Here is a 288,358-nt window from a genome sequence, read left to right on the forward strand (position 1 = left end):
GCTCTGACGCTCGTTGGATGTGGCAGGGCTTGCAAACCATTACAGACTACAAAGGGAAGCACAGCCGAGAGCTGCCCAGTGACACAAGCCTACCAGATGAGATAAACTACTTCTATGCTCGCTTCGAGGTAAATAACACTGAAACATGCATTAGAGCACCAGCTGTACCGGTAGATTGTGATCACGCTCTCCACAGCCGATGTGAGTAAGACCTTTAGACAAGTTAACATTCACAAGGCCGCAGGGCCAGACGGATTACCAGGACGTGTACTGCAAGCATGCGCTGACCAACTAGCAAGTGTCTTCACTGACATTTTCAACCTCTCCCTGTCCGAGTCTAATACCAACATGTTTTAAGAAGACCACCATAGTGCCTGTGCCGAAGAACACTAAGGAAACCTGCCTAAATGACTGCCGACCCGTAGCACTCATGTCTGTAGCCATGAAGTGCTTTGAAAGGCTGGTCATGGCTCACATCAACACCATCATCCCAGAAACCCTAGACCCACTCCAATTTGCATACTGCCACAACAAATCCACAGATGATGCAATCTCTATTGCACTCCACACTGCCCTTTCCCACCTGGACTAAAGGAACACCTATGTGAGGGGTCCAAGGGGCTTCTAAACCGCTTCTACCCCCAAGAAATGAACATCAATTCAAATGCGTTGCTCCCCCCTCCTCCACACCACTGCCACTCTCTGTCATCTATGCATAGTCACTTTAATAACTCTACCTACATGTACATACTACCTCAACTAACTGGTGCCCCCACACATTGACTCTGTACCGGCACCCCCCTGTGTATGTTATTTTTTTTATGTTGCTCTTTAATTACTTGCTACTTATCTCTAATTCTTATCTGTATTTTTTTTAAACTGTGCTGTTTGTTAGGGGCTCGTAAGTAAGCATTTCACTAAGGTCTACTACACCTGTTGTATTCGGCACATGTGACTAATAAAATTTGATTTACCAAGCTGTTTAAAGGCACAGTCAACTTATTGTATGTAAACTTCTGACCCACTGGAATTGTGATACAGTGAATTATAAGTGAAATAATTTAACTGTAAAGCAATTGTTGGAAAAATGACTTGTGTCATGCACAAAGCATATGTCCTAACCGACTTGCCAAAACTATAGTTTGTTAACAAGAAATTTGTGGAGTGGTTGAAAAACGAGTTTTAATGACTCCAACCTAAGTGTATGTAAACTTCCGACTTCAACTGTATATTTTATATTCATCAATATAACGTATATCACTTGACGCCACTACTTCACGGCCTTTATAGATGGTTACACTGTTAATGTAAAATATGTATTAGTTGTGGCTGCTGAGGGTTGTCGAGGGCATCAGCAATGGCCCAATTGCTAAAAGGCTGGATTTTTTTCTAATTAACAATAGCATAGATTCTATAAAATGTGTCAACCAGCCACTTAACTAATGTCTATGAAATTATTAGGGAACATATTTCATTAAATAACTTGTAAGGTTAGAGAGCATAACTTTCATCTTGATGGTCAGGGATCGAATAGATTAAAATCACCAATCTTCCTTTTTAGAGATCATTTGCCCAGTTTCTCACAGCAAGAAAATAATCCTGCAACAGAACATGTCAATTATTGTGTGGATTATAATTAATTTATATTTTTGTTGGAGTTGATGCATTTTTAGTAAGGCCAAATCTTTTTAAACCTTGAATACACTACAAGTTTGCATTTACTGCTGTGCAGAAAACGTCCTTCAACAATAAGGTATTCAAATTAATATCCTTCATCTGTATGTCTTTGTGTTAACTTGCTCAACAAATGACAGAGCACACCTTTAATTTTAGCATGCTGAGCACCGCTATACAACAGACTATTACAGGTGGCAAATAAATCAATATGCTACCAGATTTGGATCTCTTGGACTTGTATTATTTCCCAGTATGACCAATTTCCGCAAAACAAATATGTAGTTATGTTATTTGTAACATTAACTAAAACCCATCCAATAGAATGTTCCATTGTTGTTTGATACAGTCATTTTCAATGAGCATGTGAACATTCCAACTTGTCTCAACATTCCTTTATCATCCTGTAAACATTATAATGCATAGACTTCCATGCAAGATATTTCGCTAAAGGTGTGAAAAACAGCCTCACCAAATATCAATTTGGTCAGGGGCTTTTGGGGAACAATTTAATTCCATTAAATCAACCGCAAAGTGGACCAATTTATCCACTGGCCAATGGCCTGCAAAGTGCTGGTATTTAGTCAACCAATATTCTAGTTGGTGGGCTTGCTTGAGTCAGGATCAGTTCGCCACTGGAAACCAAAGTAGACTCGCTTCTGGTGGTCTTCTGAACTGCATCGGCAATGTGTCTCCCTGGAAAGGAAATTGTATGTGGTCAGTTGCAGAGAGGGACGAGACTTAAACTGTAGGGAAGGGTAGAGGGGAAGGAAACCATTTTCTGTAATGGAATGCAGCCTAACTGAGAAAACGTAACTCACTCGTTCTGAAGCATCTTGGTACACAGTACCAGTTTTCCTGGTATGGCTGGCACAAATCTGTATTACAATGGATGAACATCTGCAAGAGATATTACATTAAAATGTTTTTTAAGGAGGTAATACTTATGTATTTAGATAATTATTACCCAAGAACAATGTATAATAGTTTCATATTTATACAAACTATACTGCTAGAAAGTACCAATTGTGACCAAGAAGCAAGCAAAAATAATTATGTTAAATCATTGAGTAATTACCAGAAAGTAATACCAAATGTAATAGGACAGCTAAAAAAAGCGGCACTGAAAAATATGTTTGCATAAATTACTTTTTCTATTTTGTGCATTTTAATTGAATGCATTTAATAAACAGTGTTAGCATGGTAATCAAGAACATCAATGGAGTTGTTCCAACTATCTTATTCAGCAGAATTAAAACACAGTCATACCCACAGAATCAACCATTTACACTCGTGGAAATTGGCCTAAGAAATATGAGAAGAATATGCATAACAATGGTAGCAATTGAAGTCGATCACTTATGGGGATTAGGGGGAAATGATCCAACAAAGTTGAGGACACAACAGTTCACCTGACACAAGACAAGCCTCAATCCAAACATTACACTGTTGATCTCATTTGCATTTTACATTAACTGTACTTTTCGCAGCATCTGTTGATAAAGAAATCTGGAAATACTCTGTATACATTCAATAACATAGTCCAATTTTTCCAGGAAAACTATTAAGTGCAACATAAGACAAAAAAATTGAAGCGTTTTAGTGAGGGGTCTAACTGGTGTCTTCAAGTGGTACCAGTCATTTCAATGCACTTTTATGAAGGAAAGAGCTTTTAACTATTTGGAGCTTTTTTTGCTCTCCAAGCGCTGCCATTGAGGAACTGAAGCAAGCGCACTTGTAGTTCTATTTGGAAAACAGCCCTGCATCCCAACCATAAAACAACTACTCTTTGTTGTTTACGCAATTAACAAATGGTCCATTATAAATCTCATTCAGGGTCGGGAGTACATCATTTAAAAGCTTATTCTGTTGTCAAAATAACTAGCTAAGTAATAAAATATGATTTTACAGTGTTAGTTTTTCACAAAGAACTTCAAAGAAACAGAAAGTCATTTTGGTGCACATAGAATGGAGTCATGAGTGCATTCAGATGAGTCTTCTGGACAATGCCACAAAAATAGGCTAATTCTGTTCAGAACAGCCCTGGGTATGATACACATAGCGATCATAAACATTGATACTGTAACATGATTTTTATAATATGGAAATGTAAAGGGCGGGTCCTCCCCCGGAAATGTTTTTGACATTTTAAAATATATTACCTGCAATTCTACACAGTTTGACATTATTATGCCTCTGTTGTGGGTTATAGGGAGAGATAATTTGAAAACACGGCTTAAGTGGAAGGATAAATGGAAGTCCCCCCAAACATGTTTTCTTTAGGAAAACAGCTAGATTCCTGCATTTCAACACATTTTGCAATGGGGCGGAGAGAAAATGTTGAGTTTATAATGCTATTCTAGACTTTGTCATGAGTCTGAGAAAAAATGATGCAGTTTAAAGCTAATTTCCTACAATTCTACACATTTTGCCATGGGGCAAAGATAAGAAATGTGCTGTTTTATAGCTCCTCTCATGCAGGGTATTCTTCAAAATTTTGCCATTAGGATGAGAGGGAGGGGCTTGACTTCGAGTTGGACCCAAATGTCCCTAAATGTAAATAAAAATGAGCGGATGAATCAACCTGTTCATGTCCCCCTTTCCCCCGTGACAATTTTGCTGATGGATTAAAGCAGGATTTATTATAATTCTCAATGTCTCATCTTTTAGAACACATAGAGTAATTTTGATTTACAGCATCCCCCCCACATAAACAACACATAATGTGCAAAAGAAGCCCAATTAGTGGGCGGAATGGGGGCATCATCTTCTGCGTGTGGTGGTCACATTTAGAGTGTCTGTCAGGTGAATCCCATATCGAATAATGTATTCACCCCAAAAATGTTAAACAAATCCAAATATATTTAAGATTCTTCAAAGTAGACACCCTTTGCCTTGACAGCTTTGCACACACTTGGCATTCTCTCATCCAGCTTCATGAGGTATGTGTGGAATGCTTTTCAATTAACAGGTGTGCCTTGTTAAAAGTTCAAATTCAAGAGTTCAAATTTTAGATTTTTGGTTTCAACTGCCGTGTCTTGAGACACAGAGTAGGTGAACGGATGATCTCCGCATGTGGGGTTCCCACCATGAAGCATGGAGGAGGAGGTGTGATGGTGTGGGGGTGATTTGCTGGTGACACTGTCAGTGATTTATTTAGAATTTAAGGCACACTTAACCAGCATGGTTACCACAGCATTCTGCAGCGATAAGCCATTCTATCTGGTTTGAGCTTAGTCAGACTACCATTTGTTTTTCAACACACCTCCAGGCTGTGTAAGGGAAATTTGACCAAGAAGGAGAGTGATGGAGTGCTGCATCAGATGACCTGGCCTCCACAATCACCCAACCTCAACCCAATTGAGATGGTTTGGGATTAGTTGGACCACGGAGTGAAGGAAAAGCAGCCAACAGGTGCTCAACATATGTGGGAACTCATTCAAGACTGTTGGAAAAGCATTCCAGGTGAAGCTGGTTAAGAGAATGCCAAGAGTGTGGAAAGCTGTCATCAAGGCAAAGGGTGCCTACTTTGAAGAATCTAAACACTTTTTTGGTTACTACATGATTCCATATGTGTTATTCCATAGTTTTGATGTCTTCACTATTATTCTACAATGTAGAAAATAGTAAAGAATTAAGAAAAACCCTTGAATGAGTAGGTGTGTCCAAACTTTTGACTGGTACTATATATGTATTTCTATGGTCATACCCTCTCCCTCAGGGGGGACATAGATGTCGAATCCACAAAGGTGAACATCTTGAGGACGAAGCGCCTGTAGTGGGTTGGGAAGGACAGACCAGAGGAGGCTTCCACAGGGATGGGCATGGTCAGGTAACGGTCATCCTTGTACGGACATCTAAAGATACAAAGAAAGAAAGAGAGACAGACACAGAGAGAGCGAGCGAGAGAGAGACATACAGTAGACAGACAGACAACGCCATGGTCATTCAAGTGTCTGTCTGCGTTGAAGTGAAGTTCTCCTAGAGCTGCTGAACGTTTTCCTCATCTTTACAATAAATGGTATAAAAGAAATTGGACGTACAGTTAAACATTTTTACAACTTCTACTTATTCAGATATTTACCCAGAAATGATAAGGTTCCACTGGGGTAGGCTGAGAGGGTCGGGGTTTGTGGTGGCCCAGCAGCGACCCAGGGTCAGCACAATGTTGGGATCTGTCCTCTCCAGGATGCGAACCTCAGCGTACACGGGATCCCTGAGGAACTTGGTGACAGGGTAGTCTGCCTCCGTGTAGTAAGAGGTGTAGGCCGCCTCCTCTGTTTCAAAAGAGGAAAGATTCATTAATACGCCCATTTATTAATCCAACAAACTAATCAATGAATATAGTGCCACTTGCCTTCCTTACATCCCTTGGTGAGGCATATTCCATTGGCCAGTCTGAGCTCAACTCTGAGGGGTCCAGGAGCTGGTAGAAGAATTGGGGGAGGCACCTGCTTCACCTCAATCACAAGAGCCTCAATCACGGTGCCCCTATATCTGCACTGGAATATTAGACTGGGAATAAAGGGAGTGTGGTCAGACATCTTGACATCTCAACTTCAAATCCGGCCATATAAGGAAACTAGCTCTCACAGTCTCACGTCAGAAATAGACATTAATCCATGTTTCTCAAACATCACATTTCAAAGTTGTTGCAAACATCAAATTTTGAAGTGTTTAATGTAAAGTTTAGGCATTAACATCGAAATCTTAAGGCTAGGCATTAACTCCAAATGGTTAAGGGTTAAGGTTTGGTATAGGCTAAAAAAACAAAAATCTAAAAAGCGAAACAGAGGCAGATGCTTATGCCTATTCACCATCCCCATCCATAACACCCTAACAAAACTGAAATCTAGTTGAAGGTAACAGCTCTAACTGTAGCCCCTAGTGGACGGTTTCCACGTCATCTCCCGATGTCCTCAGACATGGATTAAGGTTTAAGGTTTAGGAGGCGTTTTGGCTTGCCTATATGTCATTTAATGGAATGGCGCTGGAGGGAATGGCGGCCGTATTCCAGGCTCCTGACAAATTGTGCTATTTTGTGTATGTGTATTTTTTTGCACTGATCTTAACCTTTTTGGTATAGCATGTTTTGACCATCGTTTCCAATGACTGAAAAAAAGCTTCTGGACATCAGAACATCTATCACTAACCTCGATTTGGACGTCAGAGGCAAAATAAATATTGATTATCCCGGACCAGGCCCTAATCCCCAACACTCGAAGGAGGCAAAGATGGCACTGTAGACGCCAGATATATGGGCACCCTGGTGAGACTACGTCGGTGAATGGTAAATCGCCTCTACACTCTGTTCTATTGCCGAATGTGCAATCGCTGGACAATAAGCTGGACGAGCTCCGTTCGAGACTATCCTATCAACGGAACATTTAAGAACTGTAATATACAATGTTTCTCAGATTCAAGGGTGAAGAAGGACATGGATAATATACAATACATCTTTCTATGCATCGGCAGGACTGAACCTAGTAAGTTTGAGGAGGAGTAGCTGGGGTGATGTTTGTCTCTTCATTGAAAAAAGCAGGTGCGTGATCTCTAACATTAAGGAAGTCTCGAGTTTCTGCTCACCTGAGTTAGAATACCTCATGATAAGCATGAGACCATACTATTTAATAAGAGAGTTTTCATCTGTATTTTTCATTGCTGTCTATTTACCACAACAAACCGATGCTGGCACTAAGACAGCACTCAACGAGCTGTATAAGGCCATAAGTAAACAAGAAAATGCTAATCCAGAGACGGTGCTCTTAGTGGCCGGTGATTGTTGTCCTTTCCTGCAGTCAAATGTTCTAGTGGCCTCATGGGTGGAATGTTATAAATACTTTTCATAATTTCATATTGGATAAACATTTAAAAAACATGCAAAAAATCTTCCGAAATCTTCCGAAATGTCAAACAGTTATCTTTGATGTTTATTGTTTTCACTATCACGCACGTGTAGTTAAGTTTCGGAACTGAGTTTGTTCCTCCGTGTGTTTTGCACGAGTTTCTGTATTGCTTTCACTATTTAGGCACGTGTATGTAAGTGTCGGAACTGTGGTTGTTCCTCCGTGTGTTGGCACGAGTTTCTGATCATTCGAGAGCTAGTTTTGGATTTTTGTCTGTGCCATTTTTGTATTGGTGGACTATATATATATATATTAAACACGCTTCTTAGAAATCCCTGCTCTCCTGCGTCTGACTCCTACACCTCTCACCGAGACGCACCTTATCACAGACCCTGATTTAGCCGACTGCAGTAAAAGGTTAATACAGGAAAACTTAAATTTGTTTTACCTAATTTATACCAGCATGTCACCTGTGCAACTAGAGGGATAAATCAGCTTTACTCCACACACAGAGATGCATACAAAGCTTTCCCCCACCCTCCATTTAGCAAATCGGACCATATCGATATCCTCCTGATTCCTGCTTACAAGCAAAAACTCAAACATGAAGTACAAGGTAGCCTATGGCTGGGTGGTATACCGTACACCGGTATTTATGCACGGACCAGTTTGGGTTTTTACTTTGCCTTCTATAATGGTATTTTAATGTTTGGTTTGTTAAATGTGATACACCATATCTACCATCCATTTTAGACAGACAGAGACACTCACTCACTCACTAACCTTGAATCAGGGGTAGACGTAACATAGTAAACAAATATCCAGGACACTCAAATTAGTATATGTTTTGTGTTTGGTATTAGTTTGTGGATGTCCATCATCCGTTTCATAAGATATGCTCTGAATTATAATTTGTATGATTTGCTACAAATTCCAAGATGGCGCCGACAGACATGGCAGCTCTGCTTCTAGTGCTTCTAGTTCCAAAGCAACTTTGCAGTATTTAGTTTTTGTGTGTGTTATTTCTTACATTATCAGCCGAGAACGTTTTTTTGTGTTATTACATATTACATGGAAGTAACTTTTGGATTTCAGAGCAGCCAGGAATACGACTTTCCCGAATTGGATCCTTTGTTCATACCCCCCAAGGCAATTGAACTTATCCCAGAGGCTGCTCCAAGACGCCACCAGCGGAGAAGAGCTATTCGGAGTGGACTTCTAGTCCGACTAAGGAGGCGTGAACACCATCCACCGCTTACGAGTATATTAGTCGCTAATGTTCAGTCTCTGGACAGTAAAGCTCAAGGCGAGGATCTCCTTCCAGAGAGACATCAGGGGACTGTAACATACTCTGTTTCACATAATCATTGCTCTCTAGGCATATACAGTAGGGAAAAAAAGTATTTAGTCAGCCACCAATTGTGCAAGTTCTCCGACTGAAAAAGATGAGAGAGGCCTGTAATTTTCATCATAGGTACACTTCAACTATGACAGACAAAATGAGAAGAAAAAATCCAGAAAATCACATTTTAGGATTTTTAATGAATTTATTTGCAAATTATGGTGGAAAATAAGTATTTGGTCAATAACAAAAGTTTATCTCAATACTTGTTATATACCCTTTGTTGGCAATGACAGAGGTCAAACGTTTTCTGTAAGTCTTCACAAGGTTTTCACACACTGTTGCTGGTATTTTGGCCCATTCCTCCATGCAGATATCCTCTAGAGCAGTGATGTTTTGGGGCTGTTGCTGGGCAACACGGACTTTCAACTCCCTCCAAAGATTTTCTATGGGGTTGAGATCTGGAGACTGGCTAGGCCACTCCAGGACCTTGAAATGCTTCTTACGAAGCCACTCCTTCGTTGCCCGGGCGGTGTGTTTGGGATCACTGTCATGCTGAAAGACCCAGCCACGTTTCATCTTCAATGCCCTTGCTGATGGAAGGAGGTTATCACTCAAAATCTCACGATACATGGCCCCATTCATTCTTTCCTTTACATGGATCAGTCGTCCTGGTCCCTTTGCAGAAAAACAGCCCCATAGCATGATGTTTCCACCCCATGCTTCACAGTAGGTATGGTGTTCTTTGCATGCAACTCAGCATTCTTTGTCCTCCAAACACAACGATTTGAATTTTTACCAAAAAGTTATATTTTGGTTTCATCTGACCATATGACATTCTCCCAATCTTCTTCTGGATCATCCAAATGCTCTCTAGCAAACTTCAGACGGGCCTGGACATGTACTGGCTTAAGCAGGGGGACACGTCTGGCACTACAGGATTTGAGTCCCTGGCGGCGTAGTGTGTTACTGATGGTAGGCTTTGTTACTTTGGTCCCAGCTCTCTGCAGGTCATTCACTAGGTCCCCCGTTTGGTTCTGGGATTTTTGCTCACCGTTCTTGTGATCATTTTGACCCCACGGGGTGAGATCTTGCCCCAGATCGAGGGAGATTATCAGTGGTCTTGTATGTCTTCCATTTCCTAATAATTGCTCCCACAGTTGATTTCTTCAAACCAAGCAGCTTACCTATTGCAGATTCAGTCTTCCCAGCCTGGTGCAGGTCTACAATTTTGTTTTTGGTGTCCTTTGACAGCTCTTTGGTCTTGGCCATAGTGGAGTTTGGAGTGTAACTGTTTGAGGTTGTGGACAGGTGTCTTTTATACTGATAACAAGTTCAAACAGGTGGCATTAATACAGGTAAAGAAGTTCAAAAAGGTGCCATTAATACAGGTAACGAGTGGAGTACAGAGGAGCCTCTGAAAGAAGTTACAGGTCTGTGAGAGCCAGAAATTTAGCTTGTTTGTAGGTGACCAAATACTTATTTTCTACCATAATTTGCAAATAAATTCATTAAAAATCCTACATTTTTTTCTCTCATTTTGTCTGTCATAGTTGAAGTGTACCTATGATGAAAATTACAGGCCTCTCTCATCTTTTTAAGTGGGAGAACTTGCATAATTGGTGGCTGACTAAATACTTTTTTGCCCCACTGTACTGTACCCGTCCAGGGAAAACCAACCACATCGCGGATACCGACGTCTTGCTCCCAGACAAGCTAAACACTTTCTTCAGCCACTTTGAGGATAACACAGTGCCACCGCCCCTGCCCGCTCCCAGGGACAGTGGGCTCTTGTTCTCCGTGGTCGATACGAGTAAGACATTTAAGCGTGTTAACCCTCGCAAGGCTGCCGGCCCAGACGGCATCCCTAGGCGCATCCTCAGAGCATGCACAAACCAGCTGGCTGGAATCTTTTATGGGCATATTCAATCTCTCCCTATCCCAGTCTGCTGTCCCCACTTGCAACAAGATGTCCACCATTGTTCCTGTACCCAAGAAAGCAAAGGTAACTGAACTAAATTGCTATCGCCCTGTAGCACACACTTCTGTCATCATGCAGTGCCTTGAGAGGCTAGTTAAGGATCATATCACCTCTACTTTACCTGACACCCTAGGCCCACTTCAATTTGCCTACCGCCGCAATAGATCCACAGACGATGCAATCATTACCGCACTGCACACTGCCCTATCCCATCCGGACAATTGGAATAACTACGTCAAAATGGTGTTCATTGATTATAGCGCAGCCTTCAACACCATAGTAACCTCCAAGCTCATAATTAAGCTCAGTGCCCTAGATTTGAACCCTGCCCTGTGAAACTGGGTCCTGGACTTCCTTACGGGCCGCCACCAGGTGGTGAAGGTAGGAAACAACACCTCCACTTTGCTGATCCTCAACACAAGGGTGCGTGCCCATTCTTGTGGGAAGCTACTATAGACCACCAAGTGTTAACAGTCACTATCTGGATAATATGTATGAAATGCTTTCTTGGTGATTTCAATATTGACTGGCTATTATCAAACTGGCCACTCAGGACAAACGTCAAACTGTAACCAGTGCCTGCAACCTGGATCAGGTTGTCAGTCAACCTACCAGGGTAGTTGCAAACAGCACAGGAATTAAATCATCAACATGTGTTGATCACATCTTTAATAATGCTGCAGATATTTGTTTTAAAGCAGTATCCAAATCCATAGGATGTAATGATCACAATATAATAGCCATATCCAGGAAAACCAAAGTTCCAAAGGCTGGGCCTAATATAGTGTGCAAGATGTCATACAATAACTTTTGTAGTGATTCATATGTTGATGATGTAAAGAATATTTGCTGGTCTGTGGTGTGTAATGAGGAGCAACCAGATTCTGCACTTGACACATTTATGAAACTACTTATTCCAGTTACTAATAAGCACACAACCATTAAGAAAATTACTAAAACTGTTAATTTGAATTTTAAAATGTGAATTTAAAAATTGTATGGTTGAGAGGGATGAGACAAAAGTTATGGCAATTAAGTGTGGCAGCCCAACTAATTGGCAAACATACTGCAAATTAAGAAATCATGTGATTAAACTAAATAAAAAATGAACTACACTATGAAACAAATATCAATTATATAAAGAATGATAGCAAAAAGCTTTGGGGCACCTTAACTTTTGTGGAAAAAAGTGAACTCAGCTCCTTCATTCATTGAATCAGATGGCTCATTCATCACAAAGCCCACTGATGTTGCCAACTACTTTAATGACTTTCATTGGCAAGATAAGCAAACTTAAGGATGACATGCCAGCAACAAACGCTGACACTACACATCCAAGTACTGTATATCGGACCATATTATGAAAGACAATAATTTAATTCCGTAAAGTCTGTGTGGAAGAGGCGAAAAAATTATTGTTGTCTATCAACAACGACAAGCCACTGGGGTCTGACAGTCTGGACGGAAAATTACTGAGGATAATAGCAGATGATATTGCCACTCCTATTTGCCACATCTTCAATTTAAGCCTACTAGAGAGCGTGTGCCCTCGGGCCTGGAGGGAAGCTAAAGTAATTTCGCTACCCAAGAATAGTAAAGCCCCTTTTACTGGCTCAAATAGCCGACCAATCAGCCTGTTACCAACCCTTGGTAAACTTCTGGAAAAAATTATGTTTGACCAGGTACAATGCTATTTCACAGTAAACAAACTGACAACATGATTTCAGCATGCTTATAGGGAAGGACACTCAACAAGCACAGCACTTACACAAATGACTGATGATTGGCTGAGAGAAATTGATTGATTAAATTATTGTGGGGGCTGTCTTATTAGACAGCTTTTGACTTTAGCGATCATAGTCTGCTGCTGGAAAAACTTGTGTTATGGCTTTACACCCCTTGCTATAACGTGGATAAAGAGTTACTTGTCTAACAGAACACAGAGGGTGTTCTTTAATGGAAGCCTCTCAGATATAATCCAGTTAGAATCAGCAATTCCCCAGGGTAGCTGTTTAGGCCCTATGCACTAACTTTGAGTAAAGCCAGAGTATCTATTTATGTGAATTACTCAACACTATACACGTCAGCTACTACAGCGACTGAAATTACTGCAACACTCAACAAAGAGCTGCAGTTAGTTTCAGAGTGGGTGGCAAGGAATAAGTTAGCCCTAAATATTTCTAAAACCAGAAGCATTGTATTTGGAACAAAACATTCACTAAACCCTAAACCTCAAATAAATCTTGTAATAAATAATGTGTAAATTGAGCAAGTTGAGATGACTAAACTGCTTGGAGTAACCCTAGATTGTAAACTGTCATGGTCAAAACATATTTATGCAGTAGTATCTAAGATGGGGAGAAGTCTGTCTATAATAAAGCGATGCTCCGCCTTATTAACAACACTATCAACAAGGTAGGTCCTACAGGCCCTAGTTTTGTTGCACCTTGACTACTGTCCAGTCTGCCCAACACATCACCGGGGGCACACTGCCTGCCCTCCAAGACACCAAAGCACCCGATGTCACAGGAACGCCAAAATTATCATCAAGGGCATCAACCACCCGAGTCACAGCCTGTTCACCCCACTATCACCCAGAAGGCGAGGTTCGTATAGGTGCATCAAAGCTGGGACCGAGAGACTGAAAACAGCTTCTATCTCAAGGCCATCAGACTGTTAAATAGCCATCACTAGCCGGCTACCATCCGGTTACTTAACCCTGCACCTTAGAGGCAGCTGCCCTATACACATAGACATGGAATCACTGGCCACTTTAATAATGGAACACTAGTCATTTTAATAATGTTTAGATACTGCGTTACTCATCTCATATGTATATACTGTATTCTATTCTACTGTATTTTAGTCAATGCCACTCTGACATTGCTCATCCTAATATTTATATATTTTTTAATTCCATTCTTTTACTTTTAGATGTGTATTGTTGTGAATTGTTAGATAATACTGCACTGTTGGAGCTAAGAGCATTTTGCTACACCCGCAATAGCATCTGTATGTGACCAATAAATTTTGATTTCATTTGATGTTTTTGCTATCTAGGTGGCTAAAACTACCATTAGCTAGGTGGCCATCATTCACTAGGCTAGTGGTTAGGTGTTGGGGTTAAGAAGGTTAGGGGTTAGGTTAAAGAGTTCAGGTAATGGTTAGGAAAAGAGTTAGCTAACATATTAAGTAGTTGCAAAGTAGCTAAAAAGTAGTAAGTAGTTGCTAATTAGCTAAAATGCTAAATTTGGGCACTAATTATATTCGAACACACAACCTTTTGGTTGCTAGACGTTACTGGTATCTTCCCACCCATCCACTCCGACCATTTGACTCTTTATTATTGATATTTATTATTGTACTGCAATGTTGAGGGAGCTAGCACACCTGCTGTAATCTGTGTATATGACAAATACAATTGTATTTTATTTTTACTAAAGATCCCATTACACATTTAAGAAGATAAATTATGTTAACTCCAGTGTCTTGTCAAAATTCCCAAACTGTCCCAATATACAGAAAAAAACATGACAGTTTTTAGCTTATTTTAGACTTCCCTAGGATATTGTTGTTATTATTATCATTATTATTTTAAATCACCTACTTAAATTGGCTGCCCCTGGTGATGGTGCCGAGGCGTCCCATCTCCACTATATATGAGGAGGACATCCTGTTCTCATAGAAAATAGTACCAGGTTCCTCCTGCAATAAACACAACTCTTATACAGCTCATCTTCAAGAGGCAAAATCATCATAGGTTAGACCAAGCGCTTTTGCCACAATGCGGCAACATCTTTAAACCTGAATAAACAATCAATGATATGATCATTGTTGCAACTAATATGGATGATGTGATCCAATTCTTTGAAGGAGAGAGGAACTACCTCCCTGTACTTAGACTGAAGCCAAATACAGCTGATACGTACCGTCATGACAGTTCCACATTCAGTGACTTTGAATTGGTAGATGGCAAAAGCAGAAGTGATGCCGACAGGGGTGCAGTGGGCATCGTTCCCCCCCAGCAGGCTGATAGAATCTAGCTCCAGGTTGGGCAGAGTAGCATCCCTGGCAACCACCACCACAAACTGGCCATCCCTGGTACACTGGACAGTCACTAGTTACAGAGCATAGGAAGAATATTAAGTTAATGATAAAAACCATTAAGCTCACCGAAAAGACTAAGAATTTCCATGACAATTTGCGACATTTCAGATGTGATATTATAATGCATCAAAATTGTGACTAACTTAACCTTGTTAATGGCTCTTTAGTATCATTTGCACTTATGTCAATATATAACAAGACTGCAGAACTGCAAGTGTACAAGCTTAACCTTTATTACATCTTTGGTACATTTTCAAAACTCTAACAACATTTAGAATTGACTGGGTACAACAAACAAATTCAAAAATTCACTTGTTCACTGCACCAAATCACTCTTTCAAATAATCCTGCAGCAATAGGAAATGTGAACTATTATGTGGATTTTTATTCTTTATTCTTTATATCTTTATTTCTTGTATGGGTTGATACATTTCTCTTCAGGGCTAATCACGTCTGACATTTTAAAGAGGAAATTACAAACTTTCGTAGCCTTTTTAAATCTTGAATACACTACTAGTTTGCATTTCCTGCAATGAAGGAAAATACTGCAACAACAGAATGTTCAAATTAAGATTCCGTATGGGAGTGGCTGTAAATATTATGTCATAATTCTCCATCAGCCAGTGTGCTTCAATAGAAGAGAGTGGAAGAGTCACTTTATGTGCTACCATTTGTAATTATAGTGTCGGGTACATATATAACAATACATTCCACTCATTATCTGAATTTCGTTGATACACTAAGCTGATGAATTGCAGTACGGTATCAGTTGACAAGTCATGTAGAAAAGGTGATCTAGTACAATGCTGCATGGGGCAGAAATGGCATACAACACCTTGCTATGTTTTTACAATAGCCAAATCTTTACAATACCCCTATTTCTTATGATTTGTCCTGTGTATGTTAGTCTTTCTATAAGTAAAGGGGCCAATGTGTGACACAAGGGTCAACATTTCAAAATGGTTTGAAATACATTCAATATGATTTTCTTGCAGCTTCACATTTGTAGATGCAGGAATAACAGGCAAGATTTTCACACTGAGACCATAACTCCTAGCAACAATAAAATATCTACATGTCATTCAAAATATCACATGAAATGTGGACACTGCATGTTTCTTTGTCATGGCTAGTAGCGAGGTCTGTTTGTGCTTTAGTCAACTTCTCTATAATTTATAGCCATGCTAAACCTAAAAAACTGCATTTCAATATATTTTTTTAATAGTTTATTTAATCATTTAATACAATAATATAATACAATGGGTTCGGTCAAAAAAATAATTGACAATATGAATAAGAATTAAATAATTATAATCAGTCAACTCTTCAAGCAATGTGTGCTTGCGTGCCTGCCTGTCTGTCTATCCATCTGTCTGTCTGCCTGCCTGAACACCAGACATCACATTCTTGCTTCCTCTGTCCTTGTTTCCTCCACTCCTTGCTTCTCCTTGAAAGTGCATTGGAGCCTGAGGGGAGGAACATTCCCTCCTCTCCCCCAATGTGCTTTGAGAGGGAGGTGAGGAATGGAGGAAACAAGGGGAGAATCTCAATTCCATTTCCTTCATTCCTCACATCCTCACCTCCTTCTCAAAACCCATTGGATAAGAAGGTACAGGCATTGGTTTTTCCATTTATGGTTTGAGGTTGGATTTTAGTGCAAATAGATCATGAGCATGTAGGGCACACCAATTGGTGTGACCTCTTTAGTTAGTATATGTTACACCTGTGCTGGTTGCCATTTCGTTAATGCTGGCACAGGTGCTTTTGAAGAGTGGTTGGCCCAGTGCTCCAGTTGTCTTGATAGATGCGGAGGGAAACCCCTTTAGTTGGCACTCCCTATTTTGATAGCTAGAAAAAAAATCTTCCTTTGTCTGATTTCATTTTGCTCCACTTTTTTGGTTAGCATCCTATCTAAGTTTGGTGTAAGTTTTTATTTTGCTTGCCTCTTATTAGGCAAATTTAGTGGGCGCTCATGGTGGGTGTCTTTTAGGTTACAGTTGTTGTTGCCAGTCAACTTTCAGTGGACACCCCCATGAGTGTCTTTCAGAACCCCTCCTAAAACCCCACCGGTTTAGTTCTGGTTGTTGGTCATTTGTTAGTTCCCCGTCCTGTTTGAGTGACACTATTTGGTTAACATAAAATGGGGGCTCGTCCGGGATATTGTTTCCCATGAGTATGGTAGTTGCTCTCGTCCCCTACTCTGAAGCTCTGCTGTGCTCAGATATTGGAATGTTCAAAATACAATTTTGTGGTAGAGTTTGTCACTGACATCCACCTTGAGGGGTTATTAGATTGGTGGAATCATTTTGAAATTTGCATAAACACAGGCTAATAACAAAAAAATACATGGACTAAGTTGAAAGCATTTGTGGAAAACCCTACATGGGAGATGCTAGATAAATGTACAAAGGCGAATCTGCGTATCATTTCAAAGCATTATAACATCAAGGTGGCATCTGGCGATCCAAAAACAGAAGTCAAAGAGTTTAAGTGGAGGAGGAAATCCTTCCAGAGTGAGGATGATGAAAAGGGTCCTACGGCTGGTAGAGTACACCCCATATACGTGCAACTGCGAGAGTTAGAACTAAAGGCAAAATGGGAACAACAGAAGTTAGAGTTAGAGCACCGGGAAAGACAAGAACATACAACACAATAGAACAACACACTAGAACAAGAAGAACATGCACATGCCATTCGATTGAAAGAGATGGAGATGGAAGTGCGACAAAGGGAGATCTGGAAGTACTCCAAATCCAGTCAGGCCATCCTACACCCTCAGTGTAACGGATGTCATCTGGAGATAGAGAGGAGGACCAAGTTGCAGCGTGGTAAGTGTTCATGATGATGTTTAATTAAAACTCAGAACACTAAACTAAGAAATGACAACGTGAATTTACCAATACCGAAACAGTACCGTGTGGCCCAAGCACTCACACAGAAACAAACCCCCACAAACCAAAAGTGAAACCCAGGCTACCTAAGTATGATTCTCAATCAGGGACAACAATTGACAGCTGCCTCAGATTGAGAACCATACTAGGCCGAACTCAAAAACCCACAAAGAAAAACAAACAGACTGCCCACCCCAACTCACGCCCTGACCATACTAAAACAAAGGAACTAAGGTTAGAACGTGACACTCAGAGTTTGATCTTGGTTGGAACAGCTGGCTTGTACCGCCTTTCAACGAAAAAGAGGTGGATGTATATTTTACTCGGTTTGAGCAGATTGCCACACCTAAAATGGCCGGGAGATATTTGGTCACTGCTCCTCCAAAGTGTTCTTGTGGGAAAGGCTCAAAGTGTACTCTGCTTTATCTCTTGACCAGAGTTCAGATTATGTACACTGTTAAAGCCGTTATTCTTCAGGCTTACGAGTTGGTCCCAGAGGCACAGAGACAACAGTTCTGGAAATGACAAAAGACAGAATCACAAAGCCATGTTGAATTCGCAAGGCAACAAGCATGTATTTTTTATCAGTGGTGTGGTTCTCAAGAGGCCAAGAAGGACCATGAGGATTTAAAGACTCATACTTCTAGAACAGTTCAAGAATTGCCTTCACAAAAAGGTTGCAACCTACATTTAGGAGCACAAGGATCTCACTCTTGAGAAAGCTGTAGTTCTTGCAGATGAGTTTGTTTTGACACATGAAGTTACCTTAACAAAAATCAATCCAGAGAAGTCACCTCCTACTGTGAGGTTAGAGTATTTTTCTACAGTTCCCAAAGATAAATCCAGTTTTCTGCAGATCTTTTCACATCTGCCAGTTTGTGTCTGTGTCCCAAGTTGAAACAGAAAAATTACGTTTCTTCTTGTGGGAGCACTCCAGCCCATTAAGTCTCTGGTTGCGATTGGTGTATCTCCTAAACAAGATTTTGGATCAGATGTGTATGAATCCTTTGTTTCAGACAGGTTTGTGTTTCTGCAGAGTGGAAATGCTTTTAAGCAGCTGGTGAAGATACCAGTAGACACTGGGGCGGCCCAATCCATCATTTTGGAGGGTGTTTTGCCTTTGTCTGACACTTCAGCAACTGGTTACAGAGTGTTTGTACAAGGCGTGGAAATGGGTTGCATGGAAGTTCCTTTGTATAATGTGGAACTCGAGTCTGATCTTATTTCTGATTCCATTGTCATCGGAGTGAGGCCTAGCCTAACGGTGAAGGGAGTCTCATTCATTTTGGGAAACAATTTGGCTGGAGGGAAGTTTGTGCCAAATCTTGTGGTTTGTAAGGAACCCTGAGTAGAGGAACCTGATGGGTTATCAGAAAAGTTGAGGAGGATGTATTCAATCCCACCATGGTCGATCTGTCCAAGATGTTTATGGGTGATCCTGATTTCGCTAAACATCCTGAGTTGACCTATCCATTAAACTCTAAAGGTGAGTTAGTTTGTAGGACCTCTGAAGGAAGAGAGGGTCCCTACAGTTGACACATTGATGTCTAGGAAGCAGCTGATTTCGGAACAGAGTAAAGATGTTTCTTTAGGCGTTTGAGGAAGTTTGTGTGGGTTACTTTGACAGAGATGGTGTTCTAATGAGGCAATGGCATTCTTGCTCCACTTCTGGGCAAGACGATTGGACCAGTGTATCTCAAATTGTTGTTCCAGTTACGCTTTGACAATAGATACTGAGGTTGGCTCACAATGGTAGTATGGCAGGCCATCTGGTGGTCGACAAGACGTATGACTATGTTAGGTAACTTCTTCAGGTCTGGTCTGAAACAGGATGTTGTGTCTTACAGTAAATCCTGTTATGTTTGGCAGTGGATGGGTAAACGGAACAACGTTGTACCAATTGCACTTTTGCAGACTATTTCTGTTTTTGACAAACCTTTCAGCAGGGTTCTGGTGGACTGTGTTGGTCCTTTGCCCAAAGCCAAGAGTAGTAACGAGTTTCTGTTAACCATAATGTGTGCTGCCACTTGTTTCGCTGAGGCTATTCCACTGAAGAAAATCATGGCTCCCAGTATTGTGAAATGGCTCCCGGCCCTTGTGAAATAATTTTCAACGTATGGACTTGTGCAATTTGAATTTCATGTGAAACTGTCTCAAGGTGCTCTTGAGAGATTATCAGACTTTAAAGTCTATGTTGAGAGCCTACTGCTTTGAGTTTGGAAAATATTGGGATGAAGTGATCCCTCTTGTGCTCTTTGCAGCGTGGGAGGTTGTTCAGGAATCTCTTGGTTTTAGTCCAAATTAACTCATGTTTGGACATCATGTCGAAGGTCCCTTGAATTTGCTGAGAGACAGGTTGTTGCAGGGCGACACTTTAAAAACAAAAATAATCTGTTGGCGCATGTAAGCGCTTTTCGATAGAGATTGCACCGCGCCTTGAGTTTGCCAGTGAGAATCTTGAGAGGGCGCAAACTAAAATGAAATGCCCGAAACCACACTTTCGATGTGGGTGACCAAGTCCTGGCTTTGTTGCCCGTTCTGGTGTCACTGCTGCAGGCTTCCTTTTCAGGACCTTACCCCATAGTAAAAAAAATGGTGATCTGCATTACATCATTGCCACACTGGAGCACAGGAAAATAAACAGGCTCTGTCATGTCAACATGTTGAAACCATACTTCACCCACTACAATTGGCAGCGAAGTCAGTGGAAACCGTTAGGGATGTTCTGCCTATGGCCACTGCTGTCACTGTTGACTATAGTCTTCCAAGGGTATGAGGAAAGTCCAATACACACTGTGCCGGTTGGACGGTTGAGTAATTCAGAGATTCTGTAAAACCTTTGTCTTTGTGGCACACTTGTCTCCAGAGGAAAGAGGCAACATTGGTTGCACATTTAGTTAGGTGTTGCCCTGCTCACAATTTATTTTGACTATACATTTTGGAGTTGAATTTTGTTTTGGTTGGACTCGATCCAATATCCCATTGGATCGAGTCCAACCAAAACAAAATTCATCTCCAAAATGTATAGTCAAAATAAATTGTGAGCAGGGCAACACCTAACTAAATGCAAAACTTATTGACTGCACCCCCCCTGAGACAACCAAGTTGTCCTTACCACGGACATGTTTAATTTCCAGGTGAAACTCTTGCAGTATCCGTAGTTACTTTCTTTTCGTGATTTGCCTCAGTAGAATTTGTTAGATTGGGGGAGAGTCCCCAATGTCAATGTCATGCTCTAGTACATTGTCTGGGTTGAAACATCTGAGAATAAACTCTGATATTCTAAAAGCAGTGCAACCAATGTTGCCTTTTTCCTCTGGAGATGAGTGTTATAGAAGCAAATAAGTTTTTCAAAAACTTTTAGGCAACTATAGAAATAATTTTTAAAAAGGGAAAAAATTATAATCAAAATATTGTATTTTTTTATTTTTAAGGTTGATGTTTTGTCTTCTATTTAATTGCTGACAGCCAGTAGATGCCAGGTTTACATTGGAGAAGGCGACACATTTAAGTTGATTGTGTTGTGAGATGGAAGTTGTTTTCTGTTGGTGGTGAGCAACCTTAGGATAGGATATATACAGTGCCTTGCGAAAGTATTCGGCCCCCTTGAACTTTGCGACCTTTTGCCACATTTCAGGCTTCAAACATAAAGATATAAAACTGTATTTTTTTGTGAAGAATCAACAACAAGTGGGACACAATCATGAAGTGGAACGACATTTATTGGATATTTCAAACTTTTTTAACAAATCAAAAACTGAAAAATTGGGCGTGAGGATCTCTGAATGATCCAATGTTGACCTAAATAACTAATGATGATAAATACAATCCACCTGTGTGTAATCAAGTCTCCGTATAAATGCACCTGCACTGTGATAGTCTCAGAGGTCCGTTAAAAGCGCAGAGAGCATCATGAAGAACAAGGAACACACCAGGCAGGTCCGAGATACTGTTGTGAAGAAGTTTAAAGCCGGATTTGGATACAAAAAGATTTCCCAAGCTTTAAACATCCCAAGGAGCACTGTGCAAGCGATAATATTGAAATGGAAGGAGTATCAGACCACTGCAAATCTACCAAGACCTGGCCGTCCCTCTAAACTTTCAGCTCATACAAGGAGAAGACTGATCAGAGATGCAGCCAAGAGGCCCATGATCACTCTGGATGAACTGCAGAGATCTACAGCTGAGGTGGGAGACTCTGTCCATAGGACAACAATCAGTCGTATATTGCACAAATCTGGCCTTTATGGAAGAGTGGCAAGAAGAAATCCATTTCTTAAAGATATCCATAAAAAGTGTTGTTTAAAGTTTGCCACAAGCCACCTGGGAGACACACCAAACATGTGGAAGAAGGTGCTCTGGTCAGATGAAACCAAAATTGAACTTTTTGGCAACAATGCAAAACGTTATGTTTGGCGTAAAAGCAACACAGCTCACACCATCCCCACTGTCAAACATGGTGGTGGCAGCATCATGGTTTGGGCCTGCTTTTCTTCAGCAGGGACAGGGAAGATGGTTAAAATTGATGGGAAGATGGATGGAGCCAAATACAGGACCATTCTGGAAGAAAACCTGATGGAGTCTGCAAAAGACCTGAGACTGGGACGGAGATTTGTCTTCCAACAAGACAATGATCCAAAACATAAAGCAAAATTTACAATGGAATAGTTCAAAAATAAACATATCCAGGTGTTAGAATGGCCAAGTCAAAGTCCAGACCTGAATCCAATCGAGAATCTGTGGAAAGAACTGAAAACTGCTGTTCACAAATGCTCTCCATCCTACCTCACTGAGCTCGAGCTGTTTTGCAAGGAGGAATGGGAAAAAATGTCAGTCTCTCGATGTGCAAAACTGATAGAGACATACCCCAAGCGACTTACAGCTGTAATCGCAGCAAAAGGTGGCGCTACAAAGTATTAACTTAAGGGGGCTGAATAATTTTGCACGCCCAATTTTTCAGTTTTTGATTTGTTAAAAAAGTTTTAAATATCCAATAAATGTCGTTTCACTTCATGATTGTGTCCCACTTGTTGTTGATTCTTCACAAAAAAATACAATTTTATATCTTTATGTTTGAAGCCTGAAATGTGGCAAAAGGTCGCAAAGTTCAAGGGGGCCGAATACTTTCGCAAGGCACTGTATTTGTTGTCTTAAGAGGCAAAGTGTTACAGGCTTAGGTTGTTTCATTTATGTTTTGAGGTTGGACTTCAGCACATAAGGCTTGTTAGCACATAGGGCACACTGGTTGGCATCACCTCATTAGACAATGCTGGGGTTAGTTTCCTTGTTCCTTGCCAATCATTGGCTCATTGGTGAAATTTTCATTATGACAATATATTTCATTTAAATCATTCAAAAACCTTTATTAATGAAATTGCAGACAGAAGTTGATAACAGGAACATAACGCATGTTTCTGAGTAAGTTCTGCAAAATATAAAAGGTCCCAAGTTATTTTATTAAACCCAAAGTCCAAACCCTTGTGATGTCACTGCATACGTCATTACCTTCTACTCATCAGACCAATCCCATGTATACACAGCTATATACATTTGCAAGAGAGATACAATAGTTCCAGTATTTTCTAAGGCCTAGGCCATAAATGTCCACTCCCCAAGTTGATTTATTGTGGAATGTCTGACTAGTCTCCTATCTCTTTCACTCCCCTACAGAGTTCTGTCTCAATCACACATTTCTCAGACCGTTTCTTCATAAGAGGCAGAGAAACTAGAAAACAACTGTGGAACAATATTAAACCTCTATAATGAATATATATATTGTTAATCGGTAGTCTAGGACCCTATACATGTAAGGAGGGCGGGGTCTTCTATTAATACAACATAACATAATCTATTATTATAATACATCAAACATTTGATACAGCCCATATCATGACCCTTAGGTGAACCCCTGACAGCAGTATGTGTTACACCTGTGCTGGTTGCCGTCTCGTTAGTGGGAAGGTATTTCAGCTGTGCTGGCCCAGGTGCTATTTAAGAGTGGCTGGCCCAGTGCGCCTGTTGCCTTGATTGATGTGGAAGTTGAAGTTAACACATTTATTTGGCGCTCCTTATTTTGAGTTCTAGGAAAAGATCCCTTAGTCTGATTTCCCTCATTTAGTTTTGCTCCCTGTCTTTAAGATTGGTGTGGGTTTTCTTTTGTTTAGTGGGAGCTCATGATGGGTATCTTTTAGTTTCCAGTTGTTGTTGCTAATCAACTTCCAGTGAACACCCCCATGATTCTTTCAGAATCCCTACTAAAACCCAATCTGTTGTTGTTTTGGTTGTTGGTCAGTGACCCTGTTAGTCCTGTTTGAGCGACACTTTGGTTTTTTTGCTGGGGAATGTACGTTTTGAGAAGGAGATGAAAGGATGCAACGAATCAAGGAATGAAATTGAGATTCTCCCAAAGACAGAGGACGCAAGTATTTGACAGCTATTAATATTTTGACAGTGCCTGGCTGACTGAGGTACCATGATACACATGGCCTGTCCAGAAACAACCCCTACTGGCCAGAGTCTAGACATTTGTGGAGATCTAAAAGGGATTGATGGGTCATGACATGAGAGCTCCACCTTACCCTCTGATATGCTTGGTGGAATTTTGGCACTATTGCTTACGCTGCCCAATTCTCTCAGATCTTCACAAGGGTTATTTCTGGACACGACCACACAACCCCTTGGGTGTGTGGTGGACCTACAGCTTGATGCTTGAGGTATTGGTTGGATATTTAATTCCATTGCTATACACAGATTTGCACAGGTGTAAGCTGGACAACCACGGCACCCTATCAAGCTGATCAGACCGGACTGGGTAGCTGGAAACCTGTTGTAAACAGTGAAAGGATAGATTTACATGTCTTCATACCCATGCTTCATTTCAGCTAGTTAGATGTGCAACCCCTGATTATCTATAGCTAAGTCATATCTCTAGTCTAGCAATAGATACTGTTGTTTTGGATGTATAGCATCATTTAAAAGATTACCAATGGTTAGCTAGGATATACATGACATGACCAAAAGGATGTGGGCACCTGTTCATTGAACATCTAATTTCAAAATCATGGGTATTAAAATGGAGTTGGTCCTATTACAGCCTCCACTCTTCTGGAAAGGCTTTCCACTAGATGTTGGAACATTGCTGCGGGGACTTGCTTCCATTCAGGCACGAGTATTAGTGAGGTTGGGCACTGATGTTGGGCGATTAGGCCTGGCTCGCTTAATAGCCTAGTAGCCATTCCAATTCATCTCAAAGGTGTTCAACGGGTTTGAGGGCAGGGCTCTGTGCAGGCCAATCAAGTTCTTACAGCGATCTCGCAAGCCATTTTTGTATGGACCTTCCTTTGTGCACTGGGGCATTGTCATGCTGAAACAGGAAAGGGCCTTCCCCAAACTTTTGCCACAAAGTTGGAATTACAGAATTGTCTAGAATGTCATTGTATGCTGTAGCGTTACGATTTCCCATCACTGGAACTAAGGGTCCTAGCCCGAACTATGAAAAACAGCCCCATACATTATTCCTCCTCCACCAAACTTTACAGTTGCCACTGTATTGTGGCAGGTAGTGTTCTCCTGGCATCCGTCAAAACCCAGATTCGTCCATCAGACTGAAAAGTGGTGAAGTGTAATTAATCACTCCAAAGAATGTGTTTCACCTGTTCCAGAGTCCAATGGCGATGAGCTTTACTCCACTTCAGCCGATGCTTGGTATTGTGCATGGTGATCTTAGGCTTGTGAGTGCCTGCTCGGCCATAGAAACCCATTTTATTTAGCTCCCGACAAACAGTTATTGTGCTGATTTTCCTTCCAGAGGCAGTTTGGAACTCTGTAGTGAGTATTGCAACTGAGGACAGATTATTTTTTACATGAATCTGCACTTGGCGGTCCCATTTTGTGAGCTTATGTGGCCTACCACTTTGCGGCTGAGCTGCTGTTGCTCCTAGACGTTTCCACTTTAAAATCACAGCACCTACCATTTTTAATCAAATGTATTTATAAAGCCCTTTTTACATCAGCAGATGTCAAAGTGCTATAAAGAAACCCAGCCTAAAACCAAACACAGCAAGCAATGCAGATGTAAAAGCATGGTAGATAGGAAAAACTTCCTAGAAAGGCCAGAACCTAGGAAGAAACCAGGCTCTGAGGGTTGGCCAGTCCTCTTCTGGCTGTGCCGGGTGGAGATTATAAGAGTACATGGACATTTAAGGCCAGATTATTCTTCAAGATGATCACAGTGGTTGTAAAGGGTAAGCATGGTCAGTATCTCAGGAGTAAATGTCAGTTGGCTTTTCATAGCCGAGCATTCAGCGGTCGAGACAGCAGGTGCGGTAGAGAGCGAGTCGAAAACAACAGGTAGGGGACAAGGTAGCACATCTGGTGAACAGGTCAGGGTTCCCTAGCCGCAGGCAGAACTGTTGAAACTGGAGCAGCAGCACGACCAGGTGGACTGGGGACAGTCAGGAGTCATCATGCCAGATAGTCCTGAGGCATCATCCTAGGGCTCAGGTCCTCCAGGAGGAGAAGGAGAGAGAGAGAGAATTAGAGGGAGCATACTTAAATTCACACAGGACACCACCAGCGGTGGGTTGGGGGACATTGTGGGAGAAAGGGTTGGGGGACACTGGCCCCTGGACAGGGCCAACCAGGCAGGATATAACCCCACCCACTTTGCCAAAGCACAGCCCCCACACCACTAGAGGTATAGCAACAGACCATCAACTTACTATCCTGAGACAAGCTTGAGTATAGCCAAAGAAGATCTCCTCCAATGCACGAGCCCGAGGGGGCGCAAAACCAGACAGAAAGATCACATCTGACTCAACCCACTCAAGTCGACGCACCCCTCCTAGAAACGACATGGAAGAGCACCAGTAAGCCAGTGACTCAGCCCCCATAATAGAGTCAGAGGCAGAGAATCCCAGTGGATTGGGGAGCCGGCCAGGCAGAGACAACAAATGACAGTTCGTTGCTCCAGTGCCTTGACGTTCACTCCTTCTTAGTTTTATTTGAAGTAACTGTACAACCAAGATTAATTTTCAGATCCAACAGCAGATCTTTGTTTCTTGAACTAGCATCCATTTTGTCAGAGTTTAAAAGTAAAAAATATGCAGGCATCCACTTCCTTATGTCTGAAACACAGGCTTCCTGGGAAGGCAATTTTGGGGCTTCACCATGTTTCATCGAAATGTACAGCTGTGTATCGTCCGCATAGCAGTGAAAGTTAACATTATGTTTCTGAATGGAATCACCAAGAGGTAAAATATATAGTGAAAACAATAGTGATCCTAAAACGGAACCTTGAGGAACACCGAAATGTACAGTTGATTTGTCAGAGGACAAACCATTCACAGAGACAAACTGATATCTTTCTGACAGATGAGATCTAAACCAGGCCAGAACTTGTCGGTGTAGACCAATTTGGGTTTCCAATCTCTCCAAAAGAATGTGGTGATCGATGGTATCAAAACCAGCACTAAGGTTTAGGAGCACAAGTACAGATGCAGAGCCATTTAAAAAGGTAATTTTCCTTCTTTGCGAGCGCAGTCTCAGTGCTATGATGGGGTTTAAAACCAGACTAAAGCATTTCCTAAACATTATGTATTCAGGGAGGCAGTGAGTTGCTGCCTAACAGGCTTTTCAAAATGAGAGGAATGGGAGAGTCGATACAGGCCGATAGTTTTTGCGTTTTCGGGTCATGGTTTGGCTTTATTACTGCCACTTTTATCCGGTGGATAGGGAGCCATTTCTTATGTTCAACATATGAGGACCAAGCACAGGAAGTAGCTCTTTCAGTATGTTTAGTTGGAATAGGGGTCCAGTATGCAGCTTGACGGTTTAGAGGACGTGACGATTTTCATGAATGTGTCCAAATGTTTTTTTGTTTTTAGGGGTGCGACTGTATCTAGGGTGGAGGTCGGCCGATTATGGTTTTTCAACTCTGATACCGATACCGATTATTGGAGGACCAATAATGACAACTACAATAATACTGAATTAACACTAATTTTAACTTAATATAATACATCAATAAAATAAATTTAGCCTCAAGTAAATAATGAAACATGTTCAATTTGGTTTAAATAATGCAAAAACAAAGTGTTGGAGAAGAAAGTAAAAGTGCAATATGTGCTATGTAAGAAAGCTAACGTTTAAGTTCCTTGCTCAGAACATGAGAACATATGAAAGCTGGTGGTTCCTTTTAACATGAGTCTTCAATATTCCCAGTTAAGAAGTTTTAGGTTGTAGTTATTATAGTAATTAAAGGACTATTTCCCTCTATACCATTTGTATTTCATTAACCTTTGACTATTGGATGGTCTTATAGGCACTTTAGTATTGCCAGTGTCCCTCTCCTCGCTCCTCCCTGGGCTCAAACCAGCAACACAACGACAACAGCCACCATCGAAGCAGCGTTACCCATGCAGAGCAAGGGGAACAACTACTTGAAGGCTCAGAGCGAGTGACGTTTGAAACGCTATTAGCGCGCGCTAACTACCTAGCCATTTCACTTCGGTTACACCAGACTAGAAGCTGAAAAGACAAACGCAGTAATTTGTTTGTAAATTGAAATTTGCTGTCATCAACACACCTCCGCCTTTGCGGGAAGCGCAGGGAATATGGTCACTAGTGTAACCAGGAGGAGAGCACTCCATTTAACACAGTAAATTCACCAGGCTTGAGCCATGTTTCAGTCAGGCCAATCACATCAATGGAGGTGGATGGAGGTCTTTATTCCAGTGAGAATGCTAAGGCGAACACTGCCATGTTTTCTTTTGCTCAACCTAGATCAAGGCACAGACAAGGTTACAGGATCAGGGGCGTCAGGTAGCCTAGTGATTAAAGCGTTGGACCAGGAACCGAATGGTAGCTGGATCAAATCCCTGAGCTGACTAGGTAAAGAAAATGTTGTTCTGCCCCTGATCAAGGCAGTTAAGCCACTGTTCCCCAGTAGGCCATCGTTGTAAGTAAGAATTTGTTCTTAACGGACTTGCCTAGTTAAATAAAGGTTACCTTTTAAAAATAAATACCTAGCCATTTGGGGATAGCTGAGCTGACTACACTAACTGTGCTAGTGGCAGTCCATTAAGCTGGCAGGCTGTCTAACAGCCTGCTGCCTGGCCTGCACCAGTGGTGGAAAAAGTACCCAACGGTCATACTTGAGTAAAATTAGATGCCTAAATAGAAAATGACTCAAGTGAAAGTCACCCAGTAAATTACTACTTGAGTAAAAGTCTAAAAGAAATACACATAAGTATCAAAAGTAAATGTAATTGCTAAAATATACTTTAGCAAAAGTAAAAGTATAAATCGTTTCAGGCAAGAAAATAGCCTTGCCAAAAATCCCTCTCACTTATAATTTCCTTAATTTTGTTGCTAGAGTCATACTTTCTGTGGAACACATCAGTCAAATACTTTCTATAGAACAAACTTCACATCAGAATAGGCAACTGAAATCAGTAACCAATGTATGTGTGTTATATTAAACATAGAGGAGGGAGTAAAATGTAGGCAAGCAATAAACATTTCAGAACAACTACTAGTCGAATAAGACATGGGAGAGGTGACACATTTGGGCAAAGAGATTTATTTAGACTAATACACTTGAAACAAATAGCCAAACTGAAAACTGAAGACATTACTAGTTCCTCCCCGTGATCAAACCGACAGAAAATAAAATGAAACGGAGCCTAACGTGACCAGAAATCTCAACTAGCAAGCAGGTTAGAGCAATGAAGAATTGAGTGTGTGTGCATTCACGCAAAGGGGGGGGGGGGGGGGGGGGGGGGGGGGGGGGGAATTCTGTCAGGGGGGAGCTTTTCGGCACATGTTTCTCGCTGATTCACACGCTGAATCAATGTTGCACTTGGTGACCTGGCGGTTTCATCCTAACATCGTTGTTCCCGACGTGGATAACAATATGCCTATACTCGCCAGTTTTAGCCTTCGCCAGTACCATCTTCAGATTAGCCTTAATGTCGCTAGACCTGCCCCTTGGTAAACAGTGTAAACAGACGTTAAGGCTAATCTGAAGATGGTGCTGGCTAAAGCTAATCTGAAGATGGTGCTGGCTAAAGCTAAATCTGGCGAGTGTAGAGAGTTTAGAGATATTGTTATCCACATCGGCACCAACACCAATGTTAGGATGAAACAGTCAGAGATCACCAAGCGCAACATAGCTTCAGCGTGTAAATCAGCTAGAAAGATGTGTCGGCATCGAGTAATTGTCTCTGGCCCCCTCCCAGTTAGGGGGAGTGATGAGCTCTACAGCAGGGTCTCACAACTCAATCGCTGGTTGAAAACTGTTTTCTGCCCCTCACAAAATATAGAATTTGTAGATAATTGGCCCTCTTTCTGGGACTCACCAACAAACAGGACCAAGCCTGACATGCTGAGGAGTGACGGACTCCATCCTAGCTGGAGGGGTGCTCTCATCTTATCTACCAACATAGACAGGGCTCTAGCTCCACAATGAAATAGGGTGCAGGCCAGGCAGCAGGCTGTTAGCCAGCCTGCCAGCATAGTGGAGTCTGCCACTAGCACAGTCAGTGTAGTCAGCTCAGCTATCCCCATTGAGACCGTGTCTGTGCCTCGACCTAGGTTGGGCAAAACTAAACATGGCGGTGTTCGCCTTAGCAATCTCACTAGGATAAAGACCTCCTCCATTCCTGTCATTATTGAAAGAGATCATGATACCTCACATCTCAAAATAGGGCTACTTAATGTTAGATCCCTTGCTTCAAAGGCAATTATAGTCAATGAACCAATCACTGATCATAATCTTGATGTGATTGTCCTGACTGAAACATGGCTTAAGCCTGATGAATTTACTATGTTAAATGAGGCCTCACCTCCTGGCTACACTAGTGACCATATCCCCCGTGCATCCCGCAAAGGCGGAGGTGTTGCTAACATTTACGATAGCAAATTTCAATTTACAAAAAAAAATGACGTTTTCGTCTTTTGAATTTCTAGTCATGAAATCTATGCAGCCTACTCAATCACTTGTTATAGCTTCTGTTTACAGGCCTCCTTGGCCATATACAGCATTCCTCATTGAGTTCCCTGAATTCCTATCGGACCTTGTAGTCATAGCAGATAATATTCTAATCTTTGGTGACTTTAATATTCACATGGAAAAGTCCACAGACCCACTCCAAAAGGCTTTCGGAGCCATCATCGACTCAGTGGGTTTTGTCCAACATGTCTCTGGACTCACTCACTGTCACAGTCATACTCTGGACCTAGTTTTGTCCCATGGAATAAATGTTGTGGATCTTAATGTTTTTCCTCATAATCCTGGACTATCGGACCACCATTTTGTTACGTTTGCAATTGCAACAAATAATCTGCTCAGACCCCAACCAAGGAACATCAAAAGTCATGCTATAAATTCACAGACAACACAAAGATTCCTTGATGTCCTTCCAGATTCCCTCTGTCTACCCAAGGACGCCAGAGGACAAAAATCAGTTAACCACCTAACTGAGGAACTCAATTTAACCTTGCGCAATACCCTAGATGCAGTTGCACCCCTAAAAACTAAAAACATTTCTCATAAGAAACTAGCTCCCTGGTACACAGAAAATACCCGAGCTCTGAAGCAAGCTTCCAGAAAATTGGAACGGAAATGGCGCCACACCAAACTGGAAGTCTTCCGACTAGCTTGGAAAGACAGTACCGTGCAGTACTGAAGAGCCCTTACTTCTGCTCGATCATCCTATTTTTCTAACTTAATTGAGGAAAATAAGAACAATCCAAAATGTATTTTTGATACTGTCGCAAACCTAACTAAAAATCAGCATTCCCCAAGAGAGGATGGCTTTCACTTCAGCAGTGATAAATTCATGAACTTCTTTGAGGAAAAGATCATGATTATTAGAAAGCAAATTACGGACTCCTCTTTAAATCTGCGTATTCCTTCAAAGCTCAGTTGTCCTGAGTCTGCACAACTCTGCCAGGACCTAGGATCAAGAGAGATGCTCAAGTGTTTTAGTACTATATCTTTTGACATAATGATGAAAATAATCATGGCCTCTAAACCTTCAAGCTGCATACTGGACCCTATTCCAACTAAACTACTGAAAGAGCTGCTTCCTGTGCTTGGCCCTCCTATGTTGAACATAATAAACGGCTCTCTATCCACTGGATGTGTACCAAACTCACTAAAAGTGGCAGTAATAAAGCCTCTCTTGAAAAAGCCAAACCTTGACCCAGAAAATATAAAAAACTGTCGGCCTATATCGAATCTTCCAATCTTCTCAAAAATTTTAGAAAAGGCTGTTGCGCAGCAACTCACTGCCTTCCTGAAGACAAACAATGTATACGAAATGCTTCAGTCTGGTTTTAGACCCCATCATAGCACTGAGACTGCACTTGTGAAGGTGGTAAATTACCTTTTAATGGCATCAGACCGAGGCTCTGCATCTGTCCTCGTACTCCTAGACCTTAGTGCTGCTTTTGATACCATCGATCACCACATTCTTTTGGAGAGATTGGGAACCCAAATTGGTCTACACGGACAAGTTCTGACCTGGTTTAGATCTCATCTGTCAGAAAGATATCAGTTTGTCTCTGGGAATGGTTTGTCCTCTGACAAATCAACTGTACATTTCGGTGTTCCTCAAGGTTCCGTTTTAGGACTACTATTGTTTTCACTATATATTTTACCTCTTGGGGATGTCATTCGAAAACATAATGTTAACTTTCACTGCTATGCGGATGACACACAGCTGTACATTTCAATGAAACATGGTGAAGCCCCAAAATTGCCCTCGATTGAAGCATGTGTTTCAGACATAAGGAAGTGGATGGCTGCAAACTTTCTACTTTTAAACTCGGACAAAACAGAGATGCTTGTTCTAGGTCCCAAGAAACAAAGAGATCTTCTGTTGAATCTGACAATTAATCTTAATTGTTGTACAGTCGTCTCAAATAAAACTGTGAAGGACCTCGGCGTTACTCTGGACCCTGATCTCTGTTTTGAAGAACATATCAAGACCATTTCAAGGACAGCTTTTTTCCATCTACATAACATTTAAAAAATCTGAAACTTTCTGTCCAAAAATGATGCAGAAAGATTAATCCATGCTTTTGTTACTTCTAGGTTAGACTACCCGGATAAAGCACTAAATACACTTCAGTTAGTGCTAAATACGGCTGCTAGAATCCTGACTAGAACCCAAAAAATGTATCATATTACTCCAGTGCTAGCCTCCCTATACTGGCTTCCTGTCAAGGCAAGGGCTGATTTCAAGGTTTTACTGCTAACCTACAAAGCATTACATGGGCTTGCTCCTACCTATCTCTCTGATTTTGTCCTGCCGTACATACCTACACGTACGCTACGGTCAAAAGACGCAGGCCTCCTAATTGTCCCTAGAATTTCTAAGCAAACAGCTGGAGGCAGGGTTTTCTCCATTTTTATGGAATGGTCTGCCTACCCTGGTAAGAGACGCAAACTCGGTCTCAACCTTTAAGTCTTTACTGAAGACTCATCTCTCCAGTGGGTCATATGATTGAGTGTAGTCTGGCCCAGGAGTGTGAAGGTGAACGGAAAGGCTCTGGAGCAACGAACCGCCCTTGCTGTCTCTGCCTGGCCGGTTCCCCTCTTTCCACTGGGATTCTCTGCCTCTAACCCTATTACAGGGGCTGAGTCACTGGCTTACTGGGGCTCTTTCATACTGTCCCTGGTAGGGGTGCGTCACTTGAGTGGGTTGAGTCACTGATGTGATCTTCCTGTCTGGATTGGCGCCCCCCTTTGGGTTGTGCCGTAGCGGAGATCTTTGTGGGCTATACTCGGCCTTGTCTCAGGATGGTAAGTTGGTGGTTGAAGATATCCCTCTAGTGGTGTGGGGTCTGTGCTTTGGCAAAGTGGGTGGGGTTATATCCTTCCTGTTTGGCCCTGTCTGGGGGTGTCCTCGGATGGGGCCACAGTGTCTCCTGACCCCTCCTGTCTCAGCCTCCAGTATTTATGCTGCAGTAGTTTATGTGTCGGGGGGCTAGGGTCAGTTTGTTAGAACTGGAGTACTTCTCCTGTCCTATTCGGTGTCTTGTGTGAATTTAAGTGTGCTCTCTCTAATTCTCTCTTTCTTTCTCTCTCTCGGAGGACCTGAGCCGTAGGACCATGCCTCAGGACTACCTGACATGATGACTCCTTGCTGTCCCCAGTCCACCTGGCCGTGCTGCTGCTCCAGTTTCAACTGTTCTGCCTTATTATTATTGGACCATGCTGGTCATTTATGAACATTTGAACATCTTGGCCATGTTCTGTTATAATCTCCACCCGGCACAGCCAGAAGAGGACTGGCCAACCCACATAGCCTGGTTCCTCTCTAGGTTTCTTCCTAGGTTTTGGCCTTTCTAGGGAGTTTTTCCTAGCCACCGTGCTACACCTGCATTGCTTGCTGTTTGGGGTTTTAGGCTGGGTTTCTGTACAGCACTTTGAGATATCAGCTGATGTACGAAGGGCTATATAAATAAATTTGATTTGATTTGATCGCTGGATGATTATTTTAAAATCTAATACTATGGGTAATGGAGTCACTAATGACTAGGGTTTTCAATTTGTCAGAGCTAATGGTAGGAGGTTTCAGCGGCTCAGACCCCGTAACCGGTGGAGGCAAGACCTGTGTAGGCTGGACACATGGAATTTAACGCTTTTTTCTGATAACCAGTTCATTCCATCCGCTGTGTGGAGCCCAGTGTCACAATATGACTATATTTCTCAGCTGCTTGCCACCGTTTAAGTATTCACAAAAAAACAGGCCAAATTTTAGGGCATTTTTCATCCTGCCAGCTCCTATTAATTCTATTGAGCTCCGTGGCAACAACTCCCCTTCCGAAAGTTATATTCCCAGCGTATTGTTTTACGTCACAATGCCTGCTTTGCTCACTTTGTTTATAGTTAACATGTAAACAAAATTACCCATGGAACTCTGAGGTCGTCCCATTGATTCCAATAAGGGAAATATAGGCATGCCTGTCTATTTTGCCTAATATCTCACAATGTGTATATTGATTTTTTTTCATGAGAATCTCCTCTTTCTAATTATGTAAGTCTGGGCAGCAAGCTCGTTGGTCATCGATCACTAGACCAGAAATAGTCTGAAGTTTTCATTTTTCCCAACTTTCTCATTACGCAGACATAAGCACAGTTGACACCATCGAGGTGCGGGTGTTGACTTTCTACACAACTTGTTTTTTTTCCAGTTTCGTCAGACGAACCGATTGTAGTGATAAAATAAAAAGGGATAATTTTTTTGTGCAGTTTAGATGAAATTCAATTCTAAGCATCGCTCCAGTCAAAACAGGCTTTGCGAACATCGATTCCATTCATTTACTATGGGCTCGCGCTTGTGTTCCAGCTTAGCCAAAGTTATTTTGCTGTTTTTCAGCCTTGGGTGAATTTTGACTCATTCTATAGTCCAGCCTAACCTGAGAAGGCTCCGCCTCTGACTCCGACTCATTGCTTAATGGGGAGAAGGTTAAAAGTTTGTCAGTTGAATGAGCGACACCGGTTGAGCATGTGATAGTATTTCATTTCAGAAGTCTTGAGAAAATTGTCCGGCTGCGGGGACTGTAGGGGGGATTTATACTACTATCTGTACTTACTGGTGGCACAGATGCTGTTTCATCCTTTCCTACACTTAAATTGCACTTGCCTAATGATTGCATCTGAAGCTGTGCTTGCAACACGGCTACCTCACCATAAGACGATACTGCTCCTGTATATTATGAGTACAGCGACTGCAATTAGATGGCAGTGTTAACGTTACTACTTAGCTTTTTCAGATGGTGGAGGTCCTGTAGAACCATGTCCATATAACCATGTCCGGGGGTGAAAAGGTTGAATGAAAAATGTTGAGCAGGAAAAAACAAAGGCGTAAAAAACGAAAGTAAAAAACGAAAAGTTTGCCAAATAGCAACAAACAGCTTGGCGCACGGAGACAAGTCTGATTGTGGGGCTTCACATTGAGGGCAGGACTTGATGAACTGACTTTTTTGGAAAGGTGGCTTCCTATGACGTTGTCACGTTGAAAGTCACTGAGCTCTTCAGTACAGGCTATTTGAGATTTGTAACGCTTCTGCTTTGCTGGTTACTGTTTGTAATAATTTGTCAACTGGGCTATGTTCTCAAATAATCGTAAGGTATGCTTTCGCCGTAAAGCATTTTTTAAATTTGACACTGTGGTTGGATTCACAAAACCTATGTAAAATATGTTTTGTTTTCTTTCCAGATGGGACGCTAGTGTCCCACATACCCTAGAGAGGTTTAAATGATGGTATCAATTTTTGTTTTATTAATCATATTAAAGTTACACCTTCTGTTTGAAGCTTTGGATTTGTCAATCACATACATTATTTTAGATGTGTGTTCACATGTAACATAGGGTGATACTAAATGTTATGAGGTTACAGTACACTTCTGAGATCTCCATACAAAAGAATCTGACAGTAATATCCAGGATTTCACAGGATCAAGGTCAATGTGAAAGTAAATAATTAAATGCTTAGTATATGGTATAACAACAAAAAACAGTGTCATAAATGTAAGGAAATAAAGTTAATGTTTTGTCACACATTCTTGGCCAAATCTGGGAGGACTCCAAGCATGAGAAAGTGTTTAAAAATACAGTGCCTTTTAAAAGTTTTCATCCCTCTTGACGTTTTTCCTATTTTGTTGCATTACAACCTGTAATTGATATGGATTTTTATTTGGATTTCATGTAATGGACATACACAAAATAGTCCAAATTGGTGAAGTGAAAAAAAAATGTGCTTGTTTAAAAAAAAACACGGAAAAGTGGTGCGTGCATAGTGTATATATTCACCCTTTTGCTATGAAGCCCCTAAATAAGATCTGGTGCAACCAATTACTTTCAGAAGTCACATAATTAGTTAGATTGCACACAGGTGGACTTTATTTAAGTGTCACATGATCTCAGTATATATACACCTATTCTATAAGAACCCAGAGTCTGGAAATCCACTAAGCAAGGGGCACCACCAAGCAAGTGGCACCATGAAGACCAAGGAACTCTCCAAACAGGTCAGGGACGAAGTTGTGAAGAAGTACAGATCCGGCGTGGGTTATAAAAAAATATCAAAAACTTTTAACATCCCATGGAGCACCAATAAATCCATTATTAAAAAATTTAAAGAATATGGCACCACAACAAACCTGCCAAGAGAGGGTCGCCCACCAAAACTCACAGACTAGGCAAGGAGGGCATTAATCAGAGAGACAACAAAGAGACCAAAGACAACCCTGACGGAGCTGCAAACTCCACAGCGGAGATTGGAGAATCTGTCCATAGGACCAGTAAGCTGTACGCTCCACAGAGCTGGGCTTTATGGAAGAGTGGCCAGAAAAAAAGCCTTTGCTTATAGAAAAAAGAAGCAAACGGCATGTTGGAGACTCCCCAAACATATGGAAGAAGGTACTCTGGTCAGATAAGACAACAATGTAGCTTTTTGGCCATCAAGGAAAACGCTATGTCTGGCGCAAACCCAACACCTCTCATCAACCATAGAATACCATCCCCATAGTGAAGCATGGTGTTGGTAGCATCATGCTGTGGGGATGTTTTTCATTGGCACGGACTGGGAAACTGGTCAGAATTGAAGGAACGATGGACGGCGCTAAATACAGTGAAATTCTTTAGGGGAAGCCTGTTTGTCTTCCAGAGATTTGAGACTGGGACAGAGGCTCACCTTCCAGCAGGACAATTACCCTAAGCATACCGCTGAAGCAACACTCGAGTGGTTTAAGTGGAAACATTTAAATGTCTTGGAAGGGCCTAGTCAAAGCCCAGACCTCAATCCAATTGAGAATCTGTAGTATGACTTAAATATTGCTGTACACCAGCGGAACCCATTCAACTTGACGGAGCTGGAGCAATTTTGCCATGAAGAATGGGCAAAAATCCCAGTGGCTCGATGTACCAAGCTTATAGAGACATACCCCAAGAGACTTGCAGCTGTAATTGCTACAAAAGGTCGCTCTACGAAGTATTGGCTTTGGGGGGTGAATCGTTATGCACGCTCAAGTTTTGTGTTTTTTTTGTCTTATTTCTTGTTTGTTTCACAATAGAAAATTTGAATAAATATAAAAAAATATATATATAAAAAAATGTTTAAAAAATAAAAGATTCTCAACATGCTCACAATATGCCATTGGATAAAACAAATAAAGGTTTTGCATGTCAAGACAAATGTTTGGAAAATTATATTTACCATCTGCTATTCTTTCTATTCAGAAATGTTTATTCTATGTTTTGCTATTGGATTAAATGTTAGTTAAAATGACTAAATTACTAGCGTATCATTATGTGATGTATTGGTGACTAAACCAAATGTGCTCATGGTATTTCATGAAAAACTCATTTGCATGGATGACACAGGTGAAAGATGTGTGAAACCCCAATAAGGTTCTGAATGTAAGATGGGGGGAGGCGTCGCGCCAAATAGTGTCTCCCTCTACGTCACAATGGGATTAGATTAGTTCTAGCTTCTGTTGCTAGGATTGTTGCTAGAACTTGCAACATTCTGATCAGATTACGTAATGAACCAAAGCGTCTGTTGCTGTGCTGGTTGCTTGGCTCAATTATAACAGGCAGTTCTAGTTCTGTTTCACCGCATAAATGCTCGCTAAGTCCGCGCAAAACTATTACTTCAGAATTGTTCAGCAATGACGATGTTTTTAGAGGACTGAAAATAGTGGAAAGAGAGCACTTTCTCTACCATGTAAACTCAGCAAAAAAAAGAAACGTCCTCTCACTGTCAACTGCGTTTATTTTCAGAAAACTTAACGTGTAAATATGTGTATGAACATAACAAGATTCAACAACTGAGACAAAACCTGAACAAGTTCCACAGACATGTGACTAACATAAATGGAATAATGTGTCCCTGAACAAAGGGGGGAGGTCAAAAGTAACAGTATCTGGTGTGGCCACCAGTTGCATTAAGTACTGCAGTGCATCTCCTCCTCATGGACTGGACCAGATGTGCCAGTTCTCACTGTGATATGTTACCCCACTCTTCCACCAAGGAATATGCAAGTTCCTGGACATTTCTGGGGGGAATGGCCCTAGCCCTCACCCTCCAATCCAACAGGTCCCAGATGTGCTCAATGGGACTGAGATCCAGGACCTTTGCTGGCCATGGCAGAACACTGACATTCCTGTCTTGCAGGAAATCACGCACAGAACGAGCAGTATGGCTGGTGGCATTGTCATGCTGGAGGGTCTTGTCAAGATGCGCCTGCAGGAAGGGTACCACATGAGGGAGGAGGATGTCTTCCCTGTAATGCAGAGCGTTGAGATTGCCTGCAATGACAACAAGCTCAGTCCGATGCTGTGACACACCGCCCCAGACCATGACGGACCCTCCACCTCCAAATCGATCCCCCTCCAGAGTACAGGCCTCGTTGTAACGCTCATTCCTTTGACGATAAACGTGAATCTGATCATCACCACTGGTGAGACAATACCGCGATTCGTCAGTGAAGAGCACTTTTTGCCAGTCCTGTCTGGTCCAGCAATGGTGGGTTTGTGCCCATAGGCGACGTAGTTGTGATGTCTGGTGAGGACCTGCCTTACAACAGGTTACAAGCCCTCTGTCCAGCCTCTCTCAGCCTATTGCGGACAGTCTGAGCACTGATGGAGGGATTGTGTGTTCCTGGTGTAACTTGGCCAGTTGTTGTTGCCATCCTGTACCTATCCTGCAGGTGTGATGTGCCGATGTACTGATCCTGTGCAGATGTTATTAAACGTGGTCTGCCACTGCGAGGACGATCAGCTGTCTGTCCTGTCTCCTTGTAGCGCTGTCTTAGGCGTCTCACAGTACGGACATTGCAATTTATTGCCCTGGCCACATCTGCAGTCCTCATGCCTCCTAGCAGCATGCCTAAGGCACGTTCACGCAGATGAGCAAGGACCCTCGGTATCTTTCTTTTGGTGTTTTTCAGAGTCAGTAGAAAGGACACTAAAGAAGCCTAAGTGTTCATAATTGTGACCTTAATTACCTACCGTCTCTAAACTGTTAGTGTCTTAACGACCGTTCCACAGGTGCATGTTCATTAAAACTTCTTTGGGATCAGTGTCCCTTCCACAGGACGGTTGAGCTAACGTAGGCTAATGCGATTAGCATGAGATTGAAAGTAATCAAGAAAATTTCCCAGGACATAGTCATATCTAATATTGTCAGAAAGCTTAAATTATTTTTAATCTAACGGCACTGTCCAATTTACAGTAGCTATTACAGTGAAAGAATACCATATTGTTTGAGGAGAATGCACAGTTTTGAACATGAAAAGTTATTTATAAACAAATTAGACATGTGGGCTGTCTTGGTACAACATTTTGAACAGGAATGCAATGGTTAATTGGATCAGTCTAAAACGTTGAACATACACTGCTGCCATCTAGTGGCCAAAATCTAAATTACAGCTGGGTTGGAATAATACATTATGAACTTTCTCTTGCATTTCAAAATGATGGTACAAAAAAATAAAAAAGAGCGTTTGGTTTTTTCTTTATATTATCTTTTACCAGATCTGTTGTTATATTCTCCTACATTCCTTTAACATTTCCACAAACTTCAAATTGTTTCCTTTCAAATGGTACCAAGACTAGGCATATTCTTGCTTCAGGGCCTGAGTAACAGGCAGTTAGATTTGGGTATGTCATTTTAGGCGAAAATTGAAAAAAAGAGGCGGATCCTTAAGAGGTTTAATTGTTTATGGTTCATTGAACAAGCATGGGAAACAGTTTTTAAACACTTTGAAATTAAGTTCTGTGAAGTTATTTGGACCTTTCTTTTTTTCTTTTTTTGCTGAGTTTATTAGTCTTAGTTAAATAGGAAAAAAGAACGTATGCTGTTTTATAGATTGAAGTTGCTAGCTACGGTACTTGTACAGTTGAAGTCGGAAGTTTACATACACCTTAGCCAAATACATTTAAACTCAGTGTTTCACAATTCCTGACATTTAATCCTAGTAAAAATTTGCTGTCTTAGGTCAGTAAATTGGGTGAACTTTGGCCTATTCCTCCTGACAGAGCTGGTGTAACTGAGTCAGGTTTGTAGGCCTCCTCGCTCGCACATGCTTTTTCAGTTCTGCCCACAAATGTTCTATAGGATTGAGGTCAGGGCTTTGTGATGGCCACTCCAATACCTTGACCTTGTTGTCCTTAAGCCATTTTGCCACAACTTTGGAAGTATGCTTGTGGTCATTGTCCATTTGGAAGACCCATTTGCGACCAAGCTTTAACTTCCTAACTGATGTTTTGTGATGTTGCTTCAATATATCCACAGAATTTTTCGTTCCAATGATGCCATCTATTTTGTGAAGCGCACCAGTCCCTCCTGCAGCTAAGCAGCCCCACAACATGACGCTACCACCCCAGTGCTTCAAGGTTGGGATGGTGTTCTTCGGCTTGCAAGCCTTAACCCATTTTCCTCCAAACATAACGATGGTCATTATAGCCAAACAGTTCTATTTTTGTTTCATCAGACCAGAGGACATTTCTCCAAAAAGTACAATATTTGTCCCCATCTGCAGTTGCAACCCGTAGTCTGGCTTTTTTATGGCGGTTTTGGAGCAGTTGCTTCTTCCTTGCCGAGCGGCTTTTCAGGTTATGTCGATATAGGACTCGTTTTTACTGTGGATATAGATACTTTTCTACCTGTTTCCTCCAGCTTCTTCACAAGGTCCATTGCTGTTGTTCTGGAATTGATTTGCACTTTTCGCACCAAAGTACGTTCATCTCTAGGAGACACGTACTATTGTTTGTACAGATGAACGTGGTACCTTCAGGCGTTTGGAAATTGCTCCCAAGGATGAACCAGGCTTATAGAGGCCTACAATTATTTTTCTGAGGTCTTGCCATATTTCTTTTGATTTTCCCATGATGTCAAGCTTGAGTTTGAAGGTAGACCTTGAAATACATCCACAGGTACACCTCAAACTGACTCAAATTATGTCAATTAGCCTATCAGAAGCTTCTAAAGGCATGACATAATTTTCAGGAATTTTCCAAGCTGTTTAAAGTTAGTCAACTCAGTGTTTGTAAACTTCTGACCCACTGGCATTTTGATACAATGAGTTATAAGTGAAATAATCTGTCTGTAAACAATTGTTGGAAGAATTACTTGTGTCATGCACAAAGTAGATGTCCTAACCGACTTGCAAACATTATAGTTTGTTAACAAGACATTTGTGGAGTGGTTGAAAAACGAGTATTAATGACTACATTCTAAGTGTATGTAAACTTCTGACTTCAACTGTACCTCAGCCTGCCTAGTTAGCAAGCCGGACAGTTGTATTTAGGAAGCAAATAAGCTACTGAATAACTGTTATTGCAGCTTTCTGTCAAAAAAATGGCGAAAGAACGTTGGCTAAGCAGGAACACTAGTGTGAGCTCATAGAAGATGAATGGAATCGAATGTTTGCAGAGCCTGTTTTGATTGGAGTGACTCTTAGAATTCCATTTGTCCTAAATGGCACCAAAAAATGTATCCCCTTTCATTTTACCACTACAATATGTTTTTAGGACAAAACTAAAAAATAACAACTTGTGTAGAAAGTAAAAATCCGCACCTCGATGGTGCCAAGTTTGCTTATGTCTGCATAATGAGGAAATAGGAAAAAAATGGCAACTTCTGACTATTTCTGGTCTAGCGATTGATGACAGCAGAGTTCGCTGCCCACCTTTATGTAATTAGAAAGAGGATAGTATCCTGATTAAAATGGTGTCCAACTTGAAAAAATCTAAATATACACATTGTGAGATATTTGGCGAAATATACCAGTATGTCTCTCCATAGGAAAACAATGGGGGGAGCTCAGCGTTCCATGGGCAAAAGGTATGGCCTGCCCCTCTTGAGTGATCTACTCTCTGCATGCGGTTGATCTGTATCTTCCGCCTGTGGTTTGTCATACTTGTTTCGTTAGCATTACACTACGACTCCGTGTGCATCCATTTGTGTGGTGGTTCTTGCTGCCACAAACTGTAATTTTCCTTACACTTCTTGCCGACTGGCTTTTTCGATGTGTGTGTTGTGAATTGCTTTAACATGCTATTCTCTGCTAATTACCCTGCAGGTTTTTTTTCATGTTTTTTCCCCTGCAGTGTGTAATAGTATCGTGGTGGGCTTTCCACTACGTTGAGACTTTGTAGTTTCTTTGTAGTTACTCCATCATATGGTGCTGCTTTTACTGCTTGGATATTAAACCGGCTAGGTAAGATTGCAGTTGGCATAAAACAAAAAACAAATAAAATCCATTACCTGGTTGCTGTTTTTTTGTCTGCATGCTTTTCCTACACGGGTCTTCCCTGTTTATTGCAGGGGTACTGGGTCATTTATCCCTCACAGGGTTGCTATTCCTCCAAGCGGGTCACGACATGAGCACTCCCAGGGCTTGGTCTTGTTGGCTTGGCAGAGATTATGGCTTCCCTTTGTGACAGATGTGATGGTGGCATCCCCCTGGGGATCTGCATACCTCGTGTATGCACCATCTGGGTTTGAGCCATGCAGAGAGGGCGGTGCTGAATGCCTGTTTTGTGTGGTGTACTCAGAACGCCTGCGCCTGGTGCGATTGGAGGCTTTGTGCGAGTGGGTTGGCCAGGCTGGGGATGAGCTCCCTCCTTCAGGAGTGGTGCGCCAGTGAGCTGTTAGTCCCTCTACTGGGCCCAGTACCCCACACTGGAAGCGTGGCCGGAGCCACCGCAGGCAGAGCCCATCTGCTGCTAGTCCTGGACAGGGGCAGGAGTCGGATTGCTGGGGCCACCTTGAACGGAGGGCACATGCCCTGCATCAGGAGGTTGATAGCTTCGATGGCGACGACAGCTGTTCTCTGTTGGCCAGTGATGGGCTGTTCTTGGGGGATGATGCTGGCACTGTTCACCACCATGAGCGGGGCTAACAGGCCATCAGAAACCGGCAGCGGGGCTTCATTGCCCCCAGCGGCCCGAGAGGCTATGAGGAGCCGACTTACTCAGGTAACCACTGCACTGGACATCATACTGGTAGACAGTGATGACTCTCCTGTCATCTGTCCCCATCTCCGCTGAGTTCCACGAGGCCTTGCAGGAGAGATGGGCCTCTGCGAAGGGGCCCTTCCGACTCAAAGAAGAGACTAGACCATCGAGTTATGTTGTAGGTGCAGAGTCACTGTGCCTCCGGGAGTACCCGACCATGGACATCATGATAGCTGCCATAGTTCTGATTTATAGGGTGTAATCTGCGACTAAACCCGGGACCCCCAAGAGTCTTTGATGCGTACTTGAACGCCACATATGGGTCCCTCTGCTCTCTTGGCCACTTTACCAATGTGGCCATGCTGCTGCAGGCCTTCCTGCAGACTCTGTTGCCCCGGCTGCAGGAGGGTACAGAGGAGGTCCTCCGGCAAGCGATGGAGGTGTCTCGCCTGCTTTCCATGCTCCAGAGGGATGTGGCCAGAGCCAACGAATGGGCCATGGTGCAGGTGGTTACCCCCGGTGCCATCTCTGGCTGGCCCAATTACGTCTGCCAGCTGATCTCCAGAGCACATTTACCACTCTCCCCATCACCCCAGTGCTGACGCTTGGCCTAGGGGTTGATGAGATTCTGGAGCAGACCGATAAGGTTCGTAGGGACTGGGAGACCCTGAGATGGTTCATGCCGCCTCCTCAGGCCCTGGGCCCAAGGCAGACGGACCGTCGCCATCCTGCCCCAACAATAATTTATCTTTTACAACAAGACCCAGATGGCAAATGTAGTCTATATAAAAAACTGGAGGCCCCTTACACTTCAATGTTGTGATGCAAAAATACTAGGGCGATATACAGTGCCTTGCGAAAGTATTCGGCCCCCTTGAACTTTGCGACCTTTTGCCACATTTCAGGCTTCAAACATAAAGATATAAAACTGTCTTTTTTTGTGAAGAATCAACAACAAGTGGGACACAATCATGAAGTGGAACGACATTTATTGGATATTTCAAACTTTTTTAACAAATCAAAAACTGAAAAATTGGGCGTGCAAAATTATTCAGCCCCTTTACTTTCAGTGCAGCAAACTCTCTCCAGAAGTTCAGTGAGGATCTCTGAATGATCCAATGTTGACCTAAATGACTAATGATGATAAATACAATCCACCTGTGTGTAATCAAGTCTCCGTATAAATGCACCTGCACTGTCATAGTCTCAGAGGTCCGTTAAAAGCCCAGAGAGCATCATGAAGAACAAGGAACACACCAGGCAGGTCCGAGATACTGTTGTGAAGAAGTTTAAAGCCGGATTTGGATACAAAAAGATTTCCCAAGCTTTAAACATCCCAAGGAGCACTGTGCAAGCGATAATATTGAAATGGAAGGAGTATCAGACCACTGAAAATCTACCAAGACCTGGCCGTCCCTCTAAACTTTCAGCTCATACAAGGAGAAGACTGATCAGAGATGCAGCCAAGAGGCCCATGATCACTCTGGATGAACTGCAGAGATCTACAGCTGAGGTGGGAGACTCTGTCCATAGGACAACAATCAGTCGTATATTGCACAAATCTGGCCTTTATGGAAGAGTGGCAAGAAAGCCATTTCTTAAAGATATCCATAAAAAGTGTCGGTTAAAGTTTGCCACAAGCCACCTGGGAGACACACCAAACATGTGGAAGAAGGTGCTCTGGTCAGATGAAACCAAAATTGAACTTTTTGGCAACAATGCAAAACGTTATGTTTGGCGTAAAAGCAACACCCTGATCACACCATCCCCACTGTCAAACATGGTGGTGGCAGCATCATGGTTTGGGCCTGCTTTTCTTCAGCAGGGACAGGGAAGATGGTTAAAATTGATGGGAAGATGGATGGAGCCAAATACAGGACCATTCTGGAAGAAAACCTGATGGAGTCTGCAAAAGACCTGAGACTGGGAGGGAGATTTGTCTTCCAACACGACAATGATCCAAAACATAAAGCAAAATCTACAATGGAATGGTTCAAAAATAAACATATCCAGGTGTTAGAATGGCCAAGTCAAAGTCCAGACCTGAATCCAATCGAGAATCTGTGGAAAGAACTGAAAACTGCTGTTCACAAATGCTCTCCATCCAACCTCACTGAGCTCGAGCTGTTTTGCAAGGAGGAATGGGAAAAAATGTCAGTCTCTCGATGTGCAAAACTGATAGAGACATACCCCAAGCGACTTACAGCTGTAATCGCAGCAAAAGGTGGCGCTACAAAGTATTAACTTAAGGGGGCTGAATAATTTTGCACACTCAATTTTTCAGTTTTTGATTTGTTAAAAAAGTTTGAAATATCCAATAAATGTCGTTCCACTTCATGATTGTGTCCCACTTGTTGTTGATTCTTCACAAAAAAAGACAGTTTTATATCTTTATGTTTGAAGCCTGAAATGTGGCAAAAGGTCGCAAAGTTCAAGGGGGCCGAATACTTTCGCAAGGCACTGTATTGAAGATAATATACAAACACTACTAGAAATAATAGAACTATCATGAAACATCTAAGAAGCCAGGCCTGGAATTTATAATGGATTTTGAAAAGGCATTTGATAAAACAAGACTGGACTTTATTTATAAATGCCTGGATTTTTTTCAATTTTGGTGAGTCTCTTTATAAAATGGGTAAAAGTAATGTATAGCAACCCCGGGTGTAAAATAGTAAATAACGTCTTTCTCCGAGTTTTGAATTGTTAAAAAAGGTGTCCGCTGTCACCATATCTATTCGTTAGGGCCAACGAAATACTTGCTATTAAAATCAGATCCAATAACAACATTAGAGGATTAGAAATCCAAGGCTTAATAACAAAGGTGTCCATGTATGCCGATGACTCAAGTTTTATATTAAGTCCGCAAGCTAGATCCCTGCAATGTCTCATTGTAGATTTAGATAACTTTTCTGTACTCTCTGGACTAAAACCTAATTGTGCACAATGTTACGTATTGGATCTTTAAAAAAATACAACTTTTACATGACCCTGCAGTTTCCCTATAAAACAGGCTGATGGTGAAGTAGACATACTCTGTATTCATATCACAATGAATTTCAATAGAAAGATTGTAAAAATAGACAAGATCCTGCAACCATGGAGAGGTAAATACAGTGCCTTGCGAAAGTATTCGGCCCCCTTGAACTTTGCGACCTTTTGCCACATTTCAGGCTTCAAACATAAAGATATAAAACTGTATTTTTTTGTGAAGAATCAACAACAAGTGGGACACAATCATGAAGTGGAACGACATTTATTGGATATTTCAAACCTTTTTAACAAATCAAAAACTGAAAAATTGGGCGTGCAAAATTATTCAGCCCCCTTAAGTTAATACTTTGTAGCGCCACCTTTTGCTGCGATTACAGCTGTAAGTCGCTTGGGGTATGTCTGTATCAGTTTTGCACATCGAGAGACTGACATTTTTTTTCCCATTCCTCCTTGCAAAACAGCTCGAGCTCAGTGAGGTTGGATGGAGAGCATTAGTGAACAGCAGTTTTCAGTTCTTTCCACAGATTCTCGATTAGATTCAGGTCTGGACTTTGACTTGGCCATTCTAACACCTGGATATGTTTATTTTTGAACCAATCCATTGTAGATTTTGTGTGTACACACACTCAAATACACACATACAGGACACACGCATGTAATAGTGTTTTTTTGCCTCTTTATGGAAAATTTCCCTGATTTTACTCCTTAGTCATATCTCAGTTTATTCATTAATGGTGCTGCCTTCTGCTGTTGATTCATTTTTCAAATCATATGAGCAATACATATTTTGCTTCATCTGGGATGCTAAACCAGGCAAAATAAAGCTATATAAGCTATCTATATAATGAATATGAATTGGGTGGGTTGGGATTATTAAATATAGAAGTACTAAACCTCTCTCTAAAAGCTGCACTTATTCAAAAGCTTACCTTGAACTCTAAATGGTTCTCAAGTAGATTACTAAGAAAAGCTAATACATTGTTTAAAAATTGCCCTTTTGCCCTTGTGCAGATTGCCATGTCTCATTTTCGATTAATTGAAAATTATACTTTTTTCAACATATCTCTCTTTTTCAATCAAGCATTGCAGAGCTGGCTACAATTTCATCCCCTTGAAAATATATATATATTATTATGGCTGAAATCAAATGTGCTGGTTGATAAAATACCTGTATTTATGGGAAAGATGTTTGAAAAGGGTATTTTGTTCATAAATTATATTGTAAATTGGAATGGTGGAGTTATGTCCTTCATGGAGTTTCCAGAATTGTGCGGGAAGGTCTGCTCAATCCAAGAGTACAACCAACTGATTACAGCATTACCCCCAAAATGGAGGAGGCAGGTGGCAGCGGGAGGAGGTAGGGAACTGGTCTGTCTGCCCAATATGAAGGATCAAAACTGGTGGAGGAATAAAAAGAGCATAAATAGCAAAGTATACCAGTTTCATTTGAAGACCAGGATGTTGACTACTGTGCCACACAGATTGCAAAATAGTTTGAGATTTTTGATTCATGATATTCATGATACATGATTCATGAATTCATGATTCATGATACATTGATTCCATGATACAGGGTGTATGAGTTGATATGTAAAACGACGCAAGATTAAAGACTTCGTGCTTTTCAGCTAAAATTATTATATAGAATGCTTGCCACCAACAAAATGTTGAATATTTGGGGCATAAAATCATCGAAGCTCTGCAGATTTTGTTGTGAGGATACAGAATCAATAGACCATTTATTTTGTTATTGCCCTCTGTTAGCCTGTTTCTGGTCTCAGGTTCAGGAATGGCTGAAAATGCATAGCATTGATCTAAAATTGACCCTGGATATAGTACTGTTAGGAGATATGGAAAGACCGGGTCAGTCAATTACTAATATACTAATACTCTTAGTAAAACTATTCATCTTCAATTCGCAATCTGTGGATTCTATTCGATTAGATAGATTGTAGTTTTACGTTGAACATCACAGCATAGTTGAAAGATATATGTTGCGTAGAATTCCGAAGAGGTTGGCCAGCAGAGATAGGTGGGAAGGGCTGAGGGAAGCTGAGGGTTGGGATGTGGAATTGGTGACAAGAGGGAGTGGAGTTACTGTGCTGGAGATAGAATGACGGTAAAAAATGAAGTAAAAATAAACACAATAAAAAGTATGTTTGAATGACACTGAGAGGCAGTGTTTTAACGGCTAATGCTGGTTTGCCTGAGGCTGATGCCATGCAGGTGTTTGTACACATGCATATACACACACTCAAATACACACATACAGGACACACGCATGTAATAGTGTTTTTTTGCCTGGTGGGAGATCTGTCTAAGTCCCTTGCCAGGGTCATTGACCCAGGATGCTTCGGTGTGTCACTCTGAATGGGAGTCTGTTGGATGACTGGTGTGGTGTAGTTGTTGACCGGCTTCATTGCAAGTATATTGTATGTTTTGGATACTCAATAAATATAGATATAGAATATATATATATATATATATATATATATATATATATATATATATATATATATATATATATATATATATAAAATGTTTTGTGATTCTCATTGCTTTTCAAGTCTTGTGCTATCACTCTCTTAGGAACCAGAAGGAGAAAGTTGAAATGGAAGAAGTCAACAGCTCCAGTGGACATGTTATTATCAGTGTTCTATGAAAAATGGAAATACGATTGTGTATGATGTGATTGTAGAACAGAGGCCATAACTCTCTTGAGTTTGTAAACCTCACTGTGAATGTTAATTTTTAGATTTTTTTTGTGTCATTGTTTGTACATTTTTAAGTAATTTCCAGGTTTCTGCAATGTTGAATAATATTGTTAGGTTCTTATTTTTCATAGTAAATAACCCACAGACACTAGAGAAGCTTTAACCAAGTTGAATTCTTCCCAAAGATTCTGTACAACTGTAATCAGACAACCCAACATTTGTCCCGTCCAGATATTTATATCCCACTTGAAAAGCGTGCCCAGAGTAAACTGCCTCCTACTCAGTCCCAGATGCTAATATATGCATAATATTAGTAGATTTGGATAGACAACACTCTAACGTTTCTAAAACTGTTTGAATGATGTCTGTTGGTATAACAGAACTCATATGGCAGGCGAAAACCTGAGAAAAATCCAACCAGGAAGTGGGAAATCTGAGGTTTATAGATTTTCAAAGCTTGGCCTATCGAATACAGTGTCTATGGGGTGAAATTGCACTTCCTAAAGATTCCTCTAGATGTCAACCATCTTTAGAAACTTGTTTGAGGCCTCTACTATAAAGGAGAGGGGAATGAGGGCTCTTTGAGTCAGTGGTCTGGCAGAGTGTCACAGGCTCGTGACGCACGGCCACGAGAGAGTTAGCTCTCGTTCCATGGCTTTTCTACAGACAATGGAATTCTCCTGTTGGAACATTACTGAACATTTATTATAAAAACATCCTAAAGATTGATTCTATACAACGTTTGATATGTTTCTACGACCAGTAATCTAACTTTTTGGAATTTTCATCCGACCTTTCCGCTGGAAGTTGCACGCGCGTTTTGATTTGTTAACCAAACGCCCTAACAAAAGGAGGTAAATGGACATAAATGATTCACTTTATTGAACAAATCAAACATTTAATGTGGAACTGGGATTACTGGGAGTGCATTCTGATGAAGAGCATCAAAGGTAAGTGAATACTTTTAATGCTATTTCTGACTAATGTTGACTGCGCAACATGGCGGATATTTATTTTGGCTGGTTTGGGCTCTGAGCTCCGTACTCAGATTATTGCATGGTTTGCTTTTTTCGTAAAGTTTTTTTGAAATCTGACACAGCGGTTGCATTAAGGAGAAGTGTATCTAAAGCTCCATGCATAACACTTGTGTTTTCACAACATTTATAATGAGTATTTCTGTAAATTGAGGTGGCTCTCTGCAAAATCACCACATGTTTTGGAACTACTGAACTACTGAACATAACACGCCAATGTAAAATGAGATTTTTGGATATAAATATCGAACAAAACATACATGTATTGTGTAACATGAAGTCCTATGAGTGTCATCTAATGAAGATCATCAAAGGTTAGTGATTAATTTTATCTCTATTTGTGCTTTTTGTGACTCCTCTCTTTGGCTGGAAAAATGGCTGGGTTTTCCTGTGACTTGGTGGTGACCTAACATAATGGTTTGTGGAGCTTTCGCTGTAAAACATTTTTTTAAATCAGACACTGTGGCTGGAATAATGACAATTTCATCTTTAAAATGGTGCCTAATACTTGTATGTTTGAGAAATTTGATTTATGAGGTTTCTGTTGATTTGTATTTGGCGCCCTGCAATTTCATTGGCTGTTGGCGAGGTGTTCCACTAGTAGAACCCCGTTCCCAGACAGGTTAAGGGGAACTAACCTCACCCTTCATTTGCTGACCTCCACCCCACCTTCACCTAATCCACAGATATCCACCTGTCTTCCCTATATCAACACGTCGCTCTCCTCTCCTCCATCAAACACATTCCAAAGCCTTCTGGCTTTCTACAGAGGACCCTTAACTTTCTCCTTTGATTCTATGCTTCTTCTCTATCATTTATTTAATATCTCAATGTTCAAAATGTCAAACCCAACAGTCCCTCCTCTTGAACAATAGCATCCTAATGTTCAATTCATATAAACTTGGAAATTACTAATAAATGTAGAACAATGATAATAAAACATGAATAAAACAAACTAAGAAATGATTATAAAACATTAATTAAACAAACAAACAAATGAACAAACAATGAACAGACAGTCACTGCGAAGTTTACAAATTCAGAGACTTATGGCCTCCGAACTATGATCACACAACAAAATGCCATTCCAGCTTAATCTGGGGTTTATCATCCTCTTCTCTGTAACCATCATACCACATCAAAAATGTAAAGTTCATTTTTGGTTTGGTAACCCCAATGCTAATTCCTCGTGACCCTTCCACCCTTTCGACCATTCTAGAATCCCATTCCAGAATAAGACAAAATCAAATGTAAATGTATTTAAAAATAAAACCACATAAATGTCTAATTATTTAAACAAACCCTAAGGCCTTCTGCATTTGCAATGAGTGTTCGGTCATAAAATTTAAAGGTGTTGTCTTTAGAATCCATTCCCTGGCATTTCGCCTAGAATCTTCAACCCATAATACATTTTCCTGTGGCAAATTTAGCCAATGTCTCATCGTAAGGAATCCACAATATATACATGTGGTTCCATAACACTTTCTCTCACCAAGGCAGCCGCCTTAGCCATTTCGTCTGCTTTACGATTACCTATGATGATTTTATCTGTTCGACTAATATGAGCTTCACATTTCACCACTGTTAATTTACTGGGTAACTGACATTATTCTAATAATTACCTTTACCTCCAGACCCTTTTTATTGGTGTTCCTGTTGCTGTTAACTTCTTGGTGACAGGGGGCAGTATTTTCACGTCCGGATGAAATGCATGCCCAAATTCAACTGCCTGCTACACATCCCCAGAAGATAAGATATGCATATTATCAGAGTGTTTTCTATAAATTTGGATAGAAAACACTCTGAAGGTTCTAAAACTGTTTGAATCATGTCTATGAGTTTAACAGAACTTATTTAGCAGGCGAAACACCGAGGACAAACCATTCAGATTTTTTTTTTTTTGGGGGGGGGGGGGGGGTCACTCTCTTTTCAATGTGTATTCATTGGGAATCAAGATTTCTAAGGGACCTTCTTGTAGTTTCTATCACTTCCACTGGATGTCAACAGTCTTTAGAAATTGGTTGAGGCTTTTCCTTTGTGTAATGAAGAAGTACGGTCATCTTGAATGAGGGTCACTTGAAGTGTACTGTTAGATAGAGGGGCGTGACCAGAAAGCTAGCTACAGTTTGTTTTGCTCCTGTATTGAACACAGATCATCCCGTCTTCAATTTGATTGATTATTTACGTAAAAAAATACCTAATGTTGTATTACAAAAGTAGTTTGAAATGTTTTGGCAAAGTTTACAGGTAACTTTTGAGATATTTTGTATTTTGCAAGTTGGAACCGGTGTTTTTCTGGATCAAACCTTCCAAATAAATTGACATTTTGGATATATATCGATCGAATTAATCGAACAAAAGGACCATTTGTGATGTTCATGGGACATATTGGAGTGCCAACAAAAGGAGCTTGTCAAAGGTAAGGCATGAATTATATTTTTATTCTGCGTTTTGTGTTGCGCCTGCAGGGTTGAAATATGCTTTTCTCTCTTTGTTTACGGAGGTGCTATCCTCAGATAATAGCATCGTTTGCTTTTGCCGAAAAGCCTTTTTGAAATCTGACATGTTGGCTGGATTCACAACAAGTGGAGCTTTAATTTGCTATCTTGCATGTGTGATTTAATGAAAGTTTGATTTTTAAAGTAATTTATTTGGCGCTCTGCATTTTCCCTGAGTGCATTTTCCCTAACAGTACATATCCCAGAGAGGTTAACCTGCCCGGTGGTGACCACAATGTACCGAAATCATGAACTACTCCAAATGCATACCACGTTGCTCTATTCCCTTCTTTGTTCATATAACTAGAGCCTGTATACAATATTTTTCCCGATGCCAATGCTGTCTATTGCAAATCAGGCCTAAGTTTTGGAGTAACCTGATCTGGGTCACATGTATGCGATTCACCCTCCCCATGCAACAGCATTAACAACGCAGGATTCAAAGCACCAATCTTATGAAATTGTAGATTTTCCCCATTTAATATTTGTCCATCTTGCACGAGTAACATGTTGTGCTCTCGTGCTGTCCACTATGGTTACTACTGCGTGTGGAACATACATATCTATTTAGTTTTTTACCCATTATAATGGAAGCCATGGGATGCAACACCATTTCTGTCGCCTTTACTGCCCTAAGGCACGGTGTCATTCTTTTTGCCACTGAGTCTAGCGATTTACTCCAGTACATTACTGATCTTTCCTAAACAGTTAAGTAAAACATTATCTCATACGTCTTCCTTCACATAGAAACTGTAATATCTATGTACCACCTATCGATTGAACAGAGACTATACACCGCCAGGTGAAAGTTCCATTCATGCTAACCTCAAAACGAGTATTTGTTGATCTTTTGAAAAAGATGCAAACTCTTGTATAGCTGCATTTCCTGCTAATGCACTAGGTTCCAGTATCACCTTACACTCATTCTTCCAATGCCCGATAGCTCCCTGTTTTAGATGTGAGTCTATCTCCTTATGCTTTGATGTTTTTTCGCTACATTTCTACATTTTATCCTGGCCATTGAAACTATAGTTAGTGATTTTCTCTATGGCCCTATTAACCCCTCGCACGTCTGCGAGGTGAGCGTAGTCATATTCCACTCTCAAAACATTGTCTTTAATTAAATCTACTACCCCCACAATGATCGTTTTATCACAGGGTTCAACTCCGTCATTGAAGCAGAAGCGCAAATACACTTCTGTTCCCAGTCCTTCTGTATTAGTGTACTGGTGTTACACCTTCTGGCTTTTTCGTGATAGATTTTTTTTATAGAATACTGACATCAAAACGCTGGTATATTTAGCTTTTGATTCGGGTTTTATGTCCTTGTGCCAAGTCATAATTGCCTCCCTGAATTCTTTATTTGATTTGAATTCTCCGTCAGCAGGAAAATTTCAGCAGCAAAACTATTTTCATATTCCAGTTGAATTGGTAGAATGCTGGTGCGCTTCTTTTAGCGCCTCCATGGCTTTATTAAATTCCGCTATCTCTATATTACAGGGAGAAACGGGTCCGTTTGTCGCCATATCAATAATTATTATAATTATTATTCCCTAACACTCCCGACAGTGTTCATGTATTTTAGATTTCTTCACTCCCGTCTATAATACACACCTTCTATTAACTATTTTCTAAAATAGCACTACACACTTCCCAGGATAATAATTAATTGGTCACAACAGTTAATACCTTGTTTTAGAACTGATACCATAGCATCTGCAAATCTTTTACTGGAGAATATGGATAACTTAATGGCTTTGTGCCGTACCTCCTCCAATATCCCTATTATTGATAACACACATCACCAAAATTATTCACGCTTGCCTTCCTATTTCCACATAATCTGCCATGGTTCATCACCCCAACAGGGCACACAACTAACCTCCCATTCACACACTCACTTTTATGGCTACTAGAACTAGGCTCTCACTCCATTATAGTTTATGCAGGGAGTTTATGCAGGGTATTTACCCCCTAGGACTTAACCTTCGCAGGTTAACAACCTGCACAGGCTTACCTTCCGGGACTCACCCTTTATTAATAGTAATCACAGGTATTAACCCACTGGGAGTTACTATTGACTTTATAGTACTAGCAGGAACCAACCTACTAGGGATTTACCCCCTAGGACTTACCCTACAGGTTGCATGACTTTACCCCCTAGGACTTACCCTACAGCCTGCATGAGTTTACCCTCCGGGCCTTACCATTTACTATAAAGCTACGACCGGTCATTACACAATGGGCCAATAGAATTCAACTTTGGTTCTCCAGGTCCGTATCCTATAATAAATTCAGCCAACGAATCTCATCTCCCCAATATGTCAAAATGAGTGGAGACAGACAAAGGAACTAGCCTACCTTGTTTGTTGCCAGCTCTGCTCCACTGATCTGGACACTTTTTGGTTTGACTACAAATCGTGGTGAACTCCTGGCAAGCTCACCATCTGTTAGGTTCTTATTTTTCAAAGTAAATAACCCACGGACACTAGAGAAGCTTTAACCAAGTTGAATTCTTCCTAAAGGTTCTGTACAACTGTAATCAGACAACCCAACATTTATCACATACAGATATTTATATCCCACTTAAGACACTCCCTCTCTCCAATCCGTACAGTTTATGCCCAACAGGAAGAAGGTAACCAGATACTTCAACAGAAACCCTGATTACTCCCTTAAGGGAACCCTTAACTTTCTCCTTTGATTCTATGCTTCTTCTCTATCATTTATTTAATTTCTCAATGTTCAAAATGTCGAACCCAACAGTATGATATCAAATGTTCAAAGAGGGACTGATGAGTTCAGATTTCTAAACTTTGAATATTAATCATTAGTTACGCTAGAGATATGAGGGGTGCCGTAGTCGAGGGTCTACACCAGGAGTTAATGGTTCTGTAGGAGGAAGGGTTATCGTGGGTGCAATTAAGCTTGGAATGTGCTGAGTGCAGGGAAAATGATTACATGTGGCAGTACTGATAAGGGGAGAGAGCCGAGGTCACGTTAAGGAACGAGGAACCATGTATTGCCCATATCATTTAGTTTCCTGCCTAGCAGTAAAGATGTTTAGCGAAAAGGAGACTCCACCCAAAGTGGGGTACATATACCACCACTATTGTGAACAAGTTTTTGTCAATTCAGCTGTTCAATCCTTTGGGAAGAATAAACTCGGTTTAAGCTTTCATAGTATCTTTCGAGTTCTTTCTCTGATAATTAGAACCTAACAGTAGGCACATGATTACTGCAGTAGGATCAGCAGAGGCATTCAGAGCAGTTAGAGAGACAAATTGTTACTTATATTGTTTCCACCAACACCCCTGGTGTAATGTACATTTGCTGAAGCATTATGACAACTCTGCGTCACAATGGTAGTGATTAGCTGGGCTTGGGTAATTGGTAAGTCATTGTCTCAACGCAGTCTTATAATGCTGTGACAGGATCCAGGAATCCCAAAAATGTGTGAATCCCATCCTTATAAAATGTGTTTTGTTTTCAAAAGGTATCGAAATTGTAAACAAAAGTTACCTCCATTGAGCTGCAATAATCACGTAGCCAGTTGTGAAGAGAAAGAATCCTGCTAAAGCTTTCAATGCCACGATTCAGAGGGCACAGGGCCAGATATGATGGGTCTTTTGTTAGTGTCTAGCAGAGAGTCAATCAGCTCTTTAAAATCCAGTTTCAGCTGTTCAGAGCTGCTCTTCATAATGTCATTAAAACCACATGGACTACGATAGAATCGATTTCCATGTCCTGGCGTAGTACATTCGGGAGCAGCTTAGTAATGTAATTTACGCTCGCTCCTGGATAGGACATTGTTTTTGCATCAGGAACGGTCACAATTATTATCATGGAGCTGCCCAAAATCACGGCTGGCGAGAAGAACGAGGAAATCCACCCACCCCCACGCTTCACAGGATTCAGGCCTTCGACAGATGGAAAAGCCCTGCTCGATCCAACTTTGAAAATGTAGTAGTAGGCACTGCGGCCGCAGACACATGCACCCCGCAGCGGTGAAGGTGCAGGAAGATCAGGCTCCAGGACAGCGAAAGTATTAATTTGTATCCCCTCCAGGCCTCTCGTTGGGAGTGTTGACGGCTTTGCGGGGAGGTCGCTGTCTTCGGCTTCCACTGCTCGTAACATGCGACCATCGTTGACTGCCTTTTTCCTCATGCTGTGCTCCTTCGACTACGCTATCAGATGGGAGAGCTCTGGGCAACACCGGCCAGTCGGATAATGACGAACTACAAAGTGGAGATACAGTACATCGAACAAGCGCAAATGCCGTCCAGCCACCGGTGTCGAAAATGTAAACATTCCTTTCTGCGTTTTCCTCAGTTTCTTACGTTGGCTGGCGACCTGCATGATCAAGGAAGCCATCTTAAGCCAAGCCTATAATCCTTGGCAATTGCATTGGTACTCCAAGTTATCCGGTTTGTCCCGAAACAAAGCATAATAGATACAGCGCTGGAACCATTAATTTATTTCTCCAGACAAAGAGGGCTCCATTGCAAAAGTCATCTGTTACTAACTTAATTAGCTTGATGGCTAGCAGCTTAGCGTCTCTGTCAAGCAGGCTTCAACCTTTCTGTTAAGCGCGAATCCGGGACAAGAAATAGCGATCCTAGCTGTTAAAGCTAACCGAGTTGAGGAATCCACGCAAAAACAAGTTCTGTATTGGTATATAATGAATAGCGGTTAATTTAATACAAAATTACAAACTGAGTGTTTTCCAGTTAAACCTGATCCATCAAATGGTGAGAGAGGGAGAGAAAGGTGGGAAGTGGAAGACAGAGAGATGGAGAGAGAAACACAGCAGTGCAAATATACTTAGACTTGAGTATTTTACCAAGGAGAAGAAGGAGACCATGCTGACCAAGATGCATGCTGGCCATTTTGGAGTGAAACGCATGAATGTCAAAATCAACTTACGCTTATTTCTGCCTCGTGCACAAATTCATGTTGTTACTCCTATGAACAGAGAAACTGAAATAGTCTGTCGATATGCTTTCCTACTTATTCATTACTGCTGCTGTGCTAGTTGTAGCGCTGAGTGGAAATAGGAAGAACGCGCCTTTTAAGGCTTATTAAAATGTGCTGACAGTGCTGAGTAAGAACTTAAACATTAACTCATAAAAACAGTAGCTCTGCCTGGTTGAACTCATAACAATTGCATCACGGCCTGGTATGAAAACTCTCTGCATCTTCTGACCGTAGGGCGCGACAGAGGGTTGTGCTTATGGTCCAGTACATCAATGGGGCCAAACTTCCTGCCATCCAGGACCTATATACTAGGCGGTGTCAGAGGAAGGCCCCAAAAATTGTCAAAGAATCCAGTCACCCAAGTCATAGACTGTTCTCTCTACTACTGCACGGCAAGCGGTACCGAAGTCTAGGACCAAAAGACTCCTTAACATCTTCTACCGGCAAGCCATAAGACTGCTGAACAATTATCAAATGGCCACAAGGCTTTATCGTTGGGGTTTTTACAGAAATGTTTGCCGATTGACAGGTAAGGCCTTGTAGATCGACCGGTTGGTGACCGGTTGGTGACCAAGTTCAATCTCGTACTTCTCTCGGTGGGCGCTCAGCTTAGAGGTTACATTAGTGGCAACTAACATATTAGCCAAAATCAATGTATTATCTTTTTGGGAATACGTCACAACGTGTTCTAAACTGCTCTGTTGACAAACACACTTTTAGCCTGGTCTCCATTCATCCACATGGCTGCTGGCTTCTCTTTGCTACCAGTATAGCCCAACCGGCTGGCTAGCAGATGGCGTTATTATTCCTTTTACATCATTTGTCATCTGCATCCAAATGGAATGTGCACAGCTGGCTATAAACTTTGAAATCACACTGTTACAACATAGAGTTCTAGATTAAAATGAGCATGGTCCAACACCTACCTGCTTTCCCATAGAAGCACATACGCCCATCGAAACAGCAGTTTATGGCCTCACATTTGGCACCAGTGATGTCAGGAAGTCCACATTGCACCTTGTCATTGCCCTCAACATCACAGGTCTGCTTTGGGCCTTGGTGTATCGGGCCAGTGGGTAACTTAGGCGCCTGAGGTGGTTGGGCAGGCTTCTGAGGAAGGCGTTGGGCAGGCGTCTGAGGACGGGGTTGGGCGGGCCACTGAGGAAGAGGCTGGGCAGGCCACTGAGGAAAGGGTTGGGCAGGCCACTGAGGAAAGGGTTGGGTGGGCCTCTGAGGAAGGGGCTGGGCGGGCCACTGAGGGAGAGTTTGAGTGGGCCACTGAGGAAAGGGTTGGGTTGACCAGTGAGGAAGGGGTTGGGCGGGCCTCTGAGGAAGGGGATGGTCTGGCCACTGAGGAAGGGTTTGGGTGGGCCTCTGAGGAAGGTGTTGGGCAGGCCTCTGAGGAAGGGGTTGGTCAGGCTTCTGAGGAAGGGGTTGGTCAGGCTTCTGAGGAAGGGGTTTGTCAGGCTTCTGAGAAAGGGGTTGTGCTGGCCTCTCAGGGAGTGTTTGGGCAGGCCTCTGGGGAAGGGGTTGGACATTCCACTGAGGAAGGGGTTGGACAGGCAACTGAGGAAGAGATTGGGCAGGCCACGGAGAAAGGGTTTGGGCAGGCCTCTGAGGAATGGGTTGGGCAGGCCACGGAGGAAGGGTTTGGGTAGGCTTCTGAGGAAGGGGTTGGGTAGTCTGCTGAGGAAGGGGTTGGGCAGGCATCTGAGGAAGGGTTTGGGCAGGCCTCTGAGGAAGCGGTTGGGTAGGCCTCTGAGGAAGGGGTTGGGTAGGCCTCTGAGGAAGGGTTTGGGCAGGCCTCTGAGGAAAGGTTTGGGCAGGCCTCTGAGGAAGAGGTTGGTCAGGCCACGGAGGAAGGGTTTGGGCAGGCCTCTGAGGAATGGGTTGGGCAGGCCACGGAGGAAGGGGTTGGGTAGGCCTCTGAGGAAGGGGTTGGGTAGGCTTCTGAGGAAGGGGTTGGGCAGGCCACTGAGGAAGGGGTTGGGTAGGCCTCTGAGGAAGGGGTTGGGTAGGCCTCTGAGGAAGGGGTTGGGTAGGCTTCTGAGGAAGGGGTTGGGCAGGCCACTGAGGAAGGGGTTGGGTAGGCCTCTGAGGAAGGGGTTGGGTAGGCTTCTGAGGAAGGGGTTGGGCAGGCCACTGAGGAAGGGGTTGGGTAGGCCTCTGAGGAAGGGGTTGGGCAGGCATCTGAGTAAGGGGTTGGGCACGCCATGGAGGAAGGGGTTGGGCAGGCCACTGAGGAAGGGGTTGGGCAGTCCACTGAGGAAGGGGTTGGGTAGGCCTCTGAGGAAGGGGTTGGGAAGGCCACTGAGGAAGGGGTTGGGCAGGCCACTGAGGAAGGGGTTGGGCAGGCCGCTGAGGAAGGGGTTGGGTAGTCTGCTGAGGAAGGGGATGGGCAGGCCATGGAGGAAGGGGTTGGGTAGGCCTCTGAGGAAGGGGTTGGGCAGGCCACTGAGGAAGGGGTTGGGTAGTTCGTTGAGGAAGGGGTTGGGTAGTCCGCTGAGGAAGGGGTTGGGCAGGCCAAGGAGGAAGGGGTTGGGCATGCCACGGAGGAATGGGTTGGGTAGGCCTCTGAGGAATGGGTTGGGTAGGGCTCTGAGGAAGGGGTTGGGAAGGCCACTGAGAAAGGGGTTGGGTAGTCCGCTGAGGAAGGGGTTGAGTAGTCCACTGAGGAAGAGGTTGGGCAGGCCACGGAGGAAGGGGTTGGGCAGGCTTCTGAGGAAGGGGTTGGGTAGGCCACGGAGGAATGGGTTGGGCAGGCCACAGAGGAAGGGGTTGGGTAGGCCTCTGAGGAATGGGTTGGGTAGGCCTCTGAGGAAGGGGTTGGGTAGGCCTCTGAGGAAGGGATTGGGCAGGCCACTGAGGAAGGGGTTGGGTAGTCCGCTGAGGAAGGGGTTGGGTAGGCTTCTGAAGAAGGGGTTGGGCAGGCGTCTGAGGAAGGAGTTGAGCAGGCTCCGGAGGAAGCGGTTGGGAAGGCCACGTCGGTAGTGAATTCTGTCCTTTCACGGATTGAGCGTCACATAGACCGATAAGCATGGCCACTGCCATGAGGCAAACTGGACTCCACTTCATCGCGATGGCTTCACGACAAGAAGTGATCCTCAATATTCACTGGATGTTCTGAGGAGGATGAAGGAGTTGTGGCTGCTTTTATAATGGATGGAGAGTTATTTACTTATTGGAAACCTGCCCCCTCCTTATTTGACTGTTCCTTTTATGAGGAGTCAAGGTTTTAGCCAATCGAATTCCCTGGCTAATGGTCCTTTAGTAGCACAGTATTCAAAACAGTTGTGTAACATTTGCTAACATCCAACATTTTGGTCATGGCCTTGAGAAAGGTCTTCGTGACCGACACATATCATGTCATTGGAGGTTTTGCCGTTCTGTCAGTATCTTAGTGTGTGGTAGTTCATCCAACAACAAAAATAATGGTCAGATACAATTCAAAAGTGTAAGGTGCAAGGATAGAATCCTGCATGGCTCCTTTTTACTCTAGAACTGTGGCTAATGGCCCTTCAGTAGCAATTTATTCAAAATAGTTGTGTAACTGCTTTATGTTTTGGTAATGACCATTTCATTCAATCCATTTAAATGCAGTACCTTCAGAAAGTATTCGTACCCCTATATATATGTTTTTCTCACTCCTCTACAGATAATAATGACAGTGAAAACATTTTTTAGAAATGTTTGCAAATTTATTGAAAATTTGAGCTGCTACTCTAACAGGTCAGGGTTCCATAGCCACAGGCAGAACAGTTGAAACTGGAGCAGCAGCACAGCCAGGTGGACTGGGGAAAGCAAGGAGTCATCGGGCCAGGTAGTCCTGAAGCATGGTCCTAGGGCTCAGGTCCTCCTAGAGAGAGAAAGAAAGAAGGAAATAGAGAAAAAGAGAGAGAGAATTAGAGAGAGCATACTTGAATTCACACAGGACACCGGATAAAACAGAAGAAATACTACAGGATATAACAAACTGACCCTAGCCCCCCGACACAAACTATTGCAGCATAAATATTGATGAAGCCAGTGACGTGGTGTACTCCTCAATTCCATCGGAAGAAGCCTGGAACATATTCCAGTCTGTGCCAGCAAAACAGTCCTGTAAATTAGCATCTGCTTCATCTGACCCCTTCTTTATTGACCAAATCACTGGTGCTTCCTGCTTTAGTTTTTGCTTGTAAGCAGATATCAGGACAATATATTTATGGTCAGATTTGCCAAATGGAGGGTAAGGGAGAGCTTTGTATCGTCTCTGTGTGTGGAGTAAAGGTGGTCTAGAGTTTTTTTCCTATGGTTGCACATTTAACATGCTGGTAGAAATTAGGTAAAACGGATTTGTTTCCTTGCATTAAAGTCCCCAGCCACTAGGAGCGCCGCCTCAGGATGAGCATTTTCCTGTTTGCTTATGGCCTTATACAGCTCATTGAGTGAGGTTTTATTGCCAGCATCGGTTTGTGGTGGTAAATAGACAGCTACAAAAAATATGGATGAAAACTCTCTTGGTATATAGTGTGGTCTATAGCTTATCATGAGATACTCTACCTCAGGCGAGCAGATTTTGTGCACCAGCTGTTGTTTACAAACATACCCAGACCACCACCCCTTGTCTTACGCTGCTGATTCAGCTTAAACCCCGCCAGCTGTATGTTATTCATGTCATCGTTCAGCCACGACTCGGTGAACCATAAGATATAACATTTTGTAATGTACCGTTGGTAGGATTTTCATGATCGTAGCTTGTCTATTTTGTTATCCAATGATTGTACGTTGGCTAATAGGACTGATGGTAAAGGCAGATTACCCACTCATCGTTGAATCCTTACAAGGCACCCGACCTACATCCCCGATATCTCTGTCTCTTTCTCCTACCAATGATGGGGATGTGGGCCTTGTCGGGTGTCTGAAGTAAATCCTTCACGTTTGACTCGTTAAAGAAAACATCTTCTTCCAGTACGAGGTGAGTAATCGCTGTCCTGATATCTAGAAGTTATTTTCGGTCATACGAGACGAAATAAGTTTCAAATAACGCTAAAAAACACACACAATAGCACAATTGGTAAGGAGACCGTAAAACGGCAGCCATATCCTCTGGAGACATTGGAAAGAAAGGGTTATTGTGTGTAGGCCAATGACAAAAAAATCTAAATTTAATTCCTTTTAAAATGAGGCTGTAACTCAACAAAATGTGGAAAAAGTGAAGGGGCATGAATACTTTCTGAAGGCACTGTACTGGATATAAATATCTGTTCAGCCTCTCGAGTGGTGCAGTGGTCTAAGGCACTGCATCGCATTACTAGCTGTGCCACTAGAGATTCTGGGTCCAGGCTCTGTCTCAGCCGGCTGTGACCGGGAGACCCATGGGACAGCGCACAATTGGCGCAGTGTCATCAGGGTTAGGGGAGGGTTTGGCCGGCAGGGGGATGTCCTTGTCCCATCGCGCAATAGCGACTCCTGTGGCGGGCCGTACGCAGTGCCCTATGAAATAACACATGGAATAATTTACTAACCAAAAAAGTGTTAAACATATCAAAATATATTTTATATTTGAGATTCTTCAAATAGCCACCCTTTGCCTTGATGACAGCTTTGCACACTCTTGGCATTCTCTCAACCAGCTTCACCTGGAATACTTTTCTAAGAGCTTTGAAGGAGTTCCCACATATGCTGAGCATTTGTTGGCTACTGTTCCTTCACTCTGCGGTCCGACTCATCCCAAACATCTCAATTTGGTTCAGGTCGAGGGATAGTGGAGGCCAGGTCATCTGATGCAGCACTCCATCACTCTCCTTCTTGGTAGAATAGCCCTTACACAGCCTGGAGGTGTGTAAGTCCCACTAAGCGCAAACCAGATGGGATGGCATATCGCTGTGGTAGCTATGCTGGTTAAGTGCGCCTTGAACTCTAAATAAATCACAGACAGTGTCATTAGCAAAGCACCACCACACTATCGCACCTTTTCCTCCATGCTTCACAAAGGGAACCACACATGTAGAGATCATCCGTTCACCTACTCTGTGTCTCACAAAGACATGGCGGTTGGAACCAAAAATCTAAAATTTGGAACAATCAGACCAAAGGACATATTTCAATCCATTGCTCGTGTTTCTTGGCCAAAGCAGTGGTTTCTTTGCAGCAATTAATGAAGCCCTGATTCATTCAGTCTCATCTGAACAGTTGTCTGTTACTTGAACTCTGTGAAACATTTATTTGGGCTGCAATTTCTGAGGTTGGTAACTGTAATGAACTTATCCTCTGCAGCAGAGGTAAATCTGGGTCTTCCTTTCCTGTGTTGGTCCTGATGACAGCCAGTTTCAGCACTTGACGGTTTATGCGACTGCACTTGAAGAAACTTTCAAAGTTTTTGAACCTTTTTGGATTGAATGACATTTCCCTTTGCTTATTTGAGCTGTTCTTGCCATAATATGGACTTGGTCTTTTACCAAATAGGGCTATCGTATGTATACCAACCCCAATTACACCATCCAAAGTGTAATTCATAATTTCACCATGCTAAAATGGATATTCAATGTCTGCTTTTTTTGTTTTTATCAACCAAGGCATTGGAAAACCTCCCTGGTCTTTGTGATTGAATCTGTTTGAACTTCACAGCTCGACTGAGGGACCTTACAGATAAGTATGTGTGGGGTACAGAGATGAGGTAGTCATTCAAAAATAATGTTCAACACTATTATTACACACAGTCCATGCAATTTATTATGTCACTTGTTAAGTAAATGTGTACTCCTGAACTTATTTAGGCTCGCTATAACAAAGGGGGTTAAATACTCAAGACATTTCCGATTTTCATTTGTAATAATTTGTCAAAATTTCAAAAAAACATAATTATAATTCCTATTTGACACTATAGGGTGTTGTTTGTAGGCCAGTAGCAAAACATCTCAATTTAATCTATTTTATATTCCGGCTGTAACACAACAAATTTTGGAAAAAGTGAAGGGGTGTGAATACTTTCTGAAGGCCCTGTACCTGTTCACAAGGTGTACTTGCAAGAATAACATTTGCTAACATCCAACATTTTGGCCATAGCCATGAGAAAGGTCTTTGTGACCGACACATGTCATGTCATTGGACGTTTTTCCAGTACTGTCAGTATCTTAGTGTGTGGCAGTTCATCCACCTAAACATGAGTCAGATTCAATTCAAAAGCATTAACGCAAGGTGGAAGGATTAAATCCTGTATTGTCCCTTTAGACTTTTTATATATATTTTTTTCTCCGCAATCAGAATACCTACCCTCAGAAATATTACATGTCAAATAATAACACGGGAAATGTTGTTATAATTTTCTTACCTTTTTACAGTATTACATAATTTGCAACAGCAACATCTACATCACCATTACATGTGAGGAGAATAACATTATTTAACCCCACATGTGATCTTGCAATTTCACATGCGAAACTACAATGTATTGTATTCATTTTATATTGTATTGTACTTATGTACTGTAGTGTTTCTGTATGCGACTCAGTTAGTAAGAGCATGGCATTAGCAACACCAGAGTTGTGGGTTCAATTCCCACTGGGGTCACATATGAAAATGTGTGGACTCCCTGTTGGATAAAAGCGTCTGCTATTTAAATGGAATATATTACGGTATTACAGTACTGTATTGGCCAATGCAATTTTAGTAAAGCAGTGTGAATCCCACAGCTAAGGCCTAGATCAGATCGGGTGTTAACTAGTGACAACCGCCACTTGCATAGCTGGTGCTTTGGCGGTGTCTGAGGTGTACCTGCATTAGAGCTTCAAATCAGAGCGGCTGCTCATGTGGTCATTATCACGAAGCCACACCCAACCCACTTGTGTTAGAAGTTCATAACAAGAAATTGTAGTCTATATAGAAATAATGACATTCAAATTGAAAATCATAAAAGGTGTCAAATCCACAAGCGACTCTTAGCATTAAACCTAAAGTGGACTTGCTATTTGATGTATGACGGACTCATATTATGAGAAATCCCATGCAGCCTTGTATACAAGTTTGAACACTGGAATGTGAGATGTAATCTACACCTCAATTAGGCTGATGTAAATAATGAGGGTTTCTTTTAACCTCCTAGTCGATTGATGCACCGGTGTCATCCCCATCAACATTTGTCAGGTTACACTATAGATATCAGTTGGATGTGTCTCAATCCACCACATCCGCCAGTGTCGTACTTCCGCATCTGCAGTGAAAGGTGGCAGAGCTAGAGTGGTGTTTGTCAGACCATGAGACATCATCCTGAAAATCGGTCTTCTCACGAAAACGTCTGTAGCACCTGAGCGGTTTTCTTTTCTTTCAAAAACACGGACATTTCTAAATGACCCCAAACCTTTGAATGGTAGTGTATATACAGTACCAGCCAAAGGTTTGGACACACCTACTCATTCAAGGGCTTTTCTTTATTTTTACTATTTTCTACATTGTAGAATAATAGTGAAGATATCAAAACGATGAAATAACACATATTGGAACATGTGGTAACCAAAAAGTGTTAAAAAATCTAAATATATTTTATATTTGAGATTCTTCAAAGTAGCCACCCTTTGCCTTGATGACAGCTTTGCACACTCTTGGCATTCTCTCAATCAGCTTCATGAGGTAGTCACCTAGAATGCATTTCAATTAACAGGTGTGCCTTGTTAAAAGTTCATTTGTGGAATTTCTTTCCTTCTTCATGAGTTTGAGCCAACCAGTTGTGTTGTGACAAGGTAGGGGTGGTATATCGAAGATAGCCCTATTTGGTAAAAGACAAAGTCCATATTATGACAAGAACAGCTCAAATAAGCAAAGAGAAATGACAGTCCATCATTAATTTAAGACATGAAGGTCAGTCAATCTGGAACATTTCCAGAACTTTGAATGTTTCTTCAAGTGCAGTCACAAAAACAGTCAAGCGCTATGATGGAACTAGCTCTCATGAGGACCGCCACAGGAAAGGAAGACCCAGAGTTACCTCTGCTGTAGAGGATAAGTTCATTAGCGTTACCAGCTTCACAGATTTCAAGTAACAGACACATCTCACCATCAACTTTCAGAGGATACTGTGTGAATCAGGCCTTCATGGTTGAATTGTTGCAAGAAACCACTACTAAAGGACATTAATAATAAGAAGAGACTTGCTTGTGCCAAGAAACATAATCAATGGACATTAGACCGGTGGAAATCTGTCCTTTGGTCTGATGAGTAAAATTTTGCGATTTTTGGTTCCAACCGTCGTCTTTGTGAGACGCAGAGTAGCTGAACGAATGATCTCCGCATATGTGGTTCCCACCGTGAAGCATGGAGGAGGAGGTGTGATTGGTGTGGGGGTGCTTTGTTGGTGACACTGTCAGTGATTTATTTAGAATTCAACACACACTTAACCAGCATGGCTACCACAGCATTCTGCAGCGATACGCCATCCCACCTGGTTTGCTCTTATTGAGACTATCATTTGTTTTTCAAACTCCAGTCTGTGTAAGGGCTATTTGACCAAGAAGAAGAGTGATGGAGTGCTGCATCAGATTACCTGGCATCCGCAATCACCCGACCTCAACCCAATTGAGATGGTTTGGGATGATTTGGACCGCAGAGTGAAGGAAAAGCAGCCAACAAGTTCATCATATGTGGGAACTCCTTCAAGATGGTTAGAAAAGCATTCCAGGTGACTGACTACCTCATGAAGATGGTTGCGAGAATGCCAAGAGTGTCCAAAGCTGTTATCAAACGTGTGACCTCTGCATGCCATCTTGAACATGCAGGCATTCTATGATTACATACGAAGACATTTACAGTGCCTTCAGAAAATATTCACACCCTTTGACATTTTCATTTTGTTGTGTTACAGGCTACAGCCTGAATGTAAAATGTATTATTTAAGATTTTTTTGTCACTGGCCTACACACTATATCCCATAATGTCAAAGAAATTAATAAAAAAATTAAAAGCTGAAATGTCATTATTCAATAAGTATTCAACCTCTTTGTTATGGCAACAACAGGGTTTAACATGATTTTGAATGACTACCTCAGCTCTGTACCCCACACAATTATCTGTAAGGTTCCTCAGTCGAGCAGTGAAAAAAAAACAGACATTGAATATTCCTTTTAGCATGGTGAAATTATGAATTACACTTTAGATGGTGTATCAATACACCCACTCACTACAAACATACAGGCGTCCTTCCTAACTCAGCAGCCGGAGAGGAAGGAAACATCTTAGGGATTTCACCATGAGTGTCACGCCCTGGTCTTAGTATTTTGTGTTTTCTTTATTATTTTTGGTCAGGCCAGGGTGTGACATGGGTTAATTATGTGGTGTGTTTTGTCTTGGGGTTTTTGTAGGTTTTGGGATTGTGGTATAGTGGGGTTGTCTAGAAAAGTCTATGGTTGCCTGAAGTGGTTCTCAATCAGAGGCAGGTGTTTATCGTTGTCTCTGATTGGGAACCATATTTAGGCAGCCATATTCTTTGAGTGTTTCGTGGGTGATTGTTCCTGTCTCTGTGTTAGTTTGCATCAGAATAGGCTGTTTAGGTTTTCACGTTTATTGTTTTGTATTGTTTGTTTTCATCTTTATTAAAGATGTATACAAATAACCACGCTGCATTTTGGTCCGCCTCTCCTTCGATAGAAGAAAACCGTAACAATGAGGCAATTGGTGACTTTAAAACAGTTACAGAGTTTAATGGTTGTGATAAGAGAACTGAGGATGGATCTAAATAACTAACTATTGTGTAGTTACACCACAATACTAAACTAATAGAAAGAGTGAAAATAAGGAATCCTATAAAGAATACAAATATTCCAAAACATGCATCCTGTTTGCATCAAGTCAATAAAGCAATACTCCAAAAGAAATTGACAAAGCAAGTAGCTTTTTGTCCTGAATACAAAGTATTGTGTTTGGGGCAAATACAACACATTACTGAGTACCACTCTGCATGTTTTCAAGCATAGTGTAATCATTAAGGACTGGGGTGTTTTTCAGGATACAAAATTAATGGAATGGAATGGAGCTAATCACAGGCAAAATAATAGAGGAATACCTGGTTCAGTCTCCATTCCACTAGACACTGGGAGATGAATTCACCTTTCAGCAAGACAATAACCTAAAACACAAGGCGTTGCTTACCAAGAAAACAGTTAATATTCCTGAGTGGCTGAGTTACAGTTTTGACTTAAATTAACATGAAAATCTGTGGCAAGACCTGAAAATGGTTGTCTAGTAATGATCAACAGCCAATTTGACAGCTTGAAGAATTTTGAAAAGACTAATGGGCATATGTTGCACAATCCAGGTGTGGAAACCTTTCAATCGGTGTCAAAGGTGTTTCTACAAAGTATTGACTCAGGGTTGTAAATACCTATGTAAATCAGATATTTCTGTATTTAATTTAGAAATAAATTTGCAAAAAAAATGTAAAACATGTTTTACCTTTGTCATTATGTGGTATTGTGTGTAGATGGTTAAAAAAGCTTAATATTTAATCCATTTTGAATTCAGGCTGTAAAACAACATGTAGAATAAGTCAAGGTGTAGGAAATACTTTAGGAAGTAACAGTATCCTCAAAATGGAGCCATGGATGTGTTACTCGGTTGAATAAGTACTGTTATATTAGTTTGCAAGATAGCCTTAACTTCAGGCTATTAACTGTATTACAATCATAAAAATGAATTGTGTTTGGTTGACATCGCAACCAAATATCAACATTTAAAGAATAGGACTAAACCAAATCAAACTTTATTTAAAGTGCATTTAAACGTTGATTTGATTTCGTTTTATACATTTTAGATTTTTGGTTGAGATGGAGATATGAATCCAACATAACAATTATTCATTTGTAGACAAACTGAAATTAAAGGAAGAAGCTGCCACTATTTCAACGTAATTTCCTGTCATAGAGAGGAAATGCACTTTTAGGTTTCACCCCCGAAGGATGGTGAAGGCTGATTATACATATTTATGAATTGCGTGTGGGAATTTCCACATGGAGTTGATAAACATCCACAAATAGGGCACTGATAGCTGTCAGTGTAGCTAGATAGCATGCTAACCTTATCTAGCTAGCTAATGTTATCCAGTGTTACTGTATTTTGTTTTTTTACTATACCGTATTCAAAAGATTAGCCAGTTGGCTCTATGGCTGGTTCTGGAGCTGGATTTGTCATATGCATCGATTTAAAACTTTTCCACAGATAGAAACCACTGGCCTATCTTTGACTTTGCCATCTATTGTTAACTCCAAGATTTTGGCATCTTTCATAAATTGTGTCCGCAAGTCCGTCACGCAAAAAGTTAGAAAGAATGAGATGAAGCTCCGGTAATATGGATAACTATTGAAAGATACAGTAGCTGATGTGTGTGTTTCTACATTGTAATGGACGTGGTGCACCATTGGTAGGTAGGCTGCTGGCAGGCTGCGGTACAGCAAAGCCATGTTAGCCTGTGTGCATGGTTCTCACAGGGGAAGTGAAATGATAGAATCCAATTTTTTATTTATTTTTATTTCACCTTTATTTAACCAGGTAGGTTAGTTGATAACAAGTTATCATTTGCAACTTTGACCTGGCCAAGATAAAGCAAAGCAGTTCGACACATACAACAACACACTGACTAAACAAACATACAATCAGTAATACAGTAGAAAATGTGCATGTGCAAATGAGGTAGGATAAGGGAGGTAAGGCAATACATAGGTCATGTTGGCAAAGTAATTACAATATAGCAATTAAACACTGGAATAGTAGGATGTGCAGAAGATGAATGTGCAAGTTGAGATACTGGGATGCAAAGGAGCAAGATAAATAAATAAATACAGTATGGGGATGAGGTAGATTGGATGGGCTATTTACAGATGAGCTATGTATAGGTGCAGTGATCTGTGAGCTGCTCTGACAGCTGGTGCTTAAAGCTAGTGAGGGAGATATGAGTCCAGCAGAGACTTTTGCCGTTCATTCCCGTCATTGGCAGCAGAGAACTGGAAGGAGAGGCGGCCAAAGGAAGAATTGGCTTTGGGGGTGACCAGTGAGATATACCTGCTGGAGCGCGTGCTACGTACGGGTGGGTGCTGCTATGGTGACCAGTGAGCTGAGATAAGGCGGGGCTTTACCAAACAAAGACTTAAAGATGACCTGGAGCCAGTGGGTTTGGCGATGAGTTTGAAGCGAGGGCCAGCCAACGAGAGCGTACAGGTCGCAGTGGTGGGTAGTATATGGTGCTTTGGTGACAAAATGGATGGCACTGTGATAGACTGCATCCAATTTGTTGAGTAGAGTGTTGGAGGCTATTTTGTAAATGACATCGCCGAAGTCGAGGATCGGTAGGATGGTCTGGTTTACGAGGGTATGTTTGGCAGCATGAGTGAAGGTTGCTTTGTTGCGAAATAGGAAACCGATTCTAGATTTAATTTTGGATTGGAGATGTTTAATGTGAGTCTGGTAGGAGAGTTTACAGTCTAACCAGACACCTAGGTATTTGTAGTTGTCCACACATTCTAAGTCAGAACCGTCCAGAGTAGTGATGCTAGACGGGAGGGCAGGTTTGGGCAGCGATCGGTTGAAGAGCATGCATTTAGTTTTACTTGGATTTAAGAGCAGCTGGAGGCTACGGAAGGAGAGTTGTATGACATTGAAACTCATCTGGAGGTTCGTTAACACAGTGTCCAACGAAGGGCCAGAAGTATACAGAATGGTGTTGTCTGCGTAGAGGTGGAACAAAGAATCACCAGCAGCGAGAGCGACATCATTGATGTATACAGAGAAGAGAGTCGGCCCGAGAATTGAACGCTGTGGTACCCCCATAGAGAGGTCCGGACAATAGGCCCTCCGATTTGACACACTGAACTCTATCGGATAAGTAGTTGGTGAATTAAGTCTGCCAAAAATAATGTTGTGATTGACAGAGTCGAAAGCCTTAGCCAAATCGATGAATACGGCTGCACAATAATGTCTCTTATCGATGGCGGTTATGATATCGTTTAGGACGTTGAGTGTGTGCAACAACACATCATCAGTAGGGTAAAACTATGGAAACGAGATTGCATAGCGGAGAAGGTACGGTGAGATTCTAAATGGTCGGTAATCTGTTTGTTAACTTGGCTTTCAAAGACCTTAGAAAGGCAGGGTAGAAAAGATATGCGTCTGTAGCAGTTTGGGTCTAGAGTGTCTCCCCCTTTGAAGAGGGGGATGACCGCGGCAGCTTTCCAATCTATGGGAATCTCAGATGATATGAAAGAGAGGTTGAACAGGTTTGTAATAGGGGTTACAATAATTTTGGCAGATAATTTTAGAAAGAGAGGATCCAGATTGTCTAGCCCAGCTGATTTGTAGGGGTCCAGATTTTGCATGTCTTTCAGAACATAAGCTATCTGGATTTGGGTGAAGGTGACGTGGTTAAGGTTTGGGCGAGTTGCTGTGGGGAGCGCAGGGCTGTTGACCGGGGTAGGGGTAACCAGGTGGAAAGCATGGCCAGCCGTAGAAAAATGATTATTGAAATTCTCAATTATCGCAGATTTATTGGTGGTGACAGTGTGTCCTAGCCTCAGTGCAGTGGGCATTTGGGAGGAGCTGCTCTTATTCTCCATGGACATTACAGTGTCCCAGAACTTTTTTGAGTTTGTACTACAAGATGCAAATTTCTGTTTGAAAAAGCTAGCCTTAGCTTTTCTAACTGCCTGTGTATATTGGTTCCTAACTTCCCCAAAACATTGCATATCACGGGGGCTATTCAATGCTAATGCATAACGCCACAGGATGTTTTTGTGCTGGTCAAGGGCAGACAGGTCTTGAGTGAACCAAGGGCTATATCTATATATTCCTAGTTCTAAATTGTTTAAATGGAGCATGCTTATTTAAGATGGTGAGGAAAGCACTTTAAAGAAATAACCAGGCATCCTCTACTGGCGGGATGAGGTCAATGTCAATTCAGGATACCCCGGCCATGTCAATTAGAAAGGCCTGTTCACAGAAGTGTTTTGGGAGCGTTTTACAGTGATGAGGGGTGGTCGTTTGACCGCAGACCCATTACGGATGCAGGCAATGAGGCAGTGATCGCTGAGATCTTGGTTGAAAACAGCAGAGGTGTATTTGGAGGGCGAGTTAGTTAGGATGATATCTATGATGGTGCCCGTGTTTACGGATTTGGTGTTGTATCTGGTAGGTTCATTGATAATTTGTGTGAGATTGAGGGCATTAAGCTTAGATTGCAGGATGGCTGGGGTGTTAATCACCTCTTGGAACTACCCATCCCGGATCCAGGAGAATTGTCATCAACTACACTAATTAGCATAGCGCAACGGCCAAATAATCTTACTAGAAAATATTAATATTCATGAAATCACAAGTGAAATATAATGAAACACATCTTAGCCTTTTGTTAATCACCCTGTATTCTCAGATTTTGAAATGATGCTTTACAGCCAAAGCAAGACAAGCGTTTGTGTAAGTTTATCGATAGCCTAGCATAGCATTATGTCCAGCTAGCAGCAGGAAGCTCTGTCACGAAAATCAGAAAAGCAATCAAATTAACCGTTTACCTTTGATGATCTTCGGATGTTTTCACTGACGAGACTCCCAGTTAGACAGCAAATGTTCCTTTTGTTCCATAAAGATTATTTTTATACCCAAAATACCTCCGTTTGTTTGTCACGTTGTGTTGAGAAATCTACCGGAAATAGCTGTCACAACAACACCGGGAAAAAAATCTAATTATATCCATAATATCGACAGAAACATGGCAAACGTTTTTTTATAATCAATCCTCAAGGTGTTTTTCAAGTATCTATTCGATAATATATCAACCGCGACAATTGGCTTTTCAGTAGGACCGAGAGGAAAAATGGCTACCTCTGTCTTTTACGCAAGAATCACTCTGAGAGCCCCCAGCTGGTCCTTTACGCTCATTCTTCAACATAAAGGCGTGAAACTACGTCTAAAGGCTGTAGACACCTTAGGGAATACGTAGAAAAAGGAATCTGGTTGATATCCCTTTCAATGGCCAATAGGGATGCATAGGAACACAACGGTTTCAAAATATGAGTCACTTCCTGATTGGATTTTTCTTGGGCTTTCGCCTGCAATATCAGTTATGTTATACTCACAGACAATATTTTTACAGTTTTGGAAACTTTAGAGTGTTTTCTATCCTAAGCTGTCAATTATATGCATATTCTAGCATCTGGTCCTGAGAAATAGGCCGTTTGTTTTCCAAAAATAAAAATAGTGCCCCCTAGCTTTAAGCATGTCCCAGTTTCGGTCACCTAGTAGCACGAGCTCAGAAGATAGATGGGGTCAATCAATTCACATATGATGTCCAGGGCACTTGTTTCTGGAAATAGACTTGTTTCTGGAAAGGTGAATTTTTAGTTCTATCTTGTCAGAAAATGTTATAGTTAGGGATGGAAATTTCAGGGTTTTTGGTGGTTTTCCTAAGCCAGGATTCAGACATGGCTAAGACATCCGGGTTTGCAGAATATGCTAAACCAGTGAATAAAGCAAACTTAGGGAGTGGGCTTCTAATGTTAACATGCATGAAACCAAGGCTTTTACGGTTACAGAAGTCAACAAATGAGAGCACCTGGGGAGAAGGAGTAGAGCTGGGCACTGCAGGTCCTGGATTAACCTCTACATCACCAGAGGAACAAAGGAGAAGTAGGACTTGTGGTTTCTAGCTAACATTACATCAATCAAAGTATTGGAGCATGTCGTGAAGCAAAACTCAAGTGGTCAAAACCATCTTGGGTCACCGGGAGGAGCGGGTTTGCAAAACACCTTCCCAATATTGAGTTTTGCCCTCAGAACAGCCTCAATTCGTTGGGGCATGGACTCTTCAAGGTGTCAAAAGCGTTCCACAGGGATGCTGGCCCAAGTTGGCTCGATGTCAAAGGCACTTAAATATTTTGCCTTGCCCATTCACACTCTGAATGGCACAGATACACAATCCATGCCTCAATTGTCTCAAGGCTTAACAATCCTTCTTTAACCTGTATCCTCATCTTTATCTACACAGATTGAAGTCAATTTAATAAGTGACATCAGTAAGGGGTTGAAGATTTCGCCTGGATTCACCTGGTCAGTCTTTGTCATGGAAAGAGCAGGTGTTCTTAATGTTTTGTACACTCAGTGTATATTTTCTATATACAGACTAGTAAAAGATAAGTGAAAATTGACAAATTATCCAATGGATTATGATAATTTTCTGGTAAAAAAAAGCTTGGGTAGTCTGCCTGAGAATTGAGGGTAGTTTGCACCCTCTATTTGTATTTGCTCCATGGCTCAGATGGTTAAATGGAGACAAGGCTGTTTGGCTTATCTCAGTCACGAAGAGGAATACATTTTCATCTGTTTCTAATCAATAAACAATGCCATTCTGGTGGTTGGTAACATTCAAATAAAACCTATTTAACGAGGCATAATCCTGTGGTTTAAATTTAACCCTCAAAACAACAGCTTAAGTTGATTACTTTTTGCAAATCCAATGTATTTTCCACATAGACTCCATGTCTCAATATGTTGACAAATTACATTGAAATAACGTTGATTCAACCAGTTTGTGCCCAATGGGCAGCCTCCTGTGTTGATCTTGTGTGTATTCGACTGTGGCCTTGACAGAGGTCTTACTGACCGACACGCAGCATGTCAATAAATGTCAATTTTGCAAGTATACACAGTGTGAGAGGTCATTCACCCAGGCAGTCTGCTTCGCGTTCACTTAATCTACCCCCATGTGAAAGTAACATGACTTCAGGTGTGGAAAAATCTATTTTTCCATTCAATAAATACATCATCTCAAATTATTGCAACCAGAAGTTTCTCTTTAAGAATGAATGAAAGGTTAGTGCATTTATTTAATCTAATCATAATATAGACTTGTATAAGTTCATATATAATATATCATAATTACACTATGTTATTTTTGCAAAACGCTATATACTGTATCCACTTTACAAATAAGAGAACTCTTACAGAAAAATATGTGGAAAGACGATCAAATGTGACACATAAGTAACATTTTAATATATTACTATTGAAAAAATACATTTGTGGCATCTATATATCAAGCAAATGTAGCAAACACACATATAAAGGTACCCAAAAGCATTTATTTCTGATGAAAAAGCGTTTTTTTAACAAAAAAATTCTTGAAACTTTGATAATATAACATAACATTTTTGGTATTAAGAAGTTGCTTTGAATAGTCTGCTATTAAAGGACCATCAGCCACAGCATTTGATTGGCTAAAACCTTGACTCCTGAGAGCTAATAGGGAATGTTCAAATGAGGAAGGGGCGGGTTTCCAATAAGTAAACAACGCTCAATCCGTTATAAAACTGGCCACATCTCCTTCATCCTCTTCACAGCATCCAGTGAACATTGCTGATCAATTCTTATTGTGAAGCCATGGCGATGAAGTGGAGTGTAGTTTGTCTCGTGGCAGTGGCCATGCTTGGCTGTCTGTGTGTTGCTCAGAATTGGCCACCCTTCAGTAAACCAGTGCAGCAACCCTTCAGACCCAATCGTCAGCCACCTCAGCAGCCTCAGCAGCCTCAGCAACCACCGTATCAGAAACCCAGGATCCCACCAAAAGACCAAACCCAGGCCAAGCAGAAGTTCGAGACACCATTGGATTGGACCTATCCTCTGGACCCAAAGCCAGAGCCCAAGATTATTGGGAGCTCAGAGGCGAGAACCCCTGTGGCTGCCAATTCAGTGAGGGCTGAGTGCAGGGAGAACATGGTCCACGTGGAAGCGAAGCATGACCTGCTGGGGATCGGCCAGTTGATCCAGCTAGAAGACCTCACTTTGGGAGACTGCCCTATGACTGGATTTGACAATATCAACCAGGTGCTCATCTTTGAGTCTCCGCTGCAGTCATGTGGCAGCCAGCTAAGGGTATGTATTATAATGATGATAATGATAGTAATGAACTGTATATATATTATTTAAAAAGCAAAAGGAAAAAGGATAACCCCAAATGAGTGCTAAGTGGGAAAAAAAATACAAGCCCAGATATTTATATTATATGTAGGGCATTATTGTACATGGCAATTAGTTGTCAATTTACCTGAACAAATGGTTGGATAAAAAAAATCGCACATTCCTCACAATCTCACGTCCTTTCCATAGTAAATTGGTCTATTTTAATTACATTTGTGAATGTATTAACATTGTTGTGATTGTTTCTCAGATGACTACCAACTCCCTCATCTACATCTTCACTCTATATTACAAACCCAAACCTCTGGCAAACACCCCCCTCATCAGGACAAATGACGCGATGATCAATATTGAGTGCCACTATCCAAGGTGGGAGGAGCAGACCTAGGTCCAAATAGTACAGACTGATTTAGCTTGCCTGCCACAACGGAACTAATGAAACAGTTCCAAAAGTACCAATCCTGCCCACCCAGCATGTAGTATAAGATAACTCAAGCAGACTTGAAGTATTTCAGGAAATAACCCAGGGTAGCCCCAACCCACTAGCAGTATATATATATATTAGAATCCAGGTTTGATTGAATTGAGTCTCTAGTTGCAGGTGAATACAGTACCCCCACTACACTGTTTCACTACCATTAAAGTGATCATACTTTCACCACACCCACAGTGGACATTTATTTGGCTTCTTAGTTTAAAACACAATTAATATTAAAAACAGGTATGGTGATTCCTATATGGACGTACAACACATGTATAAAAAACATTTGTAAAACTATGTCTCTCTCCTCCAGGAAACACAATGTGAGCAGCCTGGCCCTGATCCCAACCTGGACCCCTTTCTCCGCTGCTAAGTATGCAGAGGAACTCCTGTACTTCTCCATGAGGCTCATGACTGGTGGGTAAAGATGCAGTGTAGAGAGGGTCCACACTAAAAAGCCAATTTCCCAGACCCAGATTTGGACTTTTCCTGGACTAAAAGAACTTCCAGTGGAGATTCTCCACCGAGTTCTATTGAAACTCTTAATTGAGTGTACTTTAGAGACCAGGAGTACGCTTAACCTGTTCATTTCGGTAAGCTAGTATCAATAGCAAATGTAATGTTACAACTTCTCTTGGCAGCTGACTGGCAGTATGAGAGGGCCGGTAACATGTACGTGTTGGGTGATATGGTGAACATCGAGGCCTCTGTCATGCAGTACTTCCACGTCCCCCTGCGTATCTTTGTGGACAGCTGTGTGGCCACCCTGGAACCCAACATAAACGCCAATCCCAGATACGCCTTCATTGAGAATCATGGGTAAGTAAGGGAGAGGGTTCAGTCAACACTAGGGGTGATTTTGTGGACATAGTTTAAGCCTAATCTTGGATTTAAATGCTCTTTTAAACTGGACTAATGAGCATGTTATTTCTCAAACATGGTTTAGAATAGTCCCAGACTTTAACTAATCTGGAATTAACAGTCCGATTTCTAGAAAGAAAATTTGAGCTAGTCCAGGTCTAAGTGAGGGTATAAACTAAACCAAGGAGGCAGGTTTAACTTCAGAATAATGCACTGTCAATGGCAATATAAACTCAGCAAAAAGAGAAACATCCCCTTTTCAGGACCCTGTCTTTCAAAGATAATTCGTAAAAATCCAAATAACTTCACAGATATTCATTGTAAAGGGTTTAAACACTGCTTTCTCAATGAACCATAAACAATTTTTTTTTTTTTTTTTTTTTTTTTTTTTTTACCTTTATTTAACCAGGCAAGTCAGTTAAGAACAAATTCTTATTTTCAATGACGGCCTGGGAACAGTGGGTTAACTGCCTGTTCAGGGGCAGAACGACAGATTTGTACCTTGTCAGCTCGGGGGTTTGAACTCGCAACCTTCCGGTTACTAGTCCAACGCTCTAACCACTAGGCTACCCTGCCGCCCCTGCCGTTAATGAACATGCACCTGTGGAACGGTCGTTAAGACATTAACAGTTTACAGACGGTAGGCAATTAAGGTCACAGTGATGAAAACTTAGGGCACTACTAAAGGGGCCTTTCTACTGACTCTGAAAAACACCAATAGAAAGATGCCCAGGGTCCCTGCTCATCTGCGTGAACGTGCCTTAGACATGCTGCAAGGAGGCATGAGAACTGCAGATGTGTCCAGGGCAATAAATTGCAATGTCCGGACTGTCAGAAGCCTAAGACAGCGCTAAAGGTAGAGAGGACAGATCGTCCTCGCATTGGCAGACCACGTGTAACAACACCTGCACAGGATCGGTACATCTGAACATCACACCTGCGGGACAGTTACAGGATGGCAACAACAACTGCCCGAGTTACACCAGGAACACACAATCCCTCCATCAGTACTCAGACTGTCCGCAATAGGCTGAGAGAGGCTGGACTGAGGGCTTGTAGGCCTGTTGTAAGGCAGGTCCTCAGGTCCTCAGACATCACTGGCAACAACGTCGCCTATGGGCACAAACCCACCGTCGCTGGACCAGACAGAACTGGCAAAAAGTGCTTTTCACTGACGAGTCACGGTTTTGTCTCAGCAGGGGTGATGGTTGGATTTGCGTTTATCGTCGAAGGAATGAGCGTTACACCGAGACCTGTACTCTGAAGCGGGATCGATTTAGAGATGGAGGGTCCGTCATGGTCTGGGGAGGTGTGTCACAGCATCATCGGACTGAGCTTGTTGTCATTGCAGGCAATCTCAATGCTGTGCGTTACAGGGAAGACATCCTCCTCCCTCATGTGGTACCCTTCCTGCAGACTCATCCTGACATGACCCTCCAGCGTGACAATGCCACCAGCCATACTGCTCGTTCTGTGCATGATTTCCTGCAAGACAGGAATGTCAGTGTTTCGCCATGGCCAGCGAAAAGCCTGGATCCCAATCCCATTGAGCACGTCAGGGACCTGTTGGATCGGATGGTGAGGCCTAGGGCCATTCCCTGCTGAAATGTCCAGGAACTTGCAGGTGCCTTGGTGGAAGTGGGGTAACATTTCACAGCAAGAACTGGCAAATCTGGTGCAGTCCATGAGGAGGAGATGCACTGCAGTACTTAATGCAACTGGTGGCAGAATTAGGTAACTCATTTCACTTGCATGAAATGGTTGTCGAAACTTGGCTTTCTGTTGCAAAATAATATTGTTATGGGGTATTATTTTATTAACTGCAATTCTTTTGAATGTTTGCGTTTATCTTCTGCATTGTTTTATTTTGATTGTTTGCTCCAGTCTGTGCTCATACATACAATGCTTGAATATTTGTGGTCCATACGAGGCTTCTGAAGTAACCTCAGATCATAACCACCTTCACATAGTGCATCTGATCCTTTTCCACTAATTGGTCTTTTGACCAATCAGATCAGCTCTTTTGCCAATAATTGGGTGTTAGATCAGAATTTGGCTGACTATGTTAACATAGTCATGTTCCCCTGCTCAGACGTTGCTGACGCATACTAGATGTTACAATGCCTGGATAGGTATTCTACATATCAGCTAACCACATGTTATAGCAATCTGTCATTGGTTGATGCATTCAACGTCTGAGCAGGGACACAAGATCAAGGACTCAACGGTCTAGATCTAGAAAAGTCATCTGAAGTTTTTTATTCTGGATTAATGTAAGAATCCTATTTGTGATGTAATTTAAGATCTGTCCAGGAAACCGGCCCTAACTGTGCAAGTGTGATGAGTAACCTTGACTGAGGCAACATCTAATGCCTATGCTTGAGTTGTGCGGGCAACCAGGGCAGTTTAATGAGTGCACTGACTGTCATGTTGTTAAATGTGAGTCCAGCTAAAGCTTCCCCCTGCCATGCCCTGCCCCTCCCCCTTCCCTTGCACCATCTGTGCCCCCATAGGTGTCTGATCGACGCCAAAATGACAGGTTCCCACTCCCAGTTCATGCCTCGTTCCGCAGACTACAAGCTGTATTTCCAGGTGGAGGCTTTCAGGTTCCAGAGCCAGAAGGGGAGTGACCCAATTAATCCGCAGAAAACAAAGATACCTTTTCAGGCTGCTTCAGATTATCCCGCTACGCTCGACATGGTGAGTTAATTCATTCAGTTCAATACTACTTTATTTATCCCTCACAGGTCAGGTATGCAGACAAGCAGAAATAACACTAACAAATAACACAAACATATGATGAGACATCATTTTTTGAAAATTGTGTATTTATCCTATGCTTTAATTGTTACAATGGCCATGTTCTTGATAAATCCCAACAGATCTTCATTACCTGTCACCTGAAGGCAACCACAATCGCTTTCCCCATTGATTTTGAGTACAAGGCCTGCTCCTACATTAATACGTAAGTGTGTACATTCTACACCTGGGTCAAATACATGTTACATTAATGAAATAAATGCTCATACTTGATGACACAGCGTATGTTATGCAATACATGAAAGGTATATTTATGTTACGTCAATACTGCAATGCTGGTTTGATCGACTGTAGCCCTAAAGCTGCAGTTTGTTAACAGGTGGAGGGAGGCTGGTGGGAATGATGGAGTGTGTGGCTGCTGTGACTCCACCTGTAGCAACAGGAAGGGACGCGATACCACTAAGCATCAAAAACCAGCAAGTACGTATGAGGCAACAAAGGTCTGCTCTTTAAGATAACAATGTGGAAACCTCAAATACTTGCAGAGAATGTTTGAATATATGAAAGGTCAATATCTGCTTACTGTTTGCTGCTCCCTAAAATCAATTTTTGAAAGTGGTTTTATTCACTACTTTATTCACTACTAAAATAATGATTCATAAAGGTAACTTTTGAGAGCAGATAAACAGTGAGTGGATATTGATGTTCTTAACCTAGCTGTCTTTGTATTGTCCAGCTGCTGAAGGCTACTTTTGGATATGTGTAATGACTCTCCTGTTCTTGTGTCTGCTCTCTTCTCAGATATATGGGAGGGAGATGTTCAGCTTGGTCCCATCTTTATCTCGGAAAAGGTTGCGCAATAAATTCAGACCCTGCCATTGGCATGCCCATTGAAATAAACAAGTTGATGGTTCATCATCGTCTGTCTTCATTCCTGCTGTTGATGTTATGCACTAATGAATTAAAAACTAAAGCCATGCACTAGTTTAGGTGCTGAACAGATGAAAAAGACCTAGGCCTATTAATCAAATCCACAACTCTGTTTCCAAAAGTCACTTATTATTATGCTCATAACATATACCATATTAGACCATAATAATGCTGATGTTGCATTTGTCTGCTTGATTAAGTCTCCTTGTAGCCTATTATCCAATGTTACAAACATATGCTCTCAGATCAGTATAAAGGGATGACCTTAGACAATTTTTAGGAGCCTAATGATGTGTAAATGTATGTATGTTGGAAGGAATTAAGTGTATAAAGGAAAACAGTGCTATATTTAAACTTTTTTTTAACAAGACCAGACAAATAATCTGAGGTGTTGGGGCACCCACACGTGGTGGATCTCCTTGAAGTGGGTCATTTTGGTCCTTTCCCTAATCGGTAAATGCTTAGTTTGACCACATGGGGCGGAATACTATAATTATATTTCACCACCCAAGCAACTGAACAACTCCTCATGGCATGTATAGTGTCGATGAGACAAACATCCCAATCCCCATTGTCAATGGCGGTATTATTGAGCTAACATTTAGGTCTATTCCCTGCAATCCCAGCTTTGCCAAACTACAGTTTTCAGCAACAATTCATGGCAAAGCTTTCACAAACAAGTATTGTATGGCAGTTAAGACAATCCACATTTTTAGTGTTATTAAATAGCAATCCTGCCTGTCCTTTTATGTAATGGAATCATGGTGCTCTATGGAACCCTTAGCAGGAGGTTAAATATCTTATCACATGCATAGGCTACCACCCACCCTCTCCAGTCGAGAATGAAAGGTACCTCCAATCACCTGACAGGACCATTTAATATGCTTTGTTGCTATAATCTGTCTTTGACCTTGAATGGAAAAGCATGTTTTCTGCTGTCTATACCAACACCCCCTCCCCCTGCCTGCCCCTCCCTCTCTGCACCGCTGGCCCACCTCCGCTTCGTGTCACAGGCATCATCACAGCGGCAGACATTTGGCAAGGCAGTCAGCAGACTGCGGGTGTGTGGCTGTTCTGGCTGCATCGGGAAAATAGTTTTTTTTCGTGTGATTACCGCAGTGTTGTTCTTTTTCTCTGCCGTTTCCGGGCTGTAGAGTGGATAGCAGCTCAAGGCAAATGTGATGGTGATGCTGAGTACGCGTATCTGATTTGACTAGATCGAGGCCAGGGGGATCTGTAACAGCGTGGCGGTAAGATAGAGGGAGGGAGAGCGAAAGAAACTGGTCTGTCCGTGACTGTGTCCGTCTGTCGCGCGTTCCGTGGTTGTGAATGGACTGTGCTCCCTCTGTGATTCTCTGCAGTCACTTTGAGCCGTTTTTGGAGGAAGATGGCGGACAGGGCTGAGATGTTTTCCCTCTCCACCTTCCACTCCCTCACTCCTCCAGGCTGCAGGTAAGACAACAAACCCGCCGACGGAGCAATGAAGGGCGACCATGCAGAGCGGGTATCTTCTCGATAGCTCAATACTGAGTGATGGAGGGCGGAGAGGGGAATACAGGTGTACGTGAGAGGATGGTGGTATAACGTTAGTATTGTAATGACACATTAAGGGAGTGCGACTGGAACCTTCAACCTTCTGGCCCATAGCCCTGCGCGCCATCGACTGTGCCACAAAAGCATGCTCAAGTGACAGAGTCGATATTCACACTTATAAACACAGGGTCGCTACAGTATGTGTAACAGTTATCAGTTCTGTTGATATTATAGCATTGTGTTATCACCCAGAAACGGAAAGCATGAGCATCGGAAGCTGATGATGCTGCTCTACGTCTATATAGGTCTAGGACTTCGCGCATTGCGTATAGCTGATGCTGTGTTGGTTTCGGCTATGTCTTTGTCTCTCGCATGGTGTGAGTTCGTATTAAAAATACCCTTCAGCTACACACAACACAACTGCGTTTCAGAGCAAAGGAGAGAGAGGAGGAATGGTCATAAAGGACAAGCCATTGATTTGTGGCCGTCACGTCATTTGCCTTGCTGGCAGGCCGCATTCTCTCTCTGAATCAATTACCTCAGAGGTAGGGGGAGTGAGGCCCACGCCCTGTTGAGATAAGCATAGCTCGAAATGGGTGCTGAGCTGTTGCTGACACGTTTTGTTTAATATCAGTAGCCACAAAATGCATATCCCCCTATTGTTCATTGGATTGGGTAGGTTGACAATTCACGTCTGTGCTCATGGTTTGGTGTAAATATAAGCTTAACTGTGTGCAGTACACTATGTGGATTGTCTGGCTATCAGGCATCGCTAGATTTGACTCATTCTTAGAGATGATAGCTGGAGGCAGCCGCCGTCACTACTATCATGACCTGCTGTATCCTGTGCATGTGATAATAAAGCGTGACACTTTGAAACTGCTAGGCTGTTGCCAATGCCATATGTTTAAAAAACAGCTTATTGATCAAGTAAATACATTTTTTCTCTCTAATTGAACATAAATAACAAAATACAATAATGGCTATGGACGATAATGGGAAGATAAATGTTACAGATTATGATAATATTCCTTGTCTTTGAATGATCAGATTTAGTTATGGATATGACTCTAGTTATTATTTTAATGGATGCAGAATCATATGGTACTGTATTACCAAACGGGGGTACGCATGCCCCCAGGGGTACGTGCAGTGCTGTACACCAAATAAAAATGTGATTCACGTAAAAAAAAGAAAGTGTTTGTTAAAGTAAAAATAAAAAATCTTCCCATTTTCAAGCAGTCCATTTATATTTTCCAATGGGGCTATACATTTGGGTAAGGTTTTTTCTCACCTAAGTAGCCTCGCTTCACTACCAATTTTTTTTTTTTTAACCATCTAGTGTTCAGCAAAATAATAACACAATGTCAAATACAGGTAGCCTTGTCAAATAATTAAAATCCAACCACATTAACCGTTACTTTCTCGCAGGAATTCCACTAACAGTTCGTATATAGCCAAACATAGCTGTTGCTCATTCCGTTTGCTTGAAAATTGATAAATGGTTAAAAAAAGTTAGGCTCGCATCCATAGAGACACATACCTGCTCTACTGATAGAACTGCTACTATCAGCAGCACTACACCTGCACCTGTCGATGACACAAGTTGTTCTGCTTCCACAAGCACATCCAATGCTAGCATCAGTAATTCTACATTTGTTGTTAGCCCAGCTAGCATGGACATTGACAGTTGTGAATCTGATGCAGCCGAAGAGCTACTGCCCCCTTACCAGGGAAAGCACCGAACAACAGACGGGGACGTTGGACCATCGAAGAGGCACAAATATGATTAACTATATTGATTTAGGGTTCACTTATATTGGGAGTAGTGCCTTTCCTCAGCCACAGTGTGTTATATGTGCAAAAGTACTATCTCACATCTCGATGAAACCTTCACTCTTGCGCAGACATTTAGAAACCAAACATGCCAATTTGAAAAATAAGCCACAGGAGTTTTTTGAGCGAGAATTAAGACGACGTTCGAGTAGTAAGACAGGCATAAAAGCAACAGATACTATTAATAGGAAGGGGCTAGAAGAGTCTTATATGGTGAGCTACCGAGTGGCTAGGACAGGCAAGCCCCATACTATTGTGGAGGACTTCATTCTTCCTGCTGCCGCGGAAATAGCTGGGACAATGTTGGGGTAAAAGGCCCAAAAAACTACACAGACGATGCCTTCATCAAACAACACTGTTTCACGATGCATCAGTGACATGGCAGGAGATGTTTTGAAACAGTTACTGCTTCGCATACAGGCCAGTGAATTATATGCGTTACAGCTGGATAAGTCAACAGATATGGCGGGCCTGGCACAGCTCCTGGTATATGTCCGTTACGTTTATGGGGCTCAATTAAGGATGACATCCTCTTCTGCAAACCACTGGAAACCAGGACAACAGGAGAGGATATTTTTAAAGTACTGGACAGCTGTGTGACATCAAATGGACTTTGGTGGTCAAGATGTGTTGGTATCTGAACTGATGGCGCAAAAGCCATGACAGGGAAACATAGTGGAGTGATAAGTGCGTGCAAGCAGTTGTTCCCGACGCCACTTGGGTACACTGCAGCATCCATCAAGAAAATGCCTTACAGCCTGAAATACGTTTTGGACACTACAGTGAAAATGGTAACTTTGTTAAAGCAAGGCCCCTGAACTCTATATTTTCTGCATTATGCAATGATTTGGGCAGCGACCATGTAATGCTTTTACAACATACAGAAGTGTGCTGGTGATCAAGGGGCAAAGTATTGACACGTTTTTTTAAAATTGAGAGACAAGCTTAAAGTTTTCTTGACTGACAATAATGTTCATTTGTCTGACCACTTGCATGATGATGAGTTTCTCACGTTGTTTTTTCATGCCTGAATGATCTGAATCTAGGATTACAGGGACTCTGCAACTATATTCAATGTGCCGGGCAAAATTGAGGCTATAATTAAGAAGTTGGAGCTCTTCTCTGTCTGCATTAACAAGGACAACATACAGGTTAGGTGTATTGTATGATTTTTTTGTGTGCAAATGAACTCAAGCTTGCGGACAATGTCAAATGTGATATAGCGAAGCACCTGAGTGAGCTGGGTGCGCAATTACGCAGTTACTTTCCTGAAACGGAAGACACCAAACAACTGGATTCGTTATCCCTTTCATGCCCTGCCTCCAGTCCACTTACCGATATCTGAACAAGAGAGCCTCATCGAAATTGCAACAAGCGGTTCTGTGAAAATGTTATTTAATCAGAAGCCACTGCCAGATTTTGGAATAGGTGTCACACCCTGACCATAGAGGTGGGTTTTATGTCAGGGCGTGACTAGGGGTGTTCTAGTCTTTAATTTCTATGTTGGTGTGAGTACGGTTCCCAATTGGAGGCAGCTGATAATCGTTGCCTCTAATTGGGGATCATACTTAGTGTGGTCCTTTTCCCACCTGTGTTGTGGGATATTATTTTGTCTAGTGCCAATGTGCGCTATGAACTGCACGTTCGGTTATTCTTTGTATTCTTTGAAGTTTCACCTTAATAAATATGTGGAACTCTATGCACGCTGCGCCTTGGTCCACTCATTATAACAAATGTGACAATAGGGCTGCGCTCACAGTATCCTGCCTTGGCAAATCATGCTGTTAAGACACTGATGCCCTTTGTGAGAGTGAATTCTTGGCCCTCACTAGCATGAAAACTAAATACAGGCACAGACTGTGTGGAAAATGATTTAACACTCTCACCAATACAACCCAACATTGCAGAGTTATGTGCATCCTTTCAAGCACACCCTTCTCATTAACCTGTGGTGAGTTATTCACAATTTAAGGTTTTATACTGTTAGATTCTAATTCTCAGAGTAAAAAACTCTACGGACACTATGAAAGCTAAATCAAGTTTAATTATTCTCAGAGGATCAATACAGCTGCAAGACATTTTCACACAAGCACTGATATTTAACCCTTCCTCATAGGCTGAGTCTCCTCCTACACATCTGTACAAACATCGTTCTTTACTGCTAGGCAGGACACTAGTGATACAGGCCATAAACTTTTATTTCTCCCTTAAAGTGACCTGACCTGATTTCCCCCCCCCCCCCCCCCCCCCCATCACTAATCCATGGCTCTCTCCCCTTATCAATGCCTGCCTCGTGATCGCTTCCCTGCACTCAACACACGGCTGTCATGGTGCCTGGTACCAGACTGTGTCTCTTCTCCTCCCAGAGGATCCCTCCCATTGGATCCCTGATGGCTAACAATAACATATCCTGACATCATGTAAACTTTATACATTACCCTCTCTCTCTCAGTGACATAAATATGAATATTTCATATTCTCAGAACCCATCAGTAAGATGGCTAAGTAAAGAGCAAAATTATTGATTATTATTATTTGTGCCCTGGTCCTATAAGAGCTCTTTGTCACTTCCCATGAGCTGGGTTGTGACAAACTCACACTCATTCTTATGTTTAATAAATGTATTGTATAGTGTGTGTGTGGCAGGCTTACAATGTTTGCAAAAAACAACATTTGAGAGTGAGCTGACCCTGGTGCTAGAGGGGTATGCAGCTCGAGGTTGAATGTTTGAAGGGACTATAAACAGTTTGGGAACCACTGCTTTATAACATCCAGAAAGCCATACTGTAGCACGTATTATTGTAGATCATGTGTTCCAACCTGAACTGAACTGGGATTTTTCATTCTTACATAAGAAAAGAGCGAGAGTGAGAGTGGGGTGAGAGGGAGAGGTTCTATGTTCCCTCAGCCCTATGTTCCCTCAACCTTTATTCCCTCAGTACCCACTGAACTAATTTCAATAAAAACTGTCCAAGTAATTTGTATTGTAATCAAATTTAGCCTTGTTTGGGGATGGAGATAATTTTTCTAATACCTAGTGTGCGTTGCAAGTGTTTATTTTTGCATAACATTTTGGTAATTTAGCAGACACGTTTATCACACCATAATGCCATCACACTTCGGACACCAATGCAGTATATTTGGAGTGATAGGGGCCACGAAATTGTGAGATGCTATACAAATGGTATAGAAAGGTATTTTATATTTTGAAATAGTGTAACTTATTACAAAATACATTACATTGTATTTCAGGCCAGTGAAATACAAATGATAATATACTTAAAAGTAATTGAAATACTTATTTCAAAAACATGTACCTGAAATACTTCCCATCTCTGTTCCATCATGCAACAGTGGATCAACTCACCAATCATCATTTGTATAACGTGTGCATTTCATACCCACCCTCCGCCCCCTCGACCCCTGGTTTAGAAGATAGAACCGGGGGAAACAGGGCTTTAAGCATCAGCTGTCATAGCAGCTTACCGATCACTGTACCTGTACACAGCCAATCTGTAAATTGCACACCCAACTACCTCATCCCCATATTGTTATTTATTTTTTTTGCTCTTTTGCACCCCAGTATCTCTACTTGCACATCATAATCTGCACATCTATCACGCCAGTGTTAATGCTAAATTGTAATTATTTAGCCTCTATGGCCTATTTATTTTCTTACCTCCCTAATCTTCTACATTTGCACACACTGTACATAGATTTTTCTATTGTAATATGTGTAACTCTGTGTTGTTTTTGTTGCCCTGCTTTGTTTTATCTTGGCCAGGTCGCAGTTGTAAATGAGGACTTGATCTCAACTGTCCAACTGGCCTGCCTGGTTAAATAAAGGTGAAATTAAAATAAATAATAAACAGAATTGAGAAAAACAGAATTGAGGGAACATAATGCCTTGGAAAGTAGACATGGTCCTCCTTTGAAAGGTGTGCATTCTAGAATTTAGAATTTAGGAGCACACACAGGACTATTCTATGGTTCATTCTATGGCAGCTCCTCCTGAATGGAGTTCTGGAATCCTGAGTGGAGTTGCGCTCCTCTCAGAGAATTGATAGCTCAAGAATCCACTCTCAGAATTGCGAGCTACTGTAGCTAGAATTCAATCCCATTACCAGAGAGATTGATCCTAGCTCCTAGCCCTTCCTTCCTTACCCTCCCAGGCTCTACTGCTCATTGGGACTAATGCTAACCAACCACTGGCTTATGTAAATAACATTGGGAACGACCTTGAGGTTCAGACAAGATACAGACCAATCAGAGATACCGGGCAGGGCCCCACGTCATGAGAGGAGGGTGAAAATAAAACACCATAAAAACACAACCACAATTGACTGAGAAAGGGGAACGAGAAACAGTAGAGGCCTCAGTAAATAGGATGTGGCAGGTGTGTGTGGGAAAGAAAGAGATGCAAAGAGAGAGTGACAGAGAGAAAGAGAGCGAGATGGCAGTGCTGTTTCGGGACTAAATGATGGCCACAGGATTGTTTCTCCCCCATTCCTTTCAAAACAGGAGATAATACTTTCACTCCAGATGGTGGCAGCTTGGTTGCAATTATTTTGCTATTACTGCTCGGTGAGATCATTTAGAGTGTTTCTCTTCTTTCCTTTTCTTTCTTTGCATGGTTAAAATACAATTGTAGTGTTTTAGTGTTGCAGTTCATCCACTGGTCAATAACAACACTGTAGGGCTAACCAATAAGAACTGTTTGAGCTGAACCAAAATCAGAAACAAACAGTGTTATTGACTGTGGATGACCATACTTCAGAAGAGGCTGTGTGTGTGCGTGCCCTGACTGAGTACTGTTGATTAATATACTACAGGAGAGGCCTGTTCTCCAATATATGAGGATATGGTTAAGCACACGCAATGTGCTAACTAAATCACTATGATAAAGCGAGGGATCTTATGACACAGCAGTCTTGATTTTGTGTGTGTGTGCGCATGCGTGTTTACGTGAATGTATGTGAGAGAGTGTATTTGTGTGCTAGTGTTTTTGCTGTGAGTATATGCCATATATTTTAGATCTGATGTTCACATGTTTGCATTTGTATACGTGTGTATTGCATGTGTGTGTGAGCTATCTGTTTTTCCAGTAATCCTGATCGGAAGGTCCTGGAATCATTAGGGAATAAGCAGGATATTTGGGAATCCTCCCACCAGGATTTCTGGAAACCTGGGGAATTTGGGGAATGTTATCAGAATTTTTCAACCCTAGCCAGTGGTGTATTTGTGCAGTAGCCTACGGTCAGTAATCTATCTTACATAACCTCCAAATTGTTTTCCAGAGGCACCATTAGCCCTATGGGAGCTTTACTTCACACATACATGTGAGAAATATATCCCATTATATCTTGTCTATTGTTCCCTTCATAGACTGATGATGCATCAAAATAGTGACAGCACAGCGTGTGTGGAGTTAACTTGATTTACTGACATTTCCATTTGGAATATTGGCTGCTTTTAGCCTGATTTTGTATAGAGAGAACATACCCTATGCAGTGCTTAATTTGTAAATCGGGAGGTCCCGGAACACATGGTGAGTGCACATGGTGAGGCAAAAACAAACACATGGTGAGGGGGGGGGGGGGGGTGGTTATCCGGGGCGGCTCTTAGGTACCGGGACACATTGAGAAACATTGTGTCAAACACAACGTAGCAGCCAAGTAGCCTACTATCTATGGTGGTGAAACTCTCCAAGGTGCTGATTCATTCAAAGTATTTTAGACTTATGCACATACTTGAGTATAGCTGCAGGGCTTATGCAAGTCCGAATTTCTTGTAGTCTAATTTTCGAGACATCAAGGTACAACAAAATGTTTAGATGACACTGCAGAACACCCACCATATCCACACATACAGCTGTGGGGCTCACAAGACCCCAATTTCATATCGTTGTCATGACATCAATGATGCAGTAGAATAAATATCACAATATCGGAATATAACTTCAAATAAAATAAATCATTGTAGGTTACAGCAGAACAAGCAAATATGAGAATATATAGGCCCCCTGCATATGTGATAATATGAAGCACATATTGAAATTACAACTTGTTCTGTGACGTGAAGGTAAAGGGAAAAAAATCCTACCTTAGTTTTCAAAACCTCCCACAATTACTCTCCCCATGTCAAGTCCATTTAACTCCTGAGAGTCAACTTCTTGCTCAAAGCCATGAGATGAGCATGAGGCTGTGATGCCTCCTAAAGGCTGTTCTGAAGACTCTGGCTGTATTGTCAATTAATTTTTTCATTTAGCCTGTTAACCTGGGTGTCCTCTATAGGCATGTCTGCAACGCTTGCTGCCACGAGATGCTCCTTGGTACAGGCATGTTCAAAACCTTTTTTCTGAGGGCTATTTGTTGTTGTTTTACATCTGATGCATAGGATGTTGATTTACTGTACATTCCACCTACTCTTTTGCTAGTTTTTAATCCCTCCAGTCGTTTCTAGACCAAATCTCCCTACCTTTTTGCATGTTGTGCAGCCCAACTTTGAATTCTGCGTTACAAGCCAGGGGTTATACATTTCCTTGGTCTGGAACTGCAAATTGCACCTGCTCCGAGCACTTCATCCAACCTTTATTTAACTAGGCAAGTCAGTTAAGAACAAATTATTATTTTACAATTACGGCCTACACCGGGCAAACCCTCCCCTAACCTGGACGACGCTGGGCCAATTGTGCGCCGCCCTATGGGACTCCCGGTCACGGCCGGTTGTGATGCAGCCCAGGATCGAACCAGGGTCTGTAGTGACGCCTCTAGCGATGAGATGCAGTGCCTTAGATCACTGCGCTACTCGGGAGCTCGTGGTGATTCTGAACTGGCGGGATTAGCATTGCCATCAGGAACAGTTTGCCCCTCACTCCTCTCCTCCGGCACTGACAGTTCTCTGACTCGTTAGATTCAACATCTTTCTCTGTATTTTTGGAGTCAAGCTCGATTGCCTTTTCTCATTACATTTTTTATTTGGATTTTCCATGATTCAAATTCAGTAGGGAGACGACTAGGCTACATAACGTGATTACGTAGGACCTCTTCACTAGCTGACCACCACCTGTGTCAAGATCAGTTACTTACCCCACTGGCCCTCCCCATAACCTCTATGTACAAATAAGAGAGCAGGTCTGGAATCAGAGTGGCAGGATAGGATGATTACAGAGAAGGATCACAAGGCTTTTACATGATGGTCTTTCTGGGGATCGGGAGAAATAACGAGGCAACTTGATTTAATATTGATCGCCTTTATTAGAATGTCTACAGTGCGAACAGTGAAATAATGAATAAATCATGCCGCGAGAGGTACCGGATCTGGGCCAATAGGTGCCGGAACAAACAAAGTCAAATCCGAGAGGTGCCGTATCCTGTTCCGACAGGATCCGGCTCAAATTAAGCACTGACCCTGGGATATAAACCATAACCACCAGAGGAAATGTTTCCACAAATGTGAGTACTGAATAGTGTACCTAAATACATATGAACACCTTCAAATGTTGCAGTCTCTCTCTCCCTCCCTCTCTCGCTCTCTATCTATCTAATTTGTATATCTCTGTCTGGATGTGTGTACAGTATCATCTTTATATGCCGAGACTCTGGTTCTCTCCTTTTGTAGTTTCTATTCTCTATGATTGCAGTGTGATTGAGGATTGCTAACCCCTTGCCTCTTTGGGCGGCTATTTCAATATGATCTCTTTTTTACATTCTGCCCCTTTGAAGCCAGCTGGATACTGGGATGGGGGAAGCAGAGGGAGGGTAGGTGGGGAGGTATTCTCCAGAGCATTATACTGCCACAGAGTATAAGAGGCTTAAATAAAAACACACATTTTAGACTAAGAGTTGTCTCTCTCTCTCTGCCCCCTCCCCATCTCTTAATTTTTCTTTCTTTCTTTCTCTCTCATTCTCACCCTATATTGCATTAAAGAATGACCATATCAATGATGGTAACTGAAATAACATGTTTTTTTTGTGTGTTCTTTTTCCTTTACTTTCCCATTTCCAAATGGGTCATTTTTGGGTAATCCTTCATGATTCAGTTGCATCAGTAAGATCGTAATCCTTTTTTTTTTATGGTTTATTTCTATTCGCTTTTGCGCAAGCCTCAGAATTATATCAGAATGGGTTCTTATTGAAAAGTCCTCCTACAAATGAATTCATTTTAATATGAAATCCAATGTTATTATCAGACTCAGCCATGGATATCGACATGCCATAAGCACAAAGATGGTCCCCACTCACATTAATAAAATCATGTGTTTTCATTTGGCTATGCTTCCTGAGGTAGTAGATGTCCTCCAGACCAGAAAGTGTGTTTGTGCAGGTGCATGCACATGTCTCTCTGTGTGCCTGATTGAGAGAGACTGAGATAAAGCACACATGGGTAGATTGCTTGGTACCTCAGTCACATACCCCTCCTTGACCTTTTTTCAAAAGACCAAAACATACTCTTTAGATTCCACCAGACAGCAACCCTAACAGTTGAACATTTGCATTGAGTTGAACAGTGAACACAGAGTGGAGACAGCTACAGATGAGAACATGGAGGCGAAGGAACTGCTCTGGGCCTGGTTTCCCAAAAGCATCTTAAGGCGAAGTTCAAAATTAGAACCTTCGTAGGAGCATTGTTAAATCTCGGCGCTGTTTCCCAAAACCATCGTTATTAACGTTGCACTTGAAACATAGAATCACATGTTTTATCTGTCTCTATGTGACTGCCGATAACTTCGGAACAAAGTTGACCACAAATACTGCCAATGTCTTTGCAATTCATACAAACAAGTGACGTATAAAAATATGCTTCAAATGAAAACCGAGATGACTACATTAAAATATGAACAGTAGGTTATAGGCCTATTTCAATCATATTGAATTACATTTCATGTTCAATTGAGTTCTATTTTGCTATTTAGGCTACAGTCTGTAATTTGTCTCAACAAATTTCATGTGTAGCTAAAAATGTGTGCGATGATGTTCCAAATTTGTGATTTCTATTGGGTAAGCATTATAATAAGCTACCTCAATTAGAGGTCGACCGATTAATCGGAATGGCCGATTAATTAGGGCCGATTTCAAGTTTTCATAACAATCGGAATTCGGTATTTATGGAGCTCCGATTTATTAAAAAAAAATATATATATTATTATACATTTTTTAAATACCTTTTATTTAGCTAGGCAAGTCAGTTAAGAACACATTCTTATTTTCAATGACTGCCTAGGAACTGTGGGTTAATTGCCTTGTTCAGGGGCAGAACGACAGATTTTCACCTTGTCAGCTCAGCTCAATGCAGTAGAAGCCAAGGTAAATTGCTAGCTAGCAAACTTATCCTATAAAAAACAAGCAATCATAATCACTAGTTATGACTACTGATCCAGTTTAGCAGGCAATATTAACCAGGTGAAATTGTGTAATTTCTCTTGCGTTCATTGCACGCAGAGGGTATATGCAACAGTTTGGGCTGCCTGGCTCATTGCAAGCTAATTTGCCAGAATTTTACATAATTCTGACATACATTGAAGGTTGTGCAATGTAACAAGAATATTTAGACTTAGGGATGCCACCCGTTAGAATAAATACCGAACGGTTCCGTATTCCACTGAAATAATAAACGTTTTGTTTTCGAAATGATAGTTTCCGGATTTGATCATATTAATGACCAAAGGCTCGTATTTCTGTGTGTTATTATGTTATAATTAAGTCTGATTTGGTAGAGCAGTCTGACTGAGCAGCAGCAGGCCCGTAATCATTCATTCAAACAGCACTTTTGTGCGTTTTGCCAGCAGCTCTTCGCAAGCACAGCGCTGTTTATGACTTCAAGCCTATCAGCCTAATGGCTGGTGTAACCAATGTGAAATGGCTAGCTAGTTAGCTGGGTGTGCGCTAATACTGTTTCAAACGTCACTCGCTTTTAGATTTGGGGTAGTTATTCCCCTTGCGCTGCAAGGGCCGCAGCTTTTGTTGGAGCGATGGGTAACGATGCTTCGAGTGTGGCTGTTGTCGATGTGTTTGTTCCTGGTTCGAGCCCAGGTAGGGGCGAGGAGGGGGACGGAAGCTATACTGTTACACTGGCAATACTATAGTGCCTATAAGAATATCCAATAGTCAAAGGTATATGAAACACAAATGGTATGGAGAGAAATAGTCCAATAAATACTATATTAACTACAACCTAAAACCTCACCTTGGAATATTGAAGTCTCATGTTAAAAGGAACCACCAACTTTCATATGTTCTGAGCAAGGAACTTAAACGTTAGCTTTTTTACATGGCACATATTTTACATGGCACACATTTTTACATGGCACATATTACTTCTCCAACACTTTGTTTTTGCATTATTTAAACCAAATTGAACATGTTTCATTATTTATTTGAGGCTAAATTGTTTTATTGATGTTTTATATTAAGTTAAAATAAGTGTTAATTCAGTATTGTTGTAATTGTCATTATTACAAGTAAAATAAATGTTATAAATCGGCCGATTAATCGGTATCGGCTTTTTTGGTCCTCCAATAATCGGTATTGGTATCGGCGTTGAAAAATCATAATCGGTCAACCTCTAGCCCCAATATTTTTGGCCGTAGGTAGTAATATCTCTAGGATCTGATCCGTCGTCAGTATTGAGAAATAATTAAAACATTAAGGTCAGATTTTAATGGAGAAAGCACTCCCTTTCTTTCAGTATTGACACTATTCCACAACGACGCACTTAGCAACTGTTCTCCCTAAGTGGTGTTTTGGGAAACGCATGTTATATCTTCAGCCGTTGTAGGAAAGATGCATTGTTAAAACCCTCGTAAGCCTAAGTTCCATCGCTATCGGGAAACCGGGCCCTGTTCTGTTTTGCTCTGCTCTGATATGATCACACATGGCAGAAGGAGAATGGAAGAACAAGTCTGTGGTTCAAGAACTGGTCATCAGTCTGAGTGAAAGAGAGAAAGTGAGAGGGAGGAAGAAAGAGGAGAGACTGAGAGGAAGGGAGAGAAGGAGAGTATCGATACTGATATCATAGTACAGCACTTGCTATAGACCAGCAACAGGGCAGAGACAGAGACAGGGACCTGTCTACATTAACCACACTACAAGCCAAATCACATCTGATACAATACACAGACACAACAGAGGAGATGTAGGATAGAATGGCAGTGTGGTTTACAATGGAAGACACATTCATGGATCCCCCTTCCTCCTCAGTGTCAGATCCAGGTTGTAAAAGACTGGGTTGTGACATGGTTTTGGTCTCTTGTCTGCCCTAATAAGGCCACCACTTCCTCTCTAACCTTGTGATTTATGCAGGATAATGTGCAGTGGAAGGTACCAGTCACTGCTACACTGGCTAAGGAGAGGAGGGGGACACATTATGGCATCATACACATTGCAACTCTGTTTAAGCTGCGAGGGGGCATGCTGCATTATGTAGTGATACATTTTGTCCAGTCAATGCCACGGGGCTCTTCTCGGTATTCTAAACAGACTTCCTCCCCTCATTTCCTTGTGACAGGGTCAGGGTGAGTTTGAGGTTGAGAACTAGAAAGTGAACGAGAAAGACAGAGGTAAAGCAATTGAGCGAGAGAAGGTTATTGGTCTTGTGCTTGCATATTACCCCCAGTAAGTATGCAGCTTTTGGTGTGACACACATTCCTCAGTGCTTGCAGGTGGCGGGAAATGGAGACACATTTTAACTGTGACACACATTGCAGGGCTGCAGGAGAGCCACATCACTTAGCACAGGCAGACAGGCAGACAGACATGATTTGTGTTTCTATGTGTTGGCCGGGTATGGTTCTCAATCAGGGACAGCTGTCTATCGTTGTCTCTGATTGGGAATCATCAGTGTGGGTAGTTAACTTTGTTTGTGGCACTAAAGCCCTGTAAGCGTCACGGTTGTTCATTTTGTTTCTTGTTTTGTTGGCGACATTTTAAATAAAAAGGAAAATGTACGCTCACAACGCTGCACATTGGTCCACTTCTTACGACGGCCATGACAGTGGCCAGTGTGTGCTTGTTTGCTAACTTTTTGTGTACAGATTTGACAGTGCTACTGATAGTAGTGATGGCGCTTGGTTTGCACGTGCAAATTCAGCACACACACACAACATAGAATTGTGATAGTTGACATGTCAAATTAAAAACTTATTTAACACGTCAAATAGTGTATGACGTGTATCTTTCTTGACACGCAAAGACCCAAACAGCGTTCAATGGGCCTCACCCTAATAATTTGGTCTATTTTCAACTTTTAATTTTGCTTACTGTTCTAACTTGGTGGTGCACATGTAGCCTATAACCTGTTTTAGAGAAATGTAATCATTGAATATTGTAATAATTTTCATTGTCTTTTTATATGCCCCCTTTATTTAATTTACGGTTCTGACTTGTTGAACTTGTTGAGAAGAATGTCTTAATCGAAATTACGGATTGCCTCTTATCGCTTGTCATAGTATTATGCCATAGTTTGAACATCTCCTTTTTGTTTTATAAAAAAAAAAAAATATATTATTAGTATTTTTTTACCCCTTTTTCCTCCCCAATTTCGTGGTATCCAATTGTTGTAGTAGCTACTATCTTGTCTCATCGTTACAACTCCCGTACGGGCTCGGGAGAGACGGTTGAAAGTCATGCGTCCTCCGATACACAACCCAGCCAGCCGTACTGCTTCTTAACACAGCGCGCATCCAACCCGGAAGCCAGCCGCACCAATGTGTCGGAGGCTACACCGTGCACCTGGCAACCTTGGTTAGCGCGCACTGCGCCCGGCCCGCCACAGGAGTCGCTGGTGTGCGATGAGACAAGGACATCCCTACTGACCAAGCCCTCCCTAACCCGGACGCTAGGCCAATTGTGCGTCGCCCCACGGACCTCCCGGTCGCGGCCGGTTACGACAGAGCCTGGGCGGGAACCCAGGGACTCTGATGGCACAGCTGGCGCTGCAGTACAGCGCCCTGAACCACTGCACCACCCGGGAGGCCATAGTTTGAACATCACAATTGTCAGTAGAAACCACATTTGTTTAAGCAAGTCAGCCATATCAGCTATGTTTTTTTAAATGCAGTAAATGAGGCTGAATGAACTGTTTCGCTGCCAGGCAAGGCTCTGCTGATAGCCAGGTGTAGCAGTGGTAAGGTGTTGACAGTTTTATGTAGGCCCAAACAGTTTGTGGGCACCGTTTGTCACCGTTATAGTAAAATGAATGTATTGTTTAGTGTTGTGTTGTGTAGTGGCTTTACTGGCCTGCATCCCACATTTCTTGGGGTTTGCCCCACCAAGATTTACATGCTAAAATCGCTACTGATATTAGCGTAGGGGTTGTGAGCTATGTGTAAACATTGCTGCTATTTGAGCTAATTCTACTGATGATTATTGTATGGTTTTCTTCCTCAGTTTTCTGTCTGGATGTGCTGTGTCGGGCAGTCACATGTCTAATAGCATTCATTGATTAACTGATCAAGTGCCAAGGACAAACGGAGCCCTCAAGGACGTGGGTGTATTATTTTGGGTGAAACGTTGCAGATAGAAATGTAATGTATGAGGTGAATACCTATTTCTATTCTGTAATATTAAATTCATTCATTCACATTCTTCTTCTCTTTACCGTGCTGTGATTGGCTCAGTTCTGTGCACCACTGGACCCGCCCACCGTAGTCAGGGCCACTCCCTGGAGTTACTGCAGCTGGAGGTGACATCACCTCGTTTAACCTGTATGTGAGTCACTCCCCCACACCCACACACACATGCGCACAACACACACACTTCCCCATCTGCCCCTCTCTCATACCACAGCTGATGATGGGTCTCGTCCCCCCATAAATCTGAAACATTAGTTTAGCCGCATCCTCCTTTTCCCATCTGGCTCTCCCTCCTTACTCATCTCTCTTCCCCTCCCTTTCTCCATTTCCAATCAGCCAATCATGTGTCTTCATTCCCCCTGGTGTGTTGACAGCTGCCATGGCGACACGTATGGAGAGCCAGCTGTAGTGATTTTCCATCATGACGCTCAGACACAGACACAAAGACACACACGCACATCCTGCTTCTGTTGATCTGGTATAATTGGTATTGCTCTGTTGGAGAAAAACAGGTCTCCTGGAGATTCATTGGAGGAGTAGGAGGAGAAGGAGAGAGAAGAGGGGGGAGGAGGGTAGAGGAGGAGGAGGAAAGAGGGGAGAGGGTGGAGGAACTGATGTGTGACCTCATCTCCTCCCTCCTCCTCTGAGGTATTAACATTTTTTGAATCATCAATCATGTATTTCAATAGTCCAATGTTGCTTCCTCTCCTCATCCCTTTACCTGTTCTAATGTACGATCATCCACCAAAGGTTTTTCTTTCCATAACCTTCCCAGGTTTCTCTATATTTCTAGACTTGGACTTGTTGTGTAAAGGGCAATTCCATGCCAGGATGGCCCAAAGATATTTATGATGTTTTGGATCTTCCTAAAATGAAGGTCCTTTGGGGGAAGGATTTATGCATAACTTTAAAATCTGTATCCAAAATAATGATTGAAAAATTGCAAATTAGAGATGGAATCCGCATTAGGGTAAACAGCACCTTTGTTATTGTTTTTATTTTGTGGATGAAACGGAGGTAAGCTGCATCGAGCAGTGTGGTAAAAATCAATTGCAGTTTTATTTATTTATTTATTTCACCTTTATTTAACCAGGTAGGCTAGTTGAGAACAAGTTCTCATTTACAACTGCGACCTGGCCAAGACAAAGCAAAGCAGTTCGACACAAACAACAACACAGAGTTACACATGCAATCAACAAACATACAGTCAATAATATAATAGAAAAAGTATATGCAAATGAGGTAGGATAAGGGAGTTAAGGCAATAAATAGGCCATAGTGGCAAAATTATTACAATATAGCAATTAAACACTGGAGTGATAGATGTGCAGAAGATGAGTTTACAAGTAGAGATACTGGGGAGTAAAATAAAAACATAAAATTAACAGTATGGGGATGAGGTAGTTGAATGGGCTATTTACAGATGGACTATGTTCAGGTGCAGTAATCTGTGAGCTGCTCTGACAGCTGGTGCTTAAAGCTAGTGAGGGAGATATGGGTCTCCATCTTCAGTAATTTTTGCAGTTCGTTCCAGTCATTGGCAGCAGAGAACTGGAAGGAAAGGCGGCCGTCGAGGAATTGGCTTTGGGGGTGACCAGTGAAATATACCTGCTGGAGTGCGTGCTACGGGTGGGTGCTGCTATGACAACCAGTGAGCTGAGATAAGGAGCGGCTTTACCTAGCAAAGACTTATAGATTACCTGGAGCCAGTGGGTTTTGCGACAAGTATGAAGTGAGGGCCAGCCAACGAGAGCATACTGGTTGCAGTGGTGGGTAGAATATGAGGCTTTGGTGACAGAACGGATGGCACTGTGATAGACTGCATACAATTTGCTGAGTAGAGTGTTGGAGGCTATTTTGTAAATGACATCGCCAAAGTCAAGGATCAGTAGGATTGTCAGTTTTACTTGGGTATGTTTGGCAGCAGGAGTGAAGGATGCTTTGTTGCGAAATAGGAAGCCAATTCAAGATTTAATTTTGGATTGGAGATGCTTAATGTAAGTCTTGAAAGAGAGTTTATAGTCTAACCAGACTAGCAATCGGTTGAAGAGCATGCATTTAGTTTTACTTGCATTTAAGAGCAGTTGGAGGCCACGGAAGGGGAGTTGAACGGCATTGAAGCTCGTCTGGAGGTTCGTTAACACAGTGTCCAAAGAAGGGCCAGAAGTATACAGAATGGTGTTGTCTGCGTAGAGGTGGATCAGAGAATCACCAGCAGCAAGAGAGACATCATTGATGTATATAGAGAAAAGAGTCAGCCCGAGAATTGAACCCTGTGGCATCCCCATGGAGACTGCCAGAGGTCTGGACAACAGGCCCTCCGATTTGACTTACTGAACTCTGTCTGAGAAGTAGTTGGTGAACCAGGCGAGGCAGTCATTTGAGAAACCAAGGCTGTTGAGTCTGCCAATAAGAATGGTGATTGAGTCGAAAGCCTTAGCCAGGTTGATGAATACAGTTGTACAGTACTGTCTCTTATCGATTGCGGTTATGATATTGTTTAGGACCTTGAGTATGGCTGAGGTGCACCCATGACCAGCTCTGAAACCAGATTGCATAGTGGAGAAGGTACGGTTGGATTCGAAATGGTCGGTGATCTATTTGTTAACTTGGCTTTCGAAGACCTTAGAAAGGCCGGGTAGGATAGATGTACATGTGTAGCAGTTTGGATCTAGAGTGTCTCCCCCTTTCAAGAGGGGATGACCGCGGCAGCTTTCCAATCTTTGGGGATCTAAGACAATATGAAAGAGATTGAACAGGCTGGTAATAGGGGTTGCAACAATTTCGGTGGATCATTTTAGAAAGAGAGGGTCCAGATTGTCTAGCCCGGCTGATTTGTAGGGGTCCAGATTTTGCAGCTCTTTCAGAACATTAGCTATATGGATTTTGGTGAAGGAGAAATGGGGAGGCTTGGGCAAGTTGCTGTGGGTGTGCAGGGCTGTTGACCGGGGTATTGGTAGCCAGGTGGAAAGCATGGCCAGCCGTAGAAAAATGCTAATTGAAATTCTCAATTATCGCAGATTTATTGGTGGTGACAGTGTTTCCTAGCCTCAGTGCAGTGGGCATTTGGGAGGAGGTACTCTTATTCTCTATGGACATTAGTGTCCCAAAACATTGTGCTACAGTTTTGTGCTACAGGATGCAAATTTCTGTTTGAAAAAGCTAGCCTTAGCTTTCCTAACTGCCTGGTTCCTAACTTCCCTGAAAAGTTGCATATCGCTGGGGCTATTCGATGCTAATGCAGAACGCAACAGGATGTTTTTGTGCTGGTCATGGGCAGTCAGGTCTGGAGTGAACCAAGGGCTATATCTGTTCCTTTTTTTGAATGGGGCATGCTTATTTAAGATGGTGAGGAAATCACTTTAAAAAAATAACCAGGCATCCTCTGCTGACGGGATGAAGTCAATATTCTTCCAGGATACCCTGGCCAGGTCTATTAGAAAGGCCTGCTCACTGAAGTGTTTTAGGGAGTGTTTGACAGTGATGGGGTGTGGTTGTTTGACCGCAGACCCATTAGGATGCCCGTGTTTATGGATTTGGTGTTGTACCTGGTAGGTTCATTGATAATTTGTGTGAGATTGAGGGCATCAAGCTTAGATTGTAGGATGGCCGGGGTGTTAAGCATGTCCCAGTTTAGGTCACCTAACAGCACGAGCTCTGAAGATAGATGGGGGACAATCAATTCACATATAGTGTCCAGGGCACAGCTGGGGGCAGAAGGTGGTCTATCGCAAGCAGAAACGGTGAGAGACTTGTTTCTGGAAAGGTGGATTTTTAGAAGTAGAAGCTCAAATTGTTTGGGTACAGACCTGGATAGTAAGACAGACCTCTGCAGGCTATCTCTGCAGTAGATTGCAACTCCGCCCCCTTTGGCAGTTCTATCTTGTCGGAAAATGTTATAGTTAGGGATGGAAATTTCAGAGTTTTTGGTGGTGTTCCTAAGCCAGGATTCAGACACGGCTAGGACACCCGGATTGGCAGAGTGTGCTAAGGCAGTGAATAAAACACATTTAGGGAGGAGGCTTTTAATATTAACATGCATGAAACCAAGTCTTTTACAGTTACTGAAGTCAACAAATGAGAGCGCCTGGGGAATGGGAGTGGAGCTAGGCACTGCAGGGCCTGGATTAACCTCTATATCGCCAGAGAAACAGAGGAGGAGTAGGATAAGGGTACGGCTAAAGGCTATAAGAACTGGTAGTCTACTACATTCGGAACAGAGAGTAAAAGGAGCAGGTTTCTGGGCATGATTGCATAGATTCAAGGCATAATGTACAGATAAAGGTATGGTAGGATGGGAATACAGTGCAGGTAAGCATATGCATTGAGTGACGTTGAGAGAGATATTGTCTCTAGAAACATAATTTAAACCAGGTGAGGTCACCGCATGTGTGGGAGGTGGAACTAAAGCGTTAACTAAGGCATAATGAGCAGGGCTAGAGGCTCTACAGTGAAATAAGGCAATAATTACTAACCAAAAAGCACTGGACAAGGCATATTTACATTAGGGAGAGGCATGCGTAGCCGAGTGATCATAGGGGTCCAGTGAGTGGCTCAGCGGACCGGCGACACGGCGATTCAGGCAGCTAGCGTGCCGGGGCTAGCAAGCTAGCAGAAGGACCTTAGAAGGACGTCGCAAAGGAAGAAGTCTGTTGTAGCCCCCTCGTGCTGTTACATCGGCAGACCAGTTGTCGTGGATCAGCAGGGCGCCGTGTGGTAAAAGGGTCCAGGTCAATCGGCAAAATAGGTTTAATGGCCAAAGAATTTGTCCAATGGGCCTCATAAGCTAACAGTCCGATATGCTTTACACAGCTAGCGGGCCGTGGCTAGCAGGCTAGTAGATGGGCATTCAGGGGACGTTGTGATGGAGGAGCCAGATTGAAAAAATCCTTGGGTGAATTACGTTGGTGGTACAGTCGTGATAGGTCGGCAGGGGTCCAGGCCAATTGCTAAAATAGGTTTTGTAGTCCAAGGAGTGGATGATGGACCTCTTCAGCTAGCTGGGAGATGGGCCTAGCTAAGGCTAGCTCCAGGCTAATTGGTTCTTGCTTTGGGACAGAGACGTTAGCCAGGAGTGGCCACTTGGATAGCAGCTAGCTAGGTGCGATGATCCAGGTGAAAATGTTCAGAGCTTGCGGATGTAATCCGGAGATATGGAGAAAAATAAGTCAGATTTGCTCTGGTTTGAGTCGCGCTGTGCAGAATGGCGAGAGTTGTCCAGGCTAAAGGTAGCTGATGACCTCTAGCAGTGGCTAGCTGACTACTAGCTAGTAGCTAGTTAGCTGGCTAGCTTCTGTTGGGGTTCCGGTTCAAAAGTAAAGAAAGTAGCAGATCCATACCATATTGGGTGAGGTGAATTGCAGGAGAGTATGTTGAAGTTGAGGTTAAAAAAAAAAAAAAAAACAGTATATGTTAAGGAAAAAGATATCAAAATATATATACACGGGACATGACAAGATGAGGACAAAAGACGTCTGACTGCTACGCCATCTTGGATAAAGTACATATTGGTGTTCTATCGCACGTGCAGTGATGTTTGAGGGGAAATACTGTTTGTTTGCAGTCACTTCTTTGGTGTTGTAACATCCCGAACGGACATGGCAGTTTCACTATGAAGGATTCCAGCTTTAAAGCTGTGAAATGTGTGATATTTTGGCCTTACCCAGTCTTTCTTTTAGAAACTACAGCGATGAGTCTGTGGATGCTACAATGCCAATATTAGTGTCACCTGAAACCTTACTGTGTGTTGCTGTAATATGAGTAGACAATAAACTTTATTTACATTATTTTATGGACATTTAAAAAATATAAATGTCTCCAAAGAACGCTTTTTGGATTTTGTAAATTTTTTAGACATATTGTTTTAAACAATATACTTTACAGGTACATCATCATTTCTAGAGTGGGCTCTCTGCTACTTTTATTGACTGCAGGCTGTGATCTATATTATTAAGGATGATTGGGTATGTGAAATTCATGTTAGGAATCAAATCACATTTTATTTTTACACATGGTTAACAGATGTTAATGCGAGTGTAGCGATGCTTGTGCTTCTAGTTCCGACAGTGCAGTAATATCTAACAAGTAATCTAACAATTCCCCAACAACTATCTAATACACACAAATCTAGAGGGGTGAATGAGAATATGTACATGTAAGTATATGGATGAGAAATGGCAGAGCGGTATAGGCACGGTGAAATTGATGATATAAAATACAGTATATACATATGATATGAGTAATGTAAGATATGTAAACATTATTAAAGGGGCATTATTTAGAGTGCATTGTATAAAGTGACTTGTGATCCATTTATTAAAGTGCCCAGTGATTGGGTCTCAATGTAGGCAGCAGCCTCTCTGAGTTAGTGATTGCATCTACTTCCGGCACCGACAGAGATGGCCGCCTCTCTTTGCATTCCTCGGAAACTATGCAGCATTTAGTTTTTTTGTGTGTTATTTCTTACATTTCTTACACACCCCATGAAATCTTAGGTTTTATTACATACAGTCAGGAGGAACTATTGGATATAAGAGCAACGTCAACTCACCAACATTACGACCAGGAATACGACTTTCCTGAAGCGGGTCCTCTGTTTGGTCCACCACCCAGGACAATGAATCGGATCCCAGCCGGCGACCCAAAACAACGGCGCCGCAGAAGGGGCAGACGGAGCGGTCTTCTGGTCAGGCTCCGTAGACGGGCACATCGCGCACCTCTCCCGAGCATACTACTCGCCAATGTCCAGTCTCTTGCCCACAAGGTAGATGAAATCCGAGCGAGGTTAGCATTCTAGAAGGACATCAGAGATTGTAACGTTCTTTGTTTCACAGAAACATGGCTCACTTGGGATACGTCATCAGCGTCGGTACAGCCACCTGGCTTCTTCATGCATCGCGGCAACAGAATTTCTGACCTAGAATTTCTTACAATCAAATACCGACCGCATTATCTACCAAGGGAATTCTCTTCGATCATAGTCACAGTCGTGTATGTCCCCCCCAAGCAGACACATCGACGGCCCTGAAAGAACTTAATTTAACTCCATGTAAACTGGAAACCACATATCCTGAGTCTGCATTTATTGTAGCTGGGGATTTTAACAAGAATAATCTGAAATCAAGGCTCCCTAAATTTTATCGGCATATCGGATGTGCGACCCGGGCTGGCAAACCCCTGGATCATTGTTATTCTAACTTCCGCAACGCATATAAAGCACTCCCCCGCCCTCCTTTCAGAAAATCTGACCACGACTCCATTTTGTTGCTCCCAGCCTATAGACAGAAACTAAAACAGGAAGCGCCCGTGCGCTGGTCAGACCAATCGGATTCCACGCTTCAAGATTGCTTCGATCACGTGGACTGGGATATGTTCTGCATAACATCGAACAATAACATTGATGAATACGCTGATTCGGTGAGAGTTTATTAGCAAGTGCATCGGTGATGTTGTACCCACAGCGTCTATTAAAACATTCCCCAACCAGAAACCGCGGATTGATGGAAGAATTCACGCAAAACTGATAGCACGAACCACTGCTTTTAATCAGGGCAAGGTGACCGGAAACATGACCGAATACAAACAGCTAAGCGTCAATATAGAGACAAAGTAGAAACGCAATTCAACGGCTCAGACATGAGAGGTATGTGGCAGGGTCAACAGTCAATCACGGACTACAAAAGGAAAAAGCCCCGTCGCAGACCACAAACTAAACATCTTCTTTGAGGACAATACATTGCCACTGATACGGCCCTCTACCAAAACCTGCGGGCTTTCCTTCACTGCAGCCAACATGAGTAAAACATTTAAACGTGTTAACCCTCGCAAGGCTGCCGGCCCAGACGGCATCCCCAGCCGCGTCCTCAGAGGATGCGCAGACCAGCTGGCTGGTGTGTTTACGGACATATTCAATCAATCCTTATCCCAGTCTGCTGTTCCCACATGCTTCAAGAGGGCGACCATTGTTCCTGTTCCCAAGAAAGCGAAGGTAACTGAGCTAAATGACTATCGCCCCGTAGCACTCACTTCCGTCATCATGAAGTGCTTTTAGAGACTAGTCAAGGACCAAATCACCTCCACCATACCTGACACCCTAGACCCACTCCAATTTGCTTACCGCCCCAATAGGTCCACAGACGACGCAATCGCAGTCACACTGCACACTGCCCTAACCCATCTGGACAAGAGGAATACCTATATAAGAGTGCTGTTCATCAACTACAGCTCAGCAGTTAACACCATAGTACCCTCAACTCGTCATTAAGCGCAAGACCCTGAGTCTCGACCCCCTCCCTGTGCAACTGGGTCCTGGACTTCCTGACGGGCCACCCCCAGGTGGTGAGGGTAGGTAACAACATCTGAACAACCTGTTCACCCATGACTGCGTGGCCATGCACACCTCCAACTCAATCATCAAGTTTGTAGATGACACTAGTGGTAGGCTTGATTACCAACAACGACGTGGCGGCCTACAGGGAGGAGGTGAGGGCCCTCGGAGTGTGGTGTCAGGAAAACAACCTCTCACTCAATGTCAACAAAACAAAGGAGATGATCGTGGACTTCAGGAAACAGCAGAGGGAGCACCCCCCTATCCACATCGACGGGACAGTAGTGGAGAAGGTGGAAAGTTTTTAGTTCCTCGGCGTACACATCGTGGACAAACTGAAATGGTCCACCCACACAGACAGCGTGGTGAAGAAGGCACAGCAGCACCTCCACAACCTCAGGAGGCTGAAGAAATTTGGCTTGTCACCAAAAACACTCACAAACTTTTACAGATGCACAATCGAGAGCATCCTTTCGGGCTGTATCACCGCCTGGTACGGCAACTGCTCCGCCCACAACTGTAAGGCTCTCCAGAGGGTTGTGAGGTCTGCACAACGCATCACCGGGGGCTAACTACCTGCCCTCCAGGACACCTACACCACCTGATGTCACAGGAAGGCCATAAAGATCATCAAGGACAACAACCACCCGAGCCACTACCTGTTCACCACGCTATCATCCAGAAGGTGAGGTCATTACAGGTGCATCAAAGCGGGGACCGAGAGACTGAAAAACAGCTTCTATCTCAAGGCCATCAGACTGTTAAACAGCCACCACTAACATTGAGTGGCTGCTGCCAACATACTGACTCATCTCTAGCCACTTTAATAATGATATAATTTATGTAATAAATGTATCACTAGCCACTTTAAACAATGCCACTTTATATAATGTTTACATACCCTACATTACTCATCTTATTCTGTACTCTTTACCATCGACTGCATCTTGCCTATTGCGTTCGACCATCGTTCATTCATATATTCCTTTACACTAGTTATTGTGAAATTGTTAGGTTAGATTACTTGTTAGATATTACTGCATGGTCGGAACTAGAAGCACAAGCATTTCACTACAGTCGCATTAAAATCTGCTAACCATGTGTATGTGACAAATACGATTTGATTTGATTTGTTTAGCAGTCTGATGGCCTTGAGATAGAAGCTGTTTTTCATTCTCTCGGTCCCAACTTTGATGCACCTGTACTGACCACACCTTCTGGATGATAGTGGTGTGAACAGGTAGTGGCTCGGGTGGTTGATTGCTTCGATCTTTTTAGCCTTCCTATTCATGCTGTTGAGTGTGTGTGCACACGTGTGTGTGCGTACGTGTGAGTGCATGCATGCCTGTGTGTGTGTTTCATGTTGTGGTGAAAATGTGTCACTGTAGAGTCTTGAACATGTCACTACAGAGCTTTCCTCCTAATTAGACACACACGCTCGCGCGGACACACACACACACACACATTCACATGTGGCTTGCCTTAAGCACACACAAGGCTTATAGACCAGATTGAGCCATCAAAAATGGCCTCCGTTATCCTAATGTCAGTCAAAATTAGAAACAAACAAAAATACTCACATGTACACGCACACACACACCAGCCCCTGACCATGTTACAGAGATAATGACCGCTTGTTAGGAGAAGTGAAATGCTGAAGCTTTCATTAAAGTCCATTTCACAGTATACAGTGCTTCTGCTCTCCTGAGGATACTTCGGTCTTAATGCCATTTAACAGATTGCATATTTGACTCTGTGATATTAAGTTATTTCTACATGTATGATGTGTAGATGGTTGGATATATTTACAGGCTCCAATTGGGTAAAGCTGCTCTTGTTGTTTTTTGTTGCAGTTTCTGGCAACAGTCAGTGGTGAATGTGAGGTGTGATGTCAGTCTTAGTCATCATGAGCTTGATGTGTCAAATACAGTGATTCAAAACAAATACGATTATTGTGCACTTCAATAGTTTATTCAGTCTACATGGAAGCTAAACAAACACCAAATACATCCAGTCTTGAGATGATATGCATTTAAGTGTCCAAAATTATATTTTCATATTTCACTGTGTTTCTGTAAGTCCTTTACTTTTTCACTCAGCATCATGATGCAATCAGCAACATGGCTGAACCTGTGTTCACATCCGATGTTGTCTGGGAACTAGGAGGTTGTCGTTGCAATGCCAGAGTAGAAAGGAAACAACCTTACAGCTCAACTGAATATATTAGCAGATGTCATCTAACAAAGACCACAGCTTTAACCCAATGATGTCGATGCTTGCTTTAACCACACTGGACCAAAGCCAAACTGACCCACAGTGGTTGCCATGGGTAATATGTGTAATATAAATGAGCAGAGTGGTTGCCATGGGTAATATGTGTTCTAAAATAACCAGAGTGGTTGTTATGAGTGATTCAGAATAGTTGCCATTGGTGATTGATGTTCTAGAATGGTCAGAGGTGGAATAGATTCTGTGTGAGGTTTGGGGTGGTAGACTTCTAAGAACGGTCGGTGTCTGCATTGGTTTGCGGTCATGGTCATGTTGGTCAGGTTTAGGCTACGGTGGCAAAGCCCACTTGGTTGTTTGTGCGGTCGTAGACGGAGTAGTACTGCATGAGGAATACATCTCCCAAAATCCACAGGGGCTGTCCGTTCTGGGACGGCAGGTAGGTGGGGGTGATCCCCACGGAACAGACCTGGTTGTTCTGGATAGAGAGGAGAACACGCATGTTGAGTGCAATACACACACACACACAGGCAGGCAGATAAACTCACATGCAGAAGGCATATGGACCAGCTTGAGCCATCTAAAATGGCCTTCATTATCCTAACATCAGTCATAGATGGTAACACATGGACAGACACACACAAACACACACACACGACACACTAACTTACCTGCTGAATGTATGCAGATGGCGGCAGGGGGAAGTTGACTCCATTGATGGTGAAGGTGAGAGTAGGCAGGCTGTTGATCTGGTTACAGTTCACTGTGTACTACATCAACAAACAATTCACAGACATGAGTGACACAAAACATCCCTGTACTGGTTTACTCTGGTCTGCACTGGTTTCCCCAACCTCTACTTTCTGGATTACACTGTTTTATGGTGTCAGTTAGTACTGGTCTGTTATGGTTTATAATGGCTTCCTGCTACCTGTCCGTACTGGTCCTGCTGGGCTCCAATGGACTGCATCAGCGTTCCCATGATCTGTTTGGGTGCAGTCAGCATGGAGGTGCCTGTATCCACGATGGCCTGGCAGCCCTGCCCACACCACCCTGTCTCCTGACCGTTGATCTGGAACCTGGAGATGTACAAGGGTTAGTGTTAGACAGACAGACATTGACAGCGGCCTTAGACATTTTTCATCCCAGCTTTTCCAGTCTTTTGGTGGTTCTGATGTCAGTGTATGGTTAAGTATGTTTGGTTGGTGTGGTTGATCCTGACCCTTGGATGCCGATCTGCCAGTATGTCTGGGAGGTGACGGGAGTCCAGTAGATCTGACCCTGATACTTGGTGTTGTCCACTCCTCCGAACGACAGCTCACTGCCCTGCTGGCCGTCGCTGCACAGAAAAAGAGTTTTAAGTCATCTAACAGTTTTACAAATAAAGTAGGCGTTTGGCAGGAAGATTTTTTCCTCAAAAATATTGTGCCTTATATCAGTGATATAGTTTCTGGAGCAGGAATAATGAATATAACATTGATTATGTACATCATTAAGTAAGTACATTTTTAAAGTATATTTCCTGGTCAACTAGAAAGCGAACACATTTGCTTGCTGAAGGTTCTGTGATATCTGTGTGTATTTTATAATTAAATCCGGTAGTAGTACATTATATATGTGGTAAGTAAGTAGTGGTAGGGGTACAGATGTCAGATCTGAACTTGTTCACTTTTTTGTCACTGCTCATTTTTCTGCTGCATCAGGAAATACAAATGAGCCTTGTGGGTCCCTGTAAAAAGAGCAATTGTCTTTCTGTCCATGCCGGGGCAGTCGATCAGGGCTTGCTATTGAAATATCAAAATCCTCTCGCTCGCTGAAACGTTAGGTCTGGGTCAAATTACTGCAACATTCAAATGTACAAACATGTATCTGAAATGCAGTCATATACATAAACAACTGTCGTTTGATATAGCGTATTAACAGAAGATCGATATTGGTCTCCACTAGGCTATGAGAAGTTTCAAGTGTGTCCTAAGTTCTAAATTGAGTTAAATCGTGGGGTGAAGTGGGTTAGGGCTTCTGCCTTCAGCGAGCACGTATAACCCTACCATTCCAGGCCATACCTTTCTGGCACAAATATCTCAAATCCCCCCCAATTTACTAGATTTATTTACACATTTTAAATATGGCCAGTCTAAGGATATTTAACCCCCAATGTTAATTATAAATGACCATATCAGATACTTTTGGATACATGTCAGTGATATACATTAAAATTGTAACTAAGGGCTACACCAACAGGTAAATTCCCACAGTGGATACTTTATTTCTATTGTATGGAATGCTTATCAAATTGATAAATCACCTGTAGTCTGTTCAAAAAGTACTCTGTTGCTCTGATGACAATACCAACCAGAGGGTGAACATATCTTGAAACACTTTGGTCGCAAGCAGGACTAAGGTAACACTGACATGGTCCTTTAGGGAGTGGTAATAAATGAAGTGTGAAAAGCTCTACTGTTTGTTCCCTGGCTGAGATGATGAGCTGATTTGGGCCATCATCTGATTGACAGATGTAGGCCTACAGTAGAACGATAAACCTTCCTCCAGGGTGGACGCTTGTCCGTGTTTTATAGTTCGGCTATGTATTATTTGTGATTATAGTTCTAGTCCTTGGTGTGAATTGGAAGCCTGTACTGTGTGCCTTTTTAATATTTCATTTCTTAAAGCTGTCAATATGTTTATACATTTGAGCCTATCGAAGATGATTTTGTTGATTCATTTTACTTCTTGAAAACATTTAAATAAATGCAATTAACTTGTTGGTCTAATGTCGTCTCAGGCTGGTCACCTGATCACTCAGCATTGGATGCAAACTCATGAGGTTCGGAGTGAGCTGCTTATGGCAGATCACAATGTTCTAGCGAGCGTTAAGAATATTCTGAATACTGATGTAACATAGGCCCTTCATTTTGTTGTATTTTGTTTTAAGCCTTCCCCAAACCATAGCCCTAAACTTCACTGAATTAATTCCTGAACTGTTAACCTTTGAGTTGTTTCTGTTTTAATCATGTAACCACGCGGAATGAATGTGTCAAAAATAGACATTGATCCATGAGTCAAAGGGCAGTGGGCCGAATTTGAACCCATGCCGACTCTGACATGTATGTACCGGGGTCAGTGGCTGTAACCGCTGGATCACACAGGATTTGAGGAAAACAATGATTAATTCTGCCTATTGCTTTCCTTCAACATATAATAAAACAGTTAATGTAATGAAGCCTTCACGTAGCCTACATAAGGTAGAATGTAGGTATGGTACTGCTTTGTGCACAAACACGCTTCCAGCTGCCCACTGGAACAGTTCTAAATCATTCTTCAGATATTCAAATCCTCCTTCTGCAGGATTATTTTCCTCTTGCTGCGAAAGGGGTCCAATTAAGATCTGACATCTGTAGTGGTATATGTGTGGTAAGTAGTGGTAGTGGTATATGTGTGGTAAGTAGTGGTATATGTGTGGTAAGTAGTGGTATATGTGTGGTAGATATGTGGTATATGTAATGGTAGGAGTACTGACCTGGTCAGGTAGAATGCAAATATGTTAGCCTGTAGAAGGTTCTGAGACATCATGTTGTCCATGACGGGAGTCTCTTGTCCAGCTGAGATGGAAGGGTAGGACAGGCCAAGGATACCATCAAACTGGGCCACAACAAAATTCTGACCTGGCTCGTCAGTACTCAGACCAATCTCCTGGTTGTTGATGACAATACCACCGACCTAAAGAGGTGACAAACAACACACTCACTCAGCATCATGGAAACACTTTGGTTTTATTAGAATGGAAGTACATGTACATGGCTGTATCTGTTGTGGCTTTTTATTGCATGTAGTGAAGAAAAACTGTGGTAGAAGTAGTTAAGTATTTGTAAGGTTGTTATGGTGGGACTCACGTTGACGGTGTCATATCCGAAGACTCCACTGAGACTGCCAGCTCCGTAGGGCAGGTAGAAAGTTTGCCCATTAGCTGAGTAGGTGGACGACTGCTGGGGGTTGAACTTTGTGTGGGTGTCTGCAGGAGGAAGGGACACAAACAACTTAAAGAGGAAAGATACTGTCTACAATGTATTTATCTGGGAAGTGTGTAGAAGTGATATTGGACTTAAATATATCTGATAGTAGTAGAAGTACTGTTGTAGTAGTAAAAGTAGTAGTACAGTTAGTAACATTTAATGTTGAGGAAGTAGTAGGTCATTGATACACATAGTAGATAGTTGTAATATTGTCATGAAGCTATCCAGCTGTACTCACTGCAGGCCTGAGTGTTGCAGAGTACAGAGTCAACCCACAGGTTGGCAGAGCCAGTGTCAAACAACACCTGGAAGGACTGGGGGGGAGTACCGATGGTGATGGCTCCATAGTAGGTGGTCTGGAAAACACAACAGGGAAAGTACAGTTGACAAAAGATAGAGGTGCTGCTAATACATTCATACAACAACACATCAGATCTAGAGTGGTTGGCGTGGTTTAGACTCTACTTCATGGAGTTAGATGTTATCTTGACATGGTTGTTATCTAGTTAGACCTACAATTCACATTTTCTACATTAGCCTACATCATAGAATTTCATTCTGGAATATGAAAATAGACTAGTGTGGACATAGACAGATATAGACAGGACATTGAGTAACATTCTAGATAGACCATAAGCTTGTGTATTATAGCATGTACGTACGTCGGCGTAGTTGTTGATGTACATGGTGGCGGAGCCAGCGAACTCGTCAGGAAAGTATTTGAGAGCGGGGTCTTGGTAGGGCAGGCGTTCTCCGTTCTCCATCATTCTCTCACGGATTGACTTATGCTTCACCAGAGGGATCCTAGGGTAACAAGAACATAGATACACTCAGATATGAAGTCGAACTCTGCAAATGCAAATAGGTAGAGAGAGCGACAAGGCGTTATCATTGACTATGAGAGATGAGAAAAGAAAATTTGTGTTTTAGGGAAAAAGAGCAACTGGATGGAGTGAAAAATAAATCAAGTGAGTACTAACCTGTGGATTCCCTCAGCGAGCACAGCACATACCAGCACAATAACCAGACACTTCATGGTCACTCCTGAAATCACAACTAGTGGTGGATACACCTTAGCTTGGGTCAGGACTGATCTTATATACTGTACCAAACACACATATGTGCACACATGAATGCAAGCGGGTGTGATATGGGTACGCGTGAGTGTGTGTTCACATCCCTTATCAGACTTAAGGAGGTGACTATCAGCTTCTTTTTCCCCTGACTCCACATTCTCTATTCAGTGTGCAGGCAAGCCTCTACTCCCCTGTACCGATAGCAGCGCTAACCAAACATTACTATTAGTTTACTGAACCTTAAGGGAGATAACCAGATAAGATACAGGGCTCTATTTTAACAAACCGAAGGTAATGGAAAATCTTTTTGCTTACGGTAGCGCTATAGGTTCAGTGCTGTCAGAAGTGTGTTTGTTATTTTCAACCACAGTTATGAGAAATCTCCAGACACAAACATTGGTAGTAGATTGGCCTTTACTGAAGAGCTCAGTGACTTGAAATGAAAATGAAATCCAATGTTATTGGTCACATATATTGGTCACATATTTAGCAGATGTTATTGTGGGTGTAGTGAAACGCGTGTTCCTAGCTCCAACAGTGGAGAAGTATCTAACATATCACAACATTACAAACTAATCTAAAAGTAAAATAATGTCATTAAGAAATATATAAATATTAGATTGAAAGACTGAAATCCAATAGAATTTAATTCAGTATATACATATGAGATGAGCAAAGCAAATCAAATTTAATTGGTCACATACACATGGTTAGCAAATGTTAATTAGAGTGTAGCGAAATGATTGTGCTTCTAATTTCGACCATGCGGTAATATCCAACAAGTAATCTAACAATTTCACAACAACAAGGAATGAATAAGAATATGTACACAATAATATGTGGATGAGCGATGGCTGAACAGCATAGGCATGATGCATTTGATTGTATAGAGTACAGTATATAGATGAGTAATGTAGGGTATGTAAACATTATATAAAGTAGCATTGTTTAAAGTTACTAGTGATACATTTATTACATCCAATTTTTAATTATTAAAGTGGCTAGAGATTTGAGTCAGTATGTTGGCAGCAGCCACTTAATGTTAGTGATGGCTGTTTAACAGTCGGATGGCCTTGAGATAGAAGCTGTTTTTCAGTCTCTCGGTCCCAGCTTTGATTCACCTGTACTGACCACACCTTCTGTATGATAGAGGGGTGAACATGCCGTGGCTCGGGTGGTTGTTGTCTTTGATGATCTTTTTGGCCTTGCTGTGACATCGGCTGCTGTAGGTGTCCTGGAGGGCAGGTTGTTTGCCCCCGGTGGTGATGCATTGTGCAGACCACTCCACCCTCTGGAGAGCCCTGAGGTTCCCGGGCGGTGCAGTTGCCATGCGGTGATACAGCCTAACAGGATGCTCTCAATTGTGCATTTGTAAAAGTTTGTGAGGGTTTTAGGGGTCAAGACATTTATTCAGCCTCCAGAGGTTGAGGAGGCACTGGACCATTTCCACCTTCTCCACTGCTGTCCCATCGATGAGGATAGGGGCGTGCTCACTCTGCTGTTCCATGATGTCCACGATCTCAGCTCCTTTATTTTGTTAACGTTGAGGTAGAGGTTATTTTCCTGGCACCACTCCACCATGGCTCTCACCGCCTCCCTGTAGGCTGTCTCGTCATTGTTGATAATCAGGCCTACTACTGCTGTGTCATCTGGAAACTTGATGATTGAGTTGGAGGAGAGTGTGGCCACACAGTCATTGATAAACAGGGAGTACAGTAGGGGGCTGAGCATGCACCCATGTAGGGTCCCTGTGTTGAGGATCAGCGAAGTGGAGGTGTTGTTTCCTTCCTTCACCACCTGGGGACGGCCCGTCTTGAAGTCCAGGACCTAGTTGCACAGGGCGGGGTTCAGACCCAGGGCCCCGAGCTTAATGATAAGCTTGGAGGGTATTATGGTGTTGAAGGCAGAGCTATAGTCAATGAACAGCATTCTTACATAGATATTCCTCTTGTCCAGATGGGATAGGTTAGTGTGCAGTGTGATGGTGATGACATCATCTGTGGATCTAGTGGGACGGTAAGCAATTTGACGTGGGTCTATGGTCTATGGCGTGAGGTGATATAATACTTAACTAGTCTCTCAAAGCACTTCATGATGACAGAAGTGAGTGCTAAAAGGCTATAGTCATTTAATTCAGTTACCTTTGCTTTCTTGTGTACAGGAACAGTGGTGGACGTCTTGAAGCAAGTTGGGACTTCAGATTGGGTTAGGGAGAGATTGAATATGTCCGTTAACATTCCAGCCAGCTGATCTGTGCATGCTCTGAGGACACGGCTAGGGAGGCCTTTCTGGGTCGCAGCTTAGCGAGAGTTAAAACGCTTAAATGTCTTACTCACGTCGGCCACAGTGAAGCAGAGCCCACTGTCCTCGGTAGTGGGCCACGTCGGTGGCACTGTGTTATCCTCAAAGCGGGCGAAGAAGGTGTTTAGCTTTTCCGGATGCAAGACGTCGGTGTCCGTAATATGGCTTGTTTTCCCTTTGTAGTCCGTAATTGTCTGTAGACCCTGCCACATGTCTCGTGTCTGAGCCGTTGAATTGCAACTCCACTTTGTCTCTTTACTGTTGGTAGAATTTTGGCAGCGTTTTACTCAGTTTTGTCTTGATAAAATCCCCAGCTACAATAAATGCGGTCTCAGGATATGTGGTTTCCAGTTTGCATAAAGTCCAGTGTAGCTTTTTGAGGGCCGTCGTGGATCGGCTTGAGGGGGAATATACACGGCTGTGACTATAACCGAAGATAATTAACTTGGGAGGTGATATGGTCGGCGTTTGATTGAGGTATTTTAGGTCAGGTGAACAAAAGGTCTTGAGTATATGTATGTTATCACAATCACACCATGAGTAGTTAATCATGAAACATACACCTCCGCCTTTCTTCTTCCCGGAGAGTTCTTTATTCCTGTCTCCGCAATGTACTGAGAAGCCAGCTGGCTGTATGGATGGGGAGTATATCCCGAAAGAGCCATGTTTCCGTGAAACAGAGTATGTTACAATCCCTGATGTCTCTCTGTAAGGAGATCCTTGTCCTGAGCTCGTCTACTTTATTATCCAGAGACTGAATATTAGCAAGTAATAAACTCGGAAGCGGTGGATGGTGTTCACGCCTCCTGTGTAGGACTAAAAGTCCACTCTGAATACTTTTTCTCCGCTGGTGGTGTTTTGGAGCAGCCTCAAACAGCTCAAGTGAGCAAAGAGAAACGACAGTCAATCATTACTTTAAGACATGAAGGTCAGTCAATCCCCAAAACATTTGAAGTTTCTTCAAGTGAAGTCGCAATAACCATCAAGCACCTAGCGCTGCTCAACAGCCATCAAGAACACAGAGATGCTGCTACCTACATACAGACTCTAATCATTGGCCACTTTAATAAATGGATCACTAGTCACTTTCAATAATGCCACTTACATATCTTTACATATCTTACATTTCTCATTTCATATGTGTATATACTATATTTTATACCGTCTATTGCATCTTGCCTATGCCGCTCTATCATCGCTCATCCATATTATTTATATATATATATATATATACTCCCACCCTCCACTCCCTCTAAACCACCCACCCAAAAACAGAAGCAAACTGTAATAGAAAAAAAAATCAATGGATAAAAAAGTTCAATAAAAATTCTTAGCAGCACATATGGCCACTAGAACAGACATTACTGCTTAGCAAACTATACAAGTTACACTAAGTAAAAGACAGGCTCTCCACATATTGTATTAATGGGAACCAGGTTAAATCAAACTTTTGTCGGGACCCATGCACAGTTTACTTAACCTTCTCCAGAGGCAGAGATGACATCACCTCCTTTACCCACTGCATAAAGGAGGGCGGCTTTGCAGACTTCCAGTCTACCATGCTTGATGCGTGGTAGCATTCTGGTCAAAGGGAAGTCCCCCAAAAATGTCAGTGACCGGGTTGGGGCTAACAGTTGTATTACACATATATGAGAATACCTCAAAAATGGGGTCCCAGGGGCCACTCAAAGATTGGCATGACCAAAACACGTGTTCCACAGTCGCTGGACATCTCAAACACTTGCTTCTACACTTGCATTGCTTGCTGTTTGGGGTTTTAGGCTGGGTTTCTGTACAGCACTTTGAGATATCAGCTGATGTACGAAGGGCTATATAAATACATTTGATTTGATTTGACTTGGGGTCAACATTGGGGTATATTTTCGTCAATCTGTGATTTGAGTAATGAAGACGGTGCAAAACCTTAAACTGAATAAACCCATGCCTTATGCAAAAGGATGATGTGTGGATACGCTCAATACTTGTGTGGATACGCTCAATGTTGCCATATATCATCGGGTAGCTCGCCACCTATGTCTAGCTCCTATGCAGATTTTGTATTTGCAAAGGAAGGGGGATTAATGTCCTGTATTATATCGTATAATCTGGAGATTGTGCCCTTCAGATACGGGTTAAGATCTAAGCACCTCTCGACTGGACACTTAGTGGGCTAGAGTGGAAATTAAAGGAAATGTTTTTTGGCAAAGCTGCGAGTTTGCAGGTATCTAATAAAGTGGCTATTGGGACTATTATGGTCAACCCTCAGAGAATCGAATGAGACAAATGTGTTAACAAATAGGTCACAAAAAAAACACCAGACCGTTGCTATGCCAGAACTGTAATGCTGTGTCAATCTGTGACGCTGGGAAGAGATGATTAGATGTTAATGGAGAGAAACCGCTTGCTTGTTTAAGGCTAAAGTGACTTCGGAATTGGGACCAGATTTTAAGGGAGTTCTTAACAATGGGTTTCAAAACATGGGTGCCAAGGTTCATGGGCATTGGGAAGCACAGGAGCGAGACAGGAGAAGTTGGAAGTCTGGACTGTAACTCCATGTTGGGCCATCCTGGTTTTCAAATGTAGAAACCCAATAAACACATTTCGATATATTTGCTGACCGATAGAAGTGTAAAAAATTAGGAAGGCCCAGCCTGCCTGTGGGTTTAGGTCTATCTAGATATACATTTCTCATTCGTGTCCAGTTGTTTGAACATTGACTTGGGCAGAAAAATGGGAATAATTTGGAAAAGTACAAAAACCTAGGTAGTATAGTCTTCTTAACAGAATTATTGCGACCTGTTAATGAAATGGGAAGAGACCTTATGAAATCCTGCTTAGAGTGCTCCAGGAGTGTTTTGAAGTTATGTTTAAACAGAGCCTTAAATGAGCGTGTGACCATTATCTGCAAATAAGACCTGATGCTCCACCTTAAATGGGAAATTGGCATACCCAATTCCTTCTGCTAACTGATTAATGGGAGGAACACGCTTTTTGCTATGTTTAACTTATAACTAGAGAATGTCTCAAATTCTTGAAGCATGTCAAAGAGATAGGATATGGACTCCACATGGTTACAGATGTATACAAGAAGGTTGTCTGCATATAAGGACACCTTGTGAGTTACGTTGCCCCTTAATAGTCTCTTAATCCTCTCCTCTGCCAGCAGGGCGATAGCAAGAGGCTCAATAGCCATATCAAATGGGAAAGGGGATAAACAGAAACCCTGCCAGGCCCCAGTGTGGAGAGGGAAGTACAGTTGAAGTCGGAAGTTTACATACACCTCAGCCAAATACATTTAAACTCAGTGTTTCACCATTGACAAAAAAAATCCCTGTCTTAGTTAGGATCACCACTTTATTGTAGATTGTGAAATGTCAGAATAATAGTAGAGAGAATGATGTATTTCAGCTTTTATTTCTTTCATCACGTTCCCAGTGTGTCAGAAGTTTATATACACTCAATTAGTATTTGGTAGCATTGCCTTTAAATTGTTTAACTTGGGTCAAATGTTTCAGGTAGGCTTCCACAAGCTTCCCACAATAAGTTGGGTGAATTTTGGCCCATTCTTCCTGACAGAGCTGGTGTAAATGAGTCAGGTTTGTAGGCCTCCTTGTTTGCACAGGATTGTTCAGTTCTGCCCACACATTTTCTATAGGATTGAGGTCAGGGCTTTGTGATGGCCACTCCAATACCTTGATATTGTTGTCCTTAAGTCATTTTGCCACAACTTTGGAAGTATGCTTGGGGTCATTGTTCATTTGGAAGACCCATTTGCGACCAAGCTCTAACTTCCTGACTGATGTCTTGAGATGTTGCTTTAATATATCCACATAATTTTCCATCCTCGTGATGCCATCTATTTTGTGTAGTCCCTCAGTCCCTCCTGCAGCAAAGCACCCCCACAACATGATGCTGACACCCCCGTGCTTCACGGTTGGGATGGTGTTCTTCAGCTTGCAAGCCTCCCCCTTTTTCCACCAAACATAACAATGGTCATTATGGCCAAACAGTTATATTTTTTGTTTCATCAGACCAGAGGACATTTCTCCAAAAAGTACGATCTTTGTCCCCATGTGCAGTTGCAAACCGTAGTCTGGCTTTTTTTTATGGCAGTTTTGGAGAAACGGCTTACTGTGGATATAGATACTTTTGTAACTGTTTCCTCCAGCATCTTCACAGGGTCCTTTGCTTTTGTTCTGGGATTGATTTGCACTTTTCGCAACAAAGTACGTTCATCTATAGGAGACAGAACGTGTCTCCTTCCTGAGTGGTATGACTGCTGCGTGGTCCCATTGTCACGCCCTGACCTTAGAGATCCTTTTTATTCTCTATTTTGGTTAGGTCAGGGTGTGACTCGTGTGGGCAATCTAGTTTTTCTATTTCTTTGTTTGGCCTGGTATGGTTCCCAATCAGAGGCAGCTGTCTATCATTGTCTCTGATTGGGGATCATACTTAGGCAGCCTTTTTCCCACCTTAGTTTGTGGGATCTTGATTTTGTATAGTTGCTGTGTAGCCTGCAGAACTTTACGTTCATTTTGTATTTGGTTGTTTTTCGGTGTTCGTTTTAATAAAAGTAAGATGTTCGCCTACCACGCTGCACCTTGGTCTCCTCATTCAAACGACGAGCATAACAGCCATGGTGTTTATACTTGCGTACTATTGTTTGTACAGATGATCGTGGTACCTTTGGGAATTTGGAAATTGCTCCCAAGGACGAACCAGACTTGTGGAGGTCTACAATAATTTTTCTGATGTCTTGGCTGATTTCTTTAGATTTTCCATTGATGTCAAGCAAAGAGGCACTGAGTTTGAAGGTAGGCCTTGAAATACATCCACAGGTACACATCCAATTGACTAAAATTATGTCAATTAGCCCGTCAGAAGTTTCTAAAGCCATGACATAATTTTCTGGAATTTTCCAAGCTGCTTAAAGGCATATTCAACTTAGTGTATGTAAACGTCTGACCCAATGCAATTGTGATACAGTGAATTAGAAGTGAAATAATCTGTCTGTTAACAATTTTTGGAAAAATTACTTGTGTTATGCACAAAGTAGATTTCCTAACCGAGTTGCCAAAACACAAGGAATTTGTGGAGTGGTTGAAAAATTAGTTTTAATGACTCCAACCTAAGTGTATGTAAACTTCCGACTTCAACTGTATTTGGACTGCAATCTGAGGTGCAGTTAACTCTAATGAATTTGTCCTCTGCAGCTGAGGTAACTCTGGGTCTTCCTTTCCTGTGGCGGTCCTCATGAGAACCAGTTTCATCAAATCAAGTTTGATAATTTTATTGATCACATACAGTTGGTTAGCAGATGTTAATGCGAGTGTAGCGAAATGCTTGTGCTTCTTATTCTGACAGTGCAGTTATATCTAACAAATAATCTAACATTTCCACAACAACTACCTAATACACACAAATCTAAAGGGATGGAATAAGAATATGTACATATGGGGGCGCTGGTGAGCAGCAACATGGGAAGATGCGTTTTCTCGGTGCTCCTATTATCCAGGGCGAACAATTTACAATTAATACTTGACCAACACCTCCCCACATGTTGATTTTGTAACATTTAATTTGGAATCGAACCCAATTTACTAATCTATCTTTTTTTCCCAGAAAAAGTTGGCCTTTTAATCATAAAATGTTGAGACAACAACGGCCGCGGGCCACAAAAGAACAGGCCTCTGCTGAAGTCTCAGGCTCACCTGACACGGACTCTGATCCCCCGACCTAGCCATGGTAATGGCGGCTATCATTAAATCTGAACAGACTGTGCTGGCTAAGGTGTCATTGTCCACTGACCTACTCACCAATTAGCTATTCTCTTGGGCCAAAATTCACCCAACTTATTGTGGGAAGCTTGTGGAAGGCTACCTGACACGTTTGACCCAAGTTAAACATTTTAAAGGCAATGCCAATCAAATACTAATTGAGTGTATGTAAAATTCTGACCCAATGGGAATGTGATGAAAGAAATAAAAGCTGAATTAAATAATTCTCTCTACTATTATTCTGACAGTTCACATTCTTAAAATAAAATGGTGATCCTAACTGACCTAAGACAGGGAATCTTTACTGGGATTAAATGTCAGGAATTGTGAAAAACTGAGTTAAAATGTATTTGGCTAAGGTGTATGTAAACTTCCGACTTCAACTGTAAATCCTTCACAGAGTAACAGACACATCTCAACATCAACTGTTAAGAGGAGACTGTGTGAATCAGGCCTTCATGGTCAAATTGCTGCAAAGAAACCACTACTGAAGGACACCAATAAGAAGACGAGACATGCTTGGGCCTAGAAACATGAGCAATGGACATTAGACCGTTTGAAATGTGTCCTTTGGTGTGATAAGTCCAAATTTTGGTTCCAAACTCCGTGTCTTTGTGAGACGCAGAGTAGGTGAACGGATGATCTCCGCATGTGTGGTTCCCACCGTAAAGCGTGGAGGAGGAGGTGTGATGGTGTGGGGGTGCTTTGCTGGTGACACTCTCAGTGATTTATTTTCAATTCAAGGCACACTTAACCAGCATGGCTTCAACAGCATTCTGCAGTGATATGCCATCCCATCTGGTTTGCGCTTAGTGGGACTATCATTTATTTTTCTACAGGACAATGACCCAAAAAACACCTCCAGGCGGTGTAAGGGCTATTTGAGCAAGGAGAGTGATGGAGTCTTGCATCAATCACCCACAATCACCCGACCTCAACCCAATTGAGATGGTTTGGGATGAGTTGGACCACAGAGTAAAGGGAAAGCAGCCAACATGTTCTCAGCATATGTGGGAACTCCTTCAAGACTTTTGGAAAAGCATTCCTCATGGAGCTGGTTGAGAGAATGCCAAGAGTGTACAAAGCTGTCATCAAGGCAAAGGGTGGAGAACGTAAATTCTAAAATATATTTTTGTTATGATTCCATATTTGTTTTTTCATAGTTTTGATGTCTTCACTATTATTCTAAGTTGTAGAAAATAGTAAAAATAAAGCAACGAGTAGGTGTGTCCAAACTGGTACTGTATATGTCTACCTTGTTGGCTTGGGTTTGATTCCTGCCCACACCCCTCTGGCACAAGTAACTCAATCCCCACAATTGACTTTGTTTTGTTACACATTTCAAATATGGACAGTCTAGGATATTGTACCCCTGATCTTGATAAGAAATGACCATACCAGTCACTTTTTGATACCATAAATAGGAAACAAATAATATAATAACAGTAGGCTACACCAACATTAGTTTACATTCATACAAAGTGTCGGGAAATTGCCACAGGAGAGGCAAGAGGCAGGAGAGGTAGACGATTTTGTTGAGCTGGGACACTTTTCTTTACTATGTACAACAACACTTTTCTTTACTATGTACAACAACACTTTTCTTTACTATGTACAACAACACTTTTCTTTACTGTGTACAACAACACTTTTCTTCACTATGTACAACAACACTTTTCTTTACTATGTACAACAACACTTTTCTTTACTATGTACAACAACACTTTTCTTCACTATGTACAACAACACTTTTCTTTACTATGTACAACAACACTTTTCTTTACTATGTACAACAACACTTTTCTTCACTATGTACAACAATACTTTTCTTCACTATGTACAACACTTTTCTTTACTATGTACAACAACACTTTTCTTTACTATGTACAACAACACTTTTCTTTACTGTGTACAACAACACTTTTCTTCACTATGTACAACAACACTTTTCTTTACTATGTACAACAACACTTTTCTTCACTATGTACAACAACACTTTTCTTTACTATGTACAACAACACTTTTCTTTACTATGTACAACAACACTTTTCTTTACTATGTACAACAACACTTTTCTTTACTATGTACAACAACACTTTTCTTTACTATGTACAACAACACTTTTCTTTACTATGTACAACAACACTTTTCTTTACTATGTACAACAACACTTTTCTTCACTATGTACAACAACACTTTTCTTTACTATGTACAACAACACTTTTCTTTACTATGTACAACAACACTTTTCTTCACTATGTACAACAACACTTTTCTTTACTATGTACAACAACACTTTTCTTTGTGTAAATTATCAGATAATTAGTTTTACATCATATTTGAACTTCTCCAGAAATAGCAGAAGATATTCCGTTGTATTCGAGCCATGTCCGTTCTCAACATAAACTCATGGATGGTGAATCTTTCTAATAAGTTTGGTTTTTAATCAAATTAAACGAAAAACAATGAATCTGTTTTTAAAACAGCAATGTTTCTTAAAAGGATTGGGTCAAAAACACGATATCATGAATCGAATGTCTTGTTTCTATGAGCATAAGGCAATGTGTACACATGTAGGACTAAGGGCTCTTCGACCTGAAGCATTGATGTTTTTCCTATCTATTGAACACAGTTTATTAAATAGTATACAGTAACCCTAAATAGGCCTAGTTAAACCAAACATGTAGCCAATGTGGCTTTTGTTATTGACTTTAACATGGAAATATTTGTCTACACACATTGCATTCACATTTCTTAAATGCACTGCATATTCGAGCCATGAACGATTGGACAATGCCAAACGTTAAACTCTATAATAACATTAGCCTACCATCACCATTTATATAAACTGTTAGTGACCTTGACATTTGAAAGGTAAACAAACCGTTCAATAGCCGAGGCTACCAAGGACAGCGATCAGAAAAATAATGTCCAATATAAAGAAAAAACATGAATGTCTGACTGTTTTGCTGCTCATTATATTTGAATAAGGTTAAAGGCTACTGATTAGGCTACTGTGTGCCTCCTCTATCAAAATCAATGCCATAACCAACTGCGTTACTGCCAAGACCAGCGACCAGTTAGTATTGAATATCATCAGTAGCACTGCTGGGAATTGGCACTTTGGCACACATTTTTAAAGACACACCTACAGTATTTCCACCCCTCCCACCTCAGCATAAGCAAGCTGATATAAGACAGGTAAGTTACTGGCGCCAGGGTTACAAAATAGCAGAGCGCTGGCTTTTACATATCGAAATTGCCCAAGAGCGTGCTTGACACAAGCGCTGCCTTAACACCAGCCAAAAATAGAGTCCACAGTGTTATTACTAATGGTATGTAGAAATACAATATGATCTGATGTTTAGTCAACATCGGTGAAATACTGTATACATACTGTATGTTTTAATTACACTTTATAGGTGACTTTCAGGCAGACGTCACACCACAATTGTACTAGAATTCTGGATCCATCAACTAAATAAACATTTGAAAAGATGTAGCAACATTTTGATGTGTGAAAGATGAGGTAGAGAGAGAAATGATAAAGAAAGAGAGAGATGAAAGAGAGAGGAGATAAAGAGTTTACACCATTTCGCCTGTCTCAATTAAAAGTAAATATATTCGCATTGGTGTGAAGTACTTAAGTAAAAGTACTTTAAAGTACTACTTAAGTAGTCTTTTTGAAGTATCTGTACTTTACTTCACTTTTTATATTTTTGTCAGCTTTTAATTTTACTACATTACCCAAGAAAATGTACTTTTTACTCTTTACATTGTCCCTGACATCCAAAAGTTCTCGTTACATTTTTAATACTTAGCAGGACACGAAAATGGTCCCATTTACACACTTATCAAGAGAACATCTGTGGTCGTCCCTACTGCCTCTGATCTGACGGACTCACTAAATGCTTCGTTTGTAAATGATGGCTGAGTGTTGGAGTGTGCCGCTGGTTATCCGTAAATACAAAAGACACAAAAATAGTTCCGTCTGATTTTCCTAATTTAAGGAATTTGAAATGATTTAGTATTTTACTTTTGCTGTAGCTCAGTTGGTAGACCATGGCGCTTGCAACGTGAAGGTTGTGGGTTCTATTCCCATGAAGGAGCTCTATGAAATAAAGTATGAAAATGAATGACCTCATTACTGTAAATTGCTGCTAAATGACTGTAATCTCATCTTTTGATACTTAAGCATATTCTAGCAAGTACATTTACTTTTGTTTCTTAAATGTATTAAAACCAAATACAATTTCAGTAAAAGTCTAAAAGTAAGGGGTGCTGATGGCAGGGAAGGCAGGAGAGCAGAACTTGGTGTATAGCTGGAGCAGTTTAATATATAAAACTAACGGCCTACCAAACAACAAACACATGGGTACAAAACCCGTAGCGCACCAGTAACACACAGCACGAGTACTTACAAATAAACAATTCCCAACAAGGACATGGGGGAAACCGAGGGAACAGAAACAACATGTAATTAGGGAATTGAAACCAGGTTTGTCAAAACAAAAAAAATGGAACATGAAAAATGGATCGGCGATGGCTAGAAGACCGGTGATGTTGACCGCTGAACACCGCCCGAACAAGGAGAGGAACCGACTTCGGTAGAAGTCGGGACAGAAGTAGTATTTTACTGGGTGACTTAGATTAACTTGAGTCATTTTCTACTTTTACTCAAGTATGACATTTGAGTACTTCAACTGTGTATTTGTTTCAAAATGGCACTGAAAGAGTGGAGAAGTCCATTGTTTTTGGCTGTGTCATTGGAAATCCCCTAGTACTACTGCATAATAAGCACTTAGTGTTAATCAGCAATACAGATATAAGGCACAATACACTGAGATATGAACACCTGTCCAAGGTCATGAATAACAATGTGCAGGGAAATACTTCTCCAGATATTTACCAAGTTGTCTTTTTTAATGTTAGGACTTCATATTTGATGACATACCAAATTCTGTCCTGCTGGTCAGGAGGTGTGTGTGTGTGTGTGTGTGTGTGTGAACTAGTCATGATTGTTGATTTAGCACTGATTTTGTTACTTGATTGAGCTTTGTTAAGGTTTGTAGTTCTGCCCTGCTTTAGACAGTTATCTAGCTTCACATTTCTAGCTTCACATATCTAGCTTCACCCCAATGTATTTTCTGACTTACCCTGCTTCACAGTGGCTCTATATACATCTGTACGAGGCCCTGTCTGGACTGTCCTGTCCTCACTAGAAAACCTGCAATGCAGCATTTCCCTCTGAGCCTCACACAGTCTCTTACTAATGGAGTAGAGAGCTGAGTAGAGAGTTGAGCCTCTGTTTGAACTAATGGACCACAGATATACAGATGCTTTATAGAAACTAAGGAAACAGGATGATGAGCTCATTTAAGTACTGTTGTGTCTATAAACTGGGGACCTGAAAAAATAGAGAATAGTGCTGAACTCCTGTCTGCTTAGAGATCAATGCAATAAATGGAGAGTGTGTGAGGTCTTGTGTGTCTGGTGAATGAGGCTTCCCCAGGGTTGGAGCAATCTGTGTGGACATGAGTCAGAGAGATGCTCCCCTTTTGAAGGGTGGAGGGGTCAGGTACATGAGGACTGGGGGTGAAATCACAAATTGGTGTGTGTGTGTCACAAACGTGTGTACGTGTGTGTCTGCTATCTCTGCTCCTGACAATCAGTTTAAGCCTGTGTGTGTGTGTGTGTGTGTGCGTGGAAACAAACAAAAACATGCACACACACACCAGCCCCTGAAATGAAATGTTGAAGCTTTCATTAAAGTCATTTTCACAGGGAGGATACTTAGGACTTAACAGATGGTGTAACATCTGCTTCCAACTTACACCCTCAAACACGTAGATCCCCCTGAACACAGCTCATTCTCCAGATCCCAACCACCTGAATTCTAATCACCTGTTCACACACCTGTATGTCATTATCACACACTATTTAGTTCACTCCTGGACTACGTTACTAGCCTTTTCCCTGCCTGTACTTTAGCCTATCGGATTTCCTGTTATCAACCTATTGCCTGATCTCCCGGACTATGTTACTAGCCTTTTCCCTGCCAGGTACTCTTGCCCTTTTGGACCCCCTGTGTATGACCTTCTGCCTGCCCCTGGACCCAGCTACCTGCCTCCTCCTGTGGTCCTTTTCTATAAACACCTGCTGCGCCCTGCGCTTGAAACCAGCTCTCTGTCTCCTCTCGTGTTCATTACAGATGGCATATTTGACTTGATATTTAGTTATTACTGCCATTATGTAATAAATATTTCTATATGTATGATGTGTAGATGGTTGGATATATTTACAGGCTCCAATTGGGTAAAGCTGCTCTTGTTGTTTTTTGTTGCAGTTTCTGGTAACAGTCAGTGGTGAATGTGAGGTGTGATGTCAGTCTTAGTCATCATGAGCTTGATGTGTCAAATACAGTGATTCAAAACAAATACGATTATTGTGCACTTCAATAGTTTATTCAGTCTACATGGAAGCTAAACAAACACCAAATACATCCAGTCTTGAGATGATATGCATTTAAGTGTCCAAAATCATATTTTCATATTTCACTGTGTTTCTGTAAGTCATTTACTTTTTCACTCAGCATCATGATGCAATCAGCAACATGGCTGAACCTGTGTTCACATCCGATGTTGTCTGGGAACTAGGAGGTTGTCGTTGCAATGCCAGAGTAGAAAGGAAACAACCTTACAGCTCAACTGAATATATTAGCAGATGTCATCTAACAAAGACCACAGCTTTAACCCAATGATGTCGATGCTTGCTTTAACCACACTGGACCAAAGCCAAACTGACCCACAGTGGTTGCCATGGGTAATATGTGTATTATAAATGAGCAGAGTGGTTGCCATGGGTAATATGTGTTCTAAAATAACCAGAGTGGTTGTTATGAGTGATTCAGAATAGTTTCCATTGGTGATTGATGTTCTAGAATGGCCAGAGGTGGAATAGATTCTGTGTGAGGTTTGGGGTGGTAGACTTATAAGAACGGTCGGTGTCTGCGTTGGTTTGCGGTCATGGTCATGTTGGTCAGGTTTAGGCTACGGTGGCAAAGCCCACTTGGTTGTTTGTGCGGTCGTAGACGGAGTAGTACTGCATGAGGAATACATCTCCCAAAATCCACAGGGGCTGTCCGTTCTGGGACGGCAGGTAGGTGGGGGTGATCCCCACGGAACAGACCTGGTTGTTCTGGATAGAGAGGAGAACATGCATGTTGAGTGCAATACACACACACACACACAGGCAGATAAACACACATGCACTACTGACACATGGCTTAGGCATGTACAAGGCTTATGGACCAGCTTGAGCCATCTAAAATGGCCTTCATTATCCTAACATCAGTCATAGATGGTAACACATGGACAGACACACACAAACACACACACACGACACACTAACTTACCTGCTGAATGTATGCAGATGGCGGCAGGGGGAAGTTGACTCCATTGATGGTGAAGGTGAGAGTAGGCAGGCTGTTGATCTGGTTACAGTTCACTGTGTACTGCATCAACAAACAATTCACAGACATGAGTGACACAAAACATCCCTGTACTGGTTTACTCTGGTCTGCACTGGTTTCCCCAACCTCTACTTTTTGGATTACACTGTTTTATGGTGTCAGTTAGTACTGGTCTGTGATGGTTTATAATGGCTTCCTGCTACCTGTCCGTACTGGTCCTGCTGGGCTCCAATGGACTGCATCAGCGTTCCCATGATCTGGCTGGGTGCAGTCAGCATGGAGGTGCCTGTATCCACGATGGCCTGGCAGCCCTGCCCACACCACCCTGTCTCCTGACCGTTGATCTGGAACCTGGAGATGTACAAGGGTTAGTGTTAGACAGACAGACATTGACAGCGGCCTTAGACATTTTTCATCCTAGCTTTTCCAGTCTCTTGGTGGTTCTGATGTCAGTGTATGGTTAAGTATGTTTGGTTGGTGTGGTTGATCCTGACCCTTGGATGCCGATCTGCCAGTATGTCTGGGAGGTGACGGGAGTCCAGAAGATCTGACCCTGATACTTGGTGTTGTCCACTCCTCCGAACGACAGCTCACTGCCCTGCTGGCCGTCGCTGCACAGGAAAAGAGTTTTAAGTCATCTAACAGTTTTACAAATAAAGTATGCGTTTGGCAGGAAGATTTTTTCCTCAAAAATATTGTGCCTTATATCAGTGATATAGTTTCTGGAGCAGGAATAATGAATATAACATTGATTATGTACATCATTAAGTAAGTACATTTTTAAAGTATATTTCCTGGTCAACTAGTAAGCGAACACATTGGCTTGCAGAAGGTTCTGTGATATCTGTGTGTATTTTATAATTAAATCCGGTAGTAGTACATTATATGTGTGGTAAGTAAGTAGTGGTAGGGGTACAGATGTCGGATCTTAACTTGTTCACTTTTTTGTCACTGCTCATTTTTCTGCAGCATCAGGAAACAGGGTCCCTGTAAAAAGAGCAATTGTCTTTCTGTCCATGCCGGGGCAGTCGATCAGGGCTTGCTATTGAAATATCAAAATCCTCTCGCTCGCTGAAACGTTAGGTCTGGGTCAAATTACTGCAACATTCAAATGTACAAACATGTATCTGAAATGCAGTCATATACATAAACAACTGTCGTTTGATATAGCGTATTAACAGAAGATCGATATTGGTCTCCACTAGGCTATGAGAAGTTTCAAGTGTGTCCTAAGTTCTAAATTGAGTTAAATCGTGGGGTGAAGTGGGTTAGGGCTTCTGCCTTCAGCGAGCACGTATAACCCTACCATTCCAGGCCATACCTTTCTGGCACAAATATCTCAAATCCCCCCCAATTTACTAGATTTATTTACACATTTTAAATATGGCCAGTCTAAGGATATTTAACCCCCAATGTTAATTATAAATGACCATATCAGACACTTTTGGAAACATGTCAGTGATATACATTAAAATTGTAACTAAGGGCTACACCAACAGGTAAATTCCCACAGTGGATACTTTATTTCAATTGTATGGAATGCTTATCAAATTGATAAATCACCTGTAGTCTGTTCAAAAAGTACTCTGTTGCTCTGATGACAATACCAACTAGAGGGTGAACATATCTTGAAACACTTTGGTCGCAAGCAGGACTAAGGTAACACTGACATGGTCCTTTAGGGAGTGGTAATAAATGAAGTGTGAAAAGCTCTACTGTTTGTTCCCTGGCTGAGATGATGAGCTGATTTGGGCCATCATCTGATTGACAGATGTAGGCCTACTGTAGAACGATAAACCTTCCTCCAGGGTGGACGCTTGTCCGTGTTTTATAGTTCGGCTATGTATTATTTGTGATTATAGTTCTAGTCCTTGGTGTGAATTGAAAGCCTGTACTGTGTGCCTTTTAATATTTCATTTCTTAAAGCTGTCAAGTTGTTCATACATTTGAGCCTATCGAAGATGATTTTGTTGATTCATTTTACTTCTTGAAAACATTTAAATAAATGCAATTAACTTGGTCTAATGTCGTCTCAGGCTGGTCACCTGATCACTCAGCATTGGATGCAAACTCATGAGGTTCGGAGTGAGCTGCTTATGGCAGATCACAATGTTCTAGCGAGCGTTAAGAATATTCTGAATACTGATGTAACATAGGCCCTTCATTTTGTTTTATTTTGTTTTAAGCCTTCCCCAAACCATAGCCCTAAACTTAACTGAATTAATTCCTGAACTGTTAACCTTTGAGTTGTTTCTGTTTTAATCATGTAACCACGCGAAATGAATGTGTCAAAAATAGACATTGATCCATGAGTCAAAGGGCAGTGGGCCGAATTTGAACCCATGCCGACTCTGACATGTATGTACCGGGGTCAGTGGCTGTAACCGCTGGATCACACAGGATTTGAGGAAAACAGTGATTAATTCTGCCTATTGCTTTCCTTCAACATATATAATAAAACAGTTAATGTAAAACAACATATTTTCCCTAATGAAAATACATCTACCCCCTAAGAATATGGCCGGTTATTATAATCCACGTCAGAATGAACACGAGACGCCGTAGCCTTCACGTAGCCTACATAAGGTAGAATGTAGGTATGGTACTGCTTTGTGTACAAACACGCTTCCAGCTGCCCACTGGAACAGTTCTAAATCATTCTTCAGATATTCAAATCCTCCTTCTGCAGGATTATTTTCCTCTTGCTGCGAAAGGGGTCCAATTAAGATCTGACATCTGTAGTGGTATATGTGTGGTAAGTAGTGGTAGTGGTATATGTGTGGTAAGTAGTGGTATATGTGTGGTAAGTAGTGGTATATGTGTGGTAGATATGTGGTATATGTAATGGTAGGAGTACTGACCTGGTCAGGTAGAATGCAAATATGTTAGCCTGTAGAAGGTTCTGAGACATCATGTTGTCCATGACGGGAGTCTCTTGTCCGGCTGAGATGGAAGGGTAGGACAGGCCAAGGATACCATCAAACTGGGCCACAACAAAATTCTGACCTGGCTCGTCAGTACTCAGACCAATCTCCTGGTTGTTGATGACAATACCTCCGACCTAAAGAGGTGACAAACAACACACTCACTCAGCATCATGGAAACACTGGTTTTATTAGAATGGAAGTACATGTACATGGCTGTATCTGTTGTGGCTTTTTATTGCATGTAGTGAAGAAAAACTGTGGTAGAAGTAGTTAAGTATTTGTAAGGTTGTTATGGTGGGACTCACGTTGACGGTGTCATATCCGAAGACTCCACTGAGACTGCCAGCTCCGTAGGGCAGGTAGAAAGTTTGCCCATTAGCTGAGTAGGTGGACGACTGCTGGGGGTTGAACTTTGTGTGGGTGTCTGCAGGAGGAAAGGACTCAAACAACTTAAAGAGGAAATATACTGTCTACAATGTATTTATCTGGTAAGTGTGTAGAAGTGATATTGGACTTAAATATCTCTGATAGTAGTAGAAGTACTGTTGTAGTAGTAAAAGTAGTAGTACAGTTAGTAACATTTAATGTTGAGGAAGTAGTAGGTCATTGATACACATAGTAGATAGTTGTAATATTGTCATGAAGCTATCCAGCTGTACTCACTGCAGGCCTGAGTGTTGCAGAGTACAGAGTCAACCCACAGGTTGGCAGAGCCAGTGTCAAACAACACCTGGAAGGACTGGGGGGGAGTACCGATGGTGATGGCTCCATAGTAGGTGGTCTGGAAAACACAACAGGGAAAGTACAGTTGACAAAAGATAGAGGTGCTGCTAATACATTCATACAACAACACATCAGATCTAGAGTGGTTGGCGTGGTTTAGACTCTACTTCATGGAGTTAGATGTTATCTTGACATGGTTGTTATCTAGTTAGACCTACAATTCACATTTTCTACATTAGCCTACATCATAGAATTTCATTCTGGAATATGAAAATAGACTAGTGTGGACATAGACAGATATAGACAGGACATTGAGTAACATTCTAGATAGACCATAAGCTTGTGTATTATAGCATGTACGTACGTCGGCGTAGTTGTTGATGTACATGGTGGCGGAGCCAGCGAACTCGTCAGGAAAGTATTTGAGAGCGGGGTCTTGGTAGGGCAGGTGTTCTCCGTTCTCCATCATTCTCTCACGGATTGACTTATGCTTCACCAGAGGGATCCTAGGGTAACAAGAACATAGATACACTCAGATATGAAGTCGAACTCTGCAAATGCAAATAGGTAGAGAGAGCGACAAGGCGTTATCATTGACTATGAGAGATGAGAAAAGAAAATTGTGTTTTAGGGAGAATTTAGGGAAAAAGAGCAACTGGATGGAGTGAAAAATAAATCAAGTGAGTACTAACCTGTGGATTCCCTCAGCGAGCACAGCACATACCAGCACAATAACCAGACACTTCATGGTCACTCCTGAAATCACAACTAGTGGTGGATACACCTTAGCTTGAGTCAGGACTGATCTTATATACTGTACCAAACACACATATGTGCACACATGAATGCAAGCGGGTGTGATATGGGTACGCGTGAGTGTGTGTTCACATCCCTTATCAGACTTAAGGAGGTGACTATCAGCTTCTTTTTCCCCTGACTCCACATTCTCTATTCAGTGTGCAGGCAAGCCCCTACTCCCCTGTACCGATAGCAGCGCTAACCAAACATTACTATTCGTTTACTGAACCTTAAGGGAGATAACCAGATTAGATAAGATACAGGGCTCTATTTTAACAAACCGAAGGTAATGGTAAATCTTTTTGCTTACGGTAGCGCTATAGGTTCAGTGCTGTCAAAGTGTTTTTGTTATTTTCAACCACAATTATGAGAAATCTCCAGACACAAACATTGGTGGTAGATTGGCCTTTACTGAAGAGCTCAGTGACTTGAAATGAAAATGAAATCCAATGTTATTGGTCACGTATACATATTTAGCAGATGTTATTGTGGGTGTAGTGAAACACGTGTTCCTAGCTCCAACAGTGGAGAAGTATCTAACATATCACAACATTACAAACTAATCTAAAAGTAAAATAATGTCATTAAGAAATATATAAATATTAGATTGATCAATGTCGGAGTAGCATTGTCTAAAATTATTATTGATTTTTTTCCCACCTTTATTTAACGAGGTAGGCCAGTTGAGAACAAGTTCTCATTTACAATTGCGACCTGGCCAAGATAAAGCAAAGCAGTGCGACACAAATAACAACACAGAGTTACACATGGAGTAAAACAAACATACAGTCAATAATACAGAAAAAAAGTCTTAACTATAAAGTACAATAGAATTGAATACAGTATATAGATGAGTAAAGCAGTATTTAAGAGTTATTTAAACGACTAGTGTTCAATTATTAAAGTGGCCTGTAATTCCAAGTATATTGTGCAGCAGCCTCTTTTTTTAAAATTGTATTTTATTTAACTAGGCAAGTCAGTTCAGGACAAATTCATATTTACAATGATGAACTGGGAACAGTGGGTTAACTGCCTTGTTCAGGGGCAAAACAACAGATGTTTACCTTGTCAGCTCGGCAATTCGATCTGGCAACCTTTCGGTTACTTGCCGAACTCTCTAACCACGAAGCTACCTGCCGCCCCTCTAAGGTGCAGGGTTACGTAACCGCGTCGAAGCCGGCTAGTAATGGCTATTTAACAGTTGGATGGCCTTGAGATGGAAGCTGTTTTTCAGTCTCTTGGTCCCAGCTTTGATTCACCTGTACTGACCACACCTTCTGGATGATAGAGGGGTGAACAGGCCTTGGCTTGGGTGGTTGTTGTCTTTGATTATCTTTTTGGCCTTGCTGTGACATCGGCTGCTGTAGGTGTCCTGGAGGGCAGGTATTTTGCCCCTGGTGATGCTTTGGGCAGACCGCACCACCCTCTTGAGAGCCCCTGCGGCAGTTAATTTGCCATAGCAGGCGGTGATACAGCCTGACAAGATGCTCTCAATTGTGCATCTGTAAAAGTTAGTGAGGGTTTTAGGGGCCAAGACAAAAGTTGATCAGCCTCCAGAGGTTGAAGAGTCGCTGTTGCGCCTTCTTCACCACACTGTCTGTGTGGGTGGACCATATCAGAATGTCAGTGATGTGTACGCCCCATAATACAATTGGCATTTGATTGTGAGGTCTTCTACTTCGGGTGAACTAAAGGACTTGAGTTTCTGTATGTTATCACAATCACATCATGAGTAGTTGATCATGAAACATACACCCCTGCCTTTCTTCTTCCCTGATAGTTATTTATTCCTGTTTGAGCAAAATACTGAGAACCCAGCTGGCTGTAAGGACGGGGAGATGATATACTGAGAGAGTGATGTTTTCGTGAAACAGAGTATGTTACAATCCTTGATGCCTCTCTGGAAGATCCTCTCCCTGAGCTCGTCTACTTTATTATCCAGAGACTGAACATTATACTCCGAAGCGGTGGATGATGTGCAGGCCTCCTGAGTCGGACTTGAAGTCCACTCCAAATACCTCTTTTTCCCCTGTGATGTGATGTTTTGGAGCAGCTTCAAACAGCTCAAATAAGCAAAGAGAAATTATAGTCCATCATTACTTTAAGATTTGTAGGTCAAATCCCAAAATTATAAGAACTTTGAATGTTTCTTCAGGTGTTGTCGCAAAAACCTTTAAGGGCTATGATGAAACTGCTTCTCATGAGGACCACCACAGGAAAGGAAGAGCCAGAGTTACCTCTGCTGCAGATGTTAAGTTCATTAGAGTAAACTGCAGCTCAGATTGCAGCCCAAATAAATGCTGCACAGACTTAAAGTAACAGACACATCTCGACATCAACTGTTCAGAGAATACTGCATGAATCAGGCCTTTATGGTCAAATTGCTGCAAAGAAACCACTACTAAAGGACACCAATAAGAGGAAGAGACTTGCTTGGGCCAAGAAACACAAGCAATGGACATTAGACCGGTGGAAATGTGTCCTTTGGTGTGATGAGTCCCAATTTGAGATTTTTGGAAAGTGAATGGATGATCTCTGTATGTGTGCTTCCCACCGTGAAGTATGGAGGAGGGGGTGTGATGGTGTGGGGGTGCTTTGCTGGTGACACTGTCAGTGATTTAGTTATAATTCAAGGCACACTTCACCAGCATGGCTACCACAGCATTCTGCGGCAATACTCCATCCCATCTGGTGTGCTTAGTGGGACTATCATTTGTTTTTCAACAGAATAATGACCCAAAACACACCTCCAGGCTGTGTAAGGGCTATTTGACCAAGGAGAGTGATGGAGTGCTGCATCAAATAACCTGGCCTTCACAATCACCTGACCTCAACCCAATTGAGATGGTTTGGGATGAGTTGGACTGCAGAGTGTAGGAAAAGAAGCCAACAAGTTCATCATGTGGGAACTCCATTAAGACTGTTGGAAAAGCATTCCAGGTGAAGCTGGTTGAGAGAATGACAAGAGTGTGCAAAGCTTTCATCAAGGCAAAGGGTGGCACTTTGAAGAATCTAAAATATTTTGTTTAACACTTTTTTTGGTTACTACATGATTCCATATGTGTTATTTCATCATTTTGATGTCTTCACTATTATTCTAAGTTGTACAAAATAGAAAAAAATAGAAATTAGTAGGTGTATCCAAACTTTTGACATACCAGTATATGTATGTATATGTCTACTGTGTTGGTGTGGGTTGGATTTCAGCACACACCCTACTGGCACAAGTAACTCAATCCATACCCACAATCCCCACAATACAGCGAACTGAAAAGAGGAGAGACCCAGGGATGTGTGTGCTTTTTTTGAGCAGAAACCAGACTTAATACCAGAGAAAATACTATTGACATCAAGAAAGCCAGTCAGTTTTTCCAACACTTTAGATAAACATGGCAAAATAGAAATGGTCCTATAACAGTTAGGATCAGCTTGATCTCCCCTTTAAATAAAGGACGCACCGTGGCTGCCTTCCAAGCAATTGGAACCTCCCCAGAGAGGAGAGACAGGTTAAAAAGGTCAGAGATAAGCTTGGAGATGATAGGGTCTGCAACCTTAAAGAAGAATGTATCTAAACCACCTGACCCAGATGGTTTTTGGGGGTCAAGTTTAAGGAGCTCCGTTGGCACCTCGGACTCACTGACTGCCTGCAGGGAGAAACTTTGTAGCGGGGCAGGGGAAAAAGAGGGAGGAGCATTGGGGCTAGCCACATTAGAAGGGGTGGGAGATGAGGAAATGTTGGACAGGCAATGAGGCATGGCTGAGTCAAATGGGAATGCTGACTTAATGAAGTGGTGATTTAAAGAGCTCAGCCATGTGCTCCTTGTCAAGTAACAAACACATCATCAACATAAAGGGACATGGGCAGCTGTGAGGAGGTTTCATTCTTGAGATTAGATCAACAGAGAGCGAGAACTGCTACTTAAAGTAACTACCTTTGGCCTTCCGGATAGCCTGAGTGCTCTTATTTCTCATTTGCCTGAACAAGAGCCAGTCAGCCTGAGTTTGTGTGTGCCAAGCATTTCACCAAATTGAATTTTTGAGGCGGAGTAACTCTGCCAGATCATGGTCTACAAGACTACTGTGCACCTCCACTGGCAAAATCGATGCCATAACCAATTGTGTTACCGCAAAGACCAGCGACCAGTGAGTGTTAAATATCACCACTGCTTGAAATGCTTGAAATTGGTTTTTAAAGACACACCTACAATATTTCCATCCCTCCCACCTCAGCACAAGAGAGCTGATATAAGACAGGGTTGGAAAATAGCAGAGCGCTGGCTTTTACAAGTCGAAATTGCCCAAGAACGTGTGTTTGACACAAGTGCTGCCTTAACACCAGCCAAAAATAGAGTCCACAGTGTTATTACTAATGTTATGTAGAAATACGATATGATATGATCTGATGTTTAGTCAACATGCATGAAATATATTGTATACTGTTATGTTTTAATTACACTTTATAGGTGACTTTCAGGCAGACGTCACACCACAATTGTACTAAAATTCTGGAGCCATCAACTAAATAAACATTTGAAAAGATGTAGCAACATTTTGGTGTGTGAAAGATGAGAGGTAGAGAGGTAGAGAGGTGTAGAGAGAGTGAAAGATAAATAGTTTACACAGTCTCTTTTAATTAAAAGTAAATGTACATTATTTGCAGTAAAAATACTTAAAATTACTACTTTTTTGAGGTACAGTATCTGTACTTTACTTGACTAAATTGTTGACAACTTTTACTTCACTACATTCCTTAAGAACATGTACTTTCTACTCCCTGACACCCAGAAGTACATTTTGAGTACTTAGCAGAACATGAAAATGGTCCAATTTACACACTTATCAAGAGAACATCTGTGGTCATCCCTACTGCCTCTGATCTGACGGACTCACTAAATGCTTCGTTTGTAAATGATGCCTGAGTGTTGGAGTGCGCCGCTGGTTATCCATAATTTAAATAGTGGCGTCTAATTTTCTTAATATAAAGATTTTTAAAAATCTTTTGCTTTTGATCCTTAAGTAAATTTTAGAAATTACATTTACTTTTGATACTTAAGTATATTTAAAACCAAATACTTTTAGATTTTTACTCAAGTAATATTTTACTGGTTGACTTTCACTTTAACTTGTGCCATTTTCTATGAAGGTATCTTTACTTTTACTCAAGTATGACAATTCAGTACTTTTTCCACAACTGTGTATTTGTTTCAAAATGTGGAGAATTCCATTGTTTTGGCTGTGTCATTGGAAATCCCCTAGCTACTGCATAGTAAGCACTTAGTGTTGTTAGGTTCTTATTTTACAGATCTAAATAACTCACGGACACTAGAGAAGCTTTAACCAAGTTGAATTCTTCCCAAAGGGTCGACACAGCTGTATTCAGACAGCAAAACATTTCTCTCCATCACAGTTATATACATCCTACGTAAGACACGCCTTCTCTCCAATCCTTACATCTTATTGTTCAACAGAAAGAGAGTAACAGGATACCAAACGCTTATTACTCCCTTAAGGGAATTTGTCCTCACCACCTGACCTCAAACCTCACCTCCTGACCTCAACCCCTCCTTCACCTAATCCACAGATATCCACCTGTCTTCCCTATATCAACACGTCGCTCTCCTCTCCTCCATCAAACACATTCCAAAGCCTTCTGGCTTTCTACAGAGGACCCTTAACTTCTGACATAAAACCCATTCTCTTCCACTCCTTATCATTTAGTTAATATCTCAATGTTCAAAGTTTAGCCGTTTCCAACAGTGTTAATCAGCAATACAGATATAAAGCACACTACACTGAGATATGAACACCTGTCCAAGGTCATGAATAACAATGTGCAGGGAAATACTTCTCCAGATATTTACCAAGTTGTCTTTTTTAAAGTTAACATAATTGGAGATCTTTTATACACACACTGATACAGAAACAACAGTCCTGTAAAGAGTGCTCACCAAGGCCTGAATAGTTTATTTCAGACAGGACTTCATATTTGATGACATACCAAATTCTGTCCTGCTGGTCAGGAGGTGTGTGTGTGTGTGTGTGTGTGTGTGTGTGTGAACTAGTCATGATTGTTGATTTAGCACTTGTTTTGTTACTGATTGAGCTTTGATAAGGTTTACAGTTCTGCCCTGATTTAGACAGTTATCTAGCTTCGCGGTCGACGTCACCGGTCTTCTAGCCATCGCCGATCCATTTTTCATGCTCCATTTGTTTTGTCTTGTTTTCACACACACCTGGTTTCAATTCCCTAATTACATGTTGTATATGTTCCCTCTGTTTCCCCCATGTCCTTGTTGGGAATTGTTAATTTTGTAAGTACTCGTGCTATGTGTTACTGGTGCGCTACGGGTTTTTTACCCATGTGTTTGTTGTTTGGTATGCCGTTAGTTTTATATATTAAACTGCACCGGCTATACACCAAGTTCTGCTCTCCTGCGTTTGACTTCCCTGCCATCAGTTACGCACCCCTTACAGAATACCCGACCACCTATTGAGTCAGCAGGAACAGGTGCCCCTGGTATAGGGGCCGAGGAGCGCATCCAGGAGCAAGCGAAAGTAATCCACCATCTCGGCGCCATCATGGATCAAGTTATCCAGACCCTGGACTGTTGGGAGAGACAGGGAGGTCCTCCAGCGACTTCAACAACGCAACCCGAACCTCCACTACTCTCTCCTCCTTCAACCGGTCCCAGTGGGATGTTTCTCGCCCTTCCCGGGGAGTATGATGGGACGGCGGCACGGTGTTAGGGTTTCCTGTTACAGCTGGACCTATACCTGGGCACCTTTGACCACCCGAACAAAGATAGAGCGGTGGGTGAGCGCCTCTTCCAGCTGAGGCAGGAGACGAGGAGCGCCCAGGATTTTGCCCTGGAGTTTAGGACTCTGGCTGCCGGCGCGGGATGGAATGACAGGGCCCTGATCGACCACTACCGTTGCAGTCTGCGCGAGGACGTACATAGGGATTTGGCCTGAAGAGACACCACCATCACGTTGGATCAGCTTGTGGACCTGCAGCAGGCAGGGCACTCTGGCGTCACCCCAGGAGAGTGTGCACCACTCTCATCCAGAGTCCTCTGTTGTCCAACTGTTTGTACCTATTTGTTTTTCTGATTTTCCCCGGATTCCCAGCATAAGGCGCTCGTCAATTCAGGCGCAGCTGGGAATTTTATTGACAGAGCACTCGCTCTTAGTTTAGCGATCCCCATTATTCCTGTGGTTAGACCTTTCCCAGTACACGCTCTGGATAGTCGACCATGGGGGTCCGGTCTAATCAGGGAAGCCACTATCTCCCTGGCCATGGTGACGCAGGGGAGTCATGAGGAGCAAATCAGTCTCTTTCGCCTGCGTTTCCCGTGGTACTGGGCCTTCACTGGTTGGCTCGTCATGACCCCACCATTTCATGGAAACAGAGGGCTCTCACGGGGTGGTCGCGAGAGTGCTCAGGGAGGTGTGTAGGGGTTTCCGTTGGTGCTACCCCCCGAATATGCCGATTTGGCTCTCGCCTTCTGTAATAAGGAGACTCAATTACCACCCCATCGAGGGGATTGTGCGAAAAATCTCCTGGTAGACGCTGTACTTCCCAGGAGTCACGTGTATCCACTGTCACAAGCGGAGACAGTGTCTATGGAGACATATGTCTCCGAATACCTGCGTTGGAGGTACATTCGGTCCTCCACTTCACCTCAAGTTTCTTTTTTGTGAAGAAGGATGGAGGTCTGTGCCCGTGCATTGACTATAGAGGTCACAATCAAATCACGGTAAGGTACAGTTAGTTACCTCTTATCGCCACTGCGATTTAGTCAATGCACGGGGTGCGCTTCTTCACAAAACTGGATCTCAGGAGCGAATTCCACCAGGTGCGTATCCGGGAGGGAGATAAGTGGAAGACGGCATTTAGTACCACCTCAGGGCATTATGAGTACCTAGTCATGCCATATGGGTTGATGAATGCTCCATCAGTCTTCCAATCCTTTGTAGACAAGATTTTCAGGGACCTGCACGGGCAGGGTGTATTGGTATATATCGATATACTCCGCTAAACGCACCGAGCATGTGTCTTTGGTGCGCAGGATACTTGGACGACTGTTGGAGCATGACCTGTATGTCCAGGCTGAGAAATGCCTGTTCTTTCAGCAAGCCGTGTCCTTCTTAGGGTATCACATTTCCACATCAGGGGTGGAGATGGAGAGTGACCGCATTTCAGCCGTGCGCTATTGGCTGACTCCCACCAAGGTAAAGGAGGTGCAGCGATTTTTTTTAGGGTTTGCCAATTACTACCAGAGATTTATCCAGGATTTTGGTCAGCTGGCTGCTCCCATTACCTCACTGCTGAAGGGAGGTCCTGTACGTCTGCAGTGGTCAGTTGAGGTGGACAGGGCTTTTGGGCAACTAAGGGCTCTGTTTACCTAGGCGCCCATCCGGATCCCTCTTTGGCGTTCATAGTGGAGGTGGGCGCGTCCGAGGCTGGGATAGGAGCGGTGCTCTCTCAGCGCTCGGGTATGCCACCGAAGCTCCGCCCCTGTGCCTTCTTCTCGAAGAAGCTCAGCCCGGCTGAGCAAAACTATGACGTGGGGGACCGCGAGCTGTTGGCTGTCGTCAAGGCCTTGAAGGCGTGGAGACATTGGCTTGAGTGGGCTAAACACCCTTTTCTCATCTGGACTGACCACCGCAATCTGGAGTACATCCGGGCAGCGAGGAGACTGAACCCTCGCCAGGCAAGGTGGGCCATGTTTTTCACCCGTTTTGTTTTCACCCTTTCGTACAGACCAGGTTCCCAGAAGTTTAAGGCAGACTCACTGTCCCGGCAGTATGACACAGAGGAGCGGCCAAAGGATCCCACTCCCATATTCCCAGCCTCTTGCTTGGTGCCGCCGGTAGTGTGGGAGCTGGACGCGACCATTGAGCGGGCGTCACGTGCAGAGCCCACTCCCCCCCCAGTGTCCAGCTGGGCATCTGTACGTTCCGTCTGCTGTCCGCGACCGGCTGATCTATTGGGCCCACACGTCACCCTCTGGTCATCCTGGGATCGGTCGGACGGTGCGCTGTCTTAGTGGGAAGTACTAGTGGCCAACTTTGGCTAAGGATGTGAGGGTTTATGTTTCCTCCTGCTCGGTGTGCACCCAGTGTAAGGCTCCTAAGCACCTGCCCAGAGGTGTTACAACCCTTACCCGTTCCGCAATGGCCTCGGTCGCACCTGTCGGTGGATTTTATAACCGATCTTCCACCTTCACAGGGTTACACCATGATCCTGGTCGTTGTGGATCGTTTTTCTAAGTCCTGTCGTCTCGTCCCTTTGCCCGGTCTCCCTACGGCCCTACAGACTGCGGAGGCCCTGTTTACTCACGTCTTCCGGCACTATGGGATGCCTGAGAATATAGTGTCTGATCGGGGTCCCCAGTTCACGTCGATGGTCTGGAGGGCATTCATGGAACGTCTGGGGGTCTCGGTCAGCCTTGCCTCACGTTTTCGCCCCGAGAGTAACGGGCAGGTGGAGAGAGTTAACTAGGATGTGGGTAGGTTTCTGAGGTCTTATTGCCAGGACCGGCCGGGGGAGTGGGCAGCGTTCGTGCCCTGGGCAGAGATGGCCCAGAACTCGCTCCGCCACTCCGCCACTCACCTCTCTCCTTTCCAGTGTGTATTGGTGTATCAGCCGGTTCTGGCTCCTTGGCATCAGAGTCAGACCGAGGCTCCTGTGGTGGTTTGGCTCTCGACCCGGAAACCTGCCCCGCCGCCTGCCCTGCCGGAAGCTGAGTCTGCGGTTTGTGGGACCATTTAAAGTCCTGAGGAGAGTGAACAAGGTATGTTATAGGTTACAGTTTCCCCCCGATTACCGCGTTAACCCCTCGTTCCATGTGTCTCTCCTCAGGCCGGTGGTGGCTGCGGGAATTTCCTCCGCCCCCTCTGGACATCGAGGGGTCCCCGGCGTACTCCGTTCGATCCATCTTGGATTTGAGACGTCGGGCGAGGGGCCTTCAGTACCTCGTAGACTGGGAGGGGTACGATCCGGAGGAGAGATGCTGTGTTCCAGAGGACATGTGTTCCGGAGGACATGTTGGACCCTTCTATGCTGCGGGATTTCCACCGTCTCCTTCCGGATTGCCCTGCATCTCCGGGTCGTCACCGAGGCCGGTGTCGGCGCGCTGCTGGAGCCGCGTGTCAAGGGGGAGGGGGGTTACTGTCACGACTTCTTCCGAAGTCGGTTCCTCTCCTTGTACGGGCGGTGTTCAGCGGTCGACGTCACCGGTCTTCTAGCCATCGCCGATCCGTTTTTCATGTTCTGTTTGTTTTGTCTTGTTTTCACACACACCTCGTTTCAATTCCCTAATTACAATTTGTATATTTTCCCTCTGTTTCCCCATGTCCTTGTCGGGAATTGATTATTTTTTCATTTCACCATCTTGGCCATGTTCTGTTATAATCTCCACCCGGCACAGCCAGAAGAGGACTGGCCACCCCTCATAGCCTGGTTCCTCTCTAGGTTTCTTCCTAGGTTTCTTCCTAGGTTTTGGCCTTTCTAGTGAGTTTTTCCTAGCAACCGTGCTTCAACACCTGCATTGCTTGCTGTTTGGGGTTTTAGGCTGGGTTTCTGTACAGCACTTTGAGATATCAGCTGATGTACGAAGGGCTATATAAACACTATTTTATTTGATGATTATTTTGTAAGTACTTGTGCTATTTGTTACTGGTGCGCTACGGGTTTTGTACCCATGTACCCATGTGTTTGTTTTGTATGCCGTTAGTTTTATATATTAAACTGCTTTGGCTATTCACCAAGTTCTGCTCTCCTGCGTTTGACTACCCTGCCACCAGTTACACACCCCTTACAATTTCCCTCTGATCCTCACACAGTCTCTTACTAATGGAGTAGAGAGCTGAGTAGAGAGTTGAGCCTCTGTTTGAACTAATGGACCACAGATATACAGAGGTTTTATAGAAACTAAGAAAAAGTATGATGAACACATTTATGCACTGTTGTGTCTGTAAACTGGGGACCTGGAATAATCGAGAATAGTGCTGAACTCCTCTGTCTGCTTAGAGAGCAAAGCAATAGATGGAGGGTGTGTGAGTTCTTGTGTCTGGTGAATGAGGCACAGACCCAGACAGACAGTGACAGGCCATATCTCAGAGCAGGCTTCCCCAGGGTCGGAGCAATCTGTGTGGACATGAGTCAGAGATGCTCCTCTTTGAAGGGTGGAGGGGTCAGGTACATGAGGACTGGGGGTGAAATCACAAACTGGTGTGTGTGTGTCACAAATGTGGGTGTACGTGTCTGCTATCTCTGCTCCTGACAAACAGTTTAAGCCAGTTGATGATGGTGTGTGTAGAGACAAAAACACACTTGTATGCATACACATCCACACACACACCGGTCGCTGACCATGCTACAGAGATAAGAGCTCTTAAGCAGAAGTGAAATGTTGAAGCTTTCATTAAAGTCCATTTCACAGTGCTGCTGCTCTCCTGAGCATACTTCGGTCTTAATGCCATTTAACAGATGGCATATTTGACTCTGTGATATTAAGTTATTTCTACATGTATGATGTGTAGATGGTTGGATATATTTACAGGCTCCAATTGGGTAAAGCTGCTCTTGTTGTTTTTTGTTTCAGTTTCTGGTAACAGTCAGTGGTGAATGTGAGGTGTGATTTCAGTCTTACAGGCATCATGAGCTTGATGTGTCAAATACAGTGATTCAAAACAAACACGATTATTGTGCACTTCAATAGTTTATTCAGTCTACATGGAAGCTAAACAAACACCAAACTCCAAACTCCAAAATCATATTTTCATATTTCACTGTGTTTCTGTAAGTCATTTACTTTTTCACTCAGCATCATGATGCAATCAGCAACATGGCTGAACCTGTGTTCACATCCGATGTTGTCTGGGAACTAGGAGGTTGTCGTTGCAATGCCAGAGTAGAAAGGAAACAACCTTACAGCTCAACTGAATATATTAGCAGATGTCATCTAACAAAGACCACAGCTTTAACCCAATGATGTCGATGCTTGCTTTAACCACACTGGACCAAAGCCAAACTGACCCACAGTGGTTGCCATGGGTAATATGTGTATTATAATGACCAGAGTGGTTGCCATGGGTAATATGTGTTCTAAAATAACCAGAGTGGTTGTTATGAGTGATTCAGAATAGTTGCCATTGGTGATTGATGTTCTAGAATGGCCAGAGGTGGAATAGATTCTGTGTGAGGTTTGGGGTGGTAGACTTCTAAGAACGGTCGGTGTCTGTGTTGGGTTTGCGGTCATGGTCATGTTGGTCAGATTTAGGCTGCGGTGGCAAAGCCCACTTGGTTGTTTGTGCGGTCGTAGACGGAGTAGTACTCCCTGAGGAATACATCTCCCAAAATCCACAGGGGCTGTCCGTTCTGGGACGGCAGGTAGGTGGGGATGATCCCCACGAAGCAGAACTGGTACCCACCCTGGTTGTTCTGGATAGAGAGGAGAACACGCATGTTGAGTGCAATACACACACACACACAGATAAACATGCATGCACATGCACTACTGACACAAGGCTTATGGCCTTCATTATCCTAACATCAGTCATAGAGGGTCATACACAAACACACACACACGACACACTAACTTACCTGCTGAATGTATGCAGATGGCGGCAGGGGGAAGTTGACTCCATTGATGGTGAAGGTGAGAGTAGGCAGGCTGTTGATCTGGTTACAGTTCACTGTGTACTGCATCAACAAACAATTCACAGACATGAGTGACACAAAACATCCCTGTACTGGTTTACTCTGGTCTGCACTGGTTTCCCCAACTTCTACTTTTTGGATTACACTGTTTTATGGTGTCAGTTAGTACTGGTCTGTTATGGTTTATAATGGTTTCCTGCTACCTGTCCATACTGGTCCTGCTGGGCTCCAATGGACTGCATCAGCGTTCCCATGATCTGTTTGGGTGCAGTCAGCATGGAGGTGCCTGTATCCACGATGGCCTGGCAGCCCTGCCCACACCACCCTGTCTCCTGACCGTTGATCTGGAATCTGGAGATGTACAAGGGTTAGTGTTAGACAGACAGGCAGGCAGACAGGCAGGCAGGCAGGCAGGCACACAGGCAGGCAGACAGGCAGGCAGACAGGCAGACAGGCAGACAGGCAGGCAGGCAGGCAGGCAGACAAGCAACTCCTAAAGGAGTTTTTCACCCTAGCTTTTGCAGGCTCTTAGTGGTTCTGATGTCAGTGTATGGTTAAGTGTGTTTAGTTGGTGTGGTTGATCCTGACCCTTGGATGCCGATCTGCCAGTATGTCTGGGCGGTGACGGGGGTCCAGTAGATCTGACCCTGATACTTGGTGTTGTCCACTTCTCCGAACGACAGCTCACTGCCCTGCTGGCCGTCCCTGCACAGAATTTTTTTAAAGCCATCAAACAATTTTACAAAGATACAAGGCAGTTGGCAAGAAGATGGTTCACTCTTCACAGAAGACACTTTTCTTCTCAAAAATCTTATGTCTTATATCAGTGATATAGTTTCTGGAGCAGGAATAATGAATATAACGTTGATTATGTACATAAATAAATAAGTACATTATTAAAATATATCACCTGTTCATCTAGAAAGCGAACACATTGCCCTGCAGACGGTTCTGTGATATCTGTGTGTATTTTATATTGAGGTCTGGTAGCAGTACATTATACGTGTGGTAAGTAAGTGGTGGTAGGGATGTCAGATCTTAACTTGATCACTTTTTTGTCACTGCTCATTTTCCTGCTGCATCAGGAACTACAAATGAGCCGTGTGGGTCCCTGTAAAAAGAGCAGTTGTCTTTATCTCCATGCTGGGTCATTTGAGTCATTGGGATCAGAACTTGGTTTCAAAATAAATGTCTCAATTTTTCACTGAAACACCATGCCTAGGTCATATTACTGCATTTGAAATGCAGCCATACATATCAACAACTGTCATTTTATATAGCATAACAACACAAGATAGATGTTGGTCTCATCTAGGCTATGACATACACGCTTCAATTGTATCCTATGTTCAAAATGTAGTTCAATCGTGGGGTCTGGTAGGGTGGTGTGGGTTACGGTTGCTGACGTCAGCTCACACATATAAGCCTACCATGTTGCCGTTGGTTCAATTCCGGCCCACAACTTTCTGGCACAAATAACTAAATCCCCCAATATACTAGATTTATTTACACATTTTAAATATGGACAGTCTAGGGATATTTTACCCTGCGATCTTAATAATAAATGACCATATCAGACACTTTTGGATAACATAAATAGGAAACCAATAAAATTGTAACTAAGGGCTACACCAGCATTAGTGTCAGGTAAATTCCCACAGTGGATACTTTATTTCTATTGTATGGAATGCTTATCAAATTGATAAATCACCTGTAGTCTGTTCAAAAAGTACTCTGTTGCTCTGATGACAATACCAACTAGAGGGTGAACATATCTTGAAACACTTTGGTTGCAAGCAGGACTAAGGTAACACTGATATCGTCTTTTAGGGAGCTGCAATGAAGTGAACATTAATGGTCGCTATTGAGATCAGTTGTGCGGGTGAATTTAGAGCGTACCGATAATTTAACGGGACATCAGCTGACGATAATGTAAGTGCCATCGATGGCTGCAATAGGTCCCTTGTTTTTGATTATTCCACTAGGCTACATTTTGAAGGCTGTTAGTTAGCCTCCATTATTACATTTCCCTGGCTGAGATGATGAGCTGAGTTGGGCCATCATCTGATTTGACAGATGTAGGCCTACTGTAGAACGATAAACCTTCCTCCAGGGTGGACGCTTGTCCGTGTTTTATAGTTCGGCTATGTATTATTTGTGATTATAGTTCTAGTCCTTGGTGTGAATTGAAAGCCTGTACTGTGTGCCTTTTAATATTTCATTTCTTAAAGCTGTCAAGTTGTTCATACATTTGAGCCTATCGAAGATGATTTTGTTGATTAATTTTACTTCTTGAAAACATTTAAATAAATGCAATTAACTTGTTGGTCTAATGTCGTCTCAGGCTGGTCACCTGATCACTCAGCATTGGATGCAAACTCATGAGGTTCGGAGTGAGCTGCTTATGGCAGATCACAATGTTCTAGCGAGCGTTAAGAATATTCTGAATACTGATGTAACATAGGCCCTTCATTTTGTTTTATTTTGTTTTAAGCCTTCCCCAAACCATAGCCCTAAACTTAACAACTGAATTAATTCCTGAACTGTTAACCATTGAGTTGTTTCTGTTTTAATCATGTAACCACGCGAAATGAATGTGTCAAAAATAGACATTGATCCATGAGTCAAAGGGCAGTGGGCCGAATTTGAACCCATGCCGACTCTGACATGTATGTACCGGGGTCAGTGGCTGTAACCGCTGGATCACACAGGATTTGAGGAAAACAGTGATTAATTCTGCCTATTGCTTTCCTTCAACATATATAATAAAACAGTTAATGTAAAACAACATATTTTCCCTAATGAAAATACATCTACCCCCTAAGAATATGGCCGGTTATTATAATCCACGTCAGAATGAACACGAGACGCCGTAGCCTTCACGTAGCCTACATAAGGTAGAATGTAGGTATGGTACTGCTTTGTGTACAAACACGCTTCCAGCTGCCCACTGGAACAGTTCTAAATCATTCTTCAGATATTCAAATCCTCCTTCTGCAGGATTATTTTCCTCTTGCTGCGAAAGGGGTCCAATTAAGATCTGACATCTGTAGTGGTATATGTGTGGTAAGTAGTGGTATATGTGTGGTAAGTAGTGGTAGTGGTATATGTGTGGTAAGTAGGGGTAGTGGTATATGTTTGGTAAGTAGTGGTAGTGGTATATGTGTGGTAAGTAGGGGTAGTGGTATATGTGTGGTAAGTAGAAGTAGTTGTATATGTGTGGTAAGTAGGGGTAGTTGTATATTTGTGGTAAGTAGGGGTAGTTGTATATTTGTGTTAAGTAGGGGTAGTGGTATATGTGTGGTAAGTAGTGGTATATGTGTGGTAAGTAGAAGTAGTTGTATTTGTGTGGTAAGTAGGGGTAGTTGTATATTTGTGGTAAGTAGTGGTATATGTGTGGTAAGTAGTGGTATATGTGTGGTAGGTAGGTAGGTAGGGGTAGTGGTATAAGTGTGGTAAGTAGGGGTAGTGGTATATTTGTTGTAAGTAGTGGTATGTGTGTGGTAAGTAGTGGTAATTAGTGGTATATTTGTGGTATAAGTGATGGTAGGAGTACTGACCTGGTCAGGTAGAATGCAAATATGTTAGCCTTTAGAAGGTTCAGTGACATGATGTTGTCCATGAAGGGAGTCTCTTGTCCGGCTGAGATGGAAGGGTAGGACATGCCAAGGATACCATCAAACTGGGCCACAACAAAGGTCTGACCTGGCTCGTCAGTACTCAGACCAATCTCCTGGTGGTTGATGAAAATACCACCGACCTAAAGAGGTGACAAACAACACACTCACTCAGCATCATGGAAACACTGGTTTTATTAGAATGGAAGTACATGTACATGGCTGTATCTGTTGTGGCTTTTTATTGCATGTAGTGAAGAATAACTGTGGTAGAAGTAGTTAAGTATTTGTAAGGTTGTTATGGTGGGACTCACGTTGACGGTGTCATATCCGAAGACTCCACTGAGACTGCCAGTTCCGTAGGGCAGGTAGAAAGTTTCCCCATTAGCTGAGTAGGTGGACGACTGCTGGGGGTTGAACTTTGTGTGGCTGTCTGCAGGAGGAAGGGACACAAACAACTTAGAGGAAATATACTCTCTACAATGTATTTATCTGGGAAGTGTGTAGAAGTGAAAATAGATTAAAATATCTCTGATAGTAGTAGTAGTAGTAGTAGTAGTAGTACAGTCGTAGTATTATAGTTAGTAATACTTATTGTTGAGAAAGTAGCAGTTAGTTTATACATGTTGTAGGTTGTTGTAATATTAACTAGCAGTTGCTTTCATTGTCATGAAGCTATCCAGCTGTACTCACTGCAGGCCTGAGTGTTGCAGAGTACAGAGTCAACCCACAGGTTGGCAGAGCCAGTGTCAAACAACACCTGGAAGGACTGGGGGGGAGTACCGATGGTGATGGCTCCATAGTAGGTGGTCTGGAAAACACAACAGGGAAAGTACAGTTGACAAAAGATAGAGGTGCTGCTAATACATTCATACAACAACACATCAGATCTAGAGTGGTTGGCGTGGTTTAGACTCTACTTCATGGAGTTAGATGTTATCTTGACATGGTTGTTATCTAGTTAGACCTACAATTCACATTTTCTACGTTAGCCTACATCATAACATTTCATTCTGGAATATGAAAATAGACTAGTGTGGACATAGACAGATATAGACAGGACATTGAGTAACATTCTAGATAGACCATAAGCTTGTGTATTATAGCATGTACGTACGTCGGCGTAGTTGTTGATGTACATGGTGGCGGAGCCAGCGAACTCGTCAGGAAAGTATTTGAGAGCGGGGTCTTGGTAGGGCAGGCGTTCTCCTTTCTCCATCATTCTCTCACGGATTGACTTATGCTTCACCAGAGGGATCCTAGGGTAACAAGAACATAGATACACTCAGATATGAAGTCGAACTCTGCAAATGCAAATAGGTAGAGAGAGCGACAAGGCGTTATCATTGACTATGAGAGATGAGAAAAGAAAATTGTGTTTTAGGTAGAATTTAGGGAAAAAGAGCAACTGGATGGAGTGAAAAATAAATCAAGTGAGTACTAACCTGTGGATTCCCTCAGCGAGCACAGCACATACCAGCACAATAACCAGACACTTCATGGTCACTCCTGAAATCACAACTAGTGGTGGATACACCTTAGCTTGGGTCAGGACTGATCTTATATACTGTACCAAACACACATATGTGCACACATGAATGCAAGCGGGTGTGATATGGGTACGCGTGAGTGTGTGTTCACATCCCTTATCAGACTTAAGGAGGTGACTATCAGCTTCTTTTTCCCCTGACTCCACATTCTCTATTCAGTGTGCAGGAAATCCTCTACTCCCCTGTACCGATAGCAGCGCTAACCAAACATTACTATTAGTTTACTGAACCTTAAGGGAGATAACCAGATTAGATAAGATACAGGGCTCTATTATAACAAACCAAACGCATTGGTATATCTTTTCGCTTACGGTTGCGTTATGGGTTCAGCGGTGTCAAAAATATTTTTTTTGCTGAGAATTTTTGCTCTGCTTCAAGATATTCAAATGAGCCTCATGAGTCCCTGGAAATGAGCAGTTCTCTTTCTCTCAATAGGGGTTAGTTTAGTCATTGGGGTCAAGGCTTGCTCCCTCAAACGCTAGGCCTAGGTCCTGTTACTGCAACATTCAAATGTACAAACAAATACAGCCGTGTATATATATATATATATATTTTTTTTTTTTTTTTTCTCTGTCAGTGCTCCTTCTGCTCCTCCTTGCACAAAGGCGGAGGTAGCGGTCCTGCTGCTGGGTTGTTGCCCTCCTACAGCCTCGTCCACGTCTCCTGATGTACTGGCCTGTCTCCTGGTAGCGCCTCCATGCTCTGGACACTACGCTGACAGACACAGCAAACCTTCTTGCTACAGCTCGCTTTGATGTGTCATCCTGGATGAGCTGCACTACCTGAGCCACTTGTGTGGGTTGTAGACTCCGTCTCATGCTACCACTAGTGAGAAAGCACCGCCAGCATTCAAAAGTGACCAAAACATCAGCCAGGAAGCATAGGAACTGAGAAGTGGTCTGTGGTCACCACCTGCAGAACCACTCCTTTATTGGAGGTGTCTTGCTAATTGCCTATAATTTCCACCTGTTGTCTATTCCATTTGCACAACAGCATGTGAAATTTATTGCCAATCCGTGTTGCTTCCTAAGTGGACAGTTTGATTTCACAGAAGTGTGATTGACTTGGAGTTACATTGTGTTGTTTAAGTGTTCCCTTTATTTTTTTGAGCAGTATATACAGTGCCTTGCAAAAGTATTCGGCCCCCTTGAACTTTGCGATCTTTTGCCACTTTTCAGGCTTCAAACATAAAGATATAAAACTGTATTTTTTTGTGAAGAATCAACAACAAGTGGGACACAATCATGAAGTGGAACGACATTTATTGGATATTTCAAACTTTTTTAACAAGTCAAAAACTGAAACATTGGGCGTGCAAAATTATTCAGCCCCTTTACTTTCAGTGCAGCAAACTCTCTCCAGAAGTTCAGTGAGGATCTCTGAATGATCCAATGTTGACCTAAATGACTAATGATGATAAATCCAATCCACCTGTGTGTAATCAAGTCTCCGTATAAATGCACCTGCACTGTGATAGTCTCAGAGGTCCGTTAAAAGCGCAGAGAGCATCATGAAGAACAAGGAACACACCAGGCAGGTCCGAGATACTGTTGTGAAGAAGTTTAAAGCCGGATTTGGATACAAAAAGATTTCCCAAGCTTTAAACATCCCAAGGAGCACTGTGCAAGCGATAATATTGAAATGGAAGGAGTATCAGACCACTGCAAATCTACCAAGACCTGGCCGTCCCTCTAAACTTTCAGCTCATACAAGGAGAAGACTGATCAGAGATGCAGCCAAGAGGCCCATGATCACTCTGGATAAACTGCAGAGATCTACAGCTGAGGTGGGAGACTCTGTCCATAGGACAACAATCAGTCGTATATTGCACAAATCTGGCCTTTATGGAAGAGTGGCAAGAAGAAAGCCATTTCTTAAAGATATCCATAAAGTGTCGTTTAAAGTTTGCCACAATCCACCTGGGAGACACACCAAACATGTGGAAGAATGTGCTCTGGTCAGATGAAACCAAAATTGAACTTTTTGGCAACAATACAAAACGTTATGTTTGGCGTAAAAGCAACACAGCTGAACACACCATCCCCACTGTCAAACATGGTGGTGGCAGCATCATGGTTTGGGCCTGCTTTTCTTCAGCAGGGACAGGGAAGATGGTTAAAATTGATGGGAAGATGGATGGAGCCAAATACAGGACCATTCTGGAAGAAAACCTGATGGAGTCTGCAAAAGACCTGAGACTGGGACGGAGATTTGTCTTCCAACAAGACAATGATCCAAAACATAAAGCAAAATCTACAATGGAATGGTTCAAAAATAAACATATCCAGGTGTTAGAATGGCCAAGTCAAAGTCCAAACCTGAATCCAATCGAGAATCTGTGGAAAGAACTGAAAACTGCTGTTCACAAATGCTCTCCATCCAACCTCACTGAGCTCGAGCTGTTTTGCAAGGAGGAATGGGAAAAAATGTCAGTCTCTCGATGTGCAAAACTGATAGAGACATACCCCAAGCGACTTACAGCTGTAATCGCAGCAAAAGGTGGCGCTACAAAGTATTAACTTAAGGGGGCTGAATAATTTTGCACGCCCAATTTTTCTGTTTTTGATTTGTTAAAAAAGTTTGAAATATCCAATAAATGTCGTTCCACTTCATGATTGTGTCCCACTTGTTGTTGATTCTTCACAAAAAAATACAGTTTTATATCTTTATGTTTGAAGCCTGAAATGTGGCAAAAGGTCGCAAAGTTCAAGGGGGCCGAATACTTTCGCAAGGCACTGTGTATATGTGTATATATATATATCCATCCATCCATCCATCCATCCATCGATAGTTCTGTATAGCTTAATAACCCAAGATAGATATTGGTCTCCCCTATGCTACACCATACACTTGTCTAGTGTATCTTAAGGTTACGAATAAACTGTCAACGTTTTGTTTAATTATCACCTGGGGTGTTCTAGCGGTTAGGGCCACTATTATACAGTACCAGTCAAAAGTTTGGCCACACCTACTCATTCCAAGGTTTTTCTTTATTTTTACTATTTTTTACATTGCAGAATAATAGTGAAGACATAAACTGTTTAATAACACATATGGAATCATGTAGTAACAAAAAAAGTGTTCAACAAATCAAAATATATTTTATATTTGAGATTCTTCAAAGTAGCCACCCTTTACCGTGATGACAGCTTTGGACACTCTTGGCATTCTCTCAACCAGCTTCATGAGGTAGTCACCTGTAATGCATTTCAATTAACAGGTGTGCCTTGTTAAAAGTTAATTTGTGGAATTTCTTTCCTTCTTGTTAATGCGTTTAAGCCAGCCAGTTGTGTTGTGACAAGGTAGGGTTGGTATATAGACGATAGCCCTATTTGGTAAAATAAAAAGTCCATATTATGGCAAGAGTCAAAATCGAATAAAATAAAATCAAATCAGATGTTATTGGTGACATACACATATTTAGCAGATGTTATTGTGTGTTACTGCTCTCGTTGGTGTTAGGAAGAGTGGACCAAAGCGCAGCGTGCTAAGTGTTCATAATTCCTTTTATAAAAAAAAAACACTTAAACAAAATAACAAAGCGAAAACGAACAGTTCTGTCAGGCACAGACACTAAAAAGAAAACAAGATCCCACAAAACCCAGAAGGAAAATTACAATTTAATATGATCCTCAATCAGAGACAATGATAGACATCTGCCTCTGATTGGGAACCACACACGGCCAAAAACAAAGAAATAGAAAACATAGACTTTCCCACCAGAGTCACACCCTGACCTAACCAAACATAGAGAATAATGAGGATCTCTAAGGTCAGGGTGTGACATTGTGGGTGTAGCTTAAGGCTTGTGTTCCTAGCTCCAACAGTGCAGACGTATCTAACAGGTCACAACAATACACACTAATCTAAAAGTAAAATAATGGAATTAAGAAATATATAAATATTAGATTGATCAATTTCAGAGTGCCATTGACTAAAATACAAAATAATAGAATACAGTATATACATATGAGATAAGTAAAGCTGTATGTAAATATTGTTTAAACATTATTAAAGTGACTAGTGTTCAATTATTAAAGTGGCCAGTGATTCCAAGTCTGTGTATACAGGGCAGAAGCCTCTAAGGTGCAGTGCTACGTAACCGGATGGAAGCCGGCTAGTGATGGCTATTTAACAGTCTGATGGCCTTGAGATAAAAGCTGGTTTTCAGTCTCTCGGTCCCAGCTTTGATGCACCTTGACCTCACCTTCTGGATGATAGAGGGGTGAACATGCCGTGGCTTGGGTGGTTGTTGTAATTGATGATCTTTTTGGCCTTCCTGTGAATTCGGCTGCTGTTGGTGTCCTGGAGGGCAGGTATTGTGCCCCCGATGATGCGTTGGGCAGACCGCACCACCCTCTGGAGAGCCCTGAGGGTCTGGGCGTTTGTGCATCTGTAAAGTTTTGTGAGGGTTTTAGGGGCCAAGCCAAATTTATTTAGCTGTTGCACCTTCTTCAGGTGGCTGAACTATAGTTAAAGAACAGCATTCTTACATAGGTATTCCTCTTGTCCAGATGGGATAGGGCAGTGTGCAGTGTGATGGCGATTGCATCATCTGTGGATCTATTGGGGCGGTAAGCAAATTGAAGTGGGTCTATGGTGTCAGGTAAGGTAGATGTGAAATCCTTAACTAGTCTCTCAAAGCACTTCATGATGACAGAAGTGAGTGCTAAAAGGCTATAGTCATTTAATTCAATTACCTTTTCTTTCTTAGGTACAGGAACAGTGGTGGACATCTTGAAACAAGTGTGGACAGCGGACTGGGATATGGAGAGATTAAATATGTCCATATAAACTCCAGCCAACTGGTCTGCGCATGCTCTGAGGACACTGCTAGGGATGCCGTCTGGGCCGGCAGCCTTGCGAGGGTTAAAACGCTTAAGTGTCTTACTAACGTTGGTCACTGGGAAGGAGAGCGCACAGTCCTTGGTAGCAGGCTGCGTCAGTGGCACTGTGTTATCCTCAATAATGGGCAAAGAAGGTGTTTGGCTGGTCCGGATGCAAGACGTCGGTCAATTTTGACTTTGTTAAAATCCCCAGCTACAATAAATGCGGCTTCAGGATATGTGGTTTCCAGTTTGCAAATGGTCAAGTGTAGTTCTTTGAGGGCCGTCGTGGTATCGGCTTGAGGGGGAATATACACAGCTGTGACTATAACCGAAGATAATTCTCTTAAGAGGGAATATGGTCGGCATGAGTAGTTAATCATGAAACGTACTCCCCAGCCTTTCTTCTTTATTTCTGGATGGTGTGCACGCCTCCTGAGTAGGACTAAAAGTCCACTCTGAATACTTTTTCTCCGCTGGTGGTGTTTTGGAGCAGCCTCAAACAGCTCAAGTGAGCAAAGAGAAACGACAGTCAATCATTACTTTAAGACATGAAGGTCAGTCAATCCCCAAAACGTTAAGAACGTTCACATTTTCTTCAAGTGTAGTCGCAAAAAGTGCTATGATGAAACTGGCTCTCCTGAGGACCGCCACAGGAAAGGAAGACCCAGAGTTACCTCTGCTGCAGACAATACGGTCATTAGAGTTAATTGCACCTCCAGATTGTGGCCAAAACAATGCTTCACTGCGTTCAAGTAACAGACACATCTCAACATCAACTGCTCAGAGGAGACTGCATGAATCAGGCATTCATGGTCGACTTGGTGCAAAGAAACCACTACTAAAGGACACCAATAATAAGAAGAGACTTGCTTGGACCAAGAAACATGAGCAATGGACATTAGACCGGTGGAAATGTGTCCTTTGGTCTGATGGCGGTTGGAACCAAAAATGTCATGTCTGTGTGAGACGCAGCAGAGCAGGTGAACGGTTGATCTCTGCATGTGTGGTTCCCTGCTCTGTTCCTTGCTTCTGTATTGATTGTCTTATGTCCTTGTATACCCGTGTGCTGACATTGTTCCTGTCTTGTTTTATGTTCCTGAATAAATGTTTAACTCCCCGTACCTGCTTCTCATCTCCGGCGTAGGGCCTTACACTTCCAGGCTGGGTATGGGCTATTTGACCAAGGAGAGTGATGGAGTGCTGCATCAGATGACCTGGCCTCCACAATCACCCGACCTCAACCCAATTGAGATGGTTTGGGATGAGTTGGACCGCAATGTGAAGGAAAAGCAGCCAACAAGTGCTCAGTATATGTGGGAACTCCTTCAAGACTGTTTGAAAAGCATTCCTCATGATGCTAATTGAGAGAATGCCAAGAGTGTGCAAAGCTGTCATCAAGGCAAAGGGGGGCACTTTGAAGAATGTAAAATATAAAATATATTTTTGTTTAACACTTTTTTGGTTACTACATGATTCCGTATGTGTTATTTCATAGTTTTTATGTCTTCACTATTATTCTAAGTTGTAGAAAATAGTAAAAATAAAGAAATGAGTTGGTGTGTCCACACTTTTGTCTGGTACTGTGTTTGTCTATTGTGTTGGCTTTGGTTTGATTCTAGCCCACACCCTTCTTGCACAAGTAACTCAATCCCCACGATTGAGTTGGTTTCGTTACACATTACAAATATGGACTGTCTAGGATATTGTACACCTGATTTTGATAATAAATGACGACACCAGACACTTTTGGAAAACATAAATAGGAAACAAATAATATAATAACAGTAGGCTACACCAACATTAGTTTACATTCATACAAAGTGTCGGGAAATTGCCACAGGAGATTTGCCGTGGTAAACCAGGACAGACGATTTTGTTGAGCTGGGACACTTTTCTTTACTATGTACAACAACACTTTTCTTTACTATGTACAACAACACTTTTCTTTACTATGTACAACAACACTTTTCTTTACTATGTACAACAACACTTTTCTTTACTATGTACAACAACACTTTTCTTTACTATGTACAACAACACTTTTCTTTACTATGTACAACAACACTTTTCTTTACTATGTAGAACAACACTTTTCTTTACTATGTACAACAACACTTTTCTTTACTATGTACAACAACACTTTTCTTTACTATGTACAACAACACTTTTCTTTACTATGTACAACAACACTTTTCTTTACTATGTACAACAACACTTTTCTTTACTATGTACAACAACACTTTTCTTTACTATGTACAACAACACTTTTCTTTACTATGTACAACAACACTTTTCTTTACTATGTACAACAACACTTTTCTTTACTATGTACAACAACACTTTTCTTTACTATGTACAACAACACTTTCCTTTACTATGTACAACAACACTTTTCTTCACTATGTACAACAACACTTTTCTTTACTATGTACAACAACACTTTTCTTTGTGTAAATTATCAGATAATTAGTTTTACATCATATTTGAACTTCTCCAGAAATAGCAGAAGATATTCCGTTGTATTCGAGCCATGTCCGTTCTCAACATAAACTCATGGATGGTGAATCTTTCTAATAAGTTTGGTTTTTAATCAAATTAAACGAAAAACAATGAATCTGTTTTTAAAACAGCAATGTTTCTTAAAAGGATTGGGTCAAAAACACGATATCATGAATCGAATGTCTTGTTTCTATGAACATAAGGCAATGTGTACACATGTAGGACTAAGGGCTCTTCGACCTGAAGCATTGATGTTTTTCCTATCTATTGAACACAGTTTATTAAATAGTATACAGTAACCCTAAATAGGCCTAGTTAAACCAAACATGTAGCCAATGTGGCTTTTGTTATTGACTTTAACATGGAAATATTTGTCTACACACATTGCATTCACATTTCTTAAATGCACTGCATATTCGAGCCATGAACGATTGGACAATGCCAAACGTTAAACTCTATAATAACATTATTTATTTATTTATTTATTTATTTTACCTTTATTTAACCAGGTAGGCAAGTTGAGAACAAGTTCTCATTTACAATTGCGACCTGGCCAAGATAAAGCAAAGCTGTTCGACAGATACAACAACACAGAGTTACACATGGAGTAAAACAAACATACAGTCAATAATAAAGTATAAACAAGTCTATATACAATGTGAGCAAATGAGGTGAGAAGGGAGGTAAAGGCAAAAAAAGGCCTTGGTGGCAAGGTAAATACAATATAGAAAGTAAAACACTGGAATGGTAGTTTTGCAATGGAAGAATGTGCAAAGTAGAAATAAAAATAATGGGGTGCAAAGGAGCAAAATAAATAAATTAATTAAATACAGTTGGGAAAGAGGTAGTTGATAGGGCTAAATTATATGTGGGCTATGTACAGGTGCAGTAATCTGTGAGCTGCTCTGACAGTTGGTGCTTAAAGCTAGTGAGGGAGATAAGTGTTTCCAGTTTCAGAGATTTTTGTAGTTCGTTCCAGTCATTGGCAGCAGAGAACTGGAAAGAGAGGCGGCCAAAGAAAGAATTGGTTTTGGGGGTGACTAGAGAGATATACCTGCTGGAGCGTGTGCTACAGGTGGGAGATGCTATGGTGACCAGCGAGCTGAGATAAGGGGGGACTTTACCTAGCAGGGTCTTGTAGATGACATGGAGCCAGTGGGTTTGGCGACGAGTATGAAGCGAGGGCCAGCCAACGAGAGCGTACAGGTCGCAATGGTGGGTAGTGTATGGGGCTTTGGTGACAAAACGGATTGCACTGTGATAGACTGCATCCAGTTTGTTGAGTAGGGTATTGGAGGCTATTTTGTAAATTACATCGCCAAAGTCGAGGATTGGTAGGATGGTCAGTTTTACAAGGGTATGTTTGGCAGCATGAGTGAAGGATGCTTTGTTGCGAAATAGGAAGCCAATTCTAGATTTAACTTTGGATTGGAGATGTTTGATATGGGTCTGGAAGGAGAGTTTACAGTCTAACCAGACACCTAAGTATTTGTAGTTGTCCACGTATTCTAAGTCAGAGCCGTCCAGAGTAGTGATGTTGGACAGGCGGGTAGGTGCAGGTAGTGATCGGTTGAAGAGCATGCATTTAGTTTTACTTGTATTTAAGAGCAGTTGGAGGCCACGGAAGGAGAGTTGTATGGCATTGAAGCTTGCCTGGAGGGTTGTTAACACAGTGTCCAAAGAAGGGCCGGAAGTATACAGAATGGTGTCGTCTGCGTAGAGGTGGATCAGAGACTTTTAGAGAGAGACCATCACCATTTATATAAACTGTTAGTGACCTTGACATTTGAAAGGTAAACAAACCGGTCAATAGCCGAGGCTACCAAGGACAGCGATCAGAAAAATAATGTCCAATAAAAAGAAAAAACATGAATGTCTGACTGTTTTGCTGCTCATTATATTTGAATAAGACATTGGTTATAGGCTACTGATTAGGCTACTGATTAGGCTACTGTGTGCCTCCTCTATCAAAATCGATGCCATAACCAACTGCGTTTACTGCCAAGACCAGCGACCAGTTAGTATTGAATATCATCAGTAGCACTGCTGGGAATTGGCACTTTGGCACACATTTTTAAAGACACACCTACAGTATTTCCACCCCTCCCACCTCAGCATAAGCATGCTGATAGAAGACAGGTACATTACTGGCACCAGGGTTGGAAAATAGCAGAGCGCTGGCTTTTTAAAGTCGAAATTGCCCAAGAACGTGTGTTTGACACAAGCGCTGCCTTAACACCAGCCAAAAATAGAGTCCACAGTGTTATTACTAATTGTATGTAGAAATACGATATGATCTGATGTTTAGTCAACATGCATGAAATATTGTATACTGTTATGTTTTAATTACACTTTATAGGTGACTTTCAGGCAGACGTCACACCACAATTGTACTAGAATTCTGGAGCCCTCAACTAAATAAACATTTGAAAAGATGTAGCAACATTTTGGCGTGTGAAAGATGAAATGTAGAGAGAGAGAAATTATAAAGAAAGAGAGATGAAAGAGAGAGGAGATAAAGAGTTTATACCGGTCTCTTTAAAATTAAAGTAAATGTATTTGCAGTGTTGTAAAGTACTTAAGTAAAAATACATTAAAGTACTACTTAAGTAGTTTTATGAGGTATCTGTAGTTTACTGGACTATTTATAGTTTTGATTAGTTTTACTTTTACTTCACTACATTTCTAAAGAGTGGAGAGGTCCATTGTTTTGGCTGTGTCATTGGAAATCCCCTAGTTACTGCATAGTAAGCACTTAGTGTTGTTAGGTTCTTATTTTACAGATCTAAATAACTCACGGACACTAGAGAAGCTTTAAACAAGTTGAATTCTTCCCAAAGGTTCTGTACAGCTGTATTCAGACAGCAAAACATTTCTCTCCATCACAGTTATATACATCCTACATAAGACACACCTTCTCTCCAATTCTTACATCTTATTGTTCAACAGAAAGAGGGTAACAGCATACCAAACGCTTATTACTCCCTTAAGGGAATCTGTCCTCACCACCTGACCTCAAACCTCACCTCCTGACCTCAACCCCTCCTTCACCTAATCCACAGATATCCACCTGTCTTCCCTATATCAACACGTCGCTCTCCTCTCCTCCATCAAACACATTCCAAAGCCTTCAGGCTTTCTACAGAGGACCCTTAACTTCTGACATAAAACCCATTCTCTTCCACTCCTTATCATTTAGTTAATATCTCAATGTTCAAAGTTTAGCCGTTTCCAACAGTGTTAATCAGCAATACAGATATAAAGCACAATACACTGAGATATGAACACCTGTCCAAGGTCATGAATAACAATGTGCAGGGAAATACTTCTCCAGATATTTACCAAGTTGTCTTTTTTAATGTTAACATAATTGGAGATCTTTTATACACACACTGATACAGAAACAACAGTCCTGTAAAGAGCGCTCACCAAGGCCTGAATAGTTTTTCACACAGCACTTCATATTTGATGACATACCAAATTCTGTCCTCCAACTATCTGTGGATTAGTTGAGGTCAGGAGGTGAGGTTTGAGGTCAGGAGGTGAGGACAAATTCCCTTAAGGGAGTAATAAGCGTTTGGTATCCTGTTACCCTCTTTCTGTTGAACAATAAGATGTAAGGATTGGAGAGAAGGCGTGTCTTACGTAGGATGTATATAACTGTGATGGAGAGAAATGTTTTGCTGTCTGAATACAGCTGTACAGAATTCAACTTGGTTAAAGCTTCTCTAGTGTCCGTGACTTATTTAGATCTGTAAAATAAGAAACTAACACGTTTGTGTGTGTGTGTGTGTGTGTGTGTGTGTGTGTGTGTGAACTAGTCATGATTGTTGATTTAGCACTGATTTTGTTATTGATTGAGCTTTGATAAGGTTTGCAGTTCTGCCCTGATTTAGACAGTTATCTAGCTTCACATTTCTAGCTTCACATATCTAGCTTCACCCCGATGTATTTTCTGACTTACCCTGCTTCACAGTGGCTCTATATACATCTGTACGAGGCCCTGTCTGGACTGTCCTGTCCTCACTAGAAAACCTGCAATGCAGCATTTCCCTCTGAGCCTCACACAGTCTCTTACTAATGGAGTAGAGAGCTGAGTAGAGAGTTGAGCCTCTGTTTGAACTAATGGACCACAGATATACAGAGGTTTTATAGAAACTAAGAAAACAGGATGCTAGCTCATTTAAGCACTGTTGTGTCTGTAAACTGGGGACCTGAAAAAATAGAGAATAGTGCTGAACTCCTCTGTCTGCTTAGAGAGCAAAGCAATAGATGGAGGGTGTGTGAGTTATTGTGTCTTGTGTGTCTGGTGAATGAGGCAGACCCAGACAGACAGTGACAGGCCATATCTCAGAGCAGGGTTGGCGCAATCTGTGTGTACATGAGTCAGAAAGATGCTCCCCTTTGAAGGGTGGAGGGGTCAGGTACATGAGGACTGCTGGTGAAATCCCAAACTGGTGTGTGTGTCACTAGTGTGTGGGTGTCTCTGCTATCTCTGCTCCTGACATAATCAGTTTAAGCCAGTTTATGATAGTGGGTGTGGTATGTCTACTATCTGTGTGTACTTTTAACGTTCTCCCTCCTGTTCTTCCAGACCTTCCCATGACATTAGTCTCGAGGAGTTTGATGATGAGGATCTGTCTGAAATCACAGACGACTGTGGAATAGGACTCAACTATGACTCTGATCCCTATGAAAAGGTAGGACACAAACACACACGCATACAAACACATGCAAGAATGCACACAGACAAACGTACAGGCACACGCACACCAATGTCATGTAGTGAAACAGCAGGTCTGTAATTAAAATAGCTCTCATCATTAAATAGATTAACTTGCAGATGGCTACAAACTACTGCTGCAAACTACTCAAATCTCCTCATGTAGAATAAAACCAAAATACACCTGCATGGCTTGCTGTTTGGGGTTTTAGGCTGGGTTTCTGTACAGCACTTTGAGATATCAGCTGATGTACGAAGGGCTATATAAACACATTTGATTTTTTTGATTTACACATTTGAAGCAAAGCAACTTGTATGTCAGACTGTTTGGGTTTCTTTGTACGGCCTTGTCAACACATGGTGCTCATGGCTTTTATTAACAGTTGCTATTGGTGACTCCCGCTCCCCTTAGGTAGTGAATAACAAGTAGAGATAGAGGGTGAGATAGAGAAAGATCGAAAATGAGAGAGAGAGTGATAGTCTGTTGCTCTGCTTATCTCTTATATAAGCGGCAGTGTAACTAGCTGTTAATACCTGTGTGACCAGTGCTGCCGTCATTACATTAGTGGCCTTATAGATGCACTAAGCACAGCCCTGCTCTTTCATTTCCATCCTATCGACATCAGCTCCAACATCAGAACAGAATATGAGTGGTACTGTGCTGTAATGTACAACTCAGATCCCCTCTTAGAGACCGAGATCTGGTAGGAATAATCCAGTCCTGTACTACTGGAGAAGCACTGGGTCTGTTTCCTCTCTGTCATATCTCCCCCTCTCTCTCTCCCTTCCCCCTCTCTCTCCCCAAATCTCTCCGTATTTGTCTCCCCCTCTCTCTCCCGAGGGATGTGAATGTTTTATTTGTGTGGCTCTGAGCCATGGCTGCAGCACAGGGTGAATGATCCAGTGCAGTTTGCTGCTATGCAGAGACAACCTTCCTCCTCCCTCATCATTCCCTTCTATCTCTCCTCCCCTCTCTCCCTTGTCTGCCTATTCCTTCATCCGTGCTATGCAGAGACAACCTTCCTCCTCCCTCATCATTCCCTTCTACCTCTCCTCCCCTCTCTCCCTTGTCTGCCTATTCCTTCATCCGTGCTATGCAGAGACAACCTTCCTCCTCCCTCATCATTCCCTTCTACCTCTCCTCCCCTCTCTCCCTTGTCTGCCTATTCCTTCATTTGTGCTATGCAGAGCTCCGCTCAGAGAAAACCTCCCTTCCTCCTACCTCGAAACCCCCTCCTCTCTTCCTCATTCCTCTCTTCCTCCTCTTTTCCTCCTTCGAATCCCCACTGTATGTGTAGGGATACAGGGAGGGAGGGAGGGAGGGAGGGAGGACCCTAAAAAAAGTACAACCTCAGCAAGTTGAGGGAAATGCTTGTATCCTTGCAATCTCAGATGTCATATTTCAAACGCAGATAACCCAACGGTGCACACAGTCCCAGTCTGCTCAGTTCAAAGATGTGTGGGTGTATGCCAGAGATGGTGTTACTCTGTGTTATGTTACATAACCAACCCCACCCCCACCACATTGCTCATCCCCACAGAAACTAATCCTGCTGACATCAGACCAACCCTCTGGATTAAACACAGAGCTTCAGAGTGTGTGTGTGTGTGCGTTTCAAGTTGTTGTCCTGTTGGAAGGTGAACCTTCACCCCAGTCTGAGATCCTGAGTGCTGTGGAGAAGGTTTTCATTAAAGATCTCTCTGTATTTTGCTCCGTTCATCCTTCCCTCGATCCTGACTAGTCTCCCAGTCCCTGACGCCCCAAAAAATGTCCCCACAACATGATTTTAGCCTGCACCATTATTCACCGTAGTGATGGTGCCAGGTCTTCTTCAAACGTGACGCTTGGCATTTAGGCCAAAGAGTTCAATTTTGGTTTCATCAGACCAGATAATCTTGTTTCTCATGGTCTGAGAGTCCTCTAGGTGCCTTTTGGCAATCTCCAAGTGGGCTGTCATGTGCCTTTTACTGAGGAGTGGCTTCCGTCTGGCCACTCTACCATAAAGTCCTGATTGGTAGAGTGCTGCAGAGATGGTTTTCCTTCTGGAAGGTTCTCCCATCTCCACAGAGGAACTCAGAGGAACTATGGAGCTCAGAGTGACCATTGGGTTCTTGATTAGCTCTTGGTTACCTTCTCCCCTGATTTTAAAATTTGGCTCTAGGAAGAGTCTTGGTAGTTCCAAACTTCTTCCATTTAAGAATGATGGAGGCCACCGTGTTCTTGGGAACCTTCAATGCTGCAGAAATATTTTGGTACCCTTCCCCAGATCTGTGCCTCAATGCATTCCTTTCTCAGAGCTCTACAGACAATTCCTTCGACCTAACGGCTTGGTCTTTGCTCTGACATGCACTGTCAACTGTGGGACCTTATATAGACAGGTGTGTGCTTTTCAAAATCATATCCAATCAATTGAATTTACCACAGGTGGACTCAGTCAAGTTGAAGATACATCTCAATGATGATCAATGGAAACAGGATGCACCTGAGCTCAATTTCTAATCTCATAGCAAAGGGTCTGAATACTTTTGTAAATAAGGTATTTCTGTTTTTATTTTTTGTACATTTGCTAAAAAAAACTAAACTTGTTTTTTTGTCATTATGGGGTATTGTGTGTAGATTGATGAGGGGTGAAAAATGATTTAATTTAAGAATAACAAAATGTGGAAAAAGGGAGGGGGTCTGAATAATCCGAATGCACTATACATATACACATACACACAACTGTTGGCACGTGTGTATACTAACAGAAACCACTGACTGTGTGAGAGAGGCTTAAACGACTGACGATGGCTTGAGACTGGTAGATGACAATCACCCAATCAAATACAGTAAACACACACACACACATACCATCATAAACTGGCTTAAACGAATTATGTCAATCATCTCATTTCTTAAAATACCAGAAAGGGCGTTTAGTTGGAGAGAAGACTTGAAAGCTTTAAAATGTCATGTTTTGACAACATAAGCCCATGCCTCTGTCACGCCCTGACCTTAGTTATCTATGTTTTATGTATTATTTTGGTCAAGTCAGGGTGTGACAAGGGTGGGTATGTGTGTTTTTGTCCTGTCTAGGGTTTTTGTATATCTATGGGTTTTTATATGTCTATGGTGGCCTGAATTGGTTCCCAATCAGAGGCAGCTGTTTATTGTTGTCTCTGATTGGGGATCCTGTTTAGGTTGCCATTTTCCATTTTGGTTTTGTGGGTTATTGTCTATGTATTTGTCTATGTATATTGTCTATGCATGTCATCACTCGTTCTATATAGCTTAAAGTTCGTTTTGTTAGTTTGTTTAGTGTTCTTTCTTTATTAAAAGTAGAATGTATTCCAATCACGCTGCTCCTTGGTCTCCTCTATACGACGAACGTGACAGAATAACCCACCAATCCAGGACCAAGCAGCGTGAAAAGGAGGAACAGCACTTAATAGGGAAATGGACCTGGGAGGAGATATTAGATGGAGCAGGACCCTGGACACAGCCGGGGGAGTATCGCTGTCCTAAGGAGGAGTTAGAGGCAGTGAAAGCGGAAAGGCGATACTACGAGGATAAATACAGGAGAATAGAGGAACGGCGATGATATGCAGGTACACGGCTAGCACGGAAGCCCAAGAGGCAGCCGCAATAATGACCTGATCCAACTCCTCGTGCTTACTGTGGGGAGCGTGTTACTGGTCAGGCACCGTGTTATGCGGTAGAGCGCACGGTGTCTCCAGTGCGCTATTCTAGCCCGGTGCGCTCTATTCCAGCTCCTCGCATTGGCCGGGCTAGAATGGGCATCCAGCCAGGAAGGAGGGTGCCGGCTCAGCGCTCCTGGTCTCCAGTATACCTCTTTGGACCTCTTTGGACTCTTTGGTGAGTCTGCACAGCCCAGTGCATCCTGTGCCAGTGCCCTGCATCCATCCGCAGGGTGAAAATAAACATCCAGCCAGGACGGGTTGTGTCAGCTCTACACCGCAGACCTCCAGTGTGCCTCCACAGTCCAGTACGTGCCTGCTCCCCGCACTCGCCCTGAGATGTGTGTCACCAGCCCGGTACCACCAGTACCGGCACCGCACACCAGGCCTACAGTGCGCCTCGGCAGTCCAGTACACCCTGTTCCTGCTCCTTGCACTCGCCCTGAGGTGCATGTCCCCAGCCCGGTACCACCAGTGCCGGCACCACGCACCAGGCCTACAGTGCACCTCGGCAGTCCAGAGCGTCCGGCGACAGTACCCAGTCCAGAGCGTCCGGCGACAGTACCCAGTCCAGAGTGTCCGGATACAGTACCCAGTCCAGAGCGTCCGGATACAGTACCCAGTCCAGAGTGTCCGGATACAGTACCCAGTCCAGAGCGTCCGGCGACAGTACCTAGTCCAGAGTGTCCGGATACAGTACCCAGTCCAGAGCGTCCGGATACAGTACCCAGTCCAGAGTGTCCGGATACAGTACCCAGTCCAGAGCGTCCGGCGACAGTACCTAGTCCAGAGTGTCCGGCGACACTACCCAGTCCAGAGTGTCCGGCGACAGTACCCAGTCCAGAGTGTCCGGCGACAGTACCTAGTCCAGAGCGTCCGGCGACACTACCCAGTCCAGAGTGTCCGGCGACAGTACCCAGTCCAGAGTGTCCGGCGACAGTACCCAGTCCAGAGCGTCCGGCGACAGTACCCAGTCCAGAGCGTCCGGCGACAGTACCCAGTCCAGAGCGTCCGGCGACAGTACCCAGTCCAGAGCGTCCGGCGACAGTACCCAGTCCAGAGCGTCCGGCGACAGTACCCAGTCCAGAGCGTCCGGCGACAGTACCCAGTCCAGAGCGTCCGGCGACAGTACCCAGTCCAGAGCGTCCGGCGACAGTACCCAGTCCAGAGCGTCCGGCGACAGTACCCAGTCCAGAGCGTCCGGCGACAGTACCCAGTCCAGAGCGTCCGGCGACAGTACCCAGTCCAGAGCGTCCGGAGACAGTACCCAGTCCAGAGCGTCCGGAGACAGTACCTAGTCCAGAGTGTCCGTATGTGTAGTTGCATGTCAGCACTTGTTCTATATAGCGTCATGTTCGTGTTGTTGTTTTGTTAGTTTGTTTAGTGTTCTTTCTTTATTAAAAGAAGAATGTATTCATATCACGCTGCGCCTTGGTCTCCTCTATACGACGAACGTGACAGCCTCCCTCCATTCTATTGGTGGAAACTGTTGCAGTTACTAATGAATTTTTGCAGTTGACACAGAATGCTTTGAGAATGAAGAAAACATAGATATTTTCATGTGTGTAATGATGTTTTTTACTTGGTTGAACTGTAGTAAGCTGCGATACTTACATGCCAGCACATACACATACTGCACATACATACAGAAATAATCAACCTAACAATGGTTCATTCATGAACAATGGTTCATTTCCTAATATTCACATTCTGAATAACATGAATGATTATGTTGTAGTAATATTATTTTTACTAACTTGGGTACTTTCACAGGTAAACATGTTCTCACTGTGATTCTTATGCAGATTGAGTAAAGAGGAGAGGAGGGGAGAGTAGAGAACACTGGCCTACATTTCCCATAATGCTTCAGTGGAGAGGAGAGGGAGGAACCTGTTAAGGATGCTGCGAATTTTCGCAGCTTTTTTTTTACAAATTGCGCAACATTTCAACATCCTGCTACTCATGCCAGGAATATAGTATATGCATATAATAAGTATGTGTGTATAGAAAACACTCTGAAGTTTCTAAAACTGGTTAAATCATGTCTGTGGCTATAACAGAACGTGTTCAGGAGTAAAAATCCCAGGGAAAAATGTTCACCAAAAAAACACAAAACAAATTCATCCGCCAGTCTTTGAATTGTCTAAGGCGATAGAAAATAGATGAGGTTCCATTTACAACGCCTACAGCTTCCACACGATGTCGCCAATACTGGTATTTCTTTGCACCTTTATCCTTGGTGGGATGACGTATAGGCACTTCCTGTCTTGGGGTGCACCCAGGAAATTATGAAAGTGAAAAAAATGGACGATGATTTCAAGACTTGCTGCTATTGAATACAGATCGCCTCGTGATCAATTTCATTGATTATTAACGTTTATTAATACCTAAAGTTGCTTTACAAAAGTAGTTTGAAGTGATTTGTAAAAGTTTATATGCAACTTTGTTAATGTTAAAAAGTGACGTTGCGTCGTGTAAAGGTGCATTTTCCTTGGATCAGACGGCCTTTATAAATGGACAATTTTGGCATACTTTGACGGATTTAATCGGGAAAAAGACCCAATTGTGATGTTTATGGGACATATAGGAGTGCCAACAAAGAAGCTCGTCAAAGGTAATGAATGTTTTATATTTTATTTCTGCGTTTTGTGTAGCGCCGGCTACCGCAAAATCTGTTGTTTAGGTGACGTTCTGTTATTTTGGGGGGTGCATGCTATCAGATAATAGCTTCTCATGCTTTCGCTGAAAAGCATTTTACAAATCTGACTTGGTGGCTAGATTCACAACGAGTGTAGCTTTAATTCAGTACCTTGCATGTGTGTTTTAATGAAAGTTTGAGTTTTATCGAAAACTATAGGTGGCGCTCTGAAATTTCCGCTGATTGATGTTCCTGCACTGGGATTAGATTCTGCATCATCCTTAACAGGATTTATACCTGATTTCTCCTGACAGTTTCTGTATGTTTCCCTACAGTCTCATGACCTGACTGTGTCTGGGAGTTAGAAATAAGCTACAGACGAGCTAGAAATGAGCATGAGTCTACGTTGTTTTCCCTCCTCTGTTTGCCTCTTATAATGAATCTCAGTGAACGCCTGGTCAGGTGGAAGCAGATGGGTAATTTTCCAGTTAGCCCTTACATTGACATCTATCAATCTTTGGGAGTAGAATAGAGAAATTAGTAGAGAGAAAAACAGAATGAATGAATGCAAGAGAGCGCGAGAAAGAGGGAGGGGAGTCAGTCTGTTGGGAGCAGACTACCAGTCCTTTGAGTCAGACCCAGGCATGAATCACTGAGCTATCAGATGAAAGGAGTGTCTCCCTTTACCTCCCTACTCTTTTATTTATTTCTTTGTTTCTTATGTCTCTGTCTCACACAATACCTTCTGAAAGTACTTTTTCCAAATTCTGTTGTGTTACAAACTTAATTTAAAATTGTTTAAATGGAGATGTTTTATCACATACAATACACCATAATGTCAAAGTGGAATTATGTTTTTAGAAATGTGTACAAATTAAAACTAAATGAAAAGCTGAAAGGTATCGTTATGGCAAGACTAAAGTTCAGGATTAAAAATGTCCTTAACAAGTCACATAATAAGTTGCATGGACTCACTCGTGTATAATAATAGTATTTAACATGATTCTTGAATGACTACCTGATCTCTGTACCCCACACATATAATTATTTGTAAGGTCCCTCAGTTGAGCAGTGCATTTCAAACACATTCAAAGACCAGGGAGGTTTTCTCAATGTCTTGCAAAGAAGGGCACCTATTGGTAGATGGGTAGATGATTTCCTAAGAGGAAGGAAACCGCTCAGGGATTTCACCATGAGGCCAATGGTGACTTTTAAACGGCTACAGAGTTTAATGGCTGTGATAATGTAGGAGAAAACTGAGGATGGATCAACAACATTGTAGTTACTCCTCAATACTAACCTAATTGACAGAGTGAAAAGAAGAAGCCTGTACAGAATCAAAATATTCCAAAACATGCATCCTGTTTGCACAAGGCACTAAAGTAATGCTGCAAAGAAAAATTGGCAAAGCAATTCACTTTTTGTCCTGAAACAAAGTGTCATGTTTGGGTCAAATCCAATACGACATAATACCGCTCTCCATATTTTCACGCATAGTGGTGGCTGCACCATGTTATGGGTATGCTTGTAATCATTAAGGACTGGGAAGTTTTTCAGGATAAAAAAGTAACCGAATGGAGCTAAGCACAGGCAAAATCCTAGAGGAAAACCTGGTTCAATCTGCTTTCCACCAGACACTGGGAGATTAATTTATCATTCAACAGGACAATAACCTAAAACACAAGGCCAAATCTACACGTGATTTGATTACCAAGAAGACAGGGAATTTTCCTGAGTGGCCGAGTTACAGTTTTGCCTTAAATCTACTTGAAAATCTATGGCATGACCTGAAAATGGTTATCTAACGATCATCAACAAGGATCATTGCACAATTTGAACACTACGAACAAAAGGAGCTGATCAAAAGCAGGGGAAAGGAGCTAAAAGGGACCAACTTCGGTCTCAATTACCAATTTCCATGGGAGATCAACGAACGTCGTAAGAGACTGTATCCTGTACAGAGGCAACAGAGGGAGAAGTGTGAGCGTGCCTTTCTCATTGTGGAAAAACTCTTTATCGATAGACAGTTATTCCGAGACAGCTCCATAACACCATGGCTGTACTAAATTCTACAGGGACTTCAGGTTATGAAAAAAAGAGATTATGGGAACTGTAAAAATATCTGAACACTATAAAGTGGATATAAACACACATGTACTCAATTACATGCTCGCTTATACATACGGACTTATACATGCACACACCTGATCTCGCTCTCTTCTCTCACTCTCTCTTTCTCACTTTTCTCTTTTCTCTCCCTCTCTCTCTATTGTCGAGAACTGTTTTATAATTTAATATGTTTCTTGTGTGTCTGTTTTTTTCTGTATTTGTCTACAAGTTTATACATGTTTGCAACAAGCAAGGGGAAGATATCAGAATAGGGGCATTGGGGAATAATAACAAATTGTACGGAATACATTTGTACTGTAGTGAAGCCGTCTAGAGTAATGCAAGGTCTCTTTCATGATCATGTGAAACGTCAATTGCTATGTAAATGCTGGGATGTGTTTTTCAATGATGTTAAAGGTATTTATGATGCAACTATGACGGGGATATGATAAGGATTACAATTATCATCATGAATATTAAGGCTATACGCACCACATGTTACACACAGACTCTCAACCATGCAAATTGGCAGAGTTATTATTTATTTGGACAGCACACATTATAGTGTTAGTCTTATACAGACATCTTACACAATCTCACTAAATCACATCCAATATCATACAGATTGTTAGGTTCTTATTTTTCAGAGTAAATAACTCACGGACACTAGAGAAGCTTTAACTAAGTTTAATTATTTCCAAGGATTCTGCACAGCTGTATTCAGACAGCAAAACATTTCTCTCCGTCACAGTTATGTACAACCCACTTAAGACACTCCTCCTTCTTTCCAATCCTTACATCTTATGGTTCAATAGGAAAAGGGTAACAGGATACCATTTTTATTTTATTTTATTATACCAAACCCTTATTACTCCCTTAAGGGGCTCTGACCTCACCTCCTGACCTCAACCCCTCCTTCACCTAATCCACAGATGCCCATCTGTCTTTCCTGTATCAACATGGTGCTCTCCTCCCGTCTCCCAACACATTCCAACGCCATCTGGCTTTCTACAGAAAACCATTAACTTCTGACAAAACCCAGTCGTCTCTTTCACTCCTAATATTCAATGCTTCTTCTCTATCATTTATTTAATATCTCAATCTTCAAAATGTCGAACCCAACAGTCCCTCCTCTTGAACAATAGCATCCTAATGTTCAATTCATATAAACTTGGAAATTACTAATAAATGTATAACAATGATAATAAAACAATCTAACAAATGATTATAAAACATGAATTAAACAAACAAACAACTAAACAAACAATTAACAAACAGTTACCGCGAGGTTTACAAATTCAGAGACTTATGGCCTCTGTAGTATGATCACACAATTATTCCCATCTATCATCACGTAACAAAATGCCATTCCAGCTGAATCTGTGGTCTTGTTATATGTCAGATGGAGCAGCTTTCAGTTTCTCCACTTCCCCCTTCTGGTTCCTAAGAGAGTGATACTTTCCTGCTGGGTTCCACAAAATGAAAGCCCTAAAAAGCTTCCACATGCTTTCGCCCAGTCTTCCCCTTTAGGCCCCAGGTTCCGAGAGGTGTTCCCAAGTCATGTCATTTTCACTTTGTTCCCCATCTTCTCCATTTCACCTGATAGGCATGACACCTGATATGCAAGTGCGTATCCCTAATCCACGTTACATCCTCTTGAGGTAACTCAGCACTGTATCTGCTTTCACATCAATGCCTTCGACATTTTATTCACAGTACAATTACCCCCCTATCCTCTATCATATGTTTCATTAACCAATAAAGCAGATAACCAGTGATCCAACTATGATGTTTATAGTAGCTCCCAGACCTAACCCATCTGTATGTCTTACAGTGGAATCTAGTCTCTCTCTCTCCGCTCCTCTGTCATGGCGTCTTCACTCACCCATTATGCAGCTGGACCTCACTTCACGTGAGAACTATGCACCCCCTCCATTGAGAGACACTACGATCTGAGAACTATGCACCCCCCAAGGAGAGACACTACGATCTGAGAACTATGCACCCCCCAAGGAGAGACACTACGATCTGAGAACTATGCACCCCCCAAGGAGACACACTACGATCTTTACCACTGCAGGTACTGTACGGAGTAGTGTGTCTCACCAAACAACGCTGTCCCAATACCCCCGCCTGGTGTCTCTTGATGTACACTCAATCTCCAGGATTCAGCCCATGCCCTTGGTTATATCTCTGCTTCTACCTGAGGATATACACACTGCAAACACATGGGTCATTTCCTGACAACATGATTTGTGATATTTGAATAACTGCATCCCCTGTCCTCCCATCGGTCCCCCAGTTACCAGTTACCAATCCTTGTGACATGAGTCGTCATAAACTGATATCCCAACAATGCTACTAAAGTAACCATTGCTACTTTCAACTTGGCCCATGACTATAGTCTCACAATACCCCTCATTTGCGCAGTAGTCCAATTCCATGCTATCAATATAGGATCCTTCGCTACTAGTACTGCTCCTTCAGTTACTGTCCCTACAACTCCTGCCGTGAAAATACCTCCTGCATGTAATCTGTCAAATGTTCACCGGCTGTTAGAAATTGGGGGAAAATTAATGAGTTGGGAATAATATCCAACATAACAATACTGAGTCACAGGTGTCCTGAACGTTTACCATAGTGTCTGAAATGCCACCACTATCTCTTCTACTCTCACCATGATCTAGGTATGTGTAATGTTCAATTAAATCCCCATATTGTGTACAGTTAGCTGTCCTCCCTCTTCTATGAGCTATCTCCTGTAACAATATGCGTCTCTGGGAATGATACTCCTCTATCTTTACATTTAACCCATAACACACTATACTCCTAATGCATTTTCTACAGTTATAAACATACTAACACATTCTCCATTCAGTTAATCAATATACATCATTCCCTCCTCTGGAACAATTAACACCCTCAAGTTTCACGAAACCTAAAAACATATTGACTTGAGAAGAAAAGCGAAACAAAGTACATGTTTAATAACTTAGCACCACTCATTGATGCAATGCAACATAAAAATTCGGAATACAGGGTAAGACAAAAAAACAAAAAACTTTCATGGTTGTCCGAAGCTATCATCCAGTGATTCCCCCAAACAAACTACCTCCCCTCAGGTTGACACTTAGAGATACGTTTCTGGAGACTCTCTCGGCCAAATAAATGTTAGCAGCGCCCTCCTCTCCTCATCGGGCTTCAGCAATTCTCTCTCGCTGTATCCCAATCACAACTAAAACATTTTTATCAATTATCCAACCCGAATGTAGAATGACTGACCTCAGTGCTTACTTACCTTTTCTTGCCTGTCATAACTCTTCTCATTACAGCCCCCCTGTCATGAGTGGCCTGGTAAAGAAAGATCAGTATCTCAATGCATTCTTAGTTTAAATAGTTAGCAGGGCTTATACCACCACCCCCATTTACTTCGCCCGGCACTTATCATTCTATCGTGTCTTCTTGAGATACCGTTTAGAGTTCATTTTCCCAACGGCACTTGTAACTTTTGCCTGTCACATTTCATGGCCCTTGATAATGTCCCCATTTTAATATCGAAGTAGATATTTCCGTTTCTCCCACATACACGATTCTCTCACCTGAGCTTGTTCTCTGTCTCCACTCTCACTCCACACGCGCTCTCAGCACCCCGACCCTGGTTTATGGCTAGGACTCAGATAGGAGTGGTAAAAGTCACTGACTCTCATTGCACGTCTTTGTCGCTCTTTCTTCAGCCAGTTAGGGAGGGTTTTGAAATTTACACACACTGTCTATGCTTAAATTATTCCTACCATGCATTAAGACACGATCTGACGTCACCTTCCATGATAACTGTTGTTATGATCTGTGTTTTTTTTAGGTTATGTTCATTACATTTCTGATTGAGGAAACCAGACAAACATTGACTATATGACGAATTAAGACATGAACCTTTTCTTAATACCATCTCTAAGATAAATGTCAAAAAGCATAACAATGTTACTGCTAAACTTTTTTATATATTAGCCCATACTCCCCTATTCTACTGGCGACCTCTAGGAAGAGTTAGCAGATCCTGAAGTTAGCACCCTAACCCCTCGCATAATTCCCACTCCAGGATCCCAATCTGGTGACATTTTTATCAAAACAAAAACACAACATGAAATCAGCAATATACATATCACAATCCATTTGAAGTAACTGTCATCCCTTATTAACATATATTTTCCTTTCTATGTGAAGCCTGAACACAGTACCACTGTATAAGTACCCAAAAACCATGACCTCAGGGAACTGGTAATTTTCCCCTTTCACACACATGATTAAACAAAAACATGTTAAATCAAAAATAAACAAATTCGAATAACTAATCAACTTAGAATTACAACTCTTCATAACTCCCTCTGGAAATAATAATAATCTCCTAAAGTAATGGTACAATTTGGATAGAGAATGGTGTTTCTCGTGAATTTTATAATGAAAACCCCCCGGTTCCGTCAATTTCTAATGAGGGTGATCATTTCTCATTAGGATTTTTTTTGTATACAGGGCTTTCTACACCATTAAAATGTTTCCTCTCCCTTCCTTTCCCTGTCCTTCGTAAACCATTTAAATACCTCTTTAAAACATTTCCATCCTCCTGCATACCCAATTTAACTGAATTGAAAAGACCCCATCCAGTACATCCCACAACACGGCGACACACGGCGTCTCTCCACCGAGTCTAACGATTCACTGGTCTCCTCTTCCCCATGATTCTCCATAACCACCACACCACATAAAAAAATGAAAAGTTAATTTTAGGTTTGGTAACCCCTATACTAATTCCTCGTGACATAAATAGTACTGTTAGGAGAACTGGAGAGACCGGGTCAGTCAATTACTAATATACTAATACTCTTAGTAAAATGATTTATCTTCAACTCGCAATATGTATTTTATATATATTTTTTAAATATTTTATTTTTGCATTTTCCAATTAAGAACATTCAAAACAAAAGTGAAAAGATATTAGACAACGATAGGACAAAGTGACAGTAACAGACGAGCGTAACAAAAAAAAAATAATAATTATAATTATATATACAAACATACAATAAGAAAAAAATAATAACGAGACATTGGATCACCTGCCGTAAGCTACATATTATACATTACGTGTGAAACATTATGTGAGGATTATATATAGATTCAATCATTGAGATGTGGGGGGAGATTCTCCATATAGTCAATAAAAGGTTGCCAAATTCTGTCAAATGTCTCACTTATTCCTCAAGCAGTAAGTGATTTTCTCCAAAGGGATACAACTATTAACTTCCAATAGCCACATTGCAACTGGCAGGGAGGAATCCAATTTCCATTTCAAGGCAATAGATTTCTTGGCAATCGCTAGCAATATTTCTGTTAGCTTTATAGTATGGCTTTGCCTAAGATTGGTGTTAGTAATGTTACCCAGTAGACAGACCTCCGGGTCTAAAGGGAATGCAACCCTGTGAATTGAGGATATGGTATTGCATACCCCCTGCCAGAAACTGTGTAGTTTTGAACACTGCCAAGTGGAATGGAGGAATGTTCCTTCATCTGAGCCACATCTAAAACACAGGGAGGAGATATCTGGGTTGAACTTGTGCAGTCTAGATTAAATTAAACTGGATCAGTCTGTATCTGGAGTTCAATGTGGATGTAACACCATCCCTACATAGGTCACTCCATATATCCTCATCAAGATCAATACCCAGATCTTTTTCCCATCTAAGTCGGGGTTTATCTAGCCCAGGCAGTGTTAGTCCTGACATAAGAGCATCATATACACGGGAAATGGTCTTGAACAGTGGTTGGTCTGCGTGGCAGAGTTGACATCTTAGGTAGGTTCCATTGTCCCTTGAGAGTCACCCTAATAAAATGTTGTAGTTGTAGGTAGCTAAAGAAGTCCCTGTTAGGCAAGTGGTATTTCTGTTTCAGCTGATCAAAAGACATAAGAACTCCCTCCTCGTAACAATGTTCCTGAAGAGTGATCCCCTTATCAGACCATGGTCTAAAGTTACTATTCTGGAAAAACATAGGGATCAATCAATTGTTCCATAAAGGGGTTTTAGGGGAAAGGAATCCCTCTCATCCGAACAGCTCACGCAGTTTGCACCATGCCAGGACAGAATGTATGATTAAAGGGTTGTCTGTGATGGTTTTTATAGATTTTCTGTCCCATTTGTAAAACAATTCTGCCCCAGTGTCATAATTTACCTCAAGCTTTTCAATGTTCAACCATGAGGGAGAGGGACCATTGTCAAACCTCTGAGCCAGAAATCTAGACTGTGTAGCCCAGTAGTACCTTCTAACATTGGGGAGGTTTAAGCCCCCTTGACTGTAATCAAGGGTCAGTTTATCCAGGCCAACCCTAGGGGTTTTGCCGTGCCAGATAAACCGTCTGGTCAGCTTGTCGAGAGAGGAAAAAAATGCTGCGGGAACAGGGATAGGGAGAGATTGAAACAGATATAGAAATCTGGGCAGGACATTCATTTTAATTACATTGATTCTACCCAGTAGAGTGAGAGGTAAGTCCATCCATTTACAAAGGTCAACCTCCACCTTTTGCAACAAACTGGCCAGATTGAGGTTATAGAGGTTGTTCAGATTACCATCCACCATTATGCCCAAATATGTGAAGCCCATATGCGACCATCTAAAAGGAAACTTGTGCTTGATGGTATGACGGTCAAAGACAGACAACGGTAAGATTTCGCTTTTATCAAAATTGACCTTATATCCAGAGAAAGAACTATAACACTGTAGTAGGATCTGCAAGTGAGAGAGGGAGTGTTCTGGGTTTGTTAGAAATAAGATAAGGTCGTCCGCAAAGAGTGATAATTTATGGGTATGGGGGCCCACCTCAAAGCCATGTATGTCAGGGCACGTTCTAATAGCCTCAGCCAACGGTTAGATGGCGAGGGCAAAGAGGTGGGGGCTAATTGGGCAACCTTGTCTGTTCCCCCTATAAAGAGGGAAAGAGGAGGAAGTAATCCCATTGGTAGCAATCCTAGCTTTAGGAGATTTATAGAGTGATTTTATCAAATTTACAAACACGGTACCTAAACCAAACTTTTCCAAGACGCGAAAGAGGTATGGCCATTCAACCCTATCAAAGGCCTTTTCAGCGTCGAGGGAGACTGCGACACTAGGCATTTTGTTTTTGTTAGCAAGGTGAATTATATCAAAGAACCTTCTGAGATTATTGGAGGACAATCTATTAATTATGAAGCCAGTCTGATCTGGGTTGACCAACAGGGGAAGACATGACTCCAGTCTCTTAGATAGCATCTTGGTGACCAGTGTACAATCTTTAGTGCACTTTAGCGGGTTTTTCCCTTTCTTGTGGATTACAGTAATCACTGCTTGAGAGAAGGACTCTGGAAAGCAGTTGTCTTCTCTGGCTTTTTTAAGTACCTCCATAAGGTACGGGACCAACAGCTCCCTAAATTCTTTATAGAACTCTGGAGGGAAGCCATCCTCCCCAGGAGATTTATTAGAAGGTAAGGATTTAATGGCCTCCAACAATTCAGGAACTGAGAAGTGTTCACTCAGGCGCTCGCTGTCTTCCCCTGACAGGCATGGGAGGTTGAGAGAGGAGAGAAAGGAGTCGATCTCTGATAGATCATCGCTTGATTGGGAAGTGTAGAGGTCTTCATAGTATTTCTTAAAAGTATTATTAATTTCAGTAGGGTCGAAAGATATCTCATTAGTAAGAGTTTCGATGGCATTAATTGTCCACTTACTTTCCTCTGCTTTCAGTTGCCATGCCAATACTTTGTGAGCTTTTTCTCCAAGCTTGTAATAACGCTGTTTTGATTTAGTGATGGCCCTCTCAGCTTGATATGTGTTCAGAATATTATATTTAAGTTTTTTATTTACCAAAAGCCTGTATAGATCTTTAGTCGGGCCTCTTTAGTAGGTTTTCTCTAGCTCGGAGATTTCAGATTCAAGGGCACTCAGTTCCGCACCGTGTTTTCTCTTCAGCCCTTTAGTATAGGAAATAATCTGTCCCCTCAGATAGGCCTTCAATGTGTCCCAAAGAATGAAGCTGTCAGGAGCAGAGGGTTTGTTTGTCAAAGTAAAAATATTGATCTGCTCTGTGATGAATGCACAAAATTCAGGTTGATTTAGGAGTGTAGAATTTAGTCTCCATCTATATGCTCCATTTACCTTGTTAGGAAAGGAGATTGATAATACCAGAGGAGAATGGTCACTAAGCAATCTGGGGAGATACTCGACATCTAACACTCAAACAGTTGTGTCGAAAGTAAAAAGTTATCTATGCGTGTGTGTGTCTTGTGTGGGTGTGAATAAAAAGAGTAGTCCCTATCCTGTGGGTGCAACTGTCTCCAGATGTCTAGTAAATTGAGATCTTTCATGAATGACATGGTGAGCTTGCCGGCTTTGGTAAGAAGTGAGGGTTTATCAGAAGACCTATCAAGAACTGTATCTAAGCAAAAATTAAAATCTCCTCCAACCAGTAGCTATCCTGGTGGTGCTTGAGCGACCTGAAGGAAGACATTCTGAATAAACATATGGTCATCGAAGTTAGGAGAATAAATATTCAATAGGGTCCAAGACTCTGAAAACATATGCCCCTGCACCAAAACAAACCTGCCAGAGGGATCAGAGATGGTGTTGTTGACGCAGAAGGGGATGTGTCTACCTATCAAAATTGCAGTTCCTCTTGCTTTGGAGTTAAGAGGATGCAAAAACTTGTCCTACCCATTCTCTCTTCAATTTCTTGTGTTCACTGGCTGTAAGATGTGTTTCTTGTAAAAACACAATGTCAGCCTTTAATTTCTTAAGGTATGTATAGACTCTTTTCCTTTTAATCGGGCTGTTAAGACCTTTTACGTTGAATGTGACATATTTTAGTGGATTAAGCATAGGTTGGGTTTCAAATATGTAACTGAATAGAAAACTATCATATGCAGATAATTAGGAAATGTTTCAACTTTGGTTTGAGCACAAAAGTGACCTATGTGTCTCTTTAGGAAGGAAACAATAAACATAGAAAAAGGGAAGAAAAAAATTAAGAAAAATCCCACCCACCCCGATTGTCAGACTAAAACAAAAATCCCAACAATCAAACATGAATACACTTGTAGAGAGACGTTGCTGCTCGCTTTCCATCTTGCTCTTACTAGCTAAACCTTGGCGTAAACTAAAACCTGCGAGCTCTCTAAGTTGAAAACAAACGTTGTGAATAGATATTTATGGCTGAATATTTACTGCTCACGGTAAGGGCTGCTTGAGTCTCTTTTCGAAAGATTAACATAAATGAGGGGGAAAGCAGTGGGCCTAAGCCCACTTATTGCTTCGCCCAGTAGATATGGACTAAAATATACTCTCCTGTAAATGTAATAGAACTCACCCAGGAAAGATACGATTAGTTGAAAATGTACAAATCAATTATAGTGACCGGGAGATACCAGCAGTTCAGTCCGGATAAGAAAATACAAAAGAACTGCATTTTATCCCCCAGAGAGACTGTCCTGGCTCAGACGTTGCTCAGTTCTTTGAGAAAAGTGTGCACTTCTCCCGGTGTGTTGAAGAGATGGATTCGGCCTTTGTACTGAACTCTCATCCGCGCAGGGTGGATGAGGTAGCCGGTGATGTTCTTCTCCTTCAGTGCTTTGGCGGTAGGTCTGAACTGCTTGCGACGTCTGGAGAGATCTGCGCTCATATCTGGGAAAAGGCTGACCCTCTTTCCATCGATGGTGAGGTCCCCTTTGGCTCTTGCGAGTTGCAGTATCTTCTCTCTGTCTTGGAAATGTAGGAACCTGATCAGGACGGCTCGTGGGGGCTCATCTGGCCGGGATTTCGGCGCTGATGTTCTGTGGGCGCGTTCGATTTCCAGCGGCTTGGTGAAGTTGATTATGCCTAGGACCTCCAGGATACATTGAGTGAAGAAACGGACCGGGTCACGGCCCTCGCTGTCCTCTTTCAATCCCACCACACGGATATTACTATGTCTACTCTGGTTCTCCATCTGATCTACCTTGTTTTTGAGGTAGGCATTGTCCTTTTGCAGTTGTATCAAGACCTGGTCATGTCTAGCGATGGTATCTTCAACTGTGCTAATGCGCAACTCTGCCTCAGTCGTTCTCAAAAGGAGATCATTCATGGAGGATTTCAGGTCGTCAATGGAAGAATGGAGTTCAGCCGATTTCTTATCTATTTTCATAGAAAGACCTCTGTTACCATCCTGAATTTCCCGGAGGAGAGTAGCCAGCATGTCGGCAGGCTCGCAAGAGGCTGCTGAGAGCCACAGTCTGGAACTGTCGTCTGAGTCATGAGGGCTAATGCTAATCCTGCTAGCTGTAGCGTTATCGTTATCTTGGGAATCAACTACGTTCTTGCCTCTTGGTCGGAGGTCCATGGCTCTTTGGGAAGGTAAGTACTTGACAATTTATCAGCCGATGTTAGAATATTGTTTCAACGTTGTTATTTAGGTGAAAATAGAATAACTTTGAAGAGCTTGGTTTGTCAACGTCTGCTCAGCTCTGCGGCATCACGTGCTCCCATCGCAATATGTGGTTTCTATTCGATTAGATAGATTGAAATTGTACGTTAAACATCACAGCATAGTTGAAAGATATATGTTGCATGAAAATCAGAAGAGGGTGGCCAGCAGAGATAGGTGGGAAGGGCTGAGGGAAGCTGAGGGTTGGAATGTGGAAATGGAGACAAGTGGGAGTGGAGTTTTTTTTTTACATTATTGTTTGCTGTTTTCTTCTGTTCTTTTTTCTCTTTAGTTCATTCTCTTGGTTGTTGGTGCTTGGGGGTGGGGAATGGAATTTTTTAAATTTTATTTAAAAATCTTGGGGGGAGCTGTGGGAGGGGTCTCGGATGGTTGAAGGACAGCTATTGGGGAACTGTGGGGTGATCTTGGAGGGTTCGTTCGGGTTCACATTTTTTTTTGGCCTGGTGGGAGATCTGTCAATGTTCCCTTGAGCAGGGCATTGACCCTGGATACTTCTGTGTATCGCTCTGAATGAGAGTCTGTTGGATGACTAGTATGGTGTAATTGTTAAGCGGGTTCACTGCAAGTATATTGTATGTCGTATGTTTCGGGGTACATAAAAAAATAAATACAAAAAAAATGTAAAACAATGATCAACAACCAATTTGACAGAGCTTGAAGAATTTTGAAAAGAATAAAGGGTAAATGTTGAACAATTCAGGTGTGGAAAGCTCTTAAAGACTCACAGCAATACTCACAGCTGTAATTGCTGCCAAAGATGCATCCACAAAGTTTTGACTTGTGTAAATGAGATATTTCTGTAATTCATTTTCAATACATGTTTTCACTTTGTAATTGTGAGGTATTGTGTGTAGATGGGTGAGAAAAAAATTGTTTAATTAATTTAGAATTCAGGATGTATCACAACAACAAAAAGTATGAAGGTACTTTTCCTTTTCTTCCCTGCCTGTTCTTTCTTCTCTCTCCATCTCTCTCTCTAACAGTGATTAATGCCCCTGCTCATATGCATTATTCATAGTATGACATAGCAAAGCAGTAGAAGACAAATAGGGTCAGTGGGTCTGTCTCTCAGATACTGTACTCTGGTAGATCTCTCCTCTATGTGCACTAATTTACAGAAAAGGAATGACATCATTGCTGGTGTTAGAGATATAATTAGGGCGATGAGAAAAGCCATTAGGATTATTAATCAATCACCAGTGACTAGATGATATTGATCAATCAGGAGGTAATCACTATTAATCCATCTGTTTTAGAATTGACATAGATTTAATATGAATATGTGAGTTTGGTTTCCTGTTATTGGATATATACTCGTAGAATGTGATGAACCGATAATGTGACACAAAGCAAACTAACACATTAACAAATATTACAGCAATTTTCTCCATCCAACAATATAAATATAGAGAGCTGCTTCAGTTATCTCCAACATTTCAAATCATGCCTGCCCTCCCCTAAATGAGAGCTGAGAGTCTGGAAGTCTAATCATGCTCCTCTTAGCCTGTGGATCCAGGGCTTATTCTGAAACAAGAACACACTCCCAAAAACACAGCAGAGAAACACACTACCAGCCAGCCAGGTGTATGCCAGCAGACTGCTCTCAGTCGTAACCATATGCAACACACTCTATATTGTGATTTGTAGTCATATTTTTATAGCTGTAAATGGGAGCTAGGTAGAGTATTCCATTGTAGCTGTTGTTCCTGTTGAGGTTCAATAGAGGTATTCTCCCTATTAGCTGTGCTCTATGGGCCTGATTCTGACTTAGAAAATGTACGCCATTGATACGGTCTTCTCAGTAGTTGGTATTCAGACTTACCTTATGCAGGTGCGTAAGCAGGCTTTACAGGCGTGGTTCCCTTGCACCTGCTGAACACATTTAATTAAGCCGCTGAAAATTCCCACTTGCTGGACAACAGATATTTGTGTGGAGTTTTTTTCAATAGGGTTTTCAGTGCATTTATCTTAAGGCATCCATTTAAATACGGTGTACCTTTAATTATACTTTTGTCGACAGACTACCATACATAGAAAGAACACGCGTTCAGATTATAGGGATACATGAAAGCCATCTAAATAAACTCTGAAAAAAAAGAAACATCCCTTTTTCAGGACTCTGTCTTTGAAAAGATCATTTGTAAAAATCCAAATAACACCACAGATCTTCATTGTAAAGGGTTTAAACACTGTTTCCCATGCTTGTTCAATGAACCATAAACAATTAATGGACCTGTGGACATGTTGTTAAGACACTAGCAGCTTACAGGCAGTAGGCAATTAAGGTCACAGTTATGAAAACTTAGGACATTAAAGAGGCCTTTCTACTGATTCTAAAAAAACACCAAAAGAAAGATGCCCAGGGTTCCTGCTCATCTGCGTGAATGTGCCTTAGGCATGCTGCAAGGAGGCATGAGGACTGCAGATGTGGCCAGGGCAATAAATTGCAGTGTCTGTACTGTGAGATACCTAAGACAGCGCTACAGGTAGACAGAAGGGACAGCTGATCATCCTCGCAGTGGCAGACCACGTGTAACAACACCTGTACAGGATCTGTACAACCGAACATCACACCTGCGGGACAGGTACAGGATGGCAACAACAACTGCCCGAGTTACACCAGGAACGCACAAATCAAATCAAATTTGTCACACACATTGTTAGCAGATGTTAATGCGAGTCTAGCGAAATGCTTGTACTTTTAGTTCCGACCATGCAGTAATATCTAACAAGTAATCTAACCTAACATTTATTACATCAATTTTTCATTATCAAAGTGGCAAGAGATGAGTCAGTATGTTGGCAGCAGCCACTCAATGTTAGTGATAGCTGTTTAACAGTCTGATGGCCTTGAGATGGAAGCTGTTTTCAGTCTCTCGGTCCCCACGTTGATGCACCTGTACTGACCTCGCCTTCTGGATGATAACGGGGTGAACAGACAGTGGCTCGGGTGGTTGTTGTCCTTGATGATCTTTATGGCCTTCCTGTGACATTGGGTGGTGTAGGTGTCCTGGAGGGCAGGGAATTTGCCCCCGGTGATGCGTTGTGCAGACCTCACTACCCTCTGGAGAGCCTTACGGTTGTGGGCGGAGCAGTTGCCGTACCAGGCGGTGATACAGCCCGACAGGATGCTCTCGATTGTGTGTTTTTAGTGTCACGCCAAATTTCTTCAGCCTCCTAAGGTTTCTGCGTCTTCTTCACCACGCTTTCTGTGTGGGTGGACCATTTCAGTTTGTCAGTGATGTGTACGCCGAGGAACTTTAACCTTTCCACCTTCTCCACTACTGTCCTGTCGATGTGGATAGGGGGCGGCTCCCTCTGACGTTTCCTGAAGTCCACGATCATCTCCTTTGTTTTGTTGACATTGAGTGTGAGGTTATTTTCCTGACACCACACTGAGGGCCCTCACCTCCTCCCTGTAGGCTGTCTCGTCGTTGTTGGTAATCAAGCCTACCATTTTAGTGTTGTCTGCAATCTTGATGATTGAGTTGGACGCGTGCATGGCCACCCAGTCATGGCTGAACAGGGAGTACAGGAGACTGCTGAGAACGCACCCTTGTGGGGCCCCAGTGTTGAGGATCAGCGGGGTGGAGATGTTGTTACCTACCCTCACCACCTGGGGGCGGCCCGTCAGGAAGTCCAATGACGAGTTTGGAGGGTACTATGGTGTTAAATGCTGAGCTGTAGTCAATGAACAGCATTCTTACATAGGTATTCCTCTTGTCCACATGGGTTAGGGCAGTGTGCAGTGTGATTGCGTCGTCTGTGGATCTAGGTGGGCGGTAAGCAAATTGGAGTGGGTCTAGTGTGTCAGGAAGGGTGGTGTTGATATGGTCCTTGACTAGTCTCTCAAAGCACTTCATGATGACGGAAGTGAGTGCTACGCCCCGTAGTCATTTAGCTCAGTAACCTTCACTTTCTTGGGAACAGGAACAATGGTGGCCCTCTTGAGCATGTGGGAACAGCAGACTGGGATAAGGATTGATTGAATATGTCCGTAAACACACCAGCCAGCTGGTCTGCGCATGCTCTGAGGACACGGCTGGGGATGCCGTCTGGGCCGGCAGCCTTGCGAGGGTTAACACGTTTAAATGTTTTACTCACGTTGGCTGCGGTGAAGGAGAGTCTGCAGGTTTTGGTGGCGGGTCGTGTCAGTGGCACTGTGTTGTCCTCAAAGCGAGCAAAGAAATTGTTTAATTTGTCTGGGAGCAAGACATCGTGTTCCGCGACGGGGCTGGTTTTCCTTTTGTAGTCCGTGATTGACTGTAGACCCTGCCACATACCTCTCGTGTCTGAGCCGTTGAAATTGCGACTCTACTTTGTCTCTATACTGATACTTAGCTTGTTTGATTGCCTTATGGAGGGAATAGCTAGACTGTTTGTATTCATGGTCATGTTTCCGGTCACCTTGCCCTGATTAAAAGCAGTGGTTCGCGCTTTCAGTTTTTGCGCGAATGCTGCCATCATTGCACGGTTTCTGGTTGGGGAATGTTTTAATAGACGCTGTGGGTACAACATCACTGATGCACTTGCTAATAAACTCTCTCACCAAATCAGCGTATTCATCAATGTTATTGTCCGACGCTATGCGGAACATATCCCAGTCGACGTGATTGAAGCAATCTTGAAGCGTGGAATCCGATTGTTCGAACCAGCGTTGAACATACCTGAACACGGGTGCTTCCTGTTTTAGTTTCTGTCTATAGGCTGCGAGCAACAAAATGGAGTCGTGGTCAGATTTTCCGAAAGGAGGGCGAGGGAGGGCTTTATATGCGTCACGGAAGTTAGAATAACAATAATCCAGGGTTTTGCCAGCCCGGGTCGTGCATTCGATATGCTGATAAAATTTAGGGAGCCTTGTGTGGTTTCCAGATTACATAGAGTCAAATTAAGTTCTTTTAGGGCCGTCGATGTGTCTGATTGGGGTGGGATATACATGACTGTGATTATGATCGAAGAGAATTCTCTTGGTAGATAATGCTGTCGGCATTTGATTGTAAGGAATTCTAGGTCAGGTGAACAGAAGGACTTGAGTTCCTGTATGTTGTTATGATCATACCACGTCTCGTTAATCATAAGGCATACACCCCCGCCCTTCTTCTTACCAGAGAGATATTTGTTTCTGTCAGCGTGATGCGTGAAGAAGCCGGGTGGCTGTACCAACTCTGATGACGTATCCCGAGTGAGCCATGTTTCCATGAAACAAAGAACGTTACAATCTCTTATGTCTCTCTGGAATGCTGTCCTTGCTCGGATTTCATCTACCTTGTTGTCAAGAGACTGGACATTGGCGAGTAGTATGCTCGGGACCGGTGCGCGATGTGCCCAGGTAATGGACCAAACAGAGGATCCGCTTCGGGAAAGTTGTATTCCTGGTCGTAATGTTGGTGAGTTGACGTTGCTCTTATATCCAATAGTTCCTCCCGACTGTATTTAATAAAACCTAATATTTCCTGGGGTAACAATGTAAGAAATAACACATGAAAAAACTAAATACTGCATAGTTTCCTAGGATTGCGAGGCGGCCATCTCTGTCGTCGCAGTCAGTGCTCAGACTGTCCGCAATAGGCTGAGAGAGACTGGACTGAGGACTTGCAGGCCTGTTGTAACACAGGTCCTCAACAGACATCACCGGCAACAATGTCGCCAACAAAGTGCTCTTCACTGACGAGGCATGGTTTTATCTCACCAGGGGTGATGGTCGGATTCGTGTTTATCGTCGATGGAATGAGCATTACACCGAGGCAGGTACTCTGGAGCGGGATCGATTTAGAGATGAGGGTCCGTCATGGTCTGGGGTGGTGTATCACAGCATCATCGGACTGAGCTTGTTGTCATTGCAGGCAATATCAATGCTGTGCTTTACAGGGAAGACATCCTCCTCCCTCATGTGGTACCCTTCCTGCAGGCTCATCCTGACATGACATTCCAGCATGACAATGCCACCAGCCATATTTCTCGTTCTGTGCGTGATTTCCTGCAAGACAGTTATGTCAGTGTTCTGCCATGGCCCAAGAAGAGCCCGGATCTCAATCCCATTGAAGAGAGTGGGGTAACATCTCACAGCAAGAACTGGCAAATCTGGTGCAGTCCATGAGGAGGAGATGCGCTGCAGTACTTAATGCCACCAGATACTGACTGTTACTTTTGATTTTGACCGCCCCCCACCCCCCCCCCCCCCCATTATTTCATTTCTGTAAGTCACATGTCTGTGGAACTTGTTCAATTTATGTCTCAGTTGTTGAATCTTGTTATGTTCATACAAATATTTACACATGTTAAGTTTGCTGAAAATAAACACAGTTGACAGTGAGAGGACATTTATTTTTTTTGCTGAGGTTATATACATATTCGTCTCCGTTTCAGCACCAACTGGTAAACGTAAAAATACTCTCATATTGTAGGTTATTTAGGCACATTTTGGAGTTAGGAAAGTATGTATGAGTCATTAAAAAAATGGTTTGGAGAGCCTTTACACACAAAATACTGTATAGTGATGAATACAAAATACCGTGGTTTGATTCATCCTGGAAGTTGTCATATTAAAGTTCAATCCATGACATTTTGGAAGGTGGGGAAAAAGTTTACAATAGGGGTTGAACAATAATCCTATAAATATACCCTAATCCTTACTAATCATGGAACTGTATGACAGTGGTCCAGTCGTGGTGAATCGTGCACCAGGCTCCAGGTTTAACCTGCTATGTGTGGTCTGACTTCCATAATGATTCAAATAGGCTACATGTCCTATATTACTGCACAACGTTGCCTAATATGCTCCACTAATGCTACCGACCCCCAGGAACAACTACACAGACCTGAGAGGAAAGAAAGATAATCAGAATTAAATGGAATGATGCAAAATATAAGCTACATATTGAAGAAACTAACACTAAAGTGACAGTTATAAATGTATGTGGTATTACTGACGGTGGCTCCCGATAGTGGCTAATATTTAAAATGATACAAGGTCAGAATACTGTGTACCTGTGGACACACTTCCGCCACTTATTCATTTCTTAGATCTCCCCTCCGAACAAATACCAGGTGAATAGCATGCTGTTCTCATGATGAAGTTCAAGGTCAGAATACTCATAGAGGAAAGCGCATCAAAATGGAATTACGTTCCATTTACGGAATCTTAACTCAGCCCATATGAGCTGTGATGGGCTTCTTGCTGTAGCTGTGCTGTTGTGTTATGGCTAACAGCCTCTGTTTTAGCCATGTTCATTAGAGAAGGCTGCTCTCTCTCTTTCTCACTCTCCCTCTATCAGAAAACCCAACCCTGTCAAACCAGGTTACATTCAGGATCACTGAACTTTTCAGTAAGCAATATAGCTAGTATTTAGATCAGAAACAACCTTGAGCTGAAAGTCAGATATATGTGCATGTCCATTAGCAGAATACTTGTGACCGACACTGCATAATCATTTAATTTATCTGGATGCAATGATGTCTCCTATCCTTGAGACAGAAAGAGGTGAAAACTCATTCATAATATCCCTCTGGTTTTCCCCAGTCAGCAGAAGGGGGGAATGTCAGCTCTGTCTGTACCCACTAGGAGGGATGTCCTTGGGAACCTGAGAACTGCGGATCGCTCCTCAAAAGACACACACAAACACACAGTCATATTTATAGTTGTCCACTCTCTCCACCTTCATCAAGGATCAGATTGTAGTCGTGATAGGGAGAGGAATAAAATTCCTATATGTTTAATACCCAATTAAATTAATACACTCAGCCCATTTCTAAGGATTTGTAAGAAACTTATTTGCAAAAAATGGGCGGAGACCAGTCTCAAAATCAAGCACTAGCGTTTATTCTCGATAGTACTGAACATGATACAATTTACAACAGGTTATAAACTGAAAATGACGTCAAATCAAATGTATTTATATAGCCCTTCGTACATCAGCTGATATCTCAAAGTGCTGTACAGAAACCCAGCCTAAAACCCCAAACAGCAAGCAATGCAGGTGTAGAAGCACGGTGGCTAGGAAAAACTCCCTAGAAAGACCAGAACCTAGGAAGAAACCTAGAGAGGAACCAGGCTATGTGGGGTGGCCAGTCCTCTTCTGGCTGTGCCGGGTGGAGATTATAACAGAACATGGCCAAGATGTTCAAATGTTCATAAATGACAAGCATGCAATAATAATAAGGCAGAACAGTTGAAACTGGAGCAGCTGCACGGCCAGGTGGACTGGGGACAGCAAGGAGTCATCATGTCAGGTAGTCCTGAGGCATGGTCCTAGGGCTCAGGTCCTCAGAGAGAGAGAGAAAGAAAGAGAGAAAGAGAGAATTAGAGAGAGCACACTTAAATTCACACAGGACACCAAATAGGACAGGAGAAGTACTCCAGATATAACAAACTGACCCTAGCCCCCCAACACATAAACTACTGCAGCATAAATACTGGAGGCTGAGACAGGAGGGGTCAGGAGACTCTGTGGCCCCATCCGAGGACACCCCCGGACAGGGCCAAACAGGAAGGATATAACCCCACCCACTTTTCCAAAGCACAGCCCCCACACCACTAGAAGAATATCTTCAACCACCAACCAACCCAGACAGGATGATCACATCAGTGACTCAACCCACTCAGTTGACGCACCCCTCCCAGGGACGGTATGAGAGAGCCCCAGTAAGCCAGTGACACAGCCCCTGTAATAGGGTTAGAGGCAGAGAATCCCAGTGGAAAGAGGGGAACTGGCCAGGCAGAGACAGCAAGGGCGGTTCGTTGCTCCAGAGCCTTTCCGTTGTCCTTCCCACTCCTGGGCCAGACTACACTCAGTCATATGACCCACTGAAGAGATGAGTCTTCAGTAAAGACTTAAAGGTTGAGACCGAGTTTGCGTCTCTGACATGGGTAGGTTTCGAACGTCATTAGGTTTCGAACTGTCCCGTCTCTCCCCCCCACTCCGGTACAATGGCAGTGTAGTTCTCAAGCCTTCCTACATCGTCTCTATCCCCAATTTAGATAATTTATGACCAAGCCAAGGTCTTCCTGTGTAGATAAGCATTCTAGCCAGTCTGACGATAAGTTCATTCGTTTCTACCAAGGAACAGACAGTCATTGTTCTAATTCTTGATTATACTTACACACATTATATTCAGTACTAGGATTAAAAGAAAATTCATACATCTATACAGAAACATAATAGTATTCTGTTTAGTCAGTCCTGATTGAAATGTATACATAATTAGTCATTTTTTATAAAAAAAATCCCTTAACAAGTCGTTCAACTTATTTAGGTTATCATGACCTCTTCTGATTGATCTGGTGATGTTTTACTGTAGATAAATGATGTCATATGTCAATGTTTAGATGTCCTCACTGTTATGAGTACATGATATCATAAATACACAACACTATCAATATGACTAAAATATTACTAGATAATATAAAAATGTAGATCACATATTATTTTCTACTAATAAAAAGCAATCGCCCATAAAATATGTGAAGTATCTCTTGTACAGTAGGCTATGTCATTGACTTGCTCAGATAAAATGTACAGTATCTGTCACATGTATTAAACATTTAGGTACATATAAGTGTCTTTATAATGGCTGAAAGCTTAAATTCTTGTTAATCTAATGGCACTGTTTGATTTACAGTAGCTATTACAGTGAAAACATGCCATGCGATTGTTTGAGCCATAGGATTTGTATCCAGGTAGCTAATTTTCTATATGAACTTTTACTTGCCTTTCTAAGAGGGGGGTCTCTTAAAAAAAAATCTCCATATCTATTGTGTTATATTCTCCTACATTATTTTATCATTTCTACAAACATCAAAGTGTTTTCTTTCCAATGGTACAAATTATATACATATCCTGGCTTCAGGGCCTGAGCAACAGGCAGTTCACTTTGGGCACGTCATTCAGGTGGAAATTGAGAAAAAAGGGGCCTAGCCCTAAGAAGTTATTAAATAGTACCCGCAAAACACCAGTTTCAACGTCAACAGTGAAGAGACGAGTTGCAAAGAAAAAGCCATAACTCTGTCCAGTGTCTGTGTTCTTTTGCCCATCTTAATTTTTTATTTTTATTGGTCAGTCTGAGATATGGCTTTTCTCTGCAACTCTGCCTAGAAGGCCAGCATCCCGGAGTCACTTCTTCACTGTTGATTGCAGTGCTTTGATGTGTGTTTGAACGCTGATACGTATACTGCAGTGCATGATTACAGAATGTTGTGTTATATTCTTCTTGTAGGCTGCTATGGGTTTACCTGTCCCACACCTTTCTCTGAAAATTATTGCAAGGTGACTCTGGGGTTGTTGCTTTTGTTCCCTTTTTATTATCTCTCTCTCTCTCTCTCTCTGTCTATCTCTCTGTCAGGACTGTCTGATTCTGGAGAAGAGCGATATGCACCACCCGGTCTGCTCCTTCCAGGACGACTTCCAGGAGTTTGAGATGATCGATGACGAGGATGAGGAGGATGAGGAAGAGGAAGATGAAGACGAGGTGGATCCTGACGCTCCTCCCTCCCCCACCGCTTCCCCTCCTTCTTCCCCCACCCTTGGCACGCTGAAGAGCCGGCCCACTACCCTCAACCTCACCACCGCTGTCTCACAGGTACACATGCACGCACACACTCAACCTCCAACCTTATCACATTTAACACCAAACTTTGCATTCTGCTCTCCTCTGATTTGGTAAATTATGCTGACCTCGCTCTTTTTCTTTCTCTCTCTCAGGACTCACTGAACAACAACAGCAGTCTTTCTCCAAAGAAGGGCAGCTGGCAGGACTCTCTACGCAACCCTACCTCACAGGGTGAGTACTATGCTGTTATACTGTTACCACTCCCCCCTACTCATTATTTATCCAATACTAATTCACTGCCAACACCTAGCAGCTAATTTCCTCCAAATGTCCAAGTATTTAAAAAATAAATGTATACTTTTTAAAATGTTCTTGTTTGGAAGGCTACACGCACAATACACAAATTCATATAATTGAATAGTTTTTTTTGTCCCGCATCCCGCAACCAAACAATCATGCCCGCATTTTATCATCATATTTAAACACAAGTAATAAAAAATTCAAAAGTTTGATTTGCTGTATTTTTCAGTCAGACATTCCGACCTGTCTTACAGTCATGTTGCGCTTATGAAAGATATATATCATAAGGATGTGTGACTGGTGATGTTAAACACTCCAATTGTTGTTGAGATCTGATATTCTGCGCAGCGCAAGATGAGACTTAGGCCAATGTCATAGGCCAATGTCATAGGCCTATCGTCAGCCAATCACATTTCTCAAATCCTTTCGGGCTACGTTCCAGCTAAACTTAGCGAGGACAGTTAGCCTTAACTACTTTTTAAAAAGTGTGTTTCTGACAAAGGTCATTTCGTTAAACTTTTGAGGCTATACATGGCCATATTTGCTTCTACTTTACACAAACCCATTTTAAAAGCCCCCCTTCCTGTTTTAAATTTCCTGAGACCAACCAGAAGTGTTCCTTGGCCAAATATTCCCAGATTTTCATAAAACATGTGGTCTCTTTTCTGTATCAACAAATTTTGTGCGAGGCAAAAGAGTAGGCTAAGTGTGCTTCAATGAGCTTGTTCGGTGCAGCGGGTGCATTGCTCTGCCACTTCTCACAACGGTGCTCCTTTAGTCAAATTAGATCAAAGCTGAATCAATGTCTTGGAAGATCACATAATTATTCATTTGCATTCTACATAACAGAACCAAATATAATAGCTTAGTATAATGATACTGTTACACCAAAAAACCCACCGTAGTCATTTCTTATGACATTTTAGGATGGTTAGCTGAATCGCTAAACTCAGCAGCGTGCGCTACTAGGCAGAATTTACTTGGATTGAAACCAAATACAGGAAGGCTTTATAGTTTGTTGACACCATCTGCTCTAATTTGCTTATGAAAAAGTAATTGAAGAAGATTTAAATGCATATTCCTATGAAACTGATTGAGATCAAATGATCGGCATGCAGATGCAGTTTGGACATATCACTGGTAAAACGTGAAGAATTATCATTCCTAATTGACAGTGATGATGGCCTATTTTGAAATGAGCTATACTTGGTGTTTAAAGGTATTAAAAAGATAAACATTTATTGAGACATTGTGTGGGTGCACTGTATGCATATTGTATAATTAAACAAGAAGGCACGAGGGGGTGTGGTAAATGGCCAATATACCACGGCTAAGAGCTGTTCTTACGCACGACGCATTGCGGAGTGCCTGGGCACATCCCTTAGCAGTGGTATATAATCCATATACCACAAACTCCCGAGGTGCCTTATTGCTATTATAAACTGGTTACCAACGTAATTAGAGCAGTAAAAATGTATATTTTGTCATACCCATGGTATACCTGTCTGTCAGCCAATCAGCATTCAGGGTCGAACTTCCCAGTTTATGATGATATATATGTGGAATTCCTAGTCTTTGGCAGCGTTTGGAACTGCCTATCTGCAGTCAAGAAAGCAGAGTTCATCTCAGTCTATCCTGCCCTTCACTCCCTTGACCTTTTGGCCCTGACGGAGACATGGATCACCCCAGAGAACACTGCTACTCTAGCTGCGCTTCTCTCATACTCCGAGAGCATCTGGTCGTTGCGGTGGTGGCACAGGGATACTCATTTCTCCTAACTGGAGAATTTCTATTTTCTCCCTCACTCACCTGTCCATCACCTAATTTGACTGCCATGCTGTCACTGTCACTTGTCCACTCAAACTTAACATTGTTGTCATCTATCGCCCACCAGGTGCCCTTAGGAAGTTCCTCAATGAGCTTGACACCTTGATAAGCTCATTTCCTAACGATGGCTCACCACTCTTCGTACTGAACGACTTCACCCTCCCGACATCTGCCTTTGATTACCCTTTCCCAATCCAACTCACTAGTCAGGAAAAACGCTTGACCCCATCTTTACTAGAGGCTGTTTGCCTACTAACCACTTCCAGGTCTCTGATCACTACTTTGTTTACTTTTCTGTCTCCCTCTCCTCCAACCCTATCCGCTCAGCCCCTACCCAGATAGTCATGGCTGTAGAAATCTTCTCCTCTCTTTCTCTCTCTCTCCTCATATATCCTATCATTCTCTCCCCCTACTCACTCCTCTTCAAACCTTTCATCTCTTCCTTCTGCTTAATCTTTCTCCCTTTGTCTCCTGATTCAACCTCTTCAACCTTACTCTCTTCTCTTTTCCCATACTATGATTCGCCCTGTATTCTTTTCTCCTGGCCGGCTCGGCCCTTCCCTCCTGCTCCATGGCTGAGTGACTCATTGCAAGCTTAAAGAACAGGGCTGCAGGCAGCTGAGCAAAAATTGAAAGAAAAAAAACTTCCAGAGGACCTATCATCCTTTCATTCCCTCTTCTTTACCTTCTCTTCTGTATCCACTGCTAAAGCCACTTTCTATCCCACCGTACCTTCTCCGCTATGCAATCTGGTTTCAGAGCTGGTTATGGGTGCACTTCAGCCACGCTCAAGGTCCTAAACGATATCATAACCGCCATCGATTAGAGACATTACTGTGCAGTCATATTCATCGACCTGGCCAAGGCTTTTGACTCTGTCAATCACCACATTCTTATCGGCAGACTCAACAGCCTTGATTTCGCAAATTATTGCCTCGCCTGTTTCACCAACTACTTCTCTGATAGAGTTCAGTGTGTAAAATCGGAGGGCCTGTTGTCCGGACCTCTGGCAGTCTCTATGCAGGTGCCACAGGGTTCAATTCTTGGGCCGACTCTCTTCTCTGTATACATCAATAATGTCTCTCTTGCTGCTCTCTCATCCACCTCTACGCAGACAACACCATTCTGTATACTTCTGGCCCTTCTTTGGACACTGTGTTAACTAACCTCCAGACAAGCTTCAATGCCATACAACTCTCCTTCCGTGGCCTCCAACTGCTCTTAAATGCAAGTAAAACTAAATGCATGCTCTTCAACTGATCGCTGCCCTCACCTGCCCGCCCGTCCATCATCACTACTCTGGACGGTTCTGACTTAGAATATGTGGACAACTACAAATACCTAGGTCACTGGTCGCCGTAGCACGCTGGTTACCCCCAAAGCCAATTCCTCCTTTGGCCGCCTTTCCTTCCAGTTCTCTGCTGCCAATGACTGGAACAACTGCAAAAATCACTGAAGCTGGAGAATCATATCTAGCATGGTTTTGGAGATTCCTCACTAGCTTTAAGCACCAGCTGTCAGATTAGCTCAGAGATCACTGCACCTGTAAATAGCCCATCTGTAAATAGCCCATCCGTAAATAGCCCATCCAACTACCTCATCCCCATACTGTATTTATTTATTGATCTTGCACCTTTTTACCCCAGTATCTCTACTTGCAAATTCATCTTCTGCACATTCTACCATTCCAGTGTTTAATTGCTATATTGTAATTACTTTGCCACCATGGCCTATTTATTGCCTTTACCTCCCTTATCCTACTTCATTTGCACACACTGTATATAGACTTTTCTACGGTATTATTGACTGTATGTTTGTTTATTCCATGTGTAACTCTGTGTTGATTTTGTCGTACTGCTTTGCTTTATCTTGGCCAGGTCGCACTTGTAAATGATAACTTGTTTTCAACTAGCCTACCTGGTTAAATACATTTTTTTAAAAACACTACATTTAAAGCTTCAGGCTCTGACCATAGGAAAGTATTTTCCACCTTTTCCTCCCTCCTTAATCCTCCACCCTTCCTCCTCACTCTCTGCGGACAACTATTAACCACTTTGAAAAGAAGGTTGACAATGTCCCACTTAGCTATCTTAAGATGAATGCACTAACTATAAGTCTCTTTAGATAAGAGCTTCTGCTAATTGACTAAAATGTAAATGTAAGATGTATTCAATAGGCTACATCTGTCATTTTTTTATGAGGTCATTTGCAGGTAGGATGACCACATTTAAAATACGAAAATATGGGTCAACAAGATTTTGCGGGACAGTGTACCATACATGAATAGAACATTTTGTCAGCTTTCCCTGTAAATGACGTAATCATTTCTCAAAGTTTGTATCAAAAGGTTTAGACTATTTAATATTGTTATAGAAAATGCATAACATGTAAAACAGTTCGGAAGGGACCATTTTTAAACGGCATTGCGTGAAGTAGCAGCTAATATGGCTTTTTACTTGCTTTTGTAGTTCTTTGTCAAAGGCACGCTTTTTGTAAGTAGTTAGGGTTAAGGTTCCCCTCCAAGTTTAGATAGACTTTAGCCTGAAAGGAAAGGAAGGAAAAATGTGATCGGTTGACGATCGGCCTGTGACATTGGCCTACGTCTCGTCTTGCGCTGTACAGAATATCAGATCTCAGCAATGATTGGAGAAGTGTTTAACAACACCAGTACCACATCCTTATGATACATACAGTGCATTCTGACCCCATGACCCAATAATGACAAAGTTAATAGGTTTTTTGACATTTTTGCAAATATATACAAAATAAAAAAACAGAAATACCTTATTTATATAAGTATTCAGACATTTTGCAATGAGACTCGAAATTGAGCTCAGGTGCATCCTGATTCCATTGATAATTCTTGAGCTGTTTATACAATTTGATTGGGGTCCACCTGTGGTAAATTCAAATGCTTGTACATGATTTGGAAAGGCACACACCTGTCTATATAATGTCCCAACGTTGTAAGTGCATGTCAGAGCAAAATTCAAGCCAAGATGTCGAAGGAATTGTCCGTAGAACTCCAAGACAGGATTGTTTCGAGAGACAGATCTGGGGAAGGGTATTAAACAATTTCTGCAACATTGAAAGTCCCCAAGAACACAATGACTGCCATCATTCTTAAATGGGAGAAAGTTTGGACCTACCAAGACTCTTCCTAGAGCTGGCCACCCGGCGCAACTGAGCAATCGGGGGAGAACAGCCTCGGTCAGGAAGGTGAACAAGATCCCGATGGAACCCAAAGTTCCTCTGTGGAGATGGAAGAATCTTCCAGAAGGATAACCATCTCTGCAGCACTTCACCAATCAGGCCTTTATGATAGAGTGGCCAGATGGAAGCCACTCCTCAGTAAAAGGCACATGACAGCCCGCTTGGAGTTTGCCAAAAGGCACCTAAAGGACTCAGACCATGAGAAACAAGATTCTCTGGTCTGATAAAACCAAGATTGAACTGTGGCCTGAATGCTAAGTGTCACGTCTGGAGGAAACCTGGCACCATCCTTATGGTGAAGCATGGTAGTGGCAGCATTATGGTCTGGGGATGATGATGTCAGGATCAAGGGAAAGATGAACGGATCAAAGTACAGAGAGATCCTTGATGAAAACCTGCTCCAGAGCGCTCAGGACCTCAGACTGGGGCGAAGGTTCACCTTCCAACAGGACAACAACCCTAAGCACACAGCCAAGACAATGCAGGAGAGTCTTCGGGACAAGTCTCTGAATGTCTTTGAGTGGCCCAGCCAGAGCCAGGACTTGAACCTGATCGAACATTTCTGGAGAGACCTTAAAATAGCGGCACTCCCCATCCAACCTGACAGAGCTTGAGAGGATGTGCAAAGCAGAATAGGAGAAACTCCATCATACCCAAGAATACTTAAGGCAGTAATCGCTGCCAAAGGTGCTTCAACAAAGTACTGAGTAAAGGTTCTAAATACTTATGTAAATGTAATGTGTTATTTATTTATTTTTAATACATTTGCAAACATTTCAAAAAACAGTTTTTGCTTTGTCGTTTTGAGATATTGTGTGTAGACTGATGAGGGGAAAAAATATTTAATCCATTTTAGAATAAGGCTGTAACGTAACAAAATGTGGAAAAGGTCAAGGGGTCTGAATACTTTCCGAAGGCACTGTATATATTAATAAGTGCAACGTTACAGGTTGGAGTGTCTGACTGAAATACGGGACAAATCAACAAAAAAAATTAATTAGCGGCGTTTGAATTTGTTAATAAAATGCAGGACATGATAGTTTGGTTGCGGGATGTGGTTAACCTATTTATTTATTTATTTTATTTCACCTTTATTTAACCAGGTAGGCAAGTTGAGAACAAGTTCTCATTTACAATTGCGACCTAGCCAAGATAAAGCAAAGCAGTTCGACACATACAACGACACAGTTACACATGGAGTAAAACAAACATACAGTCAATAATACAGTATAAACAAGTCTATATACGATGTGAGCAAATTAGGTGAGATAAGGGAGGTAAAGGCAAATAAAAGGCCATGGTGGCAAAGTAAATACAATATAGCAAGTAAAACACTGGAATGGTAGATTTGCAGTGGAAGAATGTGCAAAGTAAAAATAAAAATAATGGGGTGCAAAGGAGCAAAATAAATAAATAAATAAAATAAATAAATACAGTAGGGAAAGAGGTAGTTGTTTGGGCTAAATTATAGGTGGGCTATGTACAGGTGCAGTAATCTGTGAGCTGCTCTGACAGTTGGTGCTTAAAGCTAGTGAGGGAGATAAGTGTTTCCAGTTTCAGAGATTTTTGTAGTTCGTTCCAGTCATTGGCAGCAGAGAACTGGAAGGAGAGGCTGCCAAAGAAAGAATTGGTTTTGGGGGTGACTAGAGAGATATACCTGCTGGAGCGTGTGCTACAGGTGGGAGATGCTATGGTGACCAGCGAGCTGAGATAAGGGGGGACTTTACCTAGCAGCGTCTTGTAGATGACATGGAGCCAGTGGGTTTGGCGACGAGTATGAAGCGAGGGCCAGCCAACGAGAGCGTACAGGTCGCAATGCATTTAGTTTTACTTGTATTTAAGAGTAATTGGAGGCCACGGAAGGAGAGTTGTATGGCATTGAAGCTTGCCTGGAGGATTGTTAACACAGTGTCCAAAGAAGGGCCAGAAGTATACAGAATGGTGTCGTCTGCGTAGAGGTGGATCAGAGACTCACCAGCAGCAAGAGCGACATCTTTGATGTATACAGAGAAGAGTGTCGGTCCAAGAATTGAACCCTGTGGCACCCCCATAGAGACTGCCAGAGGTCCGGACAGCAGACCCTCCGATTTGACACACTGAACTCTCAGAAAAGTAGTTGGTGAACCGGGGGTGTTGCCAACATTTTGTATTCATTTAGGCTACACTGTGTAGCGAATGTTTCGCAAAGTCATTGTGATGTCCCACATTTGGGTATTTTAAATGTGGTCACCCTAATCCCACCGGTACCTGTGGGCTTAAATAGGTACATATATACAGTACTAGTCAAAGTTTGGACACATCTACTCGTTCAATGTTTTTTCTTTTTTTTAGAACAATAGTGAAGACATCAAAACTATGAAATAGCACATATGGAATCATGTAAGGGAAAGGGAAAGGGGTTACCTAGTCAGTTGTACAGCAAAACTAACTCCTCTGAATTAGAGAGATGCGGGGGGGCTGCCTTAACATCTACGTCTTCGGCGCCCGGGGAACCAAAAAAATGTCAAACAAATCCAAATGTATTTTATATTTGAGATTCACACTCTTGGCATTCTCTCAACCAGGTTCTAAGCTAACATATGGAATTGTTTTAAGATGGTTATACCAAGGATCATTTAGCTATTTGATTTAGAATTTTAAGACCCCTTAAGGCAGGTATTCCCAAACTGGGGTATGGGGGTACGTGCATTGCCGTCAGGGGTACGCTAAATAAATGTGTGATTCACATATTTATCTTAATTTGTCATTTGTTTTTAAATTTTCAAACGGTACATTTATATTTTCCAACGTGGCTACATATTTGGGTGAGGTTTTTTCTCGCCTGAGTAGCCTCGTTTCACTGCCAAAAATAAAATTAAACCATCTAGTGTTCAGCAAAATAACAACACAATGTCAAATAATTAACATCTAATCACATTAACTGTTACTCTCTCACAGGAAACCTTCACTCTAGCGCAGACATTTAGAAACAAAACAATTTGAAAAATAAGCCACAAGTTTTTTGAGGGGGAATAAAGATGACTTTCGAGTAGGCGTATAAAAGCAACAGATACCATTAATAAGAAGGGGCTAGAAGAGTCTTATATGGTGAGCTACCGAGTGGCTAGGACAGGCAAGCCCCATACTATTGTGGAGGACTTCATTCTTCCTGCTGCCGCAGATATAGCTGGGACAATGCTGGGGGAAAAGGCCCAAAAAACTACACAGACGATGCCTTCATCAAACAACACTGTTTCACGACGTATCAGTGACATGGCAGGAGATGTTTTGAAACAGTTACTGCTTCGCATACAAGCCAGTGAATTATATGTTTTTACAGCTTGATGAATCAACAGCCTGGCACAGCTCCTGGCAGTAACTGCTCATTGCGTGGAACTGAGAAAAATGTGTTTTATTTACCTTGGTTTCACAGTAGATTTATGCAGTTACTGCTAACATGACCCCCATTTTCTCCAGAACACAATACGAGGCAGGATACTTGTCCACGTGATTAAGCATGTATTTAATGTAGCAAAAATGACATTAACTCATTTTTGACCAAATTAGTAGTTACTGCCTTTTTGCTTGGTAGGGCAGTATACTTGCGAACTATTGTTTGTACAGATGAACATGATACCTTCATGAGTTTGGAAATTGCTCCCAAGGATAAACCAGACTTGTGGAGGTCTACAATTTTTGGTCTTGGCTGATTTCCCCATGATGTCAAGCAAAGAGACACTGAGTTTGAAGGTAGGCCTTGAAATACATTCACAGGCACACCTCCAATTGACTCAAATGATGTCAATTAGCCTATTAGAAGCTTCTAAAGCCATGACATCATTTTCTGGAATTTTCCAAGCTGTTTAAAGGCACAGTCAACTTAGTGTATGTAAACTTCTGACCCACTGGATGCAGTGAATTATAAGTGAAATAATCTGTCTGTAAACCATTTTTGGAAAAATTACTTGTGTCATGCACAAAGTAGATGTCCTAACCGACTTGCCAAAACTATAGTTTGTTAACAAGATATTTGTGGAGTGGTTGGAAAAACTAGTTTTAATGACTCCAACCGAAGTCTATGTAAACTTCCGACTTCAACTGTATGTGGGAGTGGATTCTCGACCCTCACTAGAATGACGCTAAGTACAGGCACAGACTCTGTGTGGAAAATTATTTAAGACTGAGACTCTCTCCAATACAACCCAGCATTGCAGAGTTATGTGCATCCTTTCAAGCACACCCTTCTCATTTACCTGTGGTGAGTAATTCACAATTTTTGATGAACAAATAAGGTTTTATATGTAAGATAGCTAATAATGAGCAAAATGATTGATTATTATTATATTATTATTTGTGTCCTAGTCCAATAAGAGCTCTTTGACACATCCCACGAGTCGGGTTGTGACAAAAACTCACACTCATGGCAAAAACAACGTTTGAGAGTGTGCTGAACCTGGTGCTAGAGGGGGTAAGCAGCTGGAGGTTGAATGTTTGGAGGGGTACGGGACTATAAAAAGTTTGGGAACCACTGCCTAAAGATATAAAAAAATTATGTATAACAGTTATTGGATGAAACATTGAATTTGGCATTACTGCTTTTAACCAATAGAAACGCATTGAATAACAGATTCAATACCTGGAACAACAGATAGGAAAAAACAAATCTGAGAGAGAAAAGAAAGATCAGGAACTTTTTTTTCATTTATTTATTCCCTTATTTAGGCACTAAACTACTGTATCTACATATATACATACATCATTTTTTAAAACTGGTACCGTGGATCTTCAGGCAAGTCTCATGAGGCTTGTGGGCTTCCTGGAGAACATCATCATGTTTGTGAGTGTCTCAGCTGTCCACAAAGGGTTCCTATTAGTGTGTAGGCCAAACCGTTCGGAGGCTATAGACGTTTTTGGGAGAAGACCGTTTTTGGGAGAAGAGCGCTCTAGCTCTGCCACCTTTCCACAAGCAACCAAGGCTCTCCAACATATCAAGAAAATAGAAAACTCGATAATAGTATGAAATCGATTCGCGGTAATGTTTTCTGCATGTTGGAATAGAAAGTGTACCCTTCTTGCTTTTGATTTATGAGCTCCGCCAGGCATCAGTGAGGTTGTTAGCAGTTGATGTTATTCTTTAATAACACAGACCCCAAAGCAAATCAGGGGGAGGAAGATTTAGGGGGAGGGGAAGGAAGGTTTATTCTTATTCAAAGAGGATGAATCATGTGGGGAGGTAGATGTTCATGTTCCCCTGTCCTCAGTGATTCTCTCCTGTGATTCTCTCATGTGGTTCTCTCCACAGAACAAATGCAGGGGAACAGGAACAGGCAGGATGTAGTTTTATAACTCAGCCCTAGCCTGGGGTTGACCAATTTAGAATTCCTTGCAATAAACCTGGGGCAATGGCCAAATAACAAATATCCTATTTCAGGTTGTATCAATGGGAACGTGCCACAGGACTGACATTTCTAACAGATGTTGAACTGAAAAGCAACTATTTCCATTGATAATTCCCTATTGACTTTTAGTGCTTTTGACCTCTTGTCCTCTGCGTTGTGTATTTATCTTCGAAATGATCTTATGTTGGAGAACCTTGGTTGCGTTTGGATTGTAGTTGGTCTTTTAGATTTGTCCCGCATGTCCAGAATGGTGTTCATGTCTGTCCCAATAACAAGTTGGAATTCAGTTCATTTAGCTTGCGTAGCTGGGATCTCACCTCGTTGTAGGACTCCCTCTGTTTTAGCAGTTTGGTTACACAGGTCTGGGTAGATGCTGATCCTCTTCCCTGCATTGGGTCAGACCCCTGGATTCCGCTGCAAGGTTAACAAATCGCTGCTTACTTCAAAGCTGTGTATCGGTACAATCATACAGCGAGCTGTTGCGGAGTTGACCCATTCGGTGCGTAATGTTAATCAGCGGCATGGGACCACCTTTCCTGACGGAACAGTTCATAGAAAAGATTGCTTATGAAGGAATGCCCTAGCTTTCTAAGGAAAGGTTTTCTACAAATGTTTGTATGATCATTTATCTACCTCTTAGTATTGTCTTTAGATGCTGTGTCTTTAAATGTTACAGAAAGATGTTGTCCTGGCGCAGTGGTTAAGGGCGCTGTACTGCAGCGCCAGCTGTGCCATCGGAGTCCCTGGGTTCGCGCCCAGGCTCTGTCGTAACCGTCCGCGACCGGGAGGTCCGTGGGGCGACGCACAATTTGCCTAGCGTCGCCCGGGTTAGGGAGGACTTGGTCGGTAGGGGTGTCCTTGTCTCATCGCGCACCAGCGACTCCTGTGGCGGGCCGGGCGCAGTGCGCGCTAACCAAGGTGGCCAGGTGCACGGTGTTTCCTCCGGCGCATTGGTGCGGCTGGCTTCCGGGTTGGATGTGCGCTGTGTTAAGAAGCAGTGCGGCTTGGTTGGGTTGTGTATCGGAGGACGCATTACTTTCAACCTTCGTCTCTCCCGAGCCCGTACGGGAGTTGTAGCGATGAGACAAGATAGTAGCTACTAAAACAATTGGATACCACGAAATTGGGGAGAAAAAGGGCTAAAATTAAAAAAATAATAATAATAAAAAAGAAAGATGTTGTCCTCTGCTTGCAGGCCGTCTGTCTCCAACCCACTCTTGTCTGGAGGATGGGAGTCACGTGATGGGCCAATGCCCTTCCCAACCAGCCCCCCAGGCCCCAGGGTCCCAGAGCAAAGGTACTCCCCCCAAACAGGCAGGGGAGGGCGCCTACCCCCAGTCCCCTCGCAGGCCCCTCCTTTGCGACATGGAAGGCAACAGACGGGAGAGGCCTGAATACGGTAACAAACAAAATGGCTGCCTGTCAGAGTTCAGAGGTCATCATTCCCCATAAACATGAAGTGACGTGAAGTGAAAGTGTAGTCCTCACTGGCCAGAGCTATAGATAAAGACTTTGGCAAACTCCGTTTGGGATTCTCTAAAGAATGGGCTCCATTTTGACACCAATAGTTCTTAGTCCAATTTGTGAGAATTAATTTGTTATTGAGTGTTTGGACGCAACACAATAATAGTTTGCATAGGTCGGTTTATCTCCTGCTCCCCTCACTGCCATCCCCACGTTGGTGACTTCTGGTTCAAATCTGCTATTGTTATAATGCTCACATGATCAATTCTTATTTCTCTCATTTCTCATTTCTCCCTCTACCATCTCTCCTTATCTATCTTCACTCTTTCTCTTCCCTCTCTCCCCTTTCCCCTATATCTCCCTCTCTCCAACAGGCTCCTTCGGTCAACACAAGTCTCACCCGGGCTCTAATGAGGTCATTAACTCCTCAGCTGACCCTCTGATCTTCAGAGTTACATCCCTGGATGACCAATCCCAATGCTCTGACACTGAGGTTGACCACGACCTCAACAGCGCTGACCACAACCACAAACTTTCACGGTCCTGCACGTCCACCCAGCGACGTGCTACCGACACCTACACGGTCACCACTGAGTCAGGCCTAGACCCGGAACTGGAGAACGATCCAGATGGGACCAGCCGATGCCTGTCCTCCACTGCTCCCATTGGGGGGAATGACGGAGCTGACACCCCTCTGTCAGATGAGGAGCTGGAGAAAGATTTTGACGTAGAGTTTATGTGTAAGGAGACTTATGACATGGTGTGTAAGGAGAACCAGAGCTCAGTCTATGTTGAGTTCCCCTCCATCGAGCCCTCTGAGCTGGCTTCCTTCTCCAGCTACATGTCATCAAGCCGCTCTGATGTTCTCGACCAATCCCGAAGCACTAATCAGAGCCAGCATCCAGGTGCAGCTATTGAGGTGGCCAATGACTCCAACTCTCCATCCTCGGACCCGGGCATTGCTGACATGAACGCTAAGCGGTGCTACACCACCTCAGACCAAGACCAGGACCTGAGCTCTCCCGGGTCAGACTCAGACATCGAAGGGGAGCTTGAGGCAGCATTCGCCTGCGGAGGACCCCTGGTCTCCAACATGATCTCTTCCATCTCAGAGACAGAGCTGGACCTGACTAGTGATGACAGTAGTAGTGGACGCTCCTCCCACCTCACCAACTCCATCGAGGAGGCCAGTTCACCCACCTCCGACCAGGAACTGGACCCGGACACCGAGTTAGAACAGGACAGTGGAATTGTGGGAATGAAGGTATCACTCCTCCTTGGCCAGCCAGACCCCATCAAAGAGGACTCACCCTTACCCTCACCTTCACAACTTTTCTCCTCAACCCTGGCCACCCCCTCCCCTGCTGACTCCCTCGTCCTACCTCCTGAGCCCTATGATGACGGCCAGGCTCTGATGGGCCTACAAAGTGTAGATGATGATGATGATAATGACCTGCCCTATGAGCACCAGGCCGACCCAGATGAGACCCTGCCCCCAGCCCAGCACTGTGAGGACAGCATGTCCAGACAGATGGTCCTCCAGATAGAACCAGACCACAGCCTGGAGAGCTTCAAACGCTCCTTCTACCTGCCAGTAGGACCAAGACTCATACCCACCCATGCTGACGACTACGATGGGAACAGTGAGGGAGGGTCTGAGTCGGAGAGCGAGGATGAGCTGAGTGAGAATTCAGACTCACCTTGGTTGCTAAGCAACCTGGTGAACAAGATGATCTCGGAGGGGTCTTATCCAATCAGCTGTCCTGAGGACTGTTTCAAGAGGTCAGTGTCCATCTCGGACACCATCTCACCCTCCTCGGACATCGAGCCAGACGCGTTCACCGAAGCCACGGACGAACAAATGCAGAAAACTGGGACGAAGAGATCGGAGGAGGAGGATAAAGAAGGGACGGGCCTGAGGAAGGAAGGGAAGGATAGAGATAAGAGGGAGAAGAGTGCAGAGCCACCCAAAGGGAATGCAGGGAAAGCAAACAAAAGATTCGGCTCCTGTCTGTACATGAACAATCCTACAGCTGACACCATCAGACCGGTGATCGTGGAGCGCTATGGCAACAGGATATCCACAGACAACAACCACACTCAGGATTCTGAGAAAGACACCAGCCCTAAATCTGGCAAAAACACCAAGAAGAAGGATGAGGAAATGGATGTTATTGTGGAGCCTGATAACGACCTGATGATGCTGGAGGGGAGGAAGGAACTGGACTCTCCCAGTCTGAGTGACAGCGTAGCGAGTGACAAGGACGAAGGCCGCGAGATGGAGGCCAAGCCCACCGGACGCTCTACGGCCTCCCTGGAACGCATCACCACGGTCAAACACAGCATGACGCTGGACATCCCCACTGCCCAGACCAACCGATGCTTCAGCCTCACCTACTCCACCGACAACGATGAGGAAGAGGAGGAGGAAGAGGAAGGAGACTGCTCCCCGTTCCTGAGCTGCCTGAGGAAGCAGTCATCCTATCGTGGCAGCAATCAATATCTGGACAGCTCACCGCCTATCGATGAGAGCGTCCGGGACCTCCCCCTGTCAAAGCAGGACCCCACCCTGTGTGTGAGGGACCTCCCCCTGCAGGCCCTGCGGTCCAGGCCAGATGATGATGGTCTGGCGTACGACTCCATGAAGTACACTCTGGTGGTGGATGAGAACACTACACTGGAGCTGGTCAGCCTCAGGCGGTACGTACGGAAAGGGCCCACCTTCATTAAGGGTTTAGGTGGACTTCATTTAAGTACATGTAGTTGTTTAATTACTAACCTGTGTGAACCGTGTCCCTCCCAGATGTACCTCAGTGCTGAGTGACGACAGTGAGCTGTCTACACTGTGTGATGATGACCCTCTGGGGACGGGGGAGGTGGGAAACGGCCAGGGGAATGGAGGGGTGCGGCCAGAACTCCTCAGCTCCTCAGAAGACTCCTCCCCTGAGGCTGACATGCATTTCTCCAAGAAGTTCCTCAATGTGTTTGTCAACAGCACCTCTCGATCCTCCAGTAAGTAGGATGCACACTAACAGACTAACTAACTACAGTGCCTTCAGAAAGTATTCATACCCCTTGACTTATTCCACATGTTGTTGTGTTGCAGCCTGGATTCAAAATGGATTAAATAGGTGTTTCATTCTCACCCATCTACACACAATAACATGTTTTTAGAATGTTTTGCAAATGTATTGAAAATGAAATACAGAAATATCTCACTTACATAAGTATTCACACCCATAAGTCAATACGTGTTAGAATCACCTTTGGCAGTGATTTCAGTTGTGAGTCTTTATGGGTAAGTCTCTAAGTATTTTGCACAACTGAATTGTGCAATATTTGCAACATATTATTTTTTTAATTCTTCAAGCGCTGTCTAGTTGGTTGTTGATCATTGCTAGACAGCCATTTCAAGTCTTGCCATAGATTTCCAAGCCTATTTAAGTTAAAACTTGAACTAGGCCACTCAGGGACATTCAATGTCATCTTGGTGAGCAACTCCATTGTATATTTGACCTTGTGTTTTAGTTTATTGTGCTGAAAGGGGAATTCTGCTGAAAGGTGAATTTGTCTTGGAAAGCAATTGAAGCAGATTTTCCTCTAGGATTTTGCCTGTGCTTAGTTCTATTCCGTTTCTTTTTTCATCCTAAAAAACTCCCTAGTCCTTGCCAATGACAAGTATCCCATAACATGATGCAGCCACCACCATGCTTAAAAATATGAAGAGTGGTACTCAGTGATGTGTTTTGTTGGATTTACCCAAATAATAATGCTTTAATTTCTTTCGCACATTTTTTGCAGTTATACTTTAGTGCCTTATTGCAAACAGGATGCATGTTTTGGAATATTTTTTATGTACAGGCTTCCTCCTTTTCACTCTGTCATTTAGGTTAGTATTGTGGAGTAATTAAAATGTTGTTGATCCATCCTCAGTTTTCACCTATCACAGCCATTAAACCTCATTGTAAAATTCCTGAGCGATTTCCTTCCTCTCCGGCAACAGGAAGGATGCCTGTATCTTTGTAGTGACTGGGTATATTGATACACCATCCAAAGTGTAATTAATAACATCACCATGCTCAAAGGGATATTCCATTTCTACTTTTTGTATTTTTATCCATCTACCAATAGTTGCCCTTAGTGAGGCATTGGAAAACCTCCCTGGTCTTTGTGGTTGAATCTTTGTTTGAAATTCACTGCTTGACTGAGGGACCTTACAGATAGTTGTAGGTGTCGGCTACAGAGATGAGGTGGTCATTAAAAAATGGTAAATGCTATTATTGCACACAGAGTGAGTCAACTTGGTATGTGACTTGTTGCTCCTGAACTTATTAAAAGCTTGCCATAATAAAGGGGTTGAATACTTTTTGACTCCTTAAACATAATTCCACTTTGACATTATGGGGTGTTGTGTGTAGGCCAATGACACAACATCTAAATGTTATCCATTTTAAACTGAGGCTTTAACACAACAAAATGTGGAAACGGTCACTAACAATGTTGCTGCACCTCCCAATCCTCTGTAAGCAGGCTACAAACTAACTAGCTAACTAATTCCTTAACTAGCTAACTCACTGTATCTCATAATCCTCCAGTAACTAATACTGAACAAAAATATGAATGCAACATGTAAAGTGTTGGTCCCATGTTTCATGTGCTGAAATAAAAGATCCAATCAATTTTCCATGCGCACAAATAGCTTAGTTCTCTAAAACTTTGTGCACAAATTTGTTTACATTCCTGTTTGTGAACATTTCTCCTTTGCCAAGATAATCCATCCACCTGACAGGTGTGGCATATCAAGAAGCTGATTAAACAGCATGATCATTACACAGGTGCACCTTCTGCTGGGGACAATAAAAGGAAACTCTAAATGTGCAGTTTTGTCACACAACACAATGCCACAGATGTCTCAAATGTTGAGGGAGCGTGCAATTGGCATGCTGACTGAAGGAATGTCTGCCAGAGCTGTTGCTAGAGAATTTATTGTTCATTTCTCTACCATGAGCTGCCTCTAACATAATTTTAGAGAATTTGGCTATACATCCAATCGGACTCATGACTGCAAACCACGTGTAACTACGCCAGCTCAAGACCTCCGCATCCAGCTTCTACACCTGTGGGAAATCCATACACCAGCCACCCGGACAGTTGAGGAAACTGAGGAGTATTTCTGTCTTTAAAAATGCCCTTTTGTGGGGAAAAACTAACTCTGATTTGCTGGGCCTGACTCCCCAGTGGGTGGGCCCTCCTCCCTGGGTCGGGGTGGGCCCTCCCTCCTCCCTCCTCCCAGGCCCACACATGGTTGCACCCCTGCCTAGTTATGTAAAATCCATAGATTAGGGCCAAATGAAATGATTTCAATTGACTGATTTCTTTATATGAACTGTAACTAAGTAAAATAGTTGAAATTGTTGCATTCTGTTTTTATATTTTTGTTCAGTTTAACTTACTGCATCTCACAATCCTCCTGTCAGTAACTAACTAACTTTCTGGCTCTCACAATCCTCCAGTAAGTAGGCTACACACAAACTAACTAACTAATGAATTAACTAGCTAATGTCCTGCATCTCACAATCCTCCAGTAAGTACGCTACAGACCAACTAACTAACTAACTACAAACTAACTATGAGCACCTAAACAATTTTAGCTACTAGCAAGGGGGATAGGGGCTGTAGTCAAACATATTATTGTTGTGGCGAAAAAAGTGGTGAATGAAGCTTATACTTGGGGTTTCATACCATTTTGACTCTCATTTGATGAATCATATGATAAATGAGTGTCCATGTTAGCTCTCCCAAGCTGTAGCGTGATAAAAGATCACTGAACCATCATTATCCTCTCCTTTCACTTCATTAATGGTCTATTACAAATGGGAAGAACAAGAATTTCATCAACATAAGTTATTTTGACAGATGCAGTTATCATTTATTTAGATTTTATTCAGAGAGGTCCTATGGGTTACATTAATGTACCGCCCAACAAGTGTATCGGTGTTCTCACTGGGGTGTGTGTTTACCTGTGCAGGCACAGAGTCGTTTGGGCTGTTCTCCTGTACCATCAATGGAGAAGAGCGGGACCAGACACACAGGGCTGTCTACAGGTGAGTCATAGCATTCAGAACATCATTTATAGACATACGTACTGTGTTATATAAACAGAGAGCAACACAACAAGCAATCTGAAATCCTGATCAGACAAAAACCTGTGGTTATTGTAATGTTATCATTGTAAGAGAACATACAGTATTACAATATCTTATCTGTTTGACTCTTTGTTCTTAGTCATAATATGGACCGTAGGTGATATGGGACAAAGGATGGGTGTGTGCAGTAGGAGAATGAGAATCTGGTGAATCACCAGTGGTCTGGAGGGAGGGAAGAAGAGATGGAGGGAGGAAGAGAGGAATGGGGAGCGAGAGGAGGGAAGTTGTCATAGTTACAGCTGTGGACCTAGTGACACCGCAGGAGTAACAGCTATATACAGTGGGGCAAAAAAGTCCAGTGTAGTTTCTTGAGCACTGTCGCAGTGTCGGCTTGGGGGGAATATACACGGCAGTGACAAAAAGCGAAGAAATGTATGCAGTCTGCATTTGATGGTGAGTTATTCCAGATCAGGAGAAAGAAAGGACTTGAGTCCCTGTACGTCACCACAATCACAACACCATGAGTTGTTAATCATGAGACAAACCCCTCCGCCTTTGTTTTTCCCTGACAGTTCTTTCTTTCTGTGTGCACGATGAATGGAGAACCCCCGCTGACTGGACAGAGCTATGATTCCGTGAAACAGAGTATGTTACAGTCCCTTATGTCTCACTGAAAGAAGATCCTCACCCTGAGCTCATTTACTTTATTGACCAGGGACTGAACGTTAGCGAATAATATACTTGGAAGCGGTGGATGGTTTGCTTGCTGGAAAACTGGAAACTGCCTATTCTGAAGCTGCATTTTTTTTGTAGCTGAGGACATTAATAAGGGAAATCTGAGTAAAATGCTCCCGAAATGCTATCAACACATCGCATGTGCTACACATGGAGAGAACACTCTTTACTATTATTACTCTCCCTTCCGGGATAGTTATAAGGCCCTCCCCCGCCCGCCCTCCCTTTGCTAAATCAGATAATTCCTCCATCCTGCTACTCCCTGCCTAAAGGCAGAAAGTTAAATAGAAAGCCTCCTTGGTAAGGACTGGTCAAAGTTGGTCTGTTCAATCTATGCTTGAAGACTGTTTTGATCATGCAGACTGGGAAATGTTCCGGGTTTCCTCTGGGAATAGTATCGACGTATACGTGTGACTGTGTACGTATGTGGCAGGGACAAAACAAGTGTCATTACACTGCCCTATCCAACCTGGATAAGAGGAATGCCTTTGTGAGAATGCTGTTCATCTACTTTAGCTCAACCTTCAACACCAGAGTGCCATACAAGCTCATCACTAAGCTCAGTGCCCTGGGTCTGAACCCCTCCCTGTGCAACTGGGTCCTAGACTTCCTGATGGGCCGACCCCGATGGTGAAGGTAGGCAACAACACCTTCGCCATGCTGATCTTTAACATGAGGGCCCCACAGCAGTGGAGAGGGTCAAAAGCTTCACGTTCCTCAGCGTGCACATTCCTGAGGATCTGAAATGGTGCCTCGACACTGACAGTGTGGTGAAGCTTCAACCTTAGGAGGCTGAAGAAATTCGGATTGGCCCCTAAAACCCTCACTAACTTCTACAGATGCACCATCGAGAGTATTCTGTCAGGCTGTATCACTACCTGGTATGGCAACTGCACCGCAGCCAAACACATAATCGGAGGCACACTGCCTGCCCTCCAGGACATCTTCAGCACACAGTGTTAACTGGAAGGCCAAAAAGATTTTTAAGGACATCAGCCACCAAAGCCACAGCCTGTTCACCCCGCTACCATCTAGGAGGCGGAGACAGTATAGGTACATCAAAGCTGGGACCGAGAGACTGATTAACATCTTACCCGCAAATCTGTGTTTTATTTATATTTTGATTTAACCTTTATTTAACTAGGCAAGTTAAGTCAGTTAAGAACAAATTCTTATTTACAATGACGGCCTACCCCGGCCAAACCCGGACGACGCTGGGCCAGTTGTGTGCCTCCCAATTACGTCCGGATGTGATACAGCCTGGATTCGAACCAGGGACTGTAGTGAGAGCTCTTGCACTGAGATGTAGTGGCTTAGACCGCTGCGCCACTCGTTTCTTGGTGTACGCGACCAATAAACTTTGATTTGATTTATACTCACACCAGCCTGTCACCACCTGGGTATCACTCTGTGTGTGTTTGTGCCCCCTGTTCCATTCCTCAGTAACTGAATCATTTTTATCTCCCTAGCCTTTATACGACTATCATCCAGCATTTCCTCTCCCCCTTCTCTCCCTCCCTAAGTGTATCTCTGCTGTTTCTTCAGCTACAGCCTCTCCTCGGGGAGACACCTGATACCCAGACAGATGCTGCTTCCTCTTCACTAAAACCCAATAATGTGTGTGTGTGTCTCTACCCTCTGACCTCTGTCTCCTTCCGCGTACAGGTTTATCCCCAGACATGTGGATGAGTTGGAGCTGGATGTGGACGACCCTCTATATGTCGAGGAAGAGGAGGATGACTACTGGTACAGAGGCTACAACATGCGGACGGGAGAGAGGGGGATATTCCCAGCCTTCTACGCCCATGAGGTCATAGGGCAGTCCAAGGAGATAATGGGTGAGTAAAATATTAGGGGGGCAGGTAGCCTAGCAGTTAGAGCATTGGGCCAGTAACTGGAAGGCTGACCCTGCAAAACAACACATTTCACTGCACATATCCCATGTATGTTACAATATTTTATATTCATGTCTGGTAGGAGAACAGTTCTACTGGAAAATGTCCTTTCTATACTGAGTATGTCAAGTGTTGACAGTGTTTCATCACTGGAGACACATAACCTGAATGTCAATAAGATAAAATGCTTCCCATCTGATGTCACTTCCTGTGTGTGCACTTCCTGTAGGAATGAAGAGGAACCCAGCCTGGATGGACAGTTTCAGTGTTCAGTTCCTGGGTTCTGTGGAGGTGCCCTATCACCAAGGCAATGGCATCCTCTGTGCTGCCATGCAAAAGGTAAACAGGAAATGCATCACTCTGGGTTGGGTGAACCTACAGGTCATAGGGTCCTAAATAGTCTGAATGAGACATTCTTTAAATAATAAAGTTGATCTGTATTGAACTCTCTCTTACTTCTCTGTCAGATTGCGATAGCGAGGAAGCGGACGGTCCATTTGCGGCCCCCCTCTCTGTGTGAGCTGGAGATCAGTCTACAAGGGGTTAAACTGGTGATGAGCCTGGAGGATGAATACGACACTATGGATGAGGTGAGAGATGAAGGGATGAGAGATGGGGAGTAGTGCAAGTAAGGGGTGCAGGGGAAGGGTGGGAGGGTAAGGGATGAGTGCAACAAATGTTATAAAAATGGCAGACACTCTTGAGCGACTGTAGTGCATTCAAAAGGAGTCTGAAACCACCCCATAGTATGAGCATCTCTCTCAATTTCAATTTAAGGGACTTTATTGACATCGGAAACATATGTTTACATTGCCAAAGCAAGTGAAATAGATAATAAACAATAAAAAATTAACAGTCAACATTACACTCACAAAAGTTCCAAAAGAATAAAGACATTTCAAATGTCATATTATGTCTATATACAGTATTGTAATGATGTGCAAATAGATAAAGTACAAAGGGGGAAATAAATATAGGTTGTATTTACAATGGTGTTTTTTCTTCAATGGTTGCCTTTATCTTCTGGCATCAGGTCACAAATCTTGCTGTTGTGATGGCACGCTGTGGTATTGGGAGTTTATCAAAATTGGATTTGTTTTCAAATTCTTTGTGGTTCTGTGTATTCTGATGGAAATGTGTCTCTAATATGGTCATACATTTGGCAGGAGCTTAGGAAGTGCAGCTCAGTTTCCACCTCATTTTGTGGGCAGTGTGTGCACAACCTGTCTTCTCTTGAGAGCCAGGTCTGCCTTTGGCGGCCTTTCTCAATAGCAAGGCTATGCTCAAGGAGTCTGTACATAGCCAAAGATTTCCTTAAGTTTTGGTCAGTCACAGTGGTCAGGTATTCTGCCACTGTGTACTCTCTTTTCAGGGGCAAATAGCATTCTAGTTTGCTCTGTTTTGGTTGGGTCTAATTGTGTTGCTGTCCTCTCTCTCCAGTTTGACAGATGTAGTCACTTCTTCCAGATGAAGAACATCTCTTTCTGTGGATGCCACCCCAAAAACAATTGGTATGAAAATACATGTTGAGGATACATTTCATTAGACGATAAACACCAAGAATATCAACTTGCTTTATTTACATTTCACCTAATTCCCCCTCTCGCTCTCTCCTCAGCTACTTTGGCTTCATCACTAAGCACCCCATGCTGAACAGGTTTGCCTGCCACGTCTTCGTCTCCCAGGAGTCAATGCGGCGTGTGGCCGAGAGTGTTGGGTGAGTCACACACAGTACCTCAGTGTCTCCCTCTCACGATTCTCATTCCTTTTTAAGCTCTGCTTGTAAACCTAGGGATAAGGACAGCACTCTCTGGTACTCTGCCTCTCCACAGCATTATTTATTTTATTGAAGTTGTAGCATTGGCTGTTCTCCAGTAGTCTAACAATGCTTTCACACATCTCCCAATCTCTGTCATTACTGCTGATGTGAAAAAAAGTGGCATACTGTGGTCGGAATAATAATGGTGGAAACGATAGCCTACCTATTAAGCCATTTAGTTCAGTTGGCACAATGGAGAGGAGAAGAAAGTACAGAACGAGCTGGGGTTTATAATGACCGCAGTTCCTGTCCTGTTAATCTTGTATGAATCAGGCATATCAGGTTTGAATTATTAAAGATGGGACACAGCAGAGCAGAGGGCAGAGCAGGGATGGGCGAGTCAGTGTACTTGTATTTAACTATGCAAGTCAGTTAAGAACAAATTCTTATTTACATTGACGGCCTACCCCGGCCAAACCCTAACCCGGACGACGCTGGGCCAATTGTGCGCAACACTACGGGACTCCCAATCACGGCCGGTTGTGAAACAGCCTGGAATCGAACCATGGTCTGTAGTGATGCCTCTAGCACTGAGGTGCAGTGCCTTAGACCGCTGCGCCACTCGGGAGCCTAAAATGGGGAATGATGGTATGGAGAAATGTTTACTAAGCTGAGGCTCATCTTGGACTAGAACCATGATGTTAGTCTGACTGAGACATTATTGCTGGGTGATTTTAGTAGGACATCTGTTGGCTAAGCTAATCCCTCTTGTCTGTCTCCCTCTCTAGACGGGCTTTCCAGGAGTATTACCAGGAGCACCTGGAGTATGCCTGCCCCACCGAAGACATCTACCTGGAGTAGAGTAGGCAGGAAGCAGGAAATGTTGCCATGACAACAGTCTTCTCTTCTTCTTCCTGCTGCTGCTTGTATGTTTATCAATTTCAATCACCAGAGGATGCTGGTGGGTCTTCTCTCCATTGCAAAAAATACCCCTATATCTCTCTCTGAAACTGAAATGTTCATTTCAGTTCTACAGTATGCTATGTGTTTTATTTATTGATTCATTTGTTTGTTTATTTTCCCTCTTCTAGATGGATTGCCTGTTTATTTGACCTTTTGTTTTCTATGATAGTTATAGGAATAAGGGTCTTGGCACCTGTTATTTTAGATATGACGTATTATATTCCTACTACTGCTATTTCACATGTTCGAATGCATGGTTAGGAGGGTAATGCACACACAGAGCTATTAGGACACAAAACCAGCTCAACATTGAATAGGACCTGGATCATATTGTTTGGTGTAAATATACACTACCGTTCAAAAGCTTGGGGTCACTTGTTTTTAAAAGAAAATAACTTTTTTTTGTCCATTAAAATAACACCAAATTGATCAGAAATACAGTGTAGACATTGTTAAAGTTGTAAATTACTATTGTAGCTGGAAACTGAGTATTTTTTGTATGGAATCTACATAGGTGTACAGCGGCCCATTAACAGCAACCATCACTACTGTGTTCCAAAGGCATGTTGTGTTAGCTAATCCAAGTTTATCATTTTATAAGGCTAATTGATGATTAGAAAACCCTTTTGCAATAATGTTAGCACATTTCCAGCTGAAAACTGCCTAAAAGGCCAGCATCCCGGAGTCACCTCTTCACTGTTGACATTGAGACTGGTGTTTTGCGGGTACTATTTAGTGAAGCTGCCAGTTGAGGACTTGTGAGGCGTCTGTTTCTCAAACTAGACACACTAATGTACTTGTCCTCTTGCTCAAGTGTGCACCGGGGCCTCCCACTCCTCTTTAAATTCTGGTTAGAGCCAGTTTGCGCTGTTCTGTGAAAGGAGTAGTACTCAGCGTTGTACGAGATCTTCAGTTTCTTGGTAATTTGTCCCATGGAATAGCCTCCATTTCTCAGAAGAAAGTTCTTTGTTTATGGCTATTTTGAGCCTGTAATCGAACCCACAAATGCTGATGCTACAGATACTCAACTAGTTTAAAGCCAGTTTTATTGCTTCTTTAATCAGGACAACAGTTTTCAGCTGTGCTAACATAATTGCAAAAGGGTTTTCTAATGATCAATTAGCCTTTTAAAATGATAAACTTGGATTAGTTAATTAGTGCCATTGGAACATAGGAGTGATGGTTGCTGAAAATGGGCCTCTGTACATATTCCATAAGAAAATCAGCTGTTTCCAGCTACAATAGTCATTTATAACATTAACAATGTCTATACTGTATTTCTGATCAATTTGATATTTTTATGGAAAAAAAAGTCTTCTTTCAAAAATGTCTAAGTGACCCCAAACTTTTGAACGGTAGTGTATATTTGTTCAATATCGACAAACTGCTTTTCGACTGGTAGTGAGATTGAAGCGAAGTAGAGCAGTTATCTGACTTGGTCCGAGGTAACCCCTGTACCGTATGAGACATTGTGTTCTGTAAATATATGTATAGGCAGTAGAGAAATACAGACACCTCATGCATCCACAACCAATAATCAAACAGGAGGAAGACGTTTTAGCCCAGTGTTTATCAAACAGTGGGTCGGGAACCAGAGAACTTATCCTTTAACTGGTTTGTTCTGTGGCTTATGCCTGGTTACATTTCTCTTCTGTAGTCCCTTCCCCTAGCTTATTTGATGTCCACCATTTTGAAATTTGTTGGCGTCAGATCAGAAAGAACAGTTGCAATAGTCATCTCTCATTGGAAAACAACTCCTCTCATCAAATCTCCAGCGGGGTGTCAGGAAGAGGTTGCTATGGAAACTGGGGTGATAACTGTCAGCACTTTGGGAACAGAGCGAGAAGAAAAAATGATTTAGCTTCTGGACTTCTAATGGTGTAAATACAATAATATCATATTCCTTTCCAACAGTGAAGTGTCCTGATGTACTACACCATGTTTAGAGATCATCAATCAATATCAGGTCGAGGACAGGAGAAGCCATAATTCAACACTACTCCCTCACAGGAAACACTATTGTACATGTGTGTCGGTCTGTTTAAGTTGATGAGTACACTGAGAATAAGGCCACAGATAATGCTTAGAATTGAGTGGTGTATTCTTCTCGTGTCCCTCCACCTTCTCTTTGAGGTGGATCAGGGTAGAGTTTAAGTTAAACTTTATTTTTTTCTATTTGGTCTGAGCAGTACAGTTTTAGAAGTTGATTTTACAATGTCTAATGGCTCATATTCTGCTTAAGAAATGACCCTTCCAAATGTACTCCTTGATTTTCCTCTGGTCATAGGTAAACCAATATACAGTACATGGTTTGCTTACTTATAGTAGGACATTATACTTTTTAGTTGTCTTTTTCCAGTTCAATTAGCATACTGTAGACTACAGTGCAACATCAAACAGATGGGAGTATAGAGAAGTGGAGAACACAGAATGAATTGAAATAACAGGCATCCTACTGCAATCCCCAATATCAGGTTGAGTACAGTAGTGTAGACGAGGGGCTCGCTTCTAGACCCAGATACATCTACTGCTTTTATTCTTCAACAAATATTAAACAGCAAAAAAAAGGATAATGTAGTCAAGAGCGTCATGGGACCTCCATGGTGACCAGTTTATCATTAGTGACAGTGTGTATCGCTGTCAGTTAGATCCTGTAAATACTATAAAGAGTGGAAAAGATTGTGCTGTGTCCTTTACGTTATGTATGTTATTGAAATTAAATATTTAAAATAAGAGAAATTCAAAAAAGATGACAAACATGAAAACCAATTTAAATTACCAGTTTTATTTGTGTGCTACGTCAACCACTAAGGTGACATTTTGGGTTCTTGCTAACTCAAACATTCACCCCACAGACAGGCTTTAGCAACACAGGGGACAAATGTAATGTGTCACCTTTGACCTTGCTGAGATCCAACACCCACCCAATTGCTGGCCAATCTGTTGATAGAGCAGAACCAATTAAAACAGCTTTCAGAGAGCCTGCTTTTATACAGGAACCTATCGCATCTTGCCAATATAGCCCATGGCTTTGAGCTCCAGACATGCTCCATCTCTTACCTGTACCAGTTTGTTTTGTTTTTCTGTCCTGTAAGAGCTTAGATGAAGCCCTTCAAATCTTCCCTGATAGATACAGTACACCAACCAACCCCCAAGGATTCCCTATTCCTGTATAGCAGCTCAAACATCCAGTTAACAGTTCATCAAAACTTTGGACTTCAATACATAAACGAACTAGATTCTTCACTGTATAACTAGAGCATCAGTATGTGACAAATACAAAGTTATCTTTAAAAAAATGAGGACTTGTACAAATCTAAAAGTTAAAAAAAAGAAAAATACACTGCCTTGTCATGGGTTTGGTCTTATGAATAAAATATATGCTTGATGTCCAAATGAGTCTGACTGTCTCTTTCTTGTGCTTGTGTCACCGTGCTACTGGGTCACAACAGTTTCATGAATCTGTTAATTTATAGGGTAAAATCCTAACTTCAGATCTGCCACTGTAATTCAAATGTCAACATTAATGCATCTCGGACCAACAACCTGATTATAGACTAGCTAGGCTATATGAAATTGGCATCTGTAAAATAAATTTCCCTAGATTTGTACAATTTGTTTACATGAAGGTCTGTCTAGTTCGTAAAGACATGTTTGAACTTAACTACCACTCCTCTCCTCTGGGTGTGAGATGTTACACTATTTTATAGTGAAAGAGAATGTATTAATATAATCCTGTATTTAAAAATAATACACACACCGTCTTTTGTAAAAACTAGCCCGGTTTCCCCAATAGCGATGGAACTTAGGCTTACGAGTGTTTTAACAATGCATCTTTTCTACAACGGCTGAAGATAAAACACCACACAGTTGCTAAGTGCGTCTTTGGGTGGTGTTGTCACTGGGATGCAGGGTCCACATGAGGGTGCCCGCATCCATAGAATTAGTAGATCAGACACTCATGTGGAACAATGGCCATGCTGGATGTACCATTTCTAATGTTTGAAAAGGTGCTGCTTCCCACAGTCTCTCATATGGCTTAAAGAACTGTCTTTCCACACTTTCAGAGGTTAGGTTTGGGGGTACCTCATCCACAGTAATAGAGGTACTAGAACTAGTCTTACTTAAGGTATAGTACAAGCAGTACTGTAGGTTTGAGGGTGCATCAGCCACACTGGCAGCAGGAAGGTTTGGGGGTGCAGTGCGGGGTGCAGCAGGGCTCAAGATCAGGGTCGCTACCTTTCCCGATCTGGCTCTCCCCAAACACCATGGAGGCTTCAAACTGTTCCTTGACCACGCCTATCCTCTGCAGCAGGGCCTGCAGGTCGGGGCGTCCCAGCGGAGACAAGGGATAGTTCTCACTGGGGTCAGACTCCAAGTCAAACAGCAGGGGAGGATCATGGGGCTTCAGGAAGGAGATTATGTGACAGTCCTGGTCTGGGGTGGTCTCACTGTGGCCTGCACCTGGGGGACAGACAACGAGGGAAAGGTGGTTCAGATAGAAATGTTAGATTTAGGCCAGGTTCCATTTCAGCCTCTGGCTGGCCCCTTTGCCAGTGTTTAGAAATGCATCTTGTTGTTAAAAGGCTAATTACAAAAGAGCACAGCAATCACATCATGAACACAAAACAGGAACTTTGGAGTACGCTATTCTACATTGTGCGTTACTCTCACACACACTTACCGCGTGTGTAGAAGTGAGCCTTGTATTTGCCCAGCCTGAGAGCGAACATACCGTACTTCTCACTGGGGTCTGTAGGGTAGAACATCATGGCCTCTCTCTTACTCTACAACACAGGACGTTAAATAGGTATGAATAACAATGTCCAAGTGTTTAAGTCAAGAACACATTATGCAATGTATCCATCTTCTATTCTTCAACCCAAATTACGTTTAACTAATTGAATGTCTCCCATACCGGTCCGTGGTTGACCAAGATGTCCGTCATGTCCACTCCGTCCAGCTGCACCATTGGTAGTTTGGCCCCCGCCAGCCCTGCGATGGTGGGCATGATGTCCAGGGTGCTGGCCAGCTCATGGGTGACCCCTAGAAAATATAGTTCAAATTAGATGTACAGTGCCTTCGGAAAGTATTATAAGACCCCTTGACTTTCCCACATTGTTACGTTACAGCCTTATTCTAAAATTGATTAAAAAAAAAAACGTTTCCCTCAGCAATCTACACACAATAATGATTTTGGCAAAAGAAATCAGATTTCAGACCCTTTGCTAAGAGACATGAAATTGAGCTCAGGTTCATCCTGTTTCCATTAATCATCTTTGAGATGTTTCTCCAACTTGATTGGAGTCTACCTGTGGTAAATTCAATTAATTGGACATGATTTGGAAAGGCCCACAGTTGACAGTGCATGTCAGAGCAAAAACCAAGCCATGAGGTTGAAGGAATTGTTCGTAGAGCTCCGAGACAGGATTGTGTCGAGGCACAGATCTGCAAAAGGGTACCAAAACATTTCTGCCTCATTGAAGGTCCCCAAGAACACAGTGATCTCCATCATTTTTAAGTGGAAGAAGTTTGGAACCACCAAGACTTCAACGCAGGAGTGGCTTCGGGACAAGTCTCTGAATGACCTAGCCAGAGCCCAGACTTGAAACTGATCTAACATCTCTGGAAAGATCTGAAAAATAGCTGTGCAGCAACGCTCCCCATCCAACCTGACAGAGCTTGAGAGGATCTGCAGAGAAGGGAGAAACTCCCCAAATACAGGTGAGCCAAGCTTGTAGCGTTATACCCAAGAAGACTCGAGGATGTAATCACTACCAAAGGTGCTTCAACAAAGTACTGAGTAAAGGGTCTGATACTTATAAATGTCATTTTATGCAAAGATTTCTAAAAACCTGATTTTGCTTTGTCATTATGGGGTATTGTGTGTACATTGATGAGGGAAAAAAACAATTTAATATATTTTTTAATAATGCTGTAACATAACAAAATGTGGAAAAAGTCAAGGGGTCTGAATACTTTCTGAATGCACTGTAGTTCCGAATCTAGTTGAAATGCAGGGGGCTAAATGTGACCATGCCAACTAACTCCTGCTCTGTGAATACCCCCATACACATATGTCAGCAGTATGATAAGCCTGGCAATTTCTTTATTGAAATTAAACAAGGGATCTTCAAGGCTACAACATTCAGCCAATATGGGTGGGTGAGTGTGATGATACATGTATTTTGTAGTTGAGAGGACATATCTCTCCTGACAGACCTGGTGTGATGGTCCCAGGCCAGTAGGCGATGGCAGGTTCTCTCATGCCCCCTTCATAGGTGGTGCCCTTACCACACTTCAGAGGACCAGCATTACCCCCCCGAGACATACGCATCAACTCAGGCCTGGGTGGGGAGAGAGGGGGATTGGAGAGATTCACCGAAGGTTGAAATGTGAAAGGCTTAGTCCTTTCATATTTGTTGTAAAACCAGTAGTAAACACAAGCACACATACTGTAGGCAACTAAACCATTACATAATATCCGTACACTCTGCTAGTAAACTACACTGACACATCATCACACACACCAACACAGTTCCTACCCATTATCAGCAGTGAACAGTATGAGAGTGTTGTTGAGGACTCCAGTATGTTCAAGAGCTGAGAGCAGATTCCCTACTGTAGAGTCAAATTCCAGCAGAGCGTCACCAAACGGACCCCTTCGAGACCGCCCTGCTGTTGCCGGGCCTGCATACTGGGGGTAGTGGGTGTGCTAGAGGACAGAAAGGGGGGAAGAGACTGTTCACCTGGAAGGTTGTTGGAGGAGCACCCACTTCCTTTGAACTTGAAACGATTGTTAGCTTCTCATATGAGAGGAAGAAGAGATGACTACTGAGAGGGGTAGTAGAGGAAGAAGAGATGATTACATGGGAGGGGTAGTAGAGGAAGAAGAGATGACTACTGAGAGGGGTAGTAGAGGAAGAAGAGATGACTACTGAGAGGGGTAGTAGAGGAAGAAGAGATGACTACTGAGAGGGGTAGTAGAGGAAGAAGAGATGACTACTGAGAGGGGTAGTAGAGGAAGAAGAGATGACTACTGAGTGGGGTAGTAGAGGAAGAAGAGATGACTACTGAGAGGGGTAGTAGAGGAAGAAGAGATGACTACTGAGAGGGGTAGTAGAGGAAGAAGAGATGACTACTGAGAGGGGTAGTAGAGGAAGAAGAGATGATTACATGGGAGGGGTAGTAGAGGAAGAAGAGATGACTACTGAAAGGGGTAGTAGAGGAAGAAGAGATGACTACTGAGAGGGGTAGTAGAGGAAGAAGAGATGACTACTGAGAGGGGTAGTAGAGGAAGAAGAGATGATTACATGGGAGGGGTAGTAGAGGAAGAAGAGATGACTACATGGGAGGGGTAGTAGAGGAAGAAGAGATGATTACATGGGAGGGGTAGTAGAGGAAGAAGAGATGATTACATGGGAGGGGTGGTAGAGGAAGAAGAGATGACTACATGGGAGGGGTGGTAGAGGAAGAAGAGATGACTACATGGGAGGGGTAGTAGAGGAAGAAGAGATGACTACATGGGAGGGGTAGTAGAGGAAGAAGAGATGACTACATGAGAGGGGTAGTAGAGGAAGAAGGGTTGTTTCTTCCTGGTAGACTGGGTGATGAAGTCTGTGGCAAAGTCACTGTAAGCCCTCTCCAGATCCAGGAAGTCCACAGGCTGCTGCTTTATGACATCATTGTGCATTAGTGGGATGGTTACCACGCCGACGTCACAGTTTCCGAAGCATTTAACATCTGGAGGGAAACATGTCAGATTCTGACAGGGTCCCTGGGAAAGAAAGAGACAAGGAGAGAGAGTTAAGAGAGATACAAACAAAAGGGGGAGGCAGAGAGGGAGAAGAGGATGAGAGCAAACTAATGCAAAAGTGTCAATGTCATTGCTCTCCCTTGGCTGTGGCAATGAATACAGAGACACTGACAATATACAGTGCTTGAGGAAAGCATTCAGACCCCTTGACTTTTACAGCCGTATCCTAAAATGTATTAATTAATTTTAAAAATGTAAAATCCTCAATCTACACACAATACCCCATAATGACAAAGTGTAAACAGGTTTAGAAATGCTTAGCACTTGACATTTAGCTCAGGTGCATCCTGTTTCCATTGATCATCCTTGAGATGTTTCTGCAACTTGATTTGAGTCCACCTGTGGTGCATTTAATTGATTGGACATGATTGAAGCCATAAGGTCGAAGGAATTGTCCGTAGAGCTCCGAGACAGGAGTGTGTCAAGGCACAGATCTGGGGAAGGGTATAAAAAAATGTCTGCAGCATTGAAGATTCCCAAGAACACAGTGGCCTCCATCAGACTTAAATGGAAGACGTTTGGAACCACAAGACTCTTCCTAGAGCTGTCCGCCCGGCCAAACTGAGCAATCGGGCGAGAAGGGCCTTGGTCAGGGAGGTGACCAAGAACCCGATAGTCACTATGACAGAGCTCCAGAGTTCCTCTGTGGAGATTGAAGAAACTTCCAGAAGGACAACCATCTGGTTGGTCATGACTCACAGAAACACCATTATCCCAGAAACCCTAGACCCACCCCAATTTGCACACCGCCCCAACAGATCCACAGATGATGCAATCTCAAATGCACTCAACACTGCCCTTTCCGACCTGGACAAAAGGAACACCTATGTGAGAATGCTATTCATTGACTAGATTTCATCGTTCCAACACTATAGTGCCCTCAAAGCTCATCACTAAGCTAAGGACCCTGGGACTAAAACACCTCCCTCTGCAACTGGATTCTTGACTTCCTGATGGGCCGCCCCTAGGTGGTAAGGTTAGGTAACAACACATCCACCATGCTGATCCTCAACACAGGGGCGTGTTCAGTCCCCTCCTGTACACCCTGTTCACTAATTACCGCATGGCCAGGCACGAGTCCAATACCATCATCAAGTTTCCCGATGACAACAGTGGTAGGACTGATTACCGATAACGATATGACAGCCTATAGGCAGGTGATCATAGAACTGGCCGTGTGGTGTCAGGACAACAACCTCTCCCTCAATGTGATCAAGACAAAAAAGATGATGATCGTGGACTACAGGAAAAGACTGTAGTGGAGCAGGTTGAGAGCTTCAAGTTCCTTGGTGTCCACATCATCAACAAACTATGATGGTCCAAACACACTAAGATGGTAGTGACAAGGGTACGACAAGGCCTATTCCCCCTCAGGAGAACCAGAGACCATCCTGACTGGTTGCATTACTGCCTGGTATGGCAAGTGCTCGGCCTCCGACCACAAGCCACTACAGAGGCTAGTGCATTTGGCCCTGTACATCACTGGGGCCGAGCTTCCTGCCAACCAGGACCTCTATACCAGGTGGTCAGAGGAAGGCCCTAAAAATTGTTAAAGACTTCAGTCACCCTAGTCATAGATTGTTCTCTCTGCTACCGCACGGCAAGCGGTACCGGAGTGCCAAATCTTGGTCCAAATGGCTTCTTAACCACGTTCCGCAAGCGGAATCCCTCGCCAACAGCCAATGAAATTGCAGGGTGCCAAATTCAATCAACAGAAATCTCATAATTAAATTCTCTCAAACACAAGTATTAGGCACCATTTTAAATATTAAATTCTCGTTAATCCAACCACAGTATCCGATTTCAAAAAAGATTTTCGGCAAAAGCAAAACATATCATTATGTTAGGTCAGCAACTAGTCACAGAAAGCATACAGCGATTTTCCAAGCAAAGAGAGGAGTCACAAAAAGCAGAACAATTGATAAAATGAATCACTAACCTTTGATATTCTTCCTCAGATGACACTCCCGGGACAACATGTTACACAATAAATATATGTTTTGCTCGATCAAGTTCATATTTATATCCAAAAACCTCAGTTTACATTTGGCTTTGCCTCCAAAACATCCCGTGAATTTGCACAGAGCCACATTAAATCACAGAAATACTCATAATAAACATTAATAAAAGATACAAGTGTGATTCACAGATTTAAGGATATACTTCTCTTTAACTTGTTATCGTTGCAATCTCCCTATCGGGATAAGCGTCATCAACAACCGGTGAATAGCATAGCGCTACATACAAATATTACTATAAATATTTATATTCATGAAATCACAAGTGCAATATAATCCACGTGTCGTGTCAGATTTTGAAAATATGGTTTACAGCGAAAGCAATCCAAGCGTTTGTGTAAGTTTATCGATCTCACGATAAAACATTAAGTACACTTAGCATCAGGTAGCTCGGTCACGAAAATCAGAAAAGCAATCAAATTAATAGTTTACCTTTGATGATCTTTGGATGTTTTCACTCACAAGACTCCCAGTTACACAACAAATGTTCCGTTTGTTCCATAAAGATGATTTTTATTTCCAAAATTCCTCTGTTTGTTTGTCGCGTTATGTTTAGAAATCCACAGGAAAGAGCGGTCACGACAATGCAGACAAAAATTCAAAATTGTTTCCATTATGTCCACAGAAACATGTCAAACGTTTTTTGTAATCAATCCTCGGGTTGTTTTTAAAATATGTAATTGATAATATATCAACCGCAAATGTCTTTCACAGTAGGAGGGGAAGACAATGGCTGTCCAAATTCTGTTGCGCAAGCACATCTCATGTGACCACTTGACACGATGTTATCGTTCTGGCTCATTTTTCAAAATAAAAGCCTGATACTATGTCTGAAGACTGTTGACACCTTGAGGAAGCAATAGGAAAATGAATCTGGTTCATATCCCTTTAAATCCAGCAAAGGGAGGCTATGGAACATGGTTTTCAAAATAGAAGCCATTTCCTGTTTTGATTTCCCTCAGGGTTTCGCCTGCAATATCAGTTCTATTATACTCACAGACAATATTTTGACAGTTTTGGAAACTTTAGAGTTTTCTATCCAATACTAATAATAATATGCATATATTAGCAACTGAGACTGAGGAGCTGGCCGTTTACAATGGACACCTTTTCATCCAAGCTACTCAATACTGCCACTGCAGCCATATGAAGTTAATGCAACCGCTGTGTCAGATTTGTTTTTAACTTTACGGAAAAAGCAAACCATGCAATAATCTGAGAAAGGCGCTCAGACGACATACACAACCCAAGAATATAGCCGCCATGTTGGAGTCAACATGAGTCAGAAATAGCATTATAAATATTCACTTACCTTTGACGATCTTTGTCAGAATGCACTCCCAGTTCCACAATAAATGTTTGATTTGTTCCATCATTTATGTCCAAATTCCTCCTTTTGTTAGGGAGTTTAGTAAACAAATCGAAACTCACGAGGCGTGGGCAAGTCCAGCGTAAATGTCGGACTAAAATTCCAAAAAGTTATATTACTGGTCGTAGAAACAAATCAAACGATGTATAGAATCAATCTTTAGGATGTTTTTAATCATAAATGTTCAATAATGTCCCAACCGGAGAATTCATTTGTCTGTAGAAAAGCAATGGAAAGAGAGGTAACTTTCTCATGACGGCGCGTCACGAGACCGAGGCGTGCTGGCAGACCTCTGACTCATTCACCTCTCATTCAGCCCCCCTTCACAGTAGAAACCTGAAACAATGTTCTAAAGACTGTTGACATCTAGTGGAAGCCTTAGGAAGTGCAAGATGACCCAAATCCCACTGTATATTCAATAGAGGCGGAGTTTAAAATCTCCAAACCTCAGATTTCCCACTTCCTGGTTGGATTTTTTCTCAGGTTTTTGTGATACTCACAGACATCATTCAAACAGTTTTAGAAACTTCAGAGTGTTTTCTATCCAATACTGTTAGTAATATGCATATATTAGCATCTAGGACTGAGTAGGAGGCAGTTTACTCTGGGCACGCTTTTCATCCAAACGTGAAAATGCTGCCCCCTTTCCATAAGAAGTTAACAGCTTCTACCCCCAAGCCATAAGACTCCTGAACAGCTAATCAAAGGGCTACCAATACCCCTCTTTTACACTTCTGCTACTCTCTGTTTATTATCTATGCAAAGTAACTTTAACTCTACCTACATGTACATATTACCTCAACTAACCGGTACCCCCTGTACATAGCGTCGCTATGTTATTTTACTGCTGCTGTTTAATTATTTGTTACTTTTACTTTCAATTTACACTTATTTTTCTTAAAACTGCATTGTTGGTTAAGGGCCTGTAAGTAGGCATTTCACTGTAAGGTCTACACGTTGTATTCGGCGCAAGTGGCAAATAAGATTTGATCTCTGCAGCACTCCACCAATCAGGTGTTTATGATAGAGTGGCCAGACGGAAGGCATATGACAGCTCGCTTGGAGTTTGCCAAAAGGCACCTAAAGACTCTCATACCATGAGAAATAAGATTCTCTGGTCTGATGAAACCAAGATTGAACTCTTTGGCCTAATTGCCAAGGGTCACATCTGGAGGAAACCTGGCACCATCCCTACGGTGATGCATGGTGGTGGCAGCATCATGCTGTGGGGATGTTTTTCAGTGGCAGGGACTGGGAGACCAGTCAGGATCGAGGGAAAGATGAACGGAGCAAAGTACAGAGAGATCCTTGATGAAAACCAACTCCAGAGCGCTCAGGACCTCAGACTGGGGTCCTCTTCTGGTTGTGCCGGGTGGAGATTATAACAGAACATGGCCAAGATGTTCAAACGTTCATAGATGACCAGCAGAGTCAAATAATAATAATCACAGTGGTTGTCGAGGGTGCAATACAGATATGCGTCTGTTGGTCACAGATATCTGGTGTGACCACCATTTGCCTCATGCAGCGTGACAAATCTCCTTCGCATAGAGTTGATCAGGCTGTTGATTGTGGCCTATGGAATGTGGAGGTGGGGTTATGGTATAAGCTACGGACAACGAACACAATTGCATTTGATAGGTTGCTATTTGAATTTGCCCAGCGACAGCCCCGAAACCTGAAGGATCTGGAGAAGGTCTATATGGAGGAGTGGGCCAAAATCCCTGCTGCAGTGTGTGCAAACCTGGTCAAGAACTACAGGAAACGTATGATCTCTGTAATTGCAAACAAAGGATTCTGCACAAAATATTAAGTTCTGCTTTTCTGATGTATCAAATACTTATGTCATGCAATAAAATGCAAATGAATTACCTAAAAATCATACAATGTGATTTTCTGGATTTTTGTTTTAGATTCCGTCTCTCACAGTTGAAGTGTACCTATGATAAAAAATTACAGACATCTACATGCTTTATAAGTAGGAAAACCTGCAAAATTGGCAGTGTATCAAATACTTGTTCTCCCCACTGTATGTGGAATTGTGTCGTCTGACAAAACTGCCCATTTTAGAGTGGCATTTTATTGTTCCCAGCACAAGGTGCATCTGTCTAATGATCATGTTATTTAATTCGCTTCTTGATATGCAACACCTGTCAGGTGGATGGATTCTCTTCGCAAAAGAAAAATGCTCAGGGATGTAAACACATTTGTGCACAAGAGAGAAATAAGCTATTTGTTAGTTTGGAACATTTCTGAGATTTTTCAGATCATGAAACCAACACTTTACATGTTATATTTATATTTTTGTTCAGTGTAGTAACTACCAGTTACCCAAACAATTAACAACTACCAGTGAACACACTGACCATGTCATGGGAGTAGGGGACCCCCAGGTAGTGGTCAAAGCCCTGTTGGGTGGGCAGGTACATCCCGTTCTCCCCCACGCCCAGGTGCCATTTCCCCATGGCTGCCGTGACGTAGCCCAGGGGCTTTAGCATCTCCGCTATGGTGGTCTCGTTCAGCGGTAGACCCCCGCGGGAACCAGGGTAGAACACCCCCGGGTACACCCCTGACCGGGTCTGGTAGCGCCCTGTCAGCAAAGACGCCCTGATGGGAAAAGACAACCATCATTTAATTTATTTGAAACATTGATACAAGTGGTTGATGAACACAAAATAGATGTTGTGCTATGGATAGGATAGGTCTACATCAAAATGTTTCTTACAGAAGAAATATGGAAAGCATATGCATAACCATGGTAGCAATTAAAAGGGAACAGTTTGGAGATTATGGAAACATTATTAGACTAAAAGCTGAGGACAACTGTTTGCATGATACAAGACTGAATCCAAACATTACACTGTTGATTATATGTGCATTTTACATTTACTGTACTTTTCACTGCATTTGTTGATAACGAAATCTGAAAATACTCTTGATACATTCTGTAACATAATAAGAATATTCTTGGAAAACTTGGGACAAAACAATGACAAGGGGTTTGAGTGAAAGGTCTAACTGGTGTTTTCAAGTTGCCAAACACACCTCTCCAAAGTGTGCACAGTTCATAAGTTCATTCTAACAAGAACAGTGCTCTTAAGAGCCCTCCTAGCTGTGCTGTTGAGGAACTAGAGCAAGCACACTTGTAGTGTGTTTGTTTGGAACACAGCCCCGCATCCACACCTTCACACAATTACAGTAGTTCTTTAAGCACTCCAAAAACGGTCCATTATAAATCGCAATCTGGGTCAGGTGGGCATATTATAATTTTTTTAATATGATCTTAGCGTTATGCTTTTACAAGGCAATTCAGAGAAGCAGATTGTAATTTTGGTGCACATAGAATGGAGTCATGAGTGTATTTAGATGAGTGGTCTGCGGCAATACAACAAACATAGGCTAATTCTGTTCAGGACAACTCAGGGTATAAAGCCATGCCATCTTGTAACTGTACATCAAACATAGGCTAATTCTGTTCAGGACAACTCAGGGTATAAAGCCATGCCATCTTGTAACTGTACATCAAACATAGGCTAATTCTGTTCAGGACAACTCAGGGTATAAAGCCATGCCATCTTGTACATCAAACATAGGCTAATTCTGTTCAGGACAACTCAGGGTATAAAGCCATGCCATCTTGTAACTGTACATCAAACATAGGCTAATTCTGTTCAGGACAACTCAGGGTATAAAGCCATGCCATCTTGTAACTGTACATCAAACATAGGCTAATTCTGTTCAGGACAACTCAGGGTATAAAGCCATGCCATCTTGTAACTGTACATCAAACATAGGGATCATAAATGTTGACATAAGTTTTATGATATGGATATCTGAAAAGCACATTTGGACTAACGGGTGTTTGGCTTGCTTGTATGGCATAAAAGCGGTATTTATTATAGTCTCATCTTTTAAAATACATTTTTGGGGCCTCCCGAGTGGCTCAGCGGTCTAAGTCACTGCATCACTACAGACCCGGGTTTGATCACGGGCTTTATCACCATCGGACGGCGCACAATTGGCCCAGCGTCGTCTGGGTTAGGGGAGGATTTGGCCGGGGGATCAAACCCGGATTTGGCCACTCATCGAGCTCTAGCAACTCGTGGTGGGCCGGGTGCCTGCAGGCTGACATCGGTCGTCAGGTGAACGGTGTTTCCTCCGACACATTGGTGTTCGGCTGGCTTCCGGGTTAAGCAGGTAGGTGTTAAGAAGTGCAGTTTCGGAGGACGCATGACTCGACCTTCGCCTCCCGAGCCTGTTGGGGAGTTGCAGCAATGAGACCAGATCAAAATTGGGGAGACATTTTACAAAAAATGTATAATACATTTAGTCCTCATAAATTACAGCATTTCCCAAAAGATGGGGAGTGTCGCTGCACAGCTATTCTCAGGTATCTCCAGAGATGTTTGATCGGGCTCTGGCAGGGCCGCTCAAGGACATTCAGAGACTTGTTCCGAAGCCACTCCTGCGTTGTCTTGGCTGTGTGCTTAGGGTCGTTGTCCTGTTGCAAGATGAACCTTTGCACAAGTCAGAGGTCCTGAGTGCTCGGGAGCAGGTTTTCATCAAGGATCTCTCTGTACTTTGCGCCGTTCATCTTTCCCTTGATCCTCACTAGTCAACCAGTCCCTGCCGCGAAAAACATCCCCACAGCATGCTGCTGCAACCATCATGCTACACCATAGGGATGGTGACAGGTTTCCTCCTGACGTGACACTTGGCATTCAGGCCAAAGAGTTCAATCTTGGTTTCATCAAACCAGAGAATATTGTTTCTCATGGTCTGAGAGTCATTTAGGTGCCTTTCGGAAAACTCCAAGAAGACCGTCATTTGCCTTTTACTGAGGAGTGGCTTCCCTGGCCACTCTACCATGTCTCGCAGAAGTGCTTTATTGCTTAATTATTGCATGGCCCACAGTGAAGTTCTGAGCATTCAGATTTAGGTTAAACTCTTTTGTTCTCCAGAAAACATGCACTTGATTTTATTTTATTTTATTCAAGGCCCATGTACAATGGTTCACAGTGAACCTTTTGCATAGATAAATATGCAACCACTTTTCATCTTGCGCAAAGTTGATGAAATATTGCACATGTTTACATTCGAAAGAAGTTGTATTTCATTCACATTTTAGAGTAATTTAATGTACATTTTATATAACAACATGTTTCCTAAGTCGTAGACGACTATGTTTGTTACTACGCTGTGGAACAGCGCCGATAAAGTACGATATCCATCCGGACTTTTGCCACCTAGGGAATGTGTCACTGGACCTTCTCAAATAGTAGTTGAGTATCCCTGCTGTATCCTGTGCACGTGACCAATATTTAGATTATTTTTTCACTGCCCACCTCACTCACCCCTAAACTGTAGAGTTGTTCCTCATATATACCCCACAGCCTCCTGATTTTGATAAGGATATTAGCTATTGTTACTGTAATATGTTGCTAGTTAGTTACTACCTGGAGGGGCTGCAGACGGGACTGGTGCAGTAGAAGTCAGTGAATCTCAGTCCGTCGGCCGCCAATCGGTCCAGGTTGGGGGTGAGCGAGGTTGGATGGCCGTAGCATCCTAGGTCGCCGAACCCCAGGTCGTCCGCGAACAGGAGGATGAAATTCGAGGGAGGGGAGCCCGAGCAGCTCGTAACAAGCAGGTACAGTAAGGTGGTGAGAGATAGAAAATGGCCCATCCTGACTGACTGTTGCAACAAGCAGAAGTTAGTCATGAAAAGGAAAAGTGCTTAACGTTAGCTATCTAACGTTTAAAGCTACTTCGCTTTAAAAAAGTGTTCAAGGTCGAGGCCTAACGATTTAAATAAATTGCTCTACGTGTTCACTTATTCTCCAATGTGATGTAATATTCCCTGTATCGTTGAGATAATAGCTGCGAGAGTTTGCTACACTACACAATTGACGCAACATAAAAAATCATGTGATTACCGAGACACAGTTGGCGCATTTGAATGTCGTCAGCAGTGTTCTGGAAATGAAAAAGTCCGTGGTCTACCACAAGGGGTCACTATATCACTGTTTTGCTTGGCCGTGGCAGGTTTCCCCATCACCCCATCCTACTCTCTTAAGTTTGCTTTGAAGATTCTTACTTTGACTCATTAAACTCCTGTCAACTGGTCTATGTGACACCTACTGCCTGCCTTGTCTTGGTCATGCTCACGGTATGATGGGTGGCCAACCCTCTTCCAGGAGAGTTACTGGTTAGAAAACCTAAAAACAGGCTTTTGTTTAGAGCAGGGATGTAGCAGGGATGTGTTTAGAGCAGGGATGGCGCAAACTCATATCGTTCTCTAGGATAAGAGTTGGCCACTTGCCGGCTTTTCTTCTTCGATGGGTTTTAAACGGCGGTTGGCATCCAATGTTAATGGCCATTACCGCCACCAGCCATTACCGCCACCAGCTGGATGGGGTATTAAATAAGACATTTAAAAAAAAAATCCAGTAAAATGATATCATACAAAATAAAACGACTAAAAAACTTTTATTTAAAAAAAAATTCAACATCATACTTCTTCAATCACAGTCCACTCCAAAATACATCCCTACACAGGCTCAGGGGCCTGTGATTGTGCTACATTCACCGACTGGATTTCTTGCACCTCCTCGGCTGTAAAATCACAAAGACCCAAAAAACGTTCAGCGGCATTCAATGATTCCAATTTTCTTAGACTTCTTCCCCATTTGTGCTGTACAGTTTATGACCATTGCAATAAATAATACAAAGTCCACCTTTTTAACATGTAGCATTTCATTATCCCTCGGTTGATGAGAAACCTTCACTGGTCTTGGGGTCTCTACTACTGTTGCTTCTTCCCCGCTACCCGTTCCTTCCAAATGTTCTCACCACCTCCAGATAGGACACTCCTTACCCTTGCCACCACATTCTCCTTCACCAGGGCACTCCAAGAGTTCAGGAGCATGTTTACCTCCACAGTTGCAGAATTTCCCTTCATCTGGCATATGATATTGTTCCCTTCTGCACACACTTGACACATGATCAAATCTTTTACATTCATGACACTGAAGGGGCTTGTGCACAGAAGCTCTTACAGGGTATCTCATGAATCCTAACTTTATATGAGAAGGGAGAGACTAAAAACAGTAGTATGGATGAAGTAAACTTATTTTCTCCATCTACTGTTACCATGCAGGTCAATTGACGTGCACCAACCACTTCATCGATTCTTCAGTTAAATCCTCTGCCTTTATTTATTGCACCACCCCAGATATAACCCCCTTTAAAATCCATGCAGGAAACATTCCACTCCATATCTTTTTTAGTCTTAACACACGCTTCTTCTGCTCCGCAGACACACAAAAAAACACTTGTGACTCTCACCGACTCCACACTTTCTTCCAACACATTCCAGATTTTCCTGGAGACGTTTAAACAGATTTCCCAAGTAGCATTCATCCAAAACCCTGACTCCAACCAAAAACGAGTCTAGCGTTTTCCTATTTTCCCAACATATCTTTACTTATCGTTTCCCTTTTTCTTCAACATTGTAACCCACTCACTCACTTTCTGTGCTATTAGCTTCACCAGACTCACTAGCAGTTTCAAACAAAACCTCAGTTTCCGCCAATGAACGTCTACGTCACTTTTATGTTGGCCACTAAATGGGTTGAGAGTTTTGGCTAAACTTACCGGCTAACCTTACCGGCTAACCTTACCAGCTAATAGTATTCCTTCAGTCCTATGTTCCCTCAGTACCCACTGAACCAATTTCAATAACAATTGGCACAAATGCTTATTGTCCAAATCATTTTGTATTGTAATCAAATTTTGGCCTTGTTTGGGGACGGGAATCACTAGAATTATACCCAATGTGCTTTGCAAGTGTTCATTTTCACATAACATTTTGGTCATTTAGCAGACAACTTTTATCACACCTTTAATGGCATCAGACGTCTGACACCAATGCAGTGAATTTGAGTTGATAGGGGGCCACAAAATGTTGAGCCGGTATATGAAGGTATTTAGTATTTTGAAATTGTGTAACTTACTCAATCATTGCATTGTAGTTCAGGCCAGGGAGATAAAAATGACAACATTCTCAAAAGTAATTGAAATACGCATTTCAAGAATATGTATCAGAAGTACTACCCATCTTTGTTCCATCATGCAACAACAATGGCTCAACTAACCAAAAGACATACATCGTGGGTGTCAACATATAAGCTATGTAAGATATTTGTTTCCTGACTCCTGGTTTATAACATAGAACTGAGAGAACATAGAACTGAGGGAACATATAAGGCTGAGGGAACATAGGGCTAAGGGAACAGGTCTAGGGAACATAGGACTGAGGGAGGGAACATAGGGCTAAGGGAACAGGTCTGAGGAACATAGGGCTGAGGGAGGGAACATAGGGCTAAGGGAACAGGTCTGAGGAACATAGGGCTAAGGGAGGGAACATAGGGCTAAGGGAACATAGGGCTAAGGGAACATAGGGCCAAGGGAACATAGGGCTATGGAACTGAGGGAACATAGGGCTGAGAGAACATAGGGCTGAGGGAACATAGGGCTGAGGGAACATAGGGCTGAGGGAACATAGGGCTGAGGGAACATAGGGCCAAGGGAACATACTGTAGGGCTGAAGGAACATAGACATGGTCCCGTCATTGGGTATAGCCAAGCCACTGTCCTCTGCAGCGCCCTTGCACACACTTTGCCATTAATTCGACCTGACACCCAGTCAATGAACTTAACAGGAAGATAAATATATTTCTGATTCAGTGGCCTGTGAGTCACCGGCTGAGAAAAGAGAACGTCAGGGTTGATTTTCTAAAGTAAAGACGGGCCTGAGCCTCAGCACCCACCGGCCTCCGGCTTGGTAGTTATTTGTTTATATATTCTTTCGGGGCCACGCTTCGCTGGTGTGGAGAGGGAGGGAGTGCACTACCTGCATTTGAATGAAGTGTGTGTGTGTGTGTGTGTGTGTGTGTGTGTGTGTGTGTGTGTGTGTGTGTGTGTGTGTGTGTGTGTGTGTGTGTGTGTGTGTGTGTGTGTGTGTGTGTGTGTGTGTGTGTGTGTGTGTGTGTGTGAGTGTGATAGGGTGCGCTATCTGTCGCGCTAGATGACTTCCCTGTGGTAACAGGTTGACTAATGTTATTTTTTATTGCCGGGCAAAAACGTCTGAGGCTAAGCAGAGAATAAAGGTATCCTGCATGCACAGATGTCCTCACTCAGCAGTCTTAGGACAGTGCTGGCAATGTAAGAAATATGTCAATCTGGAAGGATATTAAAGTGATGTGGGCTGCTGCTAAAAAAAATCTGACTGTATTTTAACTGGTCCTTTTTATTATGCAGGAGTTCCACCTTTGTGTAGCCAGTACCATGCCTTAATTAGTTAATGTGTATGTGCGTGTGGTGTGTGTGTGTGTGTGTGTGTGTGTGTAGTTGTCAGTTAGCCTGCCTGCTGCCCAGCACCAGTGTTGTGCCTTAGGGACTCGTTGCCGTGGCACCAGCTGATTTGATTTACCATTCACTTTCACTTCTCTCTGTAGGACTGGCCTACATGTACATTCAGATCACTGTGTGTATGTGCATTGCATGAGCTTACACTGGCTCAGGAGGGAGGGAGAGAGATAGATAGAAAGAGGGAGAGAAGCAGAGAGAGGGAGGGAGAGGGTGGCCTGAGAGCGAGAACAGATTAAAAAAGACTGATTCTTTTAAAGGGTTCCTCCATGCCCCTTTGTGTCATTTTATCACCTGCTCTCTGGCCTCCTCTCTCTCTTCCCTCTCTCTCTCTCTCGCTTTCATCTGTCACTTATGTATCACACTGAGGCTATTACTTCCATCTCTGGGGGGAAGAGGGAAGATGTTTGCGTGCCTGTAATGTTAAGTCCTATGATCCTAACATACTTAATGCTGCAGAATATATTGGAAGGGTCTGATAAAGGAAGAGGGGAAGGAAAAGGGAAGAGGGATGGCAGGCAGACTCTCTCCCCTTCACACTCTGCTGTGCTGAAGGATAGAGAAGCCTGTTGCATTATGGAGCATCTGTGTTGAGTTTCCCCTTTCTTCTCTATTGCTCTCTTTCTCTCTGTTTCCCTCTCTTTCTTTCCTTCTCGCTTCCTCTCTCCCTCTCTTTCTCTCTGTTTCCCTCTCTTTCTTTCCTTCTCGCTTCCTCTCTCCCTCTCTTTCTCTCTGTTTCCCTCTCTTTCTTTCCTTCTCGCTTCCTCTCTCCCTCTCTTTCTCTCTGTCTCCCTCTTTCTTTCCTTCTCGCTTCCTCTCTGTTTCCCTCTCTTTCTTTCCTTCTCGCTTCCTCTCTCCCTCTCTTTCTCTCTGTCTCCCTCTTTCTTTCCTTCTCGCTTCCTCTCTTTCTCTCTGTCTCCCTCTTTCTTTCCTTCTCGCTTCCTCTCTCCCTCTCTTTCTCTCTGTTTCCCTCTCTTTCTTTCCTTCTCGCTTCCTCTCTTCCTCTCTTTCTCTGTCTCCCTCTCTTTCTTTCCTTCTCGCTTCCTCTCTCCCTCTCTTTCTCTCCGTGTGTGTGTGTGTCTTCCTCGTCTGGTTTTGAGGGATCAGCAGAAGATGTGCTGTGCTGACCCAGTTCCCAGCCGTATGTGTGTGTGTGTGTGTGTGTGTGTGTGTGTGTGTGTGTGTGTGTGTGTGTGTGTGTAGTGAGGTTTAAAGACTCATAGGGCTCAGGGGATGAAGCCAGACTAGACTCTTATCAGTACCTGCGCAGTGCCTACCTACACACACGCACACACATGCCCGCACATATGTGACAGGGGGGGGGGGGGGGGGGGGGGGGTGCTGCCATGAGACAGCATCTGTTCTCATGACCTTATGGGGAGACAGGGAGAAAGAGGAGACAAGGGAGAGGGAGCTGCAGAGGTGTAGCACACATTTCAACACCCTGAGAACAACTAGAAAATGAATTCTGCCATCTAAACTCCCTCGGGACACAGTAGAGAAGGATGGGATGAGAGGGGGATGAATAAAAATGAGACTTAATCTCTAGACTGCTGCTCATACCTACAGGAGAACATCCCTACACCCCTTTCTCTCTATTTGTCCCCCTCTCTCTCTCTCACTGTGGGGTTCGAGAATAAATGTTGTGTTTTTTTTTAAGATACGCTATGGTGCCAGTGCTCATGTATTTTCCCAGTGCAATCCAGTCGTCAGTCAGTGTACAGGACTGTAATATATAATATAATATAGGCTTATAATAACTGTCTATGTACAGTACCTAAATATACAGATATTCAGTAGTGGAGGAACAGGAGTGACTGAGCTAGTCACAGACTGTTTCCCAAGTGAGCAGTAGAGGTCGCCACTTTATCAAACCACAGGAATTCTCTGCCTACTAGCCTTATGAGACTGATCTTCACTTCTGCTTTCATTTCAGCACCACTGCTTGAGAGGGCCATTGCAGGTGCTGTCAATAGACTTGACTGCTCCAGCACTGCTACTAATAAAATCCATAGAGATCCTATATATTATGTCATTCTATGATAAAATATACAGTGGGGCAAAAAAGTATTTAGTCAGCCACCAATTGTGCAAGTTCTCCCACTTAAAAAGATGAGAGAGGCCTGTAATTTTCATCATAGGTACACTTCAACTATGACAGACAAAATGAAGAAAAAAAAATCAAGAAAATCACATTGTAGGATTTTTAATGAATTTATTTGCAAATTATGGTGGAAAATAAGTATTTGGTCAATAACAAAAGATTATCTCAATACTTTGTTATATACCCTTTGTTGGCAATGACAGAGGTCAAACGTTTTCTGTAAGTCTTCACAAGGTTTTCACACACTGTTGCTGATATTTTGGCCCATTCCTCCATGAAGATCTCCTCTAGAGCAGTGATGTTTTGGGGCTGTTGCTGGGCAACACGGACTTTCAACTACCTCCAAAGATTTTCTATGGGGTTGAGATCTGGAGACTGGCTAGGCTACTCCAGGACCTTGAAATGCTTCTTATGAAGCCACTCCTTCGTTGCCCGGGCGGTGTGTTTGGGATTATTGTCATGTTGAAAGACCCAGCCACATTTCATCTTCAATGCCCTTGCTGATGGAAGGAGGTTTTCACTCAAAATCTCACGATACATGGCCCCATTCATTCTTTCCTGTACACGGATCAGTCGTCCTGGTCCCTTTGCAGAAAAACAGCCCCAAAGCATGATGTTTCCCCCCCCATGCTTCATAGTAGGTATGGTGTTCTTTGGATGCAACTCAGCATTCTTTGTCCTCCAAACACGACGAGTTGAGTTTTTACCTAAAAGTTTTATATTTTGGTTTCATCAGACCATATGACATTCTCCCAATCATCTTCTGGATCATCCAAATGCTCTCTAGCAAACTTCAGACAGGCCTGGACATGTACTGGCTTAAGCAGGGGGACACGTCTGGCACTGCAGGATTTGAGTCCCAGGCGGCGTAGTGTGTTACTGATGGTAGGCTTTGTTACTTTGGTCCCAGCTCTCTGCAGGTCATTCACTAGGTCCCCCCGTGTGGTTCTGGGATTTTTGCTCACCGTTCTTGTGATCATTTTGACCCCACGGGGTGAGATCTTGCGTGGAGCCCCAGATCGAGGGAGATTATCAGTGGTCTTGTATGTCTTCCATTTCCTAATAATTGCTCCCACAGTTGATTTATTCAAACCAAGCTGCTTACCTATTGCAGATTCAGTCTTCCCAGCCTGGTGCAGGTCTACAATTTTGTTTCTGGTGTCCTTTGACAGCTCTTTGGTCTTGGCCATAGTGGAGTTTGGAGTGTGATTGTTTGAGGTTGTGGACAGGTGTCTTTTATACTGATAACAAGTTCAAACATGTGCCATTAATACAGGTAACGAGTGGAGAACAGAGGAGCCTCTTAAAGAAAAAGTTACAGGTCTGTGAGAGCCAAAAATCTTGCTTGTTTGTAGGTGACTGTCACGCCCTGGCCTTAGTTATCTTTGTTTTCTTTATTATTTTGGTTAGGTCAGGGTGTGACATGGGGATGTATGTGTTTTTTCTTGTCTAGGGGTTTGTATTTTTATAGGGCTTCTACCTGTCTAGGTAAATTGTATGTCTATGGTTGCCTAGATTGGTTCTCAATTAGAGGCAGCTGTCTATCGTTGTCTCTGATTGGGAACCATTTTTAGGCAGCCATATTCTTTGGGTATTTTGTGGGTGATTGTTTCCTGTGTCTGTGCCACACGGGACTATTTCGTTGCCAGTTCACTTTGTTATTTTGTATACGTGTTCATGTTCAGTTTTTCACATTAAAAACCATGGACACTTACCACGCCGCATATTGGTCCGATCCTTGTTTCACCTCTTCAGAGGAAGAGGAGGAAATCTGCCGTGACAGTGACCAAATACTTATTTTCCACCATAATTTGCATATAAATTCATTAAAAATCCTACAATGTGATTTTCTGTATTTTGTGTCTCATTTTGTCTGTCATAGTTGAAGTGTACCTATGATAAAAATTACAGGCCTCTCATCTTTTTGAGTGGGAGAACTTGCACAATTGGTGGCTGACTAAATACTTTTTTGCCCCACTGTATAATGTTCATCAATACAGCCTTCAAGCTTCTACTTAAACCAAATAGAATGGTCATGTATGTCCAATCAGATTACCGCTCTTAACCACTGCCGCCCGTCAATGAAGTCCACATGCGAGATTGTTTGTGAGCGGTAATTTGATTGACTGTAGGGACCCAAGACAAATCCCTACATGGATATACTGTATATCTGATTAAATACATTATTGTATTTATAAAGAACATGCAGCAGGACACACCATTATGTAAGGGATAATCAACGAGGGGTTATGCATTCTATAGAAAATAAGGGACGACATGGAAGGTGTGTTCCACGACGCACTAGCTGACTGAGATGTCTTATTTAAAATACTCTGTATGTTGCTCTAATGTCCTTCAAAACAACTATAGTTCATTCTTACATGTTCTATGTTTGAGCTGCTTTTGAAAGCAAAAGTGAAATTGAAAACATTGTTGACATTGTTGAATTAGATCTAGTAAACTTGCTAGCTACTTCAGTGGATGTTGAACACATTAGCATGTCCTTGATTATCCCTTATATAATGACTAATATAGTGGCAGTAATCCATGTGCTCCATTGCCTTGGTAACTGGCAATGGAGTCATGTAAGCACATTGTTTCTCAATAAAGAAGTTATCAGCAAAGTCATGTCTTATTTAAGATACTATTATATTGCTCTAATGTCCTTCAAACAACATGTAGACCTACTCACCACTGTGCTGGTTGGGTCAAACCTTATCTCAAACAGCCTGACAAAACAGCAAAAAAAAGCCCAATGGCTGAGGCCCATCTCCCAGCCCCACTAGATGTACTCACAGCAGGATTCAGGATTCCCAATTTGTGACACACGTAAGAGAGAAACCTAGAGGCCAAGTATAGACCATACAGTATATTGTGTTCCCTACAGGTTCTAGAAAAGAGCAGAAGCGCTCTCCGATCAGAACCAAGTCTTACCTACAGGTTATGGAAAATGTGTTCTTTGAATGTTTTTCCAGTAGGTTTCCTCAAGGAGAAAGCCCCCCACTTACACGTCAAAGATAATAAAACATAAACACTTTAGTAAATATTACAGTAATGTTCCATAAAACACAACAGTATATTACAGTCTGCAAAAACACTACAGTAATTATTATAGTACATAATATTATTTTACTACAATAGTGAATACTATGGTTAAGTCAGCAAAAACACTACAGTGAATACTGTAATATTCCTACCAAAGTATACACTATAGTATTTGTTGTGTGGGGTTTCCTTACTCATGGCTACTTGGCTGAACTACTGAGCCAATCCTCAGTACTGAGATGTATGAGTGACCGTGACCTCTCCCCAAGTCCAGCTCTGTCCTGTAATCTCATAAAACATCACCGCCCCTTAGTGTGTGTGTATGTGCATGTGTGTCTGTTTGGGAAGGGGGGGGGGCAATACTGAAATGGCTTATTTAAGATACTCTCGATGTTGCTCTAATGTCCTTCAAACAACATGTAGGCCTACTCACCTCTGGGCAGGTTGGGTAGGATTCAAACTTTATCCCAAACAGCCCAATGAACAACTAAAGGGAAGCCAACAGTAATCCTTCATAAGAGGGTGTATATATTCACTATGGTGTTTCCAGAGTTTGGCTGAGGCCCATCTCCCAGCCCCACTAGATGTACTCACAGCAGGATTCAGGAAAGCTGCTTTTTGCCAGAACACTGGATTCATCTATTATGGATTGCAGTAATAGTGGTGATGTATTCAGATATTTTCCATACATGCATGCTCCCCCAGTTTCTTCTGTCATAATCCCTCAACAAACACGCAGTATCAAATCAAATCAAATTTATTTATATAGCCCTTCGTACATCAGCTGATATCTCAAAGTGCTGTACAGAAACCCAGCCTAAAACCCCAATCAGCAAGCAATGCAGGTGTAGAAGCACGGTGGCTAGGAAAAACTCCCTAGAAAGGCCAAAACCTAGGAAGAAACCTAGAGAGGAACCAGGCTATGTGGGGTGGCCAGTCCTCTTCTGGCTGTGCCGGGTGGAGATTATAACAAAACATGGTCAAGATGTTCAAATGTTCATAAATGACCAGCATGGTCGAATAATAATAAGGCAGAATAGTTGAAACTGGAGCAGCAGCACAGTCAGGTGGACTGGGGACAGCAAGGAGTCATCATGTCAGGTATTCCTGGGGCATAGTCCTAGGGCTCAGGTCCTCCGAGAGAGAGAAAGAAAGAGAGAATTAGAGAGAGCATATGTGGGATGGCCAGTCCTCTTCTGGCTGTGCCGGGTGGAGATTATAACAGAACATGGCCAAGATGTTCAAATGTTCATAAATGAGCAGCATGGTCGAATAATAATAAGGCAGAACAGTTGAAACTGGAGCAGCAGCACAGCCAGGTGGACTGGGGACAGCAAGGAGTCATCATGTCAGGTAGTCCTGGGGCATGGTCCTAGGGCTCAGGTCCTCCGAGAGAGAGAAAGAGAGAAGGAGAGAATTAGAGAACGCACACTTAGATTCACACAGGACACCAAATAGGACAGGAGAAGTACTCCAGATATAACAAACTGACCCTAGCCCCCCGACACATAAACTACTGCAGCATAAATACTGGAGGCTGAGACAGGAGGGGTCAGGAGACACTGTGGCCCACTCCGAGGACACCCCCGGACAGGGCCAAACAGGAAGGATATAACCCCACCCACTTTGCCAAAGCACAGCCCCCACAACACTAGAGGGATATCTTCAACCACCAACTTACCATCCTGAGACAATGGTATCCCCATATAGCCCCATACACAGTCTCCCCTACAGATGTAGGATCTTCATTTACAACAGGAAATGTAAATTATTATGTGGATTATAATGAATGGACATTTTTGTCCCGATTCAGGGGACAAAAATGTCATGACTTCACAAGAGTCATGACTTCACAAGAGAGCTGTTTGAACGTAAAAAATAATTGTTTTTAATCAAAATGCGTTTTTTTTGGTAGAAATGCCTTCTCGAACATGTGAACTTTCATGTGCCTTACTATCAAACTTGTATGCCATCTGTAAATACAAATAAAATTGTTAAATTAACGAGCCTAGTTGGTTTAGCCACAGAAAAAGGGGGCAACCTTCCCGCTAGCCATGATTCGCTGAGATAATGAGTGGGCTAGACATGCCGAGAGATAAGTTTAGATTGGTCTGCCTATTGTCTACTGTCTATTGGAGCTGGTCAGTATGTCTAGGTAATTGTGTCAAACGCTGCTTTTTTTAATGTATCGCGTAGTAAAACTGCATAAACCTAATGTCAAGTTAATGTGTACTGTTAGCTAGCTAATGTTAGCTGGCTGGCTCGCTTGCTAATGTTGTGTGTATGCTCTCCACTTTCTGGAGGACCGAGTTTGAAATCAGTGGAATTCGAGTATGATAGCTAAGGAGAAAACACAAGTCTGGATTACATCTTCAAACTAAGGGCAACCATGCATGACGCGTCCAGCCATGATGTACACTGATATATTACACATTTCTAATTTTGACAGAAAGTGGTTTCATATCAAGTGTACTGTTAGCTAACTAACGTTAGCTGGCTGGGTTGCTATGTGTTTGATCTTATTCTTTGTATCTCGAGTCACATTTGCTTGACTAGTTATAGCCATAGAACCTGGTTGGTTAGCTACCTGCAGATTCATGCATGGTAGTAACGTCATGAGTTGTGATTATGGTCCATTGTTTAGCTAGCTAGCTACATGTCTTAACAAAAGACCACTCTAATTTTGACAAAGTATTTTCATTTCAAGTTGGTGTACTGTTAGATAGCTTTGCTAATGTTAGCTGGCTGGCTCGTTAACTAATGTTACGTCATGCGTTGGGATTCATTGTTTACCTAGCTAGCTATGTATCTAGCTACATTTCTTAACAAAAGACTCTCGTCTTAGTGTGAAGAGCACAGAATATGTGATTGATTTGTGAACGTTCCACACCGGTTGAATATGTCTGGTGTCAGTAAATGTCGGCAACAAAGCGCAATTCAATTGTTGCCAGCAGCACTGTTACATTCACTAACGCTCTGGATAACATAAAGATTGCCTAACCAGCTTTGCTAGGGGGAGTAAAATGGTCAGAGTGGGGTGTTCTTTCATTATGTGTCTGAAGCCTGTTAGCTTGGGTGCTTGACTGTCGTTGTGAGGTCAGAGCTTTCGGGAACAACCCTACTTATTGCCCAGAGCGTCCAGTGTGTGTGCTGAACACAAAACGCTCTGAATTTAGGACTGACAATCTGACAGCACAGTTGCAGTCACCAACACTCATACTGTAACAGCCTAATCAGCTGCTAGGGCGAGTAATGTTCAGTGAGCTGTTCTCTCTCTCTCTCTCTCTCTCTCTCAGATGTCTGGAAGTAACTGGCAAGTTAGTACAGAATGCATGGATCAAACCTTAAAGAGATGGGTGGGGCTAAGGCTTAAAAGGGTGTGAACAATGCTGAATGGGTGTAGACAAAGAAGGGCTCCCCAATAGTAGTACCAAAACATTGAAAGACGGTTTTCTCAAAAGTGAGTTTACAAGTTGATCAACTTTCAAAGCATAATTAATTTCCCATTGTTTCGTCAAATGCAGTGTATGATTCACCGTTTTGTAGGGTCTGAGTCTCTACTTTTATCCAATGTAAAAAAACAGAAATTCAAATGTTGTCACATAAGACAGAATCCAGGCGGTGAGTCACATTTGTGTAGGGGTTGATAAACTTCAGAAGCCTTTAAAACCTCAAATACATTACAAGTTTAAATGTCCTGCATTGCAGAAAAGTTATGCTGCAACAGGGTGATCAAATTAAGATCCTACTACTCACTGTTTACAGTGCTTTCAGAAAGTATTCACACCCCTTGACTTTTTCCACATTTTGTTGTTTTTTTGTCAACGATCTACACAGAGTACTCTAATGTCAAAGTGGACTAAAATGAATAAAACATTTAACACTAATATATCTTGATTAGATAGGTATTCCACTCCTGAGTCAATACATTTTCCAATCACCTTTGGCAGTAAATAGCTGTCTTTCAGGGTACGTCTCCAAAGAGCTTTCCAAACCTGGATTGTGCAACATTTGCCCATTTTATTATTTTCAAAATTCTTCAAGCTCTGTAAATTACTTGTGGTTCATTGCTAGAAAACCATTTAAGTCTTGCCATAGATTTTCAGTCAGATTTAAATCAAAATGGCCACTCAGGAACATTCACTGTCTTCTTGGTTAGCAACTCCAGTGTAGATTTTGCCTTGTGTTTTAGGTTATTGTCCTGCTGAAAGGTGAAAGCAGACTGAAACAGGTTGTCCTCTAGGATTTTGCTTGTGCTTAGCTCCATTCCATTTATATTTTAACCCAAAACCTCCCCAGTCCTTAACGATTAAAAGCATACCCATAACATGATGCAGTCACCACCATTCTTGAAAATATGGAGAGTGGTACTGTAACGATATTCATAGGTGGAAGAAGGTGAAGAGGACCAAGGTGCAGCGTGGTACGTGTTCATGGTAAATTTAATAAAGAAACTGAACACTAGAACCAAAAAAAACAACAAAGCGGCACAAACGAAAAGACAACAACTACACACAAACACAGGTGGGAACAGGCTACCTAAGTATGGTTCTCAATCAGAGACAACGATTGACAGCTGCCTCTGATTGGGAACCATACCAGGCCAAACACATAGAAATACAAACATAGAATGTCCACCCCAACTCACGCCCTGACTAACCTAAAATAGAGACATAGAAAAAGGTGCCCCCCAAAAAGGTGCGGACTCCGGCCGCAAAATCTAAACCCATAGGGGAGGGTCTGGGTGGGCATCTGTCCACGGTGGCGGCTCTGGCGCGGGACGTGGACCCCACTCCACCTTAGACTGGGCCCACTTAGGTGGCGCCTTTGGAGCGGCCCCAGACTGTTGACCCTTTCAGCGGGCAGAGCCGGAGTGAAGGGCGACTCTGGCAGCACCAGCCGTGTTCCCTCAAGGCGCAGAGACAATGATTGACAGCTGCCTGTGATTGGGAACCATACCAGGCCAAACACATAGAAATACAACTCACGCCCTGACCAACCTAAAATAGAGAAAGGAACTAAGGTCAGGACGTGACAGGTACTCAGTAATGTGTTGTATTGGATTTGCCCCAAACAAAACACCCTGTATTCAGGACAAAAAGTGAATTGCTTTGCCACATTTATTGCGATATTGTTTTAGTGTTTTGTTGCAAACAGGATGCATGTTTTGGAATATTTTTTATTCTGTATAGGCTTCCTTTTCACTTTGCCAGTTAGATTAGTATTGTGGAGTAACTACAATGTTGTTGATCTATCCTCAGTTCTCTCTTATCACAGCCATTAAACTGTTTTAGAATCACTATCGGCCTCATGGTGAAATCCCTGAGTGGTTTCCATCCTCTCTGGCAACTGAGCTAGGAAGGACACCTGTATCTTTGTAGTGATTGGGTGTATTGATACACCTTCCAAAATGTAATTAATAACTTCACCATGCTCAAAAGGATATTCAATGTCAGTTTTTTTACACTAATATTGCACACTTACGTGACTTGTTAAGCGCATTTAGGCTTGACATAACAAAGAGGTTTAATACTTATTGACTCAAGACATTTCAGCTTTTCATTTTTTATTAATTTGTAAACATTTCTAAAAACATAATTCCACTTTGACATTATTGTCACGCCCTGACCATAGAGAGCTTGTATTCTCTATGTTGGTTAGGTCAGGTGTGATTAAAAGGGTGGGTTATCTAGGTGAATTATATTTCTATTGGCCTAGTAAGGTTCCCAATCAGAGGCAGCTGTTTGTCGTTGTCTCTGATTTGGGATCATATTTAGGTAGCCATTTTCCCATTTGTGCTTTGTGGGATCTTGTCTATGTATAGTTGCCTGTGAGCATATTATTAGCGGCACATTTCGTTTGGTTGTTTTGTTTTTTAAAGTTTTCTATTCCAAAATAAAGGATGGGAACATACCACTCTGTCTTGGTCCACTCCTTATAACGATCGTGACAATTATGGGGTATTGTGTGCAGGCCAGTGAGAAAAAAAAATCTAAATTTTAGCCATTTTAAATTCAGGCTGTAACACAACAAAATGTGAAAGAAGTCAAGAGGTGTGAATCCTCTCTGAAGGCACTGTATGTAGTGCTACACAGTTCTTGCCTGAGCCCTTCCTCAGTACTTTGATCTATGAGTGACCGTGACATGCCCCCTGTCCCCGAGTCCAGCTCTGCCCTGTAATCTTATAAAACCTGCCCCTTAGTGTGTATGTGTGTGTTTTTTTAGAGCAAAGCAGTGAAGGGTGGGGAGATCTGTGTGTGTCCGACCCCTGCCAAGTAATCTTATAAACCACTCTGAGTGACCCTCATGCAGCCTTTGTCCTGTCCACTCACCAGTCTGACCCCACAATTTGTTATTACCTGAACAAAATAGCTCTCTTAATGTGATTTGTCTTTTTCCTGGGCTCACTTCTTTCTCACCCACAGAGATGGACACTGCCTAGAACCCCAGACACCTCCAGTGACACATATGCATCAGGTCTAGTTAGTAAAGGAGGATAGAGAGTGTGTGAAGCCAAATACAAAGAATGGATGAACAGACTAGTCAGAGGCTGCAACATGGCGTCCAGCTGTTAAATTGGCCAATACACACTGGAATAATGAGCAGAGTTGATTCATACATAATCTCTACATATATACAAACATAGGTTGTTCACTGGACATGATTCAAACATTTCCATGGACCAGCACTCTAGATAATAGCTTCCCTAAATGTAGCTACATAAATGCTAATATCACCTCTAATAGTCATTAATAAACATATCCAAACACGTTTAACATGCTACATTGCTGTAATCTCACATTAGCAATTTACATAAGGTACATTCAATCAACACGCTATATTGGTTACTCTGCATTAAGAAGATAGATCAGTGTTGCACCGCGTTTTGAGAAGCAGTAATGCTTTAGATTTTTATGCTACTGTCCAGTACATTGAGTGTCATTGAGTCATCATGCTACGTTGGCCTTGTGTCCCGTTAGCATGCTACATTACCATTTGGAGATGAGATAAACCAGAGCAATTAATTTACTTTACAGAGATCAACTAATTTTGGCTTCCTATAATACTTTGAGTGATAATGGGTTGTAGATGCTATGGTTTTCTATGGCAAGACTACAGGGAGGTATTGGTCTGAAATGAGATTATGTTATAAAAGATACCAGGAAGTAATCCTAAATATAGGAGCCAAATCTTCCCATGCTTTCATTCAGTGAGTGATCCACTTCTGTATGAGATCTGCTCTGATCTTGACCTGCCTTTGGCCATGATAAGACCTCAGTGGGATACTTCAGGATTTTGGCAACGTGGAATTTTATCTACTTCCCCAGAGTCCAATGATCTTGTGGATGAAAATGTTATGATGCTAGCAGATACCCATAGACTTCCAGTCATTGAGCTAATGCTAGTTAGAATTGGCTCTCAAAACTACCTCTAACTTCCTTCATACTGGACACAGAGACATAAAAATGGTATCCACAAATTCATCGAACTCTGGGGAAGTAGATAAAGGCATTGCCAAAATCCTGAAATATCCCTTTAAAACTGTAAATAACTCACAACGTCGGAATAGATTATTATTTTGGCTTTCTTACACGCTTCAGGTTTAACAAGATTTTTCCTCATTGGGCAATTTCCATATTTATGCAAATGCTGCTGTCAAAGTTAATAGTAATTTATTTAGTTTTCAAAATGTTCAATGGGAAGCAGACCATTTTATATATTTTTGTAACCTTTATTTAACTAGGCAAGTCAGTTTAAGAATAAATTCTTATTTACAATGACGGTCTACCAAAATGAAAAATGCCTGCGGGGACGGGAAATAATAAATAAATAAAATAGAACAAAACACACATCACGACAAGAGAGACACCACAACACTACATACAGTTGAAGTTGTAAATTTACAGTGCCTTGCGAGAGTATTCGGCCCCCTTGAACTTTGCGACCTTTTGCCACATTTCAGGCTTCAAACAAAGATATAAAACTGTATTTTTTTGTGAAGAATCAACAACAAGTGGGACACAATCATGAAGTGGAACGACATTTATTGGATATTTCAAACTTTTTTAACAAATCAAAAACAGAAAAATTGGGCGTGCAAAATTATTCAGCCCCCTTAAGTTAATACTTTGTAGCGCCACCTTTTGCTGCGATTACAGCTGTAAGTCGCATGGGGTGTGTCTTTATCAGTTTTGCACATCGAGAGACTGACATTTTTTCCCATTCCTCCTTGCAAAACAGCTCGAGCTCAGTGAGTTTGGATGGAGAGCATTTGTGAACAGCAGTTTTCAGTTCTTTCCACAGATTCTCGATTGGATTCAGGTCTGGACTTTGACTTGGCCATTCTAACACCTGGATATGTTGATTTGAGCCATTCCATTGTAGATTTTGCTTTATGTTTTAGATCATTGTCTTGTTGGAAGACAAATCTCCATCCCAGTCTCAGGTCTTTTGCAGACTCCATCAGGTTCTTCCAGAATGGTCCTGTATTTGGCTCCATCCATCTTCCCATCAATTTTAACCATCTTCCCTGTCCCTGCTGAAGAAAAGCAGGCCCAAACCATGATGCTGCCACCACCATGTTTGACAGTGGGGATGGTGTGTTGCTTTTACGCCAAACATAACGTTTTGCATTGTTGCCAAAAAGTTCAATTTTGGTTTCATCTGACCAGAGCACCTTCTTCCACATGTTTGGTGTGTCTCCCAGGTGGCTTGTGGCAAACTTTAAACAACACTTTTTATGGATATCTTTAAGAAATGGCTTTCTTCTTGCCACTCTTCCATAAAGGCCAGATTTGTGCAAAATACGATTGTTGTCCTATGGACAGAGTCTCCCACCTCAGCTGTAGATCTCTGCAGTTCATCCAGAGTGATCATGGGCCTCTTGGCTGCATCTCTGATCAGTCTTCTCCTTGTATGAGCTGAAAGTTTAGAGGGACGGCCAGGTCTTGGTAGATTTGCAGTGGTCTGATACTCCTTCCATTTCAATATTATCGCTTGCACAGTGCTCCTTGGGATGTTTAAAGCTTGGGAAATATTTTTGTATCCAAATCCGGCTTTAAACTTCTTCACAACAGTATCTCGGACCTGCTTGGTGTGTTCCTTGTTCTTCATGATGCTCTCTGCACTTTTAATAGACCTCTGAGACTATCACAGTGCAGGTGCATTTATACGGAGACTTGATTACTCACAGGTGGATTGTATTTATCATCATTAGTCATTTAGGTCAACATTGGATCATTCAGAGATCCTCACTGAAAGGGGCTGAATAATTTTGCACGCCCAATTTCAGTTTTTGATTTGTTAAAAAAAGTTTGAAATATCCAATAAATGTCGTTCGACTTCATGATTGTGTCCCACTTGTTGTTGATTCTTCACAAAAAAATACCGTTTTATATCTTTATGTTTGAAGCCTGAAATGTGGCAAAAGGTCGCAAAGTTCAAGGGGGCCGAATACTTTCGCAAGGCACTGTACATACACCTTAGCCAAACTCAGTTTTTCACAATTCCTGAAATTTTAGTTAAAATTCCCTGCCATAGGTCAGTTAGGATCAACACTTTATTTTAAAAATGTGAAATGTCAGAATAATAGTAGAGAGAATTATTTATTTCAGCTTTTATTACTTTCATCACATTCCCAGTGGGTCAGAAGTTTACATACACTCAATTAGTATTTGATAGCATTGCCTTTAAATTGTTTATCTTGGGTCAAACATTTCAGGTAGCCTTCCACAAGCTTCCCACAATAAGTTGGGTGACTTTAACCCGGAAGCTTACAAGAAATCCTACTATGCCCCGTGACAAACCATCAAAGAGGCAAAGCGTCAATACAGGGCTAAGATACACCGGCTCCGATGCTCGTCTTATGTGGCAGGGCTTGCAAACTATTACAGACTACAATAGGAAGCACAGCTGTGAGCAGCCCAGTGATATGAGTCTACCAGACGAGCTAAATCACTTCTATGCTCTCTTTGAGGCAAACAACACTGAGGCATACATGAGAGCATCAGTTGTTCTAGACGACTGTGTGATCACACAGTGCTGACCAACTGGTGCTGACCAACTGGCAGGTGTCATCAGCATGTGCTGACCAACTGGCAGGTGTCATCACTGACATTTTCAACGTGTCCCTGATTGAGTCTGTAATACCAATATGTTTCAAGCAGACCACCATAGTCCCTGTGCCCAAGATCCCAAAGGCAACCTACCTAAATGACTGCAGACCCGTAGCACTCACATCCGTAGCCATGAAGTGCTTTGAAAGGCTGGTAATGGCTCACTTCAACACCATTATCCCAGAAACCCTAGACCCACTCCAATTCACATACCGCCCAAACAGATCCACAGATGATGCAATCTCTGTTGTACTCCACACTGCCCTTTCCCATCTGGACAAAAGGAACACTTATGTGAGAATGCTATTCATTGACTATAGCTTAGCGTTCAACACCATAGTACCCTCAAAGCTCATCACTAAGCTAAAGATCCTGGGACTAAACACCTCCCTCTGCAACTGGATCCTGGACTTCCTGACGGGCCGCCCCCAGGTGGTGAGGGTAGGTAGCAACACATCTGCCACGCTGATCCTCAACACTGGAGGCCCCCAGGGGTGCGTGCTCAGTCCCCTCCTGTACTCCCTGTTCACCCACGACTGCATGGCCAGGCACGACTCCAACACCATCATTAAGTTTGCAGATGACACAACAGTGGTAGGCCTGATCCCCGACAACGACGAGACAGCCTATAGGGAGGAGGTCAGAGACCTGGCCTGGTGGTGCCAGAATAACAACCTATCCCTCAACATAACCAAGACTAAGAAGATGATTGTGGACTACAGGAAAAGGAGGACCGAGCACACCCCCATTCTCATTGACGTGGCTGTAGTGGAGCAGGTTGAGAGCTTCAAGTTCCTTGGTATACACATCACCAATAAACTAGAATGGACCAAACACACCAAGACAGTCATGTAGAGGGCATGACAAAGCCTATTCCCCCCCCCCCCCCCCCCCCCATGCAGATCTCCTCTAGAGCAGTGATGTTTTGGGGCTTTTGCTGGGCAACACAGACGTTCAACTACCTCCAAAGATTTTCTATGGGGTTGAGATCTGGAGACTGGCTAGGCCACTCCAGGACCTTGAAATGCTTCTTACGAAGCCACTCCTTTGTTGCCCGGGCGGTGTGTTTGGGATCATTGGCATGCTGAAAGACCCAGCCACGTTTCATCTTCAATGCCCTTGCTGATGGAAGGAGGTTTTCACTCAAAATCTCACGATACATGGCCCCATTCATTCTTTCCTTTACACGGATCAGTCGTCCTGGTCCCTTTGCAGAAAAACAGCCCCAAAGCATGATGTTTCCACCCCCATGCTTCACAGTAGGTATGGTGGATGCAACTCAGCATTCTTTGTCCTCCAAACACGACGAGTTGAGTTTTTACCAAAAAGTTATATTTTGGTTTCATCTGACCATATGTTACGAATCCCTTTTGGCCCGACAGTCTAGGGGGGGGGATGGTAATGAGACCCGTAACATAACTCATGCAAATTATAATTGTGACAAAGTAAAAGTGTGAACGAAATAACCAGGACAACTGAAATCTACCGTCAAACTCAGGGTTTATTAATAAACACACGGTAATGGGGGGAGCAGGAAAAGGGGCTGAGCTGGACCCAAGGAAAGAAACAATAAGTATTCAAAACACCCCTAAGCTAGACTAGCCTACTTTAACAACAGCTAACTAACTAACCAAAAATACAGTGGGTGGTCCGCCCAGTTCTAACTAGTGTATTTAACAAAGTTCACCTACGGGTAGTGTATGCCCATGGGCGACTTGTCTTGGTTTCCCCTTTTCCCACCAGCAACAAACACCATAACCAAAAACAATACTCACAGGTGATGACAAAGTGCTATGGAGGTGCTCAAACAAAAGATAGGTTAATACACAAAGAGAGAGTGAGACACAGAGATCTACATACATGGCATTTACAGAGAGATTGAGCTCTAGAGCAAACAACTGATGGGGTTTTTAAACCAAGGGAAAGGAACTGTGATTGGGTAGGAAACAGGAGGAGTTGTGTCTTCTGATTGATGGGTTGATTGTTGACTGATTGGGGAGTAATGATTTTCACCTGTGAGGGGAGAAGGAGAGAAAAGAAACACACACACACACAGGATACACACACAGGATACCTGTATCCGTAACACCATATGACATTCTCCCAATCTTCTTCTGGATCATCCAAATGCTCTCTAGCAAACTTCAGACAGGCCTGGACATGTACTGGCTTAAGCAGGGGGACACATCTTGCACTGCACGATTTGAGTCCCTGGTGGCGTAATGTGTTACTGATGGTAGGCTTTGTTACTTTGGTCCCAGCTCTCTGCAGGTCATTCACTAGGTCCCCCTGTGTGGTTCTGGGATTTTTTTCTCACCGTTCTTGTGATCATTTTGACCCCATGGGATGAGATCTTGCGTGGAGCCCCAGATCGAGGGAGTTTATCATAGTTGTCATAGTTGAAGTGTACCTATGATGAAAATTACAGGCCTCTCTCATATTTTTAAGTGGGAGAACCTGCACAATTGGTGACTGACTAAATACTTTTTTGCCCCACTGTACATATGTACATACTACCTCAATTGGCACCACCAACCAGTGCTCCCGCACATTGGCTAACCAGGCTATCTGCATTGTGTCCTGCCATCCACCCCCTGCCAACCCCTCTTTACGCTACTGCTACTCTCTGTTCATCATATATGTGCAGTCACTTTAACCATATCTACATACTACCTCAATCAGCCTGACTAACCGGTGTCTGTATGTAGCCTTGCTACTTTTATAGCCTCGCTACTGTATAAGCCTCACTACTATTTTTCACTGTCTTTTTACTGTTGTTTTTATTTATTTTACTTACCTATTGTTCACCTAATACCTTTTTTGCACTATTAGTTAGAGCCTGTATACAAATTATTGTTGATTTGATTTGAATCAGGGTTAGTCTGGCAGCTGGGGTGAAAGAGGAGCAATTACAATAGAGGAAACCAAGTCTAGATTTAACTTGAGAGAAGGACAGTGTACCGTCTAGCCAGACTCCAAAGTTTTGGTGTCTGAAGTTAAAACTGGCAATACAGCAGTGGATGCGGCAGAGGAACAGTACCAGTAGCCAAGGCAATACATTGTCACTATGCTCCACCATTTTTTTTTCAATTTCCAATGATTGTAATGTGATATACAGTAGCTTTTTATGGAATGATTTACTATCCAGCATCAACTTATTTTTGTTCTATGGCATATCAGGTTAATTGGATGGTCTCTGGCTGAGATGAAATGGCATGATAGATTAGAGGCATTGCATATGATACTCCAATAACATCATTGCGTATGTTTGTAAAATCATCATTTGATAGTGAAATTGATCTCTTGAATAACACAACTAGTCTGCTCAAAATGATTTTTGACTGTGGCTCTAGATTTTTATGAGAACTTCGCTCCTATGTCATGCATTATAATGCATTATGAAGATGTTAATGTGAAGAGATACTTGGTATGATATAATGAACAGAGATAAATCCAATTTAGGTAAATAATGTGTTTCTCTCAAGCCCACCCATTGCTCTTTTGTTAACGTGGTGTGTATACATGTCAATGATTAAGAATGTGTGATCTGAGCTGGTCTTTGTAGCATGTCATTACTGCCTCAGAGCTCAGAACAAGGCTCGTTAAGGTTACTGAAGTGGAACGTCTGGCCTGCTCTGACTCTCCATTATACAAAAAGTAAGGATGAGGAGTGTTTCCATTGTAATAAGAAAATAGAATTGAGCATAATAGTTATCATAAAAAACACAGCATCTCTCCCAGACATCACTTCATCACGGTTGAATCTCAGAATGTGATCCGTAATAAATTTAAACCCATGGCATATTCACATAGCCTCTAATTTCAATGGATTCTATGTTGCTGCATTTTTTGCCTTGATAGAGGACCATTATAATTATGATAAGAGATGGAAAGTATCCATAATACTATGCTTCAAATCAACAGGATAATATCTCAGCTTCCCTGATACTGTAGCATCACCAGTGCTGGCTCAATCAGATGAAACATATATTGTGCGGAGGTATGCAGACTATGAATGAGTAACTAAAGTACAGCAGTGCCAACTCTATCTCATTGAGAGACCCTATCTATTACCCTGATGGGACTGGCCTCATCCAGACCCATGACTCTACATAGGCCTGGACCCTGCCCTCCCTCCCTCTGTCAGAGTGTTTAAGCTATCAGGCTGCATCTCAGATCCAATAGACCAATGTTCGCTGAGTTAGCCTCCCAGTGGAGCACAATCCTCAAATCAATTACCACCCTGTAACCACAACCCCAAATCCCATTTCTCTGTGTCACGCCCAATAAAAGCTATTCCCTCTCTCTCTGTCTTTCTGTCTCTCTGTCTCTCTGTCTCTCCCTCTCCAATCTCTCTCTCTCTATTCTCTATATTTTATCTTTCTCTCTTTGCTGTACTCTGTCTCTCTGTCTCTACCTCTCAAATCTCACTCTCTCTATTCTCTATCTTTTATCTTTCTCTCTTTGCTGTACTCTCTCTCTCTGTCTCTCTCCGCAGACTTTCTGTGCTCTTTATATAACCAACTCTCCATTTGCCCCATATATGTGTCGATGTTGCATGTACTGCACAAACCCATAGCCCATGCCACTAGATCAAGAAGTGTATTACTCTGAGCCATCAGTTGACTAAAGGCTTACCACCTGTTACACTCTATGACCTCCCTTTGACCTGACCTGCTCTCAGCAGCTGATAGTCATCAACGGTAAGATATCAAAATCAAATCACATTTTATTGGTCAGATACACATGGTTAGCAGATGTTAAAGCGAGTGTAGCAATGCTTGTGCTTCTAGTTCCGACAGCGCTGTAATATCTAACAAGTAATTTAACAATTCCCCAATAACTACCTACTGTAATACACACAAATCTAAAGGGGTGGATGAGAATATGTACATATAAGTATATGGATGAGCGATGGCAGAGCGGCATAGGCAAGGCGCAAAATATGGTATAAAATATAGTATATACATGTGATATGAGTAATGTAAGATTTGTAAATATTATTAAAGTGGCATTATTTAAAGTGGCATTGTGTAATGTGACTACTGATCCATTTATTAAATTGTCCAGTGATTGAGTCTCAATCTAGGCAGCAGCCTCTCTGAGTTAGTGATTGCTGTTTAGTAGTTTGATGGCCTTGAGAAAGAAGCTGTTTTTCAATCTCTCAGTGCCATCTTTGATGCACCTGTACTGACCTCGCCTTCTGGATGATAGCAGTGTGAACAGGCAGTGGCTCGGGTGGTTGTTTTCCTTGATGATCTTTTTGGCCTTCCTGTGACATCGGGTGCTGTAAGTGTCACGGAGGGCAGGTAGTTTGCCCCCGGTGATACGTTGTGCAGACCGCACCACCCTCTGGAGAGCCTTGCGGTTGAGGGCAGTGCAGTTGCTGTATCAGGCTGTGATACAGCCGGGCAGGATGCTCTCGATTGTGCATCTGTAAAAGTTTGTCAGGGTTTTGGGTGACAAGCCAAATTTCTTCAGCCTCCTGAGGTTGAAGAGGCGCTGTTGCGCCTTCTTCACCACACTGTCTGTGTGGGTGGACCATTTCAATTTGTCTGTGATGTGTACGCCCAGGAACTTAAAACTTTCCACCTTCTCCACTGCTGTCCCTTCGATGTGGATAGGGGGGTGCTCACTCTGCTGTTTCCTGAAGTTCACAATCATCTCCTTTGTTTTGTTGACGTTGACGTTGAGGTTTGTTTTTCTGACACCACTCTCCGAGTGCCCTCACGGCACCTATCTAACATGTACCAGTATGAGCCTGGATGTGATACCATATTCCCAAATAGTATTCCCACATTCTTAACCCTATAGAAGACGAGTGCTAAAACATTGGTTCATCTATGCGTTGAGTATTTGGGAGTAGTGTGGGGCTTTTTTTACATTCTGAAGCCGACCAACCACCCTACAAGACCAGATAACACCCAGACACTGAAACAGTTCAGTTCGCAGGGATTGTTATGTCAAACTAACTTCAACTACCTTCCTCTGCTACACTTTTACACAGAAGCCAAAGTAGCAACAGCAGTTCTGAACAAAGTAAGTATATTCCCATTAATGTTTACGTAGAGATTCTGTATTCTTTTATCAGATAGTGTCCCAAGTGGCATGTGTGTTTTAAGATGACTGTCCTCCTTTCACAGCTTTGAGTATTGAGCATTATTAAATACTGATTCCGTGGACTGTTGAGTCATCTTTACTTCATAACACATCCCCACTGTTAATGCTTGCTGGTGTGAGACTCTCAGACACTTCTTTATAAAAGGAAGATCGAAAAGCAGCATCACCAGACACACAAGCACACACACAGGGCTGACAGGAGTTGGCATGGTATCAGATCCACTGCCATAGCTGAGTGTCTGTGGGGGATTGAGGCGCGAGTTCTGTGTTTTTATAAAGAAAACCTAGTTAACATCTACCTGCAGCATGCTGATAACACTGAGTGTCTCATTCCCTGGTGAAATGGAGGGAAACGTACCTCACATTCATGCCTTTGTCGTCAACAAAATAGAAAACGACTTCGCTAGGGATTAAGTTGTGAATTTGGAAAACAGATTGTGTTGGGACATACAGTGGGTTTCATTGACTGGGGGGATTACTGCTAGACACCCAAACACAATACAGTCCCATGGGAACAGAGGCGAGGTGGGGTGTTCCATTTTACATTGACTACAACAGAAGCAGACATAAAGGCATTCAGTCAGAGATGACTGGTAATTGGGCACCATGGGGTGTATCTCAATAATCTCAATATATAAAGGCTACTTCTCAATAAGATATGAAGCACTTCTTCCCCTCGTCTCTCTTCCTTCATCAAGCACCTGCTCTACAGGTGGCAAAGCCGGGCATGGACCCCCCCCCCCCCCCCCCCCAGATAGAATTTGTGCCCTACATAACAAATGGTATATGAATTACTATGCCCAGGTTTTGCCAATGTAGCGCCTCTGGGCCTCCCAGTAGTGCAGACCGGGACAGAGGCTACATGCCGGTGTGCGCTCATGATCTGAGGAGGGGGGAGAAAGGAGGGATGTAATAATCTAATATTTTGTAGTTAAAATCCCAAAATGCATTCTGATTGGGCACTTAGCCATGCAATATCCTAAGGCACTGCCTTCATTATCTTGTTTAAGATGCTCATTGACCCCCCCAGGGTGGGGTCAAATTGACATTTTTTTTCTCTCACAGAGAGGGAAAAAGGTTGTTCGCTTTTGCAGGTAGCTACAGATAGCTTTGTTAAGTTTTGGTAGTGGTGCACTGAATAATTATAGCTAGTTGGCTAAGCTTTGAACAGCATGGATTCTGAAAATGTCTGGGCACTATTAATAGCAAAAAAACTGAGGACCAGCATGTCAAGGCCAACGCAGAGCTCACCGAGCAGCCTGCTAGCCTAGTAGCAATACCTGCCCATCCCCTACACCGCCTCTGACCAACAACAATCGAAATGAGCCATGGACTAGCACCAGCATCATGAGGGTAACATCACAACAAGCACCTGCACCTCCGTTACCCCAGCCACTAGCACCTGACCACCTCTGTGATTAGGAGCCAGCGCGCATTTGTCTCAACACTTACCTGAGCCGCATTTTCAGTGGGAGAAAGTGGACCTTTTGTAATGTCTGGTTCAAGGTCTGCATTTGGTTGTAGTGCACGCTATGTCTTCTAAAGAGGCGATAGAGGACTTTTTCATGTGTAGCTCCCTGTACAATTTCTTTAGGAAACCCATGGTGGCTGCACAGTACACTGGGGAAAAACTGAGAAGACTTCTTGATTAGTGACGTACTGGCCACCTCGCCACAATGTCAGTCATTTTTAAATCAATTGACAACATCACAGAGATGCACGGTGAAATTTAATCTACTCCTGCATATGGCACAGATGTGAGACTTGAGGCCACAGGCTTATTGAAAGCAATGACAGATCCAAGCTTTAAGTTTATTGCTAATATGAATCACAGAATTCTAGAACTCCTCCACTGTCCTAACCAGTTACTGCAGTCTGAAGCTACTGATCTGCACTCCTGTGTCAAACTTGTCCAAAGTATTGGTGTGTTGAAAAACTGAGATGTGATGCTAAATTTGAGAGAAAAAAACTTTAGCAGGCATGCCAGGAGGGCATGAGCATATCAGCTCCAAGCAAAATGACGGAGACTCATAAGTAAAACTCTGCAAGAGTATGTAGTTGTATAAGGAGTGATGCCGAACAGAAGAAGGAGGTACAGGGAGTCAAACATTTAATCAGGAATGGACATAGAACATGACAGGAACAGCATCAGCACACGGGAAAACAAGGACATGTGACAAACATCAATCCCGAAGCAGGGAACAGAGCTAGGGAACAGACAGATATAGGAAAGGCAATAACACAAGTAATAAGAGTTCAGCTGAGTCCAATGAGTGCAGATGCGCGTGACGGGGAAAGGCAGGTGTGCATACTGATGGTGGCTTGATTGCATAATCCTGGAGAGCCTGGCGCCCTCGAGAGCCAGGGGGAGGAAGAGCAGGAACAGGCGTGACAGTACCCCCTCTCTAGGGGCGCCACCCGGCGTCCCACCTGGGCGAGCCAGGCCAAGACATGGGTGCTGGGCAAGCAGGCTGGGAGAGGGGGAGGAAGAGCGGGAGCAGGCGTGACAAGTTGAACTCACAGTGGGTCAGCATGATAATGGAGACAAGAGGAAGTGTAAACAACTGTTTTTCAGCACTTTGGATGTCGTGCTGGGGGAAATGTCCTCACGATTTAGTGAAGGAAATATTCAACTGGCGGAAACTCTGTGCACCATGGATCCCAAGAGCCCAAACTTTTTGTATGTGAACAAGGTCAAGCTACTGTTGAATCTAACCAAAACTGAACCAGTGGAGGCGGAGTTTATTGTGGCTGGCACATTCTTGCAAATGGACCCCACTCAGTGTTCTTCAAAGATCGGCATTGTTGCCTTTGTCAACAATGCCGACTGTGCTGTTGGCACTGAAACATGGATTAACATTTGGGGCATCTAAAGCAATGTACGAAAGTTCCTTCTCCACCCTGAAAAACGTATTCAGTGAACACAGACTATCATAGAATTGCAGTACTGAGAGAGACTTGGTCATTTCTTCAAACAATCATCTTTATTTAATATTGATTAATTATTGCAATAATTAGGCTGGTCAACCCTCCACCCTTGACTGTTGGACCGAGTAACCTAACCTTTACACAAATGCAGAGTATGATATATAGCTGACACTAACAATGCTCAGTCATGGTTGGTTCAACCCCCCTCATGCGGCCAAGGAGCATCATAAGCCACTCTGGGTTCATCCTGTCGTTATCTGCACGTGGGTTGTTGTCTTAACCCCACCCTGGTTTAGTTTCCCAGATGCAAGGATGATTTTGAGACAATGAGGGATTGTTCTACTCCTAAGATATCTCTAGTAAAACACATTATTGTCTATGTAATGCAGTCTTTAACTCATTTGTCAGCTCAAGCCATCTCTGGTGACCATACGCCCAGATTAGCTGTAGGGAACTAGAGTGGAGCCCATGAAAACACATAAATAAACAGAACATAAATGTCCTATTTGTTAAGTATTAATTGCTAACTATTAATATCAAACAAACCAGGTAAATATGTCATTTTTCTATTACAAGACGCAGCATGCTACATCAATGAAATTCCAGTTTGTCCAGCTGGCATTTGAGATGGACCTGACAAGTACATTTCACCAAGAAGGAGAATGGAATCAGAAACTTCACATGAGGTTCAACACATCATCGAGGAGGCTTCAGGTCTTCTAAATGGTAAGCTTTATGGCCCTGGCCGCTGTGCCAGAATAATTCATTCATTGGTTTTCCCTCCTATAAGCTTGTTTTTTTGGCAGATGTTTTATTATAATGTATAGTTAGTTACTTTAGGCCTTTGCTTTTTACTTCAATGCATGTTAGATTTATCTGTGATTGTTAATGTCATTGCTTGCTTTTGTGGGTCTAATTGCTATTGATAAATATAGAGCTTTGCATTATTTGATGGGTATAGGGACAATGACCAATGTAGCCTGTTGGTTGTCCTCTGAGGTGAGCCCTGGCCTGGTGCATCTTGGGCTACCAGTCTTAGTGTGGCTTCTCTTCAATGTTGCATGCTTTCTTGTGTGCAAAATGACTGCTGTTGTGTATATGGCTGCATTTCAGAAAGGTATTTTTTTGTACAATTTTTGTACATTTTATATGTCGCAGCAGTATAGGACCAATACCGTGTGTAGCCTACTAAAAGAAGTAGTGTCATATATACACATATTCATATACATAGCTCATATATCAAGCACATATATTAAGCCGCCTGACTCAAGTCATTGCACGCACCCCTGTCCAAACAGGAAGCACCCTACCCCCAGCCATAAACTGCCAGTTTCAGTTCCCCTTATCTCACGCCTCCTTGACATACAAACATTTCATGAGCACTGCACACTCACACTTCACCCCCCTCTACTGGTTGGGTGCCAAGAGCAGAGGACTCTGCTGAGCACCATTGGGGCTCCTGCTCTGGCTGGAGCAGGCCCGCCTCCAACTCTTCGGGACCAGTCAGAAGACCACCACGACAAGACTCCACCTACATTATTCTATGTATATAATCTGCTACAACCTTTGTTTAGGTCCCTTTTTCAGCTAACTCCCTTTGAGCTATATGAATCAGGTCCATGCACGTTAAACTGCAGGACAAGATATCTTTTGACTCAATAAACTGCCTTTTTGTTGCAACTGAAATGCACTCTGTCCAGCGTCCATGATTTGGTCTCACTCTCCTGTAATTCAATCATCAACAGTAGGCAAATTTTCACTCTATAATTCATTTGCATTGCACGTTGTGTGATTGACTACTGTAAAAGTTGTCAATACTATGATAACAACACAGACTACTTTTTCTCCCCCTCCCTGAGCGGATTGGCTTACGTTGAAGTTTAAGTGTTGAAGTTTACGCTAAGTGTTGAAGTTTACGCTAAGTGTTGAAGTTTACGCTATGGAGCCTGTAAGAATCTTTGATAGCCTAGTGGTGCTCATCATGTCAAGCTGATCTGTGCATGTTGGTAAGTGCAAATTATGTATAGGCCTATGGCAGATATGGCTGCATTTCAGATACACTTGTACAGTACCTTTAGAAAGTATACACAAAACTTCACTTTTTCCACATTTTGTGTTACAAAATACTTTGTCATATATCTTGATTAGATAAGTATTCAACACCCTGAGTCAATACATGTTAGAATCACATTTGGCAGTGATTACAGGTGTCTTTCTGGGTAAGTCTTTAAGAGCTTTGCACACCTGTATTGTACAATATTTGTCAGTTATTATTTTAAAAAGTCTTCAAACTCTGTCAAGTTGGTTGTTGATCATTGGTAGACAGGCATTTTCAAGTGTTGCCATAGATTCTCAAGCCGATTTACAGAACCAGTCAAAATTTGGACACACCTACTCATTCAAATTGTTTTTCTTTGTTTTTACTATTATCTACAATGTATAATAATAGCGAAGACATCAAAACTATGAAAAAACACATATAGAATCAAGTAGTAACCAAAAAAGTGTTTTTTATTTTATTTATTTCACCTTTATTTAACCAGGTAGGCAAGTTGAGAACAAGTTCTCATTTACAATTGCGACCTGGCCAAGATAAAGCAAAGCAGTTCGACACATACAACGACACAGAGTTACACATGGAGTAAAACAAACATACAGTCAATAATACAGTATAAACAAGTCTATATACGATGTGAGCAAATGAGGTGAGATAAGGGAGGTAAAGGCAAAAAAAAGGCCATGGTGGCAAAGTAAATACAATATAGCAAGTAAAACAATGGAATTGTAGATTTGCAGTGGAAGAATGTGCAAAGTAGAAATAAAAATAATGGGTTGCAAAGGAGCAAAATAAATATAGTAGGGAAAGAGGTAGTTGTTTGGGCTAAATTATAGGTGGGCTATGTACAGGTGCAGTAATCTGTGAGCTGCTCTGACAGTTGGTGCTTAAAGCTAGTGAGGGAGATAAGTGTTTCCAGTTTCAGAGATTTTTGTAGTTCGTTCCAGTCATTGGCAGCAGAGAACTGGAAGGAGAGGCGGCCAAAGAAAGAATTGGTTTTGGGGGTGACCAGAGAGATATACCTGCTGGAGCGCGTGCTACAGGTGGGTGATGCTATGGTGACCAGCGAGCTGAGATAAGGGGGGACTTTACCTAGCAGGGTCTTGTAGATGACATGGAGCCAGTGGGTTTGGCAACGAGTATGATGCGAGGGCCAGCCAACGAGAGCGTACAGGTCGCAATGGTGGGTAGTATATGGGGCTTTGGTGACAAAACGGATTGCACTGTGATAGACTGCATCCAATTTATTGAGTAGGGTATTGGAGGCTATTTTGTAAATGACATCGCCGAAGTCGAGGATTGGTAGGATGGTCAGTTTTACAAGGGTATGTTTGGCAGCATGAGTGAAGGATGCTTTGTTGCGAAATAGGAAGCCAATTCTAGATTTAACTTTGGATTGGAGATGTTTGATGTGGGTCTGGAAGGAGAGTTTACAGTCTAACCAGACACCTAGGTATTTGTAGTTGTCCACGTATTCTAAGTCAGAGCCGTCCAGAGTAGTGATATTGGACAGGCGGGCAGGTGCAGGCAGCGATCGGTTGAAGAGCATGCATTTAGTTTTACTTGTATTTAAGATAATTTGGAGGCCACGGAAGGAGAGTTGTATGGCATTGAAGCTTGCCTGGAGGGTTGTTAACACAGTGTCCAACAAAGGGCCAGAAGTATATAGAATGGTGTCGTCTGCGTAGAGGTGGATCAGAGACTCACCAGCAGCAAGAGCGACATCATTGATGTATACAGAGAAGAGTGTCGGTCCAAGAATTGAGCCCTGGGGCACCTCCATAGAGACTGCCAGAGGTCAGGACAGCAGACCCTCCGATTTGACACGCTGAACTCTATCAGAGAAGTAGTTGGTGAACCAGGCGAGGCAATCATTTGAGAAACCAAGGCTGTCGAGTCTGCCGATGAGGATGTGTTGATTGACAGAGTCGAAAGCCTTGGCCAGATCAATGAATACGGCTGCACAGTAATGATTCTTATCGATGGTGGTTAAGATATCGTTTAGGACCTTGAGCGTGGCTGAAGTGCACGCATGACCAGCTCTGAAATCAGATTGCATAGCAGAGAAGGTATGGTGAGATTCGGTTGGTAATCTGTTCGTTGACTTGGCTTTCAAAGACCTTAGAAAGGCAAGGTAGGATATATATAGGTCTGTAGCAGTTTGGGTCAAGAGTGTCCCCCCTTTTGAAGAGGGGGATGACCGCAGCTACTTTCCAATCTTTGGGAATCTCAGACGACATGAAAGAGAGGTTGAATAGGCTAGTAATAGGGGTGGCAACAATTTCGGCAGATAATTTTAGAAAGAAAGGGTCCAGATTGTCTAGCCCGGCTGATTTGTAGGGGTCCAGATTTTACAGCTCTTTCAGAACATCAGCTGACTGGATTTGGGAGAAGGAGAATTGGAGAAGGTTAGGGCGAGTTGCTGTGGGGGGTGCAGTGCTGTTGTCCGGGGTAGGAGTAGCCAGGTGGAAAGCATGGCCAGCCGTAGAAAAATGCTTATTGAAATTCTCAATTATGTTGGATTTGTCAGTGGTGACAGTGTTTCCTATCTTCAGTGCAGTGGGCAGCTGGGAGGAGGTGTTCTTATTCTCCATGGACTTTACAGTGTCGCAGAACTTTTTTGAGTTAGTGTTGCAGGAAGCAAATTTCTGCTTGAAAAAGCTAGCCTTGGCTTTTCTAACTGCCTGTGTATAATGGTTTCTAGCTACCCTGAACAGCTGCATATCACGGGGGCTGTTCGATGCTAATGCAGAACGCCATAGGATGTTTTTGTGTTGGTTAAGGGCAGTCAGGTCGGGGGAGAACCAAGGGCTATATCTGTTCCTGCTTCTAAATTTCTTGAATGGGGCATGCTTATTTAAGATGGTTAGGAAGGCATTTAAAAAAATACCCAGGCATCCTCTACTGACGGGATGAGATCAATATCCTTCCAGGATACCCCGGCCAGGTCGATTAGAAAGGCCTGCTCGCTGAAGTGTTTCAGGGAGCGTTTGACAGTGATGAGTGGAGGTCGTTTGACCGCTGACCCATTACAGATGCAGGCAATGAGGCGGTGATCGCTGAGATCTTGGTTGAAGACAGCAGAGGTGTATTTAGAGGGCAAGTTGGTTAGGATGATATCTATGAGGGTGCCCGTGTTTAAGGCTTTGGGGAGGTTCCTGGTAGGTTCATTGATAATTTGTGTGAGATTGAAGGCATCAAGCTTAGATTGCAGGATGGGGTGTTAAGCATGTTCCAGTTTAGGTCGCCTAGCAGCACGAGCTCTGAAGATAGATGGGGGGGGGGCAATCAGTTCACATATGGTGTCCAGAGCACAGCTGGGGGCAGAGGGTGGTCTATAGCAGGCGGCAACGGTGAGAGACTTGTTTTTAGAGAGGTGGATTTTTAAAAGTAGAAGTTCAAATTGTTTGGGTACAGACCTGGATAGTAGGACAGAACTCTGCAGGCTATCATTGCAGTAGATTGCAACACCGCCCCCTTTGGCAGTTCTATCTTGTCTGAAAATGTTGTAGTTTGGGATGAACATTTCAGAATTTTTAAGCCAGGATTCAGACACAGCTAGAACATGTTTAACGAATCCAAATACATACTTAATATATACTTAATACTTATCTTCTGCTGTCACCTCAGTACAGAAGGACATTTCTTGCCTTTGGCATGGGTTTAACGCAATTCAAAACTTAATTGCTGATCATAGTGTTAAACTTAAAGAGAATGGTTTTCTGAACGTTTTGTAATATTGACCTTAGTGACCTGCATAATGGACATGCATATTGGCACATCACATTGATCCATATTTGATATGTATAAGTTGTTCTTGTTTCGATTGAATTAATTGTATTCTATTTTTGTAGTTATTCTATGGTATGTTCACATTGAGGGCTTCATTTTAAATGAGACTAAGATTTCATGACTCAACTTTTAAGAAAAGTCATCAGTGCTAAAGTTGATAGACCACCTTTAAATGAACCTCCATACAAATGAATTAACTACATATTGCATTTAAGTTATTTACATGAAGGGCATCTGTACTTGAAAGTACTTAAAACATCATATCAGGTGTTAAAAAAGGACATCTTACAAGAGTCATGCAAAATGTCACATATACTGTTCTTCCACAAACTGAGATCATCACTGGAGATATACTGTTCTTCCACAAACTGAGATCATCACTGGAGATATACTGTTCTTCCACAAACTGAGATCATCACTGGAGATATACTGTTCTTCCACAAACTGAAATCATCACTGGAAATGTACTGTTCTTCTACAAACTGAGATCATCACTGGAGATATACTGTTCTTCCACAAACTGAGATCATCACTGGATATATACTGTTCTTCCACAAACTGAGATCATCACTGGAGATATACTGTTCTTCCACAAACTGAAATCATCACTGGAGATATACTGTTCTTCCACAAACTGAGATCATCACTGGAGATATACTGTTCTTCCACATTCTAAAACTTAAAACGGCAATAAAAAAAAGTTGTTTTTGAAATAACAAAAAAATATCAATAGTTGTTGGAAGATATGGGTATGGTGAATTATTTGTCAACCATAAAGCACCTAATGTGGTACACACAATTAATAATATAAAAATAACTGATTATCTTAAAATGGAAAAACTGTCACATATATGGTTCTTCGTCTGTAGGATTCACTTGTTGGCTGCTTTTCCTTCACTCTGCGGTCTAACTCATCCCAAACTATCTCAATTGGGTTGAGGTCGGGTGATTGTGGAGTCTAGATCATCTGATGCAGCACTCCATCACTGTTGGGTCATTGTCCTGTTGAAAAACAAATGATAATCCCACTAAGCGCAAACCAGATGGGATGGTGTATTGCTGCAAAATGCTGTGGTAGCCATGCTGGTTAAGTGTGCCTTGAATTCTAAATAAATCACTGACAGTGTCCCCAGCAAAGCACCCCCACACAATCACACCTCGTCCATGCTTCACGGTGGAAACCGCACATGCGGAGATCATCAAAATCATCAAATCAAATGTTATTTGTCACATGTGCCATATAGAACAGGTGTAGACCTTACAGTGAAATGCTTACTTACAAGCCCTTAACCAACAATGCAGTTCACCTACTATGCGTCTCACAAAGACACAGTGGTTAGATCCAAAAATCTCAAATTTGGACTCATCAGACCAAAGGACAGATTTCCACCGGTCTAATGTCCATTGCTTGTGTTTCTTGGGCCAAGCAAGTCTCTTCTTAGTATTGGTGTCCTTCAGTAGTGGTTTCTTTGCAACATTTCGCCCTTGAAGGCCTGATTCACTCAGTCTCAGTTGATGTTGAGATGTGTCTGTTACTGGTAATAAGGAACTTAACCTCTGCAACAGAGGTAACTCTGGGTCTTCCTTTCCTGTGGCGGTCCTCATGAGAGGCAGTTTCATCATAGCGCTTGATGGTTTTTGCAGCTGCACTTTCGAAGTTCTTTAAATTTTCCGTATTGACTGAACTTCATGTCTTAATGTGACAATGGACTGTCATTCTCTTTGCTTATTTGAGCTGTTCTTGCCATAATATGGACGTGATATTTTAACAAATAGGGCAGTCTTCTGCATACCACTTCTACATTGTCACAACACAACTGATTGGCTCAAATGCAATATGAAGGAAAGACATTCCACAAGTTAACTTTTAACAAGGCACACCCATTAATTGAAATGCATTCCAGGTGACTACCTCATGAAGCTGGTTGAGAGAATGCCAAGAGTGTGCAAAGTTGTCATCAAGGCAAAGGGTGGCTACTTTTAAGAATCTCAGATATAAAATATATTTTTACTTGTTATTAAAACTGTTAAAACTGGACCTGTTCGTTTTTCTTTAAGAAGCCCTCCTGTTCTCCACTCATTACCTGCATTATCTGCACCTGTTTGAACTCGTTACCTGTATAAAATACACCTGTCCACACACTCAATCAAACAGACTCCAACCTCTCCACAAAGGCCAAGACCAGAGAGCTGTGTAAGGACATCAGGGTTAAATTGTAGACCTGCACAAGGCTGGGATGGGCTACAGGACAATAGGCAAGCAGCTTGGTGAGAAGGCGACAACTGTTGGCGCAATTATTAGAAAATGGAAGAAGTTCAAGATGATGGTCAATCACCCTCGGTCTGGGTCTCCATGCAAGATCTCACCTCATGGGGCATCAATGATCATGAGGAAGGTGAGGGATCAGCCCAGAACTACACGGCAGGACCTGGTTAATGACCTGAAAAGAGCTGGGACCACAGTCTCAAAGAAAACCATTAGTAACACACATGGATTAAAATCCTGCAGCGCACGCAAGGTCCCCTTGCTCAAGCCAGCGCATGTCCAAGCCCGTCTGAAGTTTGCTAATGACCATCTGGATGATCCAGAGGAGGAATGGGAGATGGTCATGTGGTCTGATGAGACAAAAATAGAGCTTTTTGGTCTAAACTCCACTCACCGTGTTTGGAGGAAGAAGAAGGATGAGTACAACCCCAAGAACACCAACCCAACTGTGAAGCATGGAGGTTGAAACATCATTGTTTGGGGATGCTTTTCTGCAAAGGGGACAGGACGACAGCACCATATTGAGGGGAGGGTGGATGGGGCCATGTATCGCGAGATCTTGGCTACCAACCTCCTTCCCTCAGTAAGAGCATTGAAGATAGGTCGTGGCTGGGTCTTCCAGCATGACGACGACCCGAAACACACAGCCAGGGCAACTAAGGAGTGGCTCCGCTCCGTAAGAAGCATCTCAAGGTCCTGGAGTGGCCCAGCCAGTCTCCAGACCTGAACCCAATAGAAAATCTTTGGAGGGAGCTGAAAGTCCATATTGCCCAGCGACAGACCCGAAACCTGAAGGATCTGGAGAAGGTCTGTATGGAGGAGTGGGCCAAAATCCCTGCTGCAGTGTGTGCAAACCTGGTCAAGAACTACAGGAAACATATGATCTCTGTAATTGCAAACAAATGTTTGTGTACCAAATATTAAGTTCTGCTTTTCTGATGTATCAAATACTTATGTCATGCAATAAAATGCAAATTAATTACTTAAAAATCATACAATGTGATTTTCTGGATTTTTGTTTTAGATTCCGTCTCTCACAGTTGAAGTGTACCTATGATAAAAAATTACAGACCTCTACATGCTTTGCAAGTGTATCAAATACTTGTTCTCCCCACTGTATAAAAACTGGAAACACTTATCTCCCTCACTAGCTTTAAGCACCAACTGTCAGAGCAGCTCACAGATTACTGCACCTGTACATAGCCCACATATAATTTAGCCCTATCAACTACCTCTTTCCCAACTGTATTTAATTAATTTATTTATTTTGCTCCTTTGCACCCCATTATTTTTATTTCTACTTTGCACATTCTTCCATTGCAAAACTACCATTCCAGTGTTTTACTTTCTATATTGTATTTACCTTGCCACCAAGGCCTTTTTTTTGCCTTTACCTCCCTTCTCACCTCATTTGCTCACATTGTATATAGACTTGTTTATACTTTATTATTGACTGTATGTTTGTTTTACTCCATGTGTAACTCTGTGTTGTTGTATCTGTCGAACTGCTTTGCTTTATCTTGGCCAGGTCGCAATTGTAAATGAGAACTTGTTCTCAACTTGCCTACCTGGTTAAATAAAGGTAAAATAAATAAAATAAATAAATAAATAAGGATATGCATTGGAAAGAAAACACTTTTAAGTTTGTAGAAATGTTAAAATAATGTAGGAGAATATAATACAAAAGATATGGTAAGCGAAAATCCAAAGAAAAACCAGCCTGTTTGAGAGAGACCACCCTCTTAGAAATACAAGAGAAAGGTCATGTTGTAAATTAGCCATGTGGTGTCAGCAGTCTATGTTCAAGGTTTCTGGCTTGTAACTTCAAAAATGAATAAGAAATAACAGTTTCAGTAGAAGGACACAGTCTTGGAAATTCGTGTTTGTGGGCACCTTGAAGAAATTACGCACCTGCTAAAATCTGTTCCCTAGTGAACATACTTCTTTCAGAAATAAATATTATAGTTTGATTACATTTTAGGGTATCTGAAGAGTAAATATAAATGTATTTTAACTTGTTGAAAGAAAGTTTATGCTTAGATTTTCAGATTCCTTTCTCTGCAAGTTGAACGAGTGGATTACTCAAATTGATGGCGCCAACTAAACAGACTTTTTGGGATATGAGGAAGGATTTTATCTAACAAAAACGACACTACATGTTGTAGCTGGGACCCTTTGGAAGACAAATCAGAGGAAGATTATATGTGAATGTATGAAACCTGCGCCGGTGGAAAAATATTTTGATGTGGGGCACCGTCCTCAAACAATCGCATGGCATGTTTCCGCTGTAATAGCTGCTGTAAATCGGACAGTGCAGTTAGATTAACAAGAATTTAAGCTTTCAGCACATATAATATGTACCGAAATGTTTAAAATCCATAATATTTATGATTATTTATTTGAATTGCGCTCCCTCCAGTTTCACTGGAAGTTGTTCAGCTAGCTGGACACCGATCCTTAAGAATTAACACTTTTTTGGTTACTACAGTCGTTGCCAAACATTTTGAGAATGACAGAAATATTCATTTTCACAAAGTCTGCTGCCTCAGATTGGATGATGTCAATTTGCATATACTCCAGAATGTTATGAAGAGTGATCAGATGAATTGCAATGAATTGCAAAGTCCCTCTTTGCCATGCAAATGAACTGAATCCCCCCAAAATATTTCCACTGCATTTCAGCCCTGCCACAAAAGGACCAGCTGACATCATGTCAGTGATTCTCTTGTTAACCTCCCTGCGCACGAACCCGCTAGCGGGCTGAAATTCCACAACATACAGTTCTCGCTACATAAATAGTTATATTAAACATTCATGAAAATACAAGTGTATCACATGTATCAAAAGACTAGAATCTTGCTAATCCAACTGCATTGTCAGATTTAAAAAAGGATTTACTGCGAAAGAATACGATGCGATTATCTGAGCATAGAGCCCCATACATTTTTAAAAAAAATAACCAGCACAGGCGTAACATAATCTCAAACTGCATTAAAAAAAATGGTTTACCTTTGACGATCTTCGTCTGTTTGCAATTACAATGCTCATTGTTACACAATGAATGATCTTATGTTTGATAAAGTCCCTTTTTGTAGCCTAATACGAAACATTTTGTGAACCGCTTGTGTCGTGAATTCCGTCTCATTCCATTTTCGACGACACATTCCAGGTAAATAACCCACACAGAACGTGATTTTTCCAGTCATGTTTGGTTTCACTGCAATCAACTGGTTTGTTTGTAACACAATCAAACGTGATGGGCCATTTCGCAGGACGTATTGACTGAAAGAAACCGATTTGAAGACAACAAGTCATGACATCATTGTACACCAATGATTTGCCCGCTGTTTTGTTGATTGACTGTCTTTTAACCCAATGATCACTGATCGTCTTGAAATCTAGCTGGGTAGATAGCCAATGAGCTGAGCTAAACGGCAATACGCCATGTTTACTGTATGTGTTGCAAGACCAACCCATGTAGTAAGCTCCAGCGTAAAGTGAGTCATTCGCTATTGAAGTTTCATACCGGAAGGAGAAACAAATATTATGCACTGCATTGTTTGGTGAACGCACAGATTCAGCTGTTTATATATCAATCATTATGGCGACTAAGTCAGGGAAAGCTAAATCTAAGTCTAGATATACAGATGTACACACAATTTAGAATAAATTGATTGGGAAGGTGAGACAGAGATTGTTGTAGGACGATTCATTTAGCAATTGTGGAGGAATATTTTTTGAATGGGGGAGGACATCGTTTTGCCTGGTAAGTTCTTATCATGCTAATGCCCTTGTTTGAAATTAATAATGTAAAATATTATTTGTGATTTTATTTTTATTTTAGAAGCAATATATAAACATGTAATGTCATGAAATGTGAGATGCGTGTGTCTGCCGCCCCACCCCAACCCACATGAAATAGCCTATTTGAGGCTGTTGAGGAGATGGCAGGACCACATCAATGGCCAAAGTGAAATGGAGACAGTAGATACAGCTGGTCTGTTGTAATATAATAAAGACAGTAGATCTAGCTGAAATGTCATAATATTAAAGAGACAGTAGATCTAGCAGGTCATAATAATGTATTCAACCTTATGTTCCCTGTACTCTCTCTATATATATCTGTTTATTATACCTGTTGATACGGGGCTCATATGTGAAACTATTCTAACTGAACATTTTCTTTCACAGTGACACTGACTCCGAATGGGAGTCTTATCCGGTGTCCTGTGTGAATTTAAGTATGCTCTCTCTAATTCTCTCTTTCTCTCGGAGGAGGACCTGAGCCCTAGGACCATGCGTCAGGACTACCTGGCATGATGACTTCTTGCTGTCCCCAGTCCACCTGGCCTTGCCGCTGTTCCAGTTCCAACTGTTCTGCCTGCGGCTATGGAACCCTAAACTGTTCATTTTTACTCTTGAGGTGCTGTCCTGTTGCACCCTCTATAACCACTGTGATCTCCACCCGGCACAGCCAGAAGAGGACTGGCCACACCTCATAGCCTGGTTCCTCTCTAAGTTTCTTTCTAGGTTTTTGCCTTTCTAGGGAGTTTTTCCTAGCCACCGTGCTTCTACACCTGCATTGCTTGCTGTTTGGGGTTTTAGGCTGGGGCTATATAAATAGATTTGATTTGATAGAGGACTGAGGGTCTTCCAAATATTGAAAGTGTGTAAATAGTTACCCAAGTTATTTTGTAAACGTATATATATATATTTTTTCATATATTTTTTAATCAATAATTAGTATTTTTTTCATTTTTTTTTCATTTTTTTTCTCAATTCTTTGGGGGGGGGGGGGGGGGTGTTAGAATACCATTTTGGTATTTTGTATATAGTTATTTGTTTCAAAATGTATACCTTCACCAATTTGACCACTTGGGTACATTTGGGCTACTTGTGTGGAACACCTGGGTGACGTCATGATAAATGTAATGTAGCACACTCATTTTGGAAGTTATCATTCTGAAACTTTGCACAAGTACTGTTGCCCTCTTATATCTTTCATTGAAATTGTCCCCATCATCCTATCTGAATGTTTGTTTTATCTTGTTCATTTTAAAGATGATGATACAAAAATAAAAATAAAAAACGGTTTTCTTCATTGTTTTATCTAAACCAGATATATTCTGTTGTATTCTCCTACATTCAATTCACATGTACACAAACTTCAGAGTGTTTTCTTTCAAATGGTACCAAGAATATGCATATCCTTGGTTCTGTGCCTGAGCTACAGGCTGTTAGATTTGGGTATGTCTACAGGCGGAAATTACACAAAGTAGGGGGGGAGCTGTAAGAGGTTATTAACACCGGTGTGAGTGTTGACAAGGATAAGGCTGGAGATCACTCTGTCATGCTGATTGAGTTCGAATAACAGACTGGAAGCTTCAAAAGGAGGGTGGTGCTTGGAATCATTGTTCTTCCTCTGTCAATCATGGTTACCTGCAAGGAAACACGTTCCGTCATCAATGTTTTGCACAAAAAGGGCTTCACAGGCAAGGATATTGCTGCCAGTAAGATTGCACCTAAATCAACCATTGATCGGATCATCAAGAACTTCAAGGAGAGCGTATCAATTGTTGTGAAGAAGGCTTCAGGGCGCCCAAGAAAGTCCAGCAAGCGCCAGGACCGTCTCCTAAAGTTGATTCAGCTGCGGGATCGGGGCTCCATCAGTACAGAGCTTGCACAGGAATGGCAGCAGGCAGGTGTGAGTGCTTCTGCACGCACAGTGAGACGAAGACTTTTGGAGAATGGCCTGGTGTCAAGGGCAGCAAAGAAGCCACTTCTCTCCAGGAAAAACATCAGGGACAGACTGATATTCTGCAAAAGGTACAGGGATTGGACTGCTGAGGACTGGGGTAAAGTAATTTTCTCTGTTGAATCCCCTTTCCGATTGTTTGGGGCATCCGGAAAAAGCGTTTCAGGAGAAGACAAGGTGAGCGCTACCATCAGTCCTGTATCATGCCAACAGTAAAGTATCCTGAGACCATTCATGTGTGGGGTTGCTTCTCAGCCAAGGGAGTGGGCTCAGTCACAATTTTCTCTAAGAACACAGCCATGAATAAAGAATGGTACCAACACATCCTCCGAGAGCAACTCTCTCAACCATCCAGGAACAGTTTGGTGACGAATTTCCAGCATGATGGAGCACCTTGCCATAAGGAAAAAAAAGATAACTAAGTGGCTCGGGGAACAAAACATCAATATTTTGGGTCCATGGCCAGGAAACTCCCCAGACCTTAATCCCATTGAGATCTTGTGGTCAAACATCAAGAGGCAGGTGGACAAACTAAAACCCACAAATTCTGACAAACTCCAAACATTGATTATGCAAGAATGGGCTGCCATCAGTCAGGATGTGGCCCAGAAGTTAATTGACAGCATGTCAGGGTGGATTGCAGAGGTCTTGAAAAAGAAGGGTCAACACTGCAAATATTGACTCTTTGCATCAACTACTGTTCATGTAATTGTCAATAAAAACAGTTCACACTTGACATGTGTGAACTGTCAAGCATGAAATGCTTGTAATTATACTTCAGTATTCCATAGTAACATCTGACAAAGATATTTAAAGATACCGAGGCAGCAGACTTAGTGAAAATTAATATTTGTGTCATTCTCAAAACTTTTGGGCACGACTGTACATGATTCCATATGTGTTATTTCATACTTTTGATGTCTTCACTATGTGGAAGGACCACCAGAGGGCAGGCTGGGCTCATGGATAGTAGCCCAACAAGGCATGGGAGACAAGGGAACCAGAGGCAATTAAGCACAGCTGACGGTACTAATGACATACTCTCCTTCCCCTATAAGAGAGAGAATGGAACCAGCAGAGAAGGGGGGAAACTATCTCTGGAAGATGGCCACCGAGAGAGAGGAGCTATCCAGGAAGGTGGGAGAAGTCAGCCACCACACAGCAGGGTCGGTGTTATAAATGTCAGTCTCCCAACCATTATGCCCCACAATGTCCTAGCAAGGATGAGCCCATGGTCACGGAGTCATCACTGCCTACCCCCACACATCCCGTTTTGAGGGGGCAGGATCAACACTGTTGGTTAGCAGAGATAGCCCCAGCCTCAGAGATTCCGGTGCGAGTCGAAGGACAAGATGTGGTAGCTATTCTCCACTCGGGAAGTATGGTTACGTTATTAGAGGAGCGGATGGTGACCTCCGCAACACTGCTACCAGACAAAGTAGCCGTATCCTGTATCCATGGAGACACCCACTATTACCCCACTGTGAATCTGCCTATTCTCACTCCAAAAGGAAGGTGTACAGTCAGGGCAGGGAAAGTGCCCCAGCTGAAGGTGCCATTATTGATGGGGAGAGACTGTCCCCTATATAAGGAGCTTCGGCAGATGACGTTATGCACGGGAAGAAGGGGGACAGGAAGGAAGAGAAAATCCAAGCCCGAGGTAGTAGTCCTACAAGGAGACGTAGCCGCGTCCTCGTCCTCTGCAGCAGAGGAAGAAATGGCGACCCAACGTGTACGACAGATATTCCAGGAAACCACCGATGAAGACACATGTGAAGGGTTATACACAACGCAGGAAGGAAGGAGCAACCAGGCGCTAAGGGATATATTTGAAGCTCCATCCGAGGAGGGAACCTGGAAGGGATTCTCCTCGGTCACCCCTGATGGGGATGTGGAACATCCTCCACCTCCCTCTACCGAGGTCGACCTGCCCCAGGAATTAAAGGGACAGTTCGGCACCTCGCAGCATAGAGACCCAGACCTAAGGGAGGCCATGAGGAAGGCGAAGGTGATCGACGGGAGGAACGTCGACGGATCAGGTGAGCCCCCACTTCCTTACTATGCAATCAGGCGGGGTCTCTTATACTGGGTCGTACGACGAAGGGGGGGAAAACCAGGAATTACTAATGGTGCCTAGGCCATACAGGGATACAGTTCTACAGTTAGCCCATTCCCACGTCCTAGGAGGACACCTGGCACGAGACAAGACTATTGACATAATCAGAGATAAGCAGAGATTCTATTGGCCCCGGGTCACCCGGGATGTGGCCAGGTATTGTAGGACGTGTGATCAATGTCAACGTACAGCCCCACGGCCACACCTACGTAACCCTTTGATTCCTCTCCCCATCATAGAGACTCCCTTTGAACGCATAGCTATGGACCTCGTAGGACCCCTCCCAAAATCCGCCAGAGGACACGAGTACATCCTAGTGGTTATAGATTACGCTACCAAGTTCCCGGAGGCCATAACCCTGCGTAACATGTCGTCAAAGGGAATTGCCAAGGAGTTATTCCTGATGTTCTCTCGTGTGGGCCTCCCCAAGACTATCTTAACCGATCAAGGAACCCCGTTCATGTCCCGGTTGATGAAGGACTTGTGTCGGTTATATCAGGTTCAACAGATACGTACAAGCATATTCCACCCTCAAACAGACGGGTTGTGTGAACGCTTGAACAAAACGATTAAAAGCATGTTGAGAAGAGTGGTGTCCCGAGACGGGAAAAACTGGGACATGCTTCTCCCACACTTAATGTTTGCCCTACGAGGTAATAAAAAGGGTCTCACCGGTCAATTACCTCATCAAGCAACCTGACAGGAGGAAGAAGGTCCAACTCTATCACATAAACCTGCTGAAGACGTACCATGGACGAGAGGAGGAGGTGGCTTTGATGGCCCTGGAGGGCAAAGGAAAAGAGGAGGCTCTACCACAGGTGCGCCGTGGCCAAACTCTCCTACCGGAGCAGTCAAGACAGCTAGACAAGCTGATTATGAACTTCGGTCGAAATTCTCTCCATTCCCAGGACAAACAGATGTCCTGTTCCACCATATCCACACTGAACCCGGCAAGAAGGTGCATATCCGCCCTTACAGGATTCCTGAGGCTCGCAGAGTCATCGCTAAGAAAGAGGTGAGGGAGATGTTGAGGATGGGCGTGATCGAGCCCTCGACAAGTGAGTGGTCCAGTCCCATAGTCCTGGTCCCCAAATCCGATAGTAGTATGAGACTCTGCAACGACTTTAGGGGCGTGAATGCCATCTCTACATTCGATGCGTATCCCATGAACTCTTGGAGCGCTTAGGAAAGGCCAAGTTCATCACTACCCTGGATTTGACGAAGGGATATTGGCAAGTGCCGGTGGCTCCGGAGGATCGCCCAAAGACTGCCTTCGCCACCCCAGAGGGGCTTTTCCAGTATGTGAGGATGCCCTTCGGACTGCACGGTGCCGCTGCAACTTTCCAACGCCTCATGGATGCCATTCTACGGCCCCATCAAGAGTATGCAGTGGCGTACATAGACGATGTGGTCATCCACAGCGAGGACTGGGATAGTCACCTCCTGCGATTACGGGCGGTGCTCGTGAGTTTGGAAGCCACAGGGTTGACAGCCAATCCAAATAAATACTGCCTGGGCCTGTCTGAAGCGGAATACCTTGGGTACACCGTGGGGAATGGGAAAATACGCCCACAGGCAGAGAAGACAAGGGCCATTCGTGACTGGCCTCGACCCCGGACCAAGCGAGACGTTCGGGCCTTCTTAGGGATAACAGGATATTATCGCCGTTTTATCCTGGGATATGCAACCATTGCCAACCCCCTCACAAACCTCATCAGGAAAAACCTGCCAAACCAGGTAGAGTGGAAAGACGAGACGGAAGAGGCCTTTCAATTGCTAAAAGATGGCCTGTGTTCTGATCCAGTTCTACAGGCTCCGGACTTCTCACAAGAGTTCATTGTGCAGGTCGATGCCTCGGATACAGGGCTCGGGGCTCAGGGTAAAGGTGAAGAAGAGAAGCCGATTCTCTTCATTAGTAGGAAGCTCAGCGATCGGGAACAGAGGTATGCGACCGTAGAGAAAGAGGCCTTAGCCATCAAGTGGGCCCTCGATTATCTCCGGTACTACCTACCGGGGCTGGAGGTTTGCATTAGTTACTGACCATGCACCCCTCACGTGGATGGCTGGTAAGAGAAACAATAACAACAGAATAGCCAGATGGTTTTGTCTTTACAACCGTTCTCTTTCCATGTCATCCACAGGGCCGGATCGAGGAACGGGAATGCAGACGCGCTGTCCTGACGCGACCAAGACGGTGCGTCTGGCGCCCGACCCTCCGGTTCGGTCCTGGGGGGGAAGCTATGTGGAAGGACCACCAGAGGGCAGGCTGGGCTCATGGATAATAGCCCAACAAGGCATGGGAAACAAGGTAACCAGAGGCAATTAAGCACAGCTGACGGTACTAATGACATACTCTCCTTCCCCTATAAGAGAGAGAATGGAACCAGCAGAGAAGGGGGGAAACTATCTCTGGAAGATGGCCACCGAGAGAGAGGAGCTATCCAGGAAGAACCACTAAGACGGTGACAATCCCGTGACTTTTTGTTGTAGTTTAAAGATAAGCCTATTGTGTTCCTGTTTCATCTGGAGAAGAAGATGTATGTTTTTTCCTTGGAAGATTTTCATTGATTATGTTGGAATGTTGGTGCTGACCAAATGCCCTCAATAGAGAACTGTGTTCAATCAAGAAAACTGACTCGTTTATTCCACCTTCCCGCTTTAGAGTGACGCCCAATTACTTGGTCCGCTCACAACTATTACTATACATTGTCGAAAATAGTTTTAAAAAAAATAGAAAAACACTTGAATGTGTAGTTGTGTCCAAACTTTTGACTGGTACTCTAAGTTAATACTGTAACTAGGCCACTCAGGAACGTTCAATGTCCTCTTGGAAAGCACCTCCAGTGTGTATTTGGCCTTGTGTGGAAAGGTGAAGTTGTCTCCCAGTGTCTGGTGGAAAGCAGACTGAACCAGGTTTTCCTCTTGAATTTTGCATGTGCTTAGCTCTATTCTGTTTCTTTGCATCTCAAAAACTCTCTAGTCCTTGCTGATGACAAACATACCCATAATATGACGCAGCCACCACCATTCTTCAAAATATGAAGAGTGGTACTCAGTGATATGCTGGATTTTCCCCAAACATAATGCTTTGTATTCTGGACAAAAAGTTAATTCACAGCAAATAAACTCTGTAACTGTTTTAAAGTCAACATTGGCCTCATGCTGAAATCCTTGAACGGTTTTCTTCCTCTCCGGCAACTGAGTTAGGAAGGATGCCTGTATCTTTGCAGTGACTGCGTGTATTGATACACCATCCAAAGTGGGATTAATAACTGCACCATGCTCAAAGGGATGTTTTAATGTCTGCTTTTTTTTACCCATCTACAATTAGGTGCCCGCCCTTCTTTGCAAACAGTTAACCAACCGTCTGTGCTTGAAATTCACTGCTCGACTGAGGGACGTGTGGGGTACAGAGAGAGTAGTCATTTAAAAATCATGTTAACACTATTATTGCACTCTGTGAGTCCATACAACTTATTATGCTACTTGTTAACATTTCAGCTTTTCTTTTTTTACGAATTTGTATACATTTGTAAAAACATAATTCCACTTTGACATTATGGGGTATTGTGTGTGTGTGTGTGTGCGTGTGTGTACTGTAGGACCAATCCACCTTGTTTTATTAAGGCTCTAAACCAATACTAGTTGTGCCCCCCATTGGATTTAAAATCCCCCCTCAGGCATTTCATTCTGGAGCTGGGCCTGGCTGCTGGTACGTACAGCAAGAAAGTGAAAGATATTCAAAACACCATTACATTATGAAACAACAAATGAGGTGCAAGAAAGCATAGGACTGATGTTTCCTAACCTGGGGGTAAGTTGAAAATCCTACTTGGAGAAGAATGTTGAGGAAGATCCATGTGTATCTACATGCAAAGCTGGCCAGTATATTACATCAGGCTTGTCCTCAGCTGCCATTCATAGATACATTTTGACTCAATTTGGGATCAGTTTGAGGCTTGAGAGGTTTGAGAGAGGCTAAATACCCAGAATCCTCATTGACATGAGTGAGACACGCTATCCTTTCTATAGCAGAAGGGATGTGAGGAGAATAGCGGTGTAGAATGTTCTGTGTGTGCGCTTCTGAACACAAATCTCAATATCAAACACAGGAGTTAGAGGTTTCTACACACACACACACACACTTATCTATTGTTAATGCTGGTGTGGATTACCTCTAATTAAAGAGAGTGTTTACCCAAACACCAGACACACAGGTACGCACTCATGCACACACACAACCTCCCTGCTGCTGACAGGAGGCCTCCCCTAGTCTTGCTGGCAGGACACAGTGTGGGTATTCTATATTATAAACCTGGTGGTTCAAGCCCTGGATCCTGATTGTCTGAAAGCCGTGGTATTTCAGACCGTATAACATTGGTATGACAAAAAACAACTATTTATTGGTTTACTTATGTTGGTAACCAGTTTTTAATAGCAATAAGGTACCTCAGGGTTTTGTAGTATATGGCCAATATACCATTGCTAAGGGCTGTTCTTACGCACAACACAAAGCAGAGTGCCTGGATTCCACTCCTCCTCGGGCCTTAATGCTTAATTGTACCCCAATCCCCACCTCTGCTAGCCTGTCTGAGTCTAGTTGAGCTGAGCTCAGACCTGGCCAGCCTGCTTGATTGAACAGGTATTGTTTCCTAGCTTCATATCCCCTTACAGCTTTTCCACAGGAGACAAAGACAGGCCGACATACCTCCCTCTCACACACACACGCACACACATGAGAACAGACTGACCTGTGTGTGTCATCATTCCGTCCCAGGTCTAGGATGGCAGTAGGAGTGTATAGCATTCTCCTCAGAAAGCAAGACAGAGTGTCTGTAAATAAGGTACGTAGAATGCATCTGTTTTCATGTCTGTTCTCTCAATCTGTGAAAATATTTGAGGATGTGAATTGTTGACCCCCAGTGCCCAGTACTGTACCTCTGTCTCCTCTTTTCATCGCTTCCACCCCAGAGGCTCCTTCTCATCCCTCCTCTCCCCTTTCTAACTCTCCATCCTTCAATTAGTATGAGTGCATGGCGGGCTGGAGAGGCAGGCTACAGTGGGAAACATCACTGTGTTCTCACCGCACAGCGCTGACAACAGAGAGGACTCTATCACTGTGCACTTAATGTGACTGACAGTATAGGGCTATTTCACTGTATCCTATTGAAAGGTAATGTTGTCCCCTACAATTATTATTCAAACTTTTATTTTGATATAGCTGGCCAGAGGTATGACAATTTGACTTTGGACAGTGTTTTAGGGGGGTTGATTCCGCAGAGGGATCTTAGAGTGGACTTGGTCAAATCACTTTAGAGTGTTTTATATTTTGGAATACATTTTCCACTGTGGTATATTGTTGCGTTATTGTTTTACCATGTCTATGTTGGTGTGTATAATTATAAACCAAAACAAATCTATCATCTGAGTTTAGCAGAGCTGGTATAAGAAAATATGATAATCAAGAACTGTAGCTAGTTAGAATGGTACGGCCCATTTCCCTTGAAACTACCAGTTGCATTTCCCACTTGACCTTTTATTTATTTTGGCTCCTTTCAGAGAAAGTATGCTAATTATGTGATTCAAACTTAAACTAGTGAAATATGCTCCTTGTAAACTTTATTCATACATTGATTCGGATCTACAGTGTTTAGCTAGAATGTTATCTTTGTACACAAGCTGAATGGAATGTTGGCCATGAGCGTGAGCTGCTAGCTCTCCTGTTGTTTTTAGCATTTGCTAAGAACCTCACTAGTAATGCAGCTAAGGATGTTAGCATTTTAGCCAGCTATTACCCTTGATAAAATAAATTCACTTGGCAGGAACTGAGGGTTTACTTCTATCAGCGAGTTGTTTTCTCTATGCAGGTAGTCCTACTATCTTAATTTGATCATAAAAAATTGTTTTATATTTTTATGTCATTGTATTTTATGATGTAGCTAATATACCTTGTGGTATCATATGTGCGTGTGGAGATTCAAACAGTGGCAGTCGGTGACGTTTAAAATGAGGGAGGACGATTATTATTTAAATTAGCATGGTCTTATTTCTATTACAGCATATTGGATGACTGTCATTCATATTTCATTCACCCAGCTCATTGTAAAATCGATAGGTTTAGTCTACTACATGATACTCAAATTGTCCTATACCCATCATGAGGTTGCTATAACCTTGCCTATGAATGAAAGTTTACAACGTCGGTTCCCAGGTCGAGATAAATATTAGAGTAATCAAGGTGACAGATATTGACACATTCAATACCGCTTGCACACTCTTGCCTGCATCTATCTGATCTAGGGTGTAATCATTAGTCCAACAGTTGCAAACGAGAGTTTCTATTGGACAAATTCAGGTATGTTCTTCCCCGTTTCGTTCCATTTGCTTCCGTTTTAAGGAATGTTTTTCAACAAAATCGGCAGAATGAATACACCCCTGATCACACGCAAACACAGTTGACTTTCATAGCAGCCACATACAAACAGCATAATCATTTTGCTCATGGTGTAATTCCTTTTCCTCCTCTTGCCTTCTCCCTTCGCTTGTGGACTACAGTGCACAACATTACAGCTGTCTGTGACTAGGTGAAAAAATCTTTCCAAGTCAAACTTTATATCACAACGGCTAACTGCTATGCATAGCCTACGTTGTTGTCACCATATTAGCTAACGTCATAGTCAACATACAGTGGGGCAAAAAAGTATTTAGTCAGCCACCAATTGTTCAAGTTCTCCCACTTAAAAAGATGAGAGAGGCCTGTAATTTTAATCATAGGTACATTTAAACTATGACAGACAAAATGAGAAAAAAAATTCCAGAAAATCACATTGTAGGATTTTTAATGAATTTATTTGCAAATTATGGTGGAAAATAAGTATTTTGGTCACCTACAAACAAGCAAGATTTCTGGCTCTCACATACCTGTAACTTCTTCTTTAAGAGGCTCCCCGGTCCTCCACTCGTTACCTGTATTAAGGGCACCTGTTTGAACTTGTTATCAGTATAAACGACACCTGTCCACAACCTCAAACAGTCACACTCCAAACTCCACTATGGCCAAGACCAAAGAGCTGTAAAAGGACACCAGAAACAAAATTGTAGACCTGCACCAGGCTGGGAAGACTGAATCTGCAATAGGTAAGCAGCTTGGTTTGAAGAAATCAACTGTGGGAGCAATTATTAGGAAATGGAAGACATACAAGACCACTGATAATCTCCCTCGATCTGGGGCTCCACGCAAGATCTCACCCCGTGGGGTCAAAATGATCACAAGAACGGTGAGCAAAAATCCTAGAACCACACGGGGGGACCTAGTGAATGACCTGCAGAGAGCTGGGACCAAAGTAACAAAGCCTACCATCAGTAACACATTACGCCGCCAGGGACTCAAATCCTGCAGTGCCAGACGTGTCCCCCTGCTTAAGCCAGTACATGTCCAGGCCCGTCTGAAGTTTGCTAGAGAGCATTTGGATGATCCAGAAGAAGATTGGGAGAATGTCATATGATCAGATGAAACCAAAATATAACTTTTTGGTAAAAACTCAACTCGTCGTGTTTGGAGGACAAAGAATGCTGAGTTGCATCCAAAGAACACCATACCCACTGTGAAGCATGGGGGTGGATACATCATGCTTTGGGGCTGTTTTTCTGCAAAGGGACCAGGACGACTGATCTGTGTAAAGGAAAGAATGAATGGGGCCATGTATCGTGAGATTTTGAGTGAAAACTTCCTTCCATCAGCAAGGGCATGGAAGATGAAACGTGGCTGGGTCTTTCAGCATGACAATGATCCCAAACACACCGCCCGGGCAACGAAGGAGTGGCTTCATAAGAAGCATTTCAAGGTCCTGGAGTGGCCTAGCCAGTCTCCAGATCTCAACCCCATAGAAAATCTTTGGAGGGAGTTGAAAGTCCGTGTTGCCCAGCAACAGCCCCAAAACATCACTGCTCTAGAGGAGATCTGCATGGAGGAATGGGCCAAAATACCAGCAACTGTGTGTGAAAACCTTGTGAAAACTTACAGAAAACGTTTGACCTCTGTCATTGCCAACAAAGGGTATATACCAAAGTATTGAGATAAACTTATGTTATTGACCAAATACTTATTTTCCACCATAATTTGCAAATAAATTCATAAAAAATCCTACAATGTGATTTTCTTGATTTTTTTTCTCATTTTGTCTGTCATAGAAGTGTACCTATGATGAAAATGACAGGCCTCACTCATCTTTTTAAGTGGGAGAACTTGCACAATTGGTGGCTGACTAAATACTTTTTTGCCCCACTGTAGCTACTAGAACTAACGCATTAGTAAACCCGCTACAATCATGCAGTACAGTCAGCAAGCAGTTTATCAGTTACACCGGTGGGTCCCGGTGACAATAAATTAATCAAATTTACATTGACTTGGAAGAGTTCTGGTGTTGATTAGCCATATCCAGATAGCTAACATATCAACCCTCTCTGTTTGAGCCATGTTTTTGAGTAGACTAAACTAGCTAGCTGAATGTGCTAGCAAAGTGAAAGTGAAAAAACAAATCGATCTCTGTCATTCTCTCTATCACTTCTCCTTAATTTTAAAAGAAATGAATTTGTTCAAAACTGTTCAACTTTTATTTTCTCTCTCTTTGAGTCAACCACATTTTATGCACTGTAGTGTTAGGTAGTTGTCAGTACTAGATTCATTTTCTGATCCTTTGATCGGGTGGACAACATGTCAGTTCATGCTGTAAGAGCACTGATAGGTTAGAGGACATCCTCCGGAAGTTGTCATAATTACTGTGTGAGTCTATGGAAGGGGGTAAGAACCATGAGCCTCCTAGGTTTTGAATTGAAGTCAGTTTACCCAGAGGGGGACAGAAACTAGCTGTCCTCCGGCTACACCATGGTGCTACCCTACAGAGTGCTATTGAGGCTATTGTAGATCTCATTAATTACAAAACTGTGTGTTTTAATAAATTATTTGGTGACGTGAATATATTTACTATAGTTTCATCTGAAAAGGATAATCTTTTTAATGTTTAACTATTTAAATGTATGTCTGAAATTCACTGGGGAGGATTGGCCTTCCCTTCCTCCTCTGAGGAGCCTCCACTGTATTCAATATACTCTTTCCTTCTGGCCACAAACATACACTACACCAATCAATCAATCAAATGTATTTATAAAGCCTATTTATAAAGCTTTTTACATCAGTACGATCGTGTGTATGAGGAAGTGCATACTATTCTCTGTATTATCATTTTCCCTTTCCCTCTCCTCCATCTCCCCCCTCTCTCTCACTCACTCACTCACTCACTCACTCACTCACTCACTCACTCACTCACTCACTCATTCACTCACTCAGTCTGTTCCCTTCTTCCCTATTCTGCTCTCTCTGCAATTCCAGCTCTACTGCACACACACACACACAAACACCTTTGATTAAGGTGCCTGACTTCTAGAAGAAAGCAAACCAACTTTCCACTGTGTTGTGGTGACTTGTTAGCCAGTGTCTAATCTTTTGTCCAAGCAAGGCAAGCAGCGTTTGAGATTTACCGAAACAGTTATATTTCACCTCTCTCTGGTCTCAATTTATTGTACTTTAAACAGATGGATTTTTTTGTAGATCGTAATGGATGTAGGTCATGAACATGTGTGTGAATGTGGAAGCATGCATCTGTGTGTGAATGTGGAAGCATGCATCTGTGTGTGAATGTGGAAGCATGCATCTGTGTGTGAATGTGAAAGCATGCATCTGTGTGTGAATGTGGAAGCATGCATCTGTGTGTGAATGTGTGTCATGTTTGTTTGAATGTTCCATCTGTGTAAGAGCTTAATATGTTTTTTTAATGTAATT

General features: G+C 42.5%; 7 protein-coding genes across 10 annotated transcripts; 2 read left to right on the plus strand and 5 right to left on the minus strand.

Annotated features, from left to right (window-relative positions):
• Positions 1-2,028: 2,028 nt before the first annotated feature.
• Positions 2,029-61,140, minus strand: LOC110502016 (zona pellucida sperm-binding protein 4-like). The gene is made up of 10 exons (XM_036955908.1): positions 61,015-61,140; positions 59,166-59,313; positions 58,964-59,084; positions 14,773-14,960; positions 14,451-14,548; positions 6,032-6,189; positions 5,759-5,951; positions 5,384-5,531; positions 2,496-2,574; positions 2,029-2,370 (listed from the first exon to the last, which is right to left on the minus strand). Exons 1-10 carry the CDS (start codon positions 61,110-61,112, stop codon positions 2,255-2,257), a joined length of 1,347 nt encoding a protein of 448 aa, XP_036811803.1. The 5' UTR covers positions 61,113-61,140; the 3' UTR covers positions 2,029-2,254.
• A 14,584-nt stretch (positions 61,141-75,724) lies between these two features.
• Positions 75,725-81,973, plus strand: LOC100135907 (vitelline envelope protein gamma). Of its 2 annotated transcripts, XM_036990350.1 has the most exons (9): positions 75,725-75,854; positions 76,382-76,913; positions 77,209-77,327; positions 77,753-77,856; positions 78,081-78,258; positions 80,814-81,000; positions 81,183-81,265; positions 81,440-81,540; positions 81,862-81,973. In XM_036990350.1, exons 2-9 carry the CDS (start codon positions 76,422-76,424, stop codon positions 81,921-81,923), a joined length of 1,326 nt encoding a protein of 441 aa, XP_036846245.1. In that variant the 5' UTR covers positions 75,725-75,854; positions 76,382-76,421; the 3' UTR covers positions 81,924-81,973.
• Positions 81,974-82,981: 1,008 nt separating this feature from the next.
• Positions 82,982-218,379, plus strand: mapk8ip2 (mitogen-activated protein kinase 8 interacting protein 2). 3 transcript variants are annotated; one of them, XM_021572558.2, is made up of 15 exons: positions 82,982-83,240; positions 83,352-83,442; positions 164,321-164,426; positions 193,708-193,944; positions 194,067-194,145; positions 205,828-206,031; positions 206,471-208,796; positions 208,900-209,108; positions 212,125-212,200; positions 214,643-214,815; positions 215,102-215,211; positions 215,340-215,462; positions 216,313-216,383; positions 216,491-216,589; positions 217,420-218,379. In XM_021572558.2, the coding sequence occupies exons 2-15, from the start codon at positions 83,378-83,380 to the stop codon at positions 217,490-217,492; spliced, it is 3,951 nt and encodes a 1,316-aa protein (XP_021428233.2). In that variant the 5' UTR covers positions 82,982-83,240; positions 83,352-83,377; the 3' UTR covers positions 217,493-218,379. The 3 variants fall into 3 exon arrangements, with proteins under 3 accessions (XP_021428233.2, XP_021428242.2, XP_021428251.2); XM_021572567.2 differs by having other exon boundaries at positions 82,982-83,442; positions 205,828-205,929; XM_021572576.2 differs by lacking the exon at positions 205,828-206,031 and having other exon boundaries at positions 82,982-83,442.
• On the minus strand, positions 109,205-114,617 carry LOC110496606 (gastricsin). The gene is made up of 9 exons (XM_021572601.2): positions 114,472-114,617; positions 114,154-114,295; positions 113,730-113,847; positions 113,372-113,490; positions 112,999-113,198; positions 110,704-110,820; positions 110,413-110,560; positions 110,153-110,251; positions 109,205-109,959 (listed from the first exon to the last, which is right to left on the minus strand). Exons 1-9 carry the CDS (start codon positions 114,525-114,527, stop codon positions 109,807-109,809), a joined length of 1,152 nt encoding a protein of 383 aa, XP_021428276.1. The 5' UTR covers positions 114,528-114,617; the 3' UTR covers positions 109,205-109,806.
• LOC110496614 (gastricsin) lies at positions 129,088-134,552 on the minus strand. Its single transcript, XM_021572613.2, has 9 exons — positions 134,459-134,552; positions 134,131-134,272; positions 133,707-133,824; positions 133,349-133,467; positions 132,978-133,177; positions 130,611-130,727; positions 130,320-130,467; positions 130,060-130,158; positions 129,088-129,842 (listed from the first exon to the last, which is right to left on the minus strand). Exons 1-9 carry the CDS (start codon positions 134,512-134,514, stop codon positions 129,690-129,692), a joined length of 1,152 nt encoding a protein of 383 aa, XP_021428288.2. The 5' UTR covers positions 134,515-134,552; the 3' UTR covers positions 129,088-129,689.
• Positions 146,357-152,364, minus strand: LOC110496598 (gastricsin). Its single transcript, XM_021572587.2, has 9 exons — positions 152,294-152,364; positions 151,966-152,107; positions 151,542-151,659; positions 151,163-151,281; positions 150,792-150,991; positions 147,820-147,936; positions 147,435-147,582; positions 147,175-147,273; positions 146,357-147,012 (listed from the first exon to the last, which is right to left on the minus strand). The coding sequence occupies exons 1-9, from the start codon at positions 152,347-152,349 to the stop codon at positions 146,848-146,850; spliced, it is 1,164 nt and encodes a 387-aa protein (XP_021428262.1). The 5' UTR covers positions 152,350-152,364; the 3' UTR covers positions 146,357-146,847.
• Positions 218,380-220,359: 1,980 nt separating the features above from the next.
• On the minus strand, positions 220,360-234,750 carry arsa (arylsulfatase A). Its single transcript, XM_021572625.2, has 8 exons — positions 234,254-234,750; positions 231,164-231,404; positions 225,153-225,371; positions 224,140-224,309; positions 223,817-223,941; positions 222,513-222,640; positions 222,279-222,381; positions 220,360-222,058 (listed from the first exon to the last, which is right to left on the minus strand). The coding sequence occupies exons 1-8, from the start codon at positions 234,514-234,516 to the stop codon at positions 221,760-221,762; spliced, it is 1,548 nt and encodes a 515-aa protein (XP_021428300.2). The 5' UTR covers positions 234,517-234,750; the 3' UTR covers positions 220,360-221,759.
• Between the last annotated feature and the right edge of the window lie 53,608 nt (positions 234,751-288,358).

The sequence above is a fragment of the Oncorhynchus mykiss genome, chromosome 2, assembly GCF_013265735.2.
Source record: "Oncorhynchus mykiss isolate Arlee chromosome 2, USDA_OmykA_1.1, whole genome shotgun sequence".
NCBI lineage: Eukaryota > Metazoa > Chordata > Actinopteri > Salmoniformes > Salmonidae > Oncorhynchus > Oncorhynchus mykiss.

Excerpts from the sequence above, each read along its gene's own strand:
- LOC100135907 (XM_036990350.1), top strand. The coding sequence starts at position 76,422 with ATGGCGATGAAGTGGAGTGTAGTTTGTCTCGTGGCAGTGGCCATGCTT. Across the intron at positions 76,914-77,208 it reads CATGTGGCAGCCAGCTAAGG|ATGACTACCAACTCCCTCAT; the intron begins GTATGTATTATA and ends ATTGTTTCTCAG. Across the intron at positions 81,266-81,439 it reads GCCTGCTCCTACATTAATAC|GTGGAGGGAGGCTGGTGGGA; the intron begins GTAAGTGTGTAC and ends GTTTGTTAACAG.
- arsa (XM_021572625.2), bottom strand. The coding sequence starts at position 234,516 with ATGACTAACTTCTGCTTGTTGCAACAGTCAGTCAGGATGGGCCATTTT. Across the intron at positions 223,942-224,139 it reads CTGTTCACTGCTGATAATGG|GCCTGAGTTGATGCGTATGT; the intron begins GTAGGAACTGTG and ends CTCCCCACCCAG. Across the intron at positions 222,059-222,278 it reads GGCTCACTTCTACACACGCG|GTGCAGGCCACAGTGAGACC; the intron begins GTAAGTGTGTGT and ends TCTGTCCCCCAG.
- LOC110502016 (XM_036955908.1), bottom strand. The coding sequence starts at position 61,112 with ATGAAGTGGAGTCCAGTTTGCCTCATGGCAGTGGCCATGCTTATCGGT. Across the intron at positions 59,314-61,014 it reads AATTCACTACCGACGTGGCC|GCCCACTCAAACTCTCCCTC; the intron begins TTCCCAACCGCT and ends CTTTCCTCAGTG. Across the intron at positions 6,190-14,450 it reads ACCAGGGGCAGCCAATTTAA|TCTAATATTCCAGTGCAGAT; the intron begins GTAGGTGATTTA and ends CTTTATTCCCAG.
- LOC110496606 (XM_021572601.2), bottom strand. The coding sequence starts at position 114,527 with ATGAAGTGTCTGGTTATTGTGCTGGTATGTGCTGTGCTCGCTGAGGGA. Across the intron at positions 113,848-114,153 it reads ACATCAACAACTACGCCGAC|ACCACCTACTATGGAGCCAT; the intron begins GTACGTACATGC and ends TGTGTTTTCCAG. Across the intron at positions 113,491-113,729 it reads CTGCAACACTCAGGCCTGCA|ACACCCACACAAAGTTCAAC; the intron begins GTGAGTACAGCT and ends TTCCTCCTGCAG.
- mapk8ip2 (XM_021572558.2), top strand. The coding sequence starts at position 83,378 with ATGGCGGACAGGGCTGAGATGTTTTCCCTCTCCACCTTCCACTCCCTC. Across the intron at positions 193,945-194,066 it reads TCACCACCGCTGTCTCACAG|GACTCACTGAACAACAACAG; the intron begins GTACACATGCAC and ends TCTCTCTCTCAG. Across the intron at positions 216,384-216,490 it reads TGCCACCCCAAAAACAATTG|CTACTTTGGCTTCATCACTA; the intron begins GTATGAAAATAC and ends CTCTCTCCTCAG.
- LOC110496614 (XM_021572613.2), bottom strand. The coding sequence starts at position 134,514 with ATGAAGTGTCTGGTTATTGTGCTGGTATGTGCTGTGCTCGCTGAGGGA. Across the intron at positions 133,825-134,130 it reads ACATCAACAACTACGCCGAC|ACCACCTACTATGGAGCCAT; the intron begins GTACGTACATGC and ends TGTGTTTTCCAG. Across the intron at positions 129,843-130,059 it reads CATCTGCATACATTCAGCAG|AACAACCAGGTCTGTTCCGT; the intron begins GTAAGTTAGTGT and ends CTCTCTATCCAG.
- LOC110496598 (XM_021572587.2), bottom strand. The coding sequence starts at position 152,349 with ATGAAGTGTCTGGTTATTGTGCTGGTATGTGCTGTGCTCGCTGAGGGA. Across the intron at positions 147,937-150,791 it reads TTTGCATTCTACCTGACCAG|GGACGGCCAGCAGGGCAGTG; the intron begins GTCAGTACTCCT and ends AATTCTGTGCAG. Across the intron at positions 147,274-147,434 it reads AGCAGGACCAGTATGGACAG|TACACAGTGAACTGTAACCA; the intron begins GTAGCAGGAAAC and ends TTGTTGATGCAG.